We start from the raw sequence: 236903 nt of genomic DNA on the forward strand, positions 1-236903 counted from the left end.
AAAAAGTTATAAAAGTTTAAATCACCCCCCTTTTGCCATATCCATTATTAAAAAATCAAAATCATAAAATAAAAATATGTATTTGGTATCTCCGCGTCCGTAAAAGTCCGATCTATCAAAGTAGTGCATTATTTTTCCTGCACGGTGAACGTCGTGTGAAAAAAAAAATAAAGAACGCCAGAAATACACTTTTTTAGTTACCCTGTCTCCCAGAAAAAACGCAATAAAAAGTGATCAAAAAGTCGTATGTATTCCAAATTGATACTATCGGAAACTACAGGACATCCCGCAAAAAATGAGCCCTTGCTCAACTACGTCAACGAAAAAGTAAAAAAGGTATTGCACGCACAAAATGACTGCAGAAAATAATTGAGAAAAATTAAATATCTTTAAAAAAAAATAAAAGTACTATAGCAAACAAAATACTATACAAGTTTGGTATCGTAGTAATCGTACTGACCCATAGAATAAAAATATCAGGTCGTTTTTGTTGCAATTTGTGTGCTGTAGAAACAGGACGCACCGAAAGATGGTGGAATGTCGTTTTTTTTCCATTTCTCTCCGCTAAGAATTTTTTAAAAGTTTTTCAGTAAATTATATGGTACAATAAATAGTGCCATTGAAAAATACAACTCATCCCGCAAAAAACAAGCCCTCATACAGCGACGTCGATGGATAAATAAAGGAGCTACGATTTTTTAAAAGGGAGTAGGAAAAAACAAAAATGGAAAAAAGCAAAAAAGCTCCGTCACTAAGAGAAATCACAGTGGTATTTCGACTCTATATAATCATAGGACTGCCCTTCACAGATATAGATAAAATTAAAATGAATAACTTTTATTAATGAATTGTTTAAAATTAGGGCCACATAAATCATATAACAAACACTAACGGACATGGACTGACAACATGGATCATTATGTGTGACTCAGTGACCAGATGGAGTGAGGGTCTCAGTTCCCCTCGAGTGTCCAGTCGGGTTAACCCCTATTGACAAAATTAGGGGACTGGGTCACTGGTTAATAGCGAAGTGTCACAATAAGAAGTAGGTCAGAGAGATCTTAGGTTTCAGGTCAAACGTATCTGTCAATACTTCATAGTTGGAAACCCCTCGACCATTATTATCGCTAAATAAGGATTATATGGTTGGTCATAGGTATATGTTACACCATACTGGATAAATCGTCACTCATGGTACGTATATTTCCATCACTAAGGGGTTAATATTAAACCACTAAGGAAAAAATCATTTTTTCAGCTTTTTACCCACAATAAAATTAAAGACAGAAAAAAGTCAGTGAAGAAAGATATTTAAAAAATAGCCCTATATGTCACAGGAAATAAACACAGCCAAAATAGTTTTGGTAGATAAAGAAAAAAAATAGGGCAGTAAAACCGCCACATCGGTAAAATCCCTAAAAAGTGTCTGGTTCTTAAGGGGTTAAAACAAAGTTGTAGCTACCCCTGTTTCTTTCCTTTTGTTTACTATGGATGTCAACCTGGAAGTCTAAACAACCAGAGGGAAAAGATTAAGACATTGAAGTCATTCATACTCAACAGTTTTTTTTCTCCAAGGAGGAGTTTGAGGGTGGGTCAATGCATGCGGTCAGCCTTCCACCGGCAATGTGTACTCAGTGGAATGTGGAAACGGAGGTGCCAGCTCCCGGTGCTCACTGTGACGTAGGAGTCCATTCAGGAGGAGAAGGACATGGAAGAGGATGAATTACTCAATCTGACATGGAGAGGCAGCGATAGTTCTCATAGCAGCTCTCAGGGGAGGAGGAAGAGATGGACATTGCAGGGCAGCATCCTGCCAAGGCAGCAAGTAGAGTGTCGCAGAAAAACAAAAGGGCAGTGCCACCACCCTCAGGTACTACTAGTCTCAGCACCAACATCAGGGCCACAGCTGGGTCTGCTCACAGGACTTGTGCAGCTTGGCATTCTTTGCTCTTCTATCATAATATGTGGTTTCAGTCATCTGTAACATCTGTGGTAAGTGTTTGAAACACGGCAAGAATGTAAACAACCTCAACACAAGATGTATGAACAGCCACATGAACTTCCACCACCCGCCGCCTTGTAGAGCCCAGCTGGGTTAGAGGGCAAAGAGTCAGCCTCATCCTGCTCCCTCTTCCGCTGCCTCACCTGTTCCTCTCCCACTCTGAGCACAGAGAGGCAGTTTTGTGCAGGGGCAGTAACACTCCTACTTCAGGTCTCTTCTCCACAATTGATGATCAGGCTTCAGGCTTCAGAACCAGGAGTGGGAAACAGAGAGCAGAAGTTGGGCCTCCACCACCTTCACCGAAATTGGCATCTACCCCGTATTCCAGTGTGCCCTAGGTCAGCAGCCAGGCCTCCTTCCCCCAGTTAAAAACTGGGGAACGGAAAAAAAAAAATAACACCCCGCCCATCCAGGAGCCCATAGCCTAAATGCAAGCTTCACACTGCTGCTTGCAATGGAAATGCTGCCCTTCTGACGAGTGGACACAGATGCCTTCCGCAACGTGATACTTCATGTTAATTCACGGTACCAGATGCCCAACCATCATTTGTTTGCCTAAAAAACTGTCCTTGCCCTGCACCACCATGTGAGTAATAACGAGTCCCTGCCCTGAAGAATGCAGTTGTAGTGTACAGAAGTTCATGTACAGAAGTTTCTGGAAGGTTCTGGATAATCTATGTAGTCTCATGTTCATGTGTATTGTCAGTACGTTTTATGTTGCTTGAATATGCCTAGCTGCAGCACTGAATGGGTTACTGTCTGGATCATGTCTGGAAATGTATCTTTTGTAAGTCATGTGACCATATTTCTTATATCTGTTTGCAAGCTGGATGATTTTTTTTTCAGTCTTGAAGCTTGAGTCATTTGTAGTTGTCTGAGTGGAGAGAAGAGTGTTCTGATGTGCTGGAGTGTTGCCCACATACAGGTACCTTAAACCTGCATGTGGTGAGGATAGAGGAGAAGGAGAGGTGGCCAGGAAGTCTTTTCTAGGACCACTTCTTACAAGCATTATGCTGTATGACTGGAGTATTGGAGTCCGCCGTGCAGAGTTATAGACGTCAGGAGCAACTGAGTGACCGGTAGAGAGTTCGTGCCTTTCTAAGGAGTATTTTCCATTAGTGGTGTTGCACAGATAACTTGGACTGTGGGCCCGGTGTCATCCTGTGTCTGCCTCCCTGTCCTTACCTCTAATTCTGCCTACATCGGTGTGTTTTGCTGAGTAGCGTTCCATATCCTGAACAGCACACTGAGTCTGTGTCCTGCTGGTGGGGCTTAAAGCCAAAAGTGGTTGCCCACGTTTCATGTTACCGCTATGATTTGTATGACATTCATCCTTGTCTGTCCCCACCTCACCCCACTCCTCCTACTTCTTCTCTTTCTCCACCTCTTCATAACACCTTTCAGCACATCCACATCAGCACAGAAATCCGTATGTGACAAAATACAACTTCTATACAACGTTGCATGTGGTGAACACAAATAATGTCCTGAAACATGTGTAGGGGAGTGCAGCCACACAAGGAGCTGGTGATGGGTCTGAAGGCTCAGGCTTACATGTGGCTGAACCCACACAATCAGAAGCCAGGCAAGGTCATGTGTGACAATGGGGCCAACTTGCTGGGAGACCTTTGCCTCTGCAATCTTAAACACATGCCTTGCCTGGTCCATGTGATGAACCTGGTAGTGTAGCGCTTCCTAAATAATTACCCAGGTTTATATTCAGTGTTGAAAAAGACCAGGAAACTGCTTACACTTTCGACGTTCGCACTCAACCACCTCTCGTCTGGCAGAGGGGCAGTAGCAATTCCGGCTACCACCCAACCGTCTCATCTGTGGTGTTTCTACATGGTGGAATTTTTACATTGCATTTAGTAAGCCAACAGCAGAGAGCAATCGTGGAGTACCAAATGGTGAATGCTGATAGCAGGTGCTGTATGGAGGTTGGTCAATTGATGGCTGTAGAGTGCCTGCAGATCAAGGCATGTATGCTGTTTTAGCCTGCTTTTAGGAAGCAACCAAAATGGTCAGTCGTGATGACACACTGATCAGAATGACCATCCTTGTTGTCACAATGACATGTTCTTGTCACAGGAGGAGGAAAGCAAATAGATTTCCCAATTGTATAGCCAGTCCACCACCACTCAACACTGCAGGGAGAGTGGCTTTGCCTTCTGTTGCCTGTGACACTGTCATAGTAGGAGCAGGCGCAACAGGAACCAAAGTACAATGTGTACATCAGGCTTACAAAAAAAAAGCCATACAGAAGTTATTCACTTACCTGCTCCGTTGCTAGCGTCTCAGTCGCCATGGTGCCATCTAATTTTAGCGTCTAATCGCCAGATTAGACGCGCTTGCGCAGTTCGGTCTTCTCCCTGGTGAATGGGGCCGCTCGTGCCGGAGAGCTGGTCCTCGTAGCTCCGCCCTGTCACATGTGCCGATTCCAGCCAATCAGGAGTCTGGAATCGGCAATGGACCGCACAGAGCCCACGGTGCACCATGGGAGAAGACCCGCGGTGCATCGTGGGTGAAGATCCCGGCGGCAAGGTAGGTAAGGTAAGTAAGAAGTCGCCGCAGCGCGGGGATTCGGGTAAGTACTAAACCTTTTTTTTTTAACCCATCCCTTGGGTTTGTCTCGCGCCGAACGGGGGGGCCTATTGAATTTTAAAAAAAAACGTTTCGGCACGGGACAACCCCTTTAAGTTAAGAGATAACCAGTATAAAGCTATTACAGAAACGTTGAATAACCTGGCTAAAGGCTCATTTACACGCAAAGACAATCTTTCAAACAATTGAAAGATTGACAGTTCTAGTGGTCATTGTGCATAAAGTACTGATGGGCACTAATGCCCAGTAGCACTTTATCAGCTTCATTTGCATGCAAATGAGCCTCCAGCAGCTGTTTGCAAATCCCAGCATGTGGTCTGGACTTTGCACTTAGCTACATTCTCCTCGCATGGGCTGCCGCGGGCTGTCAGCTGTATACAATGAAATCAGCTGCTCCCATGTAGAACACAGCGTGCGGTCTCAGCTATCTCTCTTGGGATGAATGATGGATTTTATGCTCACCTAAAAATCATCGTTCAGCCAAAGAGTGAAGGATGGAAACGTTTACACGCAATGATTAATGCTCAAAAGCCATCGTTTGAACAAATTTTGAGCTATAATCGTTGCATGTAAATGGGGCTTAACTCTAAGGATTTGCACATCTCTAAACATGCACAGAATGCTCCAACAACTTTTTAGAAATTACAAAAATCATCAATACACCTTAGTTATAAAACACATGGTACTCCCATGTCAACACAACGGTGGCAATCACCTGCACACAGACTGAAAGTAATGCAAATGTCCAATATTTTTCCTGCAACTGGCAGATGAATATGTACTGTATTTCTGTTGTGTTGGCTCCAGCTTGTGTTTTCTTAACTGGCAGGCCTGCTCTTAAATTTTTTGAGGGCCCACCTCACTTACGTATCTCCAGCGTAAACTGGCTGTTTTAATCATTTTACTAAAAAAACTGTAAAAAGTAAGAAAAAATGTATTGATATGAAATTTCTGTGGTGCAGTATGATTGTGTGTAGACAACGCAGGGGTAAAAGAAAAAATCTCAAGTAATAAGAATAACCATTACTGGAGAGATTTCAGTGATGTGACTGGAGGCCTGAGCTAATTTACTACTAAAGGGTATGAATATTTTCTTCCAGCCACTCTCATCGCAGCAGATGGCAGTTCTGTTTGTGGATCCCCGCAGGTTACCGAGCGCATAGTTGGTGGCACAGATGCTCTGCATGGAGAATGGCCGTGGCAAGTCAGTGTGCTTTACTATAACACCCACATATGTGGAGGCTCCCTGATCACATCTCAGTGGGTACTGAGTGCTGCCCATTGCTTTACAAGGTAGGTTTATTCATCCATATCTCTGTAGATCCATGTTGTGCTTGATGCTTTTTATGTCCTCTCATCCACATCTCTGGAGACAAGTGTCCTGCTCATTGGTTTATGTATGTGCCTTATTGTTCTTTGTCTTCTTTTATTTATTTTAATATACAAAACTATAACTAGATGCGAACTCCAAAGGACTCCCCCCCCCCCCCAACCCTATGACCAACCACCGCAGAGAGAACAGGGCTACAAACATTATCATGGCCAGTTCCCCGTACATGGAGAAGGACATTCCATGATCACTGTGTAGTTGGGTTGTGCCTCGGTCACCATCAGTACGTGGCCTGAGATGCTGTCACTGGATGTAACGTGTTCTTGTGTCTTTTCATGAATCTTATACAGTGATTCCAACATTAAAAACTATGAAATACTGCTGGGCGCCTACAAGCTCCAAGATGGAAATTCTAATGAAGTCTTTCGTGGTCTGGAGGAACTTCAAATTCATCCCCAGTACAGTCATTCATCAGGCGGGGCGGACATCGCACTACTGAAGCTCTCTAGTTCCGTGGACTTCACCAAGTACATCATGCCCATCTGTCTGCCCTCTTCCTCCGTTATCTTACCCTGTGGCATGGAATGCTGGGTAACCGGCTGGGGAGATATTGCATCAGGAGGTGAGGGGCAATAAATAATTCTGTAGCATTCAGGTTAATGAGCTGGTATAGGTAATGGTGATAATGGCGATGATGGGAATGATATGAATGATGGTAGTAATGTAGTGATGTGGATTATGGTGATGATCAGAATGATATGGATGATGATATGCAAAGGTTATGATTGTGGTGATGTGGATAATGATTATTATGAGGACGATGGTGATGATGAGAATAATATGGTTTGTGGTGCTGTGGATGATGATTGAAATAATATGATGATGGTAATGATGTAGTGATATGGACAATAGTAGTGATGGTGGTAATGTGGAGAGTGGTGATGATTGGGATGATATGGACAATGGTGATGGGGATGATATGGATGATGTGCATAAGGTGATGATGGTGGTGATGTGGATAATGATAATGATGGGGATGATGAAAATAATATGAATAGTGGTGATGTGGGTAATGGTGATGATGGTGGTGATGTGGAGAGTAGTGATGATTGGGGTGACACGGATGATTGTAGTGATGTGAATCATGATAATGAGGATGATGGGAATGAGATGAATAATGGTGATAGCGGTGATATAGATAATGGTGATTAGAATGTTATGGATGAGGATGGTGATGTAGAAGATGATGCAAATGATATGGATAATGATGATGATGGGGTTAATAGCGGTGATGGAAAAAATATGGGTGAGGATGATGACAGTGATGTGATGGTGGTGATGTGGATAATAGTGGTTGATGTGAACAATAATAAACACACATAGTAACATAGTATGTTAGGCTGAAAAAAGACAATGTCCATCTAGTTCAGCCTGTTTCCACCCTGATGATAATGATGGTGGCAACAAAGTGGATGATGTTAGTTATAACAATGGTGAGGATGATGAGAATGATGGCTATGTTGAGTGTATCACTGAGATTATTATCTACTTCATAGTTGTTCCTTTCATTCATTCTACAACACTGAAACAAAACCGTTGAGTTCTTCTCTCCTTCTTACACACTTTCCTCTACTGACCACGGAGATCCCATCTTCCAGCCGCCACTTCAGCTGTGATATCAGTAAGACATTAGTGGTGGCTCCAGTTATGGCCGAGGCTCTGAACATGGACAGAGCTTTCTCCCTTATGCAATGACAAGGTTTAAAGTGTCCCAGAGAGCATACTGTGATTGAGTAATGTAACTGCTCATGTTCTCAGAGAGTTTGCGGCCCCCGAGGACTCTTCAGAAGGTGATGGTCCAGCTGATCGACCACCAGACCTGTAACACCATGTATCACATAGACACAAGCATCAACATCTATGACAACATGATATGTGCTGGATATTCAGAAGGAGGGAAAGACGCCTGCCAGGTGAGTCCCCAAGGAAATATTCCATCCGCCATAATGTGTGATAGTAGAAATATATACAGTAAGCATTCTATCGTACAGTTGTGTGCAAATGTTTTGGGCACCGCTGGTGAAATTTAATGCAGAGGGGCTCTAATGGGATCTCTATATGTTATGCAGAACAGAGAGGACCCAGACTGTCATCTACTTAAAGGAGTATTTCGGTAAATTTATGAATTACTTGAAGAAAAGCCAGCTGCCCTAGATGTATAGTGTTCCTTCTGGAGTCTCGTAGCATCAGTTTTACCTTGTCAATAGGCGCCAACCGCTCTCCTGGATGTGAGTGTTTTTGGCTGTTCCGCCGACGTCATGCCCACTGCAGCTACCTTGGGTTCTGTCCCTGTTTGCCCACTTCTGCATTGTCTCAGTGGACAGGCCCGGAATAGGAGGGCGATGTGGACCATGCGGAGTGTATTAGCAGCACCTGCGCAGGATCATTGAATTTTATGCTGTCACTGCTTATTGAATCTATGCAGCTGCCACAGATAGTGAAGGTTACTGTTCACCCGGCCCGGCCGATCATATACAATCAAGTTCGTTTGTGGCTCCCAAAAAAAATTCCAATTTCAGGGTCTGTCCATGAAGTGATTTTCCTCCCCGGAAAAATTGCCATTTCAACAGTAGTTAGTCAAGCAATTGCCTCTCTCTCACTTCCTCCCATAAAATTTGCCATTTCAGCCATTGTTGGTGGAGCGATTGTCTCCCCCCCCCCCCCCCGCCCATAAAATTTGTCATTTGAGTATATGTTGGTCGAGAGCTTGTCTTTCTTCTTCTTTCTCTCCCTGAAAAATTGCCATTTGAGCGGTTGTCGGTCAATTAAGTGTCTCACTCTCTCTCCAATATTGTCATTTCAGTGGTTGACAGTCAAGTGATTGTCTATAATATTATTTAAATATAACTAGCCATTACACTTAGTTGCATTTTAGAGATGAGCGAGCACAGTCGTTCGAGTATTAGGGTACTCAAGATGCTCGTTACTTGAGTCGAACACCACGGGGTACTCGAGTCAATTGCATTTCCATCCCCACATGTTTAGCGCCATTTTCTAGCCAATAGACATGCGGGGAAGGCATTACCACTTCCTCAAGTGACGTGCCAGCCCTATCCCACCCCCCTGCAGTGAGTGGCTGGCGAGATCAAGTGACTGTCGAGTACTTAAACTGGTCCTGCCCGCGGCTCACCTCAGACGCATGCTGGCAGAGGTTAGGGAAAGTGCTGCTGCTGATATAGGGACAGTGTTAGTGTAGGTCCTGTCTACAAGAACCCCAACGGAAGTTCTTAGGGCTACATCTGACCGTGTGCATTATACTTGTGGCTGGCTGGTAATTGTAGTGCATCCATTTTTGTATTACGCATCTAGGCCTGTTCCCAGCCTTTCAGTAATAGTTTTTTCAGCCTGCAGTACCGTACAACCAGCTCTCACCGTGAAACTGTTCTCTAACATCTCCTAGCCTACTGCGAGCGACTTCATTTATACCGTTCTGTGTCTGCAGTGCATAACACAGCGTGTTGGAGCACAGCCACTTCTATAGGGAAGGTTATATACACTATACAGTCCTCATGAACCTCCATGCAAGAACCCCAACGCTCCTTCTTAGGGCCAAATCTGACTGTGTGCATTATAGTTGTGGCTGGGAGTAGTAGTGCATCAATTTTTGTATTACGCATCCAGGCCTGTTCGCAGCCTTTCAGTAATTGCGTTTTCAGGCTGCTGTGCCGTACAACCAGCTCTCACCGTGAAATTGCTCTCTAATATTTCCTAGCCTACTGCAAACTATTTCAGTTATACCGTTCTGTGTCTGCAGTGCATTAGACAGAGGTCTCACCGCTAAACAGTACTGTGATATTACCGGTGCCACTGCAAAGTATTTCAGCTCAGCCGCTGTGCAGAGCGTCTCACAATACCCTTTCCTTGGTGGGGTTGAGATAGCCGCAGTTACCAGCACTATCCACTCGCTTTAGAGTCTTCTCCCCCTCCACACAGCCTCTATTATCTACAACTCTCTGCGAGCAGTAAATTACCCCTAGGTATCAGCGCAAGACAACGGGTTACTTTTTTTCAAGTCACAGCATAGAGCTTCCGCTATCTACAAGTCTCTGTGTGCGGTGATTAAGCCACAGTTGTCAGTGCTGTACAGTGGGGTAATTTATTTGGGCCCTGCTCTATTCTTAATCCGCCATGATGAGGAGTAGGGGTAAGGGTCGAGGACGTGGACGCGAACGTCCAAGTGAGGGTGTGGGCACAGGCCGAGTTCCTAGGCGTGGTGAATCACAGCCGGCTGCTGTGGGATTAGGAGAGAGGCAAGTTTCTGGGCTCCCCAGCTTCATATCACAATTTACGGGTCCGCGTGGTAGACCTTTATTACAAACAGAGCAGTATGAGCAGGTCCTGTCGTGGATGGCAGAAAATGCGTCCAGCAATGTATCGACCACCCTGTCTTCTACGCAGTTCACTACTCCCGGCCTAGGGATTGCAACTTTGAATCCTCTGGCTGCTGCTCCTCCTTCCTCCCAGCCTCCTAACTCCATGAACATGACATATTCTGAGCAGGCAGACTCCCAGGAACTGTTCTCGGGTCCCTGCCATGAGTGGGAAAAAATGGTTCCTCTCTCACCTGAGGAGTTTGTCGCGACCGATGCCCAACCTTTTGAAACTTCCCGGAGTCCGGTTGATGAGGCTGGGGACTTCCGGCAACTGTCTCAAGAGCTTTTTGTGGATGAGGATGATGAGACACAGTTGTCTGTCAGTGAGGTAGTAGTAAGGGCAGTAAGTCCAAGGGAGGAGAGCACAGAGGATTCGGAGGAAGAGCAGTTGGACCACGAGGTGACTGACCCCACCTGGTTTGCTAAGCCTACTGAAGACAGGGCTTCAGAGGGAGAGGCAAGTGCAGCAGCAGGACAAGTTTGAAGAGGCAGTGGAGTGGCCAGCGGTAAAGGCAGGGCCAAAGCGAAGAATCCCCCAAATGTTTCCCAAAGCACCCCCTCGCAGCAAGCCTCCGTGCAGAGGGCTAGGTGTTCAAAGGTGTGGAAGTATTTTAGTGAGCGCGCGTAGACGACCGACGAACAGTAGTGTGCAACCTGTGTCGCACCAAGATCAGCCGGGGAGCCACCACTACCAGCCTCACCACCACCAGCATACGCAGACATATGATGGCCAAGCACCCCACAAGGTGGGACGAAGTGTGCCATCCCAGCCCTACACCAGCACGTCACCCACAACATAAATCGTGCCTTCACCATCGCGGTTACTAGCAAGGTCCACTTAACCACGGACACATGGACAAGTACTGGCGGGCAGGGCCACTATATCTCCCTGACGGCACATTGGGTGAACTTGGTGGAGGCTGGGACCGAGTCAGAGCCTGGGACTGCTCACGTCCTATCCACACCCAGAATAGCGGGTCCTACCTCGGTGCTGGTACCTGCAGTGTTTTATGCCACCTCCTCAAAACCCTCCCCCTCCTCCTCCTCTGCCACCTCGTCCAAACCCTCCCCCTCCTCCTCCTCCGCTACCTCTAACTCTCAATTAAGAAATGTGAGCACGTTGCCAGCAGTCGGTAGCGCATGGCGCGGCAGCACAGCGGTGGGCAAGCGTCAGCAAGCCGTGCTGAAACTAATCAGCTTAGGTGACAAGAGGCACACGGCCCCCGAGCTGTTGCAGGGCCTGACAGAGCAGACCGACCTCTGGCTTTCACTGCTGAGCCTCCAAACAGGCATGGTCGTGTGTGACAATGGCCATAACCTGGTGGCGGCTCTGGAGCTCGGCAGCCTTACACAAATGCCATGCCTGGCCCACGTCTTCAATCTGGTGGTTCAGCGGTTTCTGAAAAACTACCCCCACTTGTCCGACCTGCTCGACAAGGTGCACCACGTCTACGCACATTTCCACAAGTCCACCACGTACACTGCCACCCTGAGGACCCTGCAACATCGGTTTCAGCTGCCAGAGCACCGACTGCTGTGCGATATGCCCAAACGGTGAAATTCTACATGGGCGGCAGAGTGGTAGTCAGCCTCCGCAATTCTTTACTGATGAGTGGGCACGGATGGCAGATATCTGCCAGGTCCTCGGAAACTTTGAGGAGCCTACCCAGATGGTGAGCAGCAATGCGGCAATTATTAGCGTTACCATGCCGCTGCTTTGCCTGCTGAGAAGTTCGCTGCAAAGTATAATGGCCGACGCTTTGCGGTTGGAACAGGAGACGGACGATGACAGTATGTCGCTTGATAGCCAGACCCTGATGTCTATATCTCAGAGCGTTTTGGAGGAGGAGGAAGAGGAGGGGGAAGAGACAGCTGGGCACACTGCACAGGGTACCAATGCTGCTTGCCTCTCACCTGTTCAGCATGTATGGGCTGTAGAGGAGGAGGAGGAGGATCCTGAAAGTCATCTTCCTAGTGAGGACAGCGATGTATTGCATACTGGGACTCTGGCACACATGGCTGACTTCGTGTTAGGCTGCCTTTCCCGTGACCCTCGCGTTAGACACATTCTGGCCAACACGGATTACTGGGTGTACACCCTTCTCGACCCACGGTATAAGGAGAACCTTTCCACTCTCATTTCCGAAGAGGAAAATGGGGTACGAGAGTGATGCAATACCACAGGGCCCTGGTGGAAAAAGTGATGCTAAAGTTCCCATCTGACAGTGGCAGAAGACGCAGTTCCGAGGACCAAGTAGCAGGGGAGATGCGGGGATCAGGCAGCATGTCCAGCACAGGCAGGGGAACACTCTCCAAGGCCTTTGCCAGCTTTATGGCTCCCCAGCAAGACTGTGTCACCGGTCCCCAGTCAAGGCTGAGTCGGAGGGAGCACTGTAAAAAGATGGTGAGGGAGTACGTAGCTGATCGTACCCCCATCCTCCATGATGCCTCTGCGCCATACAACTCTTGGGTGTCAAAGCTGGACATATGGCATGAACTTGCGCTGTACGCCCTGGAAGTGCTGGCCTGCCGTGCCACTAGCGTCTTGTCAGAGGGGGTGTTTAGTGCAGCTGGAGGAATCATCATGGATAAGCGTACTCGTCTGTCAACTGCCAGTGCCGACAGGCTTACACTCATCAAGATGAACAAAGCCTGGATTTCCCGAGACTTCTCTTCTCCACCGGCGGAAATCAGCGGAACCTAATGATTCTTTTCGCTGCAACAGGAAAAAAAGAGCATCCTCTATCGCCACAAAAAAAGGGGGAATTAGCTTTGTCAATCACTCTCGGATATTATTACTCCACCTCCTCCTACTTCTCCTCCTAAAACAGCATGTAATCAAGCTTAACTGCCAATTTTTCTGCGGCCCAAAAAAGCTCTGCTTAAAAGTTTTTTACAATTTTTTAAAGTTTCAAAAGTATTGATACTTTACCAGAAACATTTTTTTTTTTCACAGGGCTGCCTCCAGGCTCTGTTACAAATTAAGCAACAGTGAGCTGTAACTTTAAAAAATGTTTATGGGTTTCACCTTCCCTTGCGGATGAGCAATTTTTCAGGGGGACACTTGTATTCTTGGTACACCAATGTTTCTGGCCTTCGCCTATACTGTTATCTAACTAATTTTTACGGCCTTCGCCTACATTCTTGGTACACCAATGTTTCAAGGGTTCTGCTATACTCTTGCTACAGAAATGTTACTGGAGTCCGCCTATACTTTTGCACAGAAATGTTACTGGGGTCCGCCTATACTCTTGGTACACCAATGTTTCAGGGGTTCGCCTATACTTTTGCTACTGAAATGTTACTGGGGTCCGCCTATACTTTTGCTGCAGAAATGTTACTGGGGTTTGCCTATACTCATGGCACACCAATGTTTCAGAGGTTCGCCTATACTTTTGCTACTGAAATGTTACTGGGGTCAACCTATACTTTTGCTACAGAAATGTTACTGGGGTCCGCCTATACTCATGGTATACCAATGTTTCAGGGGTTCGCCTATACTTTTGCTACTGAAATGTTACTGGGGTCCGCCTATACTTTTACTACAGAAATGTTACTGGGGTCCGCCTATACTTCTGCTACAGAAATGTTACTGGGGTCCGCCTATACTCTTGGTACACCAATGTTTCAGGGGTTCGCCTATACTTTTGCTACTGAAATGTTACTGGGGTCTACTTATACTTTTGCTACAGAAATGTTACTGGGGTCCGCCTATACTTCTGCTACAGAAATGTTACTGGGGTCTGCCTATACTTTTACTACAGAAATGTTACTGGGGTCTGCCTATACTTTTACTACAGAAATGTTACTGGGGTCTGCCTATACTTTTACTACAGAAATGTTACTGGGGTCTGCCTATACTTTTACTACAGGAATGTTACTGGGGTCTGCCTATACTTCTGCTACAGAAATGTTACTGGGGTCTGCCTATACTTTTACTACAGGAATGTTACAGGGGTCTGCCTATACTGGGGGTGCACAAAGACTTCCCATCGCGGTCCTTTACCTATCTGGCACAAATACACTGACTGACTAGGGCAGAAATGTGGGCCGAGGCCGAGGTCCTTGATGGGGTGAAACTCTGCCATGTTTGGGCATTCTGATTTCTTCCTGTGTAATACCATCTTTGTGCACTGACAGCATAGGCGAGGCCAGGGAACTCAAAGACTTCCCATTGTGGTGTTGAGCTATCTGACACCTACACAGAATGAATAGTGTGTGAACACATGGATTTCCCATTGCTATGTAACTCGCAGCACCTTGGGTCACACAAGGTGGAGGGTGGGACCGGGCCTGACCCAGGGCCCACTCACGTACTTCCCACACAGACTATTGCGGGTCCTGCTTCGGTCATGGTTTCTTGGCCTTGTTATGCCACCTCCTCCTCCTGCTTGGGGTCTGAGGATCAGCACTGGGCAATATGTATTTTCTCTCTTGTTACCACAGTTATCTGAGACACTGGTTTGGGCCAAACAAAAGGAGCATTACTGCATTAATGAGGCGTTCACAGCTGCACTAGCATCCGAGTCCGCTTTATGCCCACGATTACTGAGGGTGTGAGCTGAGGTTGAGGTCCTTGGCAGGGTGAAACTGCCTTGTTTGGGCGCTCTTATTTCTTCACGTGTAATACTTTCCTTGGGTTCCAGGGGCTCGTCTATGCTGTGGTTGCATAAAGACTTCCCATTGCGTTGTTTTACCTGTCTGGCACAAACACATTGACTGACTAGGGCAGAAATGTGGGCTGAGGCTGAGGCCCTTAGCAGAGTGAAACTCTGCCATGTTTGGGCACTCTGATTTCCTCGTGTGTAATGCTATGCTTGAGTTCCTTGGGCTTGCCTATGCTGTGGGTGCACAAAGACTTTCCATTGCGGTGTTTTACCTGTCTGGCACAAATACACTGACTGACTAGGGCAGAAATGTAGGCTGAGTACCTTAGCAGGGTGAAACTCTGCCATGTTTGGGCACTCTGATTTCTTCATGTGTAATACCATGCTTGAGTTCCTTGGGCTCGCCTATGCTGTGGGTGCACAAACACTTTCTATTGTGGTGTTTTACCTGTCTGGCACAAATACACTGACTGACTAGGGTAGAAATGTGGGCCAAGGTCCTTGGTGGGGTGAAACTCGGCCATGTTTGGGCGCTCTGATTTCTTCTTGTGTAATACAATCTTTGTGCACCGACAGCATAGGCAAGCTCAAGGAACTCAAAGACTTCCCATTGCGGTGTTGAGCTATCTGACACCTACACAGAATGAATAGTGTGTGGATACATGGATTTCCCATTGCTATGTAACTCGCGGCACCTTGGGTCACACAAGGTGGAGGGTGGGACCGAGCCTGACCCAGGGCCCGCTTACGTGCTTCCCACACAGAGTATTGCTGCATTGTGGAGATGTGTAGAAGTGCTGGCACCTGAGTCCCCTTTATGCCCACGTTTGCGGCTCCTGACAATTTTGTGATGGAAGTCGCACGGGATTGGAATGATGATCATACGTCAATTTATCATCAATTCTCAACAGCATTGTGGGCTAACGTGCACACTTTCAAAGAGGGTCACTGCCTGGCCCTGCCAACCCTCTGCAGTGTGTGCCTTTGGTTCCTCCTCATCGCATATGCACTTAGAAATAGACATGAGGGTGATGTAGCTATGAAGCGAGCATGTGGCATGAGGGCATCTCAACGCTGCGCAGGGAAACTTTCATGTGTGCTGTAAACGCAGGGTCATGCGGGGGGGTTGGACAGCAATGCCAGCATGTAACCCAGGAGAAGAGGCAGCGTTGTCACCCACAGGCAGTGATGTCCTTGGTTGCAGGTAGTGTGGTGCTTAGCTAAGATGTGGCGGGGCGTGTGCCTTGCTAATGAGGGTTTGTCCGAAGTAAATTGTTAGGGGAGTGACGCCATTTTGGCTTAATAGTGGGACCTGGGAGCCTCAGATGCAGCTATGCATGCTGCCCCTGCCCTTCCCTATCCGTTTCTGTGGTGTTTCCATGACTTTCTAATGTTTTCTGGTGTTTGACAAGTCATGACCTATGCGGAGCATCGGTCCCATACAAAAATGCTTGAGTCCCCCATTGACTTCAATGGGCTTCGTTACTTGAAACGAGCTCTCGAGCATTACGAAAAGTTCGACTCGAGCAACGAGCACCCAAGCATTTTGGTGCTCGCTCATCTCTATTGCATTTCAAAATTGTTGAGTGGTTGCCTCTTTAGACATTCATCTTATGGCTACTTTGACTTCAGATACCGCTGTAGGGAATTGCTTGACTGCCAACTGCTCTACTGTTTGGGAATTACCTTTGCTGTGCCAGGAATGGAAAACTTCACCTTCTCTCTTTCCTGTGGGAATGTTTAGTTTACATAGTCCTGTCATTTGGACCAGATGTACCGGAAATTTAGTCTGAGCAGGCATTATAGTGATCACCATCAAGGTTTCATCTGACTTCACACTAGTAGTTTGTCATCTCAGTACTTTGACATCAAAGAAGTCCTGCAGGACTGTGGCTGTCATCACTATCATAAACTACAGTGGAATGTTTGGCTAGCAATGTTTAATTCTCAAGTACATGTGCCTTTTAGAGGGACCTGGCCTGGTGAGACAGGACTGGTGAGGACCATGTGACACAGGTGGGACCCAAGATCTCAGTCTGCACAGTAGTTTGGCGGTGGATGAGGTATGAGGAAGCGTCCTAGTGTAGTGGCTCTGACCTGGACACTACAATAAATATGTGGTTGCTTATATTAAAGGTTAGAGGACTGTTTACCAGCAGGGAAATCTGCCTGACAACCACCTCTGCACCCTATTGTCTGTGAGATCCCTCGTTCTCATTGGGCCTTTCCCCATCCAGCAACAGCCCTGTGATTGGTGGTTTATTTTCTGCAGCGAGTAGAAGTTGGCAGGAAGGTGGCTTGAGGGGTTATGCCAAATCTAATTGTGTCACGGTGGTTGCTCTGCTGCCTAGCAATGTTGGCTCATGCAGCAGGTGGATTGCAATATGGCCCTTGCCGGGGCCACCTCTAGTTAGTGTAGGTTCAATGTGACGCCAGTGCCTTTTAGTGTTATGCGACAATGAAATAAAAAGTACAGTCCCAAGCGTTTTCGTGAAACCGAAGGCACACAATTTACTTGCAACTTGGAAAACAGGTTGAAGTCCAACAATCGGTAACTATAGGCATTGACTTCTTAGTTCTCTACCAGAGACAGATATGAGGTGGTCAGGCTAACTTATCTGGCGGCTGGACTAGGAGATTATTTGTAGAGAAATGAAGGGAGCAGTACAGACTCTCTTGTAAACACTCTGGCTCTTGACTGAACGGGGACAGGCTAAACTCACAATTGCGGTGACTGAATTCCTTCCCACTGACAAGCTGATCTTCTGTGGCAATAATCCTTCAGGGCAAGGTTGCAGATGACTGTAGAAGGCTTCCCTTTTTGTCCTGCTGTTCTCCTCTCCTGCTGACTCCATGGCTAGACTTCCTCCAAGGCTCCCCTCCAGGCCTATGCCAGGCACTAGACTCCCCCCACTTCACTCCATATCTGGGTTCCTGCCTCCCTCTACACCCACACGCTGTCTTTGAAACCATCCTCCTTGACCAATCCTAGGCTAAGAGGAAATCTCTCTAGCCAATCCCAGGGCTAAACAGGGGTGATGGACAGGTGACAGGAAGAATTCTGCAAAATCATGCAGAAACATACAAAACAGACACCATACATTAACTGTTTAGTGACAAGACATGGCCAATACACAAAGACAAATGTTAGTACACATACCCAAACATGAAGACATAGACAAACATATATACCACAGGAGGTGGCTGACAAAGTGCTGACAAATTTACTAAATATCCATCTCCACAAATAAATTGGTTTACAGTTATACTCATCTTTCTGACTCCTGGAGTCCCTTCTCATCACGTCACCATCAGCACTGAGGTACCACACCACCCTCAAGGGTAAATGGCCAGTCCACATTTTATTTTATTTTTTCCTTTTTACTTATTATTTTGCCCGAAACAGGTTGCCAGCTATATACAAGCTGGCATTACGAACCTTGACAACAATACCACCATATCCTGCCTGACTGTTGGGTAGCATCAAACTTAGAGATTTACAGCTGTAGTCTTGTGGAAGGGGAAATGTGGAGCCACTGCTGCTATTCCTGCCCTAAACATCCCTCCACATCATCCTGGCATGGTGTGCCAAACCAGCAAGAGGCTGTATTACATGAGCACATGGGATTGAAGGAAGCAACAGTCCTAGTCATCTGTGTCACATCCAATGTGGACGGGTTGGATCCAAAAACCTGAAATACTAATGGGCTATGAGCAAACAGACCGCACGGAAACACTGTCCCTATAAAGCATTTACCGAGAAAAGGGACCTGCCTACACGCAGATAATCCACCCTAACGAGTACGAACCTGACCATGTACCTTGGCCACGAGCAGACCCTGCATGGGAGAGGAGAAAACCACAGAGAACACGGTATCAACAAGAGTAAGCTCAGTACTCAGCTTTGTGAAGAATCAGGAAAACAGAAGATCCAGCACCAAACTCTAACATCCACCACAGCCAGAGAGAGACTGAATTAAACAGCAATGAGCTAAGCACAACAATTGGTTAACTAGTCCTTCTAAATTACCCATAGGTGAAAACAAGCAAGTCTCACCTAAAATCACTCCCACCAGAGCCAGAAGAGGAAGAGAACCAAATACAAGAACTGAGCCGGATTACTAGAAAGGAAGAGATCCAAGAACCATCACAACAGTCAATTACATTATTCCCTTGAGAGGTTCGTAGCCCACTGATCCCCAAACCTGTCTCACGGACAGGGGAAGACTTTGACAGGATAAGAAAAGCAATTAAATTCTGCAATGTCAGTACCGAGCCAATTGGGTGTTTTACCAGGCCGCACCCTTTTGAAATAAAAGACTCTCATGTGCCTAGTAATTTGTTTGACTGCTAAAGTGTAAAGGCAAACCATTCTTCAACAATTATATGGTCTTCACATTCCATGACTAGGAATGACCTGTCAGTCATCAATAGAAAAAGTTACAAATGTCCTGGAATATCCCTTTAAGTATATTTCTCATCATTAGTCACTTTGGATTTTGCTCCAGTATTTACAGACTAGACTACACTCACAGCTAGCGGGTGATCTACGGACAGGTACATAGTGATCTTTGTACAAAGACAGCAAATGCCAATGTTATTCTACTGGCGCGGCATGTCAGTAGCATGGCATGGCAGTAGGATAGCAAACAATGCAGAGATCATGGTGATTGCAAAGTCCTCCAGAAATAATGGTGGTGTGGTGTTACATGTAATAATAATCTTAATTTGTATAGCGCCAATTTATTCCGCAGCACTTTCAAAACACAGGGGAACATAGACAATACAACAGTTATATGTACTATTCAATTAGTAGGGAACAATAGGGGTGAGGGCCTGCACCAACAAGCTTACACACAGAAGTGGGAGGTAATGCAGGAGGTACAGGGGTAGGCAGAGGTAAACGGTAGGCAGAGGTAGGCAGGTACAGGGGTAGGCAAAGGTACACGGTAGGCAAAGTGGAGAATGTGGGGTGCGTAGGTAGACAGTAGACCAGGTATACAGTGGGAAGGGCAGGGGGCATGTTGTAGGTGGGGAGGGGGGAAGGGTTAGTTCAAGGGAGTTGCTTCTTTGGAGAGGTGCGTTTTTGTACATGCAATATTGGTATAATATTTCATAATTTGGAAGCCACAATTCTAATTTTGCCCACTTTGCCTAAAACCAGCTCTATCTGTGGAGTGTTCTCCAGCATTGATGAACAGGCAGAGTATGTGCTGCGGAGATGCTCCTGGCAACAGTGAACAGGCAGAGCACTTTTCCTGCTCTCTAAGCATGCTCAGAGGATAATGATCAATATCCTTTATGTCCCTACTGGCGCATGCACTATGACAGCACATTGGTACTTCGTATGTAGATACAGTTGACAAATTTGTCAGGCTTGTTGGCGGCAAATATCCACCTCACATAGTTCTCAGATTACTATCCACAGGGTAACATTGTGTAATTCATATTTTGACAGATGGAATATACAAGCAGGCAAAGTGGTAATAGATCAGATTCCGGAAACGTTTCAGTGACTACTGACTCCTTCCTCAGAGGATTTACATGATGTACAATGGGCATGCATCGCTGTCTAAGGCACTACACACTGCTGTGATTGGCCAGCGCTGCTCACATCAAGCAGTGTGGCCATCTTGGTTGTTCAGGACTGGATGGTCGCTTTAAGTAATTCATATGTTCCTCGGTTCTGCTGTACCAGATGAAACGCTTTGTCTTCTTAGGACATTTGGCTAAAAGATTCCAATTAGGAAACCTTACTTACATTTCTGGTTTTACAACAGTATACAGATAGTCCCCTACTTACAAACAGGTTCCATTAGCGTGGTCACATGATTAGTAGTTAAGCTAAAACATGACCCCTGAATGGAACGCATAACGTGTTCCACCACAGATACATATAATCTCTGTTTGTATAGCGCCAACTTATTCCGCAGCACTATTGAGGCACATGGGGAACACAAAAATACAAAATTTACAGAAGTTGAAAAAGTTCCATGTGGTATTTAATTATTTGGAATTAAAGAGGGTGGAGTGATACAGGAGGTACAGGGGCAGTCGGGGGAGCAAAGGGAAACACAGCAATGCAACAATAGCATGTGATATACAGTTTTTAGGACACAAACAGGGTGGGGGTAGTACAGGAGGTGCGGGGCAGGAAGGGTATATGACGGGCAAAAGTGGAAAGCCATAGGGAGGGGCAGGGAGCATATTGTGGGGGGTGGAGGACTAGGGAGGTTTGGTATGCTGCTTTGAAGAGGTGCGTCTTTAATACGCGTCTAAAGTTCTGTGCATTCGGAATTGTCCGGATGTTTTGGGGTACAGCGTTCCAGAGGATCTGTGCTGCTCTAGAGAAGTCCTGGAGGTGAGCATGCGAGGTTCACATTAGAGGGGCTTTAAGTCTGAGTGTGTTAGCAGATCGGAGTGTGCGGAATGGGTGATGTATGGACAGGACAGAAGCAATGTATGGTGGTGTGGCATCATGGGGAGCATTGTGGGTGAGGGTAGTGAGTTTGAATTTAGTTCTGTAATGGATGGGCAGCCAGTGCAGTGACTGGCATAGCTCAGAGGCATCTGAGAAGTGGCTGGATAGGAGAATGAGTCTAGCTGCCACATTTAGTATGGATTGGAGAGGGGAGAGTCTGGTGTGGGCAAGGCCAATGAACAGTGTGTTGCAGTAGGTGATTCGGGTATGGATAAGGGCGTATCTTTAGCATGTCCGTGGTGAGGAACGGCCGGATTTTAGCAATATTCCTTAGGTGCAGGTGGCATGTTCGAGCCAGGGATTGGATGGAAGGGGTAAAGGAAAGGTCCAAAGCCAGGGTAACCCCAAGGCAGCGGGCATTCTGTCTAGGGCATATGATGGTGCCGGAAACTGATATGGAGATGTTGGGGGGAGGTCGGCTGGTTGAGGAAGGAAAGACAAGGAGCTCAGTTTTTGAGAGGTTAAGTTTGAAAAAAAGGGAGGACATGGTGTTAGAGACTGCAGGAAGACAGTAGGTGAGGTTTTGGAGGAAAGGTGCAGAGATGTCGTGGGAAGAGGTAACTGTGCTGGGTGTCATCAGCATAGAGGTGGTATTGGAGGCTCAATCTGCAGATGGTTTGTCTGATTGGGGCTGTGTAGATAGAGAAGAGAAGGGGGCCAGGGACCAAGCTCTGGGGGACCCCAACAGTGAGGGGGAGTGGAGAGGAAATAGAGTCAACGGAGGAGACGCTGACAGAGCATTCAGAGAGGTAGGAGGAGAACCAGGAGAGAGCAGTGTCCTTTAGGCTGATGGAGCAAAGCATAGTGAGGAGAAGGTCAAAGTCGACCATTTGAAATGCAAAAGAGAGGGAGTAGTTGCCCCTCAATTTAGCTGTCCTCAGGTCGTTTTATACTTTTGTAAGAGAGGTTTTGGTCGAATGTAGGGTGCGGAAGCCAGACTGGAGGGGGTCGAGGAGAGAGGTATTAGAGTGAAAGAGTGGGAGGCGGGAGTAGACCAGGCATTGTAGTAATTTGGAGATGAAGGAGAGGTTTGAGATGGGTCGGTACTTGGCAGCATCGGTCGGGTCAAGGTTCGGTTTCTTTAGCAGAGGGGATGTGATGGAGTGTTTGAATGAGAAGGGGGAAATACCAGAAATCAGGGAGAGGTTGAAGATGTCGGTGAGCTGGGTAATGACTGCCAGGGAATGGGACAATAAGAGGTGTGAGGGAAGAGGGTCACTAATGCAGGTGGTGGGTCTGGAGACTTCTTTCTCTGTCGTTGGTTCAGGTATAGATAATGAGCGAGTGATGGATGCAATGCTGAAGAGACCAGGATTGGGGCTAGCCATGTAACGTTTGGAGATTTCTTTGCGGATGTTTTCGATTTTTAGTTTGTAGTGGGCGGCTAGCTCTCCAGATAGCTATTCTTCCCTTCCCCTTTTTCCTTCTTTCTCTCTCCTTTCAAAAATTACAGAGTATAGATCCGCGCCACCACACAAAGATCCGAGATAACAATTAAGGGTTTTTTTTCACTCACCTGGTGCAAAGCGGGATCCCCACGTTTGGGGAGAAAACCCGCTTGCACCAATGATGCCCGTTAGCCTGTAGAACTATAATGTTTCTTTGTGCAGGATCCCGAAAAATCCTCAGTCTGAGGAGATACAGCAGTAGGAAAAACCCCTAGTGGGTATTGAATCAAACAATGGGGGAAAGTACAATATACGAAAAACAAAAAACTCCTTCTGCGCTCTTTCTTCGGGGTCTTGCAGACCAAAATGAGGAAACTACCAGGTCTCTACAATATGCAGCAAAGTATATTTTAATTGTACAAATTGTACATAAAATCATATGGGTCTTGCAACGCGTTTCGGCACTGTCATAAGCGCCTTTTTCAAGCATGACTAAACATAACAATGATCGCTTTATAAAGGATTACTTACATTCCATGAGGACGGAGTCCGGAGCTTGCAGCGTGGGACGCCGGTCTCTCCTTCGCTGACGTCTTCATCATGCGGCGGGGATTTTGATATGACGGCTCAAAGCTCGGGGAGTTACGCCGTTTACGTAGCTACGTTAAAACTTACGCAGTTTACGTATCTCGGTCCCTGCGCGTTGAGCTCCGGATTCCGGCTGATGGAAGTAAATTTAAAACTCCGCTGAATAGCGGTATACCTACATTAAAACAAATACAACAGATATATTCTCAACCTAATAATATCTCAACATAATACTTCTCATAAATATACATAAAATCTAAAAGAAGTTATTTTAAAAGGTTGATTACCCATACATATACATAATTCATATGTCTTATTCCTACTTTATAAAAAAGGGGATTAAATTCATATACATTTTCCTTGAGGGAATACTTCTAGATTGATATTGAAGACAATCCTATATCTATCCACATAAATAGTATAATAACTAGAGATGAGCGAACGTACTCGTCCGAGCTTGATACTCGTTCGAGTATTAGGGTGTTCGAGATGCTCGTTACTCGTAATGAGTACCACGCGATGTTCGAGTTACTTTCACTTTCATCTCTGAGACGTTAGCGCGCTTTTCTGGCCAATAGAAAGACAAGGAAGGCATTACAACTTCCCCCTGCGACGTTCAAGCGCTATACCACCCCCCTGCAGTGAGTGGCTGGCGAGATCAGGTGTCACCCGAGTATATAAATCGGCCCCTCCCGCGGCTCGCCACAGATGCATTCTGACATAGAGGAGGGAAAGTGCTGTTGGTGCCGGAGCTGCTATAGGGAGAGTGTTAGGAGTATTTTAGGCTTCAAGAACCCCAACGGTCCTTCTTAGGGCCACATCTGACCGTGTGCAGTACTGTGGAGGCTGCTTTTTGCAGTGTTGCACTTTTTTTTTTTTTGGTATATCGGCCGTGCAGAGCATTGCGTCCTGCAGTAATTATACATTGTCCAGGGCCAGTAGTGGTGAGGCAGGGACAGAAGACATATACAGTGTATATAGGCAGTGGGCCTTTCCAAAAACATTTGGGAAAAAAAATCTATTTGGGCTGCCTGTGACTGTCCTCAGTGTACTGGGTCTGTGCTGGGGGTAGTTGTCCTCCTAATTCATACGCAGCCAGCTAAGTGTTACAGCAGGCTTGCGCAAAATTATTTCCTGGCTCTGTGTTGGCTGTTACATCACCGCTGTATTCCTGTCCACAGTGCAACAGTCTGCAGTTATTTTACATACTCCAGGGCCAGTAGTGGTGAGGCAGGGACAGAAGACATATTTATTGAATATAGGCAGTGGGCCTTTCCAAAAACATTTGGGAAAACAAATCTATTTGGGTTGCCTGTGACTGTCCTCAGTGTACTGGGTCTGTGCTGGGTGTAGTTGTCCTCCTAATTCATACGCAGCCAGCTAAGTGTTACAACAGGCTTGCGCAAAATTATTTCCTGGCTCTGCTGTGCGTTCCGTAAGCGAAGTCAGCCTCCAACCACAGGCCAATAAGTGGCACATTTAATTACAGCGTTCTGTTTCTGCACTACTGGTAATACAGCAGGGGCCAGGGGTAGAGGCAGGGCCAGACCGAATAATCCACCAACTGTTTCCCAAAGCGCCCCCCTCGCGCCATGCCACCCTGCAGAGGTCAAGGTGCTCTACGGTGTGGCAGTTTTTCACAGAGACGCCTGACAACCGACGAACAGTGGTGTGCAACCTTTGTCACGCCAAGATCAGCTGGGGAGCCACCACCACCAGCATGCGCAGGCATATGATGGCCAAGCACCCCACAAGGTGGGACGAAGGCCGTTCACCACCTCCGGTTTGCACCACTGCCTCTCCCCCTGTGCCGCAACCTGCCACTGAGATCCAACCCCCCTCTGAGGACACAGGTACTACCATCTCCTGGCCTGCACCCACACCCTCACCTCCGCTGTCCTCGGCCCCATCCAGCAATGTCTCTCAGCGCAGCGTCCAGACGTCGCTAGCGCCACTGTTTGAGCGCAAGCGCAAGTACGCCGCCACGCACCCGCACGCTCAAGCGTTAAACGTGCACATTGCCAAATTGATCAGCCTGGAGATGCTGCCATATAGGCTTGTGGAAACGGAGGCTTTCAAAAGCATGGTGGCGGCGGCGGCCCCGCGCTACTCAGTTCCCAGTTGCCACTACTTTTCCCGATGTGCCGTCCCAGGCCTGCACGACCACGTCTCCCGCAACATTGTACGTGCCCTCACCAACGCGGTTACTGCCAAGGTCCACTTAACAACGGACACGTGGACAAGCACAGGCGGGCAGGGCCACTATATCTCCCTGACGGCACATTGGGTGAATTTAGTGGAGGCTGGGACAGAGTCAGAGCCTGGGACCGCTCACGTCCTACCCACCCCCCGAATTGCGTGCCCCAGCTCGGTGGTGGTATCTGCGGCGGTGTATGCTTCCTCCACTAAACCACCCTCCTCCTCCTCCTCCTCCAACGCAACCTCTGTCTCGCAATCAAGATGTGTCAGCAGCAGCATGTCGCCAGCAGTCGGTGTCGCGCGTCGTGGCAGCACAGCGGTGGGCAAGCGTTAGCAGGCTGTGCTGAAACTACTCAGCTTAGGAGAGAAGAGGCACACGGCCCATGAACTGCTGCAGGGTCTGACAGAGCAGACCGACCGCTGGCTTGCGCCGCTGAGCCTCCAACCGGGCATGGTCGTGTGTGACAACGGCCGTAACCTGGTGGCGGCTCTGCAGCTCGGCAGCCTCACGCACGTGCCATGCCTGGCCCATGTCTTTAGTTTGGTGGTTCAGCGCTTTCTGAAAAGCTACCCACACTTGTCAGACCTGCTCGGAAAGGTGCGCTGGGTCAGCGCACATTTCCGCAACTCCAAATAAACCGAAAATAGTCTATCGTAGGAATAAAACCCTGCAAAATACACTAGCCCCTTCGAATCCCCTAAAAAAATTCCAAAAAGAAATAAACCATAAACCCAAGATAGTAGGAGTGTATAAATGCGGAGGAAAGCGCTGTAAATGCTGCGACAGCATTGGACAAGGAAGAAAAGAGGTCTATTGTAACAGAGAAAAGAAAAACATAAAAATAGACCAATTCCTGAACTGTTGTTCTCGTTTTATAATCTACCTAATTGAATGTCCATGTGGATTACAATATATCGGTCGCACCACAAACACCTTGAGTTCCAGATTAAATCAGCACAGATTTAACATCTCTATAGGTTATATAAAACATAGTGTTTCACGACACTTTGCGTTAAAACACCAAAAAAAACCAAAGGACCTTCGCATTACACCTCTAGAACACATCCGTACTCATTCCTTCTCGAAATTAAGAACCAGAGAAATGTTCTGGATCTATAGGATGGATTCATTAGTGCCTGTCGGACTAAATGAAGGGCTAGAAAAAATATAAAGAATAACACCATATAGAATCATCACACTAGAATAGAATTATATAGAGCTAATTATTAGGTTTTATACATTATTTATGAGATAGAAATAGATATCATATGAATTATATGACGTTATTATACTATTTATGTGGATAGATATAGGATTGTCTTCAATATCAATCTAGAAGTATTCCCTCAAGGAAAATGTATATGAATTTAATCCCCTTTTTTATAAAGTAGGAATAAGACATATGAATTATGTATATGTATGGGTAATCAACCTTTTAAAATAACTTCTTTTAGATTTTATGTATATTTATGAGAAGTATTATGTTGAGATATTATTAGGTTGAGAATATATCTGTTGTATTTGTTTTAATGTAGGTATACCGCTATTCAGCGGAGTTTTAAATTTACTTCCATCAGCCGGAATCCGGAGCTCAACGCGCAGGGACCGAGATACGTAAACTGCGTAAGTTTTAACGTAGCTACGTAAACGGCGTAACTCCCCGAGCTTTGAGCCGTCATATCAAAATCCCCGCCGCATGATGAAGAAAATGTAATTTTTTCACTTTCCGGTGTCATAGAAACGGGAAATTTGGCACGAGCATTGATTATGTCATAAATAGGAAAAGTTCATAGGTCCCAACTCGATTATTCAATTTTAGCGCAAAAGAATTGGCATCGAAATTTTACGTACGGAATGTAATTTTTTCACTTTCCGGTGTCATAGAAACGGGAAATTTGGCACGGGCATTGATTATGTCATAAATAGGAAAAGCTAATGGGTCCCAACTCGATTATTCAATTCTGTGCGCAAAAGAATTAGCGTCCAAATTTTACGTATGTAATCTAATTCTCTCACTTCCTGATGTCATTTTATATAAAGGAAACGTCACATGGTTGCCTCCACGTGGTATTTCCTGGGTAACGCAGAGAACTATGCAAAATGGTGAACATATGTTTTTTCCTCAGTATCTCTAGAGTATTTCCGTGTGATAAACACCAGGACCAAATTAACTCGGGCGAAGCCGGGTATATCAGCTAGTCTATATATATAAAGCTGAAAGCCCTCACTGACTCACTCACTGACTCACTGACTGACTGACTGACTCACTCACTGACTGACTGACTGACTGACTGACTGACTCGCCAAAAGTTCTCCAACTTCCCGATATCGTAGAAACATGAATTTTGGCACGAGCATAAATTATCTCCAAAATAGGAAAAGTAATTGGGTCCCAACTCGATTATTCAATTCTAGCGCAAAAGAATTGGCGTCGAAATTTAACGTTCATAATCTAAATCTCTCACTTCCCAATGTCATAGAAACTTAAAACTTGGCACGGGCATTGAATATGTCATAAAAAGGAAAAGTTAATGGGTATGAACTCCATTATTCAATTTATGCGCAAAAGAATTAGCGTCCAAATTTTACGTGCGGAATGTAATTTTTTCACTTTCCGGTGTCATAGAAACGTGAAATTTGGCAGGAGCATTGATTATGTCATAAATAGGAAAAGCTAATGGGTCCCAACTCGATTACTCAATTCTAGCGCAAAAGAATCAGCGTCCAAATTTTACGTGCAGAATGTAATTTTATCACTTTCCGGTGTCATAGAAACGTGAAATTTCGCACAAGCATTGATTATGTCATAAATAGGAAAAGCTAATGGGTCCCAACTCGATTATTCAATTCTATGCGCAAAAGAATTAGCGTCCAAATTTTACGTGCGGAATGTAATTTTTTTCACTTTCCGGTGTCATAGAAACGGGAAATTTGGCACGGGCATTGATTATGTCATAAATAGGAAAAGCTAATGGGTCCAACTCGATTATTCAATTCTATGCGCAAAAGAATTGGCGTCGAAATTTTACGTATGTAATCTAATTCTCTCACTTCCTGATGTCATTTTATATAAAGGAAACGTCGCATGGTTACCTCCACGTGGTGTTTCCTGGGTAACACAGAGAACTATGCAAAATGGTGAACATATGTTTTTTCCTCAGTATCTCTAAAGTAACCATGACATCATAAGATTTTCCGTGTGAACACCAGATAAACACCAGTACCAAATTAACTCGGGCGAAGCCGGGTATATCAGCTAGTCTATATATACAAAGCTGAAAGCCCTCACTGACTCACTCACTCACTCACTCACTCACTCACTCGCCAGAAGTTCTCCAACTTCCCGATGTCGTAGAAACATGAATTTTGGCGCAAGCATAGATTATCTCCAAAATAGGAAAAGTAATTGGGTCCCAACTCGATTATTCAATTCTAGCGCAAAAGAATTGGCGTCGAAATTTTACGTACGTAATCTAAATCTCTCACTTCCCAATGTCATAGAAACTTAAAACTTGGCACGGGCATTGATTATGTCATAAATAGTAAAAGTTAATAGGTCCCAACTCGATTATTCAATTCTATGCGCAAAAGAATTAGCGTCCAAATTTTACGTACGGAATCTAATTTTCTCACTTTCCGGTGTCATAGAAACTTGAAATTTGGCACGAGCATTGATTATGTCATAAATAAGAAAAGCTAATGGGTCCCAACTCGATTATTCAATTTTATGCGCAAAAGAATTAACGTCCAAATTTTACGTACGGAATGTATTTTTCTCACTTTCCAGTGTCATAGAAACGTGAAATTTGGCACGAGCATTGATTATATCATAAATAGGAAAAGCTAATAGGTCCCAACTCGATTATTCAATTCTATGCGCAAAAGAATTAGCGTCCAAATTTTACGTGCAGAATGTAATTTTCTCACTTTCCGTTGTCATAGAAACAGGAAATTTGGCACAAGCATTGATTATGTCATAAATAGGAAAAGCTAATGGGTCTCAAATCCATTATTTAATTCTATGCACAAAAGAATTAGCATCCAAATTTTACGTACGGAATGTAATTTTTTCACTTTCCGGTGTCATAGAAACGTGAAATTTGGCACGAGCATGGTTTATGTCATAAATAGGAAAAACTAATGGGTCCCAACTCGATTATTCAATTCTAGCGCAAAAGAATTGTCATCGAAATTTTACGTGCGGAATGTATTTTTCTCACTTTCCGGTGTCATAGAAACGTGAAATTTGGCACGAGCATTGATTATGTCATAAATAGGAAAGCTAATGGGTCCCAACTAGAGATGAGCGAGCACCAAAATGCTTGGGTGCTCGTTACTCGAGTCGAACTTTCAGCGATGCTCGAGAGTTCGTTTCGAGTAACGAACCCCATTGAAGTCAATGGGTGACTCGAGCATTTTTGTATATCACCGATGCTCGCTAAGGTTTTCATTTGTGAAAATCTGCAAAACACAAGAAAGTGATGGAAACGACACAGAAACGAATAGGGCAGGCGAGGAGCTACATTTTGGGCTGCATCTCAAGTTCCCAGGTCCCACTATTAAGCCACAATAGCGGCAAGAGTGAGACCCCCCCCCCACTGTCAGCGTAAAGATCGTTCTCCTCTGCCACAGCTGTAACAGCTGTGGCAGAGAAGAACGATGTTAGCCCATTGAATTCAATGGAGCCGGCAATACAGCTGGCTACATTGAAAGCAATGGGCTGCCGGCGTACGCGGGATGAATTGTCGGGAAGGGCTTAAATATATAAGCCCTTCCCTACAATTCATCCAGAAATGTGTAAAAAAAAAAAATATATATATATATATACTCGCCTGGTCCCAGCAGAACGATGTTAGCCCATTGAATTCAATGGAGCCGGCAATACAGCCGACTCCATTGAAAGCAATGGGCTGCCGGCGATCGCGGGAGGAATTGTCGGGAAGGGCTTCAATATATAAGCCCTTCCCTGCAATTCATCCAGAAATGTGTAAAAATAAAAAATATATATATACTTACCTGGTCCCGGCAGACGGAGTTCAGCACGGCAGGCTGCAGATCTCCTGAACTGCTCTGAACAGCTGTGAGTAGTATTCAGCAGCCGGGGATTTAAAATCCCCGCCTGCTCAATGAGATGCCTCTGATTGGTCACAGCCTGACCAATCAGAGGCATCCCTCACGCACACCCATTCATGAATTCATGAATGGGTGAGTGAGGGCTGCCTCTGATTGGCTCAGCGTAGGGACATGAATTCATGAATGGGTGTGAGTGAGGGATGCCTCTGATTGGTCAGGCTGTGACCAATCAGAGGCATCTCATTCAGCAGGCGGGGATTTTAAATCCCCGGCTGCTGAATACTACTCACAGCTGTTCAGAGCAGTTCAGGAGAACTGCAGCCTGCCGCGCTGAACTCCGTCTGCCGGGACCAGGTAAGTATATATATATTTTTTATTTTTACACATTTCTGGATGAATTGCAGGGAAGGGCTTACATATTTAAGCCCTTCCCGACAATTCATCCCGCGATCGCCGGCAGCCCATTGCTTTCAATGGAGTCGGCTGTATTGCCGGCTCCATTGAATTCAATGGGCTAACATCGTTCTGCCGGGACCAGGTGAGCATATATATATATTTTATTTTTACACATTTCTAGATGAATTGCAGGGAAGGGCTTATATATTTAAGCTCTTCCCGACAATTCATCCTGCAATCGCTGGCAGCCCATTGCTTTCAATAGAGCCGGCTGTATTGCTGGCTCCATTGAATTCAATGGTCAGTGCTCGTTTAATCGAGACGAGTACCGCGTGGTGCTCGTCTCGAGTAACGAGCATCTCGAGCACCCTAATACTCGAACGAGCATCAAGCTCGGACGAGTATGCTCGCTCATCTCTAGTCCCAACTCCATTATTCAATTCTATGCGCAAAAGTATTAGCGTCCAAATTTTACGTACATTATCTAAATCTCTCACTTCCTAATGTCATAGAAACATGAAATTTGGCACGACCATTGATTGTGTCATAAATATGAAAAGTTAATGGGTCCCAACTCGATTATTCAATTCTAAGCGCAAAAGAATTAGTGTCCAAATTTTATGTATGTAATCTAATTCTCTCTCTTCCTGATGTCATTTTATATAAAGGAAGCGTCGCATGGTTACCTCCACGTGGTGTTTTCTGGGTAACGCAGAGAACTATGCAAAATGGTGAACATATGTTTTTCGTCAGTATCTCTAAAGTAACCACGACTTCATAAGATTTTCCATGTGAGCACCAGATAAACACCAGTACCAAATTAACTCGGGCGAAGTCGGGTATATCAGCTAGTCCTTTATAAAGCGATCATTGTTATGTTTAGTCATGCTTGAAAAAGGCGCTTATGACAGTGCCGAAACGCGTTGCAAGACCCATATGATTTTATGTACAATTTGTACAATTAAAATATACTTTGCTGCATATTGTAGAGACCTGGTAGTTTCCTCATTTTGGACTGCAAGACCCCGAAGAAAGAGCGCAGAAGGAGTTTTTTGTTCTTCCTTTCAAAAATTCAGATTCTATATATACAGTAATTTCCTTATAGAGAAAGGGACTTATTCCAAACAATTTTCAGATTTTTTCCAGTACTTTGTTTAGACCTCCAGGAACACGAGTGTTCAGCCTGAATATCCAAAGCATTTCCTTGGACTTAGACAAAGTATTTAGAGTCTATATGTTCTAGAGGGGTTATTTGTAATAATTAGGTAACTTTATTAGGGACATTCATAAAATGTCGAGAAATGCTATGTTTAGCATACCCATTCAGAATATTAAATCTATGGTTATTACATAACTCGATCCACAGGTCACGCGTTGTCTTAATTTGATGGCTTTCTGCTCGTGATTTACTATTAGTTCTTTTCTCCCATGTACACAGTGACTTCACCAGCAGAATAGTGAGTGCAGCTCTGGTAATGAGTCTGCAGTTATCAAGCTTGGATGTGACTAGGGGGACTTATCCCCTAAACTGCCGCTCCCACTATTGAATAAACCAAAGTGAAACCGATGCTGGCTTGTTGTGGGTAGGCCACAGCCTTTATTTAAAAAATAATTTCAACTGGTGTCTAAAACTTCACTTTTCTCCTTCCATGCCACTAATAACTTTCTAAACTTTAAAACCTAATACTAATAACGATAAAAGGCGTTAGAAGGCCCCTAACGGCCTGACAAGCCCTTCCATTCCATTTGCTGGCATGGAAGTCCTAAATTCCGCCAACCGGCTGTGACAACTTCTCTAACCACGTTAAATTCTCATAACCCATTTTTCTTCAACCCCCCCTCCCCTCCGATTAGGTCGCTTCCTTTCTAAGTCCCTCCCCCATGCCCCCCAGTCCTCAGCTTCTTCACTAGCCGTTCTGCTGCTATCTGGGCTGTGCTGTGATTTTCTCTACTGTGTGCTCCAGGGAAGGAAGATCTCTCCACCTGAGGCCAGATGAACCACATCTGTAAGCACCCATAAGTGGGAGTTAAATTTGTGTTTGGACAACTACTTCGAGGACAAGAAGGGGTCAAGATATTTTTTAAAGTCCAATTTCTACAGAAAGTGAGTTTAGGATTTTTAGGAATTTTATTCCCCTTAAGGATATCCCAATGTTTAAACAGGATTTTCTTAATCAGACTAAGGTGAACACTACATTTAGTGATAAATTTAGTTTAACCCTTTAAGGACTAGGCACAGTAAATTTACGGCGCCTGGTCCTGGGCTTAAAACCCCGGCGATAGTACAATTATGGCGGCGCTTTAAGCCCCCTGGCTCTGCAATCAACTAGAGGCAGGACTGGTTATCAGCTATTAGTGACAGCTGATAACCCGGAAGAGAAGGCAGGATGGGGATTTAACCCTTTCTGCCTTTTCCTTTGCCAAGTACACAGCGCTCAATGAGCACTGTGTACTAGAAAGTGAAAATGGAAGGGTTTCTTCCACTGCTAGAATCGAGGAGGGGAGGGGGGAAGGTTAAGTGACCGCTGGGGTTCCCTGCTACAGCAGAGCTGGAGGGTCATACTAGACCCTGGCCAGCTCTGTCAGTGACTAATGTCACTACAGGGGTTCTTTTCCCCTGTAACTGGGTCTTCTATGGATGCCCCAGCTACAGTGGGAAAATGTCAAATAAAAAAGAACAAAAAGCATGTTCCCATGCTTTATTTTAGCATAAATATACTAATTTAAAAAAATTATTCTAAATGGTAAAAAAAACATTTTTTTAGCTTTTTACCCCCAATAAAACTAACAAAAGGAAAAAGAGTCAGTGAAAAAGATATTTTAAAAAAATAATTTTGGTAGCTAAAGGAAAAAAAATAGGGCAGTAAAACCACCACATGGGTAAAATCCCTAAAAAGTGTCTGATCCTTAAGGGGCAAAACAGCCTGGTCCTTAAGGGGTTAATGGTTTGAATCTTTGTCTTTTGGAATCAAATTTCTCTTTTCGTTTTGTGTTCACTTATTACCTTCTCATAGGCTGAGTCTATTAGGCTTTTATCATATCCTTTCTCTTTGAATCTGTCTTTCAGGGTGACTGCTTATTCCTTATATGTATCAATTGAAGAAGAATTTCTCCTTCTTCTCCTAAACTGTCCATAAGGGATATTCATTTTTCAGTCTTTATCATGACAACTGGAAAAGCTGAGATAACTGTTGGAATCTATTCAAACCCAAAGACTCCAGCTGCTATCTCAGCTTTTTCAGGGTACTAGAGCCTACATTCCTGCCAGTATCACATCTTGTATCCAGTCTAGAGGTGGTACAACAGGATACTAGAGCCTCCATGCCCACCCGTATCACATCTTGTATCCAAGCTAGAGGCAGTACAACAGGGTACTAGAATCTCCCTGACCTTCCGTATTACATCTTATATCCAAGCTGGAGGTGGTACAACAGGGTAACAGAGCCTCCATGCCCATCTGTATCACATCTTGCATCCAAGCTAGAGGTGGTACAACAGGGTAACAGAGCCTCCATGCCTGCCCATATCGCATCCTGCACCCAAGTTAGACACATTGCAACATGATACTAGAGCCTTTATACTCATCCATATCACATCTTGTATCCTAGCTAGAGGCACTGGAACAGGGTACTAGAGCATCCAAGCCATCTGTATTACATCTTGTATCCAAGCTGGAGGTGGTACAACAGGGTACTAGAGTTTCCATGCCCACCCGTATCACATCTTGTATTCAAACTAGTAGTGGTACAACAGGGTACTAGAGTTTCTATGCCTGCCCGTATCACATCTTGTATCCCAGCTAGAGGCAGTACAACAGGGTACTAGAACCTCCATGCCCACCCATATCACATCTTGTATCTAAGCTAGAGGCAGTACAACAGGGTACTAGAATCTCCATGCCCACCTGTATCACATCTTGTATCTAAGCTAGAGGCGGTACAACAGGGTACTAGAACCTCCATGCCCACCCGTATCACAACTTGTATCTAAGCTAGAGGCAGTACATCAGGGTACTAGAGTCTCCATGCCCGCCCATATCACATCTTGCATCTAAGCTAGAGGCGGTACAAGGGGGTACTAGAGTCTCCATGCCCACCCATATCAAATCTTGTATCTAAGCTAGAGGCGGTACAAGAGGGTACTAAAGTCTCCATGCCCGCCCATATCACATCTTGTATATAAGCTAGAGGCGGTACAAGGGGGTACTAGAGTCTCCATGCCCGCCCATATCACATCTTGCATCTAAGCTAGAGGCGGTACAAGGGGGTACTAGAGTCTCCATGCCCGCCCATATCACATCTTGTATCTAAGCTAGAGGCGGTACAAGAGGGTACTAAAGTCTCCATGCCCGCCCATATCACATCTTGTATCTAAGCTAGAGGCGGTACAAGGGGGTACTAGAGTCTCCATGCCCGCCCATATCACATCTTGTATCTAAGCTAGAGGCGGTACAACAGGGTACTAGAACTTCCCGACTAGAGGTCAGTTTTCCACAATAAAGGATCTTTTTGCTCTTATATTATAATCACTGACTTGTATCAACGTTACAATCACACAGAGAAAGTTTCCTTCCATCCAGTTAACTCGTTCTAGGGGGGATGGGGTTTTTATAATGTGTATACATTTCTATAGTTGCATATATGTAGTTACACAGTTCCATATATTGTAACACACTGTATATAGCTCCATAGGCCATACACAGTTCCATATATTGTAACACACTGTATAGAGCTCCATAGGTCCATACATAGTTACATAGTACCACATATACAGTAGTTGCTTAGTATGGTTGGAAAAATGTATATGTCAATTAAGTTTAATCAAGAGATGATGTCTTTCAGGGGGACTCCGGAGGACCTGTTGTGTGTAACGTCAATGGCATCTGGTACCAGCCTGGCGTTGTAAGCTTTGGAGACGGATGTGCCTTACCCAACCGTCCAGGGGTGTACACGCTGGTGACCTCCTATGAGAGCTGGATACAGTCCTACATAACAGATCTCAGCTTCCAAAATGTAATCAATATCCCAGAACCGACTACAAAATGCAGTGGAAACGCGAACGCGTCCTGCTATCTGCTGACACTTCTCATTATTACAGCCTCAGTGCTCCGATATCTGTAACTTATAATGTATGGATCCGAGTAATAAACCATTTTATTCACTGAAATGAAGCCAGTAGTGCAACACCTGATAAACTGAAGGCCAGGCACAATCGCCGTAGACCCTAGTAGAATGCAGTGGGCCATACGATAATTTAGAGGAGCTACTTGTTCAATGCAGACTAATAATGTGAGCCACTCACTCAACCCAGGTTGGGGAGGAGTGACTGCAAACAAACATAGTCTGCACATGTGAACGGATACCAAGGACACCAATCACGGATAGGTGCGCCACACTATACAGGAGTGTGACCCCTACTGCCAAAGCAGTGGAATGCCCTGTGTCTCCACAGTGGGTCACACTGGCTGACATCTTGGGCTCCACCAAATGTATAGCAAACTGCATACAAAAATTACTGATAAATGCGGGTGTTAGTTCTGCATTTTGGCCAAGACACATATGCTGACGGGCCAACGGCAAGGGTCTACTAGAGTCTACGGCGATTGTGCCCGCCCTGCAGTCTATCAGGTGTTGCATTATTAGCCTCCTCTTCAGTGATGTCCGAGTAATAAAGCAGTTCTCATCCTTCCACCAGAAGTCACTGCATTCTGTAGAAGAGTCTATGTCCCAGTCTCCATGGTTGTGTCCACATGGAATCTCTATGGATGAGTGTGATGCTAGCGGGGGCTTCCCTCCATCCACCCTCAGATCTCATCCATACTAATATTATAAATGCGACAGTAACTCCGTCTGTCTGTTACCTTTTCTCGGCTAAACCGCTGGAGCGATTTTGGTGAAGTTTGGCATGGAGATGGCTGCATCCTGAGGAAGGGCATAGGCTATGCTTTATCCTGAAATTAAATAGAGTTCCCTAGGGAGCTGCACAGTGTGGCGAGATGGATGGGAAGGGGGAGCACATCATACGCTATGTCCACACAAGTGGGCAGACACATGAGGGCAGACATCGTTCCCGATGTATGTGACTATTATAATCACAGCACAGCTTTTATGTTACCTCAGCAGTATAATATATAACAACCAATCACAGCACAGCTTTCATGTTACCTCAGCAGTATAATATATAACAACCAATCACAGCACAGCTTTTATATTACCTCAGCAGTATAATATATAGCAACCAATCACAGTGCAGCTTTCATGTTACCTCAGCGGTATAAGAAACAGCAACCAATCACAGCGTAGCTTTCATGTTACCTCAGCAGTATAATATATAACAATAGAGATGAGCGAGTATACTCGCTAAGGCTAACTACTCGAGCGAGTAGTGCCTTATTCGAGTATCTCCCCGCTCGTCTCTAAATATTTGGCTGCCGGCGGCGGGCGGGGGAGAGCGGGGAGGAAAGGAGGGGAGATCCCTCTCCCTCCCCCGCTCCCCCCTGCTCACTCCCACAACTTACCTGTCACCCGCGCCGGCACCCGAATCTTTAGAGATGAGCAGGCAGATACTCAACTAAGGTACTACTCGCTCGAGTAGTTAGCTTTAGCGAGTATACTCGCTCATCTCTATATAACAACCAATCGCAGCGCAGCTTACATGTTACCTCAGTGGTATGATGTATAACAACCAATCACAGTGCAGCTTTTATTTTACCTCAGCAGTATAAGAAATAGCAACCAATCACAGCACAGCTTTTATGTTACCTCAGCAGTATAATATATAACAACCAATCACAGCACAGCTTTTATTTTACCTCAGCATTATAAGAAATAGCAACCAATCACAGCGCAGCTTTCATGTTACCTTAGCGGTAAAATATATAACAACCAATCACATCACAGCTTTTATTGTACCTCAGCAGTATAAGAAATACCAACCAATCACAGCGCAGCTTTTATTGTACCTCAGCAGTATAAGAAATACCAACCAATCACAGCGCAGCTTTCATGTTACCTCGGCAGTATAAGAAATACCAACCAATCACAGTGCAGCTTTCATTTTACCTCAGCAGTATAAGAAATACCAACCAATCACAGTGCAGCTTTCATTTTACCTCAGCAGTGTAAAAATGGTTTTCTTTTGAAAATTATATTTCCCATCCATTTTTGTGTCTTCTTTGATATGCCGCGCAGTCAGATCTAGCGCGTAGGCCTAGCAGAGCTAGAACATTACTGGAACCCAAGAGTCTGATGACCAGCTGAGGCAAGAAGGTGTCAACAAGCTGACAGACAAGCTGCTCTAAGAGCAGTAGAGACCCCGCAGCATCTCAGGCCCGGTGGACTTCAGAGTATAAGCGTCACGCATCTCCTAGAGCTACAGACACATTGGAGGAATCTTAGATCCACCAAACCCTAGATGCTGATGTCACACGTCTTTTAGAGCTACACCGACATTGGAGCAATCGCAGGTCCGCCAGACCTTGGATGGTGAGTGTTGTACGTCTCTTAGAGACCCGAGAGCAAATTCAACTTTTTAGATTTCAATATACAGCAAAACACAGCTTAGATGAAAAAATACAAATTCCATGTGGATGAAGTCACAGCTGACAAGCTAGTCCTTCATATATTAACCATCAACATCCTTCATATAATACACTTTGTATAGGTTCAAAGGTTGGAGGGCCAATCCAGTTCTCAGCACGGATCTCCAGAATACAAGGCTCAGTACTGTCCATTCCCCTCCGACCCTGCTCAGGAATGACTTATTAGAGATCTTTGGGCAGAGATCTCCCTCTCTGGCAATTTGTGTTGCTCTGAAACCTCAAACATCACCAATGAGCTCTTTGGACCTCTAGCAGACATATCAGAAGGGATGTTCTCGGCTGGTTCTTGTATAGCGGCAGTGGACACTTGTCCCGGACTGTGCAATGAGGTGTCTCCATGTTAGTTTTTTTTCCTTCTTCTGTTGTTGGTATGGTTCACAGACGTAACCCTGCCAGCAGTTTTGAATGACCTCTGTCGGCAGCCCTTAGAGAACGGAGCTACAGCCTTTTGAAGCTGCAGAGAAGATTTATAGGGGTGACATTAATTTCTGTACATATTATCACTCCATCAATCAGAGAGCATATTTACTCTCTGATTGTCACATATGTTTTTTTTCCCAGAGAAGGAGTGAAAAGATGAGGACTTGCTTACCTAATTACTCCCCTATACTGTTTAATCCTGCAGATGGTGCAGTCATTGCTGATTGTGAATCCTAAACTTTTTTACCTTAAAAAAATGTAATACTTTTTCCCCTTACACAAGGATTTACATATTGGAAAAATCAAAAGACCCCCCCCCCTCCCCCCACACACACACACCGCACATATAATTGGTATTACCATGTCCATAACATCCTGCACTACAAAATATCACATTGATCCAGCAAGTCAAATTCCGTAAAAAAAACTATAAAAATAAAGCTGTTTTATGATCACTTTGCTTCCCAAAACAGGAATAAAAATAATGACAAAGTTGTGTATGCGTCAAAACGGTACCAATAAAAGCTGCAAGTCGTCCTCAAGAGAGAGTTCTGTCAACTGAATAATGAATACGCTCTGGTCCTGGAATGCGGCGCCACACAAGAAGTCTATTAAAAAAACGGATTTATATTGTATAAAAGTGGTAAAACACCATAAAACCTCTATAAAGTTGGTATTATAATTGTAATGACCGGTAGAATAGAGGTAACATAATATTTATACCGCACGGTGAGTGCCATGAAAAGAAATTGTAATGAACAACAGTGAAATGTATTTTTTTACATAATGACCAGCAAAAAAACAATAGAATTTATCGAATACCTAACATGTACCTGAAATTGGTTCCTATAAAAACCAGAACTCCTCCCACAAAATACAAGATGTCCTACTGACACAGTGAGGAAAAAAGAAAAAAGATATGACCACTGGAACACAATAGGGGAAATAATGTACTGGCCCTTATGGCTAAAATTAGTTATGTCACTAATGGGTTAAAAATGCACTTAAGGCCTCTTCTACGAGGGCGACAGCGATATTGCCGCAAGAAAATTGCGTTGATATCGTATCTGTGTTCTGTGCGATATCGCTGCGTATTCTTGTGGCGATATCACAATTTTGTGTCACTAGAAAGTTGCGTGTGGTGCCACAAAGTCGAGTGACCTTGTAGCACTCTTTTGCCAGGATTTTCGGGGGGGGGGGGGGGCTTGAAATATAAGCCCTACCCCTAAAATAAGCCTTGAATGCATTAAAATAAAATAAAACATACATCACCTCACAGCTGCTGTCAGGTCTGCCGCACATCTCTTCAGCTCTGGTAGACTTGCTTGTAGTTTTCAGCAAGCACTTCCTGCTTGGAGGTTCAAAAACCCCACCTCCAGGAAGTGCTGGCTGTGATTGGTTCTCGAGCACCACGGCTCAGCCAATTAGAGTTAGGATTCCCCCTGCGGGCGCACAGTTCTTAGGTCGTATTCAAATTTTAAGGAGAAAGGTTGCATCTATACGCAAAAATCATCCGGTTGTCGATCAGTAAGCGTGGAAACAGCGGAGCGAACTTGCAAGTTTCACACAAGGTCCTCAGAAATCCACTATTAGAGTAAGCGGAGTATTGGACGTCCCACCACCAACTGTGTGGAAGATTTTGCGCAAACGTTTACAATGTTACAAATCCTAAAACCGCACAACAAAGAGTGGTGACGTTCTTTCTGTGAGAGTATGGAAACTCTGATGGAAAGCGATGGTGTCATGGAGTCTTTACTGTTTATTCATGAAGCCGCCTTCCAACAAAAGTAATGTCAGACTCTGGGAGAGGGGAAACCCACCGGTCTACATGGAGCAGATGGGCGACTTCCCCATGGTGAATGTGTTTTGCGCTACAACCTCTAGGACAGTGTCCGGCCCCTTCTTCTCCCATGAGGAAACAACCCCAGGGATTTTGTACCTGGACGCTACACATATGGCTTCTGCCGCAGCCGGAACAGGAGATCCCAGGTTTCATTTTCCAACAGGATCGGGTGGCCGACCCAACCCTCCATCGTCACAATGAAGTCAGAAGTAAGCAGTGAATACCAAATAGGGAGCCCAGTACTATGAATAAAGCATTATAGCTGGGGGCCCGGTTACAGGTTTTGCATTGGGGCCCAGAAGCCTGAAGTTACGCCTCTGATCCTGACAGAGATCCAAATCTGAGAGGGTGGGTGTCTTCCACCTGATCCTTCTTCACCGCTTACCCCCTCTTCCTCCTTCTTCTCTCTTCTTCTGCTTCTTAACCTCATCCTATGCTAAGTCCACCCCTTCTTCATTAAGGGTTGCTGCCCCCTAGCTAACTTAACCCCTCGCGCTCCAGTCCCTGGCAGCTTCATCAACACATTTTACTGCCTTCAATGACAATAGTGTACTTCTCCCTCGGCCTCCATATTCCCCAGACCTTATGCCTTGTGATGTTTTTCTCTGGGGGGAGTGTTGGAGTCTACATGTCCCCCCTACCACCCACCATGTGTGATCTACAAGGACACATTCCATACGCCATTGCATCAGTCAGGGGTGATAAAGGGGGTCACACTGAATACCTCTGATGGGAAAACATTTTTGATGTTGTGTTACAAAACTTTTTGAGCTTTTATTTCTATTGATATTAAATTTCTGTATCTGAGTAAATGGGAATCATGAGGTTCTCACATTGGGAAGATCCCTTATATTAGCCCAGGATAGGGAAGCAGTGGCCGAACATTGCACTTAAAATAATGGAGGACAGGATGAATGTACTTTGGGTGTCATTAAGCCCCACTGCATCATTCACAAAACTGCACATACTTTCATAACACACCAAAATCTCCTGTGACAAACATACTCAGCAGTTGTAAGATGTCCAATGATTAGAGATGAGCGAGCACCAAAATGCTCGGGTGCTCGTTATTCGGGACGAACTTTTCGCGATGCTCGAGGGTTCGTTTCGAGTAACGAACCCCATTGAAGTCAATGGGCGACCCGAGCATTTTTGTATTTCGCCGATGCTCGCTAAGGTTTCCCTGTGTGAAAATCTGGGCAATTCAAGAAAGTGATGGGAACGACACAGCAACGGATAGGGCAGGCGAGGGGCTACATGTTGGGCTGCATCTCAAGTTCACAGGTCCCACTATTAAGCCACAATAGCGGCAAGAGTGGGCCCCCCCCCCTCTCAAAAACTTTTACTTCTGAAAAGCCCTCATTAGCATGGCATACCTTAGCTAAGCACCACACTACCTCCAACAAAGCACAATCACTGCCTGCATGACACTCCACTGCCACTTCTCCTGGGTTACATGCTGCCCAACCCCCCCCCCCCTCCCCCCCACAGCGCACACCAAAGTGTCCCTGCGCAGCCTTCAGCTGCCCTCATGCCACACCACCCTCATGTCTATTTAGAAGTGCGTCTGCCATGACGAGGAACCGCAGGCACACACTGCAGAGGGTTGGCACGCCTAGGCAGCGACCCTCTTTAAAAGGGGCGGGGCGATAGCCCACAATGCTGTACAGAAGCAATGAGAAATAGAATCCTGTGCCACCGCCATCAGGAGCTGCACACGTGGGCATAGCAATGGGGAACCTATGTGCCACACACTATTCATTCTGTCAAGGTGTCTGCATGCCCCAGTCAGACCGCGGTTTTTAATTCATAGACACAGGCAGGTACAACTCCCTATTGTGAAGTCCCTGTGGACCCACAGCATGGGTGGCTCCCTGGAACCCACCGGCGGTACATAAAAATATCCCATTGCATTGCCCAACACAGCTGAGGTAGTAATGTCGTGCTTAATGCAGGTGGGCTTCGGCCCACACTGCATGCCCCAGTCAGACTGGGGTTCTTTACAAGTGGAAACAGATGCATTTATAATTCCCTGTGGACCCACAGCATGGGTGGGTGCCAGGAAGCCACCGGCGGTACATAGAAATATCCCATTGCATTGCCCAACACAGCTGAGGTAGTAATGTCGTGCTTAATACAGGTGGGCTTCGGCCCACACTGCATGCCCCAGTCAGACTGGGGTTCTTTACAAGTGGACAGATGTAGGTTAAACTCCGTGTGCACCTACAGCATGGGTGGCTCCCTGGAACCCACTGGCGATACACAAAAATATCCCATTGCATTGCCCAACACAGCGGATGTAACGTCAGCTGTAATGCAGGTGGGCTAAAAATTCATTTGATTACACTGTAGGCGAGGGCCCACAAAAATTGCTGTATCAACAGTACTAATGTACATCCAAAAAATTGGCCATGCCCAACCAAGATGGCAGGTGAAACCCATTAATCGCTTTGGTTAATGTGGCTTAAGTGGTAACTAGGCCTGGAGGCAGCCCAGTTTAACGAATAATTGGTTCAAGTTAAAGTTTCAATGCTTTTAAGAGCATTGAAACATATAAAAATTGTTTAGAAAAATTATGAGTGAGCCTTGTGGCCCTAAGAAAAATTGCCCGTTCAGCGTGATTACGTGAGGTTTCAGGAGGAGGAGCAGGAGGAGGAGGAGGAATATTAGACACAGATTGATGAAGCAGAAATGTCCCCGTTTTGGATGGTGAGAGAGAACGTAGCTTCCATCCGCGGGTGCAGCCTACGTATTGCTTAGGTATCGCTGCTGTCCGCTGGTGGAGAAGAGAAGTCTGGGGAAATCCAGGCTTTGTTCATCTTGATGAGTGTAAGCCTGTCGGCACTGTCGTTTGACAGGTGGGTACGCTTATCCGTGATGATTCCCCCAGCCACACTAAACACCCTCTCTGACAAGACGCTAGCCGCAGGACAAGCAAGCACCTCCAGGGCATACAGCGCGAGTTCAGGCCACGTGTCCAGCTTCGACACCCAGTAGTTGTAGGGGGCAGAGGCGTCACGGAGGCCGGTCGTGCGATCGGCTACGTACTCCCTCACCATCCTTTTACAGTGCTCCCGCCGACTCAGCCTTGACTGGGGAGCGGTGACACAGTCTTGCTGGGGAGCCATAAAGCTGGCAAAGGCCTTGGAGAATGTTCCCCTGCCTGCGCTGTACATGCTGCCTGATCTCTGCGCCTCCCCTGCTACCTGGCCCTCGGAACTGCGCCTTCTGCCACTAGCGCTGTCGGATGGGAAGTTTACCATCAGTTTGTCCACCAGCGCCCTGTGGTATAGCAACACTCTCGAACCCCTTTCCTCTTCGGGAATGAGACTGGGAAGGTTCTCCTTATAGCGTGGGTCGAGCAGTGTGTACACCCAGTAATCCATAGCGGCCAGAATGCGTGTAACGCGAGGGTCACGAGAAAGGCATCCTAACATGAAGTCAGCCATGTGTGCCAGGGTACCTGTACGCAACACATGGCTGTCTTCACTAGGAAGATCACTTTCAGGATCCTCCTCCTCCTCCTCTAACTCCTCCTCAGGCCATACACGCTGAAAGGATGACAGCCCAGCAGCATGTGTACCCTCACCAGTGGGCCAAGCTGTCTCTTCCCCCTCCTCCTCATCCTCCTCATGCTCCTCCTCCTCCTCCTCAACGCGCTGAGATATAGACAGGCGGGTGCTCTGACTATCCAGCGACATACTGTCTTCCCCCGGCTCTGTTTCCGAGCGCAAAGCGTCTGCCTTTATGCTTTGCAGGGAACTTCTCAAGATGCATAGCAGAGGAATGGTGACACTAATGATTGCAGCATCGCCGCTCACCACCTGGGTAGACTCCTCAAATTTTCCAAGGACCTAGCAGATGGCTGCCAACCAGGGCCACTCTTCTGTAAATAATTGAGGAGGCTGACTCCCACTGCGCCGCGCAAGTTGGAGTTGGTATTCCACTATAGCTCTACGCTGCTCATAGAGTCTGGCCAACATGTGGAGCGTAGAGTTCCACTGTGTGGGCACGTCGCACAGCAGTCGGTGCACTGGCAGATTAAACCTATGTTGCAGTGTCCGCAGGGTGGCAGCGTGCGTGTGGGATTTGCAGAAATGTGCGCAGAGCTGGCGCACCTTTCCGAGCAGGTATGACAAGTGGGGGTAGCTTTTCAGAAAGCGCTGAACCACCAAATTAAAGACATGGGCCAGGCATGGCACGTGCGTGAGGCTGCCGAGCTGCAGAGCCGCCACCAGCTTACGGCCGTTGTCACACACGACCATGCCCGGTTGGAGGCTCAGCGGCGCAAGCCAGTGGTCGGTCTGCTCTGTCAGACCCTGCAGCAGTTCGTGGGCCGTGTGCCTCTTCTCTCCTAAGCTGAGTAGTTTCAGCACGGCCTGCTGGCGCTTGCCCACCGCTGTGCTGCCACGCCGTGCGACACCGACTGCTGGCGACGTGCTGCTGACACATCTTGATTGCGAGACAGAGGTTGCGTTGGAGGAGGAGGAGGAGGAAGGTGCTTTAGTGGAGGAAGCATACACCGCCGCAGATACCACCACCGAGCTGTGGCCCGCAATTCTGGGGGTGGGTAGGACGTGAGCGGTCCCAGGCTCTCACTCTGTCCCAGCCTCCACTAAATTCACCCAATGTGCCGTCAGGGAGATATAGTGGCCCTGCCCGCCTGTGCTTGTCCACGTGTCCGTTGTTAAGTGGACCTTGGCAGTAACCGCGTTGGTGAGGGCGCGTACAATGTTGCGGGAGACGTGGTCGTGCAGGGCTGGGACGGCACATCGGGAAAAGTAGTGGCGACTGGGAACCGAGTAGCGCGGGGCAGCCGCCGCCATCATGCTTTTGAAAGCCTCCGTTTCCACAAGCCTATACGGCAGCATCTCTAGGCTGATCAATTTGGCAATGTGCATGTTTAACGCTTGAGCGTGCGGGTGCGTGGCGTCGTAGTTGCGCTTGCGCTCAAACTGTGGCACTAGCGACGTCTGGACGCTGCGCTGAGAGACATTGCTGGATGGGGCCGAGGACAGCGGAGGTGAGGGTGTGGGTGCAGGCCAGGAGACGGTAGTGCCTGTGTCCTCAGAGGGGGGTTGGATCTCAGTGGCAGGTTGGGGCACAGGGGGAGAGGCAGTGGTGCAAACCGGAGGCGGTGAACGGGCATCGTCCCACCTTGTGGGGTGCTTGGCCATCATATGCCTGCGCATGCTGTTGGTGGTGCCTCCCCAGCTGATCTTGGCGTGACAAAGGTTGCACACCACTGTTCGTCGGTCGTCAGGTGTCTCTGTGAAAAACTGCCACACCGTAGAGCACCTTGACCTGTGCAGGGTGGCATGGCGCGAGGGGGCGCTTTGGGAAACAGTTGGTGGATTATTCGGTCTGGCCCTGCCTCTAACCCTGGCCACCGCACTGGCTCGGCCTGTGCCCACAACCTCACTTGGCCCTCCGCGTCCTCGGCCGCGTCCACATCCTCTAGGCCTACCCCTACCCCTCAGCATGCTGTATTACCAGTGATTTGATTTCCCAGGCAGGAAAGAAATTGGCGCAAGGCTACACTCAACCGTAGCTGGTTGCGTCTGATTTTTGTACGTTGTCCACGCAGCACACACGTACACGGAGACCTTAGGACTGACACAGGCTGGCCAAATATAATTTTTTGTCCTTTTTAGCAAAGGGAAGGACCCACTGCGTATATTCAATGAACAATAAGTGTGTTGTGGCCCTGCCTACACAATTCTGTCCCTGTAGTATCAATGGAGGGTGCAATGCTCTGCACAGACGATTTTTAGAAAAAAAAAAATATGCAACACTGCTAACAGCAGCCAGCACAGTACTGCACACGGTTAAATTTGGCCCTAGAAAGGACCGTTGAGGTTCTTGAAGGCTACACTCACTCCTAACACTCTCCCTGCCTATACACCACTTCTGTCCCTAATGCCGGGTGCAATGCTCTGCACTGCCGATTTTGAGAAAAAAAACAAACACTGCTAGCAGCAGCCTGCACACAGGTAGATGTGGCCCTGAGAAGGACCGTTGGGGTTCTTGAAGCCTACACTGACTCCTAACGGTCTCCCTACAGCAGCACCAGCAGCAGCACTTTCCCTCAGCTAAGTCACAAGGCATGTGTGGCGAGCCGCGGGAGGGGCCGACTTTTATACTCGGATGACATCAGATCTCCCCAGCCACTCACAGCAGGGGGGTGGTATAGGGCTTGAACGTCACAGGGGGAAGTTGTAATGCCTTCCCTGTCTTTCAATTGGCCAGAAAAGCGCGCTAACGTCTCAGAGAGGAAACTGAAAGTAACCAGAACACCGCGTGGTGCTCGTTACGAGTAACGAGCATCCCGAACACCCTAATATTCGCACGAATATCAAGCTCGGACGAGTACGTTCGCTCATCTCTACCAATGATGTGAGATCTGGAGCTTTTCTTAAATTATTATTATCTTCAAATACAAAAATAAAACAAGTAAACTTTTTTTTAAAAAGTGTGAAAAAGAAATGAGCTGCTGAGAGATGACATCATAACTGTGACATCAGTTCCTGCTACATCCTGTGAGCCATCACATGGATTTTCCCCAGGAACAGGTCGACCCACATTCTGACTTAAGGTGGGGGATTCAGTGATGCAGCGAAAACACTACACACAGAGAGCGGGAACAGTCCTGAACAAAGGATGTTGTATGAAAACATCAATCACAGCACAACAAGAGCGAGTGGCCATGAACGGCGTCCAATATCTCACCAGGCTTCTGCTGCTGTTCGGTAAGTGGCTTCTACAATAACTTGGTCATGGGGAAAAGCGTTTCATGTGAAATACCTGAATGCCCTTGTTCCCCAATTTGCTGACCTACTATAGCATCATGGGACAACAGAGCTCTGCCTCCTTCTTTGCTGTGGGCACTGTGCCATATCATGAAGCTGATGTGCACTCTGTTCTGACACAGACTGCATTGGGACTTAATGCAGCACTGATGCCTGAAGCAGAGAAGAACCAACCGGGACTCCTGTAACATTCAGCAATTCCATCACTGGTGGAAAGTTAAACACAAATGAATTGGATGCGGTGTTGTTCTAGGGGCTTTGTAGGGTTACAGCAGGGTTAGCCTTTGTTGAATTGGGGCGCTCTTGTCAGGGCGATCACACCACAGTTACGTAGGTTGATCACAGGGCTTTTTATAGGAATAGTTTGCTATCATAACATCAATTCAGGCTGATTGTCCCTGGAAAGTCATCTATTTATATGGTACCATCAACATCAGAATTTGAGTCAGCAAACAGTGAGTACTGCAGTAATACCTGTTGTGCAACCCTTTACCCAGAGATTATATATTATCATTGCAGTGATACTTGGCAGCGTGTGGTAAGTAATCAGTAAAATCTGCCATGCGGGTGCAGAAGTCAGATAAAATCCATGCCTGGTTCATTTTTATAACTGTCTGGTGATCCACATTGCCTCAACCAGCGTAGACACCCAGAAGTGAAAGGGGCCAATACCATGTCTGAATACATCCACATGGAAGTTGACATACTCTTGGACCATCAAGGATTTGTGCTGCCTGTGACTCACAATCCTACTCAGTTCTGTTGCAGCAGGCTATGAGGGGCTGAAAGAGAAAAAGGATAAGAAGGGAGGGGAAAGGAGATCAGGAGAGGACAGATGACCCAGGGAAAATAAAAGAAGGCAAATGAGAGGGGAAGGAGAAAAGAAGAGGGGAGAGAAAAGAAGACCAGTAGAGGAGAGAACACTACAGAAAGTGAGGGGAGAAGAGTGGAAGGAGAAGTGAGAGGAGAAGAGGGATAAAGAAAGAGGAGAGAAGATGAAGAAATAGGTAAAAAGAAAGAGGGAGGGTACAAGACAGTGAGATGAAGAAAAGTGGAGTAGAGAAAGAGAGAAAAAGAGAAGACCAAGGTTATGAGATACACCCAGAGGAGAATAAGAGGGGAGGCTAGGAGAGATGACAAGAGAGGAGAAACCATGGGAGCAGGAGAGAAGAAGAGACTGAGAAAAAGGATTAGGACCAGAGGAGAAGAGAGACAAAAGTAAGAGGAAGAGAGGAAAGGAGAATAGGGGAGGAGTGGAGTGGGGAGGAAAAGAGAGAAGATCAAGAGGGGAGAAGAGAGAAGACTAGGGAAGAAGAAGAGGAAAAACCAGGGGAGAAGAACAGGAAAAACCAGGGGAGGGGAGAAGAGATGGGATAAGAGGTGAGAGAAGAGAAAACAAGAGAGACCAGTAGAGGAGAAAAGAAGACGGCTGGAGTCCAAGAGAAGGCAGAGGTGTAGAGAAAAGGGAAAGAGATGAGGGGAAATCACAAGAGAGGAGATGGAAAGAAGAGACGAGAGAAGGAGAAGAACATTTGCCCATAGATCAACTGATTTATCAGTTCCAGTATGGTCAGGTTTCTGCCTTCCATGTTCTGCAGTCTGAGGAGCTGATCTCACTTTGGAGTTATTGTAGATAATTACAGTAATTTCCAGGGATTAGGAACATTAGGAGCCGCCTCCATCCGATATGTAAACCGCGAGTCACACCGCCAGCACTACGCCACAGACTGCTTCGCCTACAGGCGGTCAGTGTCAGGATTAGTCTGGAGCTACATAGGGGCGTCATGACACAGCATGTATATATATGTCAGTATACTGATTTATCAACTGTATGGGAACTCACAGCAGACTGCACGAATGTTACCTCTGACGGAAGGCGCGAACGCCATGTGCACAGAGCCTCAGGCCGTTGACGTCACCCGGCTGCTGCACCTCAGCATAGATTCCACAGCAGAGCCAGACAGGTTATGGTGAGATCTTTTTACATTGCATAGAAAACCCTGCAACAGCCACCGTTACATAGAAAATAATGGGGGGACAGGAAGCCCGCTCTATGGGCATCATTAAACCCCCACTGCGCCATTTTAAAAAGCTGTACACTGTCATACGTGGTAAAACAGAAAACATTGTATTTGTTTAGTAGTGCATAAACATTTCAGAATTTGATATTTGAAGCTTTTTCTAAGTTTGCATGCGACTATCATCTACGACAGTGTAGTCATGTGATGCTGCGAACAGCCTCCACCCCCCCCCACCCCATGGGTTACATCACCAATGACTTCTTTAATAGACACTAGGGCACATGTATTACTGATGTGCCAAAAGGTTGGCATAATTTGCATCTTTTTGTGGTACAAATGATTTAGACTGATTTACTATTGATTTGCACCAAAACGAACATTTGTTACTCCTCCCACTCCGCTACTCAAAAGTAGCGTTTGAGTGCAGGGAGTTTTTTTTAGACCGATTTTAGGAATTGCGACTTTTCTGAAGGTCGCAAAATTAGTTGCAATCTCAGTCCAGTAGGTGGGTGCTGTACAAGTGAGTCCACATGCCTAGATGCGTATAGCGATATGACATATTTATCAACATTGTGCGCCATTTCATAAATTTGTTGCATTTTAAACTGGAGAAGGAAAAAAAGCAGAAAAGTGGCATCAAAAATCCATTTCATGGTAAATTCCCCCTTTTAGTCTGATTTGTGTGTGACTGGAGCGGGCGGAGCAGCTTCCAGCTATAATTATAGTCTGTGGGCAACTCTTGTATTCAGGTCACAGATGAAACCTCTAACACAATCTGAAGTGCCGATGACATCACCATAACAATAGCCGCTGCATCATGCTGATTCCTCAGTCCCTGATGTGATTGTCAGACCAGAGGTATCTCCACCAGAACAGGTCGAGGCACATTCTGGGCTTAGGGTGGGGGATTCAGTAACGCTGCGCTGAACACGAGGAGAACACCACAATACAGACCTGGAGATTAGTCTGGAGCTAAGGACGTCTTATGAGAACATCCATCGCAGAGTGACAAAGCCAAGCGACCATGAATGATGTCGGATGTCTCGCCAGCCTTCTGCTGCTGTCCGGTAAGTGGCTCCTACAATCTGATGATCATTTGCTGCGATTAACCAAAATCCAATCGCAACGGATGCAGAAGGTGAATGGGATCATGAAGTGACCAGACTCTAATCGCACCAATCATTTCACGGATCCCTTGTTGCTTGCTGGAGATGTTTGATGTATAATAGCTGAGCGCAGGTCGCACCGCAATGTACAGATGTAGAGCGCCAGTCATAGGACAATACTGAGTCCATTACTACATTAAAAAATGGCGCAATCAGGGATCTTTTAAAAAAAAAAAAAACATTGCGCAACTTAAATATTTTTGTGTGGTAAGAAAGCGATGATTGTAATATTCCAAAAATACTAAGCTTTAGGAAGGCCAAGTTCGATCAGCTTAGTGCTACCCTTAGGCCTAATGCTCATGGCGGAATACCGCAGCAGAGCCCGTCACGGTGTCCCCCCAGAGACCCCATACTTACCTCCGGATCCGCTGTCTGATGTCCCTCATGACGCTCCGGCGCGCATGCGCACTAGAGCACATGACGCGCCGGCAGTGTCATGTGACGCGCCGCCCACAGAATCATATGACGCGGCCGGCGGTAGGCGGGGAGGCGTTTTCACGCTATCTTCCGCTGTGCTACAGTGGAAGATAGTGTGACGGACGGCTTCCATTGGCTGCAATGGAAGCCGTCCGCACGTACACCCGCGGCAAATAGAACATGCCACGGGTGAGTACGGGAGAATTCCGCACCGTGAGCCCTGAGCTATTAGGTTCAATAGAACCTAATAGCTATGGGGCAACGCCCGTGGGAATTAGCCCTTAACCCTTTCCAATCCCCTGTCTGACCTCTGAAGACATTATGATTTAAGGCTGTTCAGCTCCAATGTTGGAAGACATTCGTTGGGGTTCTCTTACTGTATATTGCCAGCCTCTCTGCTGTCGGAGCCTATCCAACGTGTCACCTAATGCAGTACTACCTTTAGCCAGCATATAGCGCTGTTGTGTAACGGCAGAAAAAGAGTAAGCCCCCTAGGAAAACCAGGATACAAATTGTATTAGAAAGGGTTAACCTTATTGCCTGGAACAATGTCCTCAAAAATAAGAGTACAAACAATAAATGGGAAATGTTTAAAAGCATCCATAACAATATGGCGTAATGAAAATGTACAGAGAGTGCTTAGGCCGCTTTCATACATGCGTTTGTGTTTTACAGCGATTTCATGCGGCGTTTTCAAACGCGATCTACAGCGTTTGAAAGCATTTTTAACACACCAATCATTGCGATGGGTGACGAGGTGCATTAAAAAGTGCTAATATATACAAAAATAGAGCAGACCGCACTCGGAAATCACGGTGTTAGAAACGCTATTCGAATGTTAGTCTGTGAGGCCCCATTGAAATCAAAGGGGGCGTTTTACAGCGTGGCATTTGAGACGCAATGCTAAACACTGTAAGAAGTGAGCTGCGTGAGAGCAGCCTTAAACTACTAAAAAAAGAAAACGGCAAAGAAGCACTAAGAACCTATGGAGACTGAGAGACGTATTGCCAAAGAGAATAAAACTGACCCAAGACTGTTCTTGGACTATATAAATAGTAAAAAGATTAATACTGAAAGTGTTGGCCCTTTAACAAATAATGTAGAAAAATAATAAATGGTGATGAGGAGAAAGCAAATCTATTAAATAGCTTTTCTGCCAGTGAATTCACAGAGGAAAATGAAATGTTAGGTGAAATGCAGAGTGATGAAGTAAACTCCATTAAATGTCACCAAGCTATTTCTCCCTTTACAATGAACGATTCTGAATAAGAATCACTTGCAACAGAGAACAGGATGGTGACATCCTCGCTAGCTTGTTCGCAATTGTGCAGCCTGTTTAGACAGCCAGATTTATCTTTGAGAATCGTTCACTTCTCATTTGCTTCCTGCTCAGTGTGTCACATTCCTATGTAATTAAGGAAGATGCGACACTACCTCTGCAGCACCACCTATTGGATGGCAGCATTCCTTCAATGCTTTATACAGGTCTATAGTGCAATGATTGGGAATTGAAGACCAAGCCAGAGTCCATACACAGACAGCTGTTTCTGGGTTTTTTTGTCCCTCATCAGTGTGCAGTAGGATCCTGGCTTGGCTAGTGAGAGGGCTAAGACAATGGATTGGGAGTGGTATCATCACTCCTTAGGGAAAGCATCTTCTTAATTTGCATATTACCCAGAGAAGCATGGATGGCCTTATAAGTTTTCTCACTCACCTTCTTGGTGCTCTCCCTAAAGAGAGATGATACCCCCCTCCCGACCCCCTTAACACTGACATGGAAAAGGACTGTAACAAGGTGGCACTCTACTAACTCTGCATAAATCTATTGGGACAATACAGATATCTCTCCCATCAGCTATTTATATCCAGGACTGTAACAAGGGGGCGCTCTAATAACTATGTATAAATATATTGGGACAATACAGGGATCTCTCCCATCATCTATTTATACCTAGGACTGTAACAAGGGGGCGCTCTAATAACTATGTATAAATATATCAGTGGACAATACAGAGATCTCTCCCATCATCTATTATACCCAGGACTGTAACAAGGGGGCGCTCTAATAACTATGTATAGATATATCGGGACAATACAGAGATCTCTCCCATCATCTATTATACCAAGGACTGTAACAAGGGGGCACTCTAATAGGTATGTAGAAATATCAGGGGACAAGACAGAGATCTCTCCCATCATCTAGTTATAACCAGACCAGGACTATGACTGTAAAAAGGGGGCACCCTCTACCTCTAGAGTAAAGAAGGTTTCTACACTGACATAGAAAGGGGTTCTTTACTGTAAAAGCAGTGAGACTATGGAACTCTCTGACTGAGGAGGTGGTGATGGGGAACTCACTGAAAGAGGTTAAGAGGTTCTGCATGTCTTTCTTGAGTGTAACAATATTACATGTTATATCACTGATAACTTCAGCAGGGTCGGTGATCCGGGGATTATTCTGATTACCAGATTGGAGCCAAGAAGGATTTCTTTCTGTAAAACAATAAAAATTGGCTTCTGGCTCATTGGAATTTTTTTGCCTTCCTCTGGATCAACATTGAGGAGGGGTGGGGGGGTGGGGTAATAGGCTGAACTGGATGGGCATGTGTCTCTTTTCAGCCTAAAATACTTTGTTAATTATCTGTAAATAGTCGTAACACGGTTGTTTGTAACAGGGGGAATAATATGCGCAGATGTGTTAGGGCTTCCTTACACTTAAGAAAATCTCATGAGACTTCTGCATTGCAAGACGCAAAAATCTTGCACCAATATGAAACCCATCTTTTGAATGTGGTCGTACGCATTAGCGATGTTTTCCCGCATGGCACCATTTATATGGTCCAATAGGAGGGACAGAAGGTAAATGGGCAGCCATGGTTTAATGTGCACCTATAGATTTCTATTGGGAAGTGTTGACCTATTTTATCCTTTTTCCTACAAATATTGTGGAGTTGTGGCTGCCTTCACTTGGTTGTGCACGCCCACTGCCCATTTACCTTCTGTCCCTCCTACTGGATCATATGAATGGTATCCTACCTTCCCTTATATTATTTATAGGCAGGGGCATAACTATAGAGAGTGCAGGGGATGCGGTTGCACCCAGGCCCAGGAGCCTTAGGGGGCCCATAAGGCCTCTCTTCTCCATATAGGGAGCCCAGTACTATGAATAAAGCATTATAGTTGGGGGCCCTGTTACAGGTTTTGCATTAGGGCCCAGAAGCTTCAAGTTATGTCTTTGTGCAGCATGGTTTAGGTATGGGTACAGGTACAGATACAAATAGAGAGGGGGCCCCAGCTCACCTTTAGCATCAGGGCCCCTGAGCCTTTACTTACGCCCCTGTTTATAGGTTTAGTCCTAAGAGAGGAGCATTCTGAGAGGTAGGAACCCAACTTTCCCCAGTTGAGATTATACCACCTGGTATTAGCGTTAGGATTAGAGATGAGCGAGCGTACTCGTCCGAGCTTGATACTCGATCGAGTATTAGCGTGTTCGAGATGCTCGTTACTCGTGACGAGTACCACACGATGTTCGAGTTACTTTCACTTTCATCTCTGAGACAGCGCGTTTTTCTGGCCAATAGAAAGACAGGGAAGGCATTACAACTTCCTCCTGTGATGTTCCAGCCCTATACCACCCCCCTGCAGTGAGTGGCTGGGGAGATCAGGTGTCATCCAAGTATTAAAATCTGCCCCGCCCGCGGCTCGCCACAGATGCATGATGACAGTGATCAGGGAAAGTGTTGCTGATGCTGCTGCTGCTATAGGGAGAGTGTTAGGTGTTATTTTAGGCTTCAAGAACCCCAACGGTCCTTCTTAGGGCCACATCTGACCGTGTGCAGTACTGTTGAGGCTGCTTTTAGCAGTGTTGCACAATTTTATTTTTTTTGTATTTCGGGCGTGCAGAGCATTGCGTCCTCAGTCTGCAGTCATTGTACAGAGTATAGGGGCAGTACTGGTGAGGCAGGGAAAGAGATATACTGTCTATATAGGCAGTGGGCTTTTTCCAAAAAATTGTGGGGGAAAATACTATATTTGGGCTGCCTGTGACCGTCTTCAGTGTACTGCGTGTCTGCTGGGGGTAGTAGTCATAATTAATACGCAGCTAAGCGTTACAGCAGGCGTGCGCAAAATTGTTTCCTGGCTGTGCCCGTTACATCACTGCCGTCATAGCGCCAGAGGGAAACAGTATACATAATATACGCTGCATACAGGGTCTGTCCGGTGTTTCAGCTCACCATTTAAAAAATAGAAGCAAAATACTTAAGGCCTACCACTTTTTTTGGCTTTTTCCAAAAACTTCCAAAAAATACAATATTAGGCCTGCCTGTCACTGCCTTCAGTTTACTGCGTCTCTGCTGGGTGTAGTAGTTGTTGAATTAATACCCAGCCTTGCGCATAATTGTTGCCTGCTCTGCAGTGCGTTACGTACGCGAAGTCAGCCTCCAAGAGGGCAATCGAAATACAGTGCATATCACAGGCAGTGTGGTTGTTCCCACCAAGTTAAAAAATATACAAGATTTGGCCTGCCGGTCAGTGCCTTCCGTTTACAGCGTGTCTGCTGGGTGTAGTAGTTGCTGAATTAATACCCAGCCTTGCGCATAATTGTTGCCTGCCTCTGCAGTGCGTTACGTACGCGAAGTCAGCCTCCAACCACAGGCCAATAAGCGGCACATTTAATTACAGCGTTCTGTTTCTGCTCTACTCGTAATACACCATGCTGAGGGGGTAAGGGTAGGCCTAGAGGACGTGGACGGGGGCGAGGACGCGGAGGCCCAAGTCAGGGTGTGGGCACAGGCCGAGCTCCTGGTCCAGGTGTATCGCAACCGACTGCTGCGGGATTAGGAGAGAGGCAAGTTTCAGGGGTCCCCAGATTCATCTCACAATTAATGGGTCCACGCGGTAGACCTTTATTAGAAAATGAACAGTGTGAGCAGGTCCTGTCGTGGATGGCAGAAAGTGCATCCAGCAATCTATCGACCACCCAGTCTTCTACGCCGTCCACAGCTGCAACTCTGAATCCTCTGGCTGCTGCTCCTCCTTCCTCCCAGCTTCCTCACTCCATTAAAATGACACATTCTGAGGAGCAGGCAGACTCCCCGGAACTGTTCTCGGGCCCCTGCCCAGAATGGGCAGCAATGGTTCCTCTCCCACCGGAGGAGTTTGTCGTGACCGATGCCCAATCTTTGGAAAGTTCCCAGGGTCCGGGGGATGAGGCTGGGGATTTCCGGCAACTGTCTCAAGAGCTTTCAGTGGGTGAGGAGGATGATGAGACACAGTTGTCTATCAGTCAGGTAGTAGTAATTTCAGTAAGTCCGAGGGAGGAGCGCACAGAGGATTCGGAGGAAGAGCAGCTGGACGATGAGGTGACTGACCCCACCTGGTCAGCCTACTGAGGACAGGTCTTCAGAGGGGGAGGCAAGTGCAGCAGCAGGGCAGGTTGGAAGAGGCAGTGCGGTGGCCAGAGGTAGAGGCAGGGCCAGACCGAATAATCCACCAACTGTTTCCCAAAGCGCCCCCTCGCGCCATGCCACCCTGCAGAGGCCGAGGTGCTCAAAGGTGTGGCAGTTTTTCACTGAGAGTGCAGACGACCGACGAACTGTGGTGTGCAAGGTTTGTCGCGCCAAGATCAGCCGGGGAGCCACCACCACCAGCCTCACCACCACCAGCATGCGCAGGCATATGATGGCCAAGCACCCCACAAGGTGGGACGAAGGCCGTTCACCACCTCCTGTTTGCCCCACTGCCTCTCCCCCTGTGCCCCAACCTGCCACTGAGATCCAACCCCCCTCTCAGGACACAGGCACGACCGTCTCCCGGCCTGCACCCACACACTCACCTCCGCTGTCCTCAGCCCCATCCAGCAATGTCTCTCAGCGCAGCGTCCAGCCGTCGCTAGCGCAAGTGTTTGAGCGCAAGTACGCCGCCACGCGCCCACATGCTCAAGCGTTAAACGTGCACATAGCCAAATTGATCAGCCTGGAGATGCTGCCGTATAGGGTTGTGGAAACGGAGGCTTTCAAAAACATGATGGCGGCGGCCCCGCGCTACTCGGTTCCCAGTCGCCACTACTTTTCCCGATGTGCCGTCCCAGCCCTGCACGACCACGTCTCCCGCAATATTGTACGCGCCCTAACCAACGCGGTTACTGCCAAGGTCCACTTAACAACGGACACGTGGACAAGCACAGGCAGGCAGGGCCACTATATCTCCCTGACGGCACATTGGGTGAATTTAGTGGAGGCTGGGACCGAGTCAGAGCCTGGGAATGCTCACGTCCTACCCACCCCCAGAATTGCGGGACCCAGCTCGGTGCTGGTATCTGCGGCGGTGTATGCTTCCTCCACTAAACCACCCTCCTCCTCCTCCTCCTACGCAACCTCTGTCTCGCAATCAAGATGTGTAAGCAGCAGCACGTCGCCAGCAGTCAGTGTGGCACGGCGTGGCAGCACAGCGGTGGGCAAGCGTCAGCAGGCCGTGCTGAAACTACTCAGCTTAGGAGAGAAGAGGCGCACGGCCCACGAACTGCTGCAGGGTCTGACAGAGCAGACCGACCGCTGGCTTTCGCCGCTGAGCCTCCAACCGGGCATAGTAGTGTGTGACAACGGCCGTAATCTGGTGGCGGCTCTGCAGCTCGGCAGCCTCACGCACGTGCCATGCCTGGCCCACGTCTTTAATTTGGTGGTTCAGCGGTTTCTGAAAAGCTACCCACGCTTGTCAGACCTGCTCGGAAAGGTGCGCCGTCTCAGCGCATATTTCCGCAAGCCCAAGATGGACGCTGCCACCCTGCAACATCGGTTTAATATGCCAGTGCACCGACTGCTGTGCGACGTGCCCACACGGTGGAACTCTACGCTCCACATGTTGGCCAGGCTCTATGAGCAGCGTAGAGCTATAGTGGAATACCAACTCCAACATGGGCGGCGTAGTGGGAGTCAGCCTCCTCAATTCCTTACAGAAGAGTGGGCCTGGTTGGCAGACATCTGCCAGGTTCTTGGCAACTTTGAGGAGTCTACCCAGATGGTGAGCGGGGATGCTGCAATCATTAGCGTCACCATTCCTCTGCTATGCCTTTTGAGAAGTTCCCTGCAAAGCGTAAAGGCAGATGCTTTGCGCTCGGAAACGGAGGCGGGGGAAGACAGTATGTCGCTGGATAGTCAGAGCACCCTCATGTCTATATCTCAGCGCGTTGAGGAGGAGGAGGAGGAGGGGGAGGAGCATGAGGAGGAGGGGGAAGAGACAGCTTGGCCCACTGCTGAGGGTACCCATGCTGCTTGCCTGTCATCCTTTCAGCGTGTATGGCCTGAGGAGGAGGAGGAGGAGGATCCTGCAAGTGATCTTCCTAGTGAGGACAGCCATGTGTTGCGTACAGGTACCCTGGCACACATGGCGGACTTCATGTTAGGATGCCTTTCTCATGACCCTCGCGTTACACGCATTCTGGCCACTACGGATTACTGGGTGTACACACTGCTCGACCCACGGTATAAGGAGAACCTTTCCACTCTCATACCTGAAGAGGAAAGGGGTTCGAGAGTGATGCTACACCACAGGACCCTGGCGGACAAACTGATGGTAAAATTCCCATCCGACAGCGCTAGTGGCAGAAGGCGCAGTTCCGAGGGCCAGGTAGCAGGGGAGGCGCGGAGATCAGGCAGCATGTACAGCGCAGGCAGGGGAACACTCTCCAAGGCCTTTGCCAGCTTTATGGCTCCCCAGCAAGACTGTGTCACCGCTCCCCAGTCAAGGCTGAGTTGGCGGGAGCACTGTAAAAGGATGGTGAGGGAGTACGTAGCCGATCGCACGACCGTCCTCCGTGATGCCTCTGCTCCCTACAACTACTGGGTGTCGAAGCTGGACACGTGGCCTGAACACGCGCTGTATGCCCTGGAGGTGCTTGCTTGTTCTGCGGCTAGCGTCTTGTCAGAGAGGGTGTTTAGTGCGGCTGGGGGAATCATCACGGATAAGCGTACCCGCCTGTCAACTAACAGTGCCGAAAGGCTTACACTAAAGATGAACAAAGCCTGGATTTCCCCGGACTTCTCTTCTCCACCAGCGGACAGCAGCGGTACCTAAACTATACGTAGGCTGCACCCGCGGATGGAAGCATCGTTCTCTATCACCATAAAAAACGGGGACCTTTTAGCTTCATCAATCTGTGTATTATATTCATCCTCCTCCTCCTGCTCCTCCTCCTGAAACCTCACGTAATCACGCTGAATGGGCAATTTTTCTTAGGCCCACAAGGCTCAGTCATATTACTTTTGTAAACAATGTTTTTTTACATTTCAATTCTCATTAAAGCGTTGAAACTTGCACCTGAACCAATTTTTATTTTAACTGGGCTGCCTCCAGGCCTAGTTACAAATTAAGCCACAGTAACCAAAGTGATTAATGGGTTTCACCTGCCTTCTTGGTTGGGCATGGGCAATTTTTCTGAGGTACATTAGTACTGTTGGTACACCAATTTTCTTGGGCCCTCGCCTACAGTGTAATCCTAGTAATTTTTATGGGCTTCGCCTGCACTCATGCTACAGCAAGGTGTGTGGGGTTGGCCTACACTTTTGCTACATAAAAGTAACTGGGGCCTTGTCTATACTGCAACTACTGAAATGTGAAAGAGACTGTTATCTCCCTAAACTGCTGCAACGGGAATGTTACTGTGGCCTGTCTTGACTGCTACTACTACTGAAATGGAACTAATACTGTGCTCCCCCTATACTGCTGCTAGTGATATGTTACTGGGGTCTGTCCCTAATGCTACCGCTGAAATGTTACTAATTCTGGGCTCTGCCTATACCGCTGTTAATGCTATGTCACTGGGGTGTGGAAATGGAGGCTTCCCAAAGACATGATGGTGGTGAGGCCATTTCCCACCAACGCGGATACTGTTAAGGTGCATATAACCACGGACTTGTGGAGAGGACACGTAGTGCCTCAAAAACATCCCCCTCCTCCTCCAACAATGAAAACATTCTTGGCAAATACCTTTGCATTGGTCCGTCTGGTGGCAGTCCAAGAATTTCACCTTTACCGACACAACAAGAGAGCCCCCCCACCATCCCCCCGCCACGGCCCACTTAATCCTGGCCTCATTCCGAAAACCAACTAAATAAAACCGCGCTACTAGGTCCGCAGTCGCCACCACATTCCCACCAACGCGGTTACTGTTAAGGTACATATTACCAGTCTGACTGGGGCATGCACTGTGGGCCAAAGCACACCTGTATTGTATGTGACGTTAGCTCTTCTGAGCAGGGCACTGCAATGGGATTTATTTATGTACCGCCGGTGGGTTCCAGGGAGCCAGCCATGCTGTGGGTCCACAGGGACTTCACATTAGGGATTTGTACCTGCCAGTGTCTATGTATAAAAAACCCCGGTCAGGTTGGGGCATGCAGTGTGGGCCGAAGCCCACCTGCGTTTAATCGGACGTAACCTCAGCTGTGCTGGGCAATGCAATGGGATATATTTATGTACCGCTGGTGGCTTCCGGGGACCCACCTACGCTGTCGGTCCACACAGAGTTGTAACTGCATGTGTCTACTTATAAAGAACCCCAGTCTGACTGGGGCATGCAGTGTGGGCCGTAGCCCACCTGCATTAAACCTGACGTTACCTCAGCTGTGCTGGGCACTGCAATGGGATATATTTATGTACCGCAGGTGGGTTCCAGGGAGCCACCCATGCTGTGGGTCCACAGGGACTTCACATTGGGGATTTGTACCTGCCTGTGTCTATGAATTAAAAACCCCGGTCAGGTTGGGGCATGCAGTGTGGGCCGAAGCCCACCTGCATGTAATCTGAAGTTAGCTTTGCTGTCCAGGGCACTGCAATGGGATATATTTATGTACCGCCGGTGGCTTCCTGGCACCCACCCATGCTGTCGGTCCACACGGAGTTGTAACTGCATGTGTCTACTTATAAAGAACCCCAGGCTGACTGGGGCATGCAGTGTGGGCCGAAGCCCACCTGCATTAAACCTGACGTTACCTCAGCTGTGCTGGGCACTGCAATGGGATTTATTTATGTACAGCCGGTGTGTTCCAGGGAGCCACCCATGCTGTGGTGCACCATGGTGCACACGGAATTCCCATTGCGGAGTTGTACCTGCCTGTGACTATTTATAAAAAAAAACCGGTCTGACTGGGGCATGCAGACACCTTGACAGAATGAATAGTGTGTGGCACATGGGTTCCCCATTGCTATGCCCATGTGTGCAGCTCCTGATGGAGGTGGCACAGGATTGGATTTCTCATTGCTTCTGTACAGCATTGTGGGATATCGCACCGCCACTTTTAAAGAGGGTCGCTGCCTGGCCCTGCCAACCCTCTGCAGTGTGTGCCTGCGGTTCCTCCTCATGGCAGACGCACTTATAAATAGACATGAGGGTGGTGTGGCTATGAGGCCAGCGTGTGGCATGAGGGCAGCTGAAGGCTGCGCAGGGACACTTTGGTGTGCGCTGTGGAAGCTGGGTCGTGCGGGGGGGGGGTTGGGCAGCATGTAACCCAGGAGAAGTGGCAGCGGAGTGTCATGCAGGCAGTGATTGTGCTTTGTTGGAGGTAGTGTGGTGCTTATCGGATCCCGACCTCTTACCTACAGGTATGGAAGAGCCCATGTAGCTGGGGTCTCTAGCTGGCAGGGTTAGGAGGAGAAGGACGATACAGTTTAATGGCCGATGCTTTGTCTGTAATTGTACAGGTCACATGGCTCAGTTTTGCCCACGTCATAATGCTCAGTCGGAAAACTAGATAGCCTGGAGGTTATCAGAAATCTGAGGCCAACAGATTGCTTGGGTATCCTCTTCCAGGCTGGTACTTCCCGCTGAAATTCGTTGTGGCAGTGTTGACAGTCCCATACGAGTCTTTTTGGATTGTGGAGCTAGTATTAATTTAATACATCAGGAGACTGTCAAACGTTTAGGCTTAGAGATGAGTGCTTTGGATCTTCCCATCCCTGTGTTCGCCATTGATGCTGCTCCACTATCTCAGAGAAATCTGAGTTTTTGTGTACCTAATGTCCATTTAAGGATTGGGACACTATATGTCATGGAATCCCTCCCTATGCAAGTAGTCTTGGGGTTGCCCTGGCTGCGCTTACACAACCCAGTAGTGGACTGGGAAAAGGGGGACATTGTTAAATGGAGCCCTGGTTGTCTGTCCGGTTGCATTTCTGCTGATATAGCCTCCATTCAGGCAGAGGAGTTGCCTGAATTTATCGCTGACCTCTCTGATGTGTTTTCCCAAGAGGGGGCAGACAAATTACCACAGCACAGAAAGGGGAATTGTGCCATTGATATTCTCCTGACTGCAAGTTCCCCAAGAGTCGCATGTTCAACATATCGGCCCATGAGAGACTGGCGCTCAAAGATTATATCCAGGACAGCCTGAGAAGGAATCATATACGGCCATCTAATTCCCCACTAGCAGCTGGTTTCTTTTTTGTAAAGAAAAAAGATGGCGGGTTACGTCCCTGTGTTGACTTTAGGGAATTGAACAAAATCACGAAACGCAATCCATACCCTCTCCCCCTTATTCCGGATCTGTTTTCGCAGTTGAATGGCTCCAACTGGTTTTCCAAACTGGACTTGCACGGGGCATATAATTTAATCCGGATTAGGGAGGGGGACGGGTGGAAGACTGCGTTTAATACCCCAGAGGGGCATTTTGAGAGTCTGGTGATGCCTTTTGGTCTCACTAATGCCCCTACGGTATTCCAGTCCTTGATCAATGAGGTTCTCTCTCAGTTTGTGGGCAGATTTGTACTAGTATACTTGGATGATATTTAGATTTTCTCTCCGGATTTTGAGCCCCATGTTTCCCATGTTCGCCAGGTCCTCCAAGCTTTGCGTGAGAATTGTTTGTTCACCAAAAGAGAAAAGTGTGTGCTTGCTGTACAAGAGATCACATTTTTGGGGCATATAATTACCCACTTGTCAGAGCGATCGGTCCGCCGAGTAGGCAGGGACCCCTCCCGGGTTAGGGGACTATAGGGAGAGAATTGCCCTGGTTTTATGTTTCCTTTGCACAGTTGTGCCTTTTGTTTGTGTTATTGAGGTTGCACGTCCGGAGGACACAACAGTTTTATTTATAGGTTTAGTCCTAAGAGAGGAGCATTCTGAGAGGTAGGTACCCAACTTTCCCAGGTTGAGATTTACCACCTGGTATTCGCGTTAGGACCCATCTGATAGCTTGGTCACCTGGACGTTGGTAGATGGGCCAATGTAATGTGATCGAATTATATACCAAGAACCTTGTATTATTTAACATGGCTAGAGTATACACCTCTGATAGGAAATGTATTATGAATGCTGTTGCCGTTTTTTGGTTTCTGCTTCTATTGTATGTTGCAGCGTGGTTAACGTGCACCTATACATTTCTATTGGGTAGTGCTGACCTATTTTATCCTCTAATCCACGTGTCTGTCCACGTTGTACGCCACGGTGTATGTGTTGTTTTTTCCGTTGTTTACTTCCGTGTGTCATCCATTTTTCTCATGTACAAAAAGGAAAAAATCCTGGTGGCGGCCCAATGTTTTTTGTGCACATTAACAAGCCTCACGACTATTATATGTGTTATATAGTATAGATTAATAACTGTCACAGAAACAGAACAAGCGGTACTTCAATAACATCTGGTAAACCAGTAATTGCGGCTCGCCACACAAACTCCGTAATCATTAGGAGAACCAACCGCAACTGCTGGATGTGTGAATACTTAAAACAAAGTCTTCAAAAGTCCCAGACTTGTTTTCAGTTGTCTCCGCTCTTTAGCTTAGTGGTTGAGCCAAGAATTACCAGCGTCCCACACAGAAGTGTTATATAACCCACAGTAGTGCGTCTCCAGACCTGGAAGTCCTTGCCTGTTGGTGATGCAGAGAGCCCTTATGTTATCCACTAATGGGCCCTCAGTACTGTAGGTGACTCAGGGTATATGATCTGCAGGTCGCAGCCACAGGAGTGACCGTGGTACCTGGGACCAGCCTCCTGCTGTAGCATGGGGCAACTCATAGGTCATGGTAACCAACACAGCCGCAGGGCAATGTGATAAGTGGTTACGTAAAACAGTTTTCCGAGTTATTTAAATGGGTTTTCAACTAAAACCAAACCTCCTAGACCTGACAGGCCGTATACTTGTCCTTACTTCCCCTTGGACATCACAAAAGTTCACCTCGTTTATATTTTCTCGAGTCAGAGAGCGCCGGCTGTCAGTGCCGGCATGCATTGGGGTCAGAGTGGAAGCCGCTGCTCCGACCCCTATGTAGTAGACGGCGCTAGTAATTGCAGGCATAACTCCCATTGAAAACAAGGGTACCCCAGCCTGCAATTACAAGCACTGGCCACTACACATGGTTCAGAGCAGCAGTTTCCACTCCGACCCTGGTGTATTCAATGGAAGCTGTGCAGGTAATTATGAACGCTGGCTGCTACACTGGGGCCGGAGCAGTGGCTTTAGCTCTAATCCCAGTGTATACCGCCGGTGACATCAGACACTGCCTGGAAAACCCCATTAATTTATATAGTCTTGTCCCTCCCACTCTCACCCATGCCTAAAACTATATAAATTAAATAGACTTACCACGGCCTTCGGCCGCAGTTTTGAGAAGGCCTGGTGACATCCTACAAACCTGTCATGTGGGCTTATAATGTAGAAGGCCCTGGCAGGTTTATGGGACGTCATTAGTGATATCCCTGTTGCTTCTTCCATTTGCTGCTGCAGCCCGTGGGTCAACAACCCAGATGACTTCTGCAGCAGTAACTTAATAGAGGACCGGGGCGCAGCCAATGTCGGTGGAGGAGCATCGCAGCAGAGGTGAGTGTTGTGCTGTTTTATAAATGTGTTCTGCACCCCCTACTGCCACTAATTACTTGGAAAACCCCTTAAGAAAACCCCTAGTTACTTGGAAAACCCCTTAAGCTCAGGGTGTTTTGGTCCTAAAGGATCAGAGACCTTTTAGGGATTTTACCCATGTGGTGGTTTTGCAGCCGTTTTTTTTTCTTCAGCTTCCATAAGTATTTGTTGCTGTGTTTTTTTTTCCATGACATATATATTTTTTACATTTATAATTGTTTAATTCGTAAAGTTAGTATACTTCGCCCTAAAATAGAGTCCAGGAACGGGTCCCTCATTTTATTTCAGATGCTTTGATATATAAATTGCGTACACTTGGATTGCAGGGCATGTATGGCGACAGTTGTGCTTGGGTCAGCCGTGGGGCATTTTAGTTTTTATGTATATATATATTTTTATTTTATTCTGTAATTTTTTAAAACTTTTTTTTGGTAAATATTTTTTTTAACATCTATGTTCGCCATAACGTCATATAAGACCTCTGGAGGTCATTCACATTGTCTTTTTTTTATTGCACACTCTTCCCCTGTAGCTGGGGGATCCATAGGAGCTCTAGTTACAGGGAAAACATCCCTTGTAGTGACAATAGTCACTAACAGAGCTAATCTGGATCTACTAGGATCCTGCAGCTCTGCTGTGACAGGGGGCACCCGACGGTCACATGATCACCGTGTTGCATATTTCTCTTTTCACCACATAGTGCCTATTAAGCACTATGTAGCATGTAAGAAAGAAGGCAGAAACAGTTTAAAACTGTTTCTGTCTTCTCCTCAGGGTCCTCAGCTGTGACTTACAGCCGAGGACCTGACCTGCTCTGCTACATTGTAAGAGCTTTAATCCCACGCCGTATTTTTGCTATCGGGCGGGATTAAAGCCCAGGTCGGAGAGCCATAAATTTACTGTTCTTAAGGGGTAAAGTGTTTGTCCACAACTTTTTCTCATGGTGATGGACGCACTATAATCCTCCACATGACCCAATCTCAACATTATGGAACAGTAGACGAAAGAACCATTTAAAGAAACAGTAACATCACACTATGACGAGACAATGACTTAAGAGACTAAAAAATAGGTGACCTTTTGTGGTGTCCAAGGATATATAAGGACAAGTGTACGGCCCGTCCCATCTAAGAGGTTGGAGTTTGTTGCTTTGCCGTATGGCACCATAACCTTGAAAGGGCGTTTCGGGCCTAATGATGTTACACGTTGGGCGAATAAATGACTCAATTACAGTACAGGCCACACGGTCAGATGAGAAGATTTAATATGTCACCAAGTAAGAGAAATGTGGAAGCTAAATGTCTCATTATGTCTTTTAGTCTACATGACTGCAGTAACTTCCAACTTCACCACACCTGCGCAACCAGCATGTGGAGACCCAGTGTTTGGCAGTCGGATTGTTGGTGGCACAGATGCAAATGAAGGCGCGTGGCCATGGCAAATCAGTTTGCAGTACCGAGGTTCTCACATCTGCGGTGGGTCCTTGATCTCCAACCAGTGGGTGCTCACTGCTGCACATTGCTTTGAATGGTAAGTTAGAATGCTATGCCCTGGTCTACTCTGTAGTCACACATGGCACAGACTGGCTGAGCTCAGTGGTCAGTAAGTGGAAGTATTGATTCTTGGTGTAGAAGGTTGCTAATTTTGTGCACTTGGTGGTGAGACACAAGGTTCATCTGAACTCTTAGTCCTGGGTTACATTGGGTTCAGCAGTTGACTTCACATTTTTGTGCTTGTGTTTGTATTAGTCAATTAACGGGCCCTTATGACTCGGGCCCAGAAACAAACAATCCCTACTTCTACTGCTATTCTACTCATCTATGCACCATCTGTCTGTTTATGCAGGGAGAATGCAAGGCAAGATCCCAGTAGAGTAGGGTAGAAGAGTGTGAGCGGGCGAGAATCTATTCTGTCGGCTCGACCACTTGACTCACCCTAGTACTCAGCCATTTACTGTCTACTCCAGCACTGTGCTTGACACTGGTCAAGTAGGCATGATTTTACTAGCTAATGGTCCCTTTATACAAGAGGACTGCCCCGTGCTATTACTCAACAGCAATAGTCATTCTTTGAATTCAGGCGGATTGAGCTGACAAACAGGCAGTTGTGCATAGATTAAATAACTCCTGTTTACACAGACTTACAGTGACTTGGTTTTTAAGTGAGCTAAAAAACAAGCAATTCCGACAAGCGAGCAATTTATTGCCCAATGCCCTGTCGGTGGCCGCTGGTGCAGGGGATGACTACTGCCCAAACTTGTTTCCAGCGATTACACGGGGCAATTATCGTACAAATAAAGGTACCTAAACCTGCCTCCTCGACCATCTACATCGACCAATGTAAACCAGGCCTTAGTGGAAGATATTACTTTCCACTGGCATGGAGATGGTCTTTTGGCGCATGTGTCTTCCTAGGTGACCTCACTGGCCATGACTACATCAATAGTTCCAGTCTGGGGCCCCAGAGGAATTTCAGTTTCTGCTGCTACATAAATAACATTATGGAAAGTGACGATGCTCATCATTGTGGTGTTTGGTTTACTCCTTAGGTCTAAAAATCCCTCTGACTTCTTGGTTGCACTTGGCGAGTACCAGCTGCAGATCGACAGTCCTCACCAGGTGGTATCTGCTGTACAAAGCATTATAGTGAACTCCCTGTTCAGTGGAGTTGGCACCCCGGGGGACATCGCCCTGATCAAACTGTCCCGTCTTATTACTTATACCGAGTACATCCTGCCAGTGTGCGTCCCAACGGCATCTATGAGCTTCTCCGCTGGCACCAAGTGCTGGGTAACCGGATGGGGCAGTATAAGATCTGATGGTAAGAAAACCCCGGAGACACACAGCTAGTGGCATAGCTATAGGGGTTGCAGCTGTCCAAATTGCCACTAGGCCCAAATGTCTTGGGAGACCAATAGACTCTCTTAGCCACACCAACACTGCGGTTACCTTCACACCTTTTATCTTTAGTTCTCTACATAGCAGAGCAAAAGCACATGGCAGTGTGTGCATCCTGCATGCTCTTCCCCTTTGGTTCCTGTTGTGTTGTAAGGCACAGGGTAGAGGAGAAAGGGGAGGAGGATGTAGGATACACAAAGCCGTGCGCTAGCACTATAATATATGTAAGGAGGGAAATATTTAAGGTGTGAAGATACCAGTCAAACGAGAACCAATTTTACTTTAGGGGAGGTGGCAGGGCACTAAGGGACCATGATTATTTTAGGGGGGCACTATTAGCCTGTAGGGGCCTCGAAGTGTGAGGGCATTAATATTATTATGTGGGAACACAAACGGGGAATTTTCACCTTGAAGGAAGAACAATGGGGGCATTGTGTGAGGGTATTATGAGGGAGCAGGGCACTGAAGGACCACTTTGATGGGGTATTGAGGAGCCACAATTACTTTTGTGGGGCACTATTACATTGTAGGGGGAACAAAGTTGCTATTATTATTGAGTGAGGGCATAACTATACACACTATTACGTTGTGGGGAAACAAACTGGGAGTTATCACCATGAAGGAAGCACAAGGGGGGCAGCTATCATGTGTGTTTGGGGGCACAATGAGGGTTTTATTGCTATGTGGGGACACAAAGAAGGACACTTTTACTGTGAGGTACAAAAAAGGTGAGAACAATAGAGGAATTAAGTATGTGGGAGCTCTGAGCTGTGCTGATGTATCTAAGCCTGTTGTGTCATAATAGTTATCGATATGCCGATTCCAATGTATATAATTTTTTAGGTCCATGGGGTGACTTTGTGTAGAGGTGGGATGGGGACAAATGGAAACGTCTGTACCAGGGTCCGTGAGCTTTTCACTATACACAGCATTCTAAGCCAAGCCATCACAGAGCCCTACATCCCCTATAATTTATCAGTGTATCTACGCCTATCAGGTGTGATACGATCACAGAGATCCACACAACACTATAACCCCATCACCTGCCCACCTAGTAAAATCCTAACTATGGCACTCGGGTTCTTGATTTCCAATACTAAGTCGTTCTGTTACCGTATTTTGTACTGCAGGCCTTGATAAGTCTTGTTCTCTTCTGCAGTGCTTCTTCCACCCCCGCAGACTCTCCAGCAGGTCATGGTGCCACTTATCAGCAATAGTGCCTGTGATGACATGTATCACGTCAACTCTGACATCAGTGCCAACCAACAGATAGTTCCAAGTGATCAGATCTGTGCCGGGTACGCGGCCGGAAAAAAAGACTCCTGCCAGGTGGGTGGTTGTTTGTTTTTTTGTTTGGAGGGGGGATTAGAGCTTTTATTCTCCCTTGTCTCCTACCTTGTTGTGTTGTACCCTATTGTGAACGTTACTTATGTCTTGTGTATGTGATATATTCTGTGCCCTATTGGCTTTGGGTAGCCTCTACACAACCATGACCATATATCCCGATATCCCGGCTACCACAATTGGAGCACAGTAGATGTAATTAATGTTTAGTATTTTTCTGATCCTTGTATTTAGCGGACTATCATTATTTATTTCAGGGTGACTCTGGAGGACCCCTGGTCTGTAATATCGATGGTATTTGGTATCAAGCTGGCATTGTAAGTTGGGGAGATCAATGTGCTTTGTTTAACCGGCCGGGAGTTTACACCTACATTCCTGATTACTACAACTGGGCTGCCTCGTATGGAGCAACACGTTTCGTGTCCTCATCTCCTCCGTTTACTGCTTCAGCATTACTACTGACCCTCTGTCTCTTGGTGCATACTTGATGATGAATGGACGGTTGAACAGAGTTAATGACCCAGGATTATACTTATATTAACTTTAGAGATGGAATGCTCCATGTCGGACTTAGTGATGTCCCAAAATTACATCAATTGTGGGATTGTTGGAGCTGATGACGCACCAGGACAAAGTTTGACTACCTCATGTGGCCTCTGATAGCCACTTACAAGCACAATGAAACAACCCCATGACCAACATATCCTACCTCTTCCTTGAAGGTCCACCACCATGATATACACCCTGTGTGTGTCTCAGGAGAAACATCCATGGACCGCACTTTTTTAGGCTTCCAAAGGACTTTGTATAGCAGTTCCTGACCAGTGTGACCTCATTTCTGTAATATGTGTTCACTATGTTATGTATAAGGACCTCATGTTGTGATAATTGTTCTGTGATATCAGCTTTATGATTAGTACATTTTTTTAAAATTCTTTTTGTGCAAGGACCTTCAAAGAGTCTGTCCTCAACAACTACCTGATCATGGTTACATCCATCAAATAAGCACTAAGTCTCAATGTGTCCAATGTGGACTGGTGTGGCTCTAATCTCATGGTTTTTTTTAACCCTTCATATAGGTTTTGACTCCTTAATCCATTTAAATAAGCCCCAATAGATATGGTTAATTAAAGGTGAATTGTGTGCAGGGACCAGCATGACATTCCAGTACATATGGGTCGTGACACTGCCACCATGACTATTACACTAGATTAGGGGGGCACTATGTGGCCACAAAGAGTGAGGGCATAAATACTACTTTGTGGAAACAGAAGCGGGGAGAAATTTCACCTTGAAGGAAGAACAGTGCGGGCAGCTATCGTGTGTGTGTGTGTGTACAACGAGGGTATTAAGGTGTGTGTGTACAACGAGGTGGGGAGGGGGGGGGGCACTGTTGGACTATTATTACTTCAGTGGGGCACTGAGGGACCACAATTACTTTTTGGGGGGCACTATTACCTTATAGGAGGCACAAAGTTACCATTATTATTGATGCAAAAAAGGAAGATGGAATAATACCTCTGCAGCGCCACCTATTGGAAGGCTGCATTCCTGCAAATCAACGTACGACTCTTTAACAAATCTGTACTTTGGCTTGGTTTCCTATTCCCAATCATTGTTTTACAGACTTGTTAAAGAGTCGTACATTGATTGAAGAAATACTGCTATCCAAAAGGTGATGCTGCAGAGGTATTGTTGCATCTTTTTTGCATAAATTACCCAGAGGAGCGTGCATGGCCTTATAAGTTTTCTCATTCACCTCTCATGTGTCTTCTCTCACCCCTTCTGGGTGCTCTCATTGGGGAGAGACAATGTCCCCCATGACCCACTCACCCCCAAGATGTCTCAACAACACACTTTTTGGGTGCTCTACTTAAAGAGAGAGGACACCCCTCTTGACCCACTAATATTATTGAGTGAGGGCACAAATAGGCACACTATTACTTTGTGCGGACACAAACGGGGAATTTTCACCATGAAGGAAGCAGCTATCACTTGTGTGTGGGGACACAATGAGGGTTTCTGGAAAATGCAGCCAAGAAGATGAGAAACAATGAGATGTAAAACTCACCATATGTCCGTTCAGATGACATCCCACCTTCATCACCTATGTGAAAGCCGGATTGATTCATTAATAGTAAACTCTGCATGTGTTTTTTGTATGAATGTTAGCACCGTTGTCTTTCAGTACTGGGCTTCTAGGTTCAAGTGCCATCAAGAATAACATCTGTATGGCCCTTGGTCAGATTTGAACCTACAACTCCAGCACTGCAATACAGTAGTGCTAATAACGGAGCCACCACACTTGTCCTTTATGTGAAAGAGGAGGAGAAGAGCAGGAAAAATAAACACAAAGAGAATGTAAAAACAACATTCAGAAGTTGCCCTTGGACTTACTTGGACCTGCAACTCAAGGACTGCAAGGTAGCAGTGCTAATAACTGCGCCAGCGCACTTCTTTTTCCTCCTTTCCCCGGAGGAGGAGAGAAGATGGAGAAGAACAATAAGAATAATAAACACAAAGAGAACATACAAACTCCATGCAGATGTTGTCCATAATCAGATGTGAAACTAGAACCCCAGTGCTGCAAGGAAACAGTACTAGCTACTGAGCCACTATGTTTCTTCCTTCCTACTCCTCTTGACTCTCCTTCTCCGAAGGAGGAGAAGTAAAGAGTATCTAATTCTCCTTCATCTCATTCTTTCCTTTTTCCTCTCCAAGGGTAACATCTGGATGGAGTTTTTTAAAGTCATGCAGCTGTTATCCTTGATGGGATTTGAACCCAGGATCCCAGCACTGAAAGGCAGAAGTGCTAAAAACTGAGACACACACTCACATCCTTAGGGCTCCTGCACACTTCAACTTTTCTTGCGCGTTTTTTCACGCGATATCTCTGCGTTTTTTCCACGCTATTGTCAATGGGACTTTCTAATGTTAAAAACGAATCGCACAGAAATTGCAAAGCACAAACTTGCGATGCGTTTTTAACATTAGAAAGTCCCATCGACAATTGCGTGAAAAAAACACAGCGATGTCGCAGTGTTAAAAAAACGCAAGTGGGTGTGAGCCCTTACTATTATTTGTACAATGATTTCCTGTTGACGGGTCAAGATGACCTGATCCAATTCAACAAAAATCAGCATGAAAGAAAGGTTCTACAGAAAGCGACCGATATGGCGCTAATGTAAAGGTACTTTACATGGAGCAACAATCACTCAGATAGTCACTCAGAAAAGTCATTGAAGCGTACAAATGACACGCACAGAGTGATGATTTGCTCATTAGTTGGTTGCTCACACATCGTTCATAGAGGGGATCTCCATGCAAAACTCAATGACTGTGACTTTATACCAGATGACTTTTGATCAACCAGCGACTATTTTTAGGTAAGCTGAAACAAAACGACTATTGAGTGAATTATCACTCATCACCCTGTTGGTGGCCATATTTACACAGAACGACTATCATTAGTTTTTGCTCAACTGAGTGATTATTCAGATGATTTTCATCCCGCATAAAGGCACTTTTACTCGGTGAAGAGATCTAGAAATTGAAAGAACAAATTGATGTGGGACCTGGAGGTGAGAACAAGCAGCAAAGAACACCGTCATATTTATTGACTGATTCTATCAATGGAGGAAAAACCATCCCTTAGGGCTCCCTCCCACGGACATGCACATGGATTTTGCACACATAATACGCTGTACCAATCTACCATAGGCTCCCATGCTGGCACTCACACATATTGTGCAAAATACTTGCGCGATAAAGATTGTAGAGTTATCTATCTTGGCGTGTATTACTCACACATGCATGCCAAGGCAGTGCATGGTAATTGATGGGGCACAGCAAGTATGCAATTTGATTGTGTACTTGCTGCGTGCCACGTGACTGTCTCATGCAAGCGGCACACAGTGAATTACGCTTGTGTGAAACTGCTCTTAGAGTTCAGTTCTGGTCAACAAATATGGGAAAGTAACATGGGTGAGGTCCCAAGACCAGACCCTCCAAATAAATGCAGACTGGAGGAGAAGAGACCAAAAACATAGTTTGAGAAGAGGAGAAAAATAGGAGAGGATAAGAGGGGAAAGGGGAGGGAGGAGGGGAGAGGAGAGAAGACCAGGAGAGTACAGAAAAAGAAGAGAAAGGAGAGGAGTGGAAAGAAGAAAATAGAGCAGAGAAGAGGAAGGAAGAAGACAAAAGATCAGGGAAAATAAAAGGAGGAGGGGAAAGAAGAGAAGAGAGAAGCAGAGGGAAGGAGAGAAGATGAAGGCTGAGAGGAGGACAGAGGGAAGGGGAAAAGAGGAGGAGAGGGGAGATAAAGAGAAAGAATACCAGGGGAGAAGAAATGAAGAAGGGGAACGGATAGAGGGGAACATGTAGTGGCCCAGAGTTTACCAGTCCATCACCTCAAAATACATCTTTCATGTTTGTCTTGTGCACTGTCATGTTTGTAGAATGCATCAGTTATGCGTATTGGATGGCTGCAGGCATGAAAGGTTTAATGTATGGTCATGCCTGGAAAATGTATCGTTTTGTCCCTCCTGTTGTATAAAAGAGTGGTCACATGATTGAGAGAAAGAGAGATGAAGGCAAAGAGCAAAGAGAGTAAGAGGAGAAGGAGTTCTGAGTGAGAGAGAAATAGGAGAAGCCAGTATGGAAGAGTCCGAGAGGTGGTCCGCTGCTCCCGCTTGGGGCTAGCCCTTCTGGAGGATACTCCCTAGGACCGCCATCCAGGAAAATAGTGAATGTGCCCGGACCCAAAAGACATGTGCGAAACGCATGAGTCTGAAGAAGGAGAGAAACTGCTAGGAAGCGAGAGACGTGTGAGTGACTGACAGTGGAGAGAGAAAGTTACCGGGAGAGAGGGGAGCGACAGATAGTTAGGACTGTGGCTGAGTAATCCCCGGGAATCCTCCCTGTTCCAGCACTATGTTCAAGGAGTGTTGTTGTGTCATGTTAAGACTGTTACATTTTTCTATTGCTGTGAAGAGAAGTTAAGTAAACGGGTAGAACTGAACGTTCCTGGTTCCTACTCAGAAAAGTATATTTTATGTGTGGACTATTTTATTCCCAGAATGGATGTCGGAGTGATCCACCGCAGAGGACGGAACGTTAGCGTCACGAGTGACAAATACTGGACTACAGGTATCCATGGTTACTATGCCCGTGAACTCCCCCAGCAGAAATGAGGTTGGGTCCTGAGCTACCTTTAGGGAGGAGAGACGGTAGAGCCCCGTGACAAGGCTAACACTCTACCCTGCTGTCTCCTCGGCTGAGAGAATGCTCCTCGGACGCTGCAAACAGAGGAGAGGATAATAGGACAGCCTAGAGGAGACCAGGAGAGAACAAAAGGCCAGGGGAATGAAAGGGGGAAAAGGGAAAGGCATTTGGGGGAAGAGAAAAAGAGAGGAGAGAAGACCAGGGGATGAGAAAAGCCCAGAGGAGAAGAAGAAGACAGACCAGAAGAAGGGAGAAGAGATGGAAGTAGAGAAGAGAAGAAGACAGAAGAGACCAGGGAAGGCGAAAGAGTGGGGAAAGGGAAGAGGACTGGAGGGCAAGGAAGAGGAGAGGGGACTGAGGGAAAGAGAGAAGAGGAAGGCAGACCTGGAGAGAGGAGATGAGATGGGAATGCAGAGTTCCATAAGGAGACTCCGGACACCTGACATACGTGGTGAGCTGGGAGGGTAAAGTGTTGGATTGTCACAGCAGTACTTACCAGGCTCCTTTTCAGAGGGATAACACACAGCCAAGGCCAGAGTATCACTGCAGGCCACAGGACACCCCTAGGATAGGGAGATGCCCAATACATAGGATAGCAGGGGTTGTAGTTGTCACGGGTGACACCACTATTCCTACACACCGGTATGACCTTCGGTGAAAAATAAATGCAGCCACAGACAGTTCTTAGTACTACGGGCCTCTAGGAATGGTTAGAGCCTTGCAATAAACTTTACTTGAAGAACTTGAACAGATAATACAAGTCAGTTAAAGCCGTTACAGTGCAGGCAAATGACTTCACAATAGAGTACCTCCACACAGCTCTCATAGGCTCAAAGATGCACGTGTGTGAACAAAGACTATTTTCTTGCAGTACCTCCATGATGACTTAAAGATGCGTAGGTGTGACAATTAAAGGGTGTACCTCTACGCGGTGATCCTGGCTCTGGACGGCCATGTAGGAAACTTAAACAAATAGATAGAACCTCTGCAATGGCCTTGAGAAGAAGTAGTTGCTTACAAATGCTCTCTCACTCTTGGGGGCTCACTCCGCTCACATTCAGAACACAATCAGAACTGGAAATCTCTCCTCTTCTTCCATCTTCACCACAAGATGGCTGAAGGTGCCTCGATGTGACTCTGTGTTAGGGGTAACTAAGATTGCAGACAAGATGGAAGACCCTACTCACTGAAGATGGACTCTCTTTCCCACTCTCAAACACTCCTATTTATACCCTCTCTCATACCACATGACATGACAGACTTGATACATCTACAAGCAGACTTTGGATTTTATTAAAGTTAACCTCTCAAGCGCTGCAGCAGGATGATGTACTGGGCCACTACAGGAGTACAGGTGATAGAAGAGAAAATAGAAGAGACTATGTTGAGGAAAAGAAAAGACTGGAGTCCAGGAGAAGGGAGAGGTGAGGTGCAGTGGGAAAGAGAGGAGACCAGAAGAAAGGAGAGACCAGAGGAGAAGAAGAACATCTGCTCATAGATAAACTTATTTATCAGTTCCAGTATTGGTCAGGTTTCTGCTGAGTCTTCCATGTTCTGCAGTCTGAGGAGTTGATGTCACTTATTATTGTAGTTATTACAGTAAGAGTTATTGTAGATAATTACAGTGATTTTCAGGGAATAAGAACATTATGATCTGCCTCCATCCGATATGTAAACCGTGAGTCACACCGCCAGCACTACAGCCCAGACTGCTGCTAATGAGGTGCAGATGTGTCCTCTCTCCCACGGTTTTACTCAACATATTGCGCACATCCTTGCCTATTACACACACGTTTGAATACCTCCCATAGATTTCTATGGAGCTCCTTGGTGCACAAGTACACAGGAAAATAGAGGAGGTCCAAAAAAATTGTTAATGTAAAAGAACCCATTGACATCAATAAGCTCTACTCTCTGCGTATTGCGTACGTATATTGTATGAATGCAAATATGTCTGTCTGTTGCCGCCCTCAGAAAGCACAGCAGACTGCACAACTATAACCTCTGATGGAAGGTTCTAATGCCATGTGCACAGAGACCCCAAAATTCCTCTAAGGCTACCTTCAAACAGGTGAGCGCGATATCGGGCCGAGAAACCCAGCCGGATATCGCTCTTCCAACGTGCGTTTTACTCGTGGATTCAAGGTGATTCTCATGCAAAAATGCCTTTCATAACCTCTGTGAAATTTCGGCATGCAATGTGTTTGACTGTCCCATTGTAAACAATGGGCGATGCGTTCTGAGGGACCCAAAAAGATAGGACATGCGGCGACTTTTTACCTTGCAGCATTGTTGTGAGAGAGAAAAACACCCGCTCATTAATATGGCAAGTTTCATACGGGCAGGTGCGATATCGGGCTGTAAAACACTGCCTGATATCGCGCTCACCAATGTACGATTTTTCAGGAAAGTAGCAATCCTGCAGCGCGGCTAGCAGTTGTGGCGCAGGATCGTGGAGTGTTTCCCATTGTTTTCAAAGAGGAATCTATAAGCGCATCGCGTGCTCCTAGAATGTGGTGCGATGCTTTGCTGGCCCCAATGAAAAGAATGGTCGATGTGATGCGAGGGCCCGCCAAAGATAGGACATGCCGTAATTTATTTCCCGCATTGCATCATCATGTGATGCGACGTGGGAAAAAACTGCTCATGTCCTTGAGCCAATCCAAAGGAATGGAGTTCGTATTCGCGTGCGTTTTGAAGAGCACCCTGATGTCCCATGCCCAAAGTGAAGAGCCACTGGGCCAAACTATTTTCTAGTATCTCTGGATGTGAAGACCCTCTACGTAATTATTTCGCACGGAAAGGGCCTACAAGCCGTGAAGACTTATTTAGATGAAGACCTGCTGATGCCAAGTCAGCAGAAAGATTTTTTAGTGGAAGCTGTTAAATTCATTTTTAAGACTAAAGGCTAATGCCCACAAGCGGATTTCTGCCGCTTTTTATGGGTCGGAAATCTGCGGCATTCTCCTGCAGCTATTAGGTTCTATCGAACCTAATAGCTCAATGTTCACGCTGCGAAATTCCTCAATGTGAAAGAAAATGCGCCATGATTTATTTGCCGCGGGAATACGCACGGCTGGCTTCCATTGCAGTCAATGGAAGCCGGCTGTCACGCTTTACTTCTGCTGTAGCACAGCAGAAGTATTGCGTAAATATGCGTCCCTGCCCACCGCATCATCCCGCACTGCTGGCATGTCACACGCTGCACTGCGCATGCGCGCCAGCCCGCCAGGTGGGACATGCACAGAGGATCCGGAGTGGTGAGTATGGGGGTTTTGGGGGGCACCGTGGCAGTGGGCTTTTTCCAAAAAATTGGAAAAAAATACTATATTTGGGCTGCCTGTGACCATCTTCAGTTTACTGCATGTGTGCTGGGGGTAGTAGTCGCTCATTATTACCCAGATAAGCCTGTGACCGTCTACAGTTTACTGTGTGTCTGCTGGGGGTAGTAGTCGCTCATTAATACCTAGCCTTGTGCATAATTTCTTCTGGCTGCACTGTGCTTTCAAAACCCACAGTCATCCTCCAACAGGGAAATCCATATACAGGCTATATAGGCAGTGGGCTTTTATCTAAAAATTGGAAAAAAAATACTATATTTGGGCTGCCTGTGATAGTCTTCAGTTTACTGCTGTGTTCGTTAATTGATCGCCGTCATCCCGCTAGAGGAAAGATTATACATATATACCCTGCATACGGTGTCTGTCTGGTTTTTCACCTCACCATTTTAAAAAATTGAAGCAAAATACTTAAGGCCTACCACTGGCCTTTGGCGCACCTAGGTCTGACTACAGGCTTGCGCATAATTGTTACCTGGCTCTGCTGTGTCCATTACATGATAGCCGTCATCCCGCCAGAGGGAAAGAGTATACATATATACGCTGCATACGGTGTCTGTCTGGTTTTTCACCTCACCATTTTAAAAAATTGAAGCAAAATACTTAAGGTCTACCACTGGCCTTTGGCCACTTGACTGGTTCTGCGCTGTGAATTCCAGTAGCTCAGTCATACGCACCTAGGTCTGACTACAGCCTTGCGCATAATTGTTTCCTGGCTCTGCTGTGCGTTCCGTAAGCGAAGTCAGCCTCCAACCGCAGGCCAAGAGGCGGCACATTTAATTACAGCATTCTGTTTCTGCTCTACTCGTAATACACCATGCTGAGGGGTAGGGGTAGGCCTAGAGGACGTGGACGCGGGCGAGGACATGGAGGCCCAAGTCAGGGTGTGGGCACAGGCCGAGCTCCTGGTCCAGGTGTATCGCAGCCGTCTGCTGTGGGATTAGTAGAGAGGCAAGTTTCTGAGCTCCCCAGATTCATCTCACAATTAATGGGTCCACGCGGTAGACCTTTATTAGAAACTGAGCAGTGTGAGCAGGTCCTGTCGTGGATGGCAGAAAGTGCATCCAGCAAACTATCCACCGTCACCACCCAGTCTTCTACGCCGTCCACTGCTGCATCCCTGAATCCTCTCGCTGCTTCTCCACCCTTCTCCTAGCCTCCTCCCTCCCAGCAAATGACACATTCAGAAGAGCAGGCAGACTCCCAGCAACTGTTCTCGGGTCCCGGCCTTGAGTGCGAAAAACTGGATCCTCTATCACCTGAGGAGTTTCTCATGACCGATGCCCAACCTTTGGAAAATTCCCGGGATCCGGGTGAGGAGACTGGGGACTTCCGGCAACTGTCTCAAGAGCTTTCAGTGGGTGAGGAGGACGATGACGATGAGACACAGTTGTCTATCAGTGAAGAAGTAGTAAGGGCAGTAAGTCCGAGGGAGGAGCGCACAGAGGATTCGGAGGAAGAGCAGCTGGACGATGAGGTGACTGACCCCACCTGGTTCACTAAGCCTACTGAGGACAGGTCTTCAGAGGGGGAGGCAAGTACAGCAGCAGGGCAGGTTGGAAGAGGCAGTGTGGTGGCCAGAGGTAGAGGCAGGGCCAGACCGAATAATCCACCAACTGTTTCCCAAAGCGCCCCCTCGCGCCATGCCACCCTGCAGAGGCCGAGGTGCTCAAAGGTGTGGCAGTTTTTTACTGAGAGTGCAGACGAACGACGAACTGTGGTGTGCAAGGTTTGCCGCACCAAGATCAGCTGGGGAGCCACCACCACCAGCCTCACCACCACCAGCATGTGCAGGCATATGATGGCCAAGCACCCCACAAGGTGGGACGAAGGCCGTTCACCGCCTCCGGTTTGCACCACTGCTTCTCCCCCCTGTGTCCCAACCTGCCACTGAGATCCAACCCCCCTCTCAGGACACAGGCACGACCGTCTCCTGACCTGCACCCACACCCTCACCTCCGCTGTCCTCGGCCCCATCCAGCAATGTCTCTCAGCGCAGCGTCCAGCCGTCGCTAGCGCAACTGTTTGAGCGCAAGCGCAAGTACGCCCCCACGCACGCTCAAGCGTTAAACGTGCACATAGCCAAATTGATCAGCCTGGAGATGCTGCCGTATAGGCTTGTGGAAACGGAGGCTTTCAAAAACATGATGGCATTTTGCCGATGTGCCGTCCCAGCCCTGCACAACCACGTCTCCTGCAACATTGTACGCGCTCTCACCAACGCGGTTACTGGCAAGGTCCACTTAACAACGGACACGTGGACAAGCACAGGTGGGCAGGACCACTATATCTCCCTGACGGCACATTGGGTGAATTTAGTGGAGGCTGGGACCGAGTCAGAGCCTGGGACCGCTCACGTCCTACCCACCCCCAGAATTGCAGGCCCCAGCTCGGTGCTGGTATCTGCGGCGGTGTATGCTTCCTCCACTAAACCACCCTCCTCCTCCTCCTCCTACGCAACCTCTGTCTCGCAATCAAGATGTGTCAGCAGCAGCACGTCGCCAGCAGTCGGTGTCGCGCGGCGTGGCAGCACAGCGGTGGGCAAGCGTCAGCAGGCCGTGCTGAAACTACTCAGCTTAGGAGAGAAGAGGCACACGGCCCACGAACTGCTGCAGGGTCTGACAGAGCTTTCGCCGCTGAGCCTCCAACCGGGTATGGTCATGTGTGACAACCGCCGTAACCTGGTGGCGGTTCTGCAGCTCGGCAGCCTCACACACGTGCCATGCCTGGCCCACATCTTTAATTTGGTGGTTCAGCGGTTTCTGAAAAGCTACCCACACTTGTCAGACCTGCTCGGAGAGGTGCGCCGGGTCAGCGCACATTTCCGCAAGTCCAAGACGGACGCTGCCACCCTGCGGACCCTGCAACATCGGTTTAATCTGCCAGTGCACCGACTGCTGTGCGACGTGCCCACACGGTGGAACTCTACGCTCCACATGTTGGCCAGGCTCTATGAGCAGCGTAGAGCTATAGTGGAATACCAACTCCAACATGGGCGGCGTAGTGGGAGTCAGCCTCCTCAATTCTTTACAGAACAGTGGGCCTGTTTGGCAGACATCTGCCAGGTCCTTGGAAACTTTGAGGAGTCTATCCAGATGTTGAGCGGCGATGCTGCAATCATTAGCGTCACCATTCCTCTGCTATGCCTCTTGAGAAGTTCCCTGCAAAGCATAAAGGCAGACGCTTTGCGCTCAGAAACGGAGGCGGGGGAAGACAGTATGTCGCTGGATAGTCAGAGCACCCTCATGTCTATATCTCAGCGCGTTGAGGAGGAGGAAAAGGAGGGGGAGGAGCCTGAGGAGGAGCAGGGGAAAGAGACAGCCGGGCCCACTGCTGAGGGTACCCATGCTGCTTGCCTGTTATCCTTTCAGCGTGTATGGCCTGAGGAGGAGGAGGATCCTGAAAGTGATCTTCCTAGTGAGGACAGCCATGTGTTGCGTACAGGTACCCTGGCACACATGGCTGACTTCATGTTAGGATGCCTTTCTCGTGACCCTCGCGTTACACGCATTCTGGCTACTACGGATTACTGGGTGTACACACTGCTCGACCCACGGTATAAGGAGAACCTTTTCACTCTCATACCCGAAGAGGAAAAGGATTCAAGAGTGATGCTATACCACAGGACCCTGGTGGACAAACTGATGGTAAAATTCCCATCTGACAGCGCTAGTGGCAGAAGGCGCAGTTCCGAGGGCCAGGTAGCAGGGGAGGCGCGGAGATCAGGCAGCATGTACAGCGCAGGCAGAAGAACACTCTCCAAGGCCTTTGCCAGCTTTATGGCTCCCCAGCAAGACTGTGTCACCGCTCCCCAGTCAAGGCTGAGTCGGCGGGAGCACTGTAAAAGGATGGTGAGGGAGTATGTAGCCGATCGCACGACCGTCCTCCGTGACGCCTCTGCTCCGTACAACTACTGGGTTTCGAAGCTGGACACGTGGCCTGAACTCACGCTGTATGCCCTGGAGGTGCTTGCTTGCCCTGCGGCTAGCGTCTTTTCAGAGAGGGTGTTTAGTGCGGCTGGGGGAATCATCACGGATAAGCGTACCCGCCTGTCAACTGTCAGTGCCGACAGGCTTACACTCATAAAGATGAACAAAGCCTGGATTTCCCCAGACTTCTCTTCTCCACCAGCGGACAGCAGCGGTACCTAAACAATACGTAGGCTGCACCAGCGGATGAAAGCATCGTTTTCTATCACCATAAAAAACGGAGACCTTTTAGCTTCATCAATCTGTGTATTATATTCATCCTTCTCCTCCTGCTCCTCCTCCTGAAACCTCACATAATCACGCCGAACGGGCAATTTTTTATTAGGCCCACAAGGCTCAGTCATATTACTTTTGTAAACAATGTTTATACGTTTCAATTCTCATTAAAGCGTTGAAACTTTCACCTGAACCAATTTTAATTTTAACTGGGCTGCCTCCAGGCCTAGTTACAAATTAAGCCACAGTAACCAAAGCGGTTAATGGGTTTCACCTGCCCTCTTGGTTGGGCATGGGCAATTTTTCTGAGGTACATTAGTACTGTTGGTACACCAATTTTTTGGGCCCCTTGCCTACAGTGTAATCCTAGTAATTTTTATGGGCTTCGCCTGCACTCATGGTACAGCAAGGTGTGTGGGGTTGGCCTACACTTTTGCTACATAAATGTAACTGGGGCCTTGTCTATACTGCAACTACTGAAATGTGAAAGAGACTGTTATCTCCCTAAACTGCTGCATCGGGAATGTTACTGTGGCCTGTCTTGACTGCTACTGAAATGGAACTAATACTGTGCTCCCCCTATACTGCTGCTTCGGAATTGTTACTGGGGCCTGTCTTGACTGCTGCTATTACTGAAATGGAACTAATACTGTGCTCCCCCTATACTGCTGCTAGTGATATGTTACTGGGGCCTGTCTAGACTGCAACTACTACTGAAATGGAACTAATACTGTGCTCCCCCTATACTGCTGCTAGTGATATGTTACTGGGGCCTGTCCAGACTGCTACTACTACTCAAATGGAACTAATACTGTGCTCCCCCTATACTGCTGCTTTGGAATTGTTACTGGGGCCTGTCTTGACTGCTACTATTACTGAAATGGGCAGTTGGGCAGCATGTTACCCAGGAGAAGTGGCAGCGGAGTGTCATGCAGGCAGTAATTGTGCTTTGTTGGAGGTAGTGTGGTGCTTAGCTAAGGTATGCCTTGCTAATGAGGGTTTTTCAGAAGTAAAAATTGTTGGGGGGGGCACTCTTGCCGCTATTGTGGCTTAATAGTGGGACCTGGGAACTTGAGATGCAGCCCAACATGTAGCCCCTCGCCTGCCCTATCCGTTTCTGTGTCGTTCCCATCACTTTCTTGAATTTCCCAGATTTTCACAAATGAAAATCTTAGCGGAGCATAGGTCCCATACAAAAATGCTCGGGTCACCCATTGACTTCAATGGGGTTCGTTACTCGAAACAAACCCTCGAGCATCGTGGGGAGTTCGACTCAAGTAACGAGCACCCGAGCATTTTGGTGGTCGCTCATCTCTATTAATTTCTTCTCCAAGCAAGGGGTATGGCAATGGGGACAAAATTTGCCCTATGATATGCCAATCTTTTTATAGGGCTTACGAGGAGGAATTCAAGACCATCTTGCTCTTACTTTCGCACAGTGGAACACTCCTTTGGAACGCAACATTTAGTGACGTCAAAGCGTCTATATGGGCAGCCAACAGCCCTTGGTCTGCCGGGCGATATTATTATCTCTAAAATGGTAAATATTGCATTTTTGTTTCTATGTCCAGTATGTAGATTTTTATTCATTACATCCTCCAAAGAGAATGATTATGATGTCATCGGGTGGGCGTTCCAGGAAGAATGACAGACCCTTGGGCATTTACTATAAAAGCAGCTGCAGTGTAATGTACAGGTATGCCTGATAAAGGGGCTGCAGTAGAGCCCGAAACGCGTTGCATCTTTGTAGATTTTCTGTCTGCTTGTTTTGGTTTTTATTTGTGTCACTTTGGAGAAATACATTTTTCCACTGAAATATCTTGGACAAAACCTCTTTATCTTCACCTTGAAACAACCCTGGAGGTCTCAAGGACGCACAAAACCATATCTACAAAATCACATTGATATGCAGCTTTCCTGTGTGTTAATGCGAGCCCATTGATTGCACATGCGCACAAGACGGAGCGTGTCACGTATTTTTTAACACAACCCAAATGTGTGCGCAAAATCATTGAAATCGATGAGTTCTATTCTCTGCGTATCACGTGTGCAAAATCTGTGTGCGTAAAGCCCTGACCAGAAGATTCTCCACCAGAACAGGTCGACCCGCATTCTAGGCTCGGGGGAAGGGGGGTGGAATTCAGTAACGCCACGTTACAAGGGACGTCTTATGAGAACATCCATCGCAGAGCGACAAAGCCAAACAGCCATGAAGGGCGTCGGATGTCTCGCCAGCCTCCTGCTGCTGTCCGGTAAGTGGCTCCTACAATCCAATGATCAGTTGCTGTGATTCACCAAAATCCAATTACGAATGCAGGTGAATCGGATCGTGAAACGACAAAACTCTAATCGCACCAATCAATTCACGGATCTTTTGTTGCTCGCTGAAAAGTTAATGGGGGCAAAAACATTTAACGTAAAATATCTGAGCGCAGGCCGCACCCCGATACGGATCTAGTGCGCCAGTAGTAGGATAAAATCTGCCGTGGTCATGTGAAGCCGGACGAAGACCCCGAGTCTCCCACGCTGCGGCCTCATTCACACGAGCACGTCTGATTTTTGTCACTGAAGAACAGACTGACTTCAGTCCGCGCACGTGACCATGTTGTATGCATTGCCCGTGTCCGTTTTTCTCCTTCCATGTGTCATGCTTTTCCCAATGTGTGTGGCCCTTGTTTGCATGAGTAAGCCCTGTTGCGTTAGAGGCACGTTCCCTTGTTTTCCGCGGACGTCCCCCCATTGATCTGCTCCTTTTGTTTTTTGTGACACAAACTCCTCCCACTGCAATCAAAATACTGTAATAAATAACGAGGAGCGGAGCGTCTCCGGCTGCAGGTTGCGGGGTGAGTACTGCAAAAGTTCACCGCTCTTACCATAAGCGCTCCTTCACATGGATGGATGTATTTTTGCGCACGCATCAACACAATGTATTTGCGCAATGAGTGAGCCTTTTTGTGCGCGTATTTTACTGCACTTTTTTCGCACACAGGGCAGGTTTTTGGCACACGGGACGCTACCATGACCGGTTTGAAATGGCCTTTAAGCCTAATAAACTCCAGGTGTTTTCTCCTGCAGAATTGCGCATCCTATTGTGTGTTACAAGCATTTTTGAACCCCCCTTAGAACTCTGTAGGGACCTTTGGTGCGCAAATACACACAAAAGATGAGCGCGAACCCATTAAAATCTATTGGTTCTAGTCTCTCTGTATTGCACAACCAAATTTTGCGCACATCAATGGGCACAAATACGCCAGTATGGAACCGCACATGGAAATTTTTTTCTCACACGATACGCAGTGAACAGAACTCTTTGATTTGAATGGGTTAATTCACACGGTTCTTTTTTGCACACTCATTTCACTCGCAAAAAAAAAAAACATGCTCTATTTTTGTGCACATTTGCCCACAAAAGGTCCCCAAAAGAGTCTGTGGGGACGCACGAATGTGCGCATATGTACACGTGGGTGTGCGCAAAATACTGCGCATATCCGCGAACATCTGAACTCAAAAGGCTAATTAGCCTTTTTAATCAGGGTTGTGGCCTGTCAGATCGCGGTATAATGTAATACTATGGCATTATATCATACTGCAGGAGTGATCAGACTGCCACAAGTTCATGGCCCCTCTGGGGGCTAAATAATAAAGAAATCAGTTTTAATTATTAAAAAAAATAAAAGGTAATAAAAGTAAAAAATAAAAAACCTTTTGCCCTATTTATGATTAAAAAAAACCAAAACATATCTGGCATCGCTGCGTCCATACAAGTCCGATCTACCAAAGTAACGCATTATTTATGTCCTTAGAAAACAAAAATACACAATGTCAGAATTGGGCTTTTTTGGTCCCCCTGTCTCCAAGAAAGAAGCTGAATAAAAAGTGATCAAAAAGTTGTATGTACCCCAAAATGGTGCGAATACACACAACCATGTCAACTGAAAAATAAAGTTATTGCAATCTGAAGATGGTGGCAGAAAATAATTTTTTTCCCCAAAGATATCAAATTTTTTTTTAAAGTAGTGCAGCAAAAAAAAAAGCCCCTGTATATAACTGGTATCGTAGTAATCGTACCGACCCGTAGAATAACGTTACTATGTCAGCTTTGCTGCAGTGTGTGCGCCCCCCCCCCCCCACCCCCAAGATGGTGGAATTACACTTTTTATTTTTCCTTTCACTGCACTTAAAATTTTTTTCAGTTTTTCAGTACATTGTAAATATACAAGCCCTTATACACCGACGTTGAGGGTTAAATAAGAATTATGATTTTTTTTTTAAAGTGGGGAGGAAAAAACGAAAATAAATAAATGAAAAAATAAATGGTGCGTCCTTAAGGGATTTAAAGAGCAGCTGGAGGGATTGGGGGTGTCTGCAGCCAAACTGTGGACTGATCGCTGTGATCTCCGCTTCCGGCCTGATATTCTGTTTTCTAATTTGTGTCTTTATTTGACTTGTCCTAAGTGCTTCCTTAGAAGGAGCGGTACGCCGCCCACCTTGGGAGCCAACTGGTAAAATATGTATTAGTTGGTTGGAGCCCGCGGCTGGAGCAGAGTGTTAACCTTAGTTGATTAATAGAGATGAGCGAGCATACTCGCTAAGGGCAATTACTCGATCAAATATTGTCCTTAACGAGTACCTGCCCTTTCGGAAGAAAAGATTCGGCTGCCTGCGGCGGGCGGGGAGTGGCGGGGGAGAGTGGGGAGGAACGAAGGAGATCTCTCTCTCTCTCTCCCCCCTGCTCACTGCCACAACTCACCTCTCACCCGCGCCGGCAGCCGAACCTTTTTTCCAAGCGGACAGATCCTCGCTAAGGACAATGCTCGATCGAGTAATTGTCCTTAGCGAGTATGCTCGCTCATCTCTATTGATTAATTTAATTAATTTGATTGATTATTAGTTGAATGTGCTTGAGATGGCGTCACGGTCACCACCACACAGCCAGTAAAGAGGTATTCCTATCTCGGCTTTTCGTGGTCAAGATGGGAAATTGTATCCACAGTTACCGACCACCCGGCCAAAAACTACAGAAAAAGCCAAGCGCTTAGTGCAGAGCTGTATCCGTAGCTCTCACTGAAGTGAATGGGAACTGCGAGGAGTTACGGAAACAGCGTAGAGTGCTGTGCGACTCTGTTTCCATAAGACCCATTTAGTTAGCGCTTGGCTCTTTCCAATAGGTGGTCGAAAAAGAGCACCAAGTTTTCCCATCTCAGCTATGAAAAGCTAAGGGAATACCCCTTTAATGGGCTCAAAGATGCAATTGTAATGTCAAGCAGGACACATGAATCATTGGTTGTAAGCCAGAACGCAAGAGCAATTTATTCCCAGGAGAACCAAACTTGGATTACCATCTAAAGGTGTCCATGTGCATTTAATGAAATTCGGCTGGTGCAACCAGCGTGTCATGTGTATGATGGGGTCTTGATTCTTGGACAATGGAAGATGTCAGTAGAAAGAAAGAAATATCCAGTTGCTGGATTTCATAATTCCTGATTAGAGATGAGCGAGCACCCAAATGCTCGGGCCCTCGTTATTCGAGTCTCTCTCTCTCTCTCTCTCTCTCTCTCTGACACGTCACAGCGGGAAGGGGCCAAAAACTGGGGCGGGGTCGAACACGGCTTGATGCTCGCTTGAGTAACGAGCACCATCAAGTTATGCTAATACTCGAACGAGCATCAAGCTCTGACGAGTACGTTCGCTCAACTCTATTCCTGATCCTTAGTTCCTACAGCACTCTGGGGATTAATGTTTCTCCTTGTAGAGAGCACCTTAAGGATGTAGGGAGTGTTATAGGCCTTGCAATGCTTCCTGGGAAAAAACATATGCAAATGAGTGATGGAATAATCCTGCGCAATGTCACTTATTGAACATAAGCCACCACTAGACTCTCTCCCATTAAAGATCAATAGATGCATGGCCAACCCCAGGGTTCATGTGTATGGGAGAAACAAGAGGAATAGCTAGGGTACATTGTAGTAGACATGATTAGTTAGCGTAAAATGTCTATTGATTTGTATAAACTAGAAGTATTAGGCAGCTGTAGTGATTTAACTCTGTAGAGGCTAATGGCTGCATAATTTCATTATGGTAATTGCTGGACAATGGCATGGTGAAAGATGTGTGTTTTATAACTTCAGCCTAATATAAAGCTCCACTGAATAAGGAAAGAGTTAAAGGGGTTGTCCCGCGAAAGCAAGTGGGGTTCAGCACTTCTGTATGGCCATATTAATGCACTTTGTAATATACATCGTGCATTAATTATGAGCCATACAGAAGTTATTCACTTACCTGTTCCGTTGCTAGCGTCCCCATCGCCATGGTGCCGTCTAATTTCAGCGTCTAATCACCCGATTAGACGCGCTTGCGCAGTCCGGTCTTCTCCCTGGTGAATGGGGCCGCTCGTGCCGGAGAGCTGATCCTCGTAGCTCCGCCCCGTCACATGTGCCGATTCCAGCCAATCAGGAGGCTGGAATCGGCAATGGACCGCACAGAGCCCACGGTGCACCATGGGAGAAGACCCGCGGTGCATCGTGGGTGAAGATCCCGGCAGCTATCTTAGTAAGGTAAGGAAGAAGTCGCCGCAGCGCGGGGATTCGGGTAAGTACTAAACTTTTTTTTTTAACACATGCATTGGGTTTGTCTCGCGCCGAACGGGGGGCCTATTGAAAAAAAACAAAAAACGTTTTGGCGCGGGACAACACCTTTAAGGTCACATTCCTATACTGTATTACGTGTATTCATTTTGGGTGTTTTCCCAGCCCTTCCCCCTCCACTTTCAGACAAAGAACTACTTTTGCGGACCGCATGCTGGGAGGACAAAGTCCACACATACACTGGACTTGAGAGAAAGGTGGGGAGGGGGGCGGGGAATTCTATATGGACCAGCAAATAAGAATATGTATACGTTACTGATGTAATCTGTTATACGCCCATAAAGGGCAGGTATTATGTGTTTCAATAAATTAGGGCTCTGGGATTGTAACTCCAGAGAGCTGGTTGAGATTCAAGGCTGATGACTTGTGTCCGATTGGTTTCTTTCATTATGTGTGCACACTATACAATTAGGAAGCTACAGAATACCCTGAAACCTGCTGGAGAAAAATATAATCCAGTACAACATGTAATGTGTATGAGAATGTTGGGAGGAGCATTCATATGTATGTGTACAGGTAGCTTATGTTTGGCTCAGTTGAACCGTAAAAGTCCAAGTGTTCCGACCTCCATGTGGACGCTACGGTATTCCCATATTACAGCCATGAGATCGCGGTGATGTTGCTGCTCGCTCTGTTGCACACCTTCATTCATTTGTATCATTTTAAGGGTTATTTTGCTGCAATAAAATGCTGGCCAAATATAGCGACCATCTGAAGCATTGGATTCCAATGCACTTGTTCAGATGGGCAATTGTTTTGGTGCGTAAAATCGGCCGACCAGAAAAGATACGGTGCACATTCCAGATGGCCGCCTTTACGCTGACGAGAAAAGATAGGTCTGGACCTATTTTTTGCCGGAATATGCCAACTGGTCCCATAGACTCCTATGGAAACCTAAGTGAGCTGCTGCAAAAGGGAGGGAGTTTAGCAGCAGCTCTGCTAAACTTCCTCCCCCTCTCTGCCCCTTGCGAGCTTCTGGCAAACGAAGGGGGTGGGACAGAGCGGGAGATTGGCACACTATCTCTGCTAAACTCCCGCCCTGGCGGCAGGACAGCAAGGGGCGGAGGGCGGGTATTTGACATACTAGCTCCTGCCCCATCCTGCACCCTCCCTTTGCCGGCAGCCAGCAAGAGGCAGAGAGACAGACATGTCAACTTTTGTCATCACACCTGTCTATGTGCTTCCCTTAGGAATAGAATTTACTGTGTGTCAGAGAAACCCTGCTTCTCCCCTTCCTAAGCTCAGAGTTTAGCATCGCAAATAGCTGGCTACCTATTGGCTGTCTGTCATGCCTCCCCTGATTGGTGAGTGAGTCCAGGGCGGGAAACCAAAACACGAGTTTCTATGCAGAGTGGGTGTGTAGGAGAGAAAGTGCGGGAATCAAGGGGGGAAGTGAAGGAGGAGTCAGATGAGAGAGGAGCGTACAGAGAGTTGTGGTCAGAGAGGAGGAGTGTTAGCAAGCCAATGGAGTGAGCAGTATTCTACAAAAGACAGCAAGGGTAGCGAGGTCCCTTTCTGCTCCCTTGTCAACTCTGTAGTGAGGAGATCCAAGATGGAGGCCAGCATTCCACAAAACAGTGAGTTTAACTACCTGATGAAATCAAAACCAGGATTGGTCTAGGGGCCATCTTTAACTTGCATCCCACACCTGTATCTTTCATGGCCAGTAAAACCCACCAGCTAACTAATACAGCGGGGAGATCTTTACTGAGAAATAGTACAGGGCGTGGTGAAGGTGTGTCAGCGTGTCAAACTATTGGTTTATGTTTGTTATATATGCTGTGTAGTATGTTTGTGTGATCAGCTTGACAAAGACTACTATGTCAGTCGAAACGTTGGGGTTTCTATTTTGTGGATCATGAATAAAGATGCTCTTTTAAAGCACTAAGAACAACTCTCGAAGTCGTGCTGCTGTTTAAGAACCTTTCTAAATGTTTCATTATGTTTCCAGTTTACATGACTCCGGTAATGTCCAACTTCACCACACCTGCCCAACCAGCATGTGGAGACCCAGTGTTCGGTCAACGAATTGTGGGTGGCACAGATGCAATTGAAGGAGCATGGCCATGGCAAATCGGTCTGCATTACCAAGATGCACTCATCTGCGGTGGGTCCTTGATCTCCCACCAGTGGGTGCTCACTGCCGCACATTGCTTTGTATGGTAAGTTAGAATACTATGCCCTGGTCTACCCTGAAGTCATGCATAGGCTAGACCAGTAAGCTCAGTATGGGCAGTCATGTTGGGCTAGAAAAGTGGACCACGATGCCATTTTCTGGAACTGCTGGACATGAAGCGGAGGACAATATTATAATTGGGATGGAGGTAATGGTAGGAAAGGTGGCAACCATGGCTCTGAGCCTTCTTTGCCTTAGTGGTAAGGGGGTGTATCGATCTCTTGGTGTAGCGGGTTATTAATTTTGTGTACTTAGTGGTGAGACAGGAGGTTGCACATTGTACTCATATCTGAGCTGTTAGTGGAAGATATTAATTTTAATGGGCACAAAGATGGTCTATTGGCTTAACGTGTCTACTTGGGTGACCTCACTGGCCATGACTATATCCTAAGGTCCAGCTTGGGACCCCAGAGAAATCTCAGTTCCTGCTGCTATAACATTGTGGAATGTGGAAATGCTCATCATCATAGTGTAACATGGTGTTTGGTTCACTTCTTAGGTCTAAAGATCCTTCAGACTACTGGATTACACTTGGCGAGTACCAGCTGCCGATTAACAGTTCTCACAAGGTGGTGACCACCGTACAAAGTATTATAGTGAACTCCCTGTTTAATGGAACTGGCACCCCGGGGGACATCGCCCTGGTCAAACTGTCCAGACATATTACTTATACTGAGTACATCCTGCCAGTGTGCATCCCAACGCCATCTATGAATTTCTCTGCTGGCACTAACTGTTGGTTAACTGGATGGGGCAGTATAGAAAATGATGGTAAGAAAACTCAGGAGATGCACAGCTAGCAGCATAGCTGTAGGGATCACAGCTGTGCGCATTACAACCAGGTCTCAAAACCTGGGGAGACCAATGGGCATTCCTTGCCATGCTAAAACTGTGGGTACTGTGAGGGATTAGCGTTAGGATCGGTAGCAACCTGGGCATAAGCAGTCAGAGACAGTGACACATAGGATAAAGTCTTTAGTCCAGGCTTTGCCTGGGTTTATTTCCAAGCAAACAAAAGCAAAATACAGGCCTTAACATCAGGCAAACATAACGTAAATCCTGCTCATCTGAGCACTTACTATACATGTAGCGTCCCTGTCTACACACTGGTAACCAAATAGCTCCTGCACACAGCCAGCCAGGACTCTCAGACCTGCACAGGTCTCAGCTCTCCTCTTGGCCCTGTAGGCCCAGGCTTTATAAGGCCTGGTACCAGCCCCACCTGGTACGTGGGAGTGACCATCCCACCCTTCACTTTGGTCACTCCAGGAAAAGCCGGCCCGGATTATGTGGCTTGGAGCCACTTACATACTACAGCGTGTTAGTGGCTTAATGCTACTAACACTATACTGCCGGCTTCCTCCACCGAGCCCAGGCTGCTCGGTGGCACACATCTGCCCAAGCGCTCCCCAAGGCAGCATAGGAGAGCATCCTAGGCGACACATACCTGCCCTCCAGCACTTTGCCGGTCACCGTCTCACATACCCTCCCCCTCTGTTCGAGCCTGTGGGGTCGGACACCTTTCGCCGTCATGCAATGCATCCTTGATAAGGCATCGGCATTGCCCTGTAGCTTTCCGGCCCTGTGCTCTACCGAAAAGCTAAAATTTTGAAGGGTCAGGAACCATCTAGTGACTCTGGCATTTCTTTCTTTTGCCTGTGACATCCAGGTTAAGGGGGAGTGGTCTGTGATCAGCCTGAAGTGCCTACCTAGCAGGTAGTATTTTAGGGATTCCAGAGCCCACTTGATGGCTAGGCACTCCCGCTCAACGATCCTGTAATTTTTTTCCGGTGGCGTGAGCTTCCTGCTCAGATAAATTACGGATGTTCCTCTCCCTCTACTTCTTGGGACAGAACTGCTCCCAGTCCCACATCGGACGCGTCTGTTTGGACAATAAATTTCCTTTTAAAATTGGGTGTGACTAACACTGGACGTCTACAGAGGGCCCATTTTAATTCTTGGAACGCCTTTTCTGCGTCAGGGTTCCACTTGACCATGACTGACTTACTGTTCTTGGTCAAGTCTGTTAGAGGCGCTGCTTAGAGGCGCTGCTATGCTAGCAAAGTTTTGCACGAACCGCCTATAGTACCCTACAATGCCTAAAAAGGCTCTCACCTGCTTTTTAGTTGTGGGTTGTGGCCAGTTCTGAATGGCTTCAACTTTATTGACTTGGGGTTTTATAATACCCCTACCTATTATATACCCCAGGTATCGTGCTTCTTCAAGACCCAGGGCGCACTTCTTTGGGTTTGCTGTGAGCCCTGCTTTTCTAAGGGAGTTCAGTACTGCCTGTACCTTGGGTAGATGGCTGTCCCAGTCTTTGCTAAAGATGATGATATCATCTAAATATGCTGACGCATATTGATGATGGGGTTTGAGTATGATATCCATCAATCTTTGGAAGGTTGCTGGGGCTCCATGCAAACCGAAGGGTAGGCAGATGTACTGAAACAACCCTTCTGGTGTGGCAAACGCAGTCTTTTCTTTCGCGCTCTCTGTAAGGGGAACCTGCCAGTAGCCTTTAGTAAGGTCGAGAGTGGAAAAGTACCTAGCATGACCCAGTCTCTCAATTAACTCGTCCACTCTCGGCATTGGGTATGCGTCAAATTTTGACACATCATTTAGCTTCCGGAAGTCGTTACAGAAGCGCAGAGAGCCATCAGGTTTTGGTATCAGCACGATAGGGCTGGACCATTCGCTTTTCGACTCCTCAATTACTCCGAGGTCTAGCATTTTCTTTTTTTTTTATCATTTAATTTTTTATTGGCAGCATAAAGGTAAGAGTAACATACATTTTACAATATAATAGAATACTGTATATCTGGAACATTTTTCATCATAACGTAGGTAGCTTATTATTCATAGCTGAAGTCTTGTATGTTCACTTTATTAACTTAGGAATATTTTTTTTTAATTTTGTTTAAGCAAATAGTAGCAATGGTAGAAATGTAATAAACAGCGGTCTCTTAACTGCATAGAGACTGAAGTAGAAAGTAAACACTGTGGGGGTTTATAACGGTTTAGAGAGGGAAACACATAACAGAGAGAAGACATCATGCCGAGTGGTTTTTAAGCCACAGATTCCATACCAAGTCGTATTTTACTATGGAGTTGTTTCTGAGGGCCAGAACTCTTTCGTAAATACTGTGTTCAGAAACCAGGTGGACTAGGTCTTTAATTGTTGGGGTTTCGTTTGACCTCCAACGTCTAGCTATAAGCAGTTTTGCTGCTAAAAGAATGTGGGTCACTAATTGCCTAACTGGGGGTCTAAGATGTGTTAATTTTAGGAGCAAGAGAGCCGTACCTGGGAGTTTTGGAATATTTAATTCTGTAGTGTTTTTGAGTAGGTTGAAGACATCTCTCCAGAAGGGGGAGATCCGGGGGCATAGCCAGAATATATGTAGGAGAGAACCCTCTTCCCCGCAGTCCCTCCAGCATAGTGCCTCTTTAGATAGGCGAAGGGTTTTAAGTTTAAGTGGTGTAAAGTACCATCTTGTTGTTAGCTTTATGTGTGTTTCCAACATGTTTGCCCCCATGGTCGCCCTATTTGCCCATCTAAAGGCGTCTTTCCAGTCATCAACTGGTATTTTGGTTCCCAGATCCTTCTCCCAACTCAAAAGATGGCATTTCTTTCCCGATTTTAAGTTTCCCACCTGGTGGTCATGGAAGAATCTGGTTATTGAGGTGTTTGTTTGCCAGGAGCATTCAAGGCCTCTGAAAATCGCCCAGGGCACAGCTAGGTTATGAATTTGGTATGTTTGAAGGAATGTCTTTATTTGGAGGTCTAGCATTTTCTTGACCTCCTCTGAGATGGCTTGTCTGCGGGCTTCTGGAACCCTGTACGGTTTCAACTGAACCTTTACCCCTGGTTCAGTTATAATGTCGTGTTTTATGACTGCAGTACGCCTTGGTATATCAGAGAACACATCTGAATTACGTTGTATAAATTCCCTCGCCTCTTGTTGTTGGGATTTGGACAGGGACCCTGATACACACACCTCTGGGACCCCACCATGGGGGGTGCTCACTGCAGTCAGGGCTTCTCTGTCCTTCCATGGCTTAATTAGGTTTACATGGTACAACTGTTCTGGCTTCCGCCTACCTGGCTGGTACACCTTGTAGTTTACCTCTCCGACTTTCTCGATTATTTCATAGGGCCCTTGCCATTTTGCTAGGAATTTACTTTCTAGGGTGGGCACCAACACTAGTACCCGATCCCCAGGGTTGAAGGTTCTCACCTTGGCGGACCTGTTATATACCCGACTTTGGGCTTCTTGAGCCTGCTGTAAGTGTTCTCTAACAATGGGCATGACTGCCGCAATTCGATGTTGCATGAGGGAGATGTGTTCAATAACACTCCTGTAGGGGGTGGACTCGTGCTCCCAGGTCTCCTTAGCTACATCAAGGAGCCCTCGGGGATGTCTACCATACACTAATTCAAAGGGAGAGAACCCAGTGGAGGATTGTGGGACTTCACGGATTGAGAACATTAAATATGGCAGCAGACAGTCCCAGTCCTTCCCATCCTTATTGACTACCTTTTTTAGCATGCTTTTTAGGGTCTTATTAAATCTCTCTGTGGGTGGTACACCGACGTCCGTAAGTGCTTAATATTCAGCAGCTTACACAATTCCTTCATGACCTTTGACATAAAGGGGGTTCCTTGGTCCGTCAGGATCTCTTTTGGTATGCCCGTGCGGGAGAACATGTGAAGTAGTTCCTTTGCAATACCCTTGGATGATGTATTGCGTAAAGGAATGGCTTCGGGGTAACGGGTGGCATAGTCTACAACCACTAATATATGTTGTTGACCCCGGGCAGACTTTACCAAGGGCCCAACTAGGTCCATAGCGATCCGCTCAAACGGCACCTCTATGATGGGCAAGGGCACTAAGGGGCTCCGGTAATGGGGCATAGGAGCTGTTATTTGACACTCCGGGCACGACTCACAGTAACGTTTTACATCACCATGTACCCCAGGCCAAAAAAAACGCTGAAGGATGCGTTTCCTAGTCTTTTCGCTCCCGAGATGACCTCCCAGCACATGCTTGTGCGCCAGGTCTAAGACCATCCTACGATAGGACTGAGGTACCACCAGCTGTTCCACAACCTCCCCTCGGACCTTGTCAACCTGATACAACAATTCTTGGTTGACTGCAAGGTGTGGAAACACAGTATCAGCCCCTGGGAATTGAGGCTCCCCATTTATCACTTTAACATTTTCCCTAGCTTTTACTAAGGTGGGGTCTCGGAGCTGCTCAGTTCCGAAATTGGCACGTGAGACCTCTAAGTCAGGCATAGCAACTACTTCATCCTGTACCTCCGTCTCACCCGCCAATACTGTTAAGGGAAAGTTATCCCCATTCTCTTGGGTCACCCCTACTGCTGGAACCGTACCCTCAGGGTCAAACGGTTCTGGACACACATCATACACATTTGCATTATCATGAGCCTTATTTGCAGACGACCCTCGGTGTCGCCACAAGTCCCAAAATAGGGGAAAGTCTCTCCTGAGGATCACGGTGTGCATTAAGGATTTTACGACGCCCACCTCATGGGTGGCAAGTCCACACGGAGTATCAAGTCGTACAAGGGCAATAGGATACTCCTTGGTGTCCCCATGCACACAAACAACCCCCATGCGATGGCTGGTGAAGGTTGTGGGATCGGCCAGGCTGGAGTGCACCAGCGTAACCAAGCTCCCTGAGTCCAGTAGAGCTGTCACCACAAAGTCATTCACCTTAAGGTGACATAATGGTCGATCAGTCTCTGACGCAGTCTCTGCAGAACACACTGGCCGTGTGAACATCGACCTCCGCCGGGCAGAGTCACAGTCCATTGGTTCCACGGTAAGTGGACAGTTGGCAGCAAGATGCCCGGGCTCATGACAGCGCCAACATCGTATGGAGGCCCGGTCTCCTTGGGGTTCTACCCGGGACCCGAATGTCCATTTGGGGCTCCTCCTCTGCCCCAAACGATCCCCCTCTTAGCCGCCTCCCCTTGGGACACTTTTGACATAAAGTCTTTAGTCCAGGCTTTGCCTGGGTTTATTTCCAAGCAAACAAAGGAAAATACAGGCCTTAACATCAGGCAAACATAACGTAAATCCTGCTCATCTGAGCACTTACTATACATGTAGTGTCCCTGTCTACACACTGGTAACCAAATAGCTCCTGCACACAGCCAGCCAGGACTCTCAGACCTGCAAAGGTCTCAGCTCTCCTCCTGGCCCTGTAGGCCCAGGCTTTATAAGGCCTGGTACCAGCCCCACCTGGTACGTGGGAGTGACCATCCCACCCTTCACTTTGGTCACTCCAGGAAAAGCCGGCCCGGATTATGTGGCTTGGAGCCACTTACATACTACAGCGTGTTAGTGGCTTAATGCTACTAACACTATACTGCCGGCTTCCTCCACCGAGCCCAGGCTGCTCGGTGGCACGCATCTGCCCAAGCGCTCCCCAAGGCAGCATAGGAGAGCATCCTAGGTGACACATACCTGCCCTCCAGCACCTTGCCGGTCACCGTCTCACAGTACCTATTACTGTGAGGCACAAATAAGTGAATGTTCATGCAGATTTATTTGCTACAATGCGCTTTTACACGTAGCGATTTATCATGCAAATGACGTCAATATTCGCTCATCCAGCCTGCTAATGCAGGCAGATAAATAGTTCGCTTGTTCACTCGTTCTCATTTACTGATGCAGTGAATGTGACCGATTGATGGTTAAACCGAGCGATTAGCTAATGAGCCAACAATGATTCTCATGCATGCATAAAATGAACGATAAGCAAACAAATTATTGTTCATCGTTTGATCGTTATCCGTGTTTGAATATTCACTCACCCGTGTGAAGCTCCATGCTGCTCTTGTGAGATTACTGGTAGCCATCCTGGGGATATAGGAAATTCTAGCTGTGCCATCAAGGAGAAAGCAGGAGAGGTTGCAGACGAATGACAGCACTGTGTGCTGCTCAGCTTCAATGAGAGTGGGCAGAAACCAAAGTAGTACAGCGTGGTTTGTTGCGGCCGTGCGGCATGGTTTGGTGCAACCATGCAAGTTGCAGAGTCAGTTGGATAAGAGGATGGACTGGTATCACACATGGTCAAGAGTATGCCACCTGCCAACGTATATAAGTGAGGCCAACCTTGGGAAATACGATACACATGCAGTGGGACTGTGATATTTTATGGGCTTGGATACGAGTGAAGAGCTGGGACTAAGCTAGTTAATGAGAATCAAGCCTGGAATTTTGGGGCAGTGGTGTGTGAGAGCTGATATAGGTCTACAGGGCGCGGAAAGAAGATTTGTGACGTACCAACTATGCATTTAAGGCACCACAATTGCTCTGATATGATGTTGTATCAGTGCAGGAGGCCACCTGATGCTGGATAAAGAGTGTGAAAAAAAGGGAGTCGTGACAAATCCTTAGGTAAACTGTAGATGTTTAGAACTTCTGGCAACTCAGTGTAGACGCAACCGCTATGTGGTGGGAAGAGGTCTGTATTGCATGAAGTAGAATTTGATAGTGGCCAATGGCTGGTAAAGTATACAGGTGACTCGCTTTATCCAGGGTTCGTGTACAGGGTATCTACTGCCCTGTGTTGAGAGTGACATTACCGAAGGTTATTATGAAACGTTTGAAGTACAGTGATCTGCTATAGAGACACAAAGAAAAGTTAAGAAAAGTTTTTTTATAAATACTGCCTCCGTCTGTCTTTGCCGGGCCATCCTGAACCTGGGTACGTACCACCTGCCCATTATAGGTATGTCAGTTCTGATGTGTATATATATATTTTTTAAGGGCTGTGAGGTGACATTGTATTGGATTTGGGGTGGGGTTAAGGGCAAGTTGAACTTTTGCATCGTGACCCACGAGACTTGTGCTATTCCCACCCCCCTTTCCCGCATAGCATTCTAAGCCAATTATGTCATACTTTCCTGAGCCACGACCAAATCCAACCTGACCTATCATATGTGATACTATCACAGAGATCCACACAACACTACAACCTTCATCATATGTCCACCGAAAAAAAATTCGAACTATGGCTCTTGACTTCTTGATGATTTCTGGTACTAGGTCATTGTTACCATATTTTGTACTGCAAGCTTTGATAACTCCTCTCTTCACAGTGCCTCTTCCGTACCCGCAGACTCTCCAGCAGGTCATGGTGCCACTTATCAGCAATAGTGCCTGTGATGAGATGTATCACATCAACACCAATGTTCCTGCCAACCAACAGATAGTTCCAAGTGACCAGATCTGTGCCGGGTACGCGGACGGACAAAAAGACTCCTGCCAGGTGGCTGATCGTTTCTTTGTTGTTTGGAGGGGGAATTAGAGGTTATATTCTTACTTGTCTCTTATCTTATTGTGTTGTACTCCTTTTGCAGTGTCTGAGGAGCGGGCCCACAGCCGAGGAGATAGGAGGTAGATTGAGGCTTTGTCATGGGGCTCTACCATCTCCTTTCCTGGGGGTAGCACAGGACCTGACCAACCCAGCATGCAGTTTACCTTAGGTCCTTGTCAGTCGTGACCCACCATTCCGTCCTCAAGAATCCAGAAGTTGGAAATAAGTAGTCTACACACAGGGATAACTTTATGAGCAAAACAGGGAGCAGTTGGTAGAGCTCGTTTACTTGAAATAAAGGTTACAGTCCAAAACTTTACATACGCCAGCAGGACATCGGTGCAGGTGTAGTGGCCCAGTAGATCTATTTCTGGCGCCTTCCATAATGTCATACATGTAATGTCTTTTGAAGGTGCGCTGTGCAAATTATCTAGTCATTCTGTATGTGTATTGTACAGCTGCAGCAAATGAGGAGTTAAGTGTTTGCATGAGCCTGGGAGATGCTTGCAATGTAACAATGTTTGGCTGGTCACGTGGTATGAATGAGGATATAAATAGGAGTGTGTCAGAGCGGAAAAGGGTCTTTCCTTTTTTCTGGGTTCCTGTGAAAGACTGCCAGCCACATGGCGGTACCTTCAACTCCCATTTTGTGAAGAATAAAGGAAGAAGAGTGGTTTCTGATCTTCTGTGTGCCAGTGACCGTGGAGGAGTGAGAGCCTCAAAAGAGGGAGAGCGTGAGCATGCTGGTGGTGAGTGAAGGCCCAGCCCGTGTGCAGTGGTACTCTAATGTTGTGTTTCTACGCCGCCGTCCTGTGCCTTGGGATCACCACGTAGAGGTACTACAATTCTGCTGTCCTACATGGTCGTCCTGTGCCCTGGGATCACCATGTAGAGGTGCTAAAGAAAATTCTTGTTGTCCTGCACATGTGTTCCATGTAATTTGTACCTTTCACCCAGTGTTTGATAAGAAGTAAAGTTTTGCCAGGCTCTGATACTTCCCGGGGACTTGGTTATCGGAACAATTATGTCACATGTGACAACCCCTATACCTGTTTGTTGGGCATCCCTCTCCAAGGGTCTCTGGGAGAGGCCCAGCGTTGACCTGGCTGAGGCTACGTGTATCCCTCTAGGAGGGAGCGTGGTAAGTGCCGCTGTGACAAGCAACCATCTTACTCTCCTAGCTCCTCAACGTACGCCCTGTGTCTGGGGTCACACTATGGGACGCTGCACAGACACAATAGTGGTGTGACAGGGAGAATTTACAGTATGACAGACAAGTCCACAGTCCTAGTTATCTGCGGGGTTCTGTTCCTGGCAGCTCTCTTTCTCTCTCCAGCTCTCTACCGGTCAACATTCCCATTTTGGAAGTAGCACTCAGCGCTGCATGGCGACTCCTTTCAATCTCAGTCCTCCATATTAATAGCAAGAAGGCCTGGGTGAATAGGGCCCAGGGCATACATCAGGCCATCGCTCAGGGTTTTCCATCTTGTACGCACACAGGCCGATCCATGTCTGTGTGGATCCCTTGCTAACTTGCAGGCTTGTCAGACAAGCTCCCAACTCCCAACTCTGCACCTTGCACTGACTTTTGTAAGAAGAGAAAAACCTCTCTCTACACCTTGCATGCACATATATAAAACATTATCACGTGAAACACAACTACATACATTTTCCAGACATAACCCAGATATTAAGCCATTCAGTGCTGCAGAGGTGCAATACACATCACAAATGCATAGACATAGAAGACACTGACAACACAAATGCACAAGACAAACACATTCATACTTATGGAGGGGCCCCGTTAACTCCGGGCCACTACACTATTGTGAACTTTACTTATGTCTTGTGTATGTGATATATTCTGTGCCCTTTTTGGCTTTGGGTAGCCTCTAACCATGACCATATATCTCGGCTTCCACAATTGGAGCACAGTAGATATAATTAATGTTTACTATTTTTATGATCCTGTTATTTAGCAGACTATCATTATGTATTTTAGGGTGACTCGGGGGGACCCCTGGTCTGTAATATCGATGAAATTTGGTATCAAGTTGGCATTATAAGTTGGGGGGATGATTGTGCCTTTCCTAATCGTCCAGGAGTTTACACCTACGTCCCTGATTACCTCAACTGGACCTCCTCATATGGAGCCACACTCATGTCCTCATCTCCTGCGTTTACTGCTTCAGCATTATTACTGTCCCTCTGTCTCTTGGTGCACACTTGATGATAATTGGACGGCTCAACAGAGTCAAAAAACCAGGGGTATACTCATAACTTTGATGGATGGAATGCTTTATGTCGGACTTGGTGAGGACCCAAAATTATAGTGGTGATTGGATTGTTGGAACTGGTGACACTTCAGGAGAAAGTTTATGAAATTATGGACTACCTCAAATAGCCTTGGCCACTCCGAAGTACAATGACGTGACCCCATGGTCAACACGGCCTCTTTTTTGCAGATCGACCACCATAATGTAGGCGTATGTATCTCTCAGGCGAAACACCCCAGGACTGCAGCACTTTTTTGGGCATTCAAGGAACTTTCTATGACCATTCCTGGAGTCTTCTGACCAGTGGGACTGCGTTGTTGTAGTAGAAGCTGTACTCTACATGACATGGGAAGACATTGTGTTGTACTATTAGTTTTGTCGCGGCAAAAATATATGGCCGTCTAGGGAAAGCGGAGTGTACCTTGTGAATGACGTCATATGACCCATGCTACGGCGATAGCCTGATGAGGGACAGCAGAGTGTGCCCTGTGACTGAAGTCTAGGTGACCCGTGCAGTAGGGCTGCTCACACCTAGAGTTCAGTACGTCATATGACGGAGGAATTAAATGACAGAGCCCACACAGTTATGGATTCATCAAAGAATTCCCAACAAATCGATGTCGGGCATCTTTATTTATAGCCCCCTTACATTGGGGTGTCGCAACATCATTGGACAATTAACTAAGCCCGTTTACTGGTTAGTTTCCAATCCAACATTTCTCATAGGTCAACTTAACCCTTCTTCGTGTCCATTGGTTACACCTCATTACTCCAAGAAATATCATAGTTCTTTGCACAGTTCTCAATCTGACCTCTGATTGGTTACTTCTCAGACATTTCATGGCATTCACTGGATACATTCTGATTCTTCATTTGCATACCTTCCAGAAACTTCCAAGTCAGCAGTGAATAACTCTTGACGGAGTGCTGAGAGGCCCAAGTAGCTCGAAGTTCTTATCTTATCAACACCATATGTGTTCCTTGTACTTTAGCTAAGCATGTGGTCGGCCATTTTGTGTAGACTCTGTGGCGTAATATTAAATATTACTTATATACCCACATTTACATACATATAGGCACACATACATACATGTGCACCTTCATATATACATACACATACATATGCACATATATACATATACATACATGTATATATATATATATATATATATATATATATATATATATATACACATCCACATATTTGAACATTATTCTCTAGTCTTAGTGTGAGGCGTCAACCCCTCCCTTAGTATCTTGATATTCCTAGGGCCCCTTCAGCTAACATGTGGAAGCTTCTTGATATTCTTATCTCATCTAGACATATGTCCCTAGTTTGTGAAGTAACTTCTCCTGGTATATTTCAATGGTGTCTCTCATTGCGCATTTTAAATTCATATAATTATTATAATACCTTACAATCAAATAATTTCCATTACATCTCCTCCTCTTATATGATTTGAAACTGGGCAATGCAATCTTCCTGCGGTGGCTTCTTAACGTCCTCCTCTTCACAGTTAGTAAAATATATATATTCACAGAACACATTATATTCTATGTTGCTATTATCTTATGCTTTTGTCAAGGATGACCCCTGTGATAACAGGTGTCTCATTACCAGTTCCTGGTCTCGTAGGTAGTTATAGTGAATCACTTTTTAACATACCAGAGAGCATTACCTGGACCTTGGTTACTTGCTCCTTAAGAGAACAGCGACGCACATGATTTATTCTTACATCATGTATATACTCACCCAATATGCTACTTGATATGTCAACTCCTAAAGCTTCACACACTATACTCTAACTCCTAGAGTTTAAATTTCTAAGAAACACAACACTTTATTATCTTCCCGATCAGCCCTATTACTGCTACTCTTAATATTTCAATATATGTTAACTCAAAGAGACATATACAATTTTATTATCATGACACAAATATGTATTCTTCATTGTTTCCACTGTTTTGAGATCACCTCTGCTGTCCTACTATGTTATACCACGCAAATATCTCATTCTCCTTCCTAACCCCAAACTAAACTATCCTACAGGGGCAGGTTGCCTTACCTAACACTGGGAGAAGGGCATAAACGCCTTGGGCTCTCTTCAGGAGTCCACACCCTTTACCCATACAAGGTAACACCCCGTAGGGCATCCCCTCGCTGGAACCTATGGCAGCTATGCTATCCCTGGGTAGGAGAAGGAGCGAGCGTGTGTCTTCATGAGACAAGCAGAAGCAGAACACAATATTGTAAAGAGGTGTTTAGGAAACACATTTCAAAGTACAGTCCATCTTTGTTCAGCTGTCCATAACTCATGCAGAATGCACTCTTTGTAAGCGAACAGTACTTGCTGCTTTGCTCTATGGCTCAATAGCTTCATAGATTAGGTCAACCAGTATGATAGACATCATGGAGATTTCTCCTTGGAGATGATACTGGAGGGACAACAATTCCAAAATGTTAGAAGAACACATAAATATTAGACTTTTTAAAGTTTATATTTGTCTGTTTCTCAGTCTCAATGTGTGATTTGTAAGTGTTTTTCATCAATCAGATAATATTTCTTCAAAAATGCTCATTATTGGTCATTAAGTTAGACTGAGCATATTTATACATCTCTCAACCTGTATATTAGGCTGAGCAGCTAAGCTGGCATGTTAAAATTCTTAACACATTTTATCACAATCCAAACATTAAACACTGAGGAGAATAAATGGATGGCATCCACTGGGCCTGTAGATTTACTGCCTGAGCCTCATTTGCTCTAGCCTGAGATCATATCAGTAAAGTTCAGTACTCCCACTGCAATACCTATTGCTCCCAGTAGGGTGTCATACCATTACCCCTTCCCCATTATTATTATAAGTATTACATTTATTTTACATAGGATACAATGATACATGATTACTCTCCTGCCATGGTCACTCTCTGACAGTGACCAGCATGAACCCAGTTTGTTTTCCCTTCAGGCTTCGCTGAAGTGGCTGTTATCATCAGAACATGTTTCCAATATCCTGGCTCCAGAACATGTGTTGTATACACGGAGTCAGGATCTGGAAGTGAAGCAAACACTGGTTTATGCATCCAATATGAATGTTTCTACAGGGCCTGGACATATCCAGAGAAAGTACCACACTGTATAGAAGCCGTTATTTCTATTGTCTCTGGAATCCCATACCCACAGAATTACCTCGTTCAACAATTTGGTTGCTACCTCTGTAGTGGCAAAACGATACCTGATTGGACAGGCCTTAACGTATACAGATAAGCTGTCAACACAGATATGGCATAATATACAAATTTGCAACCTTTGGAAGTGGGTAGAGCGGCCCAGGTGTGTGCCTCTGTACTGCCTTCACTACTCTCCCTATGTATGTAAAGCACAGGTCATATGCTCCTGGGTATACCTGGCTGCGACCGTGCTGAATCCAGGGACAATCCAATGTTGAGACACAAGGTTTCACATCAGTCTTTGACTGGTGTGTTTCCCCGTGTGCACAATGGGCCATCATCGAGTAGAGGGCATGAGAGAGACATAAGCAGTGGTCTCTTCACACAGACCGGCGTCCGTCTGGCTTGCCCCTGCCTTCGTCCAGCAACTCAGTTATTAAGCTCACTGGAGGGGCCGGGGTTACAGGTTTGGACGTTGACCTAACCCTCTTACCCTAGGTCTTGCCACAGCTGCCTTGGCAGCAGCGCCAACACGTGCGTTTCCTTTTGCTTCTATTCAGTCCTCCTCTATTATCCCTAGCTATGTAAGCAACATAAGAGCCTGCATGTTAGGCCATAATCTGTGAATATGTTTGCTGCCTTACCCTCTGCCGCTGTACATGCTTCTGTCAGGGCCTTCACTTCCGCCTCCTGTGCTGACAGATGAGGTGGAAATGGTTCTGCTCTTGTTACCTCATTCTGTGTGACTGCTACATACCGCTGTACCTGCCATGTTCCTGGTATCCTCAGCCATCTACAAAACAAAACTTGAAATCTGAGTTAGCCATCAGTTCATCATTTTACATATTCAAACCCCTCAGTTTCTTGTGACATGAGGGTAATGCGGTCAGGTGACAGGAGTGCATCCTATTACTGTAACTAAAAAAACTAAAATATTCTCAGTCTTTCTCCCCCCTTCTAAATCCAGCGGAAGACCGAAGTGCGGTATAGCGCCCAACCCAGCCACATGGCTTCTGCCGGATTTAGAAGTACACCACACCACCAAACAACATATGGGAGTAGAAGAAACTGTACACATGTTTCAAAATAAATACCACAATCCTGCCCTGATACATATACTGGGCATGTCCTTGACATAAAAATGTGTTAATCCTATATATTTATTTATCTCTCCGCCAATTAGGAATGCCAGACAAAACCAAGAGTCTGACTGTAATATACCTGTGAGGACTGTATAGCACTTGAAATAAGCAGAACTAATACATATATTCTCAATATATATCATACACAGCCTGAGCTGTACATTTTCTATGTATGTTATAATTATTTAGTACTCATGTTCACAATATTCTTTAGCACAGGGGAAATACTAATTTACCAAGGGCAGTTACAAACATCAGCTAAAACTAAGTGTCCATATTGTAATGCTGACATTGTGTTCTTACCAAAACCGTCACTGTCCAGCAGTGGCCACCTACTGGTTGTGAGAGAGGCAGAAAACAAAATATATATAAACCATGTACAAATACTATAGAGATATGCAGTTATTACATGTAAAGGGAAATTCTATCAACAGCTCAGATAACAACAAAACATATAACACTGCATTCTGAACACATTATGTGTGGGGGCAGCGGTTGGTGGTCTCTGTATGCAGATGTCTCACCAGTACAGCAGGGTAACAAGTCAGTAATATTAACCTTTTATGCTGGACCGTAAGCTGTCTATACAGCGTCCTATATCTCCGCCCAATCTCTCTCAGCTGTGTTATAGTCTCTCTCTTTTCCTGGATGTCTAGGGTCTGAGCATAAAGTTGCTTGCGAAGATTGTCATTGTCAAAGTTAACTTGTATAAACTCTGTACACTGTCCCAGTCCAGTAACTGTGTGTGTATGCGCAGATGTTCTGTCATCTGTCACTACTGTGTCTCTATTGTCTAAGTTATCGACACTCTTATAAGTCAATCTATTGCAATCAGCGCATCTGACAGGGGTGCTTACTGTCTCCAGGACTATCTGCCTAGTGGACGTTTGAACACATACTTCCCCTTCCCCCTCATTTCCCAGTGAGCCTTCCATGATCCACCTGGCTATTACTAAGCCTCAGGTGTATCTTGCAAAATCATGTACAAATGTCATCACATAGGTGGATGCTCCCCCCCTTATCTATGTACAGCCGTCTGGGGCTGATACCACCCCAGTGCCATCACGACGGGTCACTAGGCGAAAAAATCCACCTCCGTCTTGTACCCTATGGGGTTGATACCACCCCAAAGTGACCAAGATGGGTGATGATATAAAGCTTAATGTAATGGCTCACCTCATCGTCCTACCCAGGTTGCGCATACCCAGGTCACGGTGGTGAATAAGCTGAATCTCACCTACCTCAGGACAAAAAGAAAACTTTTATCACTCAGAGAAACAACAACATTTTAGCCGGCCGGCATCTATACATTGGCATGCATGCCATACATGTATATACTTATGGGAAATGGGGGCAACTCAACTGCTACTGCTGTTCATACATCAGTGACTTAAGGGCAATACAGTACATTGAGTCATTGTCCAATTCACGTCTCTGACACAGTGAAATTGGATTACACATATACACTTATAATGCTGGGGAATTATCAGCTGCTGAAGACCTACAGGCACCTCACAGCAATCTATCAAATATGTGTTAACAAAAATCATAAAAACTCCACTAGGAATGCAATTAATTTAATTAATTAATTAATTAATTAATAATGTAATAATGTAATATATATATATATATATTCTCCCCAAGTTGCGGTGACAGCAATAAACTCTTATCTATACATATTCTGTCTTTAAGAAGTCAATTGGCAGTCTGCCAAAATTAGTGTAATCTGCTATAGACGGTTGCGGTAAGTTAACTCATTGCATCTGGCAAAAATGCGCTCGTCAACAGTAAGTTATTTGAATAACAGCGTCTTTAAACTAATTTAACTGCACTGTATCTTAAGTTGTGTCACATATAACGGTCAAGTCAGTCTTGTCACCTGGGTCATTATATAGCATGCACGTGACATGTACATATAATCTGCAGGCTGTTCCCTTCTGTATTGTCAGTCTATGAAATGCTTAAAAGGTCTTATTCCCTCAGTCAAAGGGAATCTCTGTACACATAAAACTTTGTCATCACATATAGAATAGTCATTAACACATTTAGACATACCATAAAAGTGTCAGTCTAAGACCTTGCAGCCAGCGACAGTCAATACAGGAAAAGTTACACAAAGAAATGTGGCAGACTCAGGAGGAGCACAGAGGAGGGAACAGATAAGCACATTTAAAGCAGCAACATTCACTAGTACACTAAATACTGCATCACGTCACACACCAAACCACAGACCAGGGAGCAGAGCTCAGGAGACAGGCAGTAACACAATGGGTTACTTACCGCGGTCTCTCTGTGTCCTGGTCTCCACCCCCGGAGCGTCCGTGGGTAGGGGTGCTGTTGTGAGGCCCGCTTCATTCTCCACCAAAAATGTCGCGGCAAAAATATATGGCCGTCTAGGGAAAGCAGAGTGTACCTCGTGAATGACGTCATATGACCCATGCTACGGCGGTAGCCTGATGAGGGACAGCAGAATGTACCCTGCGACTGAAGTCTAGGTGACCCGTGCAGTAGGGCTGCTCACACCTAGAGTTCAGTACGTCATATGACGGAGGAATTAAATGACAGAGCCCACACAGTTATGGATTCATCAAAGAATTCCCAACAAATCGATGTCGGGCATCTTTATTTATAGCCCCCTTACATTGGGGTGTCGCAACATCATTGGACAATTACTAGAGATGAGCGAACGTGTTCGTCCGAGCTTGATATTCGTGCGAATATTAGGGTGTTCGGGATGTTCGTTATTCGTAACGAACACCATGCGGTGTTCTGGTTACTTTCACTTCCTTCCCTGAGACGTTAGCGCGCTTTTCTGGCCAATTGAAAGACAGGGAAGGCATTACAACTTCCCCCTGTGACGTTCAAGCCCTATACCACCCCCCTGCTGTGAGTGGCTGGCGAGATCAGGTGTTCGCCTAATATAAAAGTCGGCCCCTCCCGCGGCTCGCCTCAGATGCCTTGTGAGTTAGATGAGGGACAGTGCTGTTTGTACCGGAGCTGCTGTAGGGAAAGAATTGGTAGTTAGTGTAGGCTTCAAGACCCCCCAAAGGTCCTTATTAGGGCCACTGATAGCTGTGTGTTGGCTGCTGTTAGCAGTGGCAATTTTTTTTTTCCTCAAAATCGGCTCTGCAGAGCGTTGCACCTGGCATTAGGGACAGAAGTGCTGCATAGGCAGGGAGAGTGTTAGGAGTGAGTGTAGCCTTCAAGAACCTCAACGGTCCTTTCTAGGGCCATATTTATCCGTGTGCAGTACTGTCCAGGCTGCTGTTAGCTGTGCTGCATTTTTTTTTGCTTCTCAAAATCGCCTCTGCAGAGCATTGCACCCTCCATTGATACTGCAGGGAAAGAATTGTATAGGCAGGGCCACAACACAGTTATTATTCATTGAATATACGCAGTGCTGCCTTTTGCTTGTAAAACAAGTGAAAATAATTCTATTTGTCCTGCCTCTGTCCGTCCTAAGGGCGGTGGACACGTGTCGGCTGCGTGTGCAACCTGTAAAAATCAGACGCACCCAGCTACGTTTTACTCCTGGCTTCACCATTTGCTTTCCTTAATTGGGAAAAAAAATACCTGCTCTGCCACAGTTAATAACTCTGCTACCCTCACGTTCTGTGACACATTAGCAGGAAAACAGCACAGTTATTAAACTTAGATTATACATTCACTAGAGGCAGTGGGGCCTTTCGTTTTCAAAAAAGGGAAAAAATTATATTTGGCCTGCAGTCTTGCGCCAATTTATTAGCTGCCTGTGAAATCAAATCACTGGTAATACAGCATGCTGAGGGGTAGGGGTAGGCCTAGAGGACGTGGACGCGGCCGAGGACGCGGAGGGCCAAGTCAGGGTGTGGGCACAGGCCGAGCTCCTGATCCAGGTGTGTCGCAGCCGACTGCTGCGCGATTAGGAGAGAGACACGTTTCTGGTGTCCCCACATTCATCGCCCAATTAATGGGTCCACGCGGGAGACGGTTATTAGAAAATGAGCAGTGTGAGCAGGTCCTGTCCTGGATGGCAGAAAGTGCTTCGAGCAACCTATCGTCTACCCGCAGTTCTGCGCCGTCCACTGCTGCAAATCCGAATCCTCTGTCTGCTGCTCCTCCTTCCTCCCAGCCTCCTCACTCCACTACAATGACACCTGCTCAGGAGCGGGAACACTCCCAGGAACTGTTCTCGGGCCCCTGCTTAGATTGGGCAGCAGCGGTTCCTCTCCCACCAGAGGAGTTTATCGTCACTGATGCCCAACCATTCGAAAGTTCCCGGGGTCCGGGGGAAGAGGCTGGGGACTTCCGCCAACTGTCTCAACAACTTTCTGTGGGTGAGGAGGACGATGACGATCAGACACAGTTGTCTTGAAAGAGCAGCAGGACGATGAGGTGACTGACCCCACCTGGTGTGCAACGCTTACTCAGGAGGACAGGTCTTCAGAGGGGGAGTCAAGGGCATCAGCAGGGCAGGTTGCAAGAGGCAGTGCGGTGGCCAGGGGTAGAGGCAGGGCCAGACCGAATAATCCACCAACTGTTTCCCAAAGCGCCCCCTCGCGCCATGCCACCCTGCAGAGGCCGAGGTGCTCTAAGGTCTGGCAGTTTTTCACAGAGACGCCTGACGACCGACGAACAGTGGTGTGCAACCTTTGTCGCGCAAAGCTCAGCCGGGGAGCCAACACCAACAGCCTCACCACCACCACCATGCGCAGACATATGATGGCCAAGCACCCCGCAAGGTGGGACGAAGGCCGTTCAGCGCCTCCGGTTTGCACCCCTGCCTCTCCCCCTGTGCCCCAACCTGCCACTGAGATGCAACTCCCCTCTCAGGACACAGGCACTACCGTCTCCTGGCCTGCACCCACACCCTCACCTCCGCTGTCCTCGGCCCCAGTGTAGTTCAGCGCACCGTCCAGCCGTCGCTTGCGCAACTGTTGGAGCGCAAGCGCAAGTACGCCGCCACGCACCCGCACGCTCAAACGTTAACCGTCCGCATAGCAAAATTCATCAGCCTTGAGATGCTGCCGTATAGGGTTGTGGAAACGGAGTCCTTCAAAAGTATCATGGAGGCGGCGGCCCCGCGCTACTCAGTTCCCAGTCGCCACTACTTTTCCCGATGTGCCGTCCCAGCCCTGCACGACCACGTCTCCCGCAACATTGCACGCGCCCTCACCAACGCGGTTACTGCCACGGTCCACTTAACTACGGACACGTGGACAAGCACAGGCGGGCAGGGCCACTACATCTCCCTGACGGCACATTGGGTGAATTTAGTGGAGGCTGGGACAGAGTCAGAGCCTGGGACCGCTCATGTCCTACCCACCCCCAGAATTGCGGGCCCCAGCTCGGTGGTGGTATCTGCGGAGGTGTATGCTTCCTCCACTAAAGCACCCTCCTCCTCCTCCTCCTCCTCCTCTGTCTCGCAATCAAGATGTGTTAGCAGCAGCATGTCGCCAGCAGTCGGTGTCGCGCGGTGTGGCAGCACAGCGGTGGGCAAGCGTCAGCAGGCCGTGCTGAAACTACTTAGCTTAGGCGATAAGAGGCACACGGCCCACGAACTGCTGCAGGGTCTGACACAGCAGACCGACCGCTGGCTTGCGCCGCTGAGCCTCCAACCGGGCATGATCGTGTGTGACAACGGCCGTAACCTGGTGGCGGCTCTGCAGCTCGGCAGCCTCACGCACGTGCCATGCCTGGCCCACGTCTTTAATTTGGTGGTTCAGCGCTTTCTGAAAAGCTACCCACGCTTGTCAGACCTGCTCGTAAAGGCGCGCCGGCTCTGCACACATTTCCGCAAGTCCCACACAGACGCTGCCACCCTGCGCACCCTGCAACATCACTTTAAGCTGCCAGTGCACCGACTGCTGTGCGACGTGCCCACACGGTGGAACTCTACGCTCCACATGTTGGCCAGGCTCTATGAACAACGTAGAGCTATAGTCGAATACCAACTCCAACATGGGCGGCGCAGTGGGAGTCAGCCTCTTCAATTCCTTTCAGAAGAGTGGGCCTGGTTGGCAGACATCTGCCATGTCCTTGGTAATTTTGAGGAGTCTACCCAGGTGGTGAGCGGCGATGCTACAATCATTAGCGTCACCATTCCTCTGCTATGCATCTTGAGAAATTCCCTGCAAACCATAAAGGCAGCTGCTTTGCGCTCGGAAACGGAGGCGGGGGAAGACAGTATGCCGCTGGATAGTCAGGGCACCCTCCTGTCTATTTCTCAGCGCGTACAGGAGGAGGAGGAGGAGCATGAGGAGGATGAGGAGGAGGGGGAAGAGACAGCTTGGCCCGCTGCTGACGGTACACCGGCTGATTGCCTGTCATCCTTTCAGCGTGTATGGCCTGAGGAGGAGGAGGAGGATCCTGAAAGTGATCTTCCTAGTGAAGACAGCCATGTGTTGCGTACAGGTACCCTGGCACACATGGCTGACTTCATGTTAGGATGCCTTTCTCGTGACCCTCGCGTTGCACGCATTCTGGCCACGACGGATTACTGGGTGTACACACTGCTCGATCCACGGTATAAGGATAACCTGCCCACTCTGATTCCCGAAGAGGAAAGGCGTTCGAGAGTGTTGCTATACCACAGGACCCTTGCGGACAAGCTGATGGTAAAATTCCCAGCCGACAGCGCTAGTGGCAGAAGGCGCAGTACCGAGGGCAAGGTAGCAGGGGATGTGCGTAGATCGAGCAGCATGTACATCCCAGGCAGTGCAACAGTCTTTAAGGGCCTGGCCAGCTTTATGGCTCCCCACCAAGACTGTGTCACCGCTCCCCAGTCACGGCTGAGTCGACGGGAGCACTGTAAAAGGATGGTGAGGGAGTACGTAGCGGATCGCACGACCATCCTTGGTGACGCCTCTGCCCCCTACAACTACTGGGTGTCGAAGCTGGACACGTGGCCTGAACTAGCGCTGTATGCCCTGGAGGTGCTTGCTTGTCCTGCGGCTAGCGTCTTGTCGGAGAGGGTGTTTAGTGCGGCTGGGGGAATCATCACAGATAAGCGTAGCCGCTTGTCAACCGACAGTGCCGACAGGCTAACACTCATCAAGATGAACAAAGGCTGGATTTCCCCAGACTTCTGTTCTCCACCAGCGGACAGCAGCAATACGTAAGCAATACGTAGGCTGCACCCGCGGATGGAAGCTACGTTCTCTCTCACCATCCAAAACGGGGACATTTCTGCTTCATCAATCTGTGTATAATATTCCTCCTCCTCCTCCTGCTCCTCCTCCTGAAACCTCACGTAATCACGCTGAACGGGCAATTTTTCTTAGGGCCACAAGGCTCACTCAAATAATTTTTCTGAACAATTTTTATAAGTTTCAATGCGCTTAAAAGCGTTGGAACTTTAACTTGAACCAATTTTTCGTTACACTGGGCTGCCTCCAGGCCTAGTTACCACTTAAGCCACATTAACCAAAGCGATTAATGGGTTTCACCTGCCCTCTTGGCTGGCCATGGCCAATTTTTGGGATGTACATTAGTACTGTTGATACAGCAATTTTTGTGGGCCGGAGTTTTTAATACATCTGTACACTTCTAAAGAACCCCAGTCTGACTGGGGCATGCAGTGTTGGCCGAAGCCCACCTGCATTACGCACGACATTACTACCTCAGCTGTGTTGGGCAATGCAATGGGATATTTCTATGTACCGCCGGTGGCTTCCTGGCACCCACCCATGCTGTGGGTCGACAGGGACTTCACAATAGGGAGTTGTACCTGCCTGTGTCTATGAATTAAAAAGCCCGGTCTGACTGGGGCATGCAGACACCTTGACAGAATGAATAGTGTGTGGCACATAGGTTCCCCATTGCTATGCCCACGTGTGCAGCTCCTGATGGCGGTGGCACAGGATTCTATTTCTCATTGCTTCTGTACAGCATTGTGGGCTATCGCCCCGCCCCTTTTAAAGAGGGTCGCTGCCTAGCCATGCCAACCCTCTGCAGTGTGTGCCTGCGGTTCCTCCTCATGGCAGACGCACTTCTAAATAGACATGAGTGTGGCGTGGCATGAGGGCAGCTGAAGGCTGCCCAGGGACACTTTGGTGTGCGCTGTGGGGGGGAGGGGGGGCGGTTGGTCAGCATGTAACCCAGGAGAAGTGTCAGTGGAGTGTCATCCAGGCAGTGATTGTGCTTTGTTGTAGCTAGTGTGGTGCTTAGCAAAGGTATGCCATGCTAATGAGGGCTTTTCAGAAGTAAAAGTTGTTGGGAGGGGAGCGGCCCACTCTTGCCGGTATTGTGGCTTAATAGTGGGACCTGTGAACTTGAGATGCAGCCCAACATGTAGCCCCTCGCCTGCCCTATCCGTTTCTGTGTCATTCCCATCACTTTCTTGAATTGCCCAGATTTTCACACATGAAAACCTTAGCGAGCATCGGCGAAATACAAAAATGCTCGGGTCGCCCATTGACTTCAATGGGGTTCGTTGTTCGAAACGAACCCTCGAACATCGCGGGAAGTTCGTTCCAAATAACGAACACCCGAACATTTTGGTGTTCGCTCATCTCTAACAATTAACTAAGCCCGTTTACTGGTTAGTTTCCAATCCAACATTTCTCATAGGTCAACTTAACTCTTCTTCGTGTCCATTGGTTACACCTCATTACTCCAAGAAATATCATAGTTCTTTGCACAGTTCTCAATCTGACCTCTGATTGGTTACTTCTCAGACATTTCATGGCATTCACTGGATACATTCTGATTCTTCATTTGCATACCTTCCAGAAACTTCCAAGTCAGCAGTGAATAACTCTTGACGCAGTGCTGAGAGGCCCAAGTAGCTCGAAGTTCTTATCTTATCAACACCATATGTGTTCCTTGTACTTTAGCTAAGCATGTGGTCGGCCATTTTGTGTAGACTCTGTGGCGTAATATTAAATATTACTTATATACCCACATTTACATACATATAGGCACACATACATACATGTGCACCTTCATATATACATACACATACATATGCACATATATACATATACATACATGTATATATATATATATATATATATATATATATACACATCCACATATTTGAACATTATTCTCTAGTCTTAGTGTGAGGCGTCAACCCCTCCCTTAGTATCTTGTTATTCCTAGGGCCCCTTCAGCTAACATGTGGAAGCTTCTTGATATTCTTATCTCATCTAGACATATGTCCCTAGTTTGTGAAGTAACTTCTCCTGGTATATTTCAATGGTGTCTCTCATTGCGCATTTTAAATTCATATAATTATTATAATACCTTACAATCAAATAATTTCCATTACAGTTTCAATAAACTTTTTCTGTCTGAGGACTTTTAAAATATCTGAGGCTCTTAGCAGCTACCTAGTCTGTGGTCACCGCCATCAAAATAGCATCAAGTCTCAGTTTGTGAACTGTTGTCGGCTCTAGTCTCACGGTTTCTATTTTTTTCCCTTTTGTATAAATTTAGACTCATTTATCTACTTAAATAAGTCACAATGTATATGGTTAATATATAAGGTTAACACCTTAAGGACACAACCTTTTTTGGCCATAAGGACACGACAATTATGGGGTATTTTCATCTCCACTTTTAAAAAGCCCTAACTTTATTTTTCCCTCGACATGGCCGTATGAGGGCTTGTTTTTTGCTTGGCATGCTGTAGTTTTTGTTGGTACCTATTTGGGGTAAATATAATGTAAAACGTTTATAGCATTTTGGAGGGCAGGGAGAGAAATGACATCCCTCCTGTCATTGTTTGTTTGTTGTTTTTTTCAGCTTTAATCTTGAAGCATGTAAATGACATGATCAATTTTTTCCTGCGGTTTGGAACGAATACGATGATACCAAAATTATTTTTTTTTTAGGTTTTTCCACTATTGTATAATAAAAACCCTTGCAAAACGTTTTTATTTCTCCATGGTCAGAGCTCTATGAGTGCTTAGTTTTTTGAGTGATGAACTGTAGTTTTGTTTGATGCTATTTTAGGGTACATATGGTTTTTTTGATCACTTTTATTGCATATTTCAAAAGGTAGAATGAGCAAAATAAACATTTTTCCTCATTTTTTGGTGTATTTTTTAATGTTTTTTGCCTTGTATGATAAATAGTGTGTTCAATTTATTGTATGGGTTGTTATGGATATGATGATACTAAATATGTGGGGTTTAAAAAAAATGCTTTTTTTCCCCTATACAAACAGGAAGGTGCACAAAAAAGGTGGATTTTTAAATATATTTTTTATGTCCATGCTGCAAAAGACATTTATCGCAGCAGGGATTACTGATCTCCTCGATCCCCGCTGTTGCAGCAAGAGGCTGGCTATAAGTCACAGTCAGTTCCCACTACAGGATACTCTGAGCCCGCGTTATCCACAGGATGTAAGTTGGGAATCGTGAGTTGGGAGCCGGATGATGGCCAAGTACATATGGGTCACAAGCTACTACCATGACTGTTATATTGGAAGCCTCCCAGTTGCACCAGACGAGACTCCTCACTTGGATTGTATCTGGTTCATTGTGGGATTTGGTTGGGGTCCGAGCCAATGACTCAACCAATATTTGTCTTGGTCTCTATATTTATGAGAAGAAAAGGAAGACTTTCCCTTTAACCTCTTGTATTTATGTCCTTATATAAAAACCTGGAGCTCATGTAAAAAACCTGTGCACATGTGAGAAGTGGACAGTGACGACTTGTTGGCAGGTGCGAATGGGCGAACATCACTGTTTCTACTTCTGTACGTAAATCACAAAAGTCGGCCATACTTACTGGTATACAAAATGTCAGGCAGGTATACACACCAGCCTTAGAATGCCTTATCTATGTGCAGGTATAATACTAGGCACCCCTCTTATGGGGTATGTATGTGAGTGGCTGTTAATCAGTAGGACTGATTAAGGACTAAGTGAAATAGTGGGCATATAGCTCCTATAGGTGTTGGCATTTATTTCTGCTCTTGGATGGCAAATCTTACAGCAGTGTAATGGTTACCTTGTATGCGTGTTGTTTTTTTTTTTGCTGTTTGCTAAAATGCTGCAGTCAAAAGTTACATAAGTTAGATGAACATTAAAACCTTGCTTCCCCTAAAATAATACCTACCCTGAAAATAAGCCCTAGCCTGATTTTTCAAGATTTTCAGGGGATGCTTGAAATATAGGCCCTACCCCCCAAAAAAGCCCTAGGTACAGTACATGAAAAATAAAAGAATCCAGGTCTCTCCCACTGCTCCCCAGAGCCCCAAGTGCAGTTCCCACAGTCCTGGGCCACACACAGAGGATCACTTCCTGGTTACCAGATTCATAAATCCCGCCTCCATGAAGTGATGGCTGTGATTAGTTCTTTGAGTGCTGCATTGACTGGCTGAACTGCAGAGTTCGAAGAACCAATCACAGCCATTGCTTCGTAGAGGTGGGATTTATGAAACTAGTAACCAGAAAGTGATCCTGTGTGGGCGACTAAGGATTGCAGGAACAACATTGGGGCTCTGGAGAACAGCGGGAGGGTAAAAGACTGAGCCCCAACGTGGTAAGTAAAATAAGACACCACCGAAAAAAAGACCTAGTGCCTCTTTGGAGGGAAAAAACTAATTTAAGACAGTGTCTTATTTTTAAGGAAACATGGGTCTTTAAAAAAAATAAAAAAAATAAAAAATTGGTGCATTTTGTTGAGGAGGGGGGGGGGGGAAACCTAGTTGATTTTTTTTTTCAAAATGGAGCATATGCTATGGAAGACATATTTAAAACAATTTTTTCTTTTCCAGCATTTTTCCAATAGATGTTATTGTAGGATTTGAAAAGTGCCAAAAATAACAAGTGTCAAAATTGTAGTAAATAGAAAAAAGTCACTAAAAATGTACACTATTGGTCAAAAGTCTTAGAACAACTATAGTTTCCAGCTATTTTTACATTAAAACTGTTGATTTAAAATGGTTTAAAGGTAAGTTAAAAACATTGAAGTATTATGAAATTTGAACCTGCAGGTCTGACAGGTAGAGGTTAAGTAAGAAAACCACTGCTAAGATTGCAACATAAAAAACTTGCCTGGGCCAAGTAGCACCTCCAGTTGAAGAAGGTCTTATACACTGATGAATCAGAATGTGACATATTTGATCCATCACACAGGGATTTTGTACGCCATCGAGTAGATGAAAGGGTGGTTCCTGAATGTGTGACACCAACTACCAAACATGGAAGAAGAAGCGGGATGGTCTGGGACTCCTTTACCTGGATCCAGAGTTGGCTAACGTGGACAGGCTGACAGGTACACTGGACAAAACAAGCTACCACAGCATTTTGATCTGTCACACAATACCCTCTGGTGTACGCCTAGTTCGTCAAGAATTCATATTACAACAAGACAATAATCCAGAACATACTTCTAGGTTATGTCAGTGTTAGGTCTGCTACCTCTGTCTGCCCCACTCTTGCTATTTCGAGCAGATGTGGGCATTTCCCTGCTCCTTCCATATGAATATATGATTTATATCTTCTTCCAGCAATGCAGCAGTTAACCCTGCTCTGGTGCTCATAGACCAGCTGCAGCTTAAGTGGCAATTGCCTTCCTATTTAAGGTAGCTGGAGACTCCCCACCCTTGCCTCAGAATTGATGTGTGTTTGTTCCAGACACTCAGCATACAGTATCTAGGTCACCAGTCTCTGGACTGTTCTGTGTATCTGTATCAGTATCTGTTTATCTTGTATGCTCTTTGCTTTGTGCTTCTGCCTGTGTGTGTCTGTCCATTTGCTCCCAGTCCTTTGCATCATTCCCATCTCCTTGGTAAGTCAGTCCAGTTCTGTGTACTCTGTGTTCAGTGTATCATCCCTGTGTCCAGTTAGGAATAGTCAGCCCCGAGGTTCCAGCGTGGGGTCATTCTTATCAGGACAATTGCCCTGCTTGTAGGCAGGGGTTTATCAACTTCCTGATCAGCTAGGGGCTAGACTCCCCATTTAACATTACCTCTTATTACTGGGGTCAGCTGCCAGCCACACCAGGTCTAGTCTAAAAGCCAGGCTGGTTGGTTAGCATAGAGGGTCCCAGAACCCTAACAGCCAGAACTACTTAAGAAGACAAGAAGAAGTCAGTAGGCTTCAAAGAATAGAATGGGCTGCACTTCCTCCAGTCTTAAACCCCATTGAGCTTGTTTGGGAGGAACTGGACAGAAGGGTGAAAGCAAAGCAGCCTACAAGTGCAGCACATTTGTGAGACCTTCTGCAACAATGCAGTGAAGGAATTTCTGAACCATATCTGAATGCAATTGTAGAAAGAATGCCTCAGTTGTGTGGGGGAGAGGGGATGGCTGTGAAGAGACAAAAATCTAGATATAATTTGGTGAAACAAAGTTCTATCCATTATATTTCTTCATTCTTGTTTATATGTCCTCTGCTTTGAATCCCACCTGCACTTGGCCACCTACAAGCTCAGGATGTATCGTTCATCGCTCTTTGACACAAGTCATCTCTTGATTGAGTCTTATAGCATTAGTGTATAGTGCAACTGAGGTTCTTATAATGGTGCTTTCACACAAGACAGAATATTCTAAAATCTGCCCCAAAATCCATGTCTAATGTGTGAATTTTGATGCAGAATTGAAAATGCCAAAAAGCTGGATTTAGAGTTGCGGATTTTGACAGCGCAATATTCTATAGCATCCTGCAGAATGTTCCGTCCCGTGTGAAAGCATCCTGAGCAGTGAAACCTTTTCTCACAAGTATAGAAATGTTTATTCTGATGAAGGATGAAACAGAAGGTAGAAAATGGGAGACGGGAGGAGTCTCACATATGGGGTCCTTGTAGTGGTAGACATCGGTACGTACAAATTCTGCTCCCCTCGTATTACTCTGTGTAGTCTTCCTGATTCTCCAGCTGTTCTCTGGACCGGGCTGTGAGAAAGAGGAGGCCACAAAAATCTATCTCATGAGGCTTTATGCAGCCAAACCATGTGGATACTGTTAGCGCAAACTATCACTACAGGTATATATTGCTTTTCAAATTTAAAAAAGCGCTAAGTTATGAGTGAAGTGCTCTAGAGTTGGGTACTCCATTACTTCTATGATGCTGTTAGTGTTAAATATAAGTATGTTAAATGTAAAGTGTTGTATGGCCATGATGTTCACCATGATGCACTATGTAAGATTTATTGCCAAGGTTTTCCAGCCCTTTAGTGAGTACTGGTCACCTAGCAACAGTCAGGGAAGTGTTTAGCCAGGTTCAGAGGGCCTGTGATTGGTAGATACTCTTTATAGGCTGGGTGTTACCATACAGTGCGGCATGGGGTCCCGCGGTCGGCGCGCGTCGCTCCGCCGTCGGCTCCAGCAGCCTGGAGCCTTGTGTCGAGGTCATCCCAGCAGCTTGGGTTGGCCCGTGGGCGGCGGCGTGGGCGTGCCCGCCCGTAGGGTGCCGCCCGCACTCCTCTGTGCTTCTTATACAGCAGTGGGTGGAGTTGCCTCCTCCCACTCTCCGCCCCTGGGTGGAACCTTGTGGTTAAAAGACTGGCAGTGAACTGAGCTCATTGCCAGTTATTGGTTCTGCATGCACCTAGCCAGTCTGTCTGTGGTTCCCCTCAGTCAGTCCCTAGTTGTCGGTCAGCTCCCTCTGGTCCCCTATTCCTCTGTCTGTTTTTGTTGGTTCTGTTTGCCTCTAATCTAGTCTGGCCCAGTCAGCACTAGTTGCTATCCAGCACCCTGCCAGTTTGCCTGTGAGTTCCATCTCCAGCCTTGTCAGTTTTGTTGGTCTGATTCATCTGCCTCCTCTGTCGGCACTCTGTTCCCCCCATTAGGTAGTTTCCCGCTTGTCAGCCGCCAGGTCCCTAGCCAGTGCAGGGACCGCCGTCCAGTTGTCCGCCTGGGGTTAGCCAGGGCCGAGGCAAGTAGGCAGGGACAGTGGGGTGCGGGAAGATCAGGGCATCCCACTTGGCGCTCGGGGGGCAGAGTGCCGTAACACTGGGTTGTAATGTATGTATAATAGAAGGTAGTAGGCGGAGTTAAGTGAACTAAGAGCTGAGTCTGAGCTTAAGAGAGATCAGGGAGTAACAGGAGAAAACCAGTACGGTGGGAAGGAGAACATTTAAAGTGTGAGTACTAAAGACCACAGACTGTTTAGTGAAATCAGAGGAGAGAAGAATTAAATTCCAGGAAATAAAGGAAACTAAGTCAGCCAGTCATAGCCACAGCCAGGGAGGAAAGCTGGAAAGAAAGCAAAGTGTACAAATGCAATTTCTTGTACAAAGTCCCTGAGCAGACCTGCAGAATTAATCAATGGCTGCAAATGTACCTGTTAATGGTGGAAAGTGAGTTAATGTGAATTCTCCTTTGCCTGTTGGAAAATAAAGTTGTTCATAGTTTACTTTACAACCCGACTCCTGGAGTCCCTTCTCACCACCTATTCCATCTACAACATCTGCACTGAGGTACCACACTACATGCTCCAGGGAAAAAAAGAGAGTCTACCGCCATTTTTGTTTAGTTCTCCACTTTTTGTATTTATTATTTTGCTTGGAACGGGTCCCTAACTGTACACGGACTGGTATCAGGACAAAACAACATCTTCCCCTACCTGACTAAACATCGGGCCAGACCACGTTCTACCTTCCGAGAGGAGCAGCAGAGCCACCGCAACTACCATTTTATTCCATGCTGCTTCCCTCTCTTAGGTCTGCACTCGGTCGTCACAATGAGCTGGTCACAAAATTGATTGCCACACAGAACTTATATAATCAAGACAATTTCTGTTTATTTGGAAACAAGGAGTAGTATTTACTTAGTTTTTAGACAAAGACATTGAGAATGAGGCTTAGGAGACGCCTTTTCATAAATATCTATAGTTTATTCTAATTCATTTATTACCATTGGTTAATAAAAGTGTTGAGGTCAGCTTCTAGGCAGAACTTCCCTTGGGTCACGTGCAGTTTAAATAACTACTACTAGGCTTGTGCATTGGTTAATGTACACGTTTCCCCAGTGAGTTCTATTCCTGGTCATGTACTACATAAGTGTTATCTATCTACCGTTTTTCCCCGAAAAGAAGACCCTGTCTCATATTATTGTTTGCCCCAAAAGAGGCACTAGCTCTTATTTTCGGGGGATGTCTTACAACAGTGGCAGAGCACCACAATTTTACGTTTAGCTTTAGCACACCCCATCATTGATGAGGTGTGCTAAATGCAAAAATAGAACATACATACATACGTACATACATACGATCACACAGAGAGAAGGACTATGAATTATCTGTTTTATTATCCAGGTGTGCATATTTTTTTTTTATCACTTCTTTCCTCCCTCCTCCTGTCACTGGGGGCAGCACATAGCTTGATCTAGTTTGGAGAAAACTAATTGGATTCTTAAGGAGCCTTTCCCCATTGACCTTGCATCCCGCTTCTGTCTGTCTTCGGTGCTTGCTGGTATCTGGATACAGGCTAAAGGCTATTTCACACGACCGTATGCAATTTTACATTCTCTCGGCTGTGCTATATAATTGCATGAACAGGCAATTTGCTGCGATCAAGTCTCAAGTTAATTAGTGTTTTCTTGTCCATTCACATGACCGATTGCAATGTTTTTAGTGAAAAAATACGTTCCACCCCAGAAAGCCTTTACTCGGCATAAATCCTTGGGATGCCTACATAGAGGCACCTGTAAGCTTTTCGCAGTGTTGGACGCTGCAAAAATGCCTCCTCCTCCCTTTCTTTTCAGTGCTCCCATAGCAGTCTATGGGACCCGCTGCCGTATATAGGCAAAAAAATAGTTCCAGAACTATCTTTCTACTCACGTATAGCCGCCAAGGTGCGTATTTACGTCATGTATGTTCCATTTTTCATGGTGCAATGTTTTTATGTGCCATATATTCGCCTGTGTGAATGCGTTGGAAACCAATGCCTCAGATGGGCCCGTATATCGGTCGGGCGTACATGTGCTTCTGTGAATAAAGCCTAATTAATTGAGAAGCACAGAGCAGGATACATGATGGGGATAGAAGACATTTGGCTTCTCTCACAATACCATGGGGTGGAAATCAGTACATATGATCCAAAATCTACTTGGGGGTCCAGACTAGATCACTGGTCATCAATAACCCCTTCTGCCAGGATAAAACTGCAATAAAGTAACAAATCTCCCCTTTGTATTATCATGGCGCCTGTTAGGTCCTGCATTCTGGGTGGATTAATCCATGATACATCTTTCTAGGATCTCCATTTTCTTGATACAAAGTTGCAAATCCCCTGCATAGAGAGAGAATCACATGCTGAGGAGCTCCCTGTGGCCACCACTAGGGGGAGTTCATTGCACACTGTTATAGAGTTACGGACTTTATATGCAGTAAACTCCCCCTAGTGGAGACTAAAGGTAGACAGTACACTATATCTAAACCCTTGGGGGTGCAGCCATATTTTGTTTGTCATTTTTGGTTTCTCCTTCTCACTTTCAAAACATTATAACTTTTTAATTTTTCCCCTCCATGTCGCTGTCTGGGGGCTTGGGGTGCGGTTTTTTTTGCGGGACGAGTTGTATTTTTGAATGGTACTACATAACGTACCATATAATGTACTGAGAAACTTTAAGGAATTTCTAAGTGGAGTGAAATGGGGGAAAAAATTTGCACCATTATTAGGGGTCTTGTCTTACAGTGTACACGCTGCGGCAAAAATGGCATCACTTTATTCTATGCGCAGTGCGATCACGCCAACACCACATCTATATAGTCTTTTCTTTGCTGTACTACCTTTAAAAACAAACTCTTCTGAGCGCCGTAAGTTCCTCTTTTTCTGCTGCAGCTGTATGAGGGCTTGTTTCTTGCGGGACGACTTGTGGTTTCTATTGGCACCATTTTGGGGGACCACAAAAGCGTAACTCTGGTGCAGTGAACTTATCACCATGTGGGATGAATAATGTGTTATATTAATAGATCTGACATTTACGGACCGGGCGGGGCCAAATATGTTGTTTGTTTTTTTCATTAGAAATATGGGAATAGGCTTTTTTATCTGATATTTCTAAGAGAAATGAAGAAACTTTCTTTTAGAAATATTAGATAAGGGATGAACGCCCCCTTCAGACATGAGCCCCCACAAGGCTGACAGCTCAGCTCTTGTGCCCCATCTACACGGGACGACTGTTGGCTATACATCTGCACGAGCGGCTGACGTCACCGCTAGTTGTTCGCGCTCGTGAAGAGCGTTTAGACAAGCAGGTCATCGCTGAAGTATTGCTCAGCTTTTCACATTCTGGTCTCAGTCAGGCATGTATTGGCGCGTTTAAAAAACGGCTCTATTAGAACCAATGCTTTCCAGTGAAAACAGTCACATGTCCGCTTTGTAAAAGCGCTTAAAATTCGCACCTGCAAAATATTGGACATGTGAGCGCATACGCACCCGCTCACATGATTTTTTTTCTTTTACATGCGATGTGCGATTTTTATTTTTTTTTTCCTGCACCTATACATGTGTGAAAAAATTCACTCATCTGACTGAGCCTCTAAGTGAAGCGCTGAGCGAGGAGCGTTTACACGCAGCGAGAAGTCACAAATCCAATGATTTTTTTGTGCTGATTGAAAGTAAACAAATAGTAAACGGCGGCTGTGGATGTAGACATAACGACTATCGCGCATTTTTGTTCGTTTGGATGAGTTTCCGCTTGGGAATCACCAAAATTTAATGCATTGTTCAAGTTTTTCCGTCATTTTGTCAAAAAAGAAAATCAGACGGCGCTCACTTACACTTCCTCACTAATCGGCTCTCTGCTAGCGACTGACAGCTTCTGCAGGCACAAAAAAATCCAAGCATGCATGTTAGGGTCGCCTAAATATATGCACTAAACCCCACACCTCCCTGGGTCTCCTAAATATATGCACTAAACCCCACACCTCCCTGGCTTCATTTATTTACACACAAAAAAAATTAAGGTAGGATACTTTTTGAACACACCCTTAAAATGTAACTAAGATCTGCATTCCTTGCCCTATATGTTGTTACTGCTTCCTTCTGAGGGTTCCACAGGGAGAGTATGACCCTTCTAAGGTCCATTCTGGTTCCTCATGGGTGGGGTGAACTTGCAGAGGCTCCTCCCTCTCAACAATGTACACAAACAAAACAGACATTAAGTGGTAAAGGGCTACGGCTTCTATCTTTTTCACCAAGGATGGGGAGGAGGCTTATCCAGGACTCTCCTGTCCCAGCAGAGAGTTGGGGGCTCCTTCCTGGTGTTGCAGGCGGTGGTGCGACACTAAGTTCAGGATATGAAGCGGACACCGGACATATGAACAAAAAGACTATTATTACAACTAATACCAGCAGGGAAATGTGCTTATGCAAGGATAATAAACAAATGGTAAATGTTGAATATTGTTAATGTTTCATGTTTCATCCTACCGTCCTGACTATTGCTAGCTATCTAGAGATGAGCGAACGTACTCGGTAAGGCCGATTTCACAATCGAGCACCGCGATTTTTGAGTACTTCACTACTCGGGTGAAAAGTACTCGGGGGCGCTGTGGGGCGGGGCGTGGCGTGGTGGAGCAGGGGGTAGCAGCGTGGAACAGGGGGGAGCTCTCTCTCTCTCCCTCTCCCCCCCACTCCCCTCTGCAACCCCCCGCTCACCCACAGCGCCCCCGAGTACTTTTCACCCGAGTAGTGAAGTACTCGAAAATCGCAGTGCTTGATTGCGAAATCGGCCTTACTGAGTACGTTCGCTCATCTCTATAGCTATCACAAAACCTAGCGTACATCCTATGCAATTTCCAATGAATAAACACAGCTACAATAACATTCTCCATGGGATGTGCTCTATCACTTTTCATCAAGAAAAACTAACTGAGAGTTAGCAGCATGTCGCACACAGTCTGTATTTAACAAAGAAATCATATAAGGACTTTGTTCACAGAAGGCAAACAGATGTGTGTTTACTAAAAAGTTCCAGAAAAGCTCTGTCTTATCTCCAGCAAGGTATAATAGTCAAAATGTGTGCTCATATCCAGCTGTAGCATGATCTATCTCTATCTAGCAGGCCTGCTTACTATCTCACGCTGTTTACTGGTGTGCACACACTTCGTTTTTATTGAGAACCATCCGTACTTCCATCTCTGAGGCAAAGGATCTCTAGCAAACTTTCCTGGTCTGGTTCAAGACTGTGACAACACACTGCAACACTCTTTTGATGCTCCAGTTGTGACTCCACTGTAGAACTCTGGGGTCCACACTCAGTTCAGCAGGGTTAGCTTTCTAAATGTAGGGACTAGAGATGAGCGAGCGTACTCGGAAAAGCACTACTCGCTCGAGTAATTGGCTTTATCCGAGTATCGCTGTGCTCGGGTCTAAAGATTCGGGTGTCGGCACGGAGCGGGGAGCTGCAGGGGAGAGCGGGGAGGAACGGAGGGGAGATCTTTCTCTCCCTCTCTCCCGCCCGCTCTCCCCTGCTCCCCGCTGCGACTCACCTGTCAGCCGCAGCGGCACCCGAATCTTTAGCCCCGAGCACAGCGATGCTCGGATAAAGCCAATTACTCGAGCGAGTAGTGCTTATCCGAGTACGCTCGCTCATCTCTAGTAGGGACAGCTCAGGCAGCAACAAACAGTACCCACAATTGCTGGGTTGTCGCTTATCTCATGCGGCTGCACAATGTCCTTTTCTGCTCATTTAGCCACTCTAACAGCACTCAGCAACAGTTCTCTGACAGTGGCTTCCCTCAGCCACTGCGTCCCAGGCCTCATTAACGCAGCTCTTCATGCTGGCTCATTCTATGTGATGCAGCACACTTAGACCCAGGGCTAACTCTTCCCTTCCCGTTTCCTGTCCCAGGGCAATATAGCCTGCCCTGCCAATCAGTGCAAAACAGCATTTTTCCTGTCATTTTCCCTGACCACTAGGTGGCACCAAAAGACCGCATTCATATAAACTGTGAATGTTATATTACTCTGTTCCATTTTACTGCTGCATGAGGATTTCTATGGAGTTAATAAAGTGCAAATAACCATAAAATGCTCATAACACTCTGCTCCTCTCTACACTGCCTGCTCCCTCGCATCCCTGGTAATGTCATGTAGATAGATGTCAGTGCAGTTACCTAGTAATACATCGGAACTGATAGCAGGAGAAACAATTCAGAAGTAGGGTCATCTGGGATCATTGTGTAACGGACATTTCCTTCGTATATCAGATTCCACCTGTTCTTGAGTCGTTAGGTCACGAGCGGAACCCATAATTATAGATTACTCTGGTTGACGTTATCAGGCTGCGCCACCCAGCACCTATATCATATCTCAATGCCGTACACTGCTGTCTACTATTCAAAAAGAAGCAGAATGTGGATGCAGCTCTGGAGGTGACTGGAGTGTAAGACTTGATGTAACTGGGGAAGGGTGCTGGGGGCTAATGTGTAGGCCTCTACTCCCCCAGTATGGTGGAGGGTGATGACAAGAGCCATCAGGGCCCCAGGTTGTTACTGTACCATAGAGCTCGACAGCGGGTCATAAGTTGATCGCCCTGGGGCAGCAGGACATTGCATCTAGTTCTAGATTTCTCCTTAGATTTCCTTGCATTGTCCTGATTAATGACAACTACAGTGTTTGCCGTCTACCAATCAGCCGCTCTTTATAAACATTGTATTATAATGTGACTTATAGGGCGACCTCGTAAAACAGGTGGAGCCCGTGTCTAATCTGCCAGCACAATTACCGAGCTTAATGAAACTGTCATTGTGTCCTCTGCAATAAATCAGATTTAGTGCTGCATACACAAAACGAGCCACAGAGATTGTCATACGGATTGTGACACCGCTGAGGACGCTGCCAGTCAGGTGATCTACCTGCTTTACAAGAGATGTGCATACCCCTATTTTGAGGGTACCTGTCGGCGGCCATACACACTGTTGCTTTTTCCATTGAAGTCCCAGCCTAGCATGGCTGATAACAGGGAGCAAGAGGTGTATTAAACACTAGAAACTACTAGTATTCCTCATTTGTGCAGATTCTTTCTCCTGCGGTACATGATGTTCTCTGTCTGTACTGGAATTATTGCAGTCCATCCTGTAACATAATGTATAACGTCACCAACACCCTCAGGTTGGGCTTCCTATAAAATACTGCAGACATAATGAATCCTCCATGATTCGCCTCTAGAAAAGCCCCTCTGTCAGGGTGGAGAGCGATACTAACCTCTCTTTATCACAGCTTTCCATGCCATGGGTTTCTCTTCACAGTCTTAAATATATATACCTGCCTATGGTTAACCTCGTGGTGGTTTCATGGCCTTTTTTCTGTGATGGTCTTTCATTAGTCTAGACACTGCGGTGGTCTTTCCATGATCTTACCTTTCAGAAATGCCTTGGTCCAAACACCATGGTGGTTCTATGGCCTTATCTCTGTGGTGGTCTTCCATGGTCTTATGTCTGTGTAGCTATCTCTTTGATGGCCTTTCTATGGTCTTAACACTACACAAAAGTCTGTCTGTGGTGTTAAACTACCTTGCCCCAACACTGTGGTGGTTCCAGGAGTTTATTTCTGGAGTGGTCTTTTCATGGTTTAGACACCGTGGTGGTCGTTCTATGATCTCAACTTCAAGACATACTTATACCAAACACCAAACTATCTTGCTCCACATTAACTTTATCAAAGCCTTCCATGCCCTGGTTTCCTTTCCATGTTCTTAACTCTCTGGACCTAGATGTTATCATGAGGCCAGTCAGGGACCCTGGGTGGCAGTGGCGCGGTTAGCCGCGGCGTTCTGGGATGACGTTGCACCCACGTTCGGGTCAGCGAGTGGCGGCGCCGTGCTCCGGTGTGCGGGCACGGCATGTGGCATGCAGAGCTGTGCGCATGCGTGTGGCTGCTATGAGAGGCACTCGCTCTCTATTTCTGTGAGTTATAGTAGCTGGCTGGGAGCTCTGGTCAGCCGGCTTGATTGGTCTCCGCCCGGGGGTGGAGACTCCCGAATATAGATTGGCAGCTGCTGATAGCAGTTGCCAGTTATTGGTTCCGTCCTCTGTGTGTTTGACCTCGGTCCTGCTCCAGTGAAGTTATCCTGTCCCAATCCAGCTCTGCCTGTGTTCTGTGGTTTTCTTTCATGTTGGTTATTCCATCTGCCTAGCCTGTCAATACTAGTGAGTAATCATCTGCATAGGTACGGCGGTTCCTTCCTGTCCTGCCACTAGGCAGCGTAGGGTCAGAGTTGGTGGCCTGGATGTGTCCACCTTTGGGGCTATCTCCAGGAAGGGGCATTGGCGTGGGTGAGAATAAGGGAGCTCCGCACCGTGCGTACCTATGCACCCAACTTGTACTGTAACACTATCTTTGTCTTAGCTCTATGGTGGTTCAATGGTTTTTTGTGAGGGGGTGGTCCTTCAATAGTCTGAATACTATGGTAGCTGTTCTTTGGTCTTAACTTTAGGAAATACCTTGGTTTACACTGTGGTGGTTCTGTAGTCTTATAACTAAGAAGGTCTATCATGGTGTTAACTTTGAAGTCTTTCTGTGGTCCTAATTCTGTGAACATTCCTCTTTAGTGAACTTTTATGGTATTAACACTAAAGCTTTTCTGTGGTGTTAACCAACCTTGGTCCCAACACTGTGTTGGTTTCATGGCTTTATCTCTGTGGTGGTCATTTCATTGTTGTGGACACTGCGGTGGTCCTTCTATGGTCTGAACTTTAGGAACTGCCTTGTTCTAAATGAACACCATGGTGATTTCTGTGGTTGTAACATAGTATGTTAGGCTGAATGAAGACAATGTCCATCTAGTTCAGGCTTTTTCCATTCTCTCCCCCTCTTGTTGGTCCAGAGGAAGGAAAAAAAGTAGCCATTTAGCTCATTTAGAGGGAAAAAATCCTTCCTGACTCCATGATGGCAGCCAGAGTAATACCTGCATCAACATTTGTACAACATTTGTGTTTCGATAATCTTAGCATTGAGGTCTTTCCATGGTCTTAACTTTTGGTGCTTCTATGGTCTTATTCCTATGGTGGAGTTTCCATGGTCTGAACAATGTGGTGGTCCTCCTACTTTGTTCTTTACTCCTTTGGTCTTCCCTCTATGATCTGAGCTGTAGACTTTGTGTTTGTGCCATAGCCCTAATTTTATGTAACAATTACAACTAACAGAATCAAATAAATATAAATCCCAACACCTCACGTAAAGCATTTAATCTTGAAGTCTTGCAAATTAGATAAATCACTCCACGTTCTCCATGAGCCATTGACTGATCAAGATCGATGGTAAACATATGATGAATGTAAGAGGTCACAGTTTGTACTCATAACATCATTGGTAACCGACTAAATTAGCAGACGCAATTGCACCCTCTAAATTGCCCTATAAAGTGTTAACAAGCTGGCCTGAAGATGTGACTCCTTAAAAACAAGAAGAGATCAGGATAATATGTGCCAGACTGCAGAGATGAATGGGGGCTCATAGGGTGGGTAAGGCAGAGAGGACTCATTATTTTGGAAACTGCTTCTCTCCAGGACACATTTGCATATATATTTCATGAGCGTGTTGATCCTCTAGATCATCTAGGTCATGGTATCAGTGTTCCTCAGATTTTTTGTTTCTGGCCTTTTTGTAGACACGTGCCTATCACTTTACATTATGGTTCATTTTACTCGGGCTTGCACACACTTGCTCATTCTGACACTCACGTTCTCTATCAGTTGACCTACTCCACCCAAGTCTCCATTGTTGATATACTTAATTACTACATGACGAACTCGGCACATTTATTCCCTTTCTGCTGGTGACACACAATTCCGGAATGTAATATAAAGAATGAAGAATAGGATTATGACACTCCGGGAACATATATAAAATCTGCAGAGTATGGTGTTCTATAATGGTGATGGAGCAGAGCCAGGCCCAACATTGAAGAGATCTCTGGATTGTGGGTTGAACCAAGTTCAAAACTCAAACAAATGACAGCATGGAGAGAATACTGTAATCAACCCTACAGGCAACACTAAAGGGCTTAAATACTGAAGGAAGTCACAAGTTTTACTTCTGCCCCATGTAAGTGTTAGGGTCCAGTGATGGAACCCGATCTCTTGGAAAGCTATGTGTAATCTCTCCATGCAGCTGCTCAAAGTCCTCTGCAAAGACGGTATGGAATTCAATTTTAGACTTTAGTCATTGACCAATAAAAAAGGTTCTTTGGTGTCTATTGTTTCATATGTATTGTTCTATGATCCGGCAATTAAATCTGTTCGCACAATAGGGTAATTACTATGAAGAATAATTTCAGCTCATTACTGAGAGAAATCCTCTGATACCATTATATTCCAAACATTCCACATGTTACATGACAAGTTGCAACACAACAGACCATGTGTGGCACCAAGAGAGAACCGTCACCATTGTTTGCATCTGATGTGTGGAATATATCACTCCAAACCTCAAGGGTAGAGAAAAAGGAGAAATGCTCTGCAGATCTAAAGAGACGTTTACAGAATCATAAAAGTATACAGAATATGGGCTCATTTAGCTAATGATATATTATAAACACTCAGAACATCTTTATTACCGTATGTCAGAAGTAGTTAAACTACTAAGCTCTCTACCGCCCCTATGTTCAAGAACACAAATGCTATAATACTGCTCCCCATGTACCACGATATAACTATTACAATACTGCCCCCGATGTACAAGAACCTAGCTATGAGACTACTGCCCCTAAGTACAAGAATATTACTACTATAATACTGCCCCAATGTACAAGTATATAACTACTATAATACTGCCCCTATGTACAAGAATATAACTACTATAATACTGCCCCTATGTACAAGAATATAACTACTATAATACTGCTTCTATGTACAAGAATATAACTACTATAATACTGCCCCCAATGTACAAGAATATAACTACTATAATACTGCCCCTATGTACAAGAATATAACTACTATAATACTGCCCCTATGTACAAGAATATAACTACTATAATACTGCCCCCTGTGTACAAGAATATAACTACTATAATACTGCTCCCTATGTACAAGAATAAAACTACTATAATACTGCTCCTATGTACAAGAATATAACTACTATAATACTGCCTCTTATGTACAAGAATATAACTACTATAATACTGTCCCCTATGTACAAGAATATAACTACTATAATACTGTCCCCTATGTACAAGAATATAACTACTATAATACTGCCCCTATATACAAGAATATAATTTCTATAATACTGCTCCTATGTACAAGAATATAACTGCTATAATACTGCCCCCTATGTACAAGAATATAACTATTATAATACTGCCCCCTATGTACAAGAATATAACTACTATAATACTGCCCCCTATGTACAAGAATATAACTACTATAATACTTCCCTCTATGTACAAGAATATAACTACTATAATACTGCCCCCTATGTACAAGAATATAACTACTATAATACTACCTCCTATGTACAAGAATATAACTACTATAATACTGCCCCCTATGTACAAGAATATAACTACTATAATACTGCTCCCTATGTACAAGAATATAACTACTATAATACTGCTCCTATGCACAAGAATATAACTACTATAATACTGCTCCTATGTACAAGAATATAACTACTATTATACTGCAACTATATACAAGAATATAATTTCTATAATACTGCTCCCTATGTACAATAATATAACTACTATAATACTGCCCCCTATGTACAAGAATATAACTACTATAATACTGCCCCCTATGTACAAGAATATAACTACTATAATACTGCTCCCTATGTACAAGAATATAACTACTATAATACTGCTCCTATGCACAAGAATATAACTACTATAATACTGCTCCTATGTACAAGAATATAACTACTATTATACTGCAACTATATACAAGAATATAATTTCTATAATACTGCTCCCTATGTACAATAATATAACTACTATAATACTGCCCCCTATGTACAAGAATATAACTACTATAATACTGCCCCCTATGTACAAGAATATAACTACTATAATACTGCCCCCTATGTACAAGAATATAACTACTATAATACTGCCTGCTATGCACAAGAATATAACTACTATAATATTGCCCCCTATGTACAAGAATAGAAACTACTATAATACTGCCCGCTATGTGGTGATGCCAAAGTGGTGATGGCAAAATCCATAGAGGAGTTTAAAAGGGGACTTGATGTCTTTCTGGAGAAGAAGGACATTATAGGATATAAATCTTAGGTTAATTGTCAATTTGGGTATATAGGCAGGTAGGAACTATTAGGGGTTGATCCAGTGAACAGTCTGATTGCCATTAGGGAGACAGGGAGGAATTTTTTCCCCAAAAGGGCTAATTGGCTTGTGCCCTTGGGGTTTTTTGCCTTCCTCTGGATCAACACAGGAGGATAGATAGGCTGGACTAGATGGACATTGTCTTCATTCAGCCTTACATACTATGTTACTATGTACAAGAATAGAAACTACTATAATACTGCCCCCTATACACAAGAATAGAAACTACTATAATACTGCTCCCTATGTAGAAGAATATAACTACTATAATACTACCTCCTATGTACAAGAATATAACTACTATAATACTGCCTCTATGTACAAGAATATAACTACTATAATACTGTTCCCTATGTACAAGAATATAACTACTATAATACTGCCCCTATGTACAAGAATATAACTACTATAATACTGATCCCTATGTACAAGAATATAACTACTATAATACTGCTCCCTATGTACAAGAATATAACTACTATAATACTGCTCCTATGTACAAGAATATGACTGCTATAATACTGCCTCCTATGTACAAGAATATAACTACTATAGTACTGCCTCCTATGTACAAGAATATAACTACTCTAATACTACCTACTATGTACAAGAATATAACTAATATAATACTGCCTCCTTTGTACAAGAATATAACTTCTATAATACTGCCGCTATGTACAAGAATATAACTACTATAATACTGCCTCTTATGTACAAGAATATAACTAATATAATACTGCCCCCTATGTACAAGAATATAACTACTATAATACTGTCCTCTATGTACAAGAATATAACTACTATAATACTGACCCCTGTGTACAAGTATATAACTACTATAATACTGCCTCCTATGTACAAGAATATAACTGCTATAATACTGGCCCCTATATAGAAGAATATAACTACTATTATACTGCCTCTATGTACAAGAATATAACTACTATTATACTGCCTCTTATGTACAAGAATATAACTACTATAATACTGCCCCCTATGTACAAGAATATAACTACTATAATACTGCCTCCTATGTACAAGAATATAACTACTATAATACTGCCTCTTATGTACAAGAATATAACTACTATAATACTGTTCCCTATGTACAAGAATATAACTACTATAATACTGCCTCCTATGTACAAGAATATAACTACTATAATACTGTTCCCTATGTACAAGAATATAACTACTATAATACTGCTCCCTATGTACAAGAATATAACTACTATAATACTGCTCCTATGTACAAGAATATGACTGCTATAATACTGCCTCCTATGTACAAGAATATAACTACTATAGTACTGCCTCCTATGTACAAGAATATAACTACTCTAATACTACCTACTATGTACAAGAATAAAACTAATATAATACTGCCTCCTTTGTACAAGAATATAACTTCTATAATACTGCCACTATGTCCAAGAATATAACTACTATAATACTGCCTCTTATGTACAAGAATATAACTAATATAATACTGCCCCCTATGTACAAGAATATAACTACTATAATACTGTCCTTTATGTACAAGAATATAACTACTATAATACTGACCCCTATGTACAAGTATATAACTACTATAATACTGCCTCCTATGTACAAGAATATAACTGCTATAATACTGGCCCCTATATAGAATATAACTACTATAATACTGCCTCTTATGTACAAGAATATAACTACTATAATACTGCCCCCTATGTACAAGAATATAACTACTATAATACTGCCTCCTATGTACAAGAATATAACTACTATAATACTGCCTCTTATGTACAAGAATATAACTACTATAATACTGCTCCTATGTACAAGAATATAACTACTATAATACTGCCTCCTATGTACAAGAATATAACTACTATAATACTGCCTCCTATGTACAAGAATATAACTACTATAATACTGTTCCCTATGTACAAGAATATAACTACTATAATACTGCTCCCTATGTACAAGAATATAACTACTATAATACTGCTCCTATGTACAAGAATATGACTGCTATAATACTGCCTCCTATGTACAAGAATATAACTACTATAGTACTGCCTCCTATGTACAAGAATATAACTACTCTAATACTACCTACTATGTACAAGAATAAAACTAATATAATACTGCCTCCTTTGTACAAGAATATAACTTCTATAATACTGCCACTATGTCCAAGAATATAACTACTATAATACTGCCTCTTATGTACAAGAATATAACTAATATAATACTGCCCCCTATGTACAAGAATATAACTACTATAATACTGTCCTTTATGTACAAGAATATAACTACTATAATACTGACCCCTATGTACAAGTATATAACTACTATAATACTGCCTCCTATGTACAAGAATATAACTGCTATAATACTGGCCCCTATATAGAATATAACTACTATAATACTGCCTCTTATGTACAAGAATATAACTACTATAATACTGCCCCCTATGTACAAGAATATAACTACTATAATACTGCCTCCTATGTACAAGAATATAACTACTATAATACTGCCTCTTATGTACAAGAATATAACTACTATAATACTGCTCCTATGTACAAGAATATAACTACTATAATACTGCCTCCTATGTACAAGAATATAACTACTATAATACTGCCTCCTATGTACAAGAATATAACTACTATAATACTGTTCCCTATGTACAAGAATATAACTACTATAATACTGCTCCCTATGTACAAGAATATAACTACTATAATACTGCTCCTATGTACAAGAATATGACTGCTATAATACTGCCTCCTATGTACAAGAATATAACTACTATAGTACTGCCTCCTATGTACAAGAATATAACTACTCTAATACTACCTACTATGTACAAGAATATAACTAATATAATACTGCCTCCTTTGTACAAGAATATAACTTCTATAATACTGCCGCTATGTACAAGAATATAACTACTATAATACTGCCTCTTATGTACAAGAATATAACTAATATAATACTGCCCCCTATGTAAAAGAATATAACTACTATAATACTGTCCTCTATGTACAAGAATATAACTACTATAATACTGACCCCTATGTACAAGTATATAACTACTATAATACTGCCTCCTATGTACAAGAATATAACTGCTATAATACTGGCCCCTATATAGAAGAATATAACTACTATAATACTGCCTCTTATGTACAAGAATATAACTACTATAATACTGCCCCCTATGTACAAGAATATAACTACTGTAATACTGCCTCCTATGTACAAGAATATAACTACTATAATACTGCCTCTTATGTACAAGAATATAACTACTATAATACTGCTCCTATGTACAAGAATATAACTACTATAATACTGCCTCCTATGTACAAGAATATAACTACTATAATACTGCCTCCTATGTACAAGAATATAACTACTATAATACTGCCTCCTATGTACAATAATATAACTACTATAATACTGCCTCTTATGTACAAGAATATAACTACTATAATACTGTCCCCTATATACAGGAATATAACTACTATAATACTGCTCCCTATGTACAAGAATATAACTACTATAATACTGCTCCCTATGTACAAGAATATAACTACTATAATACTGCTCCTATGTACAAGAATATGACTGCTATAATACTGCCTCCTATGTACAAGAATATAACTACTATAATACTGCTCCTATCTACAAGAATATGACTGCTATAATACTGCCTCCTATGTACAAGAATATAACTACTATAATACTGCCTCCTATGTACAAGAATATAACTACTATAATACTGCCTCCTATGTACAAGAATATAACTACTATAATACTGCCTCTATGTACTAGAATATAACTACTATTATACTGCCTCTTATGTACAAGAATATAACTACTATAATACTGTCCTCTATGTACAAGAATATAACTACTATAATACTGCCCTCTATGTACGAGAATATAACTACTATAATACTGCCCCCTATGTACAAGAATATAACTACTATAATACTGACCCTTATATGTACAAGAATATAACTACTATAATACTGCCCCCTATGTACAAGAATATAACTACTATAATACTGCTCCCTATGTACAAGAATATAACTACTATAATACTGCCCCCTATGTACAAGAATATAACTACTATAATACTGCCGCTATGTGCAAGAATATAACTACTATAATACTGCCCCCTATGTACAAGAATATAACTACTATAATACTGCTCCTTATGTACAAGAATATAACTACTATAATACTGCCCCCTATGTACAAGAATATAACTACTATAATACTACCCCTATGTACAAGAATATAACTACTATAATACTGCCCCCTATGTACAAGAATATAACTAGTATAATACTGACCCCTATGTACAAGAATATAACTGCTATAATACTCCTCCTATGTACAAGAATATAACTACTATAATACTGCCTCTTATGTACAAGAATATAGCTACTATAATACTGCCACCTATGTACAAGAATATAACTACTATAATACTGCCCTCTATGTACAAGAATATAACTACTATAATACTGCTCCTATGTACAAGAATATAACTACTATAATACTGCCTCCTATGTGCAAGAATATAACTACTATAATACTGCTCCTATGTACAAGAATATGACTGCTATAATACTGCCTCCTATGTACAAGAATATAACTACTATACTACTGCCCCCTATGTACAGGAATATAACTACTATAATACTGCCCCCTATGTACAAGAATATAACTACTGTTAGGTTCGCTGTTCAGACACAATCTTCTGCTTCTGTGTCGGGCAAATATGTGAGCTGTCCCATTCTCTCTGTTCCCTGAGTTTATATTCACTCTCTTCCAGCACTTCTAGGGTTATTAGCTTCTGCTCTCCTGTTCAGCTGATGCTCCTTTTCCAATCACTGTCCTATATATCTGCCCTGGGACTTTCGGACCTTGCTGCAGTGTTATATCGTTCTGTGTCTGCATTGCATTAGACAGAGGTCTCACCGTTAGACAATACTTTAATATTTCCTGGGCCACTGCAAACTATTTCAGTTATACCGTTCTGTGTCTGCAGTGCATTAGACAGAGGTCTCATGGCTAAATGGTACTGTAATATTTCCTGGGCCACTGCAAAGTATTTCAGCTCTGCCGCTGTGCAGAGCGTCTCACAATACCCTTTCCTTGGTGGGGTTGAGATAGCCGCAGTTACCAGCACTATCCACTGGCTTTAGAGTCTTCTCGCACTCCATACAGCCTGTCTTAACTACAAGTCTCTGCGAGCGGTAAATTACCCCTAGGTATCAGCGCAAGACAGCGGGTTAAGTCACAGCATAGAGCCTCCGCTATCTACAAGTCTCTGTGTGCGGTGAATTAGCCACAGTTGTCAGCGCTGTACAATGGGGTAATTTATTTGGGCCCTGCTCTATTCTTAATCCTCCTTGATGAGGAGTAGGGGTAAGGGTCGAGGACGCGGGCGCGTCCAAGCGAGGGTGTGGGCACAGGCCGAATTCCTGGGCGTGGTGAATCACAGCCGGCTGCTGAGGGAGCCGGCTCCATGAAAATGACATATTCTGAGCATGCAGACTCCCAGGAACTGGTCTCGGGTCCCTCCCATGAGTGGGAAAAAACTGTTCCTCTCTCACCTAAGGAGTTTGTCATGACCGATGCCCAACCTTTGGAAAGTTCCCGGAGTCCGGGTGATGAGGCTGGGGAGTTCTGGCAACTGTCTCAAGAGCTTTTTGTCAATGAGGATGATGAGACACAGTTTTCTGTCAGTGAGGTAGTAGTAAGGGCAGTAAGTCCGAGGGAGGAGCGCACAGAGGATTCGGAGGAAGAGCTGCTGGACAATGAGGTGACTGACCCCACCTGGTTTTCTAAGCCTACTGAGGACAGGGTTTCAGAGGGGGAGGGAACTGCAGCAGCAGGACAGGTTGGAAGAGCCGGTGGAGTGGCCAGGGGTAGAGGTAGGTCCAGAGCGAAGAATCCCCCAACTGTTTCCCAAAGCACCCCCTCGCAGAAAGCCTGCGTGCGAAGGGCTAGGTGTTCAAAGGTGTGGATGTTTTTTAGTGAGAGCGCGGACGACCCACGAACAGTGGTGTGCAACCATTGTCGCAGCAAGATCAGCCAGGGAGCCACCACTACCAGCCTCACCACCACCAGCATGCGCAGGCATATGATGGCCAAGCACCCCACAAGGTGGGACAAAGGCCATTCACCGCCTCTGGGTCACACCACTATCTCTTCCCCTGTGCCACAACCTGGCACACAGATCCAATCCCCCTCCCAGGACACAGGCACGAGCGGCTCCCGGCCTGCTCCCACACCCTCACCTCCACCGTCCTCCACTCCATCCAGCAATGTCTCTCAGCGCAGCGTTCAGCTGTCGCTAACACAAGTGTTGGAGCGAAAGCAGAAATACGCCGCCACCCACCCGCATGCACAAGCTTTAAACGTGCACATTGCCAAATTAATCAGCCTGGAGATTTTGCGGTACAGGCTTGTGGAAACGGAGGCTTTCAAAAACATGATGGCGGTGGCGGCCCCACGCTCCTCGGACCCAGTCACCACTATTTTTCCCAGTGTGCCATCCCAGCCCTACTCCAGCACGTCTCCCGCAACATAAATCGTGCCCTCACCACCATGGTTACTGGGAAGGTCCACTTAACCACGGACACGTGGACAAGTACTGGCGGGCAGGGCCACTATATCTCCCTGATGGTACATTGGGTGAACTTGGTGGAGGCTGGGACTGAGTCAGAGCCTGGGACTGCTCACGTCCTACCCACACCCAGAATAGCGGGTCCTACCTCGGTGCTGGTATCTGCGGCGTTTTATGCAACCTCCTCCAAACCCTCCCCCTCCTCCTCCTCATCTCCACATCTACCTCTCAATTAAGAAGTGTGAGCACGTCGCAAGCAGTCTGTAGCGTGCGGTAGCACAGCGGAAGGCAAGCGTCAGCAAGCCCTGCTGAAACAAATCAGCTTAGGTGACAAGAGGCACACGGCCCCGGAGCTGTTGCAGGGTCTGACAGAGCAGACCAACCTCTGGCTTTCGCCGCTGAGCCTCCAACTGGGCATGGTCGTGTGTGACAACGGCTGTAACCTGGTGACGGCTCTGCAGCTTGGCAGCCTCACACATGTGGCATGCCTGGCCCACGTCTTCAATCTGGTGGTTCAGCGGTTTCTGAAAAACTACCCCCACTTGTCTCACCTACTCGGCAAGGTGCGCCACGTCAGCGCACATTTCCGCAAGTCCACCACGGACGCTGCCACCCTGAGGACCCTGCAACGTCAGTTTCAGCTGCCAGAGCACCGACTGCTGTGCCACGTGCCCACACGCTGGAATTCTACGCTGCACATGTTGGCCAGGCTGTACGAACAGCAAAGAGCAATAGTGGAATACCAGCTGCAACATGAGTGGCGGAGTGGTAGTCAGCCTCCGCAATTCTTTACTGAGGAGTGGGCATGGATGGCAGATATCTGCCAGGTCCTCAGAAACTTTGAGGAGTCTACCCAGATGGTGAGCGCCGATGCAGCCATCATTAGCGTTTCCATCCTGCTGCTTTGCCTGCTGAGAAGTTCGCTGCTAAGCATAAAGGCCGACGCTTTGCGGTTGGAGCAGGAGAAGGGGGATGACAGTATGTCGCTTGTTAGCCAGGCCACCCTCATGTCTATATCTCAGCGCGTTGAGGAGGGGGAGGGGGAGGAGGAGGAGGGGAAAGAGACAGCTGGTCACACTGCAGAGGGTACCAATGCTGCTTGCCTCTCATCTGTTCATTGTGTATGGGCTGAAGAGGAGGAGGAGGAGGATCCTGAAAGTCATCTTCCTAGTGAGGACAGTGATGTGTTGTGTACTGGTACCCTGGCAAACATGGCTGATTTCATGTTAGGCTGCCTTTCCCGTGACCCTCGCGTTAGACTCATTCTGACCAACACAGATTACTGGGTGTACACCCTTCTAGACCCACGGTATAAGGAGAACCTTTCCACTCTCATTCCCGAAGAGGAAAGGGGTTCGAGAGTGATGCAATACCACAGGGCCCTGGTGAAAAAAGTGATGCTAAAGTTCCCATCTGACAGCGCTAGTGGCAGAAGATGCAGTTATGAGGGCCAAGTATCAGGGGAGGCGCAGGGATCAGGCAGCATGTCCAGTGCAGGCAGAGGAACACTCTCCAATGCCTTTGCCAGCTTTATGGCTCCCCAGCAAGACTGTGTCACCACTCCCCAGTCAAGGTTGAGCCGGAGAGAGTACTGTAAAAAGATGGTGAGTGAGTATGAAGCCGATCGTACCACCGTCCTCCGTGATGCCTCTGCTCTATACAACTATTGGGTGTCAAAGCTGGACACGTGGCACGAACTTACGCTGTACGCCTTGGAGGTGCTGGCCTGCCCTGCTGCTAGCGTCTTGTCAGAGAGGGTGTTTAGTGCAGCTGGGGGAATCATCACAGATACGCGTATCCGCTTGTCAACTGCCAGTGCCGACATGCTTACACTCATAAAGATGAACAAAGACTGGATTTCCCCAGAATTCTCTTCTCCAACGGCGGAAAGCAGCAGAACCTAATAATTCTTTTCACTGCAGCAGGAGAAAAATGCATCCTCTATCACCACAAAAAAAGGGGAAATTAGCTTTGTCAATCACTCTCGGATATTATTACTCCTCTTCCTCCTAAAACAGCATGTCATCACTCTGAATTTCCAATTTTTCTGCGACCCAAAAGGCTTTGTTTAAAAGTTTCAAAAGTATTTATACTTTACCAGAAACCAATTTTTTTCACAGGGCTGCCTCAAGGCTCTGTTACAAATTAAGCAACAAAAATGTTTATGGGTTTCACCTGCCGTTGCGGTTGAGCAATTTTTCAGGGGTACACTTTTACTCTTGGTACTCCAATTTTTCAGGCCCTTGCCTATACTATTATCTATCTAATTTTTCCGGCCTTTGCCTACACTCTTAGTAAGCAAATTTTTTCAGGTGTTCGCCTATACTCTTGCTACAGAAATGTTACTGGGGTCTGCCTATACACTGGGTACAAAAATGTTACAGGGGTTCGTTTATACTCTTGCTACATAAATGTTACTGGGGTCCGCCGATACTCTTGCTACATAAATGTTACTGGGGTCCGCCTATACTTTTGCTACAGAAATGTTACTGGGGTCCGCCTATACTCTTGCTACAGAAATGTTACAGGAGTCCGCCTATACTCTTTGAACAGAAATGTTACAGGGGTCCGCCTATACTCTTGCTACAGAAATGTTACAGGGGTCCGCCTATACTTTTGCTACAGAAATGTTACAGGGGTCCGCCTATACTCTTTGAACAGAAATGTTACAGGGGTCCGCCTATACTCTTGCTACATAAATGTTATTGGGGTTCGCCTATACTCTTGCTACAGACATATTACAGGGGTCCGCCTATACTCTTGCTACATAAATGTTATTGGGGTCCGCCTATACTTTTGCTACAGAAATGTTATTGGGGTCTGCCTATACTCTTGCTACATAAATGTTATTGGGGTTCGCCTATACTCTTGCTACAGACATATTACAGGGGTCCGCCTATACTCTTGCTACATAAATGTTATTGGGGTCCGCCTATACTTTTGCTACAGAAATGTTATTGGGGTCTGCCTATACTCTTGCTACAGAAATGTTACTGGGGTATGCCTATACACTTGGTACTGAAAGGTTTGAGGGGTTCGCCTATACTCTTGCTACATAAATGTTACTGGGGTCCACCGATACTATTGCTACATAAATGTTACTGGGGTCTGCCTATACTCTTTGAACAGAAATGTTACAGGGGTCCGCCTATACTCTTGCTATATAAATGTTATTGGGATTCGCCTATACTCTTGCTACAGAAATGTTACAGGGGTCCGCCTATACTCTTGCTATATAAATGTTATTGGGATTCGCCTATACTCTTGCTACAGAAATGTTACAGGGGTCCGCCTATACTCTTGCTACATAAATGTTATTGGGGTCCGCCTATGCTTTTGCTACAGAAATGTTATTGGGGTCCACCTATACTATTGCTGCAGAAATGTTACTGGGGTACGCCTATGCACATGCTGCATAAATGTTACTGGGGTCTGCCTATACACATGCTACATAAATGTTACTGGGGTCCGCCGATACTCTTGCTACATAAATGTTACTGGGGTCCGTCTATACTCTTGCTACAGATATGTTACAGGGGTCCGCCTATACTCTTGCTACATAAATGTTATTGGGGTTCACCTATACTCTTGCTACAGACATGTTACAGGGGTCCGCCTATACTCTTGCTACATAAATGTTATTGGGGTCCGCCTATACTCTTGCTACAGAAATGTTACTGGGGTCTGCCTATACACTTGGTACTGAAAGGTTTGAGGGGTTCGCCTATACTTTTGCTACAGAAATATTACTGGGGTCCGCCTATACTGTGGGTGCACAAAGGTTTCCCATTGCGGTGTTCAGCTGCCGGACACATACACAGAATGAAGTGTGTGCGGGACACATGGATTTCCCATTGCTATTTAACTCACGGCACCTTGGGTTACACAAGGTGGAGGCTGGGACCAAACCTGACCCAGGGACCGCTCACGTATTTCCCACACAGACTATTGCGGGTCCTACCTCGGTCATGGTTTCTTGGCCTTGTAATGCCACCTCCTCCTCCTGCTTGGGGTCTGTGAATCAGCTCTGGGCAACATGTATTTTCTCTTGTGTTACCACAGTTATCTGAGACACTGGTTTGGGCCAAACAAGAGGAGCATTACTGGCTAATTCACAGCGGCAGTAGTCTAATAAATATCTTAAAGCCCTTCACAGTTTAGACTAACTTAAAATAATTTTATTAATAATTACTTAAAAACATATACCTATAGGGCACACCTGACGTGAAACTTCCACAAAACAAACAAACGTATGGGTAGCACACTGAATTGGGTTGGCAGCCAAAATAAATAATGTGAATGGTGCCAGTCAGCCCAGATATCCTTCGATTACGCTGCCATGTGGTCATAGGGGATATCCACAGTAATGATTCCTGAAGGAATCGATGGCTCCCCTAGAATAATAGGCCAGGTGTTACTATAAGTAGCCTATTATATTCTTATAAACAAGTAACAAAGTGACCATATAGGATGGTCATAAGGTCCCTCTTAGATGATATAGTACTGTGAAATCGGGGAGCGGAACCTCACAGATGTGGATATAGTGAAGTCTTATACATTTTACACTTAGTACAACTTGGTAGTACAACTTGGAATTTCATTCACTTATATAAGATTTAAGCCTTCGACGTGTTTCCCGTGAATGCCATGGATCATCAGGAAGTGAATATCTAAGGAATTTCCCTGAACGTAGTATGCATCCCAAAGTCAGAAGAGGCTTGGGTAGCTGCTATATCGGCTTGTGTGGTCAGAACTAGATGAAACTCAATGAGAGTATACTGACCCTTACATAGGCAAACAAATAGGGCAGGGGGTTGGTATATACTACATCATGGTGTGGTCAACGCAGAGTTAGTAAACCCACATATCCATAGACATAGTATTAGGGGAGGAGGGCAATATTGAATGTGGCTTTCAGAGATTCTATGCTCCTGTTTTATATGTATTTGCTTAGAGCATTAGTGCAGTGTCCCTCAGGGTTTCTCATAAGTGGTGCAGCAATATTGAGCCTAGTTACTTATAGCGTATATCTGCTGCTGTATTAATCTTCTGGCTTTAACAATTGCTTGCAACCACTATAGAGTTAAACCCTCTAAGATTAATCTTTCTAATAGTCACTGCAGTAATTCAACCCTCATCAACAATTCCCCTTCTCCCTATGTTTCCCCAGAATCAAAGTAAAATGAAAATAAGAAAGTGCCCATAGTCCTGTAAAACATTACCTGCCTCATGGTGTTGAATGGTCTAACTCCACCCTTGGGTGGAACAATAGGTAACGCCCCTCTTTTGATTATTGTGGTAAACAAAGGTAGTGTGAGTGATCCATGCTCCTTTATGTTAGTCTCCCATAATGACTATAGCCAGCATTGGCTCGATTTAAAAAGCCATATCAAGAGATATAATATAGGGGTATAAAAGATAAGTTTTTGAGCATTAACGCCAGGATTGTGTATCGGGGTTGTCATGGTAACCGATCCAGAGTGTAGTCTCCCCGTGCCGCCCCCTTAATGCCTGATAGGGCGTGATAAATTGGCCAGTCCCTTATTAGTAATTACTGGGCGCCTCCTGCTGGGTATGGCGTGAGGGCAAGGCAAGGTGATGTCCGCATGTGGCCGCGTAGAGCGTGGCGACGTCATCACGCAACGGCGAAGTAAGAGTGGAGAGAATATATCAGAGGAAACAGTTAAATTGTAGGCTCTCATTTAAGCCCTTAGGGTGCACAGTATCTAATTTAAAGATCCTCTTTCTGCAATAGAAGGGGGTCTAAATCCCCCCCTCTATTGTCAGATTTTAGGAGTTTGATTCCCTGGACTCAAAGGCATTGCAGTGTTTTACCTATCTGGAACAAATACACTGAATGACTCAGCAGAAGTGTGGGCCGAGGTCCTGGGTGGGGTGAAACTCTGCCATGTTTGGGCACTCTCTTTTCTTCCTGTTTAATTTTGTCCGTGAGTTCCAGGGGCTCGCCTATACTATGGGTACACAAAGGCTTCCCCATTGCATTGTTCAGCTATCTGACACATACAAAGAATGAATTGGGCAGAAATGTGTGCCAAGGCGGAGTTCCTTGGCAGGATGAAACTCTGCCATTTTTGGGCACTCTGATTTCTTCCTGTGTAATACCATTGCTATGTAACTCGCGGCACCTTGGGTCACACAAGGTGGAGGCTGTCAATTCATCATCAATTCTCAACAGCATTTTGGGCTATCGCCCACACTTTCAAAGAGGGTCGCTGTCTGGCCCTGCCAACCCTCTGCAGTGTGTGCCTTCGGTTCCTCCTCATCCAGTACGCACTTATAAATAGACATGAGGGTGGTGTGGCTGTCAAGCGAGCATGTGGCATGAGGGCAGCTGAACGCTGTGCAGGGACACTTGTGTACGCTGTGGACACTGGGTCGTGCGGGGGGTTGGACAGCAATGTCAGCATGTAACCCAGGAGAAGAGGCAGCAGTGTCAACCGCAGGCAGTGATTGTCCTTGGTTGTGTGGTGCTTGGCTAAGATGTGCCAGACCGTGTGCCTTGCTAATGAGGGTTTGTCCCAAGTAAATTGTTAGGGGGGTGACCACCAGGCTCTTGCCCCCTTTTGGCTTAATAGTGGGACCTAGGAGCCTCAGATGCAGCCATGCATGCTTCCCCTGCTCTTCCCTATTCGTTTCTGTGGTGTTTCCATGACTTTCTGATGTTTTATGGTGTTTCACAAGTCATCACCTATGCGGAGTATCGGTCCCATACAAAGATGCTCGAGTCCCCCATTGACTTCAATGGGGTTCCTTACTCGAAACAAGCTCTCGAGCATTATGAAAAGTTCGACTTGAGTACCGAGCACAGAGCATTTTGGTGCTCGCTTATCTCTCATCATTAGGCTTCTCTTCGGCTTATCAGCCACAGTCTAATGGGCAGTTGGAGCGAACCAACCGGATCCTGACTTGATATCTCCGCCATTTTACCAATCCTCACTAGGATGATTGGGTCAGTCTTCTGTCCTGGGCAGAGTTTTCTCATAACGAACTTCAAGAAGACTTCTCCCTTCTTCATCGCATATGGGCATCATCCCAGAGTTCCCCTGCCAGTCTCCACAAATTCCAAGGTTCCAGCATCAGCTTCTTCATCAGAGAGTTTTCGAAAGATTTTCCAAAGTATTGCCACCTATGTACAAAAATATAACTACTATAATACTGCCTCCTGTGGACAAGAATATAACTACTATAATACTGCCTCCTGTGGACAAGAATATAACTACTATAATACTGCCTCCTGTGGACAAGAATATAACTACTATAATATTGCCCACCCTGTGTACAAGGATATAACTACTATAATACTGCCCCCTATGTACAAGAATATAACTACTATAATACTCCCCCCTGTGTACAAGAATATAACTACTATAATACTCCCCCCCCCCGTATACAAGAATATAACTACTATAATACTCCCCTGTGTAAAAGAATATAACTACTATAATACTGCCCCAATGTACAAGAATATAACTACTATAATACTGCCCCAATGTACAAGAATATAACTATTATAATAATGCCCCAATGTACAAGAATATAACTACTATAATACTGCCCCAATGTACAAGAATATAACTACTATAATACTGCCCTCTATGTACAAGAATATAACTACTATAATACTGCCCTCTATGTACAAGTATATAACTACTATAATACTGCCCTCTATGTACAAGTATATAACTACTATAATATTGCTCACTATGTACAAGAATATAACTACTATAATACTGCCCTCTATGTACAAGAATATAACTACTATAATACTGCCCCCTATGTACAAGAATATAACTACTATAATACTGCCCTCTATGTACAAGAATATAACTACTATAATACTGCCCCCTATGTACAAGAATATAACTACTATAATACTGCCCCCTATGTACAAGAATATAACTACTATAATACTGCCCTCTATGTACAAGAATATAACTACTATAATACTGCCCCCTATGTACAAGAATATAACTACTATAATACTGCCCCCTATGTACAAGAATATAACTACTATAATACTGCCCCCTATGTACAAGAATATAACTACTATAATACTACCCCCTATGTACAAGAATATAACTTCTATAATACTGCTCCCTATGTACAAGAATATAACTAATATAATACTGCCTCCTATGTACAAGAATATAACTACTATAATTCTGCCTTCTATGTACAAGAATATAACTACTGCCCCAATGTACAAGAATATAACTACTATAATACTGCCCCCATGTACAATAATATAAGTACTATAATACTGCCATCTATGTACAAGAATATAACTACTATAATACTGCCTCCCTATATACAAGAATATAACTACTATAATACTGCCCCCTATGTACAAGAATATAACTACTATAATACTGCCCCCTATGTACAAGAATATAACTACTATAATACTACCCCCTATGTACAAGAATATAACTTCTATAATACTGCTCCCTATGTACAAGAATATAACTAATATAATACTGCCTCCTATGTACAAGAATATAACTACTATAATTCTGCCTTCTATGTACAAGAATATAACTACTGCCCCAATGTACAAGAATATAACTACTATAATACTGCCCCCATGTACAAGAATATAAGTACTATAATACTGCCATCTATGTACAAGAATATAACTACTATAATACTGCCTCCCTATATACAAGAATATAACTACTATAATACTGCCCCCTGTGTACAAGAATATAACTACTATAATACTGCCCTCTATGTACAAGATTATAACTACTATAATACTGCATCCTATGTACAAGAATATAACTACTATAATACTGCCCCCTATGTACAGGAATATAAATACTACAATACTGCCTCCTATGTACAACAATATAACTACTATAATACTGCCCCCTATGTACAAGAATATAACTACTATAATACTACCCCCTATGTACAAGAATAGAACTACTATAATACTGCCTCCCATGCGCAAGAATATAACTACTATAATACTGCCCCCTATGTACAAGAATATAACTACTATAATACTGCCCCCTATGTACAAGAATATAACTACTATAATACTGCCCCCTGTGTACAAGAATATAACTACTATAATACTGTCCCCATGGATGACTCATTGGGTGGTCCGCTGGGGTATTTGTGGAGGGGCACTTTAATGTTGTGCTCTTGGAGATGGAACTCTCCACTATTTCTCTTTGATCTCTGACTGATTTTCTGTATTGAAACCTGAAACAATGGAGGGTGACTGTAGGGATGATGATCAGGTGTGACACTGCTACATCTCTGCTGCTCCTGGCACGTGTTGGCCTATTGTTTGTAAATCTATGGAGTAGGTAGAGTGGAAGAAGCATCCAGCCCTCCGGGATCTGGGGCCGGTTCGGCCACATTCCTGGAGACAGGACCTCAGTGGCGGTGATATTTCAGGAGAAGAGGAGTCCGGCATCCGCAGAGCATCTCCCAGCTGCAGCACCACGAGGATGAGGACTCTTCTGCTCTCTCTGCTGCTGTCCGGTGAGTTCACTGATGATACCCGCATGTAATGCCTGCCATCTCTTCACCTGCTGGAGACCGCAGCAAGTATATCACTTTTACCTCTATTACTGAGGTGGTACTGTATTATCATCACTCTCTGTTATCAGCCATCTCAGGCTGGCGAGAGGCTGACTCTAAAACAGTGGAATACAAGCTATTACTTTCTGTTATCAGCTATCTCAGGCTGGGGAGAGGCTGACTGTAGGACAGGTGAATACAGTCTATTACTCTCTGTGACCACACAGTTGCGGATAGTGGTGTGATACAGGATACGATGCAGCAGATGGAGGAACCAAAGTGTCCAATATTTATTGATAAACACAGAAATCTAAAAGGATAATACTAGTATAGCAATAATGGTTACACAATCACCCTTGTTAGCGCTCACAATATCAGCCATATCTCCTATAGCGCGCCTCCTGACACACTGTCTTTAACACTTTCCTACATGTGCACACCTATTGTCAGATTGAGGTTAGCCTCACCTACAATATGTTGTGTTGAAGTGCTCACTTCCGCTGACTCCACCACAATTTCCATAGATCCCTGTCACTGTCCAGGTATCCCACTGGCTGTCTCTCAGGTCCAAACCCTAGGCAGCCTACGGTCTGTGTCCTCTCTCAGCAGATCCCCCAGCTTCAGCAGTTCTTCAGCTCACTCTGTTCAGCGCTGTCTCTCCACTGTGACTCAGCACAAAAAGGTGCCCTTTACAGCCATTGCTCCAGTCTCTAGAAAGTTCCAACTGAGCATGCTCAGTTCCAATATGCTAAAGTTATGATGCAAATTTTGGTGGATGGCATAATTTTGGCACAAATCTCAGACCACCTCCATGGTAAGATTTTAACCCTCTAGCGTAGCCCCATACAACACTAATGCTATCGGTTACCAGCGCTATCAGTTTACATCCCATGTTGTGTATGTGATAACTCACTGCATGTAAGTTATAGAACATGTAGGGTCTATGAGAAAATTATTTCGCAGGTGAGTAGGGGACATCCAGCAACATCTGCGGTTTCTAAAAATGTCCATCAGGGTTACGTAGATTACCTGACAGTCTCCAGTAGTGAAAAAGTAGACTATCAGGATACAAACGTTCAATACCAGGGATGATGTAATAACCCTGAGATCAGACTAGATGTAGGTGATACACGGAGCCCAGCTTATACATAGTATTGGTGCATGCAGATTTGGCTGTGAGTAGAGCACTGATCTAGTCAAGCTGATAAAATCGCTTTATACCAATCAGGAAGCCGCTGTGAGAACACAGTATGGGGACACAGATTGGTTTGGGATCGGCAAAGGCATCCGACAGGGCTGCATCCTCTCACCCTTCTTGTTTAACCTATATGCGGAAAATGGACCTAGATGAATTGGAAATCAGGATGAGAATAGGTGGAAGAAACATCAACAATCTCCGTTATGCGGATGACACAACTCTGCTTGCAGAAACAGAAGCCGGTCTGAAGCAGCTGGAATATAATATTAAAACTGAGTGAAAGAATGGGCCTCTACCTGAATTTACAGAAGACTAAAATTATGAGAACTACAAAAAATGGCCAAATTCAAATCAAAATCGACAACGAGGCCGTAGAATGTCTGCGAGACTTCATCTTCTTTGGCTCAAAAATTGACCAGGCTGCACAATCTATCCCAGAGATAAAACAAAGGAGAGCATTGGGGCGAATCGCAATGCTAAGCATGGACAAAATCTGGGAAAGTAGGGATATCGGCACTGTAACTAAATGCATGATGCTGGAAACTACTGTCTTCCCCAGAGCCATGTATGAATGTGAAAGCTGGACTGCGAAGGATGCTGATAGGAGGAGGATTGATGCATGTGAGCTGCAGTGCTGGTGAAAACCTGTTGCGTTACCCTGGACGGCGAGAGGAACAAACAGAAGTCCTGAATCATATAAGACCCGATATATCACTGGAGGACAAGATGGCCAGACTCAGACTCACGAAGGACAAGATGACCGGGCTCAGACTCATGTAGGACAAGATGGCCCGGCTCAGACTCATGTATTTTGGCCATGTAATGCAAGCAGAGCTGTTAGAAAAATCTATAATGCTTGAACAGATCAGTGGCAAAATAAGACCAGACGGCCAAAGGACACAATGTCTAATACTGTCAGAGCTAATACTGGCATGGATATAACACAACTGAGAGAAGCAGTGCAAAACCGAAAAACATGGAGGGAGCCTTTAGTATTGATGCATGCAGATTTGGTTGTAGATATGGGGTTACATCAGCATCAAGCCGGCTTCCGTACCAGGGGAGAGGAGCGTCGGGCCGGCTTCCGTACCAGGGGAGAGGAGCGTCGGGCCGACTCCCGTACCAGGGGAGAGGAGCGTCGGGCCGGCTCCCATACCAGGGGAGAGGAGCGTCGGGCCGCCTCCCGTACCAGGGGAGAGGAGCGTCGGGCCGGCTTCCGTACCAGGGGAGAGGAGCGTCGGGACGACTCCCGTACCAGGGGAGAGGAGCGTTGGGCCGGCTCCCGTACCAGGGGAGAGGATCGTTGGGCCAGCTCCCGTACCAGGGGAGAGGAGTGTCGGGCCGGCTCCCGTACCAGGAGAGAGGAGCGTCGGGCCGGCTCCCGTACCAGGGGAGAGGAGCGTCGGGCCGGCTCCCGTACCAGGGGAGAGGAGCGTCGGGCCGACTCCCGTACCAGGGGAGAGGAGCGTTGGGCCAGCTCCCGTACCAGGGGAGAGGAGCGTTGGGCCAGCTCCCGTACCAGGGGAGAGGAGCGTCGGGCCAGCTCCCGTACCAGGGGAGAGGAGCGTCGGGCCGGCTCCCGTACCAGGGGAGAGGAGCGTCGGGCCGACTCCCGTACCAGGGGAGAGGAGCGTCGGGCCGGCTCCCATACCAGGGGAGAGGAGCGTCGGGCCGGCTCCCACACTAGGTAGTTAGGCCATATTTACACAGCCGATGTTCCCGGGAAAGTTTTGTCCATGTCCAAGACAAACAGAACTCACACCGAAATAGAACCAGTTTATTGCTGCATGTCATAGTTTTGAAGGAGTCTTGCATGAGAATAGGACATGTGATGTGTGGTGTCCTGCAGCTCACGGACAGAGAAATTATCGCCATACAGCAGCATACTTTCATCTAGTCTTTTCATGCTACATTTTAACACTGTAAATACCGTTTGTTCTCCATCTCACATATTGACCCCCTATAGTTCTGTCCTGTCTCACATATTGACCCCTATAGTTCTGTCCTGTCTCACATATTGACCCCTATAGTTCTGTCCTGTCTCACATATTGACCCCCTATAGTTCTGTTCTGTCTCACATATTGACACCCTATAGGTTTCTGCATAAAAGATGGAGACCCGTATGGCAGGTTAGAACCTAGGGTGAAAGAAGGCTGATCCCCGTACATGAGCTGTAATAACCATATAATGATTACTCTGCACTCCCATCTCATAAGTCTTCTCTCTCCACAGTCCTCCCCGTTGTTGTGTTCCCGCAGCTCCCAGTGCCCCCCTCCTGCGGCTCCCCGGTGTTTTCCAACAGGATAGTCGGAGGGATGGGCGCAGCAGAAGGCGCCTGGCCCTGGCAGGCCAGTATACTGTTGCGGGGGAGTGCGGTGTGCGGAGGGTCCCTGATCTCCCAGCAGTGGGTGCTGAGCGCTGCTCATTGCTTCAACCCGTGAGTTTGATACTTCATAACAGTTCAAGAAGTCATCATCAATGTACATCTGATTTGTGTACCTAATCCTATCATGTGTGATACTGTGTGCTGAGCTGTGTATCTAATCCTATCATATGTGATGCTGTCTGCTTAGTCGTGTATCTAATCCTATCATCTGTGATACTGACTGCTGAGCTGTTCATCTAATCCTATAATGTGTGATACTGTCTGCTAAGCCATGTATCTAATCACATCATATGTGATACTGTCTGCTGAGCAGTGTATCTAATCCTACCATGTTTGATACTGTCTGCTGAGCAGTGTATCTAATCCTACCATGTTTGATACTGTCTGCTGAGCCGTGTATCTTATCCTATCATGTGATACTGTCTTCTGAAATGTGTATCTAATCCTACCATATGTGATACTGTCTGTGGAACCATGTATCTAATCTTGTCATGTGTAATACTGTCTGCTGAGTTGTGTATCTAATCCTATGATGTGCGATACTGTCAACTGAGCTGTGTATCTAATCCTATCCTGTGTGATACTGTCTGCTGAGCTATGTATCTAATTCCATCATGTGTGATACTGTCTGCTGAGCTGTGTATCTAATCCTATCATGTGTGATAGAGTCTGCTGAGCCATGTATCTAATCCAACATGTGTGATACTGTCTGCTGAGCTGTGTATCTAATCCTATCATGTGTGATATTGTCTGCTGAGCTATGTATCTAATTCCATCATGTGTGATACCGTCTGCTGAGCTGTGTATCTAATCCTCTCATGTGTCATACTGTCTGCTGAGCTGTGTATTTAAACCCATCATGTGTGACACTGTCTGCTGAGCCATGTATCTAATCGTATCATGTGTGGTACTGCCTGCTGAGCTGTGTATCTAATCCTATCATGTGTGATACTGTCTGTTGAGCTGTGTATCTAATGCTATCATGTGTGATGCTGTCTGCTGAGCCATGTATCTAATCCTATCATGTATGATACTGTCTGCTGAGCAGTGTATCTAATCCTATCGTGTATGATACTGTCTGCTGAGCAGTGTGTGTAATTCTATCCTGTGTGATACTATCTGCTGAGCTGTGTATCTAATTCTATCATGTGTGATACAGTACTGCCTGCTGAGCAGTGTATCTAATCCTACCATGTGTGATACTGTCCGTGGAGCCATGTATCTAATCTTGTCATGTGTGATACTGTCTGCTGAGGTGTGTATCTAATCCCATCATATGTGATACTGTCTGCAGAGCTGTGTATCTAATCCTACAATGTGCGATACTGTCTGTGGAGCCCTGTATCTAATCCTATCATGTGTGATACTGTCTGTTGAGCCATGTATCTAATCCCCTCATGTGTGATACTGTCTGCTGAGCCATTTATCTAATCCTATCATGTGGGATACTGTTTACTGAGCTGTGTATCTAATCCTATCGTATGTGATACTGCCTGCTGAGCTGTGTATCTAATCCTATCCTGTGTGATACTGTCTGCTGAGCCATGTATCTAATGCTATCATGTGTGATACTGTCTGCTGAGCCATGTATCTAATGCTATCATGTGTGATACTGTCTACTGAGCTGTGTATCTAATCCCATGATGTGTGATACTGTCTGTGGCGGGTCTGTGAATTGTCTTTGAAGGGTCTGTGGGGGGGTCTGTGGAGGGTCCGCACATAAAATCTGCCCCGTGTGAACATGGCCTTACTGTCACAGGATGTAACACAAAACCAGAAGACGCTTGGTAGATCACAGGGTTCACAAACTTGTTGGCCTCGTATGTGTTTGCTCTACGGAGGTTGGAGATGGTAGCAGGAGTCGGGGCGGTGGGATCGTGCGGAGCTGCAGCCGCTGCCTGCTTAGCTGCTGTATTCAGGCCTCTCATATACATGCAGTACAATCCCCATTATACATAGGAAGTTGGGCTGACTTTGAAGTTGGGGTCACATTGTATTTCTGCTCCCTCCAGATCCCCCTCGCCCTCTCTGTACACCGTCTACCTGGGGGGCCACAAGCTGAGTCTCTATAATTCCAACGCACTGGAAGCCAAGGTGAGCCGCCTGGTCCTTAACCCGGAGTTCGGGGGTTCTGGGAATAGTGGAGACATCGCTCTGGTCCAACTCTCCAGACCGGTCACCTACACCAGGTACATCCACCCGGTCTGCATACCACCGGTCTCCATGGTCTTCCCACCAGGATCCAGCTGCTACGTTACAGGATGGGGCCGAACACAGACTGATGGTGAGTGACCCCAACATCCCTCCATCCCTCCTCTGATTCTCTCCTGCCCACCATGTGCATCTCAAAGAGGTTCTGCAGCACCTGTTGTAAGAGTAATATCAGAAGCCAGCTCTGTGCCCTGTATAATCATAGAATATCATAGCTGCATCCTATTCCCAGCTGAGTGTCTCCTGCTTCACACTATGTTGCAGATGTTTTTCATGTTTTTAGCCATTGACCATTAGGGGGCACTGCAGCTTTTAGCACAATAACCATCATCATGGTGAATGATTTATGAGCCTAATCTCCATGTAATCTGTTACACCTTTTTAATGTTTTACCTTCACCTCTGTGGTTAGCGGTGATGACACATGAGTGGCACAATCCGGGCGTGGTGCCATTCAGATGATGTGACACCTGGAATGTCTTCTGCATCAGTACATTTAGTTTTGCTTCCCTCGGACTAAAACATCAGGTTTATTTTGCTTGGGACAGAGTCGTATATATAAAATGGGGGGGGGGGGTTGAGGCCACTTTGAGGACAACCTGTCTTATGTACCATGTAACGGCTCACGTCTTATTCATGTCATCGGTGTCTTTACAGAATTTCTGGCCTTCCCCAAAATCCTTCAACAGGTGATGGTTCCGCTGATCAGCAGGGAGACGTGTGACCAGATGTATCACATAGGCACAAGTACCAGCGCCAACACAGCCATCATCCAGAGTGACCAGATCTGCGCTGGCTACCCGGCCGGACAGAAGGACTCCTGCATAGTGAGTCCCTGAGATGGTGGTGGGAGCTTCGTAGAGTCTAAACTCTGTAACATCTTCTGTTCTCTGTTTGTGTTCGTTGTACACTCTTGTCAAAAACACTTCACCCCCAGGTTGTCATTTTACTACAAAACCTGGCATGCAGTTCCATCTCAGGCAGATCTGTAAAGGATTAGACTTGTGGTGATTAGATGAACTTGTCAATGGAGGCCCTAAAAGTGGTTCCCCCCTTGGCCTATAAAAGGCTCTCGGAGGCTCCTTGTGTGCAGTGAACTCTTCTTCCGCTTGCGTGGAGCTTGTTGACCACTAGATGCCTCTACGACGCAGAGAAGAAAGGTCACCCCGCTACCAGAGTCTGAGAGGGGCGCATTATTGGGACTTGAGAAGCTGGATGGTCGTATCGATGAATTGCCCCCCCCCCCCCCCCCCCCCCCGGCTGTACAGGGGCCCACAAGGTGACTGGGCTTAGGATGCCCCCTACAGACCACAAGTAGAGAGGAGCATCTGACCAGGCTGTTGGAAGGTGTTGGGAACAGTGGATGGGGGCACAGAAGGTGACCGGGCTCAGGACACCCCCCACAGACCACCTGTAGAGAGGAGCGTCTGACCAGACTCTTAGGAGGTGTTGGGACCAGTGAATGTGTAAGGGCACACAAGGTGACCGGGCTCAGGACTCACCCTACAGACCACCAGTAGAGAGGAGCATCTGACCAGACTGTTAGGAGGTGTTGGGACCAGTGGGTGTGTGAGGGCACACAAGATGACCAGGCTCAGGACATTCCCTACAGACCACCGGTAGAGAGGAGCGTCTGACCAGACTGTTGGGAGGTGTTAGGACCATTGAATGTGTGAGGGCACACAAGGTTACCGGCTCAGGATGCCCCCGACAGACCACCAGGAGAGAGGAGTGTCTGATCATCCGACAAGCACAAGCAGCTACAATTTTTTTTAGTTGACTACCATCCAGAGACAGGTGGCGCCATCATTACACCCCTGTATCTGTCGAAACCATTTCCAGAGCCTTGGCTGAAGGACATTTGGTCTTATGGTGCCCATTATGTGTACGGCCTCTGACATCCACCGTCTCCTCCATTTCCAGTGGTGTTGTGAACAATGAAACTGGACTGCTACGGAGTGGAACCCAATTGTCTTCAGCGATGAATCCAGGTTTAGTTTGGGCGCTGATGACGGCCGTGTTCGTGTCTGGAGACCTCGGGGCGAGCGCCTCAATCATGCCTTTGCTGTGGAGCGGCACACTGCCCCCTGCTGGTGTGATGGTCTGGGGGGGCCATCGCATATGACAGTCGGTCACCCCTAGTGGTGGTACGAGGGACAATGACAGCTCAGCGATATGTTCAGGACATCCTGCAGCCACATGTGTTCCTCTCATGGCGGCGTCCAGGAGCCTCCCTACAAGGGGTCAGTTCTCCACAATAAGGGTAAATACCCTCTTGCGTTTTTCTTGCACATTTTTTTTCACGCGATATCGCTGCGTTTTTTCACGCGATTGTCGATGGGACTTTCTAATGTTAAAAACGCATTGTACAAAAATTGCAAAGCACCAACTTGTGATGCGTTTTTAACATTAGAAAGTCCCATTGACAATCGAGTGAAAAAAACACAGCGATTTCAGCCATCCAAGATGGCGGCTGCAATTTTCTATCTAGTGTGCGCTGTTCACTGCTCTTTGATTGGCCTGTGTTGATCACGTGACCTGCTCTGGTCAATCAGAAATCAGGTATAGTGCATTAGTAATCTAACACTATCAATGCACCCATTTTGGATGGCTAAAAATGAGACCCGGAACTGGTGGATGGAAGCCATGGCAGAGAACTACTGCGAGTAGTATAACCCCCTCCAGTCCTTGCACAAAATTTTGTCCCAAAACTGGAGGGTTTCTCCATATACTTCAATAGGAAGGTGATTGCATTTGCGTTCGGCCCTGTCTCCATTGAAGTATATGGAGGATGCATCGGGCAGGAATTGGTAGACTCTTATTTACCCAATATACGCAGATATGGTATTGGGAGCCATGCTGGCTCAGGGCTCATCATCTGTTCCCATGTGGGCCAGTCCGAGGCTGCTGATCATAAAAAGTAGTCAGTTATAATTGATATAATTCTCAATGTGATGTGTTTCTGGCCCAGATTGGACCCTTTATCATTCTGATGTAACCTTATATCCACTCATCATATCCTTTTCCTTCATCATCATGGACAATGACAACTCCCTAGTGTAGTATTTGCAGGTTCTTCCCTTTTGGTTATTTGCCTTGACTTTAGGTCGGATGTGGAACTATCAATGAATAGTGATTGACTGAAGGATTGATTGGTGACATGAAGGAGTCACGTGTGACCAAAATGAATTTGCTACTAATTGCAATGGACTGCAGACACCAGATGATGGAACTGTTCCATGTGGGAGAGAAGGAGGTGTTAATCAATGAATGTCTTTATCCTGATAGTTATATTCAGCTTCTGGGATAATTACTGATTACTTTCTATATAATGTCTGACTGAACATCTTTTCCCATCTCCATAGGGCGACTCTGGAGGTCCTCTGGTGTGTAAAATGAATGGGTATTGGTACCAGGTTGGCATTGTGAGCTGGGGAGAAGACTGTGCCCTTCCAAATCGCCCGGGAGTCTACACCTCAGTTCCAATCTATAGGTCATGGATCGACTTTTATGGAAGCCAGCAAGTCTCCTCCTCCTCGTCCCCTAGGCTGGGTGCCTCACTGCTGCTCCTTGTGGTCACTCTCATACTGCACAGCTGATTCATGAGGATATGGACCCCAAAAAATGTAGCCTATCTGCCTCATAAAGTCATGACTAAACATTTATTATGAAACCAAGTTCTTCATAACTTGGGGAACAATATGTTTCATGAGGATCATCACCATTGTGTCTCCTCATCTTCATCATGATTATGTCTTCTCATCTGCTTAATCATTACATCTCCTCATCATCATTATGTCTCTTTATTATCATCATCATTGTCTTCTCACCTTCATCAACATTTCATCATCTTGTCTCTTCATCATCATTGTGTCTTTCCAACTTTCCTATCATGTCCCTCAATGTCCTCATCATTGTGTCCCTTCATCTTCATCATTGTGTTCCTGATCTTCCTCAACATTTCATCTCCTCATCTACATCATCATTATGGCTCCCCATCATCCTTCTGGAGAATGTTCCACTCACTCTGGATTCCTATCATTCTTATGTTTATTGAATAGATGGATGTCTCAATTCAAAATCTACAATGATTACTCCAGACAGCGTAATAACAAAAGTTATCACAATGGAAGTCTTACCCATTCTCAGCCCATACCAAGAGGTAGATTGAGTGATGAGAGTAATTGCCATGTTCTGTTAAATACCCCCCATCCCAGGACAAGGGATCCTTCACTCCGTATGGGACAATGCTGGCCCAACTTTCTGATCAGCTCTTCCATCCCTCGTTTCCTTACGCGTAGTGTCTGTGGAAATGGAAGCACTGGATAGGGTTAACCACAGGGCCATTGTGATTATCCATCTCCATAGAAGCCATGACAGTAAAAGTGACCCTCCAGTTTCGGAACAAAATTCTGTCCCAGAACCAGAGGGGAGTATATTGCCTGCAGTTGTCATCTACTGCCATTCCTCTGATCCACCAGTTCCTGGTCCTGTTTTTGACCATCCCAAGATGGTTGCAGTAATTTTCAGACTACCTAATTCCCACAGTGCTTTAGTATGGTTAGACTACCAATACACTATACCTGCTCTCTAATTGGCCAGAGCTAGTCATGTGATCAGCACTGGCCAATCGGAGTGCAGTGCACAGCATGCATTAGTTAGTTAGAAAAAATTGCTGCAGCCCACTTGGATGGCCGAAAATGGGTCCTAGAACCATCAGACTGGAGGATCGGCAGAGAAGAACAACTGCGGGTAATATAACCCCCTCCTGTCCTGGGAAGGATTTTTACTCTTAAACCTGAGGGTCGCTTTAACTGTTTCCAGAAGATACTTTCAGGATGGATTTTTTGCAGACTATATAAATGACGCAGAGCACATGCATCCCCTGAATTAACTAAAACATTGGCCATATCTGCTTTGTGTGGATGGCACCGCTCTAAAGGTAGTCTGTATATGCACTGCCCATATAGAGTAGACATGACCGAAGCATACCACAGAAGCCCTGACCCCGGACATTAGCAATGGAGCACATAATGTACACTATAGATGGGGAGCTCGCCATCTCTTGCAGACTGATGAGTCTTCTTATGTCACAGATGATGTCACTGTTCTCACTGAAGTTGATACAATGTAATAATAATATTTATTGTTGTACATAGAACCTGAAATGCTTAAAATCACATAAATAAAATATATTTACAGATTTGTATTCCCGCATGTGATACAATAATGGCATCCAATGGATAAAATAATAGTCATAGCACGTCCTGAAGTGAGGGGCTGCACCGAGTTCAAGCACTCAACTATCTCTGGTAGCTTCATTAAAACGAATAGAGCAGCAGCAGCAGCGGCATGCATGTCCGACTACCACTGCCCTTGAGGACACGCCGGAGCCCCATTCACAACTTGGAGAGGGTTCCAGCTGATGAGCTTCCCCCAATCTGAAAGTTATTCCCCATCCTGTACAGCAACCCTGAAGACCCAGTCTGTATACCTTCTGTCAAGGGTTTACCGTAGGCTGCTTTCACAGCTGCTTTAGGGTCAGTTCGGGGTTTTCATCTCTGCTCCAAATCTGGAGCAGACAAACTGAAATAAAATTTAAAAAAAACCTTAGTTTTCAAAAAAAACGGAAACTTGATGGAATGGAAACAAACGGAAGTTTTTTGTTTGCTTTACTTTTTTTTTTAAATGCCATACACATCAATGGGGAAAAAAACATAATTGTTTTTCCGTTTTATATCAATTCCTCTCTCCTAAAAATGGAGCAGTGGGACGGAAACCCTGAACTGACCCTAACGCTGGTGTGACAGCAGCCTTACTTCAATGACATGGGACAGTTGTGGTAAAACAAAACTTTTTATTTGGCCCGGCAGGTACCAAGTAAATACAAGAGCTTGTCTGCCGCACGGTCCACAGGGTACAGATTAGAACATTGTATAATCAGATGTGACGTGGTCCTCCACTCAGTCAACCATGCGCTCTCTCCATGACCAGAAAGCCCCAGGACCGCTCCACTGTCCATGGTCAGACTTCTTACACCACGCCCAACATCTTCCATCTTCCAGCACTGCAGACACTTCCCTGAGCCCCTCCAAACACAGGCTTTTATACCTGCTCTTCCAACTCCTGCTTTTGGGGTGGTCCTACCATATTCCCACTCGTCACTGAGACCATTCACCCAACCCAGTCCAGTGACCAGTTCCAACCTCTTGTGGTCACTTTGCTTGGTCAGAGACCCTCTCCATAATCTCCAGACCATGTCACTATGCCTTCAATAACCATATTTAACCAACCTCACAGTACACCTTCCCAAAGAACTCGGAGGAAGGCTATCCCTTCACCACCATACAAAAATCTGTGGACTTGCTGACTGACAGCCTCCACAGATGGCTGAACTCATCAGAAGGACACAAGTAGACATAAAAACGTGTTTATTTAGTAAGACATTGTGTGCGCTGCGTGTCCTGGAGGTCAGAAAGTGGCACTCCGACCCAGTCATCCCAACTCATTCAGAAGAGTCCTAACAAGTTTTGAATGTATGGATGTACTGGATATCTACCTCTATTGTGAGAAATGTACATGCACACTTCCAGTAAGGTGGGTCACGTTGATCGCCCGTGGACTGGTAAGTCCTTCTAGTGTACACTGTCTTCCGGTTTTCGATGCCCATGTATCTCTGAAGCTATTTTCTTCTTGGAAGAGAAATTTTCCTCTCCCTCGCTGTACTGCAAACCGGGCACATACTGCTGGAGCCAGGACTGGTAATGCTGGACTCTTGTGTACACACCAGGATAATTGGCCATTGCACAGCCATTACCCCAGCTGGTAATGCCAAGTTGTAGCCAAACACCGTTCCATTTGCACAAAAGGGGTCCACCGGAGTCACCCTGTAATCATGCAGGACAATCAATGGAAGCAAATATTCCTTATGCTCATCCTCTACTGGTCATTGTGATCCCCCCCTTCACCACCACCACCACCCAAATCCTCATATAATTAATCTGCTGTATAAGTAACTCACCCCTAAGTCTATTATTGCCATCAGGTGTTGTACCTATCGACTGAATGGCCCCTTTATTTGGGACCCCCATCTAGTAGCGCATTCCCTGTATGTCTCACATTACTTCTATGCAACTACAGACTGATAAGGTATTCTGAAAATAATAGTACAAAGGGAATAAAACAGATTAGTGCCCATGTATTAGCTTCAGCCATAGCAGTGCCACTACGTGAGTCTAAGCCAGCACAGAATTGTTAGTGGCATTGCTATATATGAGTGGATATATGGGTATTACTAGAGCATGGGCAATAGTACATCTTAGGCTACAGAAGGGGCACTACTATAGTTCAGGGGCTGAATGAGTAGTGTATGGGCACTCAGTGAGTATTGTATTGGTGCTGTATGGATACTGTACTGTATGGGCACTGAATGGGTGCAGTATTGGCACTGAGCTGTGTGGGCACTGGATGAGTGTAGTATGGTCACTGTGCTGTATGGACAATTGATGGGTACTGTACTGTATAGGCACTGTATGGGTGTTGTATGGACACTGTACTGGATGGGTGCTGTATTGGCACTGGGCTATATGAGCACTAGATGGGTATTGTGTGAGGACTGGATGGGTGCAGTATGGTCACTGCGCTGTATTGCGTACTATACTGAATGGGCACGGGATAGGTACAGTATTGGCTTGGTTTTGTATGGGTACTGTATGAGCATTGTACTGTATGGGTTCTGGCTGGGTGTAGTATAAACACTGTACTGTATACATACTGCATGGATGCTTATTGGGTCCTGGCTGGGTGCAATATTAGCACTGTACTGTATGGGCAATTGATGGGTTCAGCATTGATACTGTATGAGTACTGGATAGGTACTGCATAGGCAGTATATGAGAACTATATAGACACTGTATGAGCACTCTATGATTATTGTATAGGCACCAGATGAGTACTGTATGAGCTCTGTATAGTTATTGCATAGACACTGTATGGGCACTATATGGGTAGTGTATGTGCAACATACAGTATGGCTGCTCTCGTATTGCTGGAGTCAAAAATAATACAAACGTTTACTGAGGATATTTTATGTAACCTGAAGTGGTTTGTTAGTTATTATCCCAAGACATCTCACAAGAAAACTTCACTGGGACACTGAGAACCTTGTAAATTACCTTCTACTGCCCCCTGCTGGATGTTCATATGAACACATACACACAGGTTGATACAATGAAGATACAATATATCAATGTACAACATTCTGCTAGTCTTCCCATCTATTTTGAAATCCAGATTTGCCTATCACAGGCATCATAAACTACAACCCCCAATGTCTCCTCGCACCTGACATGAGTCCTTCTTGCCCTCCTGGTAGCCGGCACAGATCATGTCCTCCTGGATGTGACTGTAGCTGAGCGTAGAGGCCGCATCAGACTGGTACATAGTCTCGCACTGCCCATTGTCGATCAGTGCCACCTCCACCTTCTGTAGTGTTTTCGGGGCAGCGAGGGGCACTATGAAGAAGAAAAACGTGGTGGATGTGAACACTGGATCCAACATCAATGTTTTATTTCTAGAACCTTTGCTTTACCATTTTCTTCTACACTCCCCCATCCTGTCGCCCAGCACAGGGTACCCTCTGACAGCCGGACAGCTTCAGATGGCAGACGGACCGGACGGATAGAAGTAGTAAAATTTACAGGATTCCCCAGTTTCACCAGCGCGATGTCTCCACTGGATCCCTCGTTTGTGAAGTCGGGGTGAACAATTATTTTCTCCGCTGTTCTGGACTCTGTTTCGGGGTTCTGTAGATCTGATAACTGGTACGCCCCAAGATAGATGGTGTATGCCGAGGTCTCCAGAGGCCTGAAGGTAGATGGTACATGGTGAGAGGATTGACTAGAGGACAAGGGGGTTACTGGGCATAATCATAGAGAACAGCAGCTAGAGTAAGATTGAGTGCAACAAAATAGTTTAACACTTTGGTAAACTGTAAAATATCAATCCATTCCCTTTCCAGCAAGAAGAAGAGAGACAAACATCTAAGTCCGACGAACTTCAGGATGGGAAAAGGCAGCTTCAGAGGAAACCAACAGCAAATATCAAATCAGAGTCCCCTGACACCACCTCATACATACGGGTGCATATGTATCTTTGGGGCAGACTATGGAGAAGGGCCTCAGCTCTGATTGTACCATTTATTTTGCTACTGGGTAGCAAGGGCATATATATGGGTCATTTTAAAGGGCATGGAAGGGGAAACAAATACCTGTTCTGGATGAGGTGGCAAAAAAGGGCACCATAAAAGAGGTCCATTTAGGTTTTTGCAATAGGGCCTCATTTCTTCTATACATAGTAGATTTTATCTGCAGGATCTCCTAAGTATATGAGTAGCTCATCACCACACACATTTACTGCATCTTAATTATGTTAATCATATGTGTGCAGACCATATATTCAGTGATATTTACAGTCTAAACTGGATCCAAGAGCCTTAACCTTACAGATTATGCTGCATCTCCCTAACTGGGATTGAACTAGACCCATGGCGGTGCCCATATACTTTTTATATATGATCACCTTCCACTCTTCAATCTTATTTGGATATTCTGATCTTATTTCATCCACTGAACCTATATTATTTCATCCATTGACCCCTAGCTGCTCCCATCCCAACTTCTTCTTATAATGATGTCACATTGCTATAGAATACCAGATCGTTCTGGAACAAACTGGGTACATTTAAGTAAGTTCAATTTGTTATTGGATCTAAGAGCCTTAATCTTGAAAAATGTGCAACATCTCATTATTTGGACTTGAACTGGACCCATGGCGGTGCCCAATAATATAACTTTATGTATAACCACCCCCTACTCTTCTTATTAAGATACTCAAATCTTATTTCGTGCACTAAACCAATGTGCATCCCTGGGCCCTAATTGCTCCCATCCTGACTCAAATGCAGTTCTTTTCTTAGAATGGTGTCACATTGATGTAAAATCCCCAATAGTTTTGCAGAAATTTGTGAACTTTTAACCAAAGTCCATCTGCAATTGAAAATCATCTAGTCAATCAACAGTGGTACAAGTATAGAAGATATGGCACACCAGTCAGTAGAGTGAGCAGATCTGCCATCCTTATGTATATCAGGGATGCACTGTCTATATTGTATAAGAAGAATTTCATGAACTTACATCTGGAAGCAATGAGCAGCTGTCAGCACCCAGAAATCAGTGATGAGTGATCCACCACAGTGGGCATTGCCATTTATCTGCAGGCTGACTTGCCAAGGCCATTCACCTGGTGCAGAGCTCTCTCCTCCTACGATGTTTAGAGGTAACATTTCCTTTCCACAACCTGATATGTTCATAGAAACAAAGAGAAGATATTAATACTCAGCAGTCAGAGTCCATATTTTTCACCTTGGTCAGCAGCTATTGGTGTAAGACCCATTTATGAAGAGTCTGGAGTAACATGGAAAAGAAGAACATTTCTATAACCCAATGTCTTACTAGTGAAGCATAGTCAACCCTAACCCTGGGGTCACCTGCTGGCCCATGATACCTCTGTCCTGAAGCACAAGCCTAAACCAATCCAACTCAATGAAAATCATTAGAGCGTCATTTGCCAACCAAAAATATCCAGGTAGGAAACTTCACTGATTCCTTGAGAATCCAGATCCAACCCAGAACAATATGCGGTAGATGTCCTGGAATCAGTAGAAGCTACTATGCTGTAAGGTGAATGGAAAGAAATACATAGAATGGTCCTTTTATTAAAACCCCCGACCCCCTCATGATTGGCTCTTCTCTGTATGGAAAGTCGACCCTGGAGGGCAGCATAAAAATCATGTGACAAGTTTTCCATGGATCAGTTTTAGCTGAAAACCACAATTGATGGGAAAATGCAGTGATCTGAACGACTTCCAACGACCCTGGGCATCGGTGCTAGAGAAGACGGAGCCAGGATATCACTGCGAACCGCATAGAGTTTTCTTATGTAATGTAGTAGAGAATATACAAAGCATGGTGTGATGGAGGAGCAACATCCAGCAAAGGGGGATCTTGTGGATGAAAACAACTTATCACCAAAAGGGGTCAGAGGAGGATGTCAGGAATCATTCTAACCAACAGGTGCTGAACAGTCAGGAGCAGCCGACTACAACACTGATACTCCAGCTAATGAGTCTGAATGCACAATTTGCCACTCTTTAGCACGGATGGGGTATAACAGCAGACAACCAGTTCCAGCACCATTGCGTCTAAGAGAAACAGAAAGGCGAGACTCCAGCGGGCAAAAGAGCGCAAAACTATCACTGAGCAGCGGAAAACCATCGCCTGGTCAGATGAATCCAGATTTCTGTTGCTGATGGGAGTCAGAATTTGGTTCAAGCAGCATGAATCGCTGACCCCCTTCCTGTCAGGCAGCTGGAAGGTTTCTTTGTAATATACCGAGTCTCTGATACCCGTGGATGGACTCCACCATGAATTGCTGCGGTTCTGGAGGCAAAAGGATGTCCAGCGCACAACTAGATGGGGGTCTCTATTAAAGTAGCCACCCAGCGTACAGAGGTGATCTCTGGGAGCCTTTAACTTAGACCCTGATAACAGAGCCATGCGGATGATGAGGATGGAAGGCACGGGAGGTCAGTAGATGGTGGGTGGGCATCGGGGTCTTACCTTGGTGTGTGAGGAGTGTGAGGAGCAGGAGGGACGTCTTCATGCTGCTGCTGGAGATGATGAGTTCTTACGGACACGATCATGTGACGGTCGCGCTCTGTATTTCGGACACGGTGGCGATGGAGCTATATAGAATTAAAGCTGCCGGACCGGTTCTGCACCGTGATGCCCTGTTCTCTCAGGACAGGAGGGGACGGTCTGGTGGATTTCCCTGCCCTCCGGGATGTGCGGCACTTGAGGACATGTTCTCTGTGAGAACCTCGGGAACACCTGTTAGAGGCGCAAGTCTTCTAATTACACGTCAGGCACCTCTGAGGTTTATTCTCACCGGCTGCCTGTTGATTTGATGCCAGCAGCTTTGTATCTTTGCTCCATGAGGACACAGCTATGATCAGAGTCTCAGGCAGTCTAACATCCAACTCCCTCCCCTATGCTTTACACTGCAGTTGTCCCACTGGAACACCACAATGATCAGTGACTCCAGCTTAGCTGTATCATCTATTCCAGTGAGGCAGTTGGTAATCCAGGTCAACCATATTAAAGGCTCTTTAATTCCCCATGCTTTAGGGCGCCCACCCACTGGCGTTTGCGATTTTCGTGCGTGAAAAACGCCGGCGTTTTTTGCCGCGTTTTCGCGGCTTTTCCATTAATTTCCATTGACTTTCATGGGTGCATTAGGAGAAAAATAAGGACACATATGCAACTGACAGTTCCTATGTTAAAAAACGCAACGCAACGCAAAACGCCAGTGGACAGGAGTACATTCAATTCTAATTGCTCTGCAGAAAAAACGCAAAACGCAAAGAAAAAAAAATCGCCAGTGGGTGGGCGCCCTTACACTGCAGCTCTGTTTTAGGCTCATGCACACGGCACGGGCAGTTTCCGCACGGTGATCGAGCAGCAGAATACTTGTGAGTCAGTGCGGAAATGATTTTTAAATGCTTGCCAGCAATTGTGAATGTGATTGTTTTTCTGCGCGGATGTACGTAGATGCACAGCGGATTGTTTGTGCGGAAAAAAAACCCGCAAGCCCAAAGTGCCTGGCTACCCCTCCCCGCCTCCCTGCTTGGTCTGCAAGCAACCAGAGAGGTATCTGCCTACAAATCCGCAATTCATCACAGATGCATTGCAGATTGCTTGCTTCCATAGAGATCAATGGAGCCCATCTGCACGGAATCCGCGGTAAAATGGAACATGCTGCGATTTCTGTTCCACACATGGAATCCGCAAATCAAATTCGCATGTGCGAGGAGCTGAGGAAGCTCCATGCTTTCCCACAGGCGACTAGTACAGCGGATCCCGTGTGGGTGCCGATCGCAAATTCCGCATATCAAATCCGCCCGTGTGCGTAAGGCCTACGGCAGACTGCTGGGTAAAAGCAAGAACACTTATCTAGTTCCTGGTCTTACATGACGTCTTACCATCTCTCCACCTCCCTCCTGCAGGGCGAGACACCACTAATAATCCATTATAAATGGTGGAGCTCGGGTCTGCAGAAGGGCTTCACGGCTTATCATCCCTTTGTGTTCCACTACGTTTTGTTATGTGTGAAGAGGCAGAAACGCTGGCGGTTATTTCCATGTCCGCTATATATATAACATATCATGGCTGAGCACCTAAGATATAAGACAGGAGGTGATGGCGTCATTAACCCTTTTCAATCCACTGTCTGACGTCTTCCTACATTCTGATTGATGCTTGTACAGCTCCAATGTCAGAAGATGTCCGACAAGGTATTTTTACCATCTATTGCCAGCCACTCCATTGTCGTAGCCTCTCTGACGCATACTCTCTGGCTTTAGCCAGCAGACTGCACCATTGTATAACAGCAAAAAGAGAAAGTCTTGTAGGAAACCCTTAATCAAAATTGTATTGGAAAGGGTTAATGGTCATTAGGGCCAGAGCAGGCCTATAGGCACGGACAGAGAGAATGGTGGGATGGTAGCGGGGAGAATTCACGCAGTTTGCCGCACAGACACAGACGCCGGCTGGGGGGTGAGTATGGAGGTTTGTTTTTTTTTACCCAGTATATACTTGAGTATAGCTAGGCTTATACTCGAGTCAATAAGTTTTACCAGTTTTTTGTGGTAAAACCTATTGACTCGGCTTATACTCGAGTATATACGGTATATATATATATATATATTTATTTATTTATTTATTTATTTTTTTAAACGTCTAAACATGAGTCATACTGCACTTTTTATTGGCTTGTCGTGTGTGGACAGAGACAAGTTAGGGAAGTATCCCCTCCAAAGGACTGTGGCTGACATACTGATTGAACTGTGTTGTTTGTGGCCACTAAGTTGGAGACTAATGGCCCTTTTTTTCACAGGCCGACAGTCGTTTAAACAACTGCAACAAGCGTCAGCGTCACCGCTAAGGTTGTCAGCGCTCATGCAGAGCGTTCAGACTGAAAGACTTCTCACTGGATCCTTGCTGGATTCATTTACACGTAACGAGAAGCCAGCAATCCAGCGAATGGATAGTGAGCAAAATCGCAATTTACCGCGAAATCGCGATTTAAATAGTACAAGTCCCATAGACCCCTGCAGAAAAAAACCGCAGCGAATTTCGCAGTGAAAAAAAACTGTAGTGGGTAGTCACCATTATGGTTTAAAAGCTATTATGGAGGGATCTTTGGTTTCTATGTTGATCTTTTGATGGGTGAAGCATTAAATTGAAGTTAGCGCTGAGCTTGGAGTTAGACAGAGGTACCAGTAGCTGGTATACGGTAGGCAGTTACACTCCTTGTTAGAGATGAGCGAGCGTACTCATCCGAGCTTGATGCTCGTTTGAGTATTAGGGTACTCGAGATGCTCGTTACTCGAGGCGAGCACCACGCGATGTTTGAGTCAATTCCATTTCCTTCCCTGAAAGTTTTGCACCCTTTTCTATCCAATAGAAACACAGGGAAGGCATTACAACTTCCTCCTGTGAATTCCAGCCCTATCCCACCCGCCTGCTGTGAGTGGCTGGGGAGATCAAGTGACCCCCGAGTATTTAAAGTGGGGCCGCCCGCGGCTCGCCTCAGACACACACTGGGGGAGATCAGGGAGAGTGCTGCTGCTGCTGCTATAGGGCAAGTGTTAGTGTAGGATCCTGTCTTCAAGAACCGCAACGGTCCTTCTTAGGGCCACATCTGTCTGTGTGCACTACTGTTGTGGCTGCTGGTAGCAGTTTTGCAATTTTTATTTTTTTTTGTATATCGGGCGTGCAGCCCCATTACAGCTATAGCGTTCTCAGGCTGCAGTCTGTACTACATAGTGTAGGGACAGTGTTGCTGAGATAGGGAGAGTGGTAGTGTAGGATCCTGTGTACAAGAAACCCAACGGTCCTTCTTAGGGCTACATCTGACCGTGTGCATTTTACAGGTTGTCTGATGGGAGTTGTAGTCCATCACTATTGCACAGCTAGGCCAGTTTGCAGCCTTCCATATAATTTTTTTCTGGCTGCAGTTAGCGTTACATAACCGCTGTCAGCCTCCAAATGTACACCAATTATTCCAAAATTTTTTACACCACTCTGTGTCTGCCGTCAACTTCATACACAGTGTACGGCGACAGCCCTGATAGAGGGAAAGTCATATACACGCTATATAGCCGGTATTCTTTTTAAATAAAAGCTCCTTCTTACGGCTACTTGTGACCGTGTGCATTTTATAGGTTGTCTGATGGGAGTTGTAGTCCATCACTATTGCACTTAGGCCTGTTTGCGGCCTTCCTGACTATTTTTTTCTGCATGGAGTTTGCCTTACTATACTTCTCTCAGCAACAAAGTCTACGCACATAATTCCAAGATTATTTACACCGGCCTGTGTCTGCAGTGAATTAGAGACGCACAGCATATGGCCACAGCGACTGATAGAGGGAAAGTGATATACACAGTATATAGCCTGTATTCTTTTTTAAAAAAAAGCTCCTTCATTGGGCTACTTCTGACCGTCTGCATTTTACTGGGTGCCTGGTGGGAGTTTTGCTGCATCACTATTGCACTGCTAGGCCTGTTTGCGGCCTTCCGTCCATTTTTTTCTGCCTGGAGTTAGCGTTACGATTCCACTCTCTGCGTGAAAGTGTACGCATATAATTCTATAATTATTTACAGCAGTCTGTGTCTGCTCTATTCGTAATCCACCATGCTGAGGGGTAGGGGTAGGGGTCAAGGATGTGGACGCGGGCGAGGATGCGGAGTTCCAAGTGAGGGTGTAGGCACAGGCCGAGTTCCTGGTCCAGGTGTATCCCAGCTGGCTGCTGCGGGATTAGGAGAGAGGCAAGTTTCTGGGGTCCCCAGCTTCATATCACAATTTATGGGTCCACGTGGTAGACCTTTATTGCAAATAGAGCAGTGTGAGCAGGTCCTGTCGTGGATGGCAGAAAATGCATCCAGCAATGTATCGACCACCCAGTCTTCTACGCAGTCTACTGCTGAAACTCTGAATCCTCTGGCTGCTGCTCCTCCTTCCTCACAGCCTATACTGCAGCTACAAAAATGGTACTGAGGTCGGTCTATACTTCTGCTACATAAATGTTACAGGGGTCTGCCTATACTGCTGCTAGAGAAATGTTACTGGGTCTGCGTATACTGCTGTTAGAGAAATGTTACTGGGGTCTGCCAATACTTCTACTACAGAAATGGTACTGAGGTCTGCCTATACTGCAGCTACAACAATGTTACAGAGGTCTGCCTATACTGCTGCTACAGAAATGTTCCTGGGGTCTGTTTATACCTTTGCTACAGGAATGTTACAGCGGTCTGTCTGTACTATGGGTGCACTAAGTCTTCCCATCGCGGTGTTTTACCTATGTGGCACAAATAATATAGTGACTGACTAGGTCAGAATTGGTGGCCGAGGCCAAGTTGCTTGGCGGGGCGAAACTCTCCCATGGTTGGGCACTCCGATTTCTTCCTGTGTAATACCATCTTTGTGCACTTACAGCATAGGCTAGGCCAAGGAACTCAAAGACTGCCACTTCCAGTGTTGAGGTATCTATGTTGCGACACATGGATTTCCCGTTGCTACGTAACTCAGGGCACCTTGGGTCACAAAGGTGGAGGCTTGGAACCGAGCCTGACCCTGGGCCTGCTAACGTGCTTCCCACACAGACTATAGCGGGTCCTGGTTATGGTGTCTTGGCCTTGTAATGCCACCTCCTCCTCCCGCTTGGGGTCAAGGGATCAGCAATGCACATCATGTATTTTCTCTCGTGTTACCACAGTTATCGGAGAAACTTGTTTGGGCCAAAGGAGAGGAGCGTAACTGCATTAATGTTACAGGGGTCTGCCTATACTTCAGCTGCTGAAATGTTACAGGGGTCTGCCAATACTGCTGCTACATAAATGTTTCTGGGGTCTGCGTATACTTCTGCAACTAAAATGTTACTGGGGTCTGTCTATACTGTTACTACTGAAATGTACCTAATACTGGGCTCTGCCTACACTGCTGCTACGGAAATGTTACTGGGGTCTGTCTATACTGTTACTACTGAAATGTTACTAATACTGGGCTCTGCCTATACCGCTGCTACTGAAATGTTACTGGGGTCTGTCTATACTGTTACCACTGAAATGTCACTAATACTGAGCTCTGCCTATACTGCTGCTACTAAAATGTTACTGGGCTCTGCCTATACTGCTGCAACTGAAATGTTACTGGGGTCTGTCTATACTGTTACTACTGAAATGTACCTAATACTGGGCTCTGCCTATACTGCTGCTACAGAAATGTTACTGGGGTCTGTCTATACTGTTACTACTGAAATGTACCTAATACTGGGCTCTGCCTATACTGCTGCTACAGAAATGTTACTGGGGTCTGTCTATACTGTTACTACTGAAATGTACCTAATACTGGGCTCTGCCTATACTGCTGCTACAGAAATGTTACTGGGGTCTGTCTATACTGTTACTACTGAAATGTACCTAATACTGGGCTCTGCCTATACTGCTGCAACTGAAATGTTACTGGAGTCTGTCTATACTGTTACCACTGAAATATTACTAATACTGGGCTCTACCTATACTGCTGCTACAGAAATGTTAGTGGGGTCTGTCTATACTGTAACTACAGAAATGTTACTGGGGTCTGTCTATACTGTAACTACAGAAATGTTACTTTGGTCTCCCTAGACTTTTGCAACATAACTGTTAGTGGAGTCAGCTTATACCTTTGCTACAGGAATATTACAGGGGTCTGTCTATAGTATGGGTGCACTAAGTTTTCCCATCGCGGTGTTCTACGTATCTGGCCCCCCCAAAAAACCCAGACTGACTAGGGCATGCAGTGTGGGCCGAAGCCAACCTGTATTTTATCTCACGTTACCTCAGCTATCCGGGGCACTGCAATGGGATTTATTTATGTACCGTCGGTGGCTTCCTGGGACCCAACTATGCTGTGGGCCAACACAGACTTCCCATAGCGGAGTTGTACCTGCCTGGCACTATGAAAAAAACCCAGCCTGACTAGGGCATGCAGTGTTGGCGAAAGCCCACCTGTACTTTATCTCACGTTAGCTCAGCTATCTGGGGCACAGCAATGGGATTTATTTATGTACCGTCTGTGGCTTCCTGGGACCCACCCATGCTGTGAGTCCACACAGACTTCCCATAGCGCAGTTGTACCTGCCTGGCACTATTAAAAAAAAAACAGACTGACTAGGGCATGCAGTGTGGGCCGAAGCCAACCTGTACTTTATCTCACGTTAACTCAGCTATCCGGGGCACTGCATTGGGACAAACAAGAGGAGCGATACAGTGCTAATGAGACGTGCACAGCTACGCAAGCATTGGAGTCCGCTCTAGGCCCGCGATTGCTGAGGGTTTGTGCAGAGGACTATGTCCTGGGTGCAGTGAAAGTCCGCTTCCTGCCTACGATTGCTGAAGCTGTTGGCCGAGGCCTATGTCCCGGGGGAAGTGCAACTGTGCCAGGTTGGGGCTGTGCAACATTTTCCTGGCTAATCCAGTCATTAGAGCGGTGAAAGGAAAGGTAACTGATTTATTGAGCCCGTCGCAGATGAACTAGCATCGAAGTCCGCTTCATGCCTACGATTGCTGAAGCTGTTGGCTGAGGCCTATGTCGTCGGCGCGGTGCAAGTCTGCCATGTTTGGCCGCTCTGATTTATTTATTGTTCATGTCTTGGGTTGCCTAGGACCTACCTATGCTGTTGGTGCACACTTAGTTTCCATCGCGGTGTTTTACTTGTCTGGCACAAAGACACTGACTGACTTGGGTAGGGGGCAGAGTGCAGATGGCTTTCCCCTTGCGGTGTCGAATGAGCTATGTGACACCTAGACAGAATGAATACTGTGTGGGCACATGGATTCCCCATTGCTATGAAGTCATGCCCACGTTTGCAACTCCTGATGGAGTGGCACAGGATTGGAATGAAGATCGAACGTCAATTTCTCATCGATTCTCTACAGCATTGTGGGCTATCGCCCCGCCCCTTTCAAAGAGGGTCGCTGTTTGGCCCTGCCAACCCTCTGCAGTGTGTGCCTCCGGTTCCTCCTCATGGCAGACGCACTTATAAATAGACATGAGGGTGGTGTGGCTATGAAGCGAGCGTGTGGCATGAGGGCAGCTGAAGGCTGCGCAGGGACACTTTGGTGTGCGCTGTGGACGCTGGGTCGTGCGGGGGGGTTGGGCAGCATGTAACCCAGGAGAAGAGGCAGTGGTGTGACCCGCAGGCAGTGCTTGTGCTTGGTTGGAGGTAGTGTGGTGCTTAGCTAAGGTGTGCCTTGTTAATGAGGGTTTGTCCGAAGTAAAAATTGTTGGGGGGGGGGGCCCACTCTTGCCGCTATTGTGGCTTAATAGTGGGACCTGGGAACCTGAAATACAGCCCAGCATGTTGCCCCTCGCCTGCCCTATCCGTTTCTGTGTCGTTCCCATCACTTTCTTGGATTTCCCAGATTTTCACAAATGAAAACCTTAGAGAGCATCGGCGATATACAGAAATGCTCGGGTCGCCCATTGACTTCAATTGGGTTCGTTACTCGAAACGAACCCCTCGAGCATCACGGAAAGCTCGACTCGAGCAACGAGCACCCGAGCATTTTGGTGCTCGCTCATCTCTACTCCTTGTATAAGTAAATTCGGCCCCTAGAAAAAGTTGTTTTGCTACAAAACCCGTCCTGCGATTCCATCTCAGGCAGATCTGTAACTGATGAGAGTTGTAGTGATTAGTGTCACCGGAGGCCCTAAAAGTGGTTCCCCCCTTGGCTTATAAGAGGTTCTCGGAGGCTCCTTGTGTGTAGTGACCTCTTCTTCCACTTGTGTAGAGCTTGTTGGCCACTAGAACTGTTCCATCCCATGTTGTGTCCTGTGAGGGAACACCAAAATAGCACCTGTGGCACTCTAAGAGTAACACCAGAAATGGTAGCACCCCGTTAGGGATACTGCAGGGAAATTATTCGCTACCCAAGCATACGACTGGAGTTGGGAGGGTGTAGTGCGTGGATCTGTCATGGTGGCACTTACCAACTCCTGTTCCCGGACGGAGTTACCGCAGCAAAGGATAGAGCCAGTAGTCCTCAGGAGGAGGGGGTAGTAGTTGTCAGTTCATGACGCCACCGTTCCACACACTGGCATTTATACACGGCGGATCAATAAAACACTGGACCAGTGTATTGTACCTCGGCTCCTCGGGAACGGATGAGGCCCGGTAAAACTTTACTTGAATAACGTTTTTAAAACAGGTAGTTACAGGTACATTGATGGCAGAAGGTACAGGCAGAAGCTCAAAGGGTTGGGAGGAAAATACAGGAACAATATGGCCCTATAGTCCACGTTAACTATATGTCATCGGTCCTGGACATGAAATATACTCCGGAGGAGGCAAAAAGACAAGATCCTCTCCACATACTCTCTGGCACAATACAATTACTTTTTGAATGCACCCCGCACTTTCTCCGCGTGGGTGTTGAAATTACGTACTTCTGTGTGGCGACCCCTTGGCGCACGGCCACACAGGAAAAATTAACTGCCGTGATGTGAATGGGTACCTGGTTTAGCAGCAATTAGGATTTGGGTTGCTCTATCTCTGTCTTTCTCTGGACGGTGTTCACTCCTCTACATCCACACCCCATGCGCTACAGGATGTCGTTCCTCCTCTTCCATCTTCACCAACACGGGAGCTGAGGGTGCTCCCCTGCGGCTCTGTGTTAGCTCTGAGCAGCAGGTAAGATGGAACCCTGCTCCAACACAGAAAGAAGAAGACACTTTTATAACCTCCCTTGTACCACATGACACTGTAAGATAGATACATTCAGCATGCAGCAGAGCTGACAGACAATGATTTGAAGGGGGTTAACCCTTCAGATGCTGCAGCTGTGCTACACACATATAGAAAATAGACATGACAGATTTGCACAGTGCATCCACATAAGACATGTATGACAATTGTGGAGGGGACCAGGATGATGTACTGGGACACTACACTATCTATCCTCAAGCAAAGAAATTTGTATTTTTGCTCTGTCTCCTTATTCTGCACCATATCCTAAAAGAACCCAGGCACCTTAGCCGTGACCCATTATACACCAACACAAAGGTGTCATCAAAAAAATCCAAAAAGTTTATTACTTACATATATACACAGTTCAGTCACGCAGTAGCCCTCTTATCACGTCTGACAGAAGGGACTGACATTATAGACATTTCATATAGATAACATTATTGTGTCACCCTATCTAGATGCTGTATGAGAAGCAAGTATGGTGGTATGCCAAGTCTTTGTAAACTTCACAGACTTAAAGGGGTGTTACCATCAAATGTTGAGGTATTCCCTGAGGATAGGGCATAAATGTCTAATTGCTGAGGCTCCAACCACCTGGATCCCTAGCAGTGCTGAGAATGGCGCTCATGAATGCCCCATGTAAATGGAGTGACAGTGCACATTTGTTTCCATAGGATGGAGGTACATTGCTGAGCACATCGATTTCTGCTTGTCCCATAGAAGTGAATGGATTGGTGGTCAAGCATGCACACCACTACTCCATTGAAATGAGGTGTTGAATTTCAATGCCCGATCCTCTTGTTGCTATGAGATAGGCCAGCGCCAGAGGTGTCTGGTTGTGACTTACCTCCCTAAGCACACAAATGTTCTGCTAGGCTGCGAGAGCCAGGGATAACAGCTGATGGACCACAGTTGTTGAAGGTGTAGGACACCTTGATAGACAGTCCAAAGTCAAAGCACTGGTAGAGATCATATAGTCTAGGCAAGTAAGTGTGGACTCATGGAGAACGCCATAATGAAGAGTCCCATGGACTATCTCATTACAGATATTGTAGTAGTGATAATGATGATGATGGTTGGACTATGGAAGAAGCACAAGACCCAGGAGGATCAGCAGGAAATTGGCCATTGTCCAATGAGCTCCATTGCCTACCAGAAGATCCATCTTGGGTTTGGTGGCATTAGTAGTTAGATTTCCACTCTCTACATAGTTTTGATCAGTTGGACTGCTGTAGAGCGGGTACCATGTTGTGTTGGAGTCTTGTGTCAGGCTGACACTCCTCAGTCGGCCATTATTCTACGAGGGTTTCACATGCTTCTGAATCCAGGACTTGTAATACCGGACTCTTGTGTAGACACCGGGATGATCGTTCTGGGCACATCCATAGCCCCAGCTGATAATGCCAATCTGCTCCCAGACACCTTTCACACTGCGGACGAGCGGTCCACCGGAGTCACCCTGCAAGTGAACAGACAAAAGATATTTCTGGGTCATCTGGGTGAGAAGAGTTTTTCTGGGTTTAGTAACTTTCGAGTAGCATCCAAGACAAAAACACAGTCACAAATTAAATAGTTCTGAATCTAGTGTAATGGTCCTTTAAGATAAGCCAATTGTCATTTGAATGAGTGAACAAGCAAGTGACGTCACCCTTAACTCATTCGCACTCGTACAGCCTGTTTAGACACGCAAATGCATCGTTGGCTCATTCAATCGAGAATCCTCCAGTCATTGTAAAAGCGAACGAGAGGGACTGAACGACTGATTTAAACCGATAAGTGAGCGAGTCAACTATGGTTTTTATGGGTGCATTAAATGATTGGCTAACGATTCTCATTCATCGTTGACTCACGTTTAGACTGACTGATTATCGTTCTATTTTGCTTGTTTGAACGATATTTTGATCAATAATCGTTATGTCTAAAAGCACCTTAAGGGGTGTTCAACCATTGTGCTGCTGCTTGTGTAATAGCTGTGCGCGTTACGTAATGGCGTACAGAAAGTTACGAAGAGTGACATGTATGTCAGGGAAGGGCCAGATATAGGAAATCCTCGCTCCAAGGGGGCAGCGGGTGGTGATGTGGTGTGTAGCTAGGAAAGAAGTGAGACATGGAGAGCAACAAGAAGGATGGTGCTTCCATGTACAGCTGAGAGACCTGTGAAAGAACGGAACACACGTAGCAGAGAGGAAGGCCAAGAGAAGAGTGGAGAGAATGGCTCACCTTCTTGCCAATGCCATACACTTGGGAACCCACAGCAAGAACTTTCAATACTTATTGGTTTTGGTTTGAGTTTACAGGATTTTTTTTAAATTCCCATTAAAGGAAATTCACAGACAAGACCTGGTTGTAGAACCAACCAACCCCAGCCCTCCACCATGATGGTCACATAGCAGTTGTGTGTCTCCACATACCTGGCAAGCATCTTTATTTTCTCCTTTAGCACAAAGCATGTCCCGCTTGATCAACTTGATGTTGGGGTTAAAGCCCAAGCTGGCTTGGTACATGGATTGACATTTCTTGCTGTCAATCAGAGAAACTGCAACCTTCTGTAGAGTTTTGGGTTTGGCCAGGGGTACTATAAGGAGAGAAGGCCTTTATTACCACCAGACAGACCTTATGACAACCCACACAGCCCTTCCAAGTGTCCTAGACACTGACAGTGGGACAGTCCTAGATTTTTGGTGCTGTACCAGGAAGGCCAATACATGTCCTGCTGGCATCTCAAACCCAACCCTTTTCTTCTTGTCTCTGCAACCATAGCCACTGCATTGAGTCCTAGCGTCAAAGAGGATGCATTGTGCGTTGGCGCACATAACATCAGCGGCAGGACATGATGCGGAAGATGTGGCTACAAACACGAGAGGGGAAACATCAGATGACAAAGAGACATGTGCCAGACTTCTGGCTTCACTAGTATTCAGAACCCTCATCATGATGTCCTTCCCCATGAGCATCAGACTCAGAGGTGTCAGTATGGAGGTTCTTATAGTGTATTGGGGCACTAAAGGGGCATCACTGTGGGTACTCTTTCTGTGTAAGAGCACTAAAGGGGCATCATGCTGTGTAAGAAGCATTACTGGAGGAGGTAAATGGTTATCTTAACTCTGTGGGGAGGTGCATCATACCAGATGAGGTATCACCTGGGACACTTTTTCTATGTGGAGGCACTAGGAGGAATCTTAACTGTAGGGGCATCACTAGGGGCATCTTTACTCTGCTGAGGGCACTTAAGAGGGTCATTCTAGATGACCACAGCTATACATATGAATCATCATTCAATCTAATGACCATCTACAACTATATTATAATCTACTATTGGTCTTACCTCCATTTCGCACGTTGCCCCAGCCTGTTGCCCAGCACAGGGTTCCTTCTGGAAGATTCATTGGATTAGATGGCAGACAGACGGGAAGTATAGAGGAGGCAAATGTGACTGCTGTGTTCAGCTGCACCAAGGCAATGTCTCCACTGGATCCTCCTCCTGTGAAGCTGGGGTGTATAATGACTTGCTGCACTCCCCTGACCACAGTTTTGGGGTCCTTCCGGTTTGAGAGGTTTTGCACTCCAAGGTATATGGTGTACGCTGAGGTATTAACTGGTCTGCAAGAGAAGCCATAAGGAAAAGAGTAACACAACGTCCAACAAGACTGGGATATACCCCCTTCCCCTTGCCATCATCTTGTAACACTAAATGTCATAACTAAGATTGCTGGTAAGACCTGTTGTGTATAGCATGGCGGACAGGAACCATCCCCATTGGCCCTAAGTCTCCCCATCACCTGCTTGTAACCTGCCATATGGTGAAACCTACAGATGTAGCAGTTGTTAGCATGACCGTTGCATCGTGGCTATGGAAGCTATCTTCCAATAGGTGGCGCTGCAAAGGCATTGTACCATCTCCTATTTACATACTAAATTTCCCAGGAGAGCATTGCATGGCCTATTAGTCTCCTTACACCTACTTGGCACTCTCACCATGCAGAAACAGTACCCCTGCCAGCCTCTATTCCCGTGGACCCACAGTCTGACTTTGTCCTCCACAGTTTTACCCATTTTTACACTATATCTACAGTACTAGAAGTAAAAAATGTAAACTTACGTCTGAAAGCAGTGAGCAGCTGTCAGCACCCAGGAGGCACTGATGAGTGACCCCCCGCACTGGGCAGCACCATTGCTCTGCAGGCTGACCTGCCACGGCCATTCTCCAACTGCCGAATTCGCTCCTCCTACTATTCTGTAGGATACCAATGGCTTTCCACAGCCTGCACCGTCCAAACAAATTACATGTATTACGTCATCTGATCCATCACAAGTCACAGAGGTTGCAGGGACACCCGGGACTGACCGGCTGCCATGACACCTACTGACCATATACCCCAATACATTACCGCATAGATAGGAGTGTTCCGGATTCAGTCTCCTGAGCGTGACATAATTAGAGGACCATTGTCTAATCAGGCACGCAGATAAACGGTCTACATAATATGTACATGCAACAGTGACATAAATGATTCTACAACGTGCAAGACATATTTACCTGTCTGCGCCAGAAGACCCTGGAATCCTGGAGAGCGCAACGAAGAGCGAAGAGGAGGGGGTAGACAAAAATACAAGAGATTAGGTCTACAGCGCCAACAGAGTCAAATATAGATAACCCCCCACAGGGTGATAGACCAGAACTAAACACCACCGACGTGGTTATCAGGATGTTATTACCATATGTTGGACATAGTATTGTCCAAAACACAAAAAAGTATCTAAAAACTATATAAAAAGACCCCAAAATCACCAAACGTTGTGTATCTGGGGTCGTGAGGTTCTTACCATGCTGTGAGAGAAGAGTGAGGAGCAGAAGACGCATGATGGCTGTGGGTGTCCTCCTGCAGATGGTGGCATTGGACTTGGCAGGTCCTGTATACCAGCTCATGTATACCGGCTATAGAGCATTACGGCTGTCGGACTGGTTCTGTCCTGGGGGACACTGAGCAATGGAAGGCGGGGGGCTCAGCCCACCTGCACATGACTGATTTTCATTCCAGATGAGTAGCCCAACCACAAGGAGCGCTGTGCTGTATTGTGTGCTGTGTGATGGTTCTCAGGGCGAGGAACCAAGTAATCTTGTAGATATGATACCTTTTAACAGCTAACAAAAATGCATGTTACAGCAAGCTTTTGGGGATATCTTGCCCCCTTCGTCAGGCTAGTGCTCTGTGTTGGGTTTCATGTTGCATTTTCAGTTGTGTCGTGTTGTACAGTGCTTGCAGCTGTTGTGTTATACTGTATATTGTTACAGATTGGGTTTTGGTTTCTGCTGGCTTTCATGCTGCTTTGTGCTGTAATTCATCTTGCTTTTTGCTGCATTTTTGTGTTGTTTTGTATTGTGTTTACTGTTATCTTGTGTCGCATTTTGTGTTCATTTTGCTGTATTTTCAGCTTTCTGACCCATATTTCTGTTGTTTTGTGTTGTATTTTCTGTTACTAGATTGACCCGATGTTTGCTAGGCAAACATAAAAGGTTCGGGGAAATGTTTTTTTTTTGTGTTTCTTTGTCTCTGTCCTTCAGCACTACGCTGCTCTCCTTCAGTGCCGCCACTCTCCTTCAGTGCCGCCCCGCTTTCCTTCACTACCACCACTCTCCTCCAGAACTCCCCCACTTTCCTTCTGCACCCCCTGCTTTCCTTCAGCACCGTTTCAATGTCCTTCAACACCACACCGTTGTCCTTCAGCACCGCCCCGCTCTCCTTCAGCACCGCCCCGCTCTCCTCCAGCACTGCCCCACTCTCCTTCAGCACCTCCCCGTTGTCCTTCAGCGCTGCCCCAGTCTCCTTCAGCACCACACCATTGTCCTTCAGCACTGCCTGCTCTCCTTCCCCACTCACCTTCAGCGCCACCTGCCCTGCTCTCCTTCAGCACTGCCCCTCTCTCCGTCAGCATCGCCCCGCTGTCCTTCAGCCCTTCCCCAGCTCTCCTTCAGCCCTTCCCCAGCTCTCCTTCAGCCCTTCCCCAGCTCTCCTTCAGCACCGCCCCACTCTCCTTCAGCACCGCCCCACTCTCCTTCAGCACCGCCCCACTCTCCTTCAGCACCACCCTGCTGTCCTTCAGCACTGCCCCGCTCTCCTTCAGCACTGCCCCGCTCTCCTTCAGCACTGCCCACTCCTTCAGCACCGCTTTCCTTCAGCATTGCCCACTCTCCTTCAGCACTGCCCCACTCTCCTTCAGCACCTCCCCATTGTCCTTCAGTCCTGCCCCACTCTACTTCAGCACTGCCCCGCTCTCCTTCAGCACCTCCCTGCTCGTCTTCAGCACCGCCCTGCTCTCCTTCAGCACCGCCCCGCTCTCCTTCAGCACCTCCCAGTTGTCCATCAGTCCTGCCCCGCTCTCCTTCAGCACCGCCCCACTCTCCTTCAGCCCCGCCCCTGCCTCCTTCAGCACCGCCCACTCTCCTTCAGCACTGCACACTGCCCTTTAGTAGCAGCCAGTCCCCGTCAGCACAGGCCTCTGTCATTCAGTACCGGCGGCTCTGCTTCAGTACCGCCTGCTCTCCTTCAGCACCGCCCCTGTCTTCTTCAGCACCGCCCGCTCTCCTTCAGCACCACCCCTGTCTCCTTCAGCACCTCCCGCTCTCCTTCAGCGCCGCCCCTGTCTCCTTCAGCACCGCCCACTCTCCTTCAGCACTGCACACTGCCCTTTAGTAGCAGCCAGTCCCCATCAGCACAGGCCGCTGTCATTCAGTACCGGCGGCTCTGCTTCAGTACCGCCTGCTCCCCTTCAGCACCGCCAGCTCTCATTCAGTAATGCCTGCTGGTCTTCAGTATCACCCGCTCGCGCTGCTTAGCAACAGTTCACCCTTCCTAGCCCTTACGGGCTTATTCCCACGAGCGTATATCGGCTGGCATTTTCACATTTTTAGCAATATATGCGACCATCTGATGCAATGGATTCCGATGCATCAGATCACACAAGCATATTCCCACAGCGTAAAAGCGTCCGGCCAGCAAATATAGCGCTGGGCACTTTTATGCCGAGCAGGAATACGTCGGCCGCTGCGTAGATTCCTATGGGAACCAATGACAGCATCCATAGAAGGGAGGTGGGAAGGAGTTTAGCTAACTGCTAAACTCCCTCCCCCTTCTTTCCTCCCCTCCAGCTCTTTGCAATGGGAGAGGGCTGGACAGGAGTGGAGCTAAGCTCCGCCTTGCTCTGCCCCCTTCCATTGTTGGCTGCGGACAAGGGGCGGGGAGGGGACGGGAGCTTAGTTTCACTCCATCCCGCTCACTTCCAATGCAAACAGCCAGAGGAGAGGAGAGAGGAGGTGAGCCGGGGAGGGAAGGGGGCATGGCGGCCTCGGCGTATATGCACCGGGCCGATGCCGTCTGAACTGGCGCACAAATGTTAGATCTACAGTTTCTACAGTGCCGGGGAGCGCACGTAAGAGCGCCTATGGCCGTGTGAAAGAGCGCTAACATAGGAACTTTGGGCTGCCCTCACAGGTCACTCGCTGTACCAAACTCCACTCTTAGGATTTTACGGCAGGGGTGAGGGTGCCACTAGTCTAATGATACCAAATTTGTCTATCAAAGGCCAGACAAAGGCGTCAAAGTGCGGTCATGGAAGAGCCTGTAGGCTCATGTATATTAGATGTGTGTGTGTGCGTATATATATATATATATATATAATGTGTGTGTGTTTGTGTATATATGCAGATCTTCTGCTCTTACCTGATGGAAGTCTGCCAGGCTGCCAGCGTGTGTGCCACGGAGGAGGGAGGAGTGTCGTCACCCCATGTAGTGAAGGACTGAGAGAGCCTCTGACAGGAGGGGGAGGAGCGCCGGCGTCCAGTGCAGGGATGGGCTCTGCCACCTGTGGACAGAGAAGGACTGCAGTGTCGCTGAGAGAGTCTCAGACAGAGGCGGGGGAAGGAGCCCTGGTGTCCAGTGTAGGGTAGGACGCTGCTACTTTGGTGGCCAGAAGTCTATGTTGCTGTCCCCTCCATAAGTGTCATACATGTAATGTCTTTTGTAGATGCTCTGTGCAAAATTGTGTAGTCATTCTATTATGTGTATTGCACAGCTGCAGCAAATGAGGAGTTAAGTGTTTGCAAGAGACTAGGAAACACTTGGAATGTATCAATTTCTGTCTAGTAAGGTGGTGTGAGTGAGATTCTAAATATGAGTGTTCTGGATGTATCTGCCAGTCACAAGGGGATTCCTTTAACTCCCGTGTGGTGAAGAATGGAGAAGGAAGTGCGGCTCCTGATTATCTGTGTGCCAGCAACCGTGGAAAAGTGAGAGCCAAAGGAAAGAGAGACAGCATGAGTATGTTTGTGGTGAGTCAAGGCCTAGATCGCCGTGCAAAGGTACTTTAATACTGTCTTGCCTACATGGTCGTCTTGTGTCCAGAGATCACCGTGTAGAGGTACTATAATCCAGATTTGCCTGCACGGCTATCTTGTGTAAATTGTGCCTTGTATCCAGTTGTATGCTAAGTAAAGGTTTGCCAGGCCCTGACCATTCCCAGGGACCTGAGGTACTTCATTCAAGTCTGTGGCTCAATTATTTACTGCCGAGGGTCTTTCTGGTGCGTAACGGAATGGTGATGTCACCCATGACAACCCTGCTACCAGTTCTCCAGTTTATTGGGCATCCCTCTCCTAAAGGCCCAGTGCTGCCTTGGCCAAGGCTAAGTGTGTCCCTCCGGGAGGAAGCCTGGCAAGTGCCGCCGTGACAAGCCAGCATCTTATCCTCCCCACTCCTCAACATACGCCCTGTGTCCAGGGTCACCCTACGGGACTCTGCACTACCTGTGGAGGGAGGAGGACTGCAGCGTTGCTGAGAGAGCCTCTGAGAGAGGGGGAGGAGCGCCGGCATCCAGTGCAGGGAAGGACCTATCAGGTGGATCAGCTGTGCCCTGGGCGGTGAGTGATTGACAGTCAGCATGGAGTAATTGCCAAAGAGAACAGCCATGCAGAGCTAACTGCTATTCTCCTCATATCAATGTCGCTTAATAATGCTTCTCTCCCTAACCGGGCGTCCCTAGACTTAAGATTGGGAAGATTTAACTGCTCTGACAGGGGACTCGCTGAACCAAAGTTAAAATCTTAGGATTTTACAGCGCTGGCGAGAATGGTGCAAATCCGCTGACACCAAAATCAGCCACCAGCGGTTTCGCAAAGGGGTCAAAAAGTGGTGCAGAAAAAAGCCTAGTTGTATTAGATGGTATGTTGTATTTTGTGTTGATTTTTGCTGTATTTCATGTAGTTTTGTGTTATATTTCCATCTGTTGTGCGCCGTATTTCTTGTAGTTTGCTGCTGTATCTTGTGTTAGTTTGTATTTAGTTGTTTTGTACTTCATTTTCTTTTGTGTTGCCTCTAGTTTAATTGCAGTTTGTTTCACTGCTGCGTGTTAGTAACTAGGGAAGGATGCTGCCCTCTAGTGGAGAGGCCTGTAAAATGCTTATGTTCTATATAAAATATCATGTTAGTGGGGGAGAGTCATTATGTTCCACTCTTAAAACAAGGTGGGGGTGTCCTTCTCATCCTTACACTACAGTATACTGAGGTAACTTGCAGTAGAAACCAAGAACAAAGCCGATATACGTATAACCTCAGATATACACAGCAGATAGAGTTCATTGCGGACATGCAAAAAATTGGGCCTCCAATGATTGGCTATACTTTTGGGACCTTAAGTCTGAATATAGACTGTTCAAACTGAAGCAAAATATATTTGGAAGTATGTGACCCCTCCAGATCACCAGGCTCCTATGGACATTGGGTATATGACTGGCTATACATATTGTTACCCACCGCCACTTCCACTCCTAACAATGCACAAAATGAGTGCTCTGATGACTCCCTATTGACAACAGGGCCATTTGTGAGAGACTGTTTATCTCCATGTCTGTCCTTGAAGTCTTCATAGTAGAATAGTTTGTAAATCTTAGCTGGGCATGGACAGAGGATGGCTTGTATGACCATCAGCTATCATCCAAATTAGTGGGACTATTCGGGAAGATACTTGCTGCCCAAATGACTCATCCTCTGTCTACTTCCAATTTAGGACTAGATGTAGCTGAGAGATGCCAAAGGTGTCCCCTTTGGAGGAGGAGACAAGTTGCTGTGTTGGCCCAGTGGCTACCTAGGCACGAGGCTCACGCTGAGAAGTTAGGAGGGAATTGTTGGCACTTGTCATGGTGGCTGTTACCAGACTCCTCACCAGAGGGACAGACGTAACTTCGGCCCAAGTACCACCAGGCCTCTACCCGGTAATGCTGGAACAGCGATAACCAATAAACGTGTGGTGAACTGAAGATTTGTCACGTTTGACACCACCGTTCCTTACACTCCAGAATGACCCTCGGTGGAGAAATGAAGGAAGTCCACACACACAATTTAACTTTAGTACCTCAGTCCCTGGGAACGGTCATGAGCTATCAAAACTTTACTTGTATCTTGACAGTATACAGCATAATGCACACCGATGCAGGTAGGACAGAAGACTTGAGGTCAGGGAGGAAACTGAGGATGATATGGGTCCCTCAGTCCACGTTATCTGTCAGGTACCGCTCCTGGACGGGGAACTCTCCAGAGGAGGATGGGGGTAGGGTCACCCCGCAGACACTCACTTGATACAAACCTGAATCTCTGCCTAGTGGATTTGTCACTTTTCTCTCTCTCTTTCTCTCTCCCTCACAAATGGTTTCCCAGGATTCCTCTCTTACTCTTCCATCACTCTTCACCACATGAGGGTTGAAGGTACCCCCATGTGGCCGGCGCTCCACTCCTGACCATTGAAGATGATGAAAGACAGACCACACCTTGCTCTCAGGCACTCATACTTATAATCTCTAACATACCACGTGACGGGACATAGATTGATACTTTTTCAGACATTATCCAACTACATCCAGACATTAACTCTTCACTTGCTGCAGCTGTGCAATACACATAATAAGAGACTAGACAGTTTGCACAGTGCAGCTACACAAAAGACCTGACATGTATGACATTTATGGAGGGGCCAGACATAAGTGTTTCGGTTCACTATATGGCCACCAGACACTGTTGGCATATCTGATCTCTGGATTTAAGAAAACCATTAAAATCCCACCCATCTGATCCCTGTTGTACTGACCGGAGATATTGGAGGGACATTGCTAGAGTCCTCAGAAATGAGATAATGCAGGAGAATGTAATGTCTAATCTTAGTTTTAACACACAGAAAAATAAATTCCCTCTAAGAAATGTTATGATATTAATAAACAGCCTAAATCCTAACATTTTCCTCTCCATGACTTGTGAGGGGTCATAAATCTCAGTAGAATAGAGCAATTACCTACAGCTGTGTAGAGTGGCTATCATCATGAAGGATGAGGCCTGATATGAGGTCAAAGATCTCAACTAGAGTTGAGCAAACATACTCTGCCGAGCTTGATGCTCGTTTGAGCATTAGCGTACTCGATGGTGCTTGTTACTCGAACGAGCATCAAGCCATGTTCAACCCCGCCCCAGTTTTTGGCTCCTCCCCGCCGCAGCGCGCGTCATTGGCAAATTTGCTGGCTGGATGGCGAGAGAGAGAACGAGAGAATGAGAGAGAGAGAACGAGAGAGAGAGACAGAGAGAGAGAGACAGAGAGAGAACGAGAATCTAGGAAGAAAAAAAAAAAGCTCGGGACCCGGCGTCCCACATACAAAAATGCTCGAGTCTCCCATTGTAGTCAATGGGGTTCATTACTCGAGAAGAGCTCTCGAATTTTACGAAAAGCTCGACTCGAATAACGCGGACTCGAGCATTAGGGTGCTCGCTCATCTCTAGTCTCAACGTTTAACCTGTCAAATGACTTTTGGAAACTTCCACGACTGACCCCATGCCAGCATTGTAGGGGGTTTCATAGGTCAAGTCCTCGCCTCCTCCACAGGATAATAGAAGGCTGGGTGCAGCTCATCCTGCTTTATTGCTTGAATTTCTCATTAGGGCTCAATAATGGTGACCGTTTCTTCCAGAATCACCAGTGTTTGCTACAGGAGTGAGAACAGGTTCCCAGCACAATGGGCAGCATCTATTTCCTCCCGGTAAAAGAGTCCACTAAGTCCATCCCGCTATACAAATCCCAACACGTCTTCAGGCCGGGAGGGCCATGAGTTCTGGGACCCTTCACCCTACAGAGGCAGAAGAAAACAAAATGCACCCCCTATGCATGGAAGCACTATGCTGTAAGAGACAGAGGCATCGGGTGCACCCTGCCACGACTACTGCCCTACACATACTGGTAGCATGGGCCATGCTCTTTAACCCCTCAGTGATGCCCAAAAGACGCAACAATTTTGAGGGAATTTTCATCTCCAAGTTTGAAAAGTCATAGCTTTTTATTTTTTTCTTCGTCATGGCCGTATGAGGGCTTGTTTTTTTGTGTGGCATGTTGCAGTTTTTATTGCTACCATTTTCAGATAGGGGGGGAAGGGACTTGTTATTTGTATAGCGCAAACGTATTCTGCAGCGCTTTCAGGTAACTTGTTTTTTACCCCTCAGCAAGCTGGGATCTCATTTTACCGACCTCGGAGGGATGGAAGGCTGAGTCAACCTTGAGCCGGCTAGCTGAACCAGGCGGGGATTGAACCCACAACCTTCAGGTCGTGAGCGAGAGCTTAGGACTGCATTTTGCTACCTTAACAATGTAAAACTTTTGTTACATTTTTTTTTAGGGCAGTGAGAGAAAACATCAATATTGTTTTTTTTCCTTCAGGCGCGGATCCACGTGCGGGAAAGAAACCGTGACATGCTCCATTTTAATGCAGGTCTCCCATGGGGACGACTCCCGCAGGCTTCTATTGAAGCCTATGGAAGCCGTCCGGATCCGCGGGAGACCCGTACCAGAATTAAAACTCACCTGTCCGGACGCTGCGGTTCTTCCTTCCTTCGCGGCCGGATCTTCTTTCTTCGGCCCGGCGGATGTGTCTGGTCAGGTGAGTTTATTCCTATTTTTAGGCCTCATGTCCGCGGGGCAGGAGGGACCCACTGTGAATTCTACATGAAGAATCTGCGACGGACCTGATTTTCCCCGTGGACATGAGGCCTTAATCATGCAGCATGAATGACATGATACATTTTTGCAGGCCGGAATGATGAAAATGATTCCACTTTTGCACAATAAAAACCCATTTAAAAAATATATATATTTTTATTTTTTTGCATCATTGCATTCAAAGTAACTCTTAGGTCGGGTTCACATGACCGTATAGGAATTGTGTATTACGCGGGCTCTGTCCGCCCGTGTGATACGCAGTAGCACGCAGGCAATCAATTACATTGCCTTATGCTGTTCTGCTCACATTAGCATGTTGGAATTGTGTGATCTGAAAGCGCAAAATTGAACGCTTTTACGCTTACGGCCGTGTGAACCCGGCCTTATTATTCCATGGACGAGCTGTAGTTTTTATTGGCCGTGTGAACCCGGCCTTATTTTTTGTGTGACGAGCTGTAGCTTTCTTTTCTCCTTAGGGAGAGCACCTAGAGGGTGAGTGAGGAGACTCAAATGGCCATGCACGCTCCTCTGGGTAATATGCAAATAAGGGAGATGTAGAGGTTTTATTCCATCTCCCTTAAGAGCTATAGCTTTTATTGATACCATTTTGGGGCATAAACAGCTCTTTTGATGACTTTTATTGCGTTTTTTTGGCAGACCAAATGAACAAAATAAGCATTTTACCTCCATTTTCATTTTTTTAAAATGTTTTTCACCGTGTGGGATAAATAGTGTGTTCAATGTATTGTACAGCCTGTTACAAATATGATCATACTAAATATGTGGGATTTTCATTTATATATATATATATGAAAAGGGGAAAGCATGAGTTTTGGGTTTTTTTACGCAGTTTTTTATATTTTTTATGTCCCTGCAGAAGACTTGAACTATAGAAGCTCTGATGGCTATGATAATGCACTGCAGTACTTCTGAACTGCAATGCATTATCGCTCACAATAGCGATTACAGGCCATGGCAGGCCCAGACACCAGTGCCATAGCAACCCTTAGGCCCTCCACAATTACATAGCGGAGCGCCAGTGACATCTCTCCCTCTGTGAACCCTTGACTTCTGTAAGGGGTCAGCAGGGATCAGTGTTCTCACCGATCCCAGCTGCTGCAGCGGGAGGCTGTCAGTCACAGCTGGCTTAAGCGGCAGGATTGCACCCGCTCAATTCTGAGCCCGTGCCCTCCTAAGGACATAAGTTTATGTGCTGTTGCGTTAACTAGCACCCTGCCATGACATGAACTTAGGCATGAAGAGGTTAAGATCCTGGACCATTACACTAATAAGTCAAAAATAATCAGTTTTGGGGCCTGGTGGCAATTGCAACCCTGCAGCCCCTATTACTACACTACTGCTCAGGACAGGTGATGACATGTGCAACTCAATAATACGACAATGTGGTCAGCGCTCTTGGATGATGAACGGTCTTGAATCGACCTCCAGTGCCCGATGATCCAGCACTATAATGATACTACATGTGCGGAGGTCTCTACAGACACAGCAGGGTAGCTTCATAAGCTGTGAGACGCGTGGGTAATGGGATGGTGAGGAATAATGTTGGCAGGCAGGAAACAAATGCTCTGTATAGTTACATGTATGCATATATACAGTACATTATATACCACCCCGATATACTGTACTTGATACATACAGTGCACAGAAGGCAACGGGTATGCTCGAACAAAGGCATTTATTGTCAGTAGTGATGTCATCAGTGTCTTCAGCTGCGGATAGTCCTGCGTTCTGTTTGTGACGCGGCTGGGAATACCCCGATACAAGAATATAATATCCTATGAACTGTTCATTCGCCATAGAGTTATTGGAAGATCTGTGGCCCTTGAGCTGGGGGCCACTGGTAATGCATCTGTCTTGTGTATGCCTCCAGTCAGAGGGTTGTGGCCCCCGATCACTCACACCTTCTTCTCGTGGGGCCGGCGGAGGTAGGTCTGGTAGTAAAAGTTGAGGAAGAGGATGATGAGAGTGATGATGTAGGTGAAGACGACTACATTAAAGCCATCCGGGAAGGGGCAGTCGGTGAAGAGGTTGTATGCGGTGTGAAGGGCGATCGCCACAAACTGGGTCTACGGGAGGAAAGACAGGAAGTCATTAGAGGGTCTCCTGCACACGGGCAGATGGGAGGTGGGCTCAACATTCTCGGAGACCACTCGCGTCATGCAGCGGACAATGTATGTCAGGTTACAGTATAGGATGCGCTGCGATCATTGGTCCGTATGAGGAAGTGCCCATGTGTATGGCCCTATCGTCGAGGGAGGCATACCGCATTCCCTAAACAAACCCCTCTGTACTCCGCCTGATAACATGGTCCCTGACCTACTGACTGCAATCCCTGCTAGCCACCAACTGCCCCTGCAGTCATACCGATTCTGCCGTCACACGGCTAAATGTCTGACCATTGTCTATGTGTATAGCATCCCTCACTCTCCACCTCGCCATACCGTGCACATCTCCAGCCATTTACCTTCTGTATCACCCCATTACTTGTAGTATGTAAGCTCGTTGGAGCAGGACCCTCACCCCTATTGTTTCCATCAGCTGATTACTATGTAACCGTGGTTCTGTAATGTTTGTACTTTTGTCTTTCTGTATCCCCTGTCTATGTAAGCGCTGCGGAATATGTTGGCGCCATACAAATAAAAGTTATTATTATTTTATTATTAATGGATCTGTGGCCTTCTTCTCGGTTCTCTGGTTTCCTTCCGCACCCCAAAAACCTCCTGATAGGTAAACGGACTTTGTATGAAATAATCCCTATAGTGTCTGAGATCGGGGGATTAGAGTGTGAGCTTCGGGGTTCAGGGACTGATGGCAGTCACTGTACGGCGCTGCAGAATATGGTGGGCAATAAGATGAGTGTGATATAATAATGTGATATCCAAGGCTGGCTTCACATGAGCGGAATTCGCCGCGTACCGCCCACATGAGATAGACACATGGCGCGGCAAGTACACGGTGGTATTATGTACTTACAGCGGGCCGCCAATCACCATGCACTATTTTGGCATGTATGCACGTGTAATGCGTATTTATTACATGCGTATTTCACACAATATGTGTGAATGGCAACATGGCAGCCTATGGCACGTTGGTACAGCGTATTACATGTACAAATGTCATGCGAACGATACGCTGTGACCATACATTTGTGTGAAGAAGCGCTAGCAGCACGAGGTCATCAGGTCTTACCAGCTGCAGGACGGTGAGGTAGCGCTTCCACCATAGGTACTTCTGCACCGACGGCCCCAGCACCGCCAGCGCGTAGTAAAGGTACATCAACACGTGGACCAAGGAATTAAGCATCCCGATAAAAAATGCTGCAGAGACAAGAGGGAGGGGCGATGGTGATGAGGACAAGATGGCGGCAGCTCCTGCTGTCGAGAACAATTAGTATCTGATCCCTGAGGCGTCTTATATCATGGGTCACCCCTGGCAGATGTGGCATTCAGGAATGTGGGCCAGCTGAGCAACCAACCCTGTGGGAGCAGCAATCATGGGTCGCCCATGACAACCAATCACAGTGCAGCTTTCTCTTTTCCACCAAAGCAGAGTATGACACAAAAGCTGCGCAGCAATTGGTCACAATTGGACATTCTTTCTTATAGAGCTTTTTTTTAGACCATTTGCAATTCCAGGAGACAGAATGGTCCTTAAAGTGGGTGTTCCTGCTCCTAGCTGTTGTGATGCAGGAAGCAGACAGCTCCATACATTACGCAGTGGCCCAGATTGGTACTGCAGCATGCGTATCATTCATTTCCATAGCACTCAACCTGCAGTAGCAACCCAGACCACTGCACAATGTACAGCGCTGTCTGCTTCCTGCTATACCAACCCCGACCATTGCACAGTGTACAGCGCTGTCTGCTTCCTGCTATACCAATCCCGACCATTGCACAGTGTACAGAGCTGTCTGCTTCCTGCAGTACCAACCCTGACCACTGCACAGTGTACGGAGAGGTCTACTTCAGGTAGTATCAACCCCAACCACTGCACAGTGTAGGGAGCTGTCTGCTTCCTGCAGTACCAACCACAACCACTGCACAGTGTACAATGCTGTCGGCTTCCTGCAGTACCAACCCTAACCACTGCACAGTGTACAGCGCTGTCAACTTCCCGCAGTGCCAACCTCAACCACTGCACAGTGTACAGTGCCTTCCGCTTCCTGCAGTACCAACCCTAAACGCTGTACAGTGTATAGAGCAGTCTGCTTGCTGCAGTACCAACCCCGATCACTGCACAGTGTACGGAGCTGTCTACTTCAGATAGTATAAACCCCAACCACAGCACAGTGTATGTAGCAGTCTGCTTCCTGCAGTACCAACCCCGACCACTACACAGTGTACGCAGCTGTCTGCTCCAGACAGTACCAACCCCAAGCCCTGTAAAATGTACAGAGCCGTTAACTTTCTGCAGTACCAACCACGACTACTGCACAGTGTACAGCACTGTCTGCTTCCTGCAGTACCAGTCCTGACCACTGTACAGTGGTATGGAGCGGTCTACTTCCTGCAGTACCAACCCTGACTACTGCACAGTGTACAAAGTTATCTGTGTCCTGCAGTACCAAAATCAACCACTGCACAGTGTACAGTGCTCTTTGCTTCCTGCAGTACTTAATCTCACCACTGCACAGTGTACGGAACTGTCTGCTTCCTGCAGTACCAACCCTGACCACTGTACAGTGTACGGAGCTGACTGCTTCCTGCACTACCAACGCCAATCACTGCACAGTGTACGGAGCTGTCTGTTTCCTGCAGTACCAGCCCTGACCACTGCACAGTGTACAGTGCTCTCTGCTTCCTGCAGTACTAATGCTGACCACTGCACAGTTTACAGAGCTGTCTGCTTCCTGCAGTACCAGTCCCCACCCCTACACAGTGTATAACGCTGTCTGCTTCCTGCAGTACCAGCCCTGACCACTGCACAGTGTACAGCGCTCTCTGCTTCCTGCAGTACTAACCCCGACCACTGCACATTGTATGGAGCGGTTTGCTTCCTGCAGTACCAACCCTGAACACTGCAGTGTACGGAGCTGTCAGCTTCCTGCAGTAACTACTTCTACCACTGCACAGTGTACAACGCTGTCTGCTTCCTGGAGTACCAGCCCTGACCACTGCACAGTGTACGGAGCTGTTTGCTTCCTGCAGTACCAGCCCTGACCACTGCTGAGTGTACAGTACTCTCTGCTTCCTGCAGTACTAATCCCGACCACTGCACAGTGTAATAAGCTTTCTACTTACTGTGGTACAAACCCCGACCACTGCACAGTGTACAATGCTGTCTGCTTCCTGCAGTACCAAACCCGACCACTGTACAGTGTACGGAGCTGTCTGTTTCCTACAGTACCAACCCCGACTACTGCACGTGGACAGCGCTGTCTGCTTCCTGCAGTACAAACCCCGACCACGACACAGTGTACAGCGCTCTTTGCTTCCTGCAGTACTTACTCTCACCACTTCACAGTGTACGGAGCTGTCTGCTTCCTGCAGTACCAACCCTGACCACTGCACAGTGTACAGAGCTGACTGCTTCCTGCACTATCAACGCCAAACACTGCACAGTGTACGGAGCTGTCTGCTTCCTGCACTACCAGCCCTGACCACTGCACAGTGTACGGAGCTGTCTGCTTCCTGCAGTACCAGCCCTGACCACTGCACAGTGTACAGCACTCTCTGCTTCCTGGAGTACTAACACTGACCACTGCACAGTTTACGGAGCTGTCTGCTTTTTGCAGTACCAGCCCCCACCCCTACACAGTGTATAACGCTGTCTGCTTCCTGCAGTACCAGCCCTGACCACTGCACAGTGTAAAGCGCTCTCTGCTTCTTGCAGTACTAACCCCGACCACTGCACATTGTATGAAGCGGTTTGCTTCCTGCAGTACCAACCCTGAACACTGCACAATGTACGGAGCTGTCAGCTTCCTGCAGTAACTACTTCTACCACTGCACAGTGTACAATGCTGTCTGCTTCCTGGAGTACCAGCCATGACCACTGCACAGTGTACAGTGCTCTCTGCTTCCTGCAGTACTAATCCCGACCACTGTACAGTGTAAAAAGCTTTCTACTTACTGCGGTACAAACCCGACCACTGCACAGTGTACGGAGCTGTCTGCTTCCTGCAGTACCAACCCTGACCACTGTACAGTGTACAGTGCTCTCTGCTTCCTGCAGTACTAATCCCAACCACTGCACAGTGTACAGAGCTGTCTGCTTCCTGCAGTACCAACCCTGACCACTGTACAGTGTACAGCGCTCTCTGCTTCCTGCAGTACTAATCCCAACCACTGCACAGTGTACAGAGCTGTCTGCTTCCTGCAGTACCAACCCTGACCTCTGTACAGTGTACAGCGCTCTCTGCTTCCTGCAGTACTAACCCCGACCACTGTACAGTGTACGGAGCTGACTGCTTCCTGCACTACCAACGCCGAACACTGCACAGTGTACAGAGCTGTCTGTTTCCTGCACTACCAGCCCTGACCACTGCACAGTGGACAGCGCTCTCTGCTTCCTGCAGTACTAACCCCGACCACTGCACAGTGTATGGAGCTGTTTGCTTTCTGCAGTACAAACCCTGAACACTGCACATTGTATTGAGCGGTTTGCTTCCTGCAGTAACTACTCCTACCACTGCACAGTGTACAACGCTGTCTGCTTCCTGGAGTACCAGCCCTGACCACTGCACAGTGTACGGAGCTGTTTGCTTCCTGCAGTACCAGCCCTGACCACTGCACAGTGTACAGTGCTCTCTGCTTCCTGCAGTACTAATCCCGACCACTGCACAGTGTAAAAAGCTTTCTACTTACTGCGGTACAAACCCCGACCACTGCAGAGTGTACATTACTTTCCGCGTCCTGCAGTACCAACCCTGACCACTGTACAGTGTACAGTGCTGTCTGCTTTCTGCAGTACAAACCCCGACCAATGCATAGTGTACAACCCTGTCTGCTTCCTGCAGTACCAACCCTGACCACTGCACAGTGTACAGCGCTCTCTGCTTCCTGCAGTACTAATTCCGACCACTGCACAGTGTATACAGATGTCTGCTTCCTGCAGTACCAACACTGACCACTGTGCAGTGTCCAGTGCTCTCTGCTTCCTGCAGTACTAATCCCAACCACTGCACAGTGTACAGAGCTGTCTGCTTCCTGCAGTACCAACCCTGACCACTGTACAGTGTACAGCGCTCTCTGCTTCCTGCAGTACTAATCCCAACCACTGCACAGTGTACAGAGCTGTCTGCTTCCTGAAGTACCAACCCTGACCACTGTACAGTGTAGAGCTGTCTGCTTCCTGCAGTACCAACCCTGTCCACTGCACAGTGTTCAGAGCTGTCTGCTTCCTGCAGTACTAATCCCAACCACTGCACAATGTGCAGATCTGTCTGCTTCCTGCAGTACCAACCCTGACCACTGTACAGTGTACAACGCTGTCTGCTTCCTGCAGTACCAACCCTGGCCACTGCACAGTGTTCAGAGCTGTCTGCTTCCTGTAGTACCAGTTCTGACCACTGCACAGTGTACAGAGCTGCCTGCTTTCTGCAGCACCAATCCCGACCACTGCACAGTATATTGGGCTGTCTGTTTTCTGCAGTACCAACCCCAACCACTGCAGATTGTACAAAGCTATCTGCTTCCTGCGGTACCAACCTTGACCACTTCACAGTGTACAGCTCTGCCTGCTTCCAGCAATACCCACCCTGAATACTGTACAGTGTACAGTGCTGTTTGCTTCCTGCGTAATCAACTCCGACTACTGCACAGTGTATAATACTGTCTGCTTCCTGCAGTAACAGCCCTAACCACTGCACAGTGTATAATGCTGTCTGCTTCCTGCAGTACCAAGCCCAACCACTGCACAGTGTATGGGGCTGTCTGCTTCCAACAGTACCAACCCCAACCACTGCACTGTACGGAGCCGTATGCTACAGGCAGTATCAACCCCAACCACTACACAGTGTATGGAGCTCTCTGCTTCCTGCTTTACCAACCCCAACCACTGCATAGTGTACAAAGCTATCTGCTTACTGCTTTACCAACCCTGACCACTGCACAGTGTACAGCACTGTCTGCTTCCTGTAGTAGCAACCCTGACCACTGCACTATACGGAGCCGTATGCTAAAGGCAGTATCAACCCCAACCACTGCACAGTGTAAATCACAAGAAGATGTAGCCAGATAGCGCCTCAAGGTTGTCATTCAATGGAAAACGACACTATTCTGATCCTCCAATGCAAGGGGGAGAGCTGCAGAAATAATTGGGGTCTCTCATAAGAGAGTGATCCCAAAGAAATGGTATACAAAAGAGCTATCAGCAAACAAAAATTTCTGCGCTCAATAAATAGTGTGTATCCACAAGTAGTAGTCTGTCAAAGAATACATAGGAGTTACACTTACTGAGGAGGAGCGGGGTATGATGACCATGAGCCCCCTCCTTGAAGTGATATCTCCTTCTGTCTCCAGATAGATGTTTCCACACGTTTAGAGATGAAATAATAACACCTTTATTTTCAAACTTCGCTAAAACAACGGGCAACGCGTTTCAGTGCACACAGGCACCTTTCTCAAGCCATGGTTAGACAGTGTGATCGTTACATATATATAGTATATAGGTCACTTACATTACATGTTGCTGGTGTCTCTCGGTGGTAGCAGCCATATTGGGGGCGTGTTTTCAATTAACCAACGTCACCACGCCGGTCACGTGGTCGGCGTAACGACGTTCTACCACTGCTAGTAAGACCTAGTATTGGCACCATATTGGGGGTGTGTTGTAGCAAGCCCACGTCATCACGCCGGTCACGTGACCAGCGTTCCGACGTACCATTATTGTTAGTGTCTCCCGGTGGTAGCGACCATATTGGGGGCGTGTTTACAATTCACCAACGCTGGTCACATGATCGGCGTTTTGACATACCACCATAAGAGATCGTAGAGGTGTTTAAAATATTATTAGGAGCGTGTTTAGCGTATCATACATCATTAAGGTCACATGATCAACCTCTACTCTGCCCTTACCCAGTGAGTTATGGGCGGCACCATATCTATAAAAATGGCTTCATTCATTCTGTCATATAGTAAGTTAAAAATACACCTGCTTTGAAAAACGGCATCCTATAAGGTATTACGGTCACTTGTATATGTTTTAAATACGATCTATACATATCAGTGTGGTCTTTCTTATTTTGTTAGTTTGTATATAAGTGACAAAATACAGTTATTGGCTTATGCCAATGGTTGCACAATTTGCACATACCAAAAAGAATTTTTTTTAGTGTACACCAGCATCAAGCGTTCACCATAAAAACTTATCAAAAATAAAAAATATATCATATTCATAAAACATTAAACAAAACACTTTTACTGCCATATATATCATTATGATGCTAAAAATGCGGCTTTGTTTTGTTCAGTTAAAAAAGACTTTTTAGTTTAAAAATTTTTTTCCAGAGTTTCGTTCAATCCTGTTGGATTCAGTGTTTATAATCGGAAAATCCAATACATTTCTCGTCTTTTAAGCAGAGAAAATATTTCGGGTTTCGCCCCCAATATGGCCGCTACCACCGGGAGACACGAACAATGATGGTACGTCGGAACGCTGGTCATGTGACCGGCGTGATGACGTGGGCTTGCTACAACACGCCCCCAATATGGCCGCCACCACCGGGTCCTACTAGCAGTGGTGGAACGTCGTGACGCCGACTACGTGACCGGCGTGATGACGCTGGTAAATTGAGACACGCCTCCAATATGGCTGCTACCACCGAGAGACACCAGCGACATGTAATGTAAGTGACCTATATACTATATATATGTAACGATCACACTGTCTAACCATGGCTTGAGAAAGGTGCCTGTGCGCACTGAAACGCGTTGCCCGTTGTTTTAGCGAAGTTTGAAAATAAAGGTGTTATTATTTCATCTCTAAGGCCTCATGTCCACGGGGAAAATCAGATCCGCTGCAGATTCTCCATGTAGAATCTGCAGCGGGTCCCTCCTGCCCCGCAGACATGAGCGCCGAAAATAGCAATTTAAAGCATTTACCTTTCCGGCGCGGGCGACGAAGCTCTGCTCTTCCTCACGGCCGGATCTTCATTTTCGGCCGGCGGATGAATTCCTGACGCCGGCGGCACGTCGCCGGCACGTCGTCGACGTGCCGCGCGCATGCACCGGGCACATCCGCCGAGCCGAAGCAAGGGAGATGCGGCCGTGAGGAAGAGCAGAGCTTCGCGGTCCGCTACGGATGAGTAAATGCTTTAAATTCCTATTTTAGGTCTCCCGCGGATCCGGACGGCTTCCATAGGCTTCAATAGAAGCCCGCGGGAGCCGTCCCCGCGGGAGACCCGCATGAAAATGGAGCATGGTCCAGATTTTTTCATGCTCCATTTTTTTTAAAATCACTTTTATTGACGATCCGCGGGTATTTATGTACCCGCGGGTGGTCAATGCATCCCTATGGGGTGCGGATCCGCATGCGGGAGATCCGCTGCGGATCCTAAATCCTATTTTCCCCGTGGACATGAGCCCTAAACGTGTGGAAAGATCTATCTGGAGACAGAAGGAGATATCACTTCAAGGAGGGGGCTCATGGTCATCATACCCCGCTCCTCCCCAGTAAGTGTAACTCCTATGTATTTTTGACAGGCTACTACTTGTGGTTACACACTATTTATTGAGCGCAGAAAATTTTGTTTGCTGATAGCTCTTTTGTACTGCACAGTGTAAGGAACTCTCTGCTTCTTGCTTTACCAACGCTAACCGCTGCACACTGTACAATGCTGTCTGCTTTCTGCGGTACTAACCGCAACCACTGCACAGTGTACGGCACTGTCTGTTTCCTGCAGTACAACAGCTACATTTGGGACGACCACAAGTGACACAAAAACGGACAAAGCAGGAACTAATAACAATATAGTGAGACAACCCAAAATATCGTATTGTGCTATGAAGGGTTAAAGCCAGGAATGTGCGGACACAGAGTCCCGTCATGCTCACCCTGACCCCCGGCCACGTATTTGACCCCTGCCCACCAGTTGAAGATCATGGTGGCGTGATGATAGACGTGGAGGAACGAGATCTGGTGAAACTTCTTCCTCATAATAAAGAATATCTGCGGAGAGAAGAGACGAGGAGAAATCTGAGATACACCCCAGGCGGCTGAGATACACCCCAGGCGGCTGAGATACACCCCAGGCGGCTGAGATACACCCCAGGCGGCTGAGATACACCCCAGGTAGCTGACATACACCCTAGGCAGCTGAGATACACCCCAGATGACTGAGATACACCCCAGGTGGCTGAGATACACCCCAGGCGGCTGAGATACACCCCAGGCAGCTGACATACACCCCAGATGACTGAGATACACCCCAGGTGGCTGAGATACACCTCAGAGGACTGAGACCTGAGATACGCCCAACATCACTGACAGACATCCAATATTACTGAGATACACCCCATATGGCTGAGATAGACCTCAAATTACTTAACCTGAGATACATCCCAGCGCTGAAATCTAAGGAGATACCGCTCAGACCTGATAGCTTGGATTGATTTAAGGGGGCGGTCCTACAGAGCCGCCGTATAATAACTACAGAGAGAGATTCTTGTCATTATGATTGTGTCTGTTGTGTGAACTATTATCTGTACATGTGTGACTGATGCCAAATCCCGCGCCCAGCTGAGGCGGCCGAACACATTAGGGTGTATTCACAGTGCCCGAGAAACTCACACCGATATTGCGCTCGTAAGGCTGCGATTTCTGCCTGGGATTTCGATACGTTTTGCACGTACGACACCTCGCATCGCGGCTCATTATTCCATGAATGACAACTGTGTGTTCTTTCAATAGTAAATATAGAAAAATCACATCAAACTCGCAGGAAAAAAAAATCGCTTTTACATATGAGTGCGATGTGATTTTTTTCGTGCTTCTATGGGAAATAATGGCCGATTCCTAAACCAGATTATATAATAGCTCATAGAGCACAAACTCCCTCCTCCCAATAACCTAGGATAGGGCGTGCACACCAGATGGGCGGCCAATCCACAGCTTTACACAGTGAAGGAAAGGGAAATGAAAAGTTAAAGAATGAGTGAAGACACCGCAATGGCCGCCATACTCACCGTGTCAAGAAGTTCAATCACTTTAGAGAAGAAGAACCACCAGCAGACCCGCGCCATCTACAAGAGACCAAAGTATGAGATGAGGGCGAGCTGGACCGCCGCGACAGCTGCATCCAAACACCGTCCAACAGCATGGATTCTCAACACATATAGTCAGTGGCTGACGTATGATATATATGATGTAGAGCAGCCGTCATTAACTGGTGGTCCACAGTCCAAATACCGACCGGGAACATCAGCCTGCGGGACCCCGCAGTGTCCCTTACAATGCATCTCCAACAGCCGGTCTGCCATCAAGAGCAAAAGCTACAGCTGGGGCCTGACACAGCCAGACTCAAGACATTGTAAAGAGGACCCAAGAGAGGTAAGTAGATATAGTTTTTTTCTTTGTCTAGTCTTGGGTCTGTGTTACTTTAGGGTTCTTGTGTGAGATCTGTATTTGTTTAGGGTTCTTATGTGAGATCTAAATTCCTTTAGGGTTCTTGTGTGGGATGTTTAGGGTTCTGGTGTGAGATCTGTATTAGTTTAGGGTTCTAGTGTGGGATCTGTATTAGTTTAGGGTTCTGGTGTGGGATCTGTATTAGTTTAGGGTTCTGGTGTGGGATCTGTATTAGTTTAGGGTTCTTGTGTGGGATCTGTATTAGTTTAGGGTTCTTGTGTGGGATCTGTATTCGTTTAGGGTTCTTGTGTGGGATCTGTATTAGTTTAGGGTTCTTGTGTGGGATCTGTATTAGTTTAGGGTTCTTGTGTGGGATCTGTATTAGTTTAGGGTTCTGGTGTGGGATCTGTATTAGTTTAGAGTTCTGGTGTGGGATCTGTATTAGTTTAGGGTTCTAGTGTGGGATCTGTATTGGTTTAGGGTTCTGGTGTGGGATCTGTATTAGTTTAGGGTTCTGGTGTGGGATCTGTATTAGTTTAGGATTCCAGTGTGAGATAGGTCCGGTATGAAATCTGAATGAGTTTATAGGTCCGGTGTGAAATCTGAATGAGTTTATAGGTCCGGTGCGAAGTCTGAATGAGTTTACAGGTCCAGTGCGAAGTCTGAATGAGTTTATAGGTCCGGTGTGAAGTCTGAATGAGTTTATAGGTCCGGTGTGAAGTCTGAATGAGTTTATAGGTCCGGTGTGAAGTCTGAATGAGTTTATAGGTCCGGTGTGAAGTCTGAATGAGTTTATAGGTCCGGTGTGAAGTCTGAATGAGTTTATAGGTCCGGTGTGAAGTCTGAATGAGTTTATAGGTCCGGTGTGAAGTCTGAATGAGTTTATAGGTCCGGTGTGAAGTCTGAATGAGTTTATAGGTCCAGTGTGAAGTCTGAATGAGTTTGAGTCTGGTGTGAAGTTTGAATGAGTTTATTGGTTTGGTGTGAAGTCTGAATGAGCTTATGGGTTTGGTGTGAAGTCTAAATGAGTTTATGTGTCTGCTGTGAAGTCTGAATGAGTTTAGGGGTCTAGTGTCTGAATGAGTTTAGGGGTCGGTATTAGTTTAGGGAGTTTCATCTTGGGTCTTAATAAGTCGAAGGGCCTGGTGTGACATCTGAATGACTTTAAGGAGTCTGGTCTGGGGTCTGCATTAGTTTAGGGTGTCTTATCGGGGGTCTGAATTACTCTAGGGGTCTGGGAGTGATGAATAAGTTTCAGTGTTTGGAGTCTGGTCTGGGGTCTGAATGAGTTTATGTGTCTGGTGTGAAGTCTAAATGAGTTTATGGGTCTGGGGTCTGAATGAGTTTAGGGATCTGGTGTGAAGTCTGAATAAGTTTATAGGTCTGGTGAGGTCTGAATGAGTTTATAGGTCTGATGTGGAGGCTAAATGAGTTTATGGGTCTGGTGTGAAGTCTAAACGAGTTTATGGGTCTGGTGTGAAGTCTAAATGAGTTTATGGGTCTGGTGTCTGAATGTGTTTATGCGTCTGGTGTGAGGTGTGAATAAGTTTATGGGTCTGGTGTGAGGTGTGAATGAGTTTATGGGTCTGGTGTGAGGTGTGAATGAGTTTATGGGTCTGGTGTGAGGTGTGAATGAGTTTATGGGTCTGGTGTGAAGTCTAAATGAGTTTAGGGGTCTGGTGTGAAGTCTAAATGAGTTTAGGGGTCTGGTGTGAAGTCTAAATGAGTTTATGGGTCTGGTGTGAAGTCTAAACGAGTTTATGGGTATGGTGTGAAGTCTAAATGAGTTTATGGGTCTGGTGTAGAGATGAGCGAGCATGCGCGGTAAGGTCAGTTATTCGAGCAAGCATCACTCTTCTCAAGTAACTGCCTTTTCATCCGAGCGTGCTTAGGGGGGCAGCGTGCAGTAGCATGGGGGGAGAGAGAGATCTCTCTCACTCTCCCATCCCGCTCCCCTCCACTCTCTCCCCCTCCCCCCCCCCCGCTCCACCCCCGAGCACGCTCGGACAAGAGGGCAGTTACTCGAGAAGAGCGTGCTCGCTCATCTCTAGTCTGGTGTGAAGTCTAAATGGGTTTATGGGTCTAGTTTGAAATTTTGAAATCTAAATAAGTTTAGGGGTCTAGTGTCTGAAAGAGTTTAGGGGTCTAGTGTCTGAATGAGCTTAGGGGTCTAGTGTCTGAATGAGCTTAGCGGTCTGGTGTGAAGTCTGAATGAGTTTATGGGTCTGGTGTGAAGTCTGAATGAGCTTAGTGGTCTGGTGTGAAGTCTGAATGAGTTTAGGTGTCTGGTGTGAGGTCTGAATGAGTTAATGGGTCTGGTCTGAATGAGTCTAGTGGTTTAATCTGGGGTCTGAATAAGTTTAGGGATCTGGTGTGAAGTCTGAATGCGTTTATGGGTCTAGTGTCTGATTGAGTTTAGGGGTCTGGTCTGGGGTCTAAATGAGTTTAGGGATCTGGTGTTTAGCTCGGACCCGCACTTGACTGCAGCATTAGGTGAGCAGACCTTTATTATGATTAGATGAGCATGCCTGATATAGAAACTGGTGGTCAGTATTATGGACTTTGGGTGGAGTTGCCCTTTAATGTGACATTTAGGGTATGTGTACATGGTGCAATTCACCACAGAACTTTCTGCGGCTTTCTGCTATGGTCTTTGCCACAGACTTCACCCTGTCAATGTGGGGAATTCTACACGTGGGTTTTGCTCTTTGTCATTTTTTCACACAAAAAAAAATATCACATGGGAGAGAAGTGGTTTTTAAAGTCGAAATTAATGTGGAAAATTTAGCGGCGAATTCCACCATGTTAATGAAACCTTAAAGTATTTGTAGTTTCTCTTATAATGCTCAGCTAGGAGCAACAACCGCGAATCAGAGACTTAAGATTCCTGATCGGAGGTTAAAGTTGGCGTATGAAGAATGTAAAACGATGATTGCTGTTGAAGAATCACCAGGCATCATAGAAGCCAATCAGCTGGCAGGGGTATTGCTTATATCACTCCCACGATGTCCTTAACACTATCTTTCTGCATGACAGACTCTCTGGGTGTAATAATATATAATAGACATCACTCACCCGAAGCCCCAGCTCGCTGTTACTATAGTCCACTGGTTGGCAGAGATAGCTGTACCCTGCCAGCACCGATGTCACCAGGAACTGGGAAGAAAAACACAAGTAATCAGGAAGAGATGAAAGACAGGTGGAGCACGGATGTGTGATAGGGTCATACATAGTATGGTGTGGAGGGAGAGGATCCATGGAGATCAGTGTGAAATACGCTAGCGTCATGCATAGTATGGTGTGGAGGGAGAGGATCCATGGAGATCAGAGTGGAGGATCCATGGAGATCAGTGTGAAGTATGCTGGCGTCATACATAGTATGGTGTGGAGGGAGAGGATCCATGGAGATCAAAGGTAGAAGATCCATGGAGATCAGAGTAGAGGATCCATAGAGATCAGTGTGGAGTATGCTGTGATCATAGATGGTACGGTGGGGTGGTAGAAGGTTTGTGTAGATCAGGGTGGAGTATATACAGTGTTGGCCACGGAAAAGTAGCCCGCCTAGGATCCTGGCACTACACTCTTTGGAGGAGGCTGTAGACCTTGCCGTTTACCTCGGGAGTATAGAAAATGAAAGCTGCGCTATGATTGCTTGATATGGCAAACAAAGACAGATTTTAGACAATTTTCATAAATCTGCCCCGGTGTTTTCCTGAAATAGTGAATAATTATTGTGGAAGGCTATCTGCAAAGCAGATCAATTAGGGAAACTGAAGAGGCCTTTGACCGATAAGCATCAAGGTGCAAAACCATCTGCTGTACTTTGTATTCAGAGCTTGGTTAAGAAATGGTGCCAAACTGGGTCTGTTGAAGACAAAGAAACCAAGGCCTCCGCCAGTCCGGACGTCTGAAGTTGTCAGTGACATTCAGCAGTGGATTGCAAATAGCCCTCAAAAATCAATTCGTAGACATCCTAGCATGTTGGTGCATCACGAAGGACGTGTCGGCGAGTGCTGAAATCTCTGAGCCTAAACCCATACTGAATAACACGTACAAGAACTTAAAGAGAGCGAAAAACCTTAGACACGTAAATCACTGTACTTGGTCGCTGACTATGATTGCTGGAGGACTTTACATCCATTGCTTACTTTATGATGGACGAAGCGTGGTATCATTTATCAGGTCATGGAAATTCATGGAAAACAAGGTACTCTGCTGAAAATCAGTACCAGACTCGCCAAACACCACTGCACGACTAGACAATTGGCATTTGGTGCGTATCGTCAGGAATGCAAATAGTTGGCCCAATGTTCTTTTAACCCTTTCCAATTCACTGTCTGACGTCTGAAGACATTCTGATTGAAGGCTGTTAAAAGACATCTGGCAGGGTATTCTTAATGTATATTACTGGTCACTCTGTTGTTGGGGGCCTCTCCAGCTTGTTCCATACGGCAGTACTGGCTCCAGCCAGCAGATGGCGCCATTGTATAATGGTAGAAAGAGAAAGCCCCCTTGGAAACCCTGAATCCAAAATTGGATTGCAAAGGGTTATTCGACTGCGAATACTGCGGTGTATCTGGATGTTTGAATAGTATCATGACCAACTAACACCAGAAGAAAGAACATACTACTTTTTTCAACTAGATTGGGCAACATGCCCCACCTCGTAACTCACTGCCACCGGTTAATGAACTGTTTATTCAAGAGCGAACTGTAAGCAAGCGGTTATGGCCACCACGGTCCCCGAACTTGTCCACATGCGGTTCCAGACTACGCCTATAACCTGCATGAATGCAAGGGAAACATCACAAACACTATCTGCAGTATCACCGTTGAAGAGCTGCAGGAAGTATCAGCCAACACACATGGGAGCGAATGGGGTCTTCTAGCATCTGTTGTAACATGTGGGTAAATCAATAAAGCTTTGGGGAAATAAACAATTCACTTGCTTGCTCTATCTGCTGAAGTATTGGCAGAGGCGGGCTACTTTTCTGTGACGCCCCTGTAAAAGCTCAGGCCATGCAGATAAAGAAAAGATTCACCTCATAAAACATGTAGGCCGAGAGTCCCACCAGAGCCAGGTTATAGGTCAGGAGGATGGAGCGCAAGGTGAATGGTTCCCGCCCCTCCATTAGCTTAGGGCCAAAGGCCACAAGAATGAGGTAGACAGCAAAGATCAGGGTGACAGGGGCGGGCGAGTAAACGAGGAGCCAGGGGTCCGTGCGTCTGTCTGTAAAGAGGAAACAGAATAAATGTTATCCACACCTTAGAGTTACTGGGTACTTCAAAGAGGAGGGAGCAGTCTGTGAGTCATGGGTCTCACCAATCATATTACCCCAGAATGGGAGGAGCAGTCTATCTCACCATGCTTCTACTTTTATGTCACTCCGCAGTGGGCACTCTATGACCCAGGATTCCTATTAATGTTACCCTACAGTGGGAGGGGATTCTTCTATATCTCCACAGTGGGACAAGCAGATGCTGTGTCTCAGAACTCCCAACAATCCCATCAGCCCCCAAGTAGGAGAAGGGTACATCCCCCCACAGTAGGAGGAGGAGACTTCAAGTCTCGGTGCTGGCATCAATCTGTGTCACCCTACAGTGGGAGGGACATTGCATTTTCTTACCTCCATTTTCTAGAGCCCAGATGTAGAAGTCTTGCACTGCTGCCCATGTGGACCCCATCCTGTAGACCTGTAACATACACACAATGGAGGGAACAGGAATCTGACAGATGCCTACAATCCAGGATGGTGAGCCATCACTAGAAGATAACTGGGCAAATATATCAAGGCCGCCGCCTCTTATATTTGTCTTTAAGCCCATTTAGACACAACCATTAGTGCTCAAAATTCACACTAAAGCCGTCTTTTGAGCAATAATAGTTGTGTGTAAATGTGCTCATCTCTCACTGTTCGTCCGAACGACCATTTTCAGTTTTGCCTAAAAACCGTGGTTTGGCAGAACAGCTGATAAGCAGGACTGCAAGCTGTGTCTGCTGTCCATGGTGCTGAATTCTCCACAGGGAGCTAGAGATTACATTGTTTTCTCTTAGCAGCCCATGTCTGAACAATGGAGTTAATTACAGAGCTCAGACCTCCTGCTGACTTCTGCAACAGCTCCCAGAAGCTCATTTGCATGCAAATAAAGCTCATAAAGTACTAATAGCAATTAGTGTCTATAGGTACTTTATGCAAAATGATCGCTGATCTCTCAATCTTTTGAAAGATTATCTTTGTGTCTAAATAGGCCTTTAGATAATCGTGTTGGCCACCCCGTACACCAGTAAGACAAATTGCTCCCAACTAGAAGTTGCCGTAGACTTGCGTTATAATTGATACCAATTTCCAGAATAAATTATAGTAAATGTGACAGGCCACACCCCCAACTAAGTCCCACCCATTAAAAAAATATATTTCCCCTTCCTTCCCCCTCTCCCCCAAAAACAAAATGTAGGTACCTAACATCAAATAGTGTTTAATTTGTGCTGCGTATCTGCTGCGGGATGACTGCCCCGTGTGAACATAGCCTTTGGGACTGGAACTTCCCATCAAGAAGCCTTTCACATGGGATGGAATTACGCCACAGGACGCAGCTAAATCCAGAGCTGTGGAATTGCACACCAAAATCTGCAGGTCTAACTGCTCCTGAGCCCCCTTCATACCCACCCGCACCTCGGTGATATACCTGTACGTCACGATGGAGGAAGGGCGAGAAAAAACACGCAATTCTTGACGCAAAAAGTAGTTTGCTCCGGAATTACAACTTTTGGACGCCATAATTCTGCTAAGTGGGATAATAAATATCGTCCAGTGCGTTCTACAAACTGACGATAAATCAGCAAATACCCCACCCAAAGTTGGCCATACAGATGTCCTGCAGATCAGCCAACCATCTATTGTGTGTGGCCAACTTTGGGTGAGGTATTTGCTGATTTATCGTCCCAGAGGGCAAATTGGATTGCAGCTACCTGATTTGTATCTTCTGGGGGAGATAAGCCACTGCTAGAGAAGTCAGTGGGCGACAAGGGGGGTCTGCCAGTAGCTTTACTCCCTCTCTGCCTTCGTTTCAAGCCTAGCAGGTACGCATGTTGGCCATGCCCTTCAGCGGGCAGCTGGCTGATGTTTGTTGGCTTGATGTCATCACCCTGCAGCTTATTTACTCATCTGTTACTCCGGCCCCCAGGGGCCCTTCTAGAGGAGTCTATTCTTGTTTGAACGAGCGAGCGACGTCACCTATTTGCACTCCGTATAAACAGGCAAATACATCGCTGGCTCATTCCAACAAGTATGGTTCAGTCTCTGTACATCAATGAGAACGACTCAGCGACTGCGAACCATAAGCGAACGAGCCAGCGCTGGTTTTTATGCCTACAGAAACCGAATGACGAATGAGATGCTAATGAGTCTCGTTAGACCGAATAATTCACTTTCGCTTGTTAGAACGATATCGTTCCGTCTAAACAGCATAACTTACAACTGGTGGCCAGCAGGTTGGTACTTGTACGGAGGTGACAGTAGCGTCCTCTACGTCCCGGGCCCCTCTGTTACTACACAGGTTACACATTTATTATGCCTACCCCAAAAAAGGGGACTGCAAGTCTCAGCATGGTCTTTTTTTTGTTTTAAACAGAGGAACCATTACAATAAATCACTGCTTTAGTGCAGCTTACTGACTCTATGAGCAATTTACACATCCTAAGGCCACCTTCACATGAAGCACAAATGCTGTCGAAATCCCAGTCCAGTCTGAGCCCGTTGGAGGTGATCTCTAAAATCTCTGTCACAAGGTGTGGACATTTTCCACAACGCATCTGCAGCATTTCTCAAAAACGCTGGAGCTTCTAAATCCACAACGTGTTTATGCTGAAAAGTTCAACCCTTGAAATTAATTAGTTAAAATTCACAGCTTTTCCGCAACTAAAAATATAGCCAGATTGGCCACTGCAGATTTGGCCACCGCGGATTTAGGACGTATTTGCTGTGGAAGGCCTGGATGGAAGTACCTTCACAAGTGGCGCATTCTCAATGGGCGTTCCGCAGCAAACACACACCTACGGCTACCTGCACACGGGCGAGCGCGATATGGAGCAGAGAATCTTGGCCGGATATTGCGCTCACCAATGTGATTTCATGGCAAAAGTGCCTCCTATCACTTCAGTATGTCGTATGCCGTGCAATGTGTGTTACAATGTGCGGGCGATGCGTTCCGAGGAACGGGAAAAGAGAAGACACGTCGCGATTTTTTAAGAGTTGAACGGCATAAAACGGACGCGCTGCGGATTTAGAATCCAAACAGTTTTTTAAAAATTTTCTGCAGCCCCTGAAGGGAGTTTTAGAAATCAACGCCACGCGGCTCGTGTTGTAAATACTATGGGGTTACCGCAGCCCTGCACCGCGTGTGAAGACTGCCTAAGGGACCGATCACACGGGACGGAATAGACCGCATGAAGAACCGCAAGCTGCGGGGAAATTCTGTACCAAAATCCGCAAGCTACCTGCGGTACTGAAAACGGCTTCAAACCTGCCTGCAACTCTGCATCAAGATCCGCAGTCAGAGCTGCAAAGTTTAGTGTGAAAGTCCGCAGCTGCAGCTTTGACTGCGGCGTAATTCTGTCCCGTATATCACACACCAGTCAGTCGTGTTATACATTTATTATCATGGCGGCTAAATCTGGCACATTTTTAGATACCTTTTTCTAACTTTGCATAACTATGGGGTTGGTGCCAAAAGTTCTGCGCAAATTGTGGCATGTTAGCCACGCCCCCTGTGCTGCCCGGTCTCCTTGAGGGACGCAATTCCTTTTGGTACAATTGTGTCATACAAGAGGTGTGAAGCGTGATGTGATACTGGCATCGACAACAAAGGCCACGCTCGTCCCGACTACCGCGGCACCCAGGTAGTCCCATCATGTCCACGCAGTAACCTGCGAACTAACCCAGAAGGCGAGGCCCCTCTCACCTGTCCCCGCTGGTCAGCCAGCCCCCGAGCGCTCCGCCACAATCACCCTTCTGTACTTCCCGCTGAATGGAGGATTCATTACACAACAGAGCGGGAGGACAATCGCTTCCTCTCTCCTCCCAGCTCATAATGCCTACCAGATTAACTTCTTATCTGCTGGAACAGAGTCCGTCATGCTGCAGATTATTACACCTCTGACCTCATTAGACATCTGCAGAACATTACTCAGAGCTCTATACCTTACATTAGAGTATGGGGCAGCACTTGGTGCAAAGACTCTCCAGATGCACATTAATACAACAAGTCTGTAGAGGGCGGAGATGCGGGAGAGAGCACGAACGAGCGAAGGCATGTGATAAGTGTGATCGAGTTGTTTCTTTGTTTCTTTTTAAGTTAAACAGTAGATCCTCACTAGAATGGGCTCCATGATTGATAATGCCGTCCAATGTACCTCTTGTGCCATGTGTGCAGTCCTTGAGCAGCTGGCTGCATACCGCTGTACGAGATGTGAGCGGGTTGCACATTTGGAAACGTGAATTTTGGATCTAAATGAGTAGCATGCAGCACTGAAATCCATTGAAAACATGGAAGGAGTTGGCTGCTGCCTGAGCTCTCGCTGGGGTAGAGGCAGGAGCGGAGGGTAGTATGGGAGCAGGCAGGTGGCTGGGTGACAGGAGGAGAGGTAGAGAGAAGAGAACCAGGGAGGCTAGTCCTGAAACTGGCACATCCTAACAAGTTTCCGAAGTTGGCAGATGAGGGGAATGTCATTACAGGGTAAGTACTGCTGCAGCATGACATGCCCTCTGACCCCCAGGGGGAGGTCTTCTCCAGTAAGAAGGAACGCAGGGCAGGCTAGACATCCTAGTGGTGGGAGACTCAATTATAAGGGGGATGGACAGAGCAATCTGCCACAAAGACTGGCATCATCAAACGGGGTTTTGTCTTCCTGGCGGTCAAGTTCGACGCATCGCGGATCAGACTGAGGCCTCCCTCACACAGGGCGTTTGCAGAAACGCAGCGTTTTTCAACGCTGCTTTTACTGCAGATTCCGCCCCGTTTCAGCAGCGCTGGCTGTGATTGGGCTGCGATTGGGCATCGAGCAAGCGCCGACAACCAATCCACAGCACTCTCTTGCCGGGGTTCTCAAACCTGGCCTCCGGCAATAGACTTGCGAGTGCCGAGGAAGCCCGGATCAGCGGCAGAGAGCAGCGGCCGCGACCCGGACTGCAGCGGCTAGGTGAGTATTACTTTCTTTATTTCTACCTAGCCTAGCTGGGACTGATTTTCGGGGTAGGGCTTCTACTGCAAGCCCTCACCCCAAAAATCGGCGAGCGGTTAACGCTGCCAAAGCAGTGCTAAAACCGCTGCCCATTCATTTCAATGGGCGACGCAGGGCTGAAAACGCCCAAAAATAGAACTTGCATCGCTGTCAAAGTGCAGCGTTGGAAGGCGCTGCGTTTTCAGCCCTGTGTGAACAGCCCCATTGAAATGAATGGGAGTGTTGTACAGCGTTTAGCGCTGGGCTGAAAAGGCAGCGCTAAACGCTGTATAAAACGCCCTGTGTGAGGGAGGCCTGACAGATTACTGGGAGAGGCTGGTGAGGATCCAGCGCTCGTAGTAGACATTCGCCCCAACGACAAGGTGAGTGGTCAATGGGGGGCCCTCAAAAATTAGTTCAGGGATCTAGGATACAAGCTTAGGGCGAGGACCTTCAAGGTAGTTTTCTTGGAAGTACTACCTGTTCCACAGCCACACCAGAAAGGCAGCGGGAGCTCAGGGAGGTAAACAAGTGGCACCAAAGTTGTTGTAGAAAGAAGAGGTTCGGGTTCCTGGAGAATTGGGCTGACTTTGCTGTTGGCTACTGGCTCTACCATAGGGACGGGCTGCATCCTAATGGGGAGGGTGCAGCTGTTCTCGGGCAGCAGATGGCTAGAAGGTTGAAGGAGTGTTAAAACTAGGGATCGGGAGGAGAGCAACAAACGATATAGGGGGGAAGACCATGTAGACAGAGTTCTAGTGAGAGAACAGCTAAAAGGACCATAAGCAGCATAATAAATATAAATAACCACAACCATATAAACAGTATAGCAAAATATGCAAGAAGTCTGATCAGTAAAGTAGGTGAGCTTGAAACGAGAACGTCTGAAGAAAACTACGATATAGTAGGAATAACGAAAACATGGCTTGATGAAGAAAGCAACTGGGGGGATGAATTTACAGTGTTACAAACTCTTCAGAAGAAACAACGGGAACAAGAAAGGAGAGGGGCATGTCTGTATGTTTACTCCAATTTAATGCCGAGGCTACGGGCAAATATAGATGCAGGAGATGGGTAGAAATACAGGAAGCAATGGCTAAAAATCCTGATAGGAGTTTTCTATAGGCCATGAAAAAGGACAGAAGAAACTGAAAATGTATTACTAAGACAAATAGAAGAGGTGTCAACCAGACTTAAGTGATTATTATGGGGGACTTTGATTATCGAAATATAATATGGGATAACAAGACCTGCAAATCTCAAAAGGGTGATCAGTTCTTGAGAACAATTAAAGACAACTTCCTTACCCAACTTGTGGGGGAGCCAACTAGAGGGAGGGCCATTCTGGACTTATTATTAATCAACAGATCGGAAAGAATCATGGGGGTGCAGGTTGATGGACACTTGAGAAATAACCACATTATAATTTTTTTCCAACTGTCATTCAGTAGGAAGCCTCATCAGGGAGCGACAGAAAAACTAAACATTAGTAAAGCAAAATTTGATCAGCTCAGACTTACTCTCGGTAGCATTAAATGGGACAATGTCCTCAAAAATAACAGTACAGGTGACAAATGAGAGAAGTTTAAAAACATCCTAATTACATCATGTGAACAGTTCATACCCTTTAGGCTGGGTTCACACAGGGCGGATTTGCTGCGGCAATTCCGTGCAGAATTTTGCCGCGGCACATCCGCCCGCGGCCGCTAATCTCGGGATTAGCCAGCCATGTGGACGAGATTTCTCAGAAATCTCGTCCACACGGGACGGCCAATCCGCTGCGGTAAGTCCGGCTGAAACCGCGGTTTCAGAATATGCAGCATGTCCATTCTTTTTTTCTTTCCGCCGCGGCCGCGCTCTCCTCTATGGGAGCGCCGGCCGCGGCAGAAAAGCGAGCGGCCGGGCCGCTTCAAAGCTGCCGCAGGTTTTTCTGCGGCGGTTCTCCTGTCGGAAATCTCGCGGTTTCGGCTGCGGCCAAACCGCGGGATTTCCGATGAGAATACGCCCAGTGTGAACCCAGGCTTAAAAATAAAAGAACTACGAATAGAATGAAACCAATGTGGCTCAACAAGACTAAGGGGGGCAGTAAGTGAAAAAAAAAAGAAACGGTTTAAATTACTAACAAAAACAATTGCAGCGAAGAAGCGCTAAAAACATACAGGAAAAAAAAAAAAATATATATATATATATATATATATATATATATATAAGAAAAAGATGGAGGCAGAGAGACCAATTGCCAAAGAGAGCAAAAATAACCCTAAACTATTTTTGAATTATATAAACAGTAAAAGGATTTGCAGGGAGAGCACTGGCCCTTTAACAAATAATGCAGGAGAAACCATAGAAGACGATGGAGGGAAAACAAATCTATTAGTTTTCTCTCAATTATATTCATGAGAGAAAAACAAATATCACATGGAGATGCAAGGGGATAAGGTGAACCCCCCACTAAATATCACCTGCCTAACGCCAGGTCCAGATGCAATACATCCAAGGGTTCTAAAGGAACTAAGTGACATGATAGTTAGACTGCTATTTCTTATATTTAGTGACGCTATTGAGACCGGGGTTATACCATTGGATTGGTGCATTACCAATGTGGTTCCAATATACAAAAAGAGGTCAAGAAGAGAGCCTGGTAATTACAGGCCGGTAAGTCTCACTTCAATAATTGGAAAAATATTAGAGGAGTTTCTGAGGGACGCCATCCTGGAATACCTCAAGGAGAACAACGGTATACCGCCTCATTAGCATGGGTTCATGAGGGGTCGATCATGTCAGACCAATCTGATCAGCTTCTAGGCTGGACCTGGGAGAGTCTATTGATCTCGTATATCTGGACTTCTCTAAAGCATTTGACACCGTGCCACATAATAGGCTGATATATAAAATGAGACAGCTCGGATTCTGTGAAAACGTGTATAAGTGGGTAAAGAACTGGCTCAATGATAGAAAGCAGAAGGTGGTAATAAATGGTTCATACTCTGATTGGGCCACCGCTGCTAGCGGGGTGCCACAGGGTTCAGTATTAGGCCCCATTCTGTTCAATATATTTATCAATAACCTGATAGAGGGGCTGCACAGCAAAATATCAATATTTGCAGATGACACAAAATTATACAAGGTACTTAATACAACGGAGGACAATGTACGGCTACAAACGGACCTGGATAAGATGGGGGCTTGGGCAGAAAAATGGCAAATGAAGTTCAATGTGGATAAATGTAAGACTATGCACATGGGCAGGAGAAACGGATGTCACCAATATACACTAAATGGGGTACCACTAGGGAAGAGGGATATGGAAAAAGACCTGCGGGTACTAGTGGTACTAGACTTAACTGGAGCAATCAATGCCAGTCAGCTGCTGCAAAAGCTAGTAAAGTCTTGGGGTGCATTAAAAGAGGTATAGGGGTGAGGGACGAGAACATTATCTTCCATTATACAAGGCACTTGTCAGGCCTCACATGGAATACTGCGTACAATTCTAGTCACCGGTGCTCAGGAAAAATATCTCAGTGCTTGTGGGGGTTCAAAGAAGGGCAACTAAACTATTACATCGAATGACGGGACCGGAATACCCAGAGAGGCTATCCAAATTGGGATTATTCACCCTAGAAAAAAGACGGCTAAGGGTTGATCAAATAACTATGTATAAATACATGAGGGGACGATACAAGGATCTCTCCCAGGATCGGTTTATACCCAGGACTGCGACGGTAACAAGAGGACATCCACTACATCTAGAAGAAAGCAGGTTTCATCACCAACACAGAAAAGGGTTCTTTACTGTAAGAGCAGTTAGACTGTGGAACTCTCTGCCTGAGGATGTGGTGATGGCAAAATCCCTAGAGGAGTTTAAGAGGGGACTAGATGTCTTTCTAGAGTGCTATGATATTACAGAATATAAACAGTAGATGACCAGCGGGTTGTTGATCTCAAATGTTCATCCAGGGATTATTCTGACTGCCATTATGGATTCAGAAAGCATTTTTCCCCCAAAATGGGGGTAAATTGGCTTCTGCCTCACTGTGTTTTTTTTGCCTTTCTCTGGATCAACAAGAATGGGGGTGTAAACAGGCTGAACTATATGGACATGTGTCTTTTTCCAGCCTAGCATACTATGTACAAACACTAAACAAGCAGGGTAGACAGTACAGCTGGAGAGTAATGAGTGCAGCTCTGGAGTATAATACAGGATGTAACCCAGGATGAGTACAGGATAAGTAATGTATGTACACAGTGACTCCACCAGCAGAATAGTGAGTGCAGCTCTGGAGTATAATACAGGATGTAACTGAGGATCAGTACAGGATAAGTAATGTATGTACACAGTGACTCCACCAGCAGAATAGTGAGTGCAGCTTTGGAGTATAATACAGGATGTAACTGAGGATCAGTACAGGATAAGTAATGTATGTACACGGGGAGTCCACCAGCAGAATAGTGAGTGCAGCTCTGGAGTATAATACAGAATGTAACCCAGGATGAGTACAGGATAAGTAATGTATGTACATAGTGACTCCACCAGCAAAATAGTGAATGCAGCTCTGGAGTATAATACAGGATGTAACTCAGGATCAGTACAGGAGAAGTAATGTATGTACACAGTCATCCACCAGCAGAATAGTGAGTGTAGCTCTGGAGTATAATACAGGATGTAACTCAGGATCAGTACAGGATAAGTAATGTATGTACATAGTGACGCCACCAGCAGAATAGTGAGTGCAGCTCTGGAGTATAATACAGGCTGTAACTCAGGATCGGTACAGGATAAGTAATGTATGTACACAGTCATGCACCAGCAGAATAGTGAGTGCAGCTCTGGAGTAAAATACAGAATATAAATAAGGAGCAGTACAGGATGAGTAATGGAATTTATGTACATAGTCATCAGTATAATACAATTCAGGCTCAGTTCAGCAAAAGGCGCCTCCCTCTGTAAAAAATGATGTCATTAATTGGTGGGAGGGGTCATCATCAAATTAAGCTGAAGATTCTGCCCCCTCAGCTCATCAGTCTTGCAGCGCACTTTTCAGGCACCAGTTATAACCATTTTGAAAGAGACGCATCCAGGGAGACACGTCTAGGTTCCTCCTCCAGTCCTCTGGCATCCAGGGCCACTGCCACTTCAGGACGCACCGCTCGGGGTGGGGCATCATTGCCAGATGGCGTCCATCCGCCGAGCACAGACCGGCAATGCCTAGAGGTGAACCATTGGGATTCATGGGGTACTCCTCCGTGGGAACATTCTGGTCATTCACGTAGCGGAGAGGAGCCAGATGGCGGGAGGTCACATGATCGCGAAGCTTCTGTGATCGGAATCTCATGAGACCTAGGAGATAGCGAGGAACCAATCAGGAAGTCTCTTGAGTCATCAGGGTACGAAAAAAGTTGCATTGTGCGGCATCCCTTGTTTATTAGTATATGTCATCCTCTATGTCATCACACCCAGAGGGCATGCAAAGGCGATAATTACCTTCTCCATGTGCGACCCACACCCCGAGCGACGATCCAGCCATTCCCTGTAGCAGGACACATGGACTATCTTCTATGGTCACAGTCACAAAGCGAGACTCAAACCTTCCAGAGAGGTTGTGGCTCAGCAGGACTCCTTGTGTGGGACGTTCTACTGCAGGAAGGACAAGAAGTAAGAATAGAATAGATGCAGAAAATATACAGCCCATGACCAATCATACGGGTCACTCACCTGTACCTGCTGCGCCCTCCGCTCCCACCCAACCCAGCAGCGCCATCAGCTGACAGCCGTTACATATCCCCAGGCTGAACGTGTCGGCGCGACAGCGGAAAGTTTCAAACTGCTCACGGACACCGGAGTTGAACATGACCGATGCCGCCCAACCTACAGCACAGAGAAAAACACGATATCATATAGGAGACCAAACAACAAGAAACTCTACATTCAAAAATGTAACTACAACAATACTGCTCCTATGTACAAGAATATAACTACTACAATACTGCCCCCTACGTACAAGAATATAACTGCTATAATACTGCCCCCTATGTACAAGAATATAACTACTATAATACTGCCCCCTGTGTACAAGAATATAACTACTATAATACTGCCTCCTATGTACAAGAATATAACTACTATAATACTGCCCCTATGTACAAGAATATAACTACTATAATACTGCCCCCTATGTACAAGAATATAACTACTATAATACTGTATCCCTATGTACAAGTATATAACTACTATAATACTGCCTCCTATGTACAAGAATATAACTACTATAATACTGCCCCCTATGTACAAGAATATAACTACTATAATACTGCCTCCTATGTACAAGAATATAACTGCTATAATACTGCTCCCTATGTAGAAGAATATAATTACTATAATACTGCCCCCTATGTACAAGAATATAACTACTATAATACTGCCTCCTATGTACAAGAATATAACTACAACAATACTGCTCCTATGTACAAGAATATAACTACTACAATACTGCCCCCTACGTACAAGAATATAACTGCTATAATACTGCCCCCTATGTACAAGAATATAACTACTATAATACTGCCCCCTGTGTACAAGAATATAACTACTATAATACTGCCTCCTATGTACAAGAATATAACTACTATAATACTGCCTCCTATGTACAAGAATATAACTACTATAATACTGCCTCCTATGTACAAGAATATAACTACTATAATACTGTATCCCTATGTACAAGTATATAACTACTATAATACTGCCTCCTATGTACAAGAATATAACTACTATAATACTGCCCCCTATGTACAAGAATATAACTACTATAATACTGCCTCCTATGTACAAGAACATAACTACTATAATACTGCCCCCCATGTACAAGAATATAACTACTATAATACTGCCTCCTATGTAGAAGAACTACTATAATACTGCCCCCTATGTACAAGAATATAACTACTATAATACTACCCCCTATGTAGAAGAACTACTATAATACTGCTCCTATGTACAAGAATATAACTACTATAATACTGCTCCCTATGTACAAGAATATAACTACTATAATACTGCCCCCCATGTACAAGAATATAACTACTATTATACTGCCCCCTATGTACAAGAATATAACTACTATAATACTGCCCCCTACATACAAGAATATACCTATGTACAAGAATATAACTACTATAATACTGCCCCCCATGTACAAGAATATAACTACTATTATACTGCCCCCTATGTACAAGAATATAACTACTATAATACTGCCCCCTACATACAAGAATATAACTACTATAATACTGCCTCCTATGTACAAGAATATAACTACTATAATACTACCCCCTATGTACAAAAATATAATTACTATAATACTGCCCCCTATGTACAAGAATATAACTACTATAATACTGCCTCCTATGTACAAGAATATAACTACTATAATACTGCCCCCTATGTACAAGAATATAACTGCTATAATACTGCCTCCTATGTACAAGAATATAACTACTATAATACTACCCCCTATGTACAAGGATATAACTACTCTTATACTGCCCCCTATGTACAAGAATATAACTAATATAATACTGCCCACATGTACATTACTAATAGGGTTCCATACTTCTAATCCTTGTGGTCACTTACCTTTTGCAGAACCTAGAACATCCGCATAGCTGAATCCCCCAACAAATATCAGGCCCTTGAATATGTCCAGGGTGGTTCCTCCAGACAGAAGGTCTTCCATGGTGACATCCCAAACCTGGAGAGGAGGACACAGGCTGATGGTTATGGCATACACTTAATGTTGAATCCAACAGTACCGTTTATCTCCACTGATGTGGTAACAGCCTGCTGAGATCCCATGATGCACTGCAGGGAAGCGAGGCGTTCCTGAGAGCTAACAGGAAGCCAGCAGACGTTCTACTGCAGCTTTTAATGTGAACTGAGTAAAAGATATTACAGGATTTAATATCAAGGATTGAGAATGAGATTACTTCAAACCCGGCCATCAGCAGCGCAGCCGCCATCTCTCTGTCGCCATTACTGCCCTCTTCCCGTACAACAGCCACACGCGGCTGGGTGGAGCCTGTGAGGATGATACATATGGTCAGTTATACCAGCACCCTGCGCCCTCCTTGTATAATCCTTGCCCTTCACTCCAGTACCTGTTGGAGCCATCAGAGAAGGCTTTTCAGATGGGTTGAACTTCAGCTGGTAGTTTGGTCCCTCCCTTTTAACAAGCCCCGCCTCTTCCTGTGATACGCAGCTAGGGCTGGCCTGCAGTCTTTCCAACTGGAAACTTGTCTCCTCCCACAAAGCTCTCAGTGCCCCGACTTCATCGCACAGGACCTCTTCCTCATTTACACGAACCTTGACCTAGCGAAAAAAATAAAAGGTTTCCTTTAAGAGGGAGGAGGTGTCTTAAAGGGGAAATGCAGATTTATGTAAAAGATCCAAAACCAGATTAGCAGTGTCACAAGTCTGTATCTTTAACCCCTTAAGGACGCGGCCCTTTTCACCATGCAAGATTAATAATGCATTACTGTAATTGATCAAACTTTTATGGGCATAGGGATAGCAAACACGTTTTTTTATTTATATTTTTTTAACAATATGGGCAAAGGTATTTAAAAAAAATGTTTATTACTTATTTTATTAAAATGCTTTAACTCATTTTTAAATGTTTTTAGTCCCAACAGGGGCCTTGAACTTGTGATCATTTGATCTCTCCTGCAGTATAATGTAATACTATAGTATTGCATGATATCGCGTTCTGACAGGCATTCTTTAAAGCCACGCCCCACGCAAGGCTAGATAGGCAATCAGCCATGGGGGCCTTCAGGAGGCACTGGGTCTCATGGCACCGATTGGGGCATTTAAATAGTCCTGTCAGAATAGACAGCTTGGTTACAGGGTAACCGCAACGATCAGCATTGAGGCAGCTCGCGGCTGTTGCAGGCGGGTGTCAGCTGTCAAAGACAATCGGCATCCACATTATATGGAGCGGAATCAGCCCCGATCCTTCTTCATAAAAACCCTGAATGTACAGGACAAAGTTTAAATGCTGTGTTAAGGGGTTAAAAGGCGAATTCGAGATGCCACTTACCACAGAGCGCGGGCCCCTTCCCTGGGTACATCCTATCTTCACACACTGGAGGCTGGACGCCCGATAGCGCTCTATAACCCGCTCATGTGACACTTCAGGGACTTCTAACACAAGTCCCAACTCCTCCGCGAACAGCAGATCCAGAGCTGAAGAACAAGAAGGGATACAAGGTGTGAAGACGTCTGGACATCATCAAATGTTCGCGAGATGCAGAGCGCGGACTCACCGCGTACATCCGGGGAAGAGAAGTCCACATCCAGCCCGCAGTTCCCAGCAAACGCCATCTCCAGGAGACAAGTAATGAGTCCTCCGTCACTGACGTCATGCCCCGCGCTCAGAACATGCTCTAGGGTGGCGAGAAGACGGAAGGAGGTCAGTTGTGGAAGTATCAAAGGAGAAGACTGCAAGACTCAGAGTTACATTGTGTCCGCGACTTAAACTGACCCTCCAGCTTCCGGACAAAATTGTGTTCTAAGACCAGAAGAGGCAGCTGGTATATTACCTACGGTTTTTCTTCTCTGCCTTCCCTCCGATTCACCAGTACCAGATCCTGTTTTCGGCCTTCCACGATATCCAACACAACCTTCAGACTACCTGATCCCTCACAGTGCACTGTACCCTGCTCTCTGATTGGCCAGAGCTGCTCACATGATCTGACTGGCCCAAGTGCTCTGATTGGCAGTGTACATTAGGTAGACAGAAGATTGCTATGGCTAGCTTGGATGGCTGAAAACTGAGTGGAACTGGTAGATTAGAGACCCCCTCACCCTCCTCTATGTCCATTCATAGAATTTTGTCTAGAAACCGGAGGGTCACTTTAATTCACAGATCTGATGGCCTTCTGTAAGTTCCTCAGGGCTCACATCCAAGTATACATCCTGCTGGTTCACTATCTACACAAAGCATGTCCTGCTGCAGTGCATTCTGGGAGATGTAATGTTTCCACCAAACATAGTCCAATAGTCTTAAGTATAAAAAAATGCAAAGTACCAAAATGTAATGATGAAATCTAGTAAGCTATTAGGGTCTGTATGTCAGCAGTGACTCCAGTCACATCCAAAGCAGCATTGATAATTATGGTGGTTGAAGTCACAGTCATTGCCTACATATAACATTGCACACAATGCAGTTTCTGCACACGGCTCGGGGGCTGTAAGGGTCTGCAACCCGAGAGCTAACAGCAAAGCAGCCGAATCGATAGTGCAGCTCTGGATGTGACTGGAGTATAAGATGTAATGATGAGATTAGTAAATCCAATGACTTGTGAAGGCCCTCTAACATTAGATGCAGGGACACCATATGATGGACTTTGCAGATGAGGACAGAAGAGTTTTTCCCTCAGTCTCACCTTTTAGGAGCTGCTGAGTGACCATGAAGCAGGAGACCAGGGTCTGGGGGTCGTCCAGGTCGGGGGGATGTTGTCCAAGCTGGGAGAAGCACTGGGCCAAGGCGCTACCACCCAGACGATGCTTCCCGGGACTGAGGGGCACGTAGAGAAGGATGCCTGAAGAGAAGATAGAATTATTCCAAGTCCTCTTCTGCACACGGCTCCACAGCCTCAGAGACACTTACCCTTCTGCCCTGGGTTCTTCAGGTCCGGTGTGATGGTGGCAGTGATATCAGGACACACGGCATATACAGAGATGACCAGAGACCCTGGAAAGCAGAGACAGTATTAGACAGAAGGACAGAGACAGGAGCCTCGCCAGGACACTGGACCATGCTGTCACCTGGGGCCTTCACAGTCTCTGCTCCAACTCGTGCGGCCATGCTGAGTGAGTCCTTTCCTCCATCCACAGCGACACCGACCTGCGCCAAGACATCGCACATGGCCACACACGCATCGTACAGCGCAGCACCTTCACCGGGAAGTTTGGCAGCCCACATCCAGTTACCGCTGCACTTCACATCCTAAAGAGGATAAGGAGATGAGTGACCACATGAAGGGGCTGCTGGCATACATTCACAGTGAGCAACTGGCAAATGGGCAGTAGCCAGCAGCTGAACATGCCAACGGAGTCACATGGAGGACTACTTTCTGCTGCAGGTGGTCCCGGAGACCATCAGTCTGTTTTATAACATTGCAGCATTTCACAAGATTACCTTCAGGTCAGTCACCAAGGCGAACACCAGGTTAGTAAGAGCCTCGCCCACTGCCATGCGGGCACCCACCGCCGGATCCAGGAGACTTTTAATTGGCTGCTCCCCAATAGCGGTAGCTCCACCTACTTTGTCTGTGTAGGAAAGGGAGATGACTGCTACGTCAGCCAATGGGGTGTGAAGCGGCCCGACGCACTGCTGCTGGGCGACAAGACCAGTGACCGAGCGATCCACCTGCAGATCAATGAAAGTCTCTATGTTACTGCAGATACATAAAGTCACCAGAAGTCCCATCATGGGCACCCCTGAGAAGAGGCCCACCTTGTTTGTCAGATATCGTTTGCTGGCCACAGATGGTAATCTCAGGACGCGTTCCAGTGCCTGGCGGACGCTTAGGTTTTCTGGGAGGGTCAATGACCTCAATTGGGGAGTGACGCGATTGAACACAAACTCCTACGGAAGTGGAGACAAAGACAACAAGGTAAGGAGAGGGGCACAGAACTGGGCATCTGGAAGTACGGTACCGAGGTGGGCATCTCTACCTTACGAGGCATCTTCCCCAGGACCCACTCCAGCTCCAGGTGCACCGGGACACGATTCCGGTCTCTGCGATCAGGAATAGGATCATTCTCGCTTCCATTCACTAACACGATCTGTGCAGGAAAAGTCCAACAAGAATCAATGGTCACATCCACCAGAAGAAGTCCCCAAATTTCTCCTTTATGGAGCACTTTATCCCGAGTGTCCTAGTTAATGAACAGAACTCTAGAACTAACGTGAAGACTTACACACAGTCAGGGGAACACAAGAAACACAATACAAGGTGTAAATCTACAGAATTTATTGCATTCAGGGTCCCGACTGCTGTGATGTCGGCTATTTTTAAAGAAACCTATAAAAACACTTCACGTAGGAGCAGGCGGCGGGTTCTGGCATTCCTAGGTATATGGCATAATTTAGCAGGACGCTACAAATATCCAACCCCAATCCATAAAGCGAGGTGCTGGAGGTTCTTACCCGGCCATCTCCAGTGATTTTTCCGACAAAGTCTACTGGGGACCTTTCTCTCTGACACACAGAGCGCAAGAATTCTGCATCTTCTGGGCGGAGGAGCAAAGCGTTAGACTCCTGGTACTCCGCACCCCAAATCTCCAGGACACTCAAAGTGGGGTCTCCCAACTGGGGAAGACACAAGAAAGTAAAAGGAAGTGCTGAGGATCTGATCCAGGAGATCGGGCAACCAGAAGACCCAAAACATTCCTACCTGGAAGTTCTTGGTATAGATGACGGCACCTTGAGGCTCGCTCAGCTCCTTAAGTACGTTACCTGCACAGAGGACAAGTGTGTGAGACGACTGAAGCAGTAAGAAAGTCGAGGGACAGAACTGAGTCATCAGTGTCTCACCGTTCCCACCAGCCCCCTGGTCGTGAATGCTACAGATTGGATTCCGTTCCCTGTGCTCCACACAGGCGCGGACGACTCTATTCATCTTCTGTTCCATCTCCGCGTCTCCTCGTTGTACCGCACCAAAGTCCAGTTCACTGGCGTTGTCCCCCTGAACCTGCACATCCCCCGGGAACTGAGTAACGATCCGATACAAGCTTTATAACCAAATTGATACACTTCATGATTACTGCTTACTTGAATGGAAGATGCAGCCCCTCCGCCCACTCCGATCCTATAGACGGGACCGCCAATCTTCACAACGTGCATCCCTAAGAGGAAGACAGGCATTGAGATCTACACCCCTACCACTGACCCACCACACACAGTGTCATCCATGGAATCTTGGAAGGGTCTTACCAGGTTCTGGAGTTTCTTTGGTCCGATGAGTGTCTTCCATAGAACCGATGCCTCCACTGAACATGATTGGCTTGACCCACTCTCTCCTCTCCCCGGAAGGCAGGCGAAGGCCGAAAGAACGAGCAAAACCTGAGAAAAACAGGTACTAGTTACTATAATTAATGACACTCAGAGTAAACAATAGTGCCCGATCCACCAGACCGTAGATCATCCTTGAAATTGAGCAAGCCGTCAAAATTTGGATTTGGTGGAAGGAAACAGTCATCCCTGCTTGTTCTCTCCTCACCTGCCAGTACCGGCTCTCCAAATTTGTTGCCATAATCCGAGGCTCCATTACTGGCTTCGATGGCGACCTCCAGAGGCCGGGCAAACTGGACCGGATACTGGTACGAGTCGTCCTCCCACGGAAGAGAATATCCTGCAGGAAGTGGACAGGAGGAGCTGTGAGGTGTGTGATATGAAGGATAGGAGATACAAGTCTTCCATCACCTGCTTACCTGGAATGTGCAGATTCCCAAAACAGTAGCCAGCGGTGCCCGCTATGACATGAGCTCCCTTCCCTGTGCTCTGTACATCGCGAATACGACCACCGGTGCCGGTGGTGGCGCCGCTAAATGGAGCTACGCCTATGAGAGAAGGAAAGAAGATCATAAAAAGGATTGGCCACAGTTATGTGGTCCAGAGCAGAAGTCAATGCTCACCTGTAGGAAAATTATGTGTCTCGGCCGTGAAGATGAGATGCCGGGTGGAGCCTGTTAGTGTGTAGGGTCCAGGACGGGAGGGATCGGTGGGGATCAGGCTGGTCACTTCCTTGCCCTGGACCGCACTGCATAGACGATGGAGAGACAGCATTAGAGAACGTCCGCTTTAGTCCGACTACTCATCACATTGAGACAAGACTAACCTGCTGTTGTCGCAGAACTTGATGACGTTGTTCTGGTTGCTGGTGACCTGGGTCTTCATGATCAGGTCGAACAGCGAGTGCTGCTTCTCCTGCCCGTCCACCACCAGCTTACCCTTGAAGAACCAATGGCGGCTGTGTTCACTGCAAGGCAGAAAGGGTCAAAACCCACAAAACACTCATGAGAGGACAGTCACAAAGTCCAAGACACAGACCTGTTGGACTGAGCCAGGTCAAAGCACTCCACGCTGCTTGGGTTGCGGCCCACACGTTGGAAAAGGGCGGTATAATAATCCAGGTCCCAGGAGTCGAAAGCCAGACCTGGGGAAGAGATGGAGGACTATAAAGAACCGTGCCAGCGAGTATCTGTGCGTGAAGCTCAGGTGGAGGCAAAGTCAATCACTCTGTAAATGCTCAATGACCACCATCATGATTTATACTCTAGTTACATCCAAAGCTGATTGACAATTCTGCTGACTCAAGCAGCAGCACCTTTTTGACTACTTCTGATAGCTCTGCTGTAGTGCATTGTGGAATAAGTAGTATCTCCCATAATGCAATGTACTAGAGAGATGCTATAAGGTTCGGCTAAACTGTTAGGGATGTGTCCATCAACATAGCGCTGACAGATTCAAGGAGCAAGCAGGCAGAATTCGATTGCAGCTCTGGATGAGACTGGAGTAGAAGATACAAGGCTTACAAGATGAATCAACTTTCTTTGGAGACACCTGTAAGAGGCAGCGGGGCATCCTCCGCTGTGCTTGGAGCCACCTACCCAGCTCCGTGTTGGCGGTTTCCAGTGCGGCTCTCCCGTGTCCCAACACATCCACCTCGTACACGTTCTCCGGATGCACAGAGATCTGGAAACTTCTCACCGGTTCTGCATAGATGCACTCTGTCATCCGATCGTAGAGGGAGGACACGAGTCTCTGCTTCTCGCTCTCCTCAGGCTCTTTCTGGAACTGAAAGGTTTAGATATTCGACTATTAGCAAATAGCTGGTTCTCTGTGTGATGATGCAAGACGTCTCCTCATAACAAAGATGATCACAGCTGGGCAGAAGGAAGACTAACACAGATGGTCAGGAGATATCTGCCTGGTCACCCCTCTGCTATGGCACGCCGATCATTCTTAACACCTTCACCCTACATGTATGCCCTCTGTGTGCAGGGTTTGTATGAAGTGGGATCGGCAGCAGAGTTCGCTCCATACAAGGTGGGTGCCGGTGTCTCTGACAGTTGACATCTGCCAGCAAGAGCCACGATCAGCATCCACACTGATCATGGCTGTTAAAAGCCCCCTTGCAATGAGTTTCCGAGGTGCTGTTCGGGTGGCATGGCAGCCCATGGCCATCTGAATGTCCTGAGTGCTGCCATGTGTTTCTGCCTATTATGATGAACCAGTGGCACTTCTTAACCCTTTCCTATTCAGTGTTGGACCTCGTCCAACATTCAGATTTCCCTGCATAGCTCTGATGTCAGGCGAAGTCCAACACTGCGCAGGCCAGCTCTCCGTATGCACGTTACCCTGCGCAGGCCAGCTCTCCGTATGCACGTTACCCTGCGCAGGCCAGCTCTCCGTATGCACGTTACCCTGCGCAGGCCAGCTCTCCGTATGCACGTTACCCTGCGCAGGCCAGCTCTCCGTATGCACGTTACCCTGCGCAGGCCAGCTCTCCGTATGCACGTTACCCTGCGCAGGACAGCTCTCCGTATGCACGTTACCCTGCGCGGGCCAGCTCTCCGTATGCACGTTACCCTGCGCAGGCCAGCTCTCCGTATGCACGTTACCCTGCGCAGGACAGCTCTCCGTATGCACGTTACCCTGCGCGGGCCAGCTCTCCGTATGCACGTTACCCTGCGCAGGCCAGCTCTCCGTATGCACGTTACCCTGCGCAGGCCAGCTCTCCGTATGCACGTTACCCTGCGCAGGCCAGCTCTCCGTATGCACGTTACCCTGCGCAGGCCAGCTCTCCGTATGCACGTTACCCTGCGCAGGCCAGCTCTCCATATGCACGTTACCCTGCGCAGGCCAGCTCTCCGTATGTACGTTACACTATGCAGGATAGCGCTGCGGCGCTACGCCATAAACGGGACATTTGAATATGAAGCTCTTCGCACCTTCAGCAGGTATCGTTTAGAACATTCGATCCTGTCGATGTTGGCCAGACCGATGGAGCGACAGATGGACACGGCGTTGGTAGAGGACGCTGTGGAGAAGTTCAACCTGCAGATGAGAATTAGAAGGAGACAGTCAGCAGAAGATTCTCCAATAAGCCATGATGCTGGACGAGTCGCTCAGGGGTCCTCCTACTCACCTTGGACCGACTTCCACCAGCAGGTCCGATGGCTCGGGGTGAAGGAATGTTGTGTCTGAAATGCTCTGGGGGTCAAAGGGGCAGCTGAAGAGCCAACGCAGGGTGTCCATCAGCTCTGAGGTTGGCGGAGAGTCACCTGCAAGGGGGGAGGGGGGATTGTTTACTGACCCATGGAAGACAAGCAGTCAAGCAGTGACCTACGAGACGAGACCTGAGCTGCCATCAGTAGGTTATCATGTGATGTACGTGTGACCTACGACCTGGAGCACAGTACTACTGATCCCATCACTGGGCAAATAGTGTCAAGGACAGCCAGGACCGAGACAAGAGGAGGAGGGGGCCCCAGACATTACACCCGCCGAGGCGGAGGAGGGGGCCCCAGACATTACACCCGCCGAGGCGGAGGCCCCAGACATTACACCCGCCGAGGAGGAGGGGGGGGGGGGCCCAGACGGTACACCCGCCGAGGAGGAGGGGGGGGCCCAGACGGTACACCCGCCGAGGAGGAGGGGGGGGGGGGCCCAGACGGTACACCCGCCGAGGAGGAGGGGGCCCCAGACGGTACACCCGCCGAGGAGGAGGGGGCCCCAGACGGTACACCCGCCGAGGAGGAGGGGGCCCCAGACGGTACACCCGCCGAGGAGGAGGGGGCCCCAGACGGTACACCCGCCGAGGAGGAGGGGGCCCCAGACGGTACACCCGCCGAGGAGGAGGGGGCCCCAGACGGTACACCCGCCGAGGAGGAGGGGGCCCCAGACGGTACACCCGCCGAGGAGGAGGGGGCCCCAGACGGTACACCCATGGAGGAGGAGGGGGCCCCAGACGGTACACCCATGGAGGAGGAGGGGGCCCCAGACGGTACACCCATGGAGGAGGAGGGGGCCCCAGACGGTACACCCATGGAGGAGGAGGGGGCCCCAGACGGTACACCCATGGAGGAGGAGGGGGCCCCAGACGGTACACCCATGGAGGAGGAGGGGGCCCCAGACGGTACACCCATGGAGGAGGAGGGGGCCCCAGACGGTACACCCATGGAGGAGGAGGGGGCCCCAGACGGTACACCCATGGAGGAGGAGGGGGCCCCAGACGGTACACCCATGGAGGAGGAGGGGGCCCCAGACATTACACATGTGTATCCCTCACCGGTCCAGCTGACGTTGTAGCAGAGCTCGCGCTGCACAGTCCGGATACTCTCTGCCGCAGACAACCGCAGGGAAGCGTCAGACGCCTGGAAGGAGCGGTAGAAGTGCAGGACCGCCATTGTCACTTATCAGGGACCCCTAGAAGGTGGAAAACACAGTCAGGATGGCCTATTATGGTACAGAGAACCACATCTCAACACTGTCCATAATGTGATGCTAAGCCACTGTATCTAATCCTTTCATGATGCTGTCAGCTGAGCTGCTGTATCTAATCCTGACTGGTGATAGTCAGCTGAGCTGCTGTATCTAATCTTATTATGTGATCCGGTCTCAGGACAGGTAGTATTAGTGACTTCAGAGTAAACATTTGCACATAGTTGTCAGTTTGCACACAGCTGGATGCTGAGATACAGACGGTGGTGTAATCATGTCTGGCTGCAGGGTGTATCCGAGCTACGGGCAGTGGCTGCAGCTCTGGATGTGACTGGAGTAGAAGTCATGAAGTAACTCAGTCCGGTATCTGGAAAGGTTCTAAGCATGTTATGTGCTGGCATAAAGCCATTCTGCTGCAGAGTGCAAGCTCTTGTGTACGAGACCTGGCGGGCAACAACTTCTCGAAAACAGTCAGTGGAAAGTTTACAGATAACTTAGAGAACTGCAGCAAATCATGAAGTGCGCCGGCAGCAGCGAGGACTGCGAGAACAGGACTAGACGGCTGGTGGACCCCCCTGCAAGGTAAGACCCTCCACACCACCTGCACCAACAGGCAATGTGCCTGCAGAGAGCAATCACTCACCTGCACCATGTGCTTCCAGAGAAAGAGCCTCCAGGGGGCGGAGCCAGCCTGCACACGGGGGAGGGGCGCTTCCTGTCCTGTGAGAGGAGCCCCCCTCATGATCCCCGCCCGCTATAATGTATCATCCACATCCCATTATGTATACAGCGTATCAACAGAGCAGTCACGAGGGAAAGCTTAACCCCTTCAACACCAGGCATTTTTGAGCCATAACCGTTTTCATTCTTCTGTCGGCGGTCGGATGACGACTTGTTTTTGGCTCGATGAGCTGGATTTTTGTAATGTACTAAAAAGATTTAAATGGAATGAAATTTAAAAAATGCCATTGCGCCATTTTCGTTTTTATGGCCGTACACATGTGCACTTTATTATGTGGTCGCTGCGGTTACAGAGATGCTCTTTCTGAAAGCTAAATGGAGTAACTTTTTGAAACTTTTGATATGTTAGGGTGACATCAAACGTTTTGACCTGTGGGATCCGGATGCTGACAGGCAAGTGGATTGCTGAAATGACGGGGCTGCAGCGCCCAATGGAGTACTGTGGCCCTTCGGCTGTCTTTGTTGCCCCGTCGGCAGCTTAAAGGGGTTGTCCCGCGCCGAAACGGGTTTTTTTTTTTTTAACCCCCCCCCCCGTTCGGCGCGAGACAACCCCGATGCAGGGGTTAAAAAAACAAACCGCTCAGCGCTTACCTGAATCCCGGCGGTCCGGCGTCTTCATACTTACCTGCTGAAGATGGCCGCCGGGGTCTGCTCCCTCCGTGGACCGCAGCTCTTCTGTGCGGTCCATTGCCGATTCCAGCCTCCTGATTGGCTGGAATCGGCACGTGACGGGGCGGAGCTACACGGAGCCGGCATTCTGAACGAGCGGCTCCATTGAAGAGAGCAGAAGACCCGGACTGCGCAAGCGCGGCTAATTTGGCCATCGGAGGGCGAAAATTAGTCGGCTCCATGGAGACGAGGACGCCAGCAACGGAGCAGGTAAGTATAAAACTTTTTATAACTTCTGTATGGCTCATAATTAATGCACGATGTATATTACAAAGTGCATTATTATGGCCATACAGAAGTGTATAGACCCACTTGCTGCTGCGGGACAACCCCTTTAAGTCTGACACGCGGATGCCTATAGAAGTCTCTGCGTCCATCCGTGATACAGAAGGGGGGGGGGGGGGCATGGAAGCTCTAGTACCCTGTTGTATCGCCTCTAGCCTGGATACAAGATATGATACAGGCAGGCATGGAGGTTCTAGTACCCTGTTGTACCACCTCCTAGCTTGGATACAAGATGTGATACAGGCTGGCATGGAGGCTCTAGCACCCTGTTGTACCGCCTCTAGCTTGGATACAAGATGTGATACAGATGGGCATGGAGGCTCTAGCACCCTGTTGTACTGTCTCTAGCTTGGATACAAGATATGATACAGGCAGTCATAGAGGCTCCAGTACCCTGTTGTACCGCCTCTAGCTTGGATACATGATGTGATACAGACAGGCATGGAGGCCCTAGTACCGTTATACTGCCTCCAGCTTGGATACAAGATATGATACGGACGGACGTGGGGGCACTGACCCGGTTGTACTGCCTCTAGCTTGGATACAAGATGTGATATGGGCAGGTTTGTAGGCTCTAGTACCTTCTTGTACCACCTCTAGTTTGGATACATGATGTGATATGGGTGGCATGGAGGCTCTAGTACACTGTTGCATCACCTCTAGCTTGAATACAAGATGTGATATGGAAGAGCATGGAGGCTCTAGTACCTTCTTGTACCACCTCTAGTTTGGATACATGATGTGATATGGGGGGCATGGAGGCTCTAGTACACTGTTGCATCACCTCTAGCTTGAATACAAGATGTGATATGGAAGAGCATGGAGGCTCTAGTACCCTGTTGTACCGCCTCTAGCTTGAATACAAGATGTGATACAGGGAGCATGGAGGCTCTAGTACCTTGTTGTACTGGCTCTAGCTTGAATACAAGATGTGATACGGATGGGCATGGAGGCTCTGGTACCCTGTTGTACCGCCTCTAGCTTGGGTACAAGATGTTATATGGGGGGGCATGGAAGCTCTAGTACCCTGTTCCGCCTCTAGCTTGGAAACAAGATGTGATACAGGGGGAGGGGCATGGAGGCTCTAGTACCCTGCTGTACAGCCTCCAGCTTAGATAGAAGATGTGATACTGGTGGTTGGAAGGGGGGGCATGGAGGCTCTAGTGCTGTCTCTAACTTGGATACAAGACGTGCTAGGACGAGAATGGAGACTCTAGTAACCTGTTGTATCACCTCTTACCTGCTGGAAAATGCCTCTTGGAAGCCGCCATGAGAGGAACACATGTGGCTGCAGGCCGTACATGTAATGGGTGCTATGAGAGCAAATGTCCTTCAGCCAAGTGTCTAGAAATGGTTCCGACAGAGACAGGGGTGTAACAATGGCGCCACCTGTCTCTGGATGACAGACAACAAAACAGTTGGAGCTGCTGGTGGTTGTCGATCAGACACTCCACTCTACTGGTGGTCTATAGGGGGCATCCTGAGCCTGGTCACCTTGTGTGCCCTTACACATCTACTGGTCCCAACCCCTCCTAACAGTCTGGAAAGACCCTGCTCTCTACTGGTTCTCTGTAGGGGGTGTCCTGAGCCCCGTCACCTTGTGTTCCTCCATCCACTGGTCCCAACACCCCCTAACAGTCTGGTCAGATGCTCCTCTCCACTGGTGCTCTGGAGGGGGCGTCCTGAGCCCGATCACCTTGTGTGCCCTTACACATCTACTGGTCCCAACCCCTCCTTACAGTCTGGAAAGACGCTGCTCTCTACTGGTTCTCTGTAGGGGGTGTCCTGAGCCCGGTCACCTTGTGTTCCTCCATCCACTGGTCCCAACACCTCCTAACAGTCTGGTCAGATGCTCCTCTCTACTGGTGGTTTGTAGGGGGCGTCCTGAGCCTGATCACCTTGTGTGCCTTCACACATCCACTGGTCCCAACACCCCCTAACAGTCTGGAAGGACGCTGCTCTCTACTGGTGCTCTGTAGGGGGTGTTCTGAGCCCGGTAACCTTGTGTTCCTCCATCCACTGGTCCCAACACCTCCTAACAGTCTGGTCAGATGCTCCTCTCTACTGGTGGTTTGTAGGGGGCGCCCTGAGCCCAGTCACCTTGTGTGCCCTCACACATCCACTGGCCCCAACACCTCCTAACAGTCTGGTCAGAATGGCCAGTGGGGGACAATTCATCGATACAACCCTCCAGCTCCTCACATCCCAATAATGTGCCCCTCTCAGACTCTGGTAATGGGGTGAAATCTCTTCTCTGCGTCGTACAGGCGTCTAGTGGTCAACAAGCTCCACACAAGTGGAAGATGAGGTCACTACACACAAGGAGCCTTCGCGAGCCTTTAATAGGCCAAGGGAGGAACCACTCTTAGGACCTCCGGTGACAAGACATCTAATTACCACAACTCTCAGGATCTGCATATCTGCTGAGATGGAACTGCATGCCGAGTTTTGTAGTAATATGACAACTTCTTCTGGGGGTTGAAGTGTTTTTGACAGTGTAGTACTTATCAGTTTTAAGCTCTGTCATCGAGAGGGTTTAATACACATCCATGCATGGCAGCACCGAGAGACGGCACTAGGCCCCGGGCCATCATGCTGATCCTCTGCCAGCCAATAATTGTGTTCCATCAGTGGGGCATGCCTTTTGACTGTGGCATCTAAACAGTTAAAGGGAAGCTGCCATCATTGAGTTATGCAGCTCGCAGTGCAGATCCTGAGGACGCAGTTCCCTCGCTGTCGGTGTGCGGACAACGCAGCAGACCCCTCTCTGCAGACGGTGCATGCGCCTTTCCTTAGGCCATATTCACACGGCCGGTAGTCCGTGTGCTGCGCGCTGGGTGGGAGACGGCACATTTGCATGTAGTATTCTACTGTGAGACTGAAATGAAAATAGGACGCACTGCCATTTTTCCGTCTCAGCATCGCTACAAGAGAAAAATCGCGCAGTCAACAGGCCGATGCAATACATGAGAATATCAGGCGTGTAAACGCAGCCGGAGCGTACGACCACACGGGCGAGCTTAGTTCAATAGCGGTATGGATGAAACTCGTGACTTTAATGTGTTTATTCATGAGCAATTTTTCGCTCACAGCAATACTACGAGATTAAAAAAAAATAAATTGCTGGTTGTCCTATTTTTGGGCGATTCCTCGTAAGGGGTCACCCATTATTTCCTATGGGATCTTTTTTTAAAAATTGCACCCGCTTGCCACGAGATCTGCACACGAGTACGACTGTTACCACTTAAATCTATTTGAAGTACCTGCAATATTTTCACATAAGTACATGGAGGTCAGGCGATGCTTTCAAGCAAAAAGGTATCATGCTCGCATTCAGAAACGCAAGTTTACAAATGTGCTATCAGCCTGAGCTGCTTAAGTACAAGGGCGCATCCTGCGGCAAGGAGTCCCGTCCGCACAAGCGCTCAGCCCGCGGCGAGGAGTCCCGTCCGCACAAGCGCTCAGCCCGCGGCGAGGCGTCCCGTCCGCACAAGCGCTCAGCCTTTCGGCGAGGCGTCCCGTCCGCACAAGCGCGCAGCCTTTCGGCGAGGCGTCCCGTCCGCACAAGCGCGCAGCCTTTCGGCGAGGCGTCCCGTCCGCACAAGCGCGCAGCCTTTCGGCGAGGCGTCCCGTCCGCACAAGCGCGCAGCCTTTCGGCGAGGCGTCCCGTCCGCACAAGCGCGCAGCCTTTCGGCGAGGCGTCCCGTCCGCACAAGCGCGCAGCCTTTCGGCGAGGCGTCCCGTCCGCACAAGCGCGCAGCCTTTCGGCGAGGCGTCCCGTCCGCACAAGCGCGCAGCCTTTCGGCGAGGCGTCCCGTCCGCACAAGCGCGCAGCCTTTCGGCGAGGCGTCCCGTCCGCACAAGCGCGCAGCCTTTCGGCGAGGCGTCCCGTCCGCACAAGCGCGCAGCCTTTCGGCGAGGCGTCCCGTCCGCACAAGCGCGCAGCCTTTCGGCGAGGCGTCCCGTCCGCACAAGCGCGCAGCCTTTCGGCGAGGCGTCCCGTCCGCACAAGCGCGCAGCCTTTCGGCGAGGCGTCCCGTCCGCACAAGCGCGCAGCCTTTCGGCGAGGCGTCCCGTCCGCACAAGCGCGCAGCCTTTCGGCGAGGCGTCCCGTCCGCACAAGCGCGCAGCCTTTCGGCGAGGCGTCCCGTCCGCACAAGCGCGCAGCCTTTCGGCGAGGCGTCCCGTCCGCACAAGCGCGCAGCCTTTCGGCGAGGCGTCCCGTCCGCACAAGCGCGCAGCCTTTCGGCGAGGCGTCCCGTCCGCACAAGCGCGCAGCCTTTCGGCGAGGCGTCCCGTCCGCACAAGCGCGCAGCCTTTCGGCGAGGCGTCCCGTCCGCACAAGCGCGCAGCCTTTCGGCGAGGCGTCCCGTCCGCACAAGCGCGCAGCCTTTCGGCGAGGCGTCCCGTCCGCACAAGCGCGCAGCCTTTCGGCGAGGCGTCCCGTCCGCACAAGCGCGCAGCCTTTCGGCGAGGCGTCCCGTCCGCACAAGCGCGCAGCCTTTCGGCGAGGCGTCCCGTCCGCACAAGCGCGCAGCCTTTCGGCGAGGCGTCCCGTCCGTCCCGTACATATAAACGCATAGCCTGCAAAGAGGAGTCCCATTTTGGCCGAGTGCCGAACCTCAGTTCAGGAAAAGGGAACCAATGGAGTATTACCAGACCCCCGCTGCCTGCTCTGTGAGCGCTGGCACTTGGCTTTGGCATTCACAGGGGCTGACAGCTTCCCTTTAATGGCCACAAGGGTGGCAGCTGACGACAGCTGTCAGCCACGACTGGGGGCGCCAGGTATGGAGTGGACCGACTCCTGAGCGCGCCATGACCGCACAGTGTGGTTGGGAATGGTTCCAGGACTCTTCTTCCATCTCCAGGCAGCTTAACATCCATTATTCTTTGTACCCAGTCACTACAAGGAGAGGGTGACCGATCAATGCAGTCTAGTGATCTCTGTTATCAGCCATTTCACTGTAAAGGATTCCATCAGACGAACAGAACCCCCCCCCCGACTACTTTCTAGACCCTCCAGAGACCTCTTGTGTGACTGATGGCCGCTGCTCCTCTTATAACACCACAGCACTATTATACACCCCAATATAACATTCAGGGTCACTTTCACCCCTTAATGACGCTGCCCCCCCACACATTTTTTTTCTCCCTCGCTGTAGATGTCGGAGGGCAGTTTTTTGAGGGTGGAGTTGTATTATTAATTGGGACTATAATATATTATATAATGTACTAAAAAGGTTTACAAATTTCTTAGTGAAGTGAAAAAGAACTGAATCCAACGTCTTTTTTTTTTTTTATGCTGGGGGAGGGATGGGGTCGGTCTACTTTCTGCAGCGGTACCCAAAACACTGATTGGGGTATTTAAATGCCGTTGTAAGAATTGACTGCAGCATTTATAGGGTTAACAGCCACTGGTAAGCTATCAAAGACAGCCAGGACCCACCATGTATGGAGCCCAACCAGTTCAGATACAAACCCTGAAAAAAGGGGGGTGGGAGGGGTGAGAGAGACCTGAATGGGTTAAACAGCAAAGGGCTGAGGAAGAGTCCTACACTGTGCAGGACCGTGTGATTACTAAAGGCTCTTTTACACGCAGCGATTATCACTCAAAATGTATACAAACGCCGGAAAATGGGCGATGGTTGCATGTAAACGCGGGCATCGGGCAGTTTTCGTTTGAACGATGGATTTTACGACACATAAAATCCATCATCCAGCCGCTGAAAGGCCGAGCAAAGACCTTCCGTTTGTATGGATTTCACTCATCTTTCAAAAGACTGCAGGATGTTCTCCTGCGAGGAGAACAATGGAATGTTCTGGCAGCTGTTGGCACAGCTGGGCTCTGCAAACAGCTCCTGGAG

At 46.7% G+C, this 236903-nt stretch overlaps 7 protein-coding genes and 1 long non-coding RNA gene across 10 annotated transcripts; 3 read left to right on the forward strand and 5 right to left on the reverse strand.

The window, feature by feature from the left end:
• The first annotated feature begins 1762 nt into the window (after positions 1-1762).
• On the forward strand, positions 1763-70415 carry LOC136578029 (transmembrane protease serine 9-like). The gene is made up of 11 exons (XM_066577936.1): positions 1763-1870; positions 5707-5899; positions 6287-6558; positions 7755-7909; positions 35944-36218; positions 38540-38586; positions 47574-47714; positions 66545-66755; positions 67774-68045; positions 69282-69451; positions 69724-70415. The coding sequence occupies exons 1-11, from the start codon at positions 1789-1791 to the stop codon at positions 69952-69954; spliced, it is 2049 nt and encodes a 682-aa protein (XP_066434033.1). The 5' UTR covers positions 1763-1788; the 3' UTR covers positions 69955-70415.
• A 13964-nt stretch (positions 70416-84379) lies between these two features.
• On the forward strand, positions 84380-101518 carry LOC136577216 (serine protease 33-like). Its single transcript, XM_066577019.1, has 6 exons — positions 84380-84484; positions 90828-91038; positions 91552-91823; positions 99189-99358; positions 99450-99486; positions 101409-101518. The coding sequence occupies exons 1-6, from the start codon at positions 84403-84405 to the stop codon at positions 101411-101413; spliced, it is 777 nt and encodes a 258-aa protein (XP_066433116.1). The 5' UTR covers positions 84380-84402; the 3' UTR covers positions 101414-101518.
• Positions 101519-102273: 755 nt separating this feature from the next.
• On the reverse strand, positions 102274-108662 carry LOC136577217 (uncharacterized). The gene is made up of 2 exons (XR_010786455.1): positions 105499-108662; positions 102274-104118 (listed from the first exon to the last, which is right to left on the reverse strand). It is a non-coding gene; the product is annotated as an uncharacterized lncRNA (long non-coding RNA).
• A 9260-nt stretch (positions 108663-117922) lies between these two features.
• LOC136577213 (serine protease 33-like) lies at positions 117923-160338 on the forward strand. Of its 2 annotated transcripts, none has more exons than XM_066577013.1 (5): positions 117923-118206; positions 152799-153003; positions 154965-155236; positions 155820-155989; positions 158528-160338. In XM_066577013.1, exons 1-5 carry the CDS (start codon positions 118110-118112, stop codon positions 158759-158761), a joined length of 978 nt encoding a protein of 325 aa, XP_066433110.1. In that variant the 5' UTR covers positions 117923-118109; the 3' UTR covers positions 158762-160338. The 2 variants fall into 2 exon arrangements, with proteins under 2 accessions (XP_066433110.1, XP_066433111.1); XM_066577014.1 differs by lacking the exon at positions 117923-118206 and adding an exon at positions 149258-149328.
• A 1347-nt stretch (positions 160339-161685) lies between these two features.
• LOC136577694 (serine protease 27-like) lies at positions 161686-167247 on the reverse strand. Its single transcript, XM_066577611.1, has 5 exons — positions 166841-167247; positions 165356-165518; positions 163753-164027; positions 163506-163675; positions 161686-162049 (listed from the first exon to the last, which is right to left on the reverse strand). The coding sequence occupies exons 1-5, from the start codon at positions 166881-166883 to the stop codon at positions 161798-161800; spliced, it is 903 nt and encodes a 300-aa protein (XP_066433708.1). The 5' UTR covers positions 166884-167247; the 3' UTR covers positions 161686-161797.
• Positions 167248-176386: 9139 nt separating this feature from the next.
• Positions 176387-180488, reverse strand: LOC136577695 (serine protease 27-like). The gene is made up of 4 exons (XM_066577612.1): positions 180170-180488; positions 179396-179670; positions 178482-178645; positions 176387-177529 (listed from the first exon to the last, which is right to left on the reverse strand). The coding sequence occupies exons 1-4, from the start codon at positions 180439-180441 to the stop codon at positions 177368-177370; spliced, it is 873 nt and encodes a 290-aa protein (XP_066433709.1). The 5' UTR covers positions 180442-180488; the 3' UTR covers positions 176387-177367.
• Positions 180489-190767: 10279 nt separating this feature from the next.
• LOC136577218 (very long chain fatty acid elongase 4-like) lies at positions 190768-210683 on the reverse strand. Its single transcript, XM_066577021.1, has 8 exons — positions 210577-210683; positions 207243-207309; positions 206658-206845; positions 204691-204771; positions 201237-201293; positions 200106-200220; positions 192301-192428; positions 190768-191177 (listed from the first exon to the last, which is right to left on the reverse strand). Exons 2-8 carry the CDS (start codon positions 207298-207300, stop codon positions 191007-191009), a joined length of 798 nt encoding a protein of 265 aa, XP_066433118.1. The 5' UTR covers positions 207301-207309; positions 210577-210683; the 3' UTR covers positions 190768-191006.
• Positions 210684-216697: 6014 nt separating this feature from the next.
• PFAS (phosphoribosylformylglycinamidine synthase) lies at positions 216698-230083 on the reverse strand. 2 transcript variants are annotated; one of them, XM_066577023.1, is made up of 29 exons: positions 229988-230083; positions 229193-229329; positions 228050-228185; positions 227853-227958; positions 226509-226695; positions 225949-226054; positions 225737-225877; positions 225534-225658; positions 225330-225458; positions 225119-225250; positions 224833-224961; positions 224671-224744; positions 224434-224590; positions 224294-224355; positions 224047-224208; positions 223572-223682; positions 223351-223482; positions 223033-223263; positions 222660-222840; positions 222502-222585; positions 222278-222433; positions 221156-221275; positions 220930-221075; positions 219989-220199; positions 219818-219909; positions 219468-219582; positions 217548-217700; positions 217317-217466; positions 216698-217172 (listed from the first exon to the last, which is right to left on the reverse strand). In XM_066577023.1, the coding sequence occupies exons 2-29, from the start codon at positions 229308-229310 to the stop codon at positions 216853-216855; spliced, it is 3966 nt and encodes a 1321-aa protein (XP_066433120.1). In that variant the 5' UTR covers positions 229311-229329; positions 229988-230083; the 3' UTR covers positions 216698-216852. The 2 variants fall into 2 exon arrangements, with proteins under 2 accessions (XP_066433120.1, XP_066433119.1); XM_066577022.1 differs by having other exon boundaries at positions 217317-217469.
• Positions 230084-236903: the final 6820 nt, after the last annotated feature.

Source organism: Eleutherodactylus coqui, chromosome 8 (genome assembly GCF_035609145.1).
Source record: "Eleutherodactylus coqui strain aEleCoq1 chromosome 8, aEleCoq1.hap1, whole genome shotgun sequence".
Taxonomy (NCBI): Eukaryota; Metazoa; Chordata; class Amphibia; order Anura; family Eleutherodactylidae; genus Eleutherodactylus; species Eleutherodactylus coqui.

Excerpts from the sequence above, each read along its gene's own strand:
- LOC136578029 (XM_066577936.1), top strand. The coding sequence starts at position 1,789 with ATGGACATTGCAGGGCAGCATCCTGCCAAGGCAGCAAGTAGAGTGTCG. Across the intron at positions 36,219-38,539 it reads GCCTCAGTGCTCCGATATCT|AGCTACACCGACATTGGAGC; the intron begins GTAACTTATAAT and ends CACGTCTTTTAG. Across the intron at positions 68,046-69,281 it reads GGGCAGTATAAGATCTGATG|TGCTTCTTCCACCCCCGCAG; the intron begins GTAAGAAAACCC and ends TCTCTTCTGCAG.
- PFAS (XM_066577022.1), bottom strand. The coding sequence starts at position 229,310 with ATGGCGGTCCTGCACTTCTACCGCTCCTTCCAGGCGTCTGACGCTTCC. Across the intron at positions 225,659-225,736 it reads AAGTTCTGCGACAACAGCAG|TGCGGTCCAGGGCAAGGAAG; the intron begins GTTAGTCTTGTC and ends TCGTCTATGCAG. Across the intron at positions 219,583-219,817 it reads TGCTGATGGCCGGGTTTGAA|GTTTGGGATGTCACCATGGA; the intron begins GTAATCTCATTC and ends CCTCCTCTCCAG.
- LOC136577695 (XM_066577612.1), bottom strand. The coding sequence starts at position 180,441 with ATGGTCAGTAGGTGTCATGGCAGCCGGTCAGTCCCGGGTGTCCCTGCA. Across the intron at positions 179,671-180,169 it reads GCTGCTCACTGCTTTCAGAC|ACCAGTTAATACCTCAGCGT; the intron begins GTAAGTTTACAT and ends CTTCTCTTGCAG. Across the intron at positions 178,646-179,395 it reads GGGCAACGTGCGAAATGGAG|TACCCCTGGCCAAACCCAAA; the intron begins GTAAGACCAATA and ends CTCTCCTTATAG.
- LOC136577216 (XM_066577019.1), top strand. The coding sequence starts at position 84,403 with ATGAGAACATCCATCGCAGAGCGACAAAGCCAAACAGCCATGAAGGGC. Across the intron at positions 91,039-91,551 it reads GCCGCACATTGCTTTGTATG|GTCTAAAGATCCTTCAGACT; the intron begins GTAAGTTAGAAT and ends TTCACTTCTTAG. Across the intron at positions 91,824-99,188 it reads GGGCAGTATAGAAAATGATG|TGCCTCTTCCGTACCCGCAG; the intron begins GTAAGAAAACTC and ends CTCTCTTCACAG.
- LOC136577694 (XM_066577611.1), bottom strand. The coding sequence starts at position 166,883 with ATGAAGACGTCCCTCCTGCTCCTCACACTCCTCACACACCAAG. Across the intron at positions 163,676-163,752 it reads GGGGAGTGTAGAAGAAAATG|TGCCCCTCGCTGCCCCGAAA; the intron begins GTAAAGCAAAGG and ends TCTTCTTCATAG. Across the intron at positions 162,050-163,505 it reads GCAAGAAGGACTCATGTCAG|GGTGACTCCGGTGGACCCCT; the intron begins GTGCGAGGAGAC and ends GCATGATTACAG.
- LOC136577213 (XM_066577013.1), top strand. The coding sequence starts at position 118,110 with ATGTGTGACACCAACTACCAAACATGGAAGAAGAAGCGGGATGGTCTG. Across the intron at positions 155,237-155,819 it reads GGGCCGAACACAGACTGATG|AATTTCTGGCCTTCCCCAAA; the intron begins GTGAGTGACCCC and ends GTGTCTTTACAG. Across the intron at positions 155,990-158,527 it reads GACAGAAGGACTCCTGCATA|GGCGACTCTGGAGGTCCTCT; the intron begins GTGAGTCCCTGA and ends CCATCTCCATAG.
- LOC136577218 (XM_066577021.1), bottom strand. The coding sequence starts at position 207,300 with ATGGGGTCCACATGGGCAGCAGTGCAAGACTTCTACATCTGGGCTCTA. Across the intron at positions 200,221-201,236 it reads TGATTGAACTTCTTGACACG|ATATTCTTTATTATGAGGAA; the intron begins GTGAGTATGGCG and ends TTCTCTCCGCAG. Across the intron at positions 191,178-192,300 it reads ACCTCACCGTCCTGCAGCTG|ACCCAGTTTGTGGCGATCGC; the intron begins GTAAGACCTGAT and ends TTCCTCCCGTAG.